Source organism: Plecotus auritus, assembly GCF_963455305.1.
Source record: "Plecotus auritus genome assembly, chromosome: 13".
NCBI classification, from domain to species: domain Eukaryota; kingdom Metazoa; phylum Chordata; class Mammalia; order Chiroptera; family Vespertilionidae; genus Plecotus; species Plecotus auritus.
In genome coordinates, this window is record NC_137779.1 from 29,187,301 (window position 1) to 29,462,916 (window position 275,616).

The window sequence follows — 275,616 nt, forward strand, 5'->3', positions numbered from 1 at the left end:
CCATAACCTTGTGCCAAGTCCATGGAGGGACATGCTAAATAGTCCTGAGAGGAGCATTGGGGCCACCTGGTGTGGCTGGCGACACATTCCATTCTAGAGGGAGAGGATGGACATAGGAAGATGGGCTGAGAGGGAGACAGAAGGGTCCGGGGCCTGGTACTGAGCTGAATGGACAAGGACAGAGATGGGAAGGAAGTCAACAGGGATTCCCAGGTCCCACTCAGCTGCCTGCCCCAGTGGTTGGTGTGCACCCTCTTGGGCCACCAGGGGGCAGCAAGAGCCTGGGTTGTGGGCAAGGTCCTTGCTGTGGTTCATGCTGTCCCTCCATGAAGTGTGAAGAGCTGCTTCCCTGGGAGGCTCTTGTGTCCCAAAACAGCTGTGCCCAACAGATCACCTCTTACCTAATAGGTCTAATAGGTCTAGGGCTCAGCCTCAGTCTCAAGCCACTGCAGAGACAGAGGAGGGAGCCATGCGGAGGAGCCATGCTGACTAAGGGGAACCAGAGGGAGTTGAGGGCCATACTCAGTCCCAGCTCTGCCATTGGTACTGGGAAATGGAGCCACTGCATCTTTGTCAGCCAACCTGTCCTCACCTTTGCGCACACAGTGCAGAGGAGAAGCCCTGGGATTTCTCACCAGGAACCTCCATGACTTCCACAACAGAAAAGGTAGGGATCCCCCTGGCTGGCTCCATTTCTGCATGCTGTCCTAGCTCAGTCTGATCGTACTTAGAATATATTAATGGGTTTGGTTCTTTCTTTAAGAATTTATTGTTTGATTTGAGAGAGAGAGAGAGAGAGGGAGAGAAAGAGAGAGAGAGGTATTTGTTGTTCTATATATCAATTCATTCATTGGTTGATTGTGACTGGGGATCGAACCTGAAACCATGGCACATTGGACGATGCTCTAATCAATGGAGATACCCGGCCAGGGCAAGAGTGCAATTCTTGATAAAGCTCTTCTTTCCAGGGAAACAGGCAATCTAGGCTCCAGGTCAAGTCAGAGTGGAGTGAGGAGAGGCAGGTGCAGGAAATGGATTTGCATGGAGGCCCCTCCCTCCGTGAGGCAGGGGGAGGGGATAAGAGAGGTCTGGGGGAGCCAGGCTCAGGCTTGGGGTCTCAGAAGGCAGCGCTCTCAGGGCACCTCCACCATGGCCTGGGCTCTGCTCCTCCTCAGCCTCCTCTCTCAGGGCTCAGGTGAGGCCTCCAGGGAAGTGACCCAGGGACACCTGGGCTCCTTCTCTGTCTCCTCCTCAGGCTCCTCCGGGCCCAGCACTGAACTCACCAGAGTGTGTTTTTGCTCTTTTCAGGGTCCTGGGCCCAGAGGGCCCTCGCTCAGCCGCCATCATTGTCCGGGAACCCGGGACAGTCGGTCACCATCTCCTGTGCTGGGAGCAGCAATGACATTGGGCGTTATAATTATGTCTCCTGGTACCAACAGCGCCCGGGCACGGCCCCTAAACTCCTGATTTATCGTGTCAGCACACGGCCCTCGGGGATCCCTGAGCGCTTCTCTGGCTCCAAGTCTGGCAACACGGCCACCCTGACCATCTCTGGGCTGCAGGCTGAGGACGAGGCTGACTATTACTGCTGCTCATATACAAGCAGTGACACTCTCCACGGTGGTGCAGGTTCATGGGGAAGTGAGACCAAAACCTCCCTTTAACTCCCTCAAGTCCCTTCACTCCCCACTCAGGCTATCATTTGTTTATCCTTTGCTATTATGTTATTTTTAAATAATTGCAAATGTAAACACAAATTTAAAGATGATATAAAGAAATCCTCTATAACCTTTTCCCTGACTCACCACTTTTTAACATTTTACCATATTTGCTTTTCATTGTATTTTCTTACTTTATGTCTCTCAGCATATTTGTTTATGTATGCATGCATGTGAGTAGAGGTATATACACACACATGCATATACATACCTAACACAGACACAATGACATTCATTTTCTGAATCATGTGAGAGTAAGGTGTATCCACCAGCTCTTACTATTAATGTCTTTTTCCCCAGAATTCACATTCAATAACGTACATCATTTCAAGGTGTATCATTCAGTGGCTTTGATCATATTCTCGAGTATGTGCATCCATCACACTCTATACTTCCAGAACGCTGTCCTTCCCCGGAAGCAGTCCCTCATTCATTAGCAGTGACTCCCAATTTCCTCTTCTTTCACCGACTCCCTCACAACTGCGGGCACTGCCCACAGAAGGCATCACGAACTACATGGGCTTTTGTGTTTGATTTTTCTCATTTATCAAAGGTTTTCAAGAGTCTTTCATGTTGAAGCACATACCAGGACTTCATCCCTTAGCATGGCCAAATAATATTGCATCCTACTTTATTTATCCATTCATCAATTGATGGGCTCCTGTTAATTGATCTATCTCTTCTATCACAACCCAAGGGCAAGCTGATGCTTTTGGGACCTAGGGCTGAACACCTTCGGTTCACATCACTTCACACGAGGAAGTAAAATATAATTCTCACTCCCAGGGAAACCCGTAGGCAGCATCCAAGGCTTCCTTTTTCTCTCTCTCTCGGAGCCTCTCATTCTTCGAGTCCAAGGGGGAGGCCCCGGGAGGGTTTCCTGTTGAGGAGCATCTTCCCTCCTCTCTGCCTGTTTGGGGAACATTTCCTGGATGAGCTGGAGAGGGCAGGGAGGGGCCTGGGCCTCAGCTTCATCACTGGGAAGGGGGCTTCATCCGTGCACTGGCGCTTTCTCTCTCTTTTCAGGCGTCTGTCAAATGTTCTGGGTGACTTTCCTCCACCTCCAAAGGCTGAAAGGACCGGTTTTCACCTTCTCCTTGTGGTTTGTATAAACTGTCCTCCTAGGCTGCCTTTCTTCTGCGTTCTTGTCTGTGGAGCTAAGGGAAGGAAAAGAATTCACGTGCATTTCCGTTTATTTTTCTAAATTCCTTCTGTTATGAAATGCATCATCCCCAAAGAAGCGTGTGAGAGATGAACATTCACAATGTAAGAAGGAGCAATACATAGAAACCTCATCTACCTTTGACTGCATCTACTCCCCCAAAGCATGTCCATCCTTCCCACTCCCCAAAGAGCCACTGTGCTGACTTTGGCGCTAATCCCTCTATTATTAGCTTTCCATCCCTTCCCTGTACCTTCCCACAACTGCATCCTCAAACCACGTAGTTTCGAAACAATGTGAATAGGTTAGCCCTAGGCGGTTGGTTCAGTACATAGCCTGTTGGCTCAGTTGATAGACCCTGGAGACTGAAGGGTCCCGGATTTGATTCCAGACAAGGGCACATGCCCAGGTTGCAAGTTTGATCCCCAGTAGGAAGAACACAGGAGGCAGCGATCCATTATCGCCTGTCATCATTGATGTTTCTACCTCTCTACCCCTCTCCTTTCCTCTCTGAAATCAATAAAAGAAGTATATACATATGTATATGTGAATATATATATATATAAATAAATTTCTTTAAAAGAAGGAGATGTGGCCACCAAGCAGAGATGGAGTCGTGTAGCTACAGCCATGGAATGCCGGCAGCCTGGCAGCTGGAAGAGCCAGGAAACAGATTCTCCCTGGAATCTCCAGGAGGAACCAGCCCACGTGACACCCTGATATCTGCTATTCCAAGCTCCTGGGGCGTCTCCATTTGACAGAGTTTTTCCTTCTTTGGGCAATAGATTCTCTTCCAACTATTCAAGAAGTAGGTCTGTCTTCACCTAGTCCCATGTTTCTCAGCCAACCTTCCTGGTTGGGTTTCATTGAATGTTTCCTCAGCCTTGAGCCAAGAGCTGCTTCACAAGCCATAATCTTGTGCCAAGTCCATGGTGGGAAATGCTGTAGTCCTGAGAGGAGCATTGGGGCCACCTGGTGTGGCAGGCGACACATTCCATTCTAGAGGGAGCGGATGGATAGAGGGAGATGGGCTGAGAGGAAGACAGAAGGTTCTGGGGCCTGGTACTGAGCTGAATGGACAAGGACAGAGATGGGAAGGAAGTCAACAGGAATTCCCAGGTCCCACTCAGCTGCCTGCCCCAGTGCTTGGTGTGCACCCTCTTGGGCCCACCAGGGGGCAGCAACAGCCTGGGTTGTGGGCAAGGTCCTTGCTGTGGTTCATGCTGTCCCTCCATGAAGTTTGAAGAGCTGCTTCCCTCTGAGGCTCTTGTGTCCCAAAACAGCTGTGCCCAACAGATCACCTCTTACGTAATAGGGCTAATAGGTCTAGGGCTCAGCCTCAGTCTCAAGCCACTGCAGAGACAGAGGATGGAGCCATGCGGAGGAGCCATGCTGACTAAGGGGAACCAGAGGGAGTTGAGGGCCATACTCAGTCCCAGCTCTGCCATTGGTACTGGGAAATGGAGCCACTGGATCTTTGTCAGCCAACCTGTCCTCACCTCTGCGCACACAGTGCAGAGGGGAAGTCCTGGGATTTCTCACCAGGAACCTCCATGACTTCCACAACAGAAAAGGTAGGTATCCCCCTGGCTGGCTCCATTTCTGCATGCTGTCCTAGCTCAGTCTGATCGTACTTAGAATATATTAAAGAGTTTGGTTCTTTCTTTAAGATTTTATTGATTGATGAGAGAGAAAGAGAGAGAGAGAGGAATAGAGAGAGAGAGAGAGAGAGGTATTTGTTGTTCTATATATCAATGCATTCATTGGTTGATTGTGACTGGGGATCAAACCTGAAACCATGGCACATTGGGACGATGCTCTAATCAATGGAGCTACCCGGCCAGGGCAAGTGTTCAATTCTTGATAAAGCTCTTCTTTGCAGGGTTGCAGGCAATCTAGGCTCCAGGTCAAGTCAGAGTGGAGTGAGGAGAGGCAGGTGCAGGAAATGGATTTGCATGGAGGCCTCTCCCTCTGTGAGGCAGGGGGAGGGGATAAGAGAGGTCTGGGGGAGCCAGGCTCAGGCTTCGGGTCTCAGAAGGCAGCGCTCTCAGGGCACCTCCACCATGGCCTGGGCCCTGCTCCTCCTCAGCCTCCTCTCTCAGGGCTCAGGTGAGGCCTCCAGGGAAGAGACCCGGGGACACCTGGGCTCCTTCTCTGCCTCTCCTCAGGCTCCTCCGGGCCCAGCACTGAACTCACCAGAGTGTGTTTTTGCTCTTTTCAGGGTCCTGGGCCCAGACGGCCCTCGCTCAGCCTCCCTCAGTGTCCAGGAACCCGGGACAGTCGGTCACCATCTCCTGTGCTGGAAGCAGCAATGACATTGGGCGTTATAATGATGTCTCCTGGTACCAACAGCGCCCGGGCACGGCCCCTAAGCTCCTGATTTATTATGTCAGCAATCGGCCCTCCGGGATTCCTGAGCGCTTCTCTGGCTCCAAGTCTGGCAACACGGCCACCCTGACCATCTCTGGGCTGCAGGCTGAGGACGAGGCTGACTATTTCTGCTGCTCATATACAAGCAGTAGCACTCTCCACGGTGGTGTAGGTTCATGGGGAAGTGAGACCAAAACCTCCCTTGAACTCCCTCAAGTCCCTTCACTCCCCCACTCAGGCTTTCATTTGTTTATCCTTTGCTATTATCTTATGTTTAAGTAATTGCAAACGTAAACACAAATTTAAAGATGACATAAAGAAATCCTCTATAACCTTTTCCCTGATTCACCACTTTTTAACATTTTACCATATTTGCTTTTCATTGTATTTTCTTATTTTCATCTCTCTCAGCATATATGTTTATGTATGCATGCATATGAGTAGAGGTATATACACACACATGCATATACATACCTAACACAGACACAATGACATTCATTTTCTGAATCATGTGAGAGTAAGGTGTATCCACCAGCACCTACTTTTAATATCTTTTTCCCCAGAATTCACATTCAATAACGTACATCATTTCAAGGTGAATCATTCAGTGGCTTTTATCATATTCTCGAGTATGTGCATCCATCACACTCTATAATTCCAGAACGCTGACATTCCCTGGAAGCAGTCCCTCATTCATTAGCAGTGACTCCCAGTTTCCTCTTCTTTCACTGACTCCCTCACAACTGCGGGCACTGCCCACGGAAGGCATCACGAACTACATGGGCTTTTGTGTTTGATTTTTCTCATTTATCAAAGGTTTTCAAGAGTCTTTCGTGTTGAAGCACATACCAGGACTTCATCCCTTAGCATGGCCCAATAATATTGCATCCTACTTTACTTATCCATTTATCAATTGACGGGCTTCTTTAATTGATCTATCTCTTCCATCACAACCCAAGGGCAGAGTGATGCTTTTGGGACCTAGGGCTGAACACCTTCGGTTCACATCACTTCACACGAGGAAGGAAAATATAATTCTCACTCCCAGGGAAACCCGTAGGCAGCATCCAAGGCTTCCTTTTTCTCTCTCTTGGAGCCTCTCATTCTTCGACTCCAAGGGGGAGGCCCCGGGAGGGTTTCCTGTTGAGGAGCATCTTCCCTCCTCTCGGCCTGTTTGGGGAACATTTCCTGGATGAGCTGGAGAGGGCAGGGAGGGGCCTGGGCCTCAGCTTCATCACTGGGAAGGGGGCTTCATCTGTGCACTGGCGCTTTCTCTCTCTTTTCCGGCGTCTGTCAAATGTTCTGGGTGACTTTCCTCCACCTCCAAAGGCTGAAGGACCGGTTTTCACCTTCTCCTTGTGGTTTGTCATAAACTGTCCTCCGAGGCTGCCTTTCTCCTGCGTTCTTGTCTGTGGAGCTAAGGGAAGGAAAAGAATTCACCTGCATTTCCGTTTATTTTCCTAAATTCCTTCTGTTATGAAATGCATCATCCCCAGAGAAGCATGTGAGAGATGAACATTCACAATGTAAGAAGGAGTTAACACATAGAAACCACATCTACCTCTGGCTGCATCTACTCCCCCAAAGCATGTCCATCCTTCCCACTCTCCAAAGACCCACTGTGCTGACTTTGGAGCTAATCCCTCTATGATTTGCTTTCCATCCCTTTCCTTTACCTTCCCACAACTACATCCTCACACCACGTAGTTGTGAAACAATGCGAGTAGGTTAGCCCTAGGCGGTTTGGCTCAGTGGAGAGAGCCTTGGCCTGTGGTCGGATTCTGTTCAAGGGCACATGCCTAGTTTGGTGGCTCAATCCTCAGTTCAGGAGGCAGCCGATCCATGATTGTTTCTCATCATTGATGTTTCTATTTCTCCCTCTCCCTTGCTCTCTGACATCCATAGAAATATTTTTTTTAAAAAAGAGAATAAGCTGCTATCCAGCGGAGTGAGGAAAGGACAATGTGTCCATCAGGGGAGGCCCCAGGAGACCTTCACCCTGACAGAGGCTCAGGCTCAGTCTTGGGCAGAGCTCCCCACAGATTTACTGCCCCCTCTTTCCCCACCTTCCCCCAGCCCACCCTCGAAGAAGACAGACACAGCACAGAGTGCAGGGTATCTAGACTTTGAACCCCCAGGGAGCTCTCTGCCCAGAGTGCAGGGTATCTAGACTCCAGGGCCAAGTCTATGGGGTAGAGAGAGGCAGGTGCACCAGGCAGATTTGCATGGAGGCCCCGCCCTCCTCGGATGCAGGGGGAGGGGATAAGAGAGGTCTGGGGGAGCCAGGCTTGGGGTCTCAGAAGGCAGAACTTTTGGGGCATCTCTGCGATGGCCTGGGCTCTGCTCCTCCTCAGCCTCCTCTCTCAGGGCACAGGTGAGGGCGCCTGGGAAGGGACCACAGGGCCATCCGGGCTGATGGAGGCCTCTGTCTCCTCTTTTAGGCTCCCCGGGGCCCAGCACTGAACTCACCACAGTGTGTTGTTGCTCTTTTCAGGGTCCTGGGCCCAGGTGGCCCTCACTCAGCCGCCATCAGTGTCCGGGAGCCTGGGACAGTCGGTCACCATCTCCTGTGCGGGAAGCAGCAATGACATCGGGCGTTATAATTATGTCTCCTGGTACCAACAGCGCCCGGGCACGGCCCCCAAACTCCTGATTTCCTACGTCAATGCTCGGCCCTCGGGGATCCCTGAGCGCTTCTCTGGCTTCAAGTCCAGCAACACGGCCTTCCTCATCATCTCTGGGCTGCAGGCTGAGGACGAGGCTGCTTATCACTGTTTCTCCTATGTGGGCAGCAACACTCCCCACGGTGGTGCGGGCTCATGGGGAAGTGAGACCAAAACCCGCCCTGGGCTGCTGGGCGCCCTCCATCCTCTGAAGAAGCGTCCCCTCCCTGGGCAGGGGGCTCAGGCAGAACGGCCTGGAGGGCACGTCCCTCTCATCGCTTCTCTCCTTCTACCGGGGAGTTCAGAAGAAAGACACTCTGTCATGAAATTTCTGGGTATCACGTCAGCTTCCTCTTGCCCCGGGTCAAGTGTCCCCAGAGGCAAATCAATCCTTGATTCCTAAGGGCAGACGGAGAAGCGCACGCCCGCTCTTCCCTGCTGTCCTCAGGGAATCCTGACATTAAATTCCTCCAGGCCGCACAGCTCCGCACCGCCCTGGATTCAGGTCTCCAGGAATGACTGTCACATTCAACTCTCTGGTCAGGGTGGGTCTCTGTGGTGGGTGATTTTTTCACTAGTGGTCCAGTGCACGAAATTCGTGCACATTAAAAGGGGATTAATTAGAGGGAATAATTTAATATTGCTATTTGCCCCTTCTCTATAATAGAAGTGTCAGAGATGAAAGAAAATTGGTAAAATGTATATGAAAACCTTCCTCCTGTCAGAGTCTGAGGCTCACCACGGGACCCAGAGTCAAGTCCCCGCTCACCCACATGCACCTCAAAATCGCATGAGACCCTGACCTGGCCGCCCCCCCTCCATTGGGCTAGATCCAGACCCGGCCAGTCCCACCCTTGTCAAGCCCTGCCCGGCAGGGGACATAGCCTCAGGTCCCCTGGCCCGGCAGCCGGAGGGGGGAACAGCCTCAGGTCCCCTGTCAAGCCCCATCGGCAGAGGGGAGCAGCCTGAGGTCCCCTGGCCTGGTGCTGGGGTGAGGGGCGTGGCCTGAAGTCCGCTGTCAAGCACCACGGGGGCAGGGGAGGGTGTAGCCTCAGGTGCCTGCTGATTGCTTGTTAAGGCTCCTTATGGGAACTTGGACTCAGCTGTGGGTGCAGCCCTCTTTGTGATGGAGTGATGGTTAATTAGCATATTCCCTTTTTATTGGATAGGATTTATTTGTTTATTTTGGTTAATTCTCACCCAAGGATATTTTTCCATTGATTTTTAGGGAGAGTGGGAGAGAGAGGGAAAAGTAGGGAGAAACATCGATGTGAGAGAGACACAATAATGGGTTGCCTCCTGCACGCGCCCCAACCATGGCCCAGGCCGGGGAGGAGCCTGCAACCCAGGCAAGTGCCCTTGACCGGGATCGAACCTGGGATCCTTCGGTCCACAGGCCGACACTCCATCCACTGAGCCACACCGGCTAGGGACCCGTGATGGGTTCTTGCTCTGCACGTCTATTCTGAAAGCAAGAGCACCCGAGAGAATATCTGACGACGTTGCTGAGCCAACAGCCCATAGTTTTCTCTTTATTGTCCCTCATCTTTGACCCATACCCTTGGGGGCTGAGGATGGAGAATTTGGGTGACAGACTCTGGTCTAAGATTCTGCCCCCCTCACCCCTCAGATCCCTGAACCACTGTCCTGCATGTACATGGACTATCTCCCTATTAGAATGGGCTCTTTTTTAAAACATAGATATTTTTTATTGATTTCAGAGAGGAAGAAGGAGAGAGAGAGAGAGAGAGAGAGAGAGAGAGAGAGAGAGAGAGAGAAACATCAATGATGAGAGAGAATTATTGATCAGCTGCCTCCTACACGACCCCACTAAGGATCAAGCCTGCAATCTGGGCATGCGCCCTTCACCGGGAATGGAACCGTGGCTTCCCGATTCATAGGTGGATGCTCAACCACGGAGCCACACTGGCCGGGTTGGACCTACCTTATATTCTGTGGTGAAACAGTGGGTCCTGTTTAACTGTTATATGGACTTTATTACTTTAGAAGGTGGCCTTCCAGTTGGGTTTGGCCAACTTCCATCCCGCCGCCCGTGGCCGGGGTGTAAGTGTGAGTTCAGTTGAAGTCTCGGCAGCATTATGTGGACCTACAAGTGCTGTGCAGCCCGAGTGGTCCCTGTGGGCGTGGGCGTGGGCTGCCTCTGGATGCTGTTCTGAAATCTGCCCTCGCTCTTCGGGGTCCAGTCCACCCAGGCGCCCCTCAGAGGTGGGCCCAGGAGCTCATGAGCAATGTAGCAGGCTGTTTTCTCCAAGTTTTTCTTACCACTTTCTCTCCATCCCTAGATCCCGCTCTTAGTTCATCCTGCTTGTGGCCTGAAGGGTCCCGGGTTCGATTCCCGGTCAAGAGCACATACCTCGGTTGCAGGTTTGATTCCCCTGGTCCGGGCATGTGCAGGAGGCAACCCATCGATGTGCCTCTCTCACATCGATGTTTCCCTCTGTCTCTCTCCCTCCCTTCCACTCTTTCTAAAAACCAATGAAAAAATATCCTTGCGTGAGGCTTAACCACAAACAATACACCCCAAAACCCCTAAAATGAAAGGGTTTTATAGGCAGGAAAAGGGTGGGACGATGAAGTTAAAAGAGCAGATTATTTCAGACTAGGACGCCTTCCCCAGGGGAAGGTAGGGGTTTCCTCAGGCAGGTTCCCTCACTGGCGCCCACGAGGAAACCCTAGGCTGCTTGGTTTAAAGCTGCACTCCTGGGGCCGCTGAAACTGCAGTCAGTTTGGGCGTTACATTCGGTTGGGCACTGTGGTTTAGCAAAAGTGACTCCATTTTGGCTAGTTATTTATTTATCTTGAACAGAAAGAATCAGGGGGCCTGGTGCTGAGCTGGGATGAGAAGGAGGGAGGGCAGGAGGGGAACAGGGCCTGCTCCTTCCTGCTGGTCCAACTTGGAGCGGTCATCCCAACGTTGGCCACCAGGGGGCAGCGAGGGCCTGGATTTGGGGCAGGCAGGTCATTGCTGTACTTTCCTGGGGCCTGAATGAGGTCCCAAGATCTGGATTCCACTGAGCTCCTCCTCAGCGAAAATGTGGGAGTAGAGCGTCCCCACTCTGTACGGCCACAAAACCCTTCACAACAGCACATACATGTCCCCAGGTCTCAGCCTCGGAGCAGGGCCTAGGCAGAGGCAGGGGACACTGAGGAGATGGGGAGCGGGGAGGGATGTGGACATCCACCAGCTCTCTCTCGATGCCTGGGAGGGGCATGGATTAGATTTCTCCCCGCCCCTCCCCCCCCAGCAGGCCTTCTGAGCTCTGCCCTCCCCCTCCAACATGCAGAGCAAAGAGCAAGTACTGGGATCGGCCAGCGTGGCTCAGTGGCTGAGATTGACCTATGAACCGGGAGGGCACAGTTCGATTCCCAGTCAGGGCATATGCCCGGGTTGTGGGCTCTATCCCCAGTGTGGGGCGTGGAAGAGGCAGCCGATCCATGATTCTCTCTCATCATTGATGATTCCCTCTCTCTCTCTCTCTCTCTCTCCCTCCCTTCCCCTCTGAAATCAATAAAAATAAAAAAACAAATGTAAAAAAAGTAAGTACAGGGATTATTTAGGCCACGGACCGGACCGTATCCTGACACCACAGCTGGAGGGAAGGGGGGCTTTGAAGTCTGACTGCATTTCTGCGGATCAGTCTTAGAACCCCCTGGCAGAGACCCAGTCCTTGGGATTAGCCCTGCTCTGCAGGGAGGCAGCTAAGAACCCAGGGCCAGGTCAGAGGGGGTGAGGAGAGAGAGGACAGAAGCAGATTTGCATGGAGGCCCCTCCCTCCGTGAGGCAGGGGGAGGGGATAAGAGAGGTCTGGGGGAGCCAGGCTCAGGCTTGGGGTCTCAGAAGGCAGCGCTCTCAAGGCACCTCCACCATGGCCTGGGCTCTGCTCCTCCTCAGCCTCCTCTCTCAGGGCTCAGGTGAGGATCCAGGGAAGGGACCCGGGGACACCGGGGCTCCCTCTCTGCCTCCTCCTCGGGCTCCCCCGGGCCCAGCACTGAGCTCACCAGAGTGTGTTTTTGCTCTTTTCAGGGTCCTGGGCCCAGACGGCCCTCACTCAGCCTCCCTCAGTGTCCGGGAACCCGGGACAGTCGGTCACCATCTCCTGTGCTGGGAGCAGCAATGATGTCGGTGGTTATAACCGTGTCTCCTGGTACCAACTGCGCCCAGGCACGGCCCCTAAGCTCCTGATTTATGATGTCAGCACTCGGCCCTCGGGGATCCCTGAGCGCTTCTCTGGCTCCAAGTCTGGCAACATGGCCACCCTGACCATCTCTGGGCTGCAGGCTGAGGACGAGGCTGACTATTACTGCTGCTCATATGCAGGCAGTAACACTCTCCACGGTGGTGCAGGTTCATGGGGAAGTGAGACCAAAACCCGCCCTGGGCTCCCAGGCGCCCTCCTTGCTCTGAAGATGCTCCCCTCCCTGGGCAGGGGGCTCAGGCGGAGTGGCCTGGAGGACTCGTCCTCTGTCCCTTCCTCCCACCTCTCCCACAGCCTTGGGAGCACAGCGTGTTTTCTCAGCTCCTCTCCCCTCGCCCAGAAATCCACAGGAGCCGCGCTCTCTCCTTCACTGCCTTTGCTGGTGTTTTGTGCCTCCAGAAGGCCCCTCATTCCAAAGCGTTCATTGTAACAATAACAGGAGGCCCCTGCTGGCCAGCTGGGTCCATTTCCCACAATCCTCTGGGAAATCCTCACTTCAAATCCCTGGGCCTCCCACACCTGCGCAGACCAACCTGGATCCAGTTCTTCACTAATGAAGTGGGAAAGAGAATAAACAAAAAGTTTAATTTCCCTTCCTTTGTTCCTCCTTTGCTCCCTCTCTTAATTCCTTCCTTCTTTCCTCCCTCCCTTCCTTCCATCCTTCCTTCCTTCTTTCCTTCCCTTTCTTTTTTCCTTCTTTTTTTCCTTCCTTCCTTCTTTTCTTCCTTCCTTCCTTCCTTCCTTCCCTTTCTTCTTTTCTTCCTTCTTTTCTTCCTTCTTTTCTTCCTTCCTTCCTTTCCTTCCTTCCTTCCTTCCTTCCTTCTTTCCTCCCTCCCTTCCCTTCTTCCTCCCTTCCTTCCTCCCTTCCTCCCTTCCTCCCTCCTTTCCTTCCTTCCTTCCTTCCTTCTTTCCTTCTTTTTTCCTTCCTTCTTTCCTTCCTTTCTTCCTTCCTTCCTTCCTTGCTTCTTCCTTCCTTCCCTTTCTTATTTCCTTCTTTTTTTCCTTCCTTCTTTCCTTCCTTCCTTCCTTCCTTCCTTCCTTCCTTCCTTCCTTCCTTCCTTCTTTCCTTCCTTTTGGGGCTCCCAGTACTTCCCACGACCAAGGAAGGTGTGAGGTGGGGATCTGGGGGAAAGGCTGTGTCCTCTCACAACTGCCCTCCCCTCAGGTCCCTGAATGGCTCTCCTGAATCTGGGCACCTGCAGGACAATGGTCATCCCATTGGATGGATCTTTCCAGAAGGCTGCTTGGTTCTTTAAGATGTCTGTTGACAGGGGCCCGCATTTCTCAGGGATCCCCAAAGTTTTTCATGATGATCCAACTCATATCCAGCCACAATCCCAGTAAAAATAAATCAACAAGTAGAAATTCACCTAAGTATGAGGACGTGAGCCTTTGTTATCATTTTCTCCGTCTAAGTTATTGGTTGAAATGAGTCACTCCCCACGCAATCAGCATGGATCTGGGATTAAATATTAGTGTCTTTCATTGATATGCTCAGCTTTATTGGCTATTAGTTATAGTAGCAAGTGGGCCTTTTGCCTCCTGTGCTGGCTGTCATGCTTAGTATTTCTATGACATGTGTTATCACGTGGGCACGCGTGTGCAGAAGGGCTGTAAATGAGAACGGGGATCCCTGCAGCACAGGCTCTGAGTCCTTGTGGTCCTAACAGGTCGAAGACCGAGGACAAGGTGGGACCCAGTCAAGAGAGAGGTCTGCTTCCGCAGGAAGGACAAGGACAACTGGCATGTGCCCAGGCCTCGCCATGGTTTCCCAGGAGACAAGGGTCCAGTCCACTTGGTCCACAGGCCCAGCTGTTGGGCTTCTGAGCAGACCAGTGACTCCTCTCATTTCACTGTTACCTCACACTGAAGCAAGTATTTTCTGACTTCCCTGGGGCTCGGCTTGCATCATCCATGGCCACAGGGTGGCAGCATTGTCTGCATTTGGGGCAGGTGCTGGCTGGGATTCAGCCCTGACCTGAAGGAAGTCTTCCTGGGTACTAACCAGGACCTTCTCCTGAGTGGGTGGGCTGTGAGGGGGATGTCCTGTATCCGTAAAGTCCCAAAGTTTCCACTTCTGCAGGTGGCAGTAAATGTCCAGGAACCTCAGACACTGTGGAGATTGGGACAAGGGACACGTGAGGACTCATTTCAAATGAGGGCATCAAGGGAAGGTGGAGAAAGACTGGGAGAAACCAGCTTTGCCAGTGGTTCTTGGGCAACAGGGTGACTTGAGTTTTCAAAGCCAACCTAGAGCGTGTCCTCCCTCCTCCTAGTGTCTCCAAGGGGAGTCCCTTCCTCCTCAGCCAAGAACGGCGTGGATGCCCAAGGATGAGGGACAGGGACCTCCAAGGTGGCCTCCGGTCACTCTCTGCTGGTCTCAGGGGTCCCGGGTGAGGAAAAACAGTACGACATAATCTCTGAGGTCAGCTCTGCTGTCTGGTGTGCAGAAGCATCTAGAGATCAAGGGTCAGGTCAGAGTAGGGGGAAGAGAGGCAGGTGCAGGAAATGGATTTGCATGGAGGCCCCTCCCTCCGTGAGGCAGGGGGAGGGGATAAGAGAGGTCTGGGAGAGCCAGGCTCAGGCTTGGGGTCTCAGAAGGCAGCACTCTTAGGGCACCTCCACCATGGCCTGGGCTCTGCTCCTCCTCAGCCTCCTCTCTCAGGGCTCAGGTGAGGCCTCCAGGGAAGGGACCCGGGGACACCTGGGCTCCCTCTCTGCCTCTTCCTCAGGCTCCCCGGGGCCCAGCACTGAACTCACCAGAGTGTGTTTTTGCTCCTTTCAGGGTCCTGGGCCCAGACGGCCCTCGCTCAGCCTCCCTCAGTGTCCGGGAACCCGGGACAGTCGGTCACCATCTCCTGTGCTGGGAGCAGCAATGACATTGGACGTTATGATTATGTCTCCTGGTACCAACAGCGTCCGGGTACAGCCCTTAAGCTCCTGATTTATTATGTCAGCACTCGGCCCTCGGGGATCCCTGAGCGCTTCTCTGGCTCCAAGTCTGGCAACACGGCCACCCTGACCATCTCTGGGCTGCAGGCTGAGGATGAGGCTGACTGTTACTGAGGCTCATATGCAGGCAGTAGCACTCTCCACGGTGGGGCAGGTTCATGGGGAAGTGAGACCAAAATCCGCCCTGGGCTCCCAGGTGCCCTCCTTGCTCTGAAGATGCTCCCCTCCCTGGGCAGGGGCTCAGGCAGAGTGGCCTGGAGGACTCGTCCTCTGTCCCTTCCTCCCGCATCTCCCAGAGTCTTGGCAGCACAGCGTGTTTTCTCAGCTCCTCTCCCCTCGCCCAGAAATCCACAGGAGCCGTGCTCTCTCCTTCACTGCCTTTGCTGGTGTTTTGTGCCTCCAGAAGGCCCCTCATTCCAAAGCATTCATTGCAACAATAACAGGAGGCCCATGCTGGCTTGCTGGGTCTTTTTCCCACAATCCTGTGGGAAACCCTCACTTCAAATCCCTGGACCTCCCACACCTGTGCAGACCAACCTGGATCCAGTTCTTCACTAATGAAGTGGGAAAGAGAATAAAGAAAAAGTTTAATTTCCCTTCTTTTGTTCCTCCTTCCCTCCCTCTCTTCCTTCCTTCCTTCTTTCCTCCCTCCCTCCCTTCCTTCCTTCCTTCTTTCCTTCTTTTTTTCCTTCCTTCCTTGCTTCCTTCCTTCCTTCTTCCTTCTTTCCTTCCTTTTCGGGCTCCCAGTACTTCCCATGACCAAGGAAGGTGTGAGGTGGGGATCTGAGGGAAAGGCTGTGTCCTCTAACAACTGCCCTCCCCTCAGGTCCCTGAATGGCTGTCCTGAACTGGGGCACCTGCAGGACAATGGCCATCCCATTGGATGGATCTATCCAGAAGGCTGCTTGGTTCTTCAAGATGTCTGTTGGCAGGGGCCCCCATAACTCAGGGATCCCCAAAGTTTTTCATGATGATCCAACTCATATCCAGGAAAAATCCCAGAAAAAATGAATCAACAAGTACAAATACACCTAAGTATGAGGAAGTGAAGCCTTTGTTATCATTTACTCAGTCTAAGTTATTGGTTGAAATGAGTCACTTTCCATGCAACCATCATGGATCTGGGATTAAATATTAGTGGCTGTCATTTATATGCTTGGCTTTACTGGCCATTACTCATAGATGTGGTGGCTGTCATGCTTCGCATTTCTATGACATGTGTTATCACGTGGGCAGGCGTGTGCAGAAAGACTTTAAATGAGAACGGGGATCCCTGCAGCATGAGCTCTGAGTTCTTGTGGTCCTAACAGGTCGAGGACCGAGGACAGGTGGGACCTGGTTGAAGGTCAGAGGTCTGCTTCCTTAGGAAGGATGAGGACAACTAGCATGTGCCCAGGCCTCGCCATGGTTTCCCAGGAGACAAGGGTCCAGACCTCTTGGTCCACAGGCCCAGCTGATAGGTTTCTGAGCAGACCAGTGACTCCTACCATCTTACAGTTTCTTCACACTGAGGCCAGTATTGTCTAAGCTGCCTTCTCTAGGGCTCGGCTTGCATCATCCATGGCCTACAGGGGGCAGCGTTGTCTGCTTTTGTTGAAAGTGCTGGCTGGGGTTCAGCCCTGACCTGCAGGAAGTCTTCCTGGGTGCTTCCCAGGGCTTCCTCCTGAGTGGGTGGGCGGTGGAGGGGGATGTCCTGTATCCGTTGAGTCTCTATGTTTCCACTTTTTGGGGTGGCGGTAAATGTCACGGAGCCTCAGATGCTGGGGAGATTGCAACAAGGGACACGTGAGGACTCATTTCAACTGAGGGCATCAAGGGAAGATGGAGAAAGACTGGGAGATACCAGCTTTGCCCGTGGTTCTTGGGCAACAGAGTCACTGGCATTTTCAAAGCCAACCTAGATCCTGTCCTCCCTCCTCCAGTGACTCCGAGAGGAGTCACCGTCCTCTTCGGCCAAGAACCACGTAGATGCCCAAGGAGGAGGGACAGGAACCTCCAAGGTGGCCTCCGATCCCTCTCCTGTGGTCTCAGTGGGTCCCGGGTGAGGAAACACTGTCCGACATAATCTCTGAGGTCAGCTCTGCTGTCTGGTGTGCAGAAGCATTGAGATCAAGGGTCAAGTCAGAGTAGGGAGAAGACAGGCAGGTGCAGGAAATGGATTTGCATGGAGGCCCCTCCCTCCGTGAGGCAGGGGGAGGGGATAAGAGAGGTCTGGGGGAGCCAGGCTCAGGCTTGGGGTCTCAGAAGGCAGCGCTCTCAGGGCACCTCCACCATGGCCTGGGCTCTGCTCCTCCTCAGCCTCCTCTCTCAGGGCTCAGGTGACGCCTCCAGGAAATGGAAGGGAACCGGGGACACCTGGGCTCCCTCTCTGCCTCCTCCTCAGGCTACCCCGGGCCCAGCTCTGAGCTCACCAGAGTTTGTTTTTGCTCTTTTCAGGGTCCTGGGCCCAGACGGCCCTCACTCAGCCTCCCTCAGTGTCCGGGAACCTGGGACAGTCGGTCACCATCTCCTGTGCTGGAAGCAGCAATGATGTCGGTGGTTATAGTGCTGTCTCCTGGTACCAACAGCGCCCGGGCACGGCCCCTAAACTCCTGATTTATTATGTCAGCACTCGGCCCTCGGGGATCCCTGAGCGCTTCTCTGGCTCCAAGTCTGGCAACACGGCCACCCTGACCATCTCTGGGCTGCAGGCTGAGGACGAGGCTGACTATTACTGCGGCTCATATGCAGGCAGTAACACTCTCCACGGTGGTGCAGGTTCATGGGGAAGTGAGACCAAAACCAGCCCTGGGCTCCCAGGTGCCCTCCTTGCTCTGAAGATGCTCCCCTCCCTGGGCAGGGGGCTCAGGCGGCGTGGCCTGGAGGACTCGTCCTCTGTCCCTTCCTCCCGCATCTCCCAGAGTCTTGGCAGCACAGCGTGTTTTCTCAGCTCCTCTCCCCTCACCCAGAAATCCACTGGAGCCCCACTCTCTCCTTCACTGCCTTTGCTGGTGTTTCATGCCTCCAGAAGGCCCCTCATTCCAAAGCGTTCATTGCAGCAACAACAGGAGGCCCATGCTGGCTTGCTGGGTCCATTTCCCACAATCCTGTGGGAAACCCTCACTTCAAATCCCTGGGCATCCCACACCTGCGCAGACCAACCTGGATCCAGTTCTTCACTAATGAAGTGGGAAAGAGAATAAAGAAAAAGTTTAATTTCCCTTCCTTTGTTCCTCCTTCCCTCCCTCTCTTCCTTCCTTCCTTCTTTTCTCCCTCCATTCCTTCCTTCCTTCTTTCCTTCCCTTTCTTCTTTCCTTCTTTTTTTCCTTCCTTCCTTGCTTCCTTCCTTCCTTCTTCCTTCTTTCCTTCCTTTTCGGGCTCCCAGTACTTCCCATGACCAAGGAAGGTGTGAGGTGGGGATCTGAGGGAAAGGCTGTGTCCTCTCACAACTGCCCTCCCCTCAGGTCCCTGAATGGCTCTCCTTAATCGGGGCACCTGCAGGATTATGGCCATCCCATTGGATGGATCTATCCAGAAGGCTGCTTGGTTCTTCAAGATGTCTGTTGGCAGGGACCACCATTCCTCAGGGATCCCCAAAGTTTCTCATGATGATCCAACTCATATCCAGCCACAATCCCAGTAAAAATGAATCATCAAGTACTAATACACCTAAGTGTGAGGACCTGAAGCCTTTGTTATCATTTTCTCCATCTAAGTTATTGGTTGAAATGAGTCACTCCCCACGCAACCAGCATCGATCTTGGATTAAATATTAGTGTCTTTCATTGATATGCTTGCTTTATTGACCATTAGTCATAGATGTGGTGGCTGTCATGCTTTGCATTTCTATGACGTGTTATCACATGGGCAGGCGTGTGCAGAAAGACTGTAAATGAGAATGGGGATCCCTGCAGCATGAGCTCTGAGTTCTTGTGGTCCTAATAGGTCGAGGACCGAGGACAGGTGGGACATGGTTGAAGGTCAAAGGTCTGCTTCCTAAGGAAGGATGAGGACAACTAGGATGTGCCCGGGCCTCGCCATGGTTTCCGAGGAGACAAGGGTCCTGACCTCTTGGTCCACAGGCCAAGCTGATAGGTTTCTGAGCAGACCAGTGACTCCTACCATCTTACAGTTTCTTCACACTGAGGCCAGTATTGTCTAAGCTGCCTTCTCTAGGGCTCGGCTTGCATCATCCATGGCCACCAGGGGGCAGCGTTGTCTGCTTTTGTTGAAAGTGCTGGCTGGGGTTCAGCCCTGACCTGCAGGAAGTCTTCCTGGGTGCTTCCCAGGGCTTCCTCCTGAGTGGGTGGGCGGTGGAGGGGGATGTCCTGTATCCGTTGAGTCTCAATGTTTCCACTTTTTGGGGTGGCAGTAAATGTCACGGAGCCTCAGATGCTGCGGAGATTGCAACAAGGGACACGTGAGGACTCATTTCAACTGAGGGCATCAAGGGAAGATGGAGAAAGACTGGGAGATACCAGCTTTGCCCGTGGTTCTTGGGCAACAGAGTCACTGGCATTTTCAAAGCCAACCTAGATCCTGTCCTCCCTCCTCCCAGTGACTTTGAGAGGAGTCACCGTCCTCTTCGGCCAAGAACCACATAGATGCCCAAGGAGGAGGGACAGGGACCTCCAAGGTGGCCTCCGGTCCCTCTCCTGTGGTCTCAGTGGGACCCTGGTGAGGAAAAACAGTCCAACATAATCTCTGAGGTCAGCTCTGCTGTCTGGTGTGCAGAAGCATCTAGAGATAAAGGGTCAGGTCAGAGTAGGGAGAAGAGAGGTAGCTGCAGGAAATGGATTTGCATGGAGGCCCCTCCCTCTGTGAGGCAGGGGGAGGGGATAAGAGAGGTCTGGTGGAGCCAGGCTCAGGCTTGGGGTCTCAGAAGGCAGCGCTCTCAGGGCACCTCCACCATGGCCTGGGTTCTGCTCCTCCTCAGCCTCCTCTCTCGGGGCTCAGGTGAGGCTCCAGGGAAGGGACCTGGGGATACCTGGGTTCCCTCTCTGCCTCCTCCTCAGGCTCCCCCAGGCCCCGCACTGAGCTCACCAGATTGTGTTGTTGCTTTTTTCAGGGTCCTGGGCCCAGACAGCCCTCGCTCAGCCTCCGTCAGTGTCCGGGAACCCGGGACAGTCGGTCACCATCTCCTGTGCTGGGAGCAGCAGTGATGTCGGTGGTTATAACCGTGTCTCCTGGTACCAACAGCGCCCGGGCACGGCCCTTAAGCTCCTGATTTATGATGTCAGCACTCGGCCCTCGGGGATCCCTGAGCGCTTCTCTGGCTCCAAGTCTGGCAACACGGCCACCCTGACCATCTCTGGGCTGCAGGCTGAGGACGAGGCTGACTATTACTGCTGCTCATATACAGGCAGTGGCACTCTCCACGGTGGTGCAGGTTCATGGGGAAGTGAGACCAAAACCCGCCCTGGGCTCTCAGGTGCCCTCCTTGCTCTGAGGATACTTCCCCACCCTTCATACACAAGGGCCCACAGAATCATATTCTCTCTCTCTCTCTCTCTCTCTCTCTCTCTCTCTTCCTCTCCCTCTTGCAATCAATAAAAATATATTAAACTAGAGGCCCAATGCACGAAATTCATGCAAGGGGCTCGGCCTTCACAGCCCCGTCTTCCGAAAGGCAGTCCGGAAGATCATTGGGCTGTCTGCCCTAATTAGCATATTACAGTGTTATGATTATAGATGCTGTAGTCTCTACACCAGAGCAGAACATCTTGGACTTACTTCTACAGAAACGACATTGTGGTGTTCACTTCCGTGTCCCCCATGCTCTCGCGCCAGGATCGCCCTCCTCGGGGCTTGTTCCTCTGCACGTCTGTTGCTGAAAGAAGAGCCACTGAGAAACGGGGACCGTGTTGCTGAGGGACTGAATCCCTTCCTTACGGGCTACCTCATGTGGACACCGTAGTCAAGGAAGCTGAGCAGTGAAGGTTTCTATGGGAGCAGGAACAGAATACTGGGGACCAGCTGGAATTCTAAGAAATATGAATCCTGCCCTGTTCACCATGATTGCTTTGTTCTGATTAAAGGTGGCACATTCTCACATGGCTGGGAGGTAAACTGGGGACCTGGGAGCTCAGCTGGGAATGCGGCCCATCCTCCCCATCAGGGAGCCGCCTGTCAGCATGGAGAGATGACCAGCCTGGTTGCAGAACCCAGAGCTGTCAGCCCGTTGCTTACCCACAGGCCTTTGCAAATCTCCAGCCCGCATGACCTGTGAACTGCCCATTTGGCACACCTTTTCCTACGTCCCCTGTAATCCTAGTCCTTCTACCCAATACAAGCAGCTGGCTTATGGGCAGGAGGGGAGGCGGGGTGGGGGGGGGATGGTGAAGTGCAGATGTCTGTGGGTGCCCTGCTGCTCCCCGAGGCTGCAGGCAGGATGGGAATAAATGCTCATATGATTCCACCCTGTCTCCGCTGAATTGGCTCCAGTGGGGTCAGGCAGCGCGGGCCCAGGGCTTGTCCGGTTACATTTTGGGTTGCAGCTCCGTTTTATGTGGACTTCCCCCCACCCCCCAAGCCCCGTAGATGAGTGGACCTCACATCTGAAGGCAGTTCTGCACGAAGCTTGTCTCCCCCTCCACCTGGGTGCTTTCCAAAATGGCTCCTTATGTTCCACAAGGAAAGAGATGCCTGGTCGGCGTGTCCCCCTTTTTACAAGAATCCTCAACGTACCCGTGTTCCATGACAAGATAATGCAGTTCCCACCTGGCACATATATGTTCCTGGTGTGCGTCCACAGTGCCAAGAATTGCCTGGCATCTCGATGCACCCAGGCTTCAGCACCGGAAACACTGGGCTGTGCCCACCTCTTCCCACTGGGCCAGAATTTCCCCGGTGGTAGCCCTGAAAGTGCCATATCTCCGCAGGATCCTCGTTCTCAGGCACGTTAGCGTAGATGTTCACTGTGAAGATGAATTTCATGGTTACTTGGGTGGGCTACGGGGTGCCCAGATGGAACATTATTTCAGGATGTGTCTGTGAGGGTGTGTCCTGGGGGAGATTGACAACTGAACCGGCCACTCAGGAGACAGGTTGCCCTCCCCATGAGAGTGGGCTCATACAACCCACTGAGGGGCTGAGTAAAACAAAAGGCCGAGGAGAAAGGAACCCACCTGGACTTTGGTCTCACGGGTTGAATGGGGACAGTTCCCCTGCCCTTCGCCTGCCCTGGGACTGAACCTTACATGGCCATGTCCCCTGCTCCTCAGGCCTCGGTGCTGACTCTGGATGGCAACACCAGCTTGACTGGCTCTCTGGCATGCAGATAGCAGGCAGCTGAGGGGACCTCCCCGCCTCCAGAATCCATAGTCCTGTGAGAGGCGATGCCTCCCAAAGGCTCATTCCTCCGAACATATATCCAGGGCGGGCAGAAGTAGGTTTACAGTTGTTCATATGGAAAAGATGCAAAAATCCTATAGAATGAAAGGGTAGTATGCAAATTGCCCCCTGGACCAGGAGGTCCTCTGGGAATGTGACCACGGGGCGGGGCCTGCTGGGGGAGGGGGGCGGGGCCTGCCTGGGGAAGGTAGGTAGTACTTGGCCAGCAGCAGGCAGCTGCTGGGGCCTCTAGTGAATAAATGATAACACCAGAATAAACTCCATGTTTCAGATACTCACAGCTGTAAACCTGCTTTCTGCCACCCCGTGTATTTTCTGAGTCAGGACAGACGGAGCCCTTGACAGAGCCGAGGGAATCAAGCCCGCCTTGGGGTGTCCCGACCTTCCTATTGGGGAAGTCACAGTGGGGATGGCAGGTGAATCCTAGGACATCCACACGTGGCCGCGTGGGACACAGGCAAGGACAACATCCAGGCTGGCGGGGATGAGGGGTCCAGTTACTGCTCTTCTCGGGCACCACGGGCATAGCTGGAGGTTTGTCATCCTCCATTCTTTTTTTATTTTTAATAAATTTTTATTGATTTCAGTGAGGAAAGGAGACTGAATGAGTAATAGAAACATCATTGATGGGAGAGAATCACTGATCGGCTGCCTCCTGCACGCCTTCTAATGGGGATCCAGCCTGAAACCTGGGCATGTGTCCTGACCAGGAATCAAACTGTGTTCTCCTGGGTCATTTGTCAACACTCAACGACTGAGCCATGGTGGCCGGACTAAATGCAGATTTTTAAATATTTTTATGTCTATTACATACACACACACACACACACACACACACACACAGGGTGGGGGCAAACGTAGGTTTACAGTTATTTGCATGAAAACTAATACAACAACTAATAAATAATAATACGAGAATAAACTATGTGTTTCGCATACTCACAACTGTAAACCTACGTTTGCCCCATCCTGTATATGTCAAGTTTTAAGGTCTCAGCTAAGTTCTACCCAGGATATAGAAGCATCTGGAGTCCAGGACCAGGTCAGAGTAGGGAGAGCAGGGGCAGGTGCAGGAAATGGATTTGCATGGAGGCCCCTCCCTCCGTGAGGCAGGGGGAGGGGATAAGAGAGGTCTGGGAGAGCCAGGCTCAGGCTTGGGGTCTCAGAAGGCAGTGCTCTCAGGGCACCTCCACCATGGCCTGGGCTCTGCTCCTCCTCAGCCTGCTCTCTCAGGGCTCAGGTGAGGATCCAGGGAAGGGACCCGGGGACACCTGGGCTCCCTCTCTGCCTCCTCCTCAGGCTCCCCCGGGCCCAGCACTGAGCTCACCAGAGTGTGTTTTTGCTCTTTTCAGGGTCCTGGGCCCAGACGGCCCTCGCTCAGCCACCCTCAGTGTCCAGGAACCTGGGACAGTCGGTCACCATCTCCTGTGCTGGAAGCAGCAATGATGTCGGTGGTTATAGTGCTGTCTCCTGGTACCAACAGCGTCCGAGCACGGCCCCTAAACTCCTGATTTATCGTGTCAGCACTCGGCCCTCGGGGATCCCTGAGCGCTTCTCTGGCTCCAAGTCTGGCAACACGGCCACCCTGACCATCTCTGGGCTGCAGGCTGAGGACGAGGCTGACTATTACTGCTGCTCATATACAAGCAGTGACACTCTCCACGGTGGTGCAGGTTCATGGGGAAGTGAGACCAAAACCAGCCCTGGGCTCCCAGGCGCCCTCCTTGCTCTGAAGATGCTCCCCTTCCAGGGCAGGGGGCTCAGGCGGAGTGGCCTGGAGGACTCGCCCTCTGTCCCTTCCTCCCGCCTCTCCCACAGCCTTGGGAGCACAGCGTGTTTTCTCAGCTCTTCTCCCCTCGCCCAGATATCCACAGGAGCCCCACTCTCTCCTTCACTGCCTTTGCTGGTGTTTTGTGCCTCCAGAAGGCCCCTCATTCCAAAGCGTTCATTGCAATAATAACAGGGAGGCCCCTGCTTGGCTAGCTGGGTCCATTTCCCACAATCCTCTGGGAAATCCTCACTTCAAATCCCTGGGCCTCCCACACCTGGCAGACCAACCTGATTCCAGTTCTTCACTAATGAAGTGGGAAAGAGAATAAAGAAAAAGATTAATTTCCCTTCTTTTGTCCCTCCTTCCCTCCCTCTCTTCCTTCCTTCCTTCTTTCCTCCCTCCCTACCTTCCTTCCTTCCTTCTTTCCTTCCTTTTCTTCTTTCCTTCCTTCCTTTCTTTCTTTCTTCCTTCTTTACTTTCTTTTCTGGCTCCCAGTACTTCCCATGACCAAGGAAGGTGTGAGGTGGGGATCTGAGGGAAAGGCTGTGTCCTCTCACAACTGCCCTCCCCTCAGGTCCCTGAATGGCTCTCCTGAATCGGGGCACCTGCAGGACAATGGCCATCCCATTGGATGGATCTTTCCAGAAGGCTACTTGGTTCTTCAAGATGTCTGTTGGCAGGGCCCCCATTCCTCAGGGATCCCCAAAGATTTTCATGATGATCCAACTCATATCCAGCCACAATCCCAGTAAAAATGAATCAACAAGTACAAATACACCTAAGTATGAGGACTTGAGCCTTTGTTATCATTTTCTCCGTCTAAGTTATTGGTTGAAATGAGTCACTCCCCATGGAATCAGCATGGATCTGGGATTGAATATTAGTGTCTTTCATTGATATGCTTGCTTTATTGGCCATTAGTCATAGATGTGGTGGCTGTCATGCTTCGCATTTCTATGACATGTGTTATCACGTGGGCACGCGTGTGCAGAAGGACTGTAAATAAGAACGGGGATCCCTGCAGCACAGGCTCTGAGTCCTTGTGGTCCTAACAGGTCGAGGACCGAGGACAAGGTGGGACCCAGTCAAGAGAGAGGTCTGCTTCCGCAGGAAGGACAAGGACAACTGGCATGTGCCAGGGCCTCGCCATGCTTTCCAGGAGACAAGGTTCCAGTCCACTTGGTCCACAGGCCCAGCTGATGGGCTTCTGAGCAGACCAGTGACTCGTACCATCTCACTGTTACCTCACACTGAGGCCAGTATTGTCTCTAAACTGACTTCCCTGGAGGTTGGGTTGCATCATCCGTGGCCACAAGGGGGCAGCGTTGTCTGCATTTGGGGCAGGTGCTGGCTGGGGTTCAGCCCTGACCTGCAGGAAGTCTTCCTGGGTGCTTACCAGGAGGTTCTCCTGAGTGGGTGGGTGGTGGAGGGGGATGACCTGTATCTATTGTGTCCCAACGTTCCACTTTTAGGGGTGGCCATAAATGTCCGTGAGCCTCAGACGCTGCAGAGTCTGGGACAAAGGACACATGAGGACTCATTTGAACTGAGGGTATCAAGGGAAGTTGGAGAAAGACTAAGAGAAACCAGATTTGCCCGTGATTCTTGGGCAACAGTGTGACTTGAGTTTTCAAAGCCAACCTAGAGCGTGTCCTCCCTCCTCCCAGTGTCTCCGAAGGGAGTCCCCACATTCCTCAGCCAGGAACCCCGTGGATGCCCAAAGAGGAGGGACAGGGACCTCCAAGGTGGCCTCCGGTCCCTCTCCTGTGGTCTCAGTGGGTCCCAGGTGAGGAAAACTGTCCGACATCATCTCTGAGGTCAGCTCTGCTGTCTGGTGTGCAGAAGCATCTAGATCAGCCGTGGGCAAACTACTGCCCGCGGGCCAGATCCAGCCCGTTCGGCTGTTCTATCTGGCCCGCGGAGCCGAAAGAGTGGAGGGTTCTCTTGCTCTCCCCTCTGCTCCTTCACCAGCAGCAGTGTTAACATGGCAACGTCGGGAAACATGGCCGCAGCTCCTTCTTCTGAGTGGGCTGATTTATATCCGCCCATTCAGTAGAAGGAACAACCTCTCAATCTTCCAGAGGCTCCTTGTCATGCCTGTGGACTCGTCCCCCGACATCACCCTGGGAATGCATAGACACGTTATCGTGGTGATGTAGGGAGACACGCCCCTGGAGAGCACAGTATCAGAGCATTAGCTAAAAAGGAGACCAACAACACTGTTCCCACTGAAGTGGATGTTTTAAAGACCAAAAACCTTTCAACCCAGTCTACATTGCCATCTACATCTACGTCCTGGGCATAATTTGGAAGTTGCACTAAAGAAAATGTTTAATTTACTGTTTACACATTTTGTTCTTTTCTATTTGTTTTAGTTTTAAATTATTTTATTATATTTAAGTTTAATTTGAAAGGCTTTTATACCTTTCCTTTGTAGGCAATTTTATTTTGCCTTTGCCATCTGCAATATAAGGTATGTTATTGTGCTATGATTCCTCCATTTTTTTGAAGTTTCAAATTATAATAATTAGTGTTTACATTCTTCTTGTTAAAATGTTTGAAATGAATAAAACTATTGAAATAATAAAAAAAAGACAGTACCCTTTTATGTAATGATGTTTACTTTGAATTTATATTAGTTCACACAAACACTCCATCATGCTTTTGTTCCGGTCCTCCGGTTCAGTTTAAGAACCCATTGTGGCCCTCGAGTCAAAAAGTTTGCCCACCCCTGATCTAGATCAAGGGTCAGGTCAGAGTAGGAAGAAGACAGGCAGGTGCAGGAAATGGATTTGCATGGAGGCCCCTCCCTCCATGAGGCAGGGGGAGGGGATAAGAGAGATCTGGGGGAGCCAGGCTCAGGCTTGGGGTCTCAGAAGGCAGCGCTCTCAGGGCACCTCCACCATGGCCTGGGCTCTGCTCCTCCTCAGCCTCCTCTCTCAGGGCTCAGGTGAGGCCTCCAGAGAAGGGACCCGGGAACACCGGGGCTCCCTCTCTGCCTCCTCCTCCGGCTCCCCCACGCCCAGCACTGAACTCACCAGAGTGTGTTGTTGCTCTTTTCAGGGTCCTGGGCCCAGACGGCTCTCGCTCAGCCTCCCTCAGTGTCCAGGGACCTGGGACAGTCGGTCACCATCTCCTGTGCTGGAAGCAGCAATGACATTGGACGTTATGATTATGTCTCCTGGTACCAACAGCGTCCGGGCACGGCCCCTAAACTCCTGATTTATGGTGTCAGCAATCGGCCCTCGGGGATCCCTGAGCGCTTCTCTGGCTCCAAGTCTGGCAACACGGCCACCCTGACCATCTCTGGGCTGCGGGCTGAGGACGAGGCTGACTATTACTGCTGCTCATACCGTTATGCAGGCAGTAGCACTCTCCACGGTGGTGCAGGTTCATGGGGAAGTGAGACCAAAACCCGCCCTGGGCTCCCAGGCGCCCTCCATGCTCTTAGGATGCTTCCCCGCCCTTCATACACAAGGGCCCACAGAATCATATTCTCTCTCTCTCTCTCTCTCTCTCTCTCTCTCTCTCTCTCCCTCTCCCTCTTGCAATCAATAAAAATATATTAAACTAGAGGCCCAATGCACGAAATTCATGCAAGGGGCTCTGCCTTCACAGCCCCGGCTTCCGAAAGGAAGTCCGGAAGATCATTGGGCTGTCTGGCCTAATTAGCATATTACACTTCTATGATTATAGATGCTGTCGTCTCTACACCAGAGCAGAACATCTTGGGTTTACTTCTACAGAAAGGACATTGTGGTGTTCACTTCCGTGTCCCCCATGCTCTGGCGCCAGGATCGCCCTCCTCGGGGGGTGTTCCCCTGCACGTCTGTTGCTGAAAGAAGAGCCACTGAGAAACGGGGACCGTGCTGCTGAGGGACTGAGTCGCTTCCCTTCGGGCTACCTCATGTGGACACCGTAGCCAGGGAAGCTGAGCAGTGAAGGTTTCTATGGGGGCAGGAACAGAATACTGGGGACCAGCTGGAATTCTAAGACATATGAATCCTGCCCTGTTCACCGTGATTGCTTTGTTCCGATTAAAGAAGGCACCTTCTCACCTGGCTGGGAGGTACACTCAGGACCTGGGAGCTCACCCGGGAATGTGTCCCATCCTCCCCATCAGGGAGCCGCCTGTCAGCATGGAGAGATGACCAGCCTGGTTGCAGAACCCAGAGCTGCCAGCCTGTTGCTTACCCACAGGCCTTTGCGAATCTCCAGCCTGCATGACCTGTGAACTGTCCATTTGGCACACCTTTTCCTACGACCCTGTAATCCTTGTCCCTCTACCCAATACAAGCAGCTGGCTTATGGGCGGGGGGGTTGCGGAGGGGGATGGTGAAGAGCAGATGTCTGTGGGTGCTCTGCTGCTCTCCCAGGCCTCAGGCAGGATGGGAATAAATGCTCATATGATTCCACCCTGTCTCCGCTGAATTGGCTCCCATAGAGACAGGCAGCTCGGGCCCAGGGCTTGTCCAGTTACATTTTGGGTTGCAGCCCGTTTTATGTGGACTCCCCCCCCGCCCTCCGGTAGATGAGTGGATTCCACATCTGAAGGCAGTTCTGCGCGTAGCCTGTCTCCTCCTCCGCCTGGGCGTTTTCCAAAATGGCTCCTTATGTTCCACAAGGAAAGAGATGCCTGGTCGGCTTGTCCCCCTTTTCACAAGAATCCTCAACGTACCCGTTTTCCATGACAAGCCAATGCAGTTCCCACCTGGCACATATATGTTCCTGGTGTGCGTCTGCAGTGCCAAGAATTGCCTGGCATCTCGATGCACCCAGGCTTAAGCACCAGAAACACCAGGCTGTGACCACCTCTTCCCACTGGGCCAGAATTTCCCCGGTGGTAGCCCTGAAAGCGCCATATCTCCGCAGGATCCTCGTTCTCAGGCACGTTAGCATAGATGTTCACTGTGAAGATTAATTTCATGGTTACTTGGGTGGGCTACGGGGTGCCCAGATGGAACACTATTTCTGGATGTGTCTAGAGGGTGTGTCCTGGGGGAGATTGACAGCTGAACCGGCCACTCAGGAGACAGGTTGCCCTCCCCATGAGAGTGGGCTCATACAACCCACTGAGGGGCTGAGTAGAACAAAAGGCCCAGGAGGAAGGAACCCACCTGGACTTTGGTCTCACGGGTTGAATGGGGACAGCTCACCTGCCCTTCGCCTGCCCTGGGACTGAACCTTACATGGCCATGTCCCCTGCTCCTCAGGCCTAGGTGCTGACTCTGGATGGCAACACCAGCTTGACTGGCTCCCTGGCGGGCAGATAGCAGGCAGCTCAGGGGACCTCCCGCCTCCAGAATCCATAGTCCTGTGGGAGGCAATGCCCCCCAAAGGCTCATTCCTCCGAACATATATCCAGGGGCAGGCAAAAGTAGGTTTACAGTTGTTCATATGGAAACGAATGCAAAAACCCTATAGAATGAAAGGGTAGTATGCAAATTACCCCCTGGACCTGGAGGTCCTCTGGGAATGTGACCACGGGGCGGGGCCTGCTGGGGGTGGGGACGGGGCCTGCCTGGGGAAGGTAGGGAGTACTTGGCCAGCAGCAGGCAGCTGCTCGGGCCTCTATTGAATAAATGATAACACCAGAATAAACTCCATGTTTCAGATACTCACAGCTGTAAACCTGCTTTCTGCCACCCCGTGTATTTTCTGAGTCAGGACAGACGGAGCCCTTGACAGAGCCGAGGGAATCAAGCCCGCCTTGGGGTGTCCCGACCTTCCTATTGGGGAAGTCACAGTGGGGATGGCAGGTGAATCCTAGGACATCCACACGTGGCCTCGTGGGACACAGGCGAGGACAACATCCAGGCTGGCGGGGATGAGGGGTCCAGTTACTGCTCTTCTCGGGCACCACGGGCAGAGCTGGAGGTTTGTCATCCTCCCTCAACTCCTTTTTTTTTTTTTTAATAAATTTTTATTGATCTCAGAGAGGAAGGGGGAGGGAGAGAGAGATAGAAACATCCACGATGAGAGAGAAACATTGATTGGCTGCCTCTTGTGTCCCAAAATAGCTGTGCCCAATAGATTAAGGTCGCCAGAGAGTCACATGAGCAATGTCTCTGCCTCTGGCCCTTGGACCCTGGCCTCTCCCACCTCAGCATGACCACTGTCCCCACAGGCTCCACCCAGCCCCGAGCCAGCCCTGTCGGTGAGTCCTCACCAGAGAGGAGGCCTGAGGGTGGTCCATGAGCCCAGGGATGAGGCCAGGGTGCTGGGTCAGGGGTCAGAACTATCTCTTTTTAAAAAATATATATATATATATATGTTTTTATTGCTTTCAGAGAAAGTAGGGAGACGTAGAAAGAAATAGAAACATCAATGATGAGAGATTTACTGATCTGTTGCCTCCTACACACCCCCTAATGGGGATTGAGCTGCTACCTGGACATGAGCCCTGACTTGGAATCAAAAAAGGACCCCCTGGTTCATGTGTCGATGCTCTAACATTGGGCCACCCCGGCCGACAGAGCTTTCTAAGTGGACAGCACAGGGCGCTCTAGGGAACCTGGTGCAGGCCCTGTGCATGGAGCCCTGGCACAGCCTCCTACACTGAGCCCTTTTCTGCTCAGCAGAGAGACCCCTGAGCCCCAGGAGGAAGGAAGTGGATTTGCATGAGGCCCCGCCCACCCAGGAGTGAAGGGCCTTGAAGACCACACCCCCAGCTGAGGGCTCAGAGCACAGCCTGGCAGCCTCACCATGGCCTGGACCCTTCTGCTCCCCCTCCTCACACTCTGCACAGGTGCTGCCCCCAGCCTCAGCCCCAGACACCAGGGAGCAGCCTGGCCATGACCTTCAGCTCAGCTCAGGGGACACTGCGAGGTTTGGGCCTGTGGGACTGAGACCCTCATGTCCACGCTTACCTCTCCTCTCCTCTCTTCTCCTCTCCTCTCCTGTCTAACAGGTCCCGTGGCCTCTTCAGAAGTGTCACAGCCGCTGGCATTGTCTGTGGCCTTGGGACAGACGGCCAGGATTACCTGCCAGGGAGAACTCCTAAAAAAATATTATCCAAGTTGGCTCCAGCAGAAGCCCGGCCAGGCCCCAGTGCTGCTTGTCTATGATAACAACTACCGACCCTCAGAGATCCCTGAGCGATTCTCTAGCTCTTACTCAGGGAACACGAACACCCTGACCATCAGCGGGTCCCAGGTCCAGGACGAGGCCAAGTATTACTGTTCAGTGTGGGACGACATTGCTAAAGCTCACAGTGACACAGGCAGATGGGGAAGTGGGACAGAAACCTCCCCGTGTCACCCTCTCCTCCAGCCCCGAGGACTGCACACCCAGCCCTGAGCTCAGCTGCCCGTCTGTGTGGAGGAGAGCAGGGCAGCTTCCGTCCCCTTTGGACGATCCCACACGGAGCCCTGTCAGCCCCGGGTCCTGTCCAGGAGCATGAGGCCCTGAGGAGGTCAGAGCATCGGACCTGCCCCGGGAGGAGCCTGGACACCGTGAGAGGGAACGTCTGTAACAGCAGCCACATCAGCTCCACAGCGACCCCACCGTGTCCAAAGGAACCCCAGTTTACAGGGGACCTGGGCTCCCAGACACATTCACCACCCGGCAGTGTCAGGATGACAATGGGCCTTTGAACTTTAAAAAAGCGTTGCTGACCCTCTCTGGGGTGGATCAGTGGGTAGAGTGACCGCCTACAGATGAGGGGTCCTGGGTCTGATTCTACTCAAGGGCACATGACCAGTTTGTGGGCTCATTCCGGAAAAGGGGGTGCAGGAGGCAGCCAGTCAATGATTATCTCTCATGATTGATGTTTCTCTCTCTCTCTCTTTCTCTCTCTCTCTCTCTCCCCCTTAATCTCTCAAATCAATAAAAATATATTTTAAAAATAAACCAACAAATGTTGCTGTGAGTGTTCTTCTCCATGGGAAGGTCATTTCCATGAAACTCCCCAGGCAGGACGCTGTGTTGTGCGCAGAGACCTAGAGGGAAGGCTGAGGATAAGGAATGTTTATGGACGGAGGGTGTGGGGGGACCTGCTGTTCTCCAAAGGGGCATGTTGGCCTCATTGCCCAGCACAGACCCTTCCATGGAGGTCAGGTCGCCCAGGATGTACTAACAGGTTCCCTCCCACGTGGTCATGAGCCCCACAGCTCAGGGGTGAGGACTGGGCAGCAGGAGTGGCCCGCAGGGCCCCTGGGGAGACCCTGAGGTGTGGGTGTGAGGAGGGGCAGGATCAGGTGTGAAGGGAGAGGGGAGCTGGTGTCCCCTCAGCTGGGAGCAGCAGGGGGCGTGCCTGAGGCAGGGGCCCTGGGCTCATGTCAGTTCCCTCTTTAGACCCAACGCTGAGCAGTGGCCAGGGGTCTCCGTGTCTGTGCTCAGGAGTCACCCAGCGCCTCCCACTTCACTCCCATGTCCAGCGGCGCCAGCCTGTGGGAGTGAACCCTTTCATCGCAACCTCAGCAGGACCAGATGGACAACCAACACATCCCTCAGGGATGTTGGGTGAAACCTGCTTTCTTACCAAATGTACTTTATAAAATCAAAGGTTTCTCTTCCTATACTGACCCTGCTCTACACTCAATGGCCTTGGCCTTGTCAGAAGACCAATCCTGATCCAAACTGCTAACAAGCTCACCTGACACGGGCCCCAAGCAGGACCTGATTCCCATAAGCCTTTGACACATGACCCCGTGGTGCCAGTCAAGGAGGGAGGGGGTGTGTCCCCACCTCAGTCCACACACAGTTCCATGTTTCCCTGGGAAACGCCAATGCCAACACCGTGAGGATCTGAGTGCTGTTCAGACCAGACTCAGGGAGAACAGACACCAGAATGGAGAACAGAGGGCGGGACAGGAGGGCTAAGGAGCCCTGGGGGTGGGTGTGAAGGATGAGGAGTTGGGCCTGGTGAGGGGCGGGACAGGGAGGGGGCAGACAGGTCAGGCTCTGAGGTCAGTCTCCTACATTGGAGTCTTGACCCATCATCTCTGTCTGGGGGATTCTGGGAAAATCATTCACCTCCCAAGGACTCTCCCTCCTCACTGGCCTGGAGGAGAGTCTGGGTCCCAGCAGAGGATGGTGTGGGTTCCTGTGATGCTGAGTGAGGGCCCAAGGACACACTCCCCACCTGTCAACCTCCAGGAAGCTCTCAGAAGGAGTCATGGTGATGAACAAGCTGCACAGGGAGGTGACATTCACCTGGGGGACATCAGGGGGCGCTGTGGGTCCTGGTTTGGGGCCTTTAGAGGTCAGAGTCCCCTGGGCTGAGTCAAGTGCAAAGAGCAGGACTGAGCTCCTTTGAAGACCCTTCTAAGGTCAACCAGCTGTTAGCAGTGAAACCCACACCTGCCCTCTGCCCTCAGGGGAGGCCCAGCAGGAGGCCCTGGGCTCAGGGCTGGGACAGCAGCTTAGACAGACCCTGGCTGGGCCCAGAGAACACATTTGCATCTCTGCTCCTCCCTCCTGAGCTGCAGGCAGAGGGGATAAGACAGGGGCTGCAGGGCCAGTGCCAGCTGGGCAGCCGCAGGTAGCGCTCAGCACCCTCCCACCATGGCCTGGCTTCCCTTCTACCTCCTGCCCCTCGTCGTCTCCACAGGTCAGAGCGGCCTCAGCACCTGGGGTCCTGCCCCCGATTCTCCCTCCAAGCTCAGTCCTCGGGGCGCCTGCACATCGGGGTGCATTGGGCATCGATCGCTCTGTGTTTTCTGTCCTCAGGTCTCTGTGCTCCTCCTGTGCTCACCCAGCCCCCATCTGCCTCTGCCTCCCCGGGGGCCTCGGCCAAGCTCACCTGCACCCTGAGCCGGGAGCACAGCACCTACACTATTAGGTGGTATCAGCAGAGACCAGTACAGGCCCCTCGGTATTTGATGAAGGTTAAAAGTGATGGAAGCCACACCAAGGGGGACGGGATCCCCGATCGCTTCTCAGGCTCCAGCTCGGGGGCCGACCGCTACTTGACCATCTCCACCCTCCAGCCTGAGGATGAGGCTGAGTACTTCTGTGGTGCAAACTATAACATTGGTGGCCAATACGGGTGAGCCACAGTGACACAGACAAAGGGGAATTTGGGCAAAAACCTCCCTCCCTCCGTCTGCTTCTCCCGGGGACTCAGGGGACCTGCTCCCTGTCCCTCTCCAGGTTGCTGAGATTCTCACTCAGCAAAACCCATCAGCCTCCCCTTGCCCCCAAGACACCACGGGGAGAAGCAAACGGGGGCCATGACTGAGGTCCTTGTGCCGACACTTACATTCTGACCCCCCCTCGCCTGTGGGCAGGAAGCGGGGACCCACCACACCAGACCCCACAGACCAGGCCCCTGACAGCGAGTGGGGCTGCGCTGACCACGTCCCCAGGAGGCACCGGGCCTGGGCTCCCGTCCAGGGCTCTGCTCAGGGAAGGAACAGAGACCTCGGGGCTGCAGAGGTGACCTTGGACGTCGTCTGTTGCCTGTGCTGCTCCGTGGAGGGAGGCAGGGCCCTGGCAGGACTGGGCTGAGCAGGAAGCGTTGGTCCTCAGGGAGGCAGGACAGAGCCCTGACCCCGTGGGGGGCTCAGCGCGGGGCCCAGGAGGGAGGCGGGGCGTGTGGGGAGGTCTGAGCAGGACCAGCGTGGAGCAGGGTCTGGCTCCTCCAGCTGCGCCAGAGCCTCTGTTTGTGGGGCCAAGACAGGCTCCCCCTCTGCCCAGGCCTTTGAGTGACGGGGTGGAACCCCAGCCACTGAGGATGGACACGGAGCAGGAGGAGCAGGAAGAGATGGATTAGGCATGACCCGCAGTGACCTCTGTCAGCCCTGGCGGCTGGAGCCACCAGGGTCCCAGGGCCACCCCCACCCTCCTCCCTGTGAAGGGCTGTTCTCTTAAGGGCTGCAGTGACTTTGTCCCTAACAAGGCCCTGGGAGTCCCTCTGCAGGGCGGGTCCCCACCCCTCACCCTGCAGGGAGGGGACCGGGAGGAAGGTCGGGGATTCAATGTGAACCCCAGTGTGGACCACACTCACCCAGGGCCTCCCCAGGCCTGGCTGCCCATAACATGGGAGAGACAGCAGTGGCCTCGATGGACAGACAGAGGGACGCCCTGTACTAGTGAGGATGGCGAGGGAAGGGGCCGAGGCAGGTGGTCCCTGCTGTGCAGAGATGGGCACCAGCCTGTGAGGGGAGCGCCTGCACACGTCCCAGGTCACAGGGAGACACGGGGACCTGGAGAGGCCGTTGGGACCCTCTGCCGTGGCCACGGGGTGACAGGGTCAGGGTCTCAGGGGCATCACGTCAGTCCTGGTGGAAAGGGACGGATGAACCATGTGGAGAACTGACCCTTTCTTTGTCTGTTTCTTACCTGCGGCTTTGGCTTCAGAGGGGCCACGTGATGCTGAGTCCAGAAAGTCAACTTTGCATTTAAAGTTCTAGTGTGGCATCAATTACACTGAATAAAGCTGTTTCAAAAAACAAAAATAGCCCGTCTGGCGTGGCTCAGTGGTTGAATGTCGATCTATGAACGAGGAGGTCAGGGTTCAATACCTGTCAAGGGCACATGCGTGGGTTGTGGGCTCCATCTCCAGTAGGGGGCATGCAGGAGGCAGCTGATCAATGATTCTCTCTCATCATTGATGTTGCTTTCTTTCTCCCACTGCCTTCTTCTCTGAAATCAATAAAAATAACAAACAAACAAACAAACAAACAAACAAATAAATAAATAAATATATTAATAAGAAAAATAAATGCTTGAGTGACGGGTGGCCTTTAGAGAATCTCTGAAGTAGCTGAAGCAGGTGACAACCTGTCCAGGGGGGAGGTGGAGCTGATGTGGCTGACAGTGACAGGGAGGCGGGGCCAGAGTGAGAGAGACCTGAGGAGGCCCCCCCTCATGCTCCCTCTGCCTCTCTCTCTCTCTCTCTCTCTCTCTCTCTCTCTCTCTCTCTCTCTCTCATTACTTTCCATTTAATTCTTCCGTTTATCTCTCCCTTATGCTCTCTGCTGTTGCTTGTCATTCACTCTTCCTTTCATTTTCCCTCTTTTCCTCTTCATAGTGTGTGTGTGTGTGTGTGTGTGTTTGGTTCTGTGGGATTTTATCCCCTGTGCGGCTTCATGGATCCACAACAGCATGAAGACACAGCAACCTTCTGTCCGCACTGGGGTCTCCCACATTTTCCCTTTATAACAGCACCCTCCTCTCCCTTCAAGGCGCCCTTCCCTGCCCTCAACTCCTGGCTCCACTAGTTGCGTCTTCATGTCTAAAAGTCTTCATTTCAGGAATGACCTGTAGGATTAGAGACAGAATCCCAGAGTGTGTAGCCTCTGAGAGGGCACTTTTCACCGCCCCTGACCCTGTAGATTCCTCCCAACTGTCGCTGCATCGAGCACCTTCCTTTGCACGGCCGAGTCGTAGTCCATGGTCCTGGGGGACCGGAGTCTGCGGACCCTCCACCCAGCAAGGGCATCTCAGTGTTCTCTGGGGACGTCATGCCCACGGGTGCTGGGAACACCTCCTGTCCTTTCTCTGTGAACGGACATGGTCACTTCTCTGAAACACATGCCCAGTGCTCCTTGGGGTCGTGCGGCAGTGACAAGGGTCGTGCTTTTAGCAGCTGCCCACTCTTTCCCGACTGTCTGAACCATTTCCCACGAGCAGGAGCCACGCGTGAGTGACCCCAGTTCTCCACACCCTCGCCCGCAGCAGGGGTCACCCCTTCTTTCACGTTAGCCAATCTGAGAAGCGGGACCTGAGATCTCACGGTATTTACCTGGCATTTCTCCAATGCCCACGGATGAGCATCTTTTTCTGTGCGTGTTGCCACCGATACATCTTCTTCACTACAAGGTTCTTCCTGACAACTCCCCGTGTTCTCCATGGACCATAGTAGTGTTTACTCTTCTTCCTGTTTAGTTTTGACAGTTTACTGTACACTCTGAACTCTAGGTGTGCATTGGGTATTTCGTTTGCAAATGTGTTGTCTTTGTTACTGTTTTTTTGTTCTCTTTGAATAGTTTTGTTCTTTTTTTTAAGCAAAATATTCCTTCTGTGAGGTTGTACAGAACTAATCTATCCCTGAAGCATCCATCCTGTATTTTCAGAGGTTTTGGTTTAGTTTTGTTGTTGCCTCTCTAGGTCCCCAAAATCCTCCTATTATTTCTAACAAGAAAAAGGTGACCTGAGAGGCCCCTGAACAACCTCACTGGGTCTGAGCATGGAGCCTGCCTCTCCCGTGGCAGCAGGACCACTGGTCACTGTCTCTATGAGCTCAATCCCCCAACATGGGTGATCTGATCCTTAAGGTGGAGGACCCAGAATTCTCCCCAAGCCCAAAGAGGAGGTCAAGGGCCAGCCTGGGGTGTGTATGCAGGGGCTGGGTCAGGGGTCAGCACTGTCTCCTCAGCACCATGGAGAGCTCCGGGGAACCTGGTAGAGGCTGGGAGGGAGGCTCCTATCTGAATTCCATCAGCCCAGCTGTTCCCCTTGCAGCTGCAGCCAGTCCAGGAGGCCCCCGGGGAGGAGGAGATTTGCATGAGGAGCCCCTTGCAGAGCATAAGAGAGGCCCAGAGGCCACATGCCCAGCTGTGGGCTCAGAGACTGAACCTGGGGTGTCTCCGCCATGGCCTGGACACCTCTCCTGCTGCCCCTGCTCACTCTCTGCACAGGTGCTGCCCCCCACGACCTGAGCTGGACCCTCTCCAACCCTGAGCTCCTCCGGGCCAGCCTCGGGGTGGAACCTACAGGTAATGGGGCCTTAACCTGAACCCCCCTCTCCTCTCTTACAGGCTCTGTGGCCTCCTATGAGCTGACCCAGTCGGACTCCTTGTCAGTGGCCCCGGGAGGGACGGCCAGCATCACCTGCACTGGAGAGTTCCTGGATAAAAAATATACTTCCTGGCACCAGCAGAAGCCCGGCCAGGGCCCTGTGGCGGTCATTTACGGGGATACCGAACGGCCCTCGGGGATCCCTGAGCGGTTCTCGGGCTCCAGCTCCGGGAAAACAAACACTCTGACCATCAGCGGGGTCAGGGCCGAGGACGAGGCTGACTATTACTGTCAGTCATGGGACAGCAGTGGTAATGCTCACAATGACACAGGCAGATGGGGAAGTGGGACAAAAACCCCATCCCCGTGTGTGTCACACGCTCCTCCAGCCCCAGGAGGACTGTACACAAAGCCTTGAGCAGGCCTGGCCCAGGGCCCATCTCAGCTCCCCAGGCTGCCCCTCCCCCTGCCTCAGGCCGCTCTGCAGGGGGTGGCACAGAGCAGGTTCACTCTGACAGGACAGGCTGCCCTGATGGTGTCTGGGCCTGGGAGTGAGTGGGAGACAGAGGGCCTGGGTGGAGGACACACAGCGGGAGACATACAGACAGTGGTAAGGACCCTGCTTGTCCTTCCCATGGTAACGGGGCCCCTCATGGTTCCATGTGGGAGTATCTGCCCAGGTCTCCTGGCACATCTGAGCTCATAAAGCCCCGGATCTTGGCAGCCTGGATTCTGAACAACCACACCCGAGCTGTGGGCACCGAGGAGTCCACCCGGGTCCCTGCTCAGGGCTGACCCACCTCACACCCGCTGGACCTGGCAGCTCCCAGCTGTGCCCTCCCCGGACAGGGCTGCCTCCCCCCAGGCCAAGCCCCTCTCAGAGTGAGGCTCAGGCCTAGCACCCGCCTGAGGCCAAGGTCCCGAGTCCCTGCGTCAGCTCAGGATGCCCTCCCCGCTGATCCTCGGTTGCCACCCCATGGCAGGTCACCTCGTCTTCCCTCTCACGTTTCCTTCCCGAGGGCTCACCCCAACGCCCCGCTGCAGGCCAGTCTCCCTCGCCCATGGCTCCCGGGGCCTGCAATTACCCATGAGGCCTCAGCTCCACCTGTGACAGCAGCTTCCCACGGCCACAAAGAGCCGCCCAGGGCGCCCAGAGACCCCGGGCCCAGCTCACACACACTCAGAGGCCGAGCGTCCCTCCGTCAGAGAGGACAGGCTCCTCATCAGGGCGCCGGGCTGGCTGCAGAGAAGGCTCCCTCAGCGCTGGGCAGTGAGCACAAGGCTGCACCTGCTCGGCCCCACCCGGGGAGGGGAAGCCCAGGGGGCTGAGGGTCAACGCGTTTCCATTAACCTCACTGAATCCAGGGTATCTGGAGCAGCAAACACATTATACACACACACACACACACACACACAGGTATTACATATATGCAAGTGTTGTTCACTCAACATGGGCATATTCACCAAGTCTGGTGTCACATCAACATTTCCTGCTGGGACACAGGAAAGTATCAGCCATAATAAGCAAAAAATAAATAAAAAAATCAATCCATCACGCTGACCAAGAATTTCACAGAGGATGGACTCTATAGACAAAGACTTCAAAAATCCACATCCCCTTTGCTCAGGAGGGAAAAGAATGACTGAACATGGTGATTGCAGACCAGGGAGACAAAAACACAGCACCACACTCAATGGGTAGAAGTGAGAACTACAGTGTCTGAGAGAAAATCACACCTGAGGGGTTGACAGAAGGTGGGTCCCCGGAAAGGAGGAGATCAGTCCGTTGGTGACATGGAAGAGAATCTATAGGCAAGAGATAAAACCAGCGACACAACCAGACACTGAAATCCTAACACAGGCCTCCGTGCGCTGCAGGTCGACCTCAAGGAGCCTAATGTGCATGTGATGGCGGACTTTGAAGCAGAGGAGATTCCGGGGAGGTAGGGAAATGTTTGAGGAAATAAATACTTGTCAGAAAGATTCCAAAGTCCAGGAAACCCGGGATCCGCAGACCCAAGAACTCTGACAAGCCCTGAGCCCCCCTCCCCACCACACACACACACACTCACACACACACACACACACACACAAAAAAACATCAGCACAATCCTGATCAAATTCCTTAAAACCAGCGCAGAAGAGAAAACCCGAACAGCGTCAGGGAGAAGGACACGTCCCACAGAGAGGAACCTAGAGATCCGAGCAGGTCCCTCCTTGAACACAGCGCAGACGAGGAGAGAGTGGGGCGACGCCCTGAGAAAACTGAAAGCAGAAACAAAACCACAAAACGCCGTCCACTTCGGTGTCTTTACCAGTGAAAGTGTCTTTCAATGAAGAAGCGGAAGGAAAACTCTCTCAGACACACCGACCCTGAGAGAAGGGACCCCGGCAGCCCCAGCCCCTGTGCTGTTGTGACCTCCACCAGCGGCCAGCACCAGTGAGAGTCAGTCCTTCAGTCCCGTGTCCCCAGTCCAACCCCAGAACCCGCCACCCCAGGGATATGAGCAGTGATGCTTCAGGGGGGCCCGGCCCCCATCCTCCAAATGCACCCCTTCCTAGTTCCTGGGCGACCTCAGCCTCTGGTGCCTGGTCCTGAGACAGGCCGTGGCCATGGAGAGAACAGCAGCCTCCCCTGGGACCAGCAGCTCAGGGATCAGGGAGTCTCCCCCTGAGCAGGAGGCTCAGGATCCACACCTGGACAGAGGACACCTGCACCTCCAGCAGCCAGAGAGCAGCGGCCACCAGGGGGCAGCAGAGACCGCCTCCAGCCTCCAAGAGCCTGGGAAGGCCTGGCCTGAGGGATTCCAACCTTCACATGGAGGACTCACCCCCACCCTCCCACCTGCAGAAAGACCAGGGGGTGCCTGCAGCATCGCCTTTGGCACTGCTGGGACCTTCTGGGGGTGTCTCCCCCCTGGTTCCTGTGGGATTTGCCTGTTTCTCCAGCTCAGGTCCAGGCCCTTCATTCCTCTCCAGCCACCTCCACCCCGTTCCTGCTCACCCTCTCCAGCTGTCACACCTTCCTGGAGCCCTGAGTGTGACGCGGGCACCAGACACAGGTGGGACACTGAGGCCCCGCATCTAGGACCTTCCCTGAGCGCCCCCCAAACACAGACACCTACAGCACCTCAGTGGCACCTAGAACCCCACGTGCCATTAGCCAGGTGGGCACGTGTTCAGGTTCTGATGTGCATGCACGGGGCCCGGGGCGGCCCTGCAGGGACCTCAGGCTCATGGCTCACCTCTCCAGGGACCTTCTCTCCCGCGCTCACACCTGGAGACAGCTCTCCCCTCTGAGCTCTGCTGCGGACAGGCAGGTGCAGGCCCGAGGCCAGGAACCATCTAAATCTAGATGTCCCGCCCCACAGGATGGCACCAGAATAACCCAGAATCCCCTGGGCGAGTGCGGGCGTGCAGAGGCTGCCCCTCCTCCCTGTGTGCCTGGGCTGAGCCTTTCTCAGAGCCCACAAGTTCCCAGCAGCCCCTGGGCCTGGCTGATTTGCATGCCCCCCAGCTGTCTCCAAGGGGATAAGAGAGGCTGGGCGGAAGCCTGCAGCCTGGGCCTCAGGGAGCAGAGTCAGGGCGCCCACCATGGCCTGGACCCCTCTCCTCCTCGGCCTCCAGGCTCACTGCACAGGTGCTGCCCGGGTCACCCCTCCCAGCCCCAGGGCCTGGAGCAGCCTGGCTGACTCTGAGCTCAGGGGCTGCCTGGGGGGTAGGAGGCTCAGGACCCGCTGCTGGCTCAGGGCTGGGGGGCTGAACCCTAGTCTCACAGGCTCTGAGGGCCCTGAGGGACTCCCCTACAGCAGAAAGGGGAGGGCTCCTTACTCAGAGGCTCCATCCCGGGGAGCTCCAGGCCACCTGGCTGAGGGGGATGCGCGGGGAGCACTGGGGCCTGGGAATCCCTGGGGCTCAGGCAGGCAGGGCGCAGGGGGTTCCTGGGAATGGGCCCTCACCTTCCTGCCTCCTCTTCCTCCTGCAGCCTCTGTGGCCTCCTACGAGCTGACACAGCCGCCCTCGGTGTCGGTGAACCTGGGACAGACGGCCAGGCTCACGTGTGGGGGAAACAACATTGGCGGTAAACATACTCACTGGTACCAGCAGAAGCCCGGCCAGGCCCCCGTGCTGGTCATCTATGAGGATAGCAAGCGGCCCTCAGGGATCCCTGACCGATTCTCTGGCTCCAACTCGGGGAACACGGCCACCCTGACCATCAGCGGGGCCCAGGCCCAGGACGAGGCCGACTATTACTGTCAGGTGTGGGACAGTGGTAATGCTCACAGTGACACAGGCAGATGGGGAAGTGGGACAGAAACCTGCCCGCCGGGCCTGGTGCTCACGCTCACCCGCTGACTGAGCAGCTGTAGGTCAGGCCTCTGGGTCACGTGTCCTCCATGGGCCCGGCCCGGCCCCTGCAGCGCTGGGGGACTCAGCGGGTCCTCTGTCCCCTCGGGGCCTCTGTTCCTGTTGATGGAAATGGTGCATTAGGACAGCTCTGAGCTCCGGGCCTATTGGCAGGCTGAGAGACACAACAGCTTTAGAAACTCCTCCCACATCCCAGAGACATCAGCTGTCCTGTGACCAAAGACAGAGCCTGCCGAAGCCCCTTCTTCTCGGGCACCCCCACATTTCACTGGCTGTGGGGACCCCCCAGAGGCCCTGAGACCCGGCCCCTGCTGCCCGGATTTCTTCCTGTCCTGAGGGGTCACATGATGAGGGAGGAAGTGCAGACACCACTGCGGGTCACGCCTGGGGACTGTCTCCCAGCAGGGTAACTGGACAACCCATAGGTCCTCCCTGCCTGTCACTATGTAACCGGACAAGCCCTGGGCCCGCGCTGCCTGTCCTACGGGAGCCAATTCAGCAGACACAGGGAGGAACCATGTGAGCGTTGATTCCCATCCTGCCGGCAGCCTGGGAGAGCAGCAGGGCACCCACAGACATCTGCTCCGCACCCCCCATAAGCCAGCTGCTGGTAACGGGTAGAAGGACAAGGATTACAGGGGTCGTAGGAAAAGGTGTGCCAAATGGGCAGTTCACAGGTCATGAGGGCTGGAGATTCGCAAAGGCCTGTGGGTAAGCAAAGGGCTGGCGGCTCTGGGTTGTGCAACCAGGCTGGTCATCTTTCCATGCTGACAGGCGGCTCCTGATGGGGAGGATGTGCCGCATTCCCGGCTGAGCTCCCGGGTCCCGAGTGTACCTCCCAGCCAGGAGAGAAGGCGCCTCCTTTAATCAGAGCAAAGCAATCACGGTGAACAGGGCAGGATCCATATTTCTTAGAATTCCAGCTGGTCCCCAGTATTCTGTTTCCGTCCCTGTCACTAACATTTTGCCATTTGGACATCTCTCGAACCCAAGACCACCCAGGTCCTGTCCTCTGCGCCCCTCCCCCGTTGGTGAACACCACTCACCTCACAGCCCCGCCTTTGTGGGCCAAGCGCTCTCTCCCACCTCTGTGGTCCGGTAGGGTCAGCCACGGGGGGACGTGGAGGAATGTGTGATGGGCCACCACAGGGGCCCTAGGGAGCCGGGTCAGGACCAGAGGCGCACGCAGCAGCTCAAGTCCCCACAGGCCTGCGTGGAGGGCAGGAAGCTGGGCGATCAGCAACCGCCTCCGCGAGTGTCTTCAGCCTCAGGTGGGCAGGGAGGGCCGGAGGTGTGTGTGAGCCCCCCTGTGTCTCACCGGTCCCTGCCCAGCAGCGCCTTCCTGGGGACCCTCCTCATCACACAGCGACCCCACTCCATCCAGGCTCCACACCTCAGACAGGAACAGGCCTGCAGCCCAGAGCACCCCTGGCCACTGCTCACGTGTGTCCTGGGTCACGCCTGACTCTCCCGCAGGGCAGGGCCTGACCCAGCTCCTCGCACACCCCCTCACAGCTCCCTCTCCTGCCCTGAGGCTGCTGGCTCTGCTTCCTTTGTTTTCACAGTTTAGTGGGTGCCCTGAGCCCTCCCTGCCGGGTGGAGGAGGTCAGAGGTCACACAGAGAGGAGCGAGTCCCCCTCCCCTGGGCCCAGCAGCCCCAGGACCAGGAGTCTCCACCTGAGCAGTGGGTTGTGCATCTACCCCTGGGCAGAGGTCACCCTGCACCTCCACAGCCAGGGCGGAGCCGCCACCAGGGGGCGCCAGAGAGTCACCTGGCAAAGCCACCTGCACATGGGGTGGGCCTGGCATCAGGGGTCCTAATGGGCCAGGGCGGGAGGGTAAGTAACCTTAACCTAAACCTAAAGGGAAAGGACAGGTTTTCCGTAGTGTCACCCTGGACACTGATGCACCGATTCTGCTGGGCCCGTGGCCGGGAAGCCCTAGGCCAGTGGTCGGCAAAGTGCGGCTTTGGCCCCTTGAGTGTGGCTCTTCCACAAAATACCATGGCCTGGACGAGTCTATTTTGAAGAGGTGGTGTTAGAAGAAGTTTAAGCTTAAAAAATGTGGCTCTCGGCCGAAACAGGTTTGGCTCAGTGGATAGAGCGTCGGCCTGCGGACTGAAGGGTCCCGGGTTCGATTCTGGTCAAGGGCATGTACCTTGGTTGCGGGCACATCCCCAGTGGGAGGTGTGCAGGAGGCAGCTGATCGATGCTTCTCTCTCATCGATGTTTCTAGCTCTCTATCCCTCTCCCTTCCTCTCTGTAAAATATCAATAAAATATATTTTTTAAAAAAAATCTGGCTCTCCAAAGAAATTTCAATCGTTGTCCTGTTGGTATTTGGCTCTGTTGACTAATGAGTTTGCCGACCACTGGCCTCGGCTTCCTGTGTCCCAGGGCCGAAAACACCGCAGGTGCCCAGTGACCTGGTCTTGACCTCACTGCGTAATTAGGTCACTTCTATTCCTGAATATGTCCCCCACGGGACAAGCTATTGGTGAGACGCGTTCCCTGAAGCGCTGCTCCGCTGGGCAGCCGGCTCTCATTCCCTACACCTCAGAGATTCCCGTTAACTCCCCACCTGCTCCTGCCCAGGCTGCACAATGGGGAGTCTGAGGCCCCGCCCCTGTGATCTGCCTGAGGACTCAGGGCCCAGGGCAGACACTGACCGCACCATGAGTGTTTTAACAGCTCCATGTGGCCAGTGGTTGAGCATGGAGCTGTGACCTGTCAACCAGGAGCCCCGGTCCAGTTCCTCTCAGTGCATTGGACCGGTTGGGGGCTAGATCCCCAGCAGGGGGTGTGCAGGAGGCAGCCTGTCTGTTTCTCTTTCGTCATTGATGTTTCTCTCTCTGTGCCTCTCCCTTCCTCTCTCTGAAATCAATAAAAAACAGATTAAAAAAGTAAAACAAAAAACTGCCTGTGTTGTTGACAAGGGATCAATGTTATTCGGTCTCTGAGGCCCAGGGGCCGCGATGAAGCAGGTCCTCGCCCCTAAGGGTGTGATGTCACCTGCAGGGTTCCTTCAGCCAATGCAGGCACCCTCCCCCCTCCCCCTGGAGCCCTGCTGTGGCAGATGTCACCCCAGAAAATGGGACCCGCTGGGTGGGATCTGCAGGGGCTGCCCTCCCTCCCCCCCTGTGTCCCTGGGCTGAGCCCTTCTCAGAGCCCACAAGCTCCCAGCAGCCCCTGGGCCTGGCTGATTTGCATGCCCCCCAGCTGTCTCCAAGGGGATAAGAGAGGCTGGGAGGAAGCCTGCAGCCTGGGCCTCAGGGAGCAGAGTCAGGGCGCCCACCATGGCCTGGACCCCTCTCCTCCTCGGCCTCCTGGCTCACTGCACAGGTGCTGCTCTGATCACCCCTCCCAGCCCCAGGGCCTGGAGCAGCCTGGCTGACTCTGTGCTCAGGGGCGGCCTGGGGGGGCAGGAGGTCAGGAACAGCTGCTGGCTCAGGGCTGGGGGACTGAGCCCCCAGTCTCACAGGCTCTGCGGACCCTGAGGGCTCCCCTCCAGCAGAAAGGGGAGGGCTCCTTGCTCAGAGGCTCCATCCCAGGGAGCCCCAGGCCACCTGGCTGAGGGGGATGCGGGGGGAGCACTGGGGCCTGGGAATCCCTGTGGCTCAGGCAGGCAGGCTCAGGGGGTTCCTGGGAATGGGCCCTCACCTCCCTGCCTCCTCTCCCTCCTGCAGCCTCTGTGGCCTCCTACGAGCTGACACAGCCGCCCTCGGTGTCCGTGAACCCGGGACAGACGGCCAGGCTCACGTGTGAGGGTAACAACATTGGTGGTACATATACTCACTGGTACCAGCAGAAGCCCGGCCAGGCCCCCGTGCTGGTCATCTATGAGGATAGCAAGCGGCCCTCAGGGATCCCTGACCGATTCTCCGGCTCCAACTCGGGGAACACGGCCACCCTGACCATCAGCGGGGCCCAGGCCCAGGACGAGGCCGACTATTACTGTCAGGTGTGGGACAGCAGTGATGATCCTCACAGTGACTCAGGCAGATGGGGAAGTGGGACAGAAACCTGCCTGCCAGGCCTGGTGCTCACGCTCACCCGCTGTCTGAGCAGCTGCAGGTCAGGCCTCAGGGTCAGGAGTCCTCCCTGTCCTGGCCCGGCCCCTGCAGCGCTGGGGGGCTCAGCGGGTCCTCTGTCCCCTCGGGGCCTCTGTTCCTGTGGATGGAAATGGTGGATTACAGAGAGAAAAACCTCCCTCCGCGGGCTCCTCCCACAGGTCCGGAGGGTGGCCTCCCTGCCCCTCCCCAGGACCCTGAGCCCATGACGCTCTTCCTTGCACCCCATCATCATGCAACTCTTCCTGCTGAGGGCCCTGCGGAGAGGCCTGTGCGGGCATCACTGAGGTCCCTGCGACCAGACAGCAGGAGTGTCTTCACCCACAGGCTGTGGGGACAATGCTGGGCGATGTGCCTGCCCACGAGGGGAACCCCTGAGGGGAGGGGGCTGAGATGGCCGTGTCCCCCAACGCCCTCTGGCCTGCGCTCCAACCTGGGGCTCTGGTCAGGGGAGGAGCCCAGATCTCGGGGTCCTGGCGGAGACCTGTAAGACTCGGCCTTGAGCGTCTTCACTCTGGGTGCAGCATGGACTCTGACCCAGGTCCTGGCAGGACAGGGCTGAGCAGAAAGCCTCTGTTCCTCAGGGAGGCAGGACAGAGGCCTCTACCCGGTGGGGGGCGCAGCTCTGGGCCCAGGAGGGAGGCAGGGCCTGTGGGGAGGTCTGAGCAGGACCAGCTTGGCACAGGGCCTGGATCCTCCTTCTGGGCCAGAGCCTCTGCTTGTGGGGCCAAGACAGGCTCCCCTCTGCCCAGGCCTTTCCCAAGTTCGGTCAGACCATGTCCCCTGGGAGGGCAGCAGGGCATGGGGGCGGGAGACTGAAGAGGGAGATGTGTGGACTCCTTCCCGCTGGAGGGGAGTCCTGTGGGGACCCCCCTCAATGGCATCACACGGGGAGCCCAGGGGAGGGGACAGACTGGCCTTCTGCCTGGTTTTCTGGAATCTGAAATACAGCACCTTTCACACTCCCACACCACCCAGGCCGCATGGAGCCGCTGTGGACTAACTCGCCCGGGTCCCTGGGCGCTGAGCTGAGCTGGGGCCGGAGGGAGGCAGGGCTGGTCCCCAGTGGCTGGTTCTGAGATGAACACCAGGAGCTGCCTGGGGTCTGGGTGACCCCCAGCGGGAGAGGGAGGTGAAGGGGCTGGTCTCCTGGGAAGGAGGGGACAGGGAGCAGGAGGAGGGATGGATCAGGGCTGACCCCGCAGTGACCTCTGGCAGTCAGGCGGCTGGAGGCACAGAGTCCCAGGGCCACCCCCGTCCCCCTCCCTGTGAAGGGCTGTTCTCTAAAGGGCTGTGGTGACTTTGTCCCAAACAAGGCCCCGCGGGACCCTCTTTGTCGCGCTCTCTCTCTCTGGATTTTTCTCTCCCCCTCCCTTCCTCTCTGAAATCAATAAAAATGCACATATTGTAAAAAGAGCTCCTTCCTTCTCATTGCTGAGCAGTGTTCCCTGCTCTGGGCGGAGTGACGTCCCTGACCCATCCATGCAGGAAGGGCAGAGGCCTCCGAGGGTTCCTACGTGGACAAGGAGATGGCTTTCGGTGAGTCTCAATGGACTGATGGTCTCTTTCGTGAATCATGCTTCTGATGTCATCAGAGAATTCTGGCCTGGCCCTGGGTCTCAGAGATTTCTCTTATTTCTTCCTCAAACAACCAATAACACGGTCGCCTGAGAGGCACATGAGCAATTTCTCTGCCTCTGGCCCTGGGACCCTGGCCTGTCCCACCCCAGCATGACCTCTGTCCCCACAGGCTCCTCCCAGCCCCGCTGCCCCGCCCTGTGGGTGAGTCCTCACCAGACAGGAGGCCTGAGGATTGTCCACAGGCCCAGAGTGGAGGCCAGGGTGCTGGGTCAGGGGTCAGAACTATCTCTTTTGTTAAAAAAAATGTTTTTATTGATTTCAGAAAAAGTAGGGTGGGATAGTAGAGATAGAACAAAAATGATGAGAGAATCATTGATAGGCAGCCTCCTGCACCCCCTAATGGGATTGACCCCCTACCTGGGCATGGGCCCTCACCCGGAATGGAACCAGGACCTCCTGGTTCATGGGTCGATGCGCCAACATCGGGCCACACCGGCCGGACAGAGCTCTCTAAGTGGACAGCACAGGGCGCTCTAGGGAACCTGGTGCAGGCCCTGTGCATGGAGCCCTGGCACAGCCTCCTACACTGAGCCCTTTTCTGCTCAGCAGGGAGACCCCTGAGCCCCAGGAGGAAGGAAGTGGATTTACATGAGGCCCCGCCCACCCAGGGGTGAAGAGCCTTGAAGACCACACCCCAGCTGAGGGCTCAGAGCACAGCCTGGCAGCCTCACCATGGCCTGGACCCTTCTGCTCCCCCTCCTCACACTCTGCACAGGTGCTGCCCCAGCCTCAGCCCCAGACACCAGGGAGCAGCCTGGCCATGACCTTCAGCTCAGCTCAGGGGATGCTGTGGGGTGTGGGTATCTGGGACTGAGACCCTCATGCCCACACTCACCTGTCCTCTCTTTTATAGGTTCTATGGCCTCTTCAGAAGTGACACAGCCCCCAGCAGTGTCTGTGGCCCCAGGACAGACGGCCAGGATCACCTGCAAGGGAGAACTCATAGAAAAAGTTAATCCTGTTTGGCTCCAGCAGAAGCCCGGCCAGGCCCCCGTGCTGGTCATCCACGATGACGAAAACCGGACCTCAAGGATCCCTGAGCGATTCTCTAGCTCTTACTCAGGGGACACGGAGACCCTGACCATCAGCGGGGCCCAGGCCCAGGATGAGGCGGACTATTACTGTTTAGTGTGGGATGACAGTGCTAAAGCTCACAGTGACACAGGCAGATGGGGAAGTGGGACAGAAACCTCCCCGTGTCACCCTCTCCTCCAGCCCCGAGGACTGCACACCAGCCCTGAGCTTGGCTGCCGTCTGTGTGGAGCGAGAGCAGGGCAGCTTCGGGCCCCTTTGGACGATCCCACTCGGAGCCCTGTCAGCCCCGGGTCCTGTCCAGGAGCATGAGGCCCTGAGGAGGTGGGAGCATCGGACCTGCCCCGGGAGGAGCCTGGACACCGTGAGAGGGAACGTCTGTAAGAGCAGCCACATCAGCTCCACAGCGACCCCACCGTGTCCAAAGGAACCCCAGTTTACAGGGGACCTGGGCTCCCAGACACATTCACCACCCGGCAGTGTCTGGGTGACAATGGGCCTTGTGAACTTTAAATAAACGTTGCTGGGCCTCGCTGGGGTGGCACAGTGGGTAGAGCGACCGCCTGCAGATGAGGGGTCCCGTGTCCGATTCTGCTAAAGGGCACGTGACAGGTTTGTGGTCTCATTCCCCAGAAGTGGGATCCAGGAGGCGGCCAATCAATTATTATCTCTCATATTGATGTTTCTCTCTCTCTCTCTCTCTCTCTCTCTCTCCCTTAATCTCTAAAATCAATAAAAATATATTTTAAAAATAAACAAATAAATGTTGCTGTGAGTGTCCTCTGTGGGAAGGTCATTTCCATGAACCTCACAAGGCAGGATGTTGTGTTGTGCGCAGAGACCTAGAGAGAAGGCTGAGGATAAGGAATGTTTATGGAAGAGGGTGGGGTGGGTGTGGGGGGACCTGCTGTTCTCCAAAGGGGCATGTTGGCCTCATTGCCCAGCACAGACCCTTCCATGGGGGTCAGGTCGCCCAGGATGTACTAACAGGTTCCCTCCCACGTGGTCATGAGCCCCACAGCTCAGGGGTGAGGACTGGGCAGCAGGAGTGGCCCGCAGGGCCCCTGGGGAGACCCTGAGGTGTGGGTGTGAGGAGGGGCAGCATCGGGTGGGAAGGGAGAGGGGAGCTGGTGCCCCCTCAGCTGGGAGCAGCAGGGGGCGTGCCTGAGGCAGGGGTCCTGGGCTCATGTCAGTTCCCTCTTTAGACCCAACACTGAGCAGTGGCCAGGGGTCTCTGTGTCTGTGCTCAGGAGTCACCCAGCGCCTCCCACTTCTCTCCCATGTCCAGCGATGCCAGCCTGTGGGAGTGAACGCTTTCATCGCAACCTCAGCGGGACCAGATGGACAACCAACACATCCCTCAGGGATGTTGGGTGAAACCTGCTTTCTTACCAAATGTACTTTATAAAATCAAAGGTTTCTCTTCCTATACTGACCCTGCTCCACACTCAATGGCCTTGGCCAGGTCAGAAGACCAATCCTGATCCAAACTGCTAACAACCTCACCTGACAGGGGCCCTAAGCAGGACCTGATTCCCATGTGCCTTTGACACATGACCCCGTGGGGCCAGTCATGGAGGGAGGGGGCGTTCCCCACCTCAGTCCACACACAGTTCCATGTTTCCCTGGGGAACGCCAATGCCAACACCGTGAGGATCTGAGTGCTGTTCAGAGCAGACTCACGGAGGACAGACACCTGAAGGAGAACAGAGGGCAGGACAGGAGGGCTCAGGAGGCCTGGGGGCCGGGTGTGAAGGATGGGGAATGGGGCCTGGTGAGGGGTGGGGCAGGGAGGGGACAGACAGGTCAAGCTCTGAGGTCAGTCTCCTACATTGGAGTCTTGACCCATCATCTCTATCTAGGAGGTTCTGGGAAAATCACTAACCTCCCAAGGACACTCCCTCCTCATTGCCCTGGAGGAGAGGCTGGGCCTCCAGCAGAGGATGGTGTGGGTTCCTGTGATGCTGAGTGAGGGCCCAGGGACACACTCCCCACCTGTCAGCCTCCAGGAAGCTCTCAGAAGGAGTCATGGTGATGAACAAGCTGCACAGGGAGGTGACATTCACCCTGGGGACACCAGGGGGCGCTGTGGGTCCTGGTTTGGGGCCTTTAGAGGTCAGAGTCCCCTGGGCTGTGTCAAGTGCAAAGAGCAGGACTGAGCTCCTTTGAAGACCCTTCTATGGGCCAACCAGCTCTTAGCAGTGAAACCCACACCTGCCCTCTGCCCTCAGGGGAGGCCCAGCAGGAGGCCCTGGGCTCAGGGCGGGGACAGCAGCTGACACAGACCCTGGCTGGGCCCAGAGAACACATTTGCATCCCTGCTCCTCCCTCCTGAGCTGCAGGCAGAGGGGATAAGACAGGGGCTGCAGGGCCAGTGCCAGCTGGGCAGCCACAGGCAGCGCTCAGCACCCTCCCAGCATGGCCTGGCTTCCCTTCTACCTCCTGCCCCTCCTCGTCTCCACAGGTCAGAGCGGCCTCAGCACCTGGGGTCCTGCCCCAGATTCCCCCTCCAAGCTCAGTCCTCGGGGCGCCTGCACATCGGGGTGCATTGGGCATCGCTCTGTGTTTTCTGTCCGCAGGTCTCTGTGCTCCTCCTGTGCTCACCCAGCCCCCATCTGTCTCTGCCTCCCCGGGGGCCTTGGCCAAGCTCACCTGCACCCTGAGCCAGGAGCACAGCAACTACTTTATTTGGTGGTATCAGCAGAGACCAGGACAGGCCCCTCGGTTTTTGATGAAGGTTAACAGTGATGGAAGCCACATCAAGGGGGATGGGATCCCCGATCGCTTCTCAGGCTCCAGTTCCGGGGCCGACCGCTACTTAACCATCTCCACCCTCCAGTCTGAGGACGAGGCTGAGTATTACTGTGGTGAGAAACATACAATTGATGGCCAGACTGGTTAAGCCACAGTGACACACGCAGAGGGGAAGTGAGAGAAAAACCTCCCTCCCCGGACTCTCCTCCCTCGGGTCCGGAGGGTGGCCTCCCTGCCCCTCCCCAGGACCCTGAGCCCATGACTGTCCTCCTTGCACCCCATCATCTCGCCCCTCCTCCTGCTGAGAGCCCTGAGCAGAGGCACGTGCGGGCACCAGGTAGGTCCTGGGGACCAGACAGCAGGAGTGTCTTCACCCACAGGCCTGTGGGGACGATGCTGGGAGACCTGCCTGGCCCACGAGGGAAAACACTGAGAGAGAGCTGGGGCTGTGATGGCCGTGTCCCCCAGGACCCTTCGGCCTGCGCTCCAACCTGGGGCTCTGGTCAGGGGAAGAGCCCAGATCTCAGGGTCCCTGCGGAGACGGTGGAACACACAGCAGTGAACCCCTTCAGTGGGTGCAGCATGGACTCAGACCCCGGTCCTGGCAGGACAGGGCTGAGCAGGAAGCATCTGGTCCTCAGGGAGGCAGGACAGAGACCCTGACCCCTTGGGGGGCACAGCCCTGGGCCCAGCAGGGAGGCGGGGCCTGTGGGGAGGTCTGAGCAGGACCAGCATGGAGCAGGGCCTGGCTCCTCCATCTGTGCCAGAGCATCTGCTTGTGGGGCCAAAACAGGCTCCCCTCTGCCCAGGCCTTTCCCAAGGTCGGTCAGACCATGTCCCCTGGGAGGGCAGCTGGGCATGGGGGCGGGAGACTGAAGAGGGAAATGTGTGGACTCCTTCCCGCTGGAGGGGAGTCCTGTGGGGGATCCCCCTCGATGGCATCACACGGGGAGCCCAGGGGAGGGGGTTTTCTGGAATCTGAAATACAGCACCTTTCACACTCCCACACCACCCAGGCCGCATGGAGCCGCTGTGGACTAACTCGCCCGGGTCCCTGGGCGCTGAGCTGAGCTGGGGCAGGAGGGAGGCAGGGCTGGTCCCCGGTGGCTGGTTCTGAGATGAACACCAGGAGCTGCCTGGGGCCTGGGTGACCCCCAGGGGGAGAGAGGGAAGGGGCTGGTCTCCTGGGAAGGAGGGGACAGGGAGCAGGAGGAGAGATGGATCAGGGCTGACCCCGCAGTGACCTCTGGCAGCCCAGGGGGCTGGAGGCACAGGGTCCCAGGGCCACCCCTGTGTCCCCTCCCTGTGAAGGGCTGTTCTCTAAAGGGCTGTGGTGACTTTGTCCCAAACAAGGCCCCGCGGGACCCTCTTTGTCGCTCTCTCTCTCTGGATTTTTCTCTCCCCCTCCCTTCCTCTCTGAAATCAATAAAAATGCACATATTGTAAAAAGAGCTCCTTCCTTCTCATTGCTGAGCAGTGTTCCCTGCTCTGGGCGGAGTGACATCCGTGACCCATCCACGCAGGAAGGGCAGAGGCCTCCGAGGGTTCCCACGTGGACATGGTGCCCGCGGGGCCATGACCTCTGTGCGCAGTGTCTCTGTGAGCACAGTCCTCCCTCTGAAACCAGTGCCCGGAGCACAGCTGCTGGGCTGTGTGCTGAGTGCGGGTCTCAGTCCTCCAGAGGCTGGGAAGCGCTTTCCCACAGTCACCGACCCTTTCCCGTTCCCACCGTCCCTGCTCCCGCCTCCCTGCCTCCCGCCCCTGGGGCACCCACCGGGGTCCCTGTGTCACGGGAGCCCCCTGACCCGTGTGGTCGTGTCTCCTGTGGTTTTCGTTGGTGTTTCCCTAGCAGCTAAGGATGAACGCCCTCCCTGAGCTCATGGCCTCCACACACCCTCTTCCTGACGCGCCTGCTCAGGGTTCCTGCCTGTGTCCTCCTGGGCTGTGATTCTTTGGCTAAATTCCATGATCCTCCCTGTCCTCTCTGCACGGGTCATCCATGGGAAATGTGGTTCACACGCATTTCTCTTCCCTCTGTTGCCTGTTCCTTTAGGAAGCTTTGCACAGCCAAGCAGATGGCCATCGCTGAGTCTCAATGGACTGATGGTCTCTTTCGTGAATCATGCTTCTGATGTCATCGGAGAATTCTGGCCTGGCCTTGGGTCTCAGAGATTTCTCTTATTTCTTCCTCAAACAACCAATAACACGGTCGCCTGAGAGGCACATGAGCAATTTCTCTGCCTCTGGCCCTGGGACCCTGGCCTGTCCCACCCCAGCATGACCTCTGTCCCCACAGGCTCCTCCCAGCCCCGCCCTGTGGGTGAGTCCTCACCAGACAGGAGGCCTGAGGGTTGTCCACAGGCCCAGAGAGGAGGCCAGGGTGCTGGGTCAGGGGTCAGAATTACCTTTTTAAAATATGGTTTTATTCATTTCAGAGAAAGTAGGGAGAGGGATTGGGATAGAAACATCAATGAGGAGAGAATCACTGATTGGCAGCCTCCTGCACACCCTAATGGGATTGACCCCCTACCTGGGCATGGGCCCTCACTGGAATGGAACCGGGACCTCCTGATTCCTGGGTCGATGCTCCAACATTGGGCCACACCGGCCGACAGAGCTCTCTAAGTGGACAGCACAGGGCGCTCTAGGGAACCTGGTGCAGGCCCTGTGCATGGAGCCCTGGCACAGCCTCCTACACTGAGCCCTTTTCTGCTCAGCAGGGAGACCCCCCTGAGCCCCAGGAGGAAGGAAGTGGATTTGCATGAGGCCCCGCCCACCCAGCAGTGAAGAGCCTTGAAGACCACACCCCCAGCTGAGGGCTCAGAGCAGAACCTGGCAGCCTCACCATGGCCTGGACCCTTCTGCTCCCCCTCCTCACACTCTGCACAGGTGCTGCCCCAGCCTCAGCCCCAGACACCAGGGAGCAGCCTGGCCATGACCTTCAGCTCAGCTCAGGGGACACTGCGGGGTGTGGGCCTCTGGGACTGAGACCCTCATGCCCACACTCTCCTCACCTCTCCTCACCTCTCCTCTCCTCTCCTCTCCTCTCCTCTCCTCTCCTCTCCTCTCCTCTCCTCTCCTCTCCTCTCTTACAGGTCCCGTGGCCTCTTCCGAAGTGACTCAGCCCCCAGCAGTGTCTGTGGCCCCAGGCGGGACGGCCAAGATCACCTGCCAGGGAGAACTCGTAGAAAAATATTATCCCAGCTGGTACCAGCAGAAGCCGGGCCAGGCCCCCGTGTTAGTCGTCGCTGGTGATGGAAGCCGGACTTCAACGATCCCTGAGCGATTCTCTGGCTCTCACTCAGGGGACACGGACACCCTGACCATCAGCGGGGCCCAGGCCCAGGACGAGGCGGACTATTACTGTTTAGCGTTGGACGACAGTGATGATGCTCACAGTGACACAGGCGGATGGGGAAGTGATGATGCTCACAGTGACACAGGCGGATGGGGAAGTGGGACAGAAACCTCCCCGTGTCACCCTCTGCTTCAGCCCCGAGGACTGTAGGTTCAGCCCGGGTCCCACTTCCGAGGCCCTGAGCTGCCCCCTCCTCAGCCTCGGGCAGCTCTGCAGAGGGAGGGACAGGCTGGCTCAGGGCGGGTGGGACCGGCTCCCTGGTGCGTGTGGGCCGCAGTGTCATCCCTGAGGGAGGGCTGAGCCAGGACAGTCTGACGGAACCCTGTGTCTGAAGCAACAGCCTTTGACTTTGTACACAGTGGACACGGGGCCACGTTCTGGATGAATCCCCGGACCCTCCCAGCCCAGCTGAGCTCCTAGAGCCCCGCTCCGTGCAGCCCAGGACTCTGCAGGGAGCAAAGTGCAGTGGGACCCACTGCCCACCGCTGATGGGCGCCCCTGGGGGTCACAGCTGGGACCTCGCTGGAGGACACCCTGGGGCAGGGAAGTGCCTCTCCCAAGGTCATGCCCTCTCTGTGAGTGTGACTCAGGCCCAGTGCACCCCTGATGCCAAGGCCCCAAGGCCCCCCCCCCTTCAGAAGGCCCAGGCAGCCTCCAGTGGAGGCCTCAGTGTCACCCCTGTGCAGTCCCCGAGGCTGGCCCCCACGCTTCCTCCCAGAGGGGCCGCCTGGGGGAGGGTCTCCCCTCAGAGCGTTTCAGGGCCCCAGAGAGCAAACAAGAGCCCAGCGGGCAGAGCGCCGAGGGGACGGAGCTGGGGGGGACCCTCTGGGGTCTGCAGACGCTCCTCACAGCATAGATGAGCCCCTGGGGGGACCTCCCGAGGCCGGGAAGGCGCCTCCAAGGACGTTAGAGGGCACATCCCACAGAGCCAGCACCCAGCCCCGCACTGCGCCCCAGCCAGAGGGAGACACTCCTGAGGGAGGCATCGGGGGGACTCCTCAGAAGAGCTCTGGCTCCGTGGGGGCAGAATGAGCCCCAGACTAGAGTCTGCCCTGGTGGCCTCTGGGAAAGGGGGAGGAAGCGCCGCTGAGAAATGAGTGATCTGTGTCCACGGAGTTCCCCGCATCCCAGCATGAGAACCACTAACGGGGAGAAGGACAGGCAGCCCATTCCCGCAGGAGAGAGCCACCGGCTCTGCAGACAGCTGCTCCGTCCTGGAGCCCTGATCGAGCTGAGGGCCTCCATCCACCATGCCTCCCCCCCACACCCCCTTGTCCCCCGCGGTGAGCTCAGTCCCCACATCCCCTACATCCTCCACAGGGTACCCATCCCCACAGTACACCCATCCCCCACAGGGCACCCATCCCCCACAGGGCACACATCCCCCAAAGGGCACCCATCCCCCATAGGACACCCCTCCCCCACAGGGCACCCATCCCCCACAGGGCACCTATCCCCCACAGGGCACCCCTCCCCCACAGGGCACCCATCCCCCACAGGACACCCATCCCCCACAGGGCACCTATCCCCCACAGGGCACCCCTCCCCCACAGGGCACCCATCCCCCACAGGACACCCATCCCCCACAGGGCACCCCTCCCCCACAGGGCACCCCTCTCCCTGGGTAGCTCTACCTTGTCCTTCAGGGTCCTCAGTGGAAGTCCCGTCCGCAGGGCCATCATGACGGGGACAGCGAGTGCGATGCTCTGACGGAACGATCTCTCACGCCCTCGTGTTCCCGCCTCGGCAGCTCGCAGCCCCGTCCCGTCCCATTTGCACCTTCGTCTCCACGAGGCGCAGGTCCGTGAGGGAGAGGCTGTGCACAGGGCCCACAGAAATGACTTAGACCACAGCACTCAGGAGGTGATCACATGGAAACCCCAGAGTGCTCCTGGGGGACAGAGCAGCCTCTGGAGACCCTGGGCATCACCCCCCCTCCCCCGTGACCCCAGGAGGAGTCCTGGAGGGGGAGCGACTGGTCTTGTCCCCACAGAGTCCCTGGTCGTCACCACAGCCCTGTGGCCTCTCCGGCTTTCCCAGCTGTGACCCGGTCTCCTGTGAAGGTGCCAGAGAGTATCCTCCCTTCTCCTTTTCTTTTTTCAAGGATATTTTTATTGATGTCAGAGCAGAAGGGAGAGGGAAAGAGAGAGAAACATCCATGATGAGAGAGAATCATGGATCAGCTGCCGCCTGCACGCCCCACACTGGGGATCCAGCCTGCAACCCAGGCCTGTGCCCTGACCGGGAATGGAACCGTGACCTCCGGGTTCATAGGCTGACACTCAACTGCGGAGCCACACTGGCCGGGCTCGCTCCTTTGAGAGAGAAAGTGACAGATACACCAGCTTCGGAGAGCAGTCTGGTCCACCGGATTCAACAGTTTGAACCAATGTGTCATTTCAACATGTCAACGTCCAGATGGTAATAACGGGAAGACACAGTGGTGTCCGTTTTCACAGTAGATTCTGTTAACCTGGCTTTGTTGGAATTGTCATCATTTCAATGTGAATTAAATGGAAAATACTGATGACATCACTCTTGTTCTGATTTTTACAAACTGGTAAGTATTTCAGGGGCCCCACCTCTGAGCACAGACAGGCCCACATTTCAGAGAAACGCAGATGCCAACGCGGTGCAGAGGTGAGCGCTCCTCACCCAGACTCAGGAGGAGGACGGACAGCAGAATAGAGAACAGAGGGCGGGACAGGGGGCTCAGGAGGCCTGGGGCCAGGGGAGAGAGGGGGGTGGTGGGATAGGGGTCATGGGGTCTGGTGAGAAACAGAGCAGAGAGGGAGTGAAAGGTCAGGCTCTGAGTTCAGTCTCCTACATTGGAGTCTTGACCCATCAACTCTGTCTGGGGGATTCTGGGAAAATCATTCACCTCCCAAGGACACTCCCTCCTCATTGGCCTGGAGGAGAGGCTGGGCCCCAGCAGAGGATGGTGTGGGTTCCTGTGATGCTGAGTGAGGGCCCAGGGACACACTCCCCACCTGTCAGCATCCAGGAAGCTCTCAGAAGGAGTCATGGTGATGAACAAGCTGCACAGGGAGGTGACATTCACCCTGGGGACAGCAGGAGGCGCTGTGGGTCCTGGTTTGGGCTCTTTAGAGGTCAGAGTCCCCTGGACAGTGTCAAGTGCAAAGAGCAGGACTGAGCTCCTTTGAAGACCCTTCTAAGGTCAACCAGCTCTTAGCAGTGAAACCCACACCTGCCCTCTGCCCTCAGGGGAGGCCCAGCAGGAGGCCCTGGGCTCAGGGCGGGGACAGCAGCTGAGACAGACCCTGGCTGGGCCCAGAGAACACATTTGCATCCCTGCTCCTCCCTCCTGAGCTGCAGGCAGAGGGTATAAGACAGGGGCTGCAGGGCCAGTGCCAGCTGGGCAGCCGCAGGCAGCGCTCAGCACCCTCCCACCATGGCCTGGCTTCCCTTCTACCTCCTGCCCCTCGTCGTCTCCACAGGTCAGAGCGGCCACAGCACCTGGGGTCCTGCCCCCGATTCCCCCTCCAAGCTCAGTCCTCGGGGCGCCTGCACATCGGGGTGCATTGGGCATCGCTCTGTGTTTTCTGTCCGCAGGTCTCTGTGCTCCTCCTGTACTCACCCAGCCCCCATCTGCCTCTGCCTCCCCGGGGGCCTCGGCCAAGCTCACCTGCACCCTGAGCCGGGAGCATAGCACCTACACTATTTACTGGTATCAGCAGAGACCAGGACAGGCCCCTCGATATGTCATGTACCTTACGAGTTCTGGAAGCCATGGCAAGGGGGACGGGATCCCCAATCGCTTCTCGGGCTCCAGCTCCGGGGCCGACCGCTACTTGACCATCTCCACCCTCCAGTCTGAGGACGAGGCTGAGTACTTCTGTGGTGCAGACTATGCTATTGATGGGAAATTCGCAGGGGTCCACAGTGACACAGACAAAGGGGAAGTGGGTCTAAAACCTCCCTCCCTTGTCTGTTCCTCCCTGGGGACTTGGGGACCTGCTCCCTGTCTCTCTCCAGGATGCTGAGATACTCACTCAGCAAAACCCATCAGCCTCCCCTGCTCCCAAGGCACCAAGGGGAGAAGCAAACGGGGGCCATGACTGAGGTCCTTGTGGCGACACTTACATTCTGCTCCCCCCTCTCCTGTGGGCAGGAAGCGGGGACCCACCACACCAGACCCCGCAAAACAGGCCCCTGAGGGCGAGTGGGGCTGCGCTGACCACGTCCCAGAAGGCACCAGACTTGGGCTCCCGTCAGGGCTCTGCTCAGGGAAGGAACAGAGACCTCGGGGCTGCAGAGGTGACCTTGGACATCTGCTGTTGCCTGTGCTGCTCCGTGGAGGGAGGCGGGGCCCTGGCAGGACTGGGCTGAGCAGGAAGCATTGGTCCTCAGGGAGGCAGGACAGATTCCCTGACCCCGTGGGCGGTTCAGCGCTGGGCCCAGGAGGTAGGCTGGCCTGTGGGGAGGTCTGAGCAGGACCAGCTTGGAGCAGGGTCTGGCTCCTCCCTCTGCGCCAGAGCCTCTGCTTGTGGGGCCAAGACAGGCTCCCCCTCTGCCCAGGCCTTTGAGAGACGGGGCGGGACCCCGGCCACTGAGGATGGACAGGGAGTGGGAGGAGAAGGAGGAGTTGGATCAGGGATGACCCGCAGTGACCTTTGTCAGCCCTGGCGGCTGGAGCCACAGGGTCCCAGGGCCACCCCAACCCTGCTCCCTGTGAAGAGGTGCTCTCTAAAGGGCGTCGGTGACTATGACCCTAACAAGACTCTGGGGATCCCTCTGCAGGGCGGTTCCCCACCCCTCACCCTGCAGGGAGGGGGCCGGGAGGAAGGTCGGGGAGTCAATGCGAACCCCAGTGTGGACCACACTCACCCAGGGCCTCCCCAGGCCTGGCTGCCCATAACATGGGAGGGTCAGCAGTGGCCTCGATGGACAGACCGAGGGACGCCCTGTGCTAGTGAGGACGGCGAGGGAAGGGGCCGAGGCAGGTGGTCCCTGCTGTGCTGAGAGGGGCACCAGCCTGTGAGGGCTTCGCCTGCACACGTCCCAGGTCACAGGGCGACACAGGGCCCCGGAGAGGCACTTGGGACCCTCTGTCGTGGCCACAGGGTGACAGGGTCAGGGTCTCAGGGGCATCACGTCAGCCCTGGAGGGAAAAGGACAGATGAACCGTGTGGAGAACTGACCCCTTCTTTGTCTGTTTCTTATTTTTTTTTTTTTTTTTTTTTTTTTTGTTTCTTTTTTTTTTTTTCTTTCTTTGTCTGTTTCTTAACTGTGGCTTTGGCTTCAGAGGGGCCACGTGATGCTGAGCCCAGAAAGTCAACTTTGCATCTAAAGTTCTAGTGTGGCATCAATTACACTGAATAAAGCTGTTTCAAAAAACAAAAATAGCCCCACCGGCGTGGCTCAGTGGTTGAATGTCGATCTATGAACGAGGAGGTCAGGGTTCAATACCTGTCAAGGGCACATGCCTGGGTTGTGGGCTCCATCTCCAGTAGGGGGCGTGCAGGAGGCAGCTGATCAATGATTCTCTCTCATCATTGATGTTGCTTTCTTTCTCCCACTGCCTTCTTCTCTGAAATCAATAAAAATAATAAACAAACAAACAAACAAACAAATAAATAAATAAATAAATATATTAATAAGAAAAATAAATGCTTGAGTGACGGGTGGCCTTTAGAGAATCTCTGAAGTAGCTGAAGCAGGTGACAACCTGTCCAGGGGGGGAGGTGGAGCTGATGTGGCTGACAGTGACAGGGAGGCGGGGCCAGAGTGAGAGAGACCTGAGGAGGCCCCCCCTCATGCTCCCTCTGCCTTCTCTCTCTCTCTCTCTCTCTCTCTCTCTCTCTCTCTCTCTCTCTCTCTCATTACTTTCCATTTAATTCTTCCGTTTATCTCTCCCTTATGCTCTCTGCTGTTGCTTGTCATTCACTCTTCCTTTCATTTTCCCTCTTTTCCTCTTCATAGTGTGTGTGTGTGTGTGTGGTTCTGTGGGATTTTATCCCCCGTGCGGCTTCATGGATCCACAACAGCATGAAGACACAGCAACCTTCTGTCCGCACTGGGGTCTCCCACATTTTCCCTTTATACCAGCACCCTCCTCTCCCTTCAAGGCGCCCTTCCCTGCCCTCACCTCCTGGCTCCACTAGTTGAGTCTTCATGTCTAAAAGTCCTCATTTCAGGAATGACCTGTAGGATTAGAGACAGAATCCCGGAGTGTGTAGCCTCTGAGAGGGCACTTTTCACCACCCCTGACCCTGTAGATTCCTCCCAACTGTCGTTGCATTGAGCGCCTTCCTTTGCACGGCCGAGTCGTAGTCCATGGTCCTGGGGGACCGGAGTCTGCGGACCCTCCTCCCAGCAAGGGCATCTCAGTGTTCTCTGGGGACGTCATGCCCACGGGTGCTGGGCACACCTCCTGTCCTTTCTCTGTGAACGTAGGTGGTCACTTCTCTGAAACACATGCCCAGTACTCCTTGGGGTTGTGCGGCAGTGACAAGGGTCGTGCTTTCAGCAGCTGCCCACTCTTTCCCGACTGTCTGTACCATGTCCCACGAGCGGGAGCCACGCGTGAGTGACCCCGGTTCTCCACACCCTCGCCCGCACGGGGTCACCCCTTCTTTCACGTTAGCCAATCTGAGAAGCGGGACCTGAGATCTCACGGTATTTACCTGGCATTTCTCCAATGCCCACGGATGAGCATCTTTTTCTGTGCGTGTTTCCACCGATACATCTTCTTCACTACAAGGTTCTTCATGACAACTCCCCATGTTCTCCATGGACCATAGAAGTGTTCTTGGTTCTTCCTGTCTAGATCTGAGGCTTCTTTTTACATTCTGAACTCGAGGTGTCCATTGGGTAGTTAGTTTACAAATATTTTCTCTTTATTACTTGTTTTTTTTATCCTCTTTCAAATGTTTTTTTTTTTAAAGCAAAATATTCCTTCTGTGAGGTTCAGTGCTATTGATCTTTCCTTGAATCATCCACCTGGTTTTACTGAAGCTGAGGAGTTGTTTTTGCCCCAGTAGATCCCAAAATGTATCCTATTTTTTTGAACCTGAACAGTGACCTGAGAGGCCCCTGACCAACCTCACTGGGTCTGAGCTTGGAGCCTGCCTCTCCCGCGGCAGCAGGACCACTGGCCACTGTCTCTATGAGCTCTTTTCGCCCACTTGGATGATCTGATCCCAAGAGTGGAAGCCCCAGGGTCCTCTCCATACCCAGAGAGGAGGTCAAAGGTCAGCCTGGGGGGTGTGTGCAGGGGCTGGGTCAGGGGTCAGCACTGTCTCCCTCAGCCCCACGGAGAGCTCCGGGGAACCTGGTAGAGGCTGGGAGGGAGGCTCCTATTTAATTCCATCAGCCCAGCTGTTCCCCTTGCAGCTGCAGCCAGTCCAGGAGGCCCCCGGGGAGGAGGAGATTTGCATGAGGAGCCCCTTGCAGAGCATAAGAGAGGCCCAGAGGCCACATGCCCAGCTGCGGGCTCAGAGGCTGAACCTGGGGTGTCTCCGCCATGGCCTGGACCCCTCTCCTGCTGCCCCTGCTCACTCTCTGCACAGGTGCTGCCCCCCACGACCTGAGCTGGACCCGCTCCAACCCTGAGCTTCTCCGGGCACAGCCTCGGGGTGGAACCTACAGGTAATGGGGCCTTAACCTCAACCCCCCTCTCCTCTCTTACAGGCTCTGTGGCCTCCTATGAGCTGACCCAGTCGGACTCCTTGTCAGTGACCCTGGGAGGGACGGCCAGCATCACCTGCACTGGAGAGTTCCTGGATAAAAAATATACTTCCTGGCACCAGCAGAAGCCCGGCCAGGGCCCTGTGGCAGTCATTTACAAGGACAGTGAGCGGCCCTCAGGGATCCCTGACCGGTTCTCGGGCTCCAGCTCCGGGAAGACAAACACTCTGACCATCAGCGGGGCTCAGGCCGAGGACGAGGCTGACTATTACTGTCAGTCATGGGACAGCAGTGGTAATGCTCACAGTGACACAGGCAGATGGGGAAGTGGGACAAAAACCCCATCCCCGTGTGTGTCACACACTCCTCCAGCCCCAGGAGGACTGTAGACAAAGCCTTGAGCAGGCCTGGCCCAGGTCCCATCTCAGCTCCCCAGGCTGCCCCTCCCCCTGCCTCAGGCCGCTCTGCAGGGGGTGGCACAGAGCAGGTTCACTCTGACAGGACAGGCTGCCCTGATGGTGTCTGGGCCTGGGTGTGAGTGGGAGACAGAGGGCCTGGGTAGAAGGACACACAGTGGGAGACATACCGACTGTCGTAAGGACCCTGCTTGTCCTTCCCATGGTAACGGGGCCCCTCATGGTTCCATGTGGGAGTGTCTGTCCAGGTCTCCCAGCACATCTGAGCTCATGAAGCCCCGGATCTTGGCAGCCTGGGTTCTGAACAACCACACCCGAGCTGTGGGCACCGAGGAGTCCACCCGGGTCCCTGCTCAGGGCTGACCCACCTCACAGCCCGCTGGGACCTGGCAGCTCCCAGCTGTGCCCTCCCCGGACAGGGCTGCCTCCCCCAAGGCCATGCCCCTCTCAGAGTGAGGCTCAGGCCTAGCGCCCGCCTGAAGCCAAGGTCCCGAGTCCCTGCCTCAGCTCAGGATGCCCTCCCCGCTGATCCTCGGTTACCACCCCATGGCAGGTCACCGCGTCTTCCCTCTCACGTTTCCTTCCCGAGGGCTCACCCCAACGCCCCGCTGCAGGCGAGTCTCCCTCGCCCATGGCTCCCAAGGCCTGCAATTACCCATGAGGCCTCAGCTCCACCTGTGACAGCAGCTTCCCAAGGCCACAAAGAGCCGCCCTGGGGGCCCAGAGACCCCGGGCCCAGCTCACACACACTCAGAGGCCGAGCGTCCCTCCGTCAGAGAGGACAGGCTCCTCATCAGGGCGCCGGGCTGGCTGGAGAGAAGGCTCCCTCAGCGCTGGGCAGTGAGCACAAGGCTGCACCCTGCTCGGCCCCACCCGGGGAGGGGAAGCCCAGGGGGCTGAGGGTCAACGCGTTTCCATTAACTTCACTGAATCCAGGGTATTTGGAGCAGCAAACACATTATATACACACACACACAGATATTACATATATGCAAGTATTGTTCACTCAACATGGACATATTCACCAAGTCTGGTGTCACATCAACATTTCCTGCTGGGACGCAGGAAAATATCAGCCATAATAAGTAAAAAATAAATAAAAAATCAATCCATCACGCTGACCAAGAATTTCACAGAGGATGGACTCTGTAGACAAGGACTTCAAAAATCCACATCCCCTTTGCTCAGGAGGGAAAAGAATGACTGAACATGGTGATTGCAGACCAGGGAGACAAAAACACAGCACCCCACTCAATGGGTAGAAGTGAGAACTACAGTGTCTGAGAGAAAATCACACTTGAGGGGTTGACAGAAGGTGGGTCCCCGGAAAGGAGGAGATTAGTCAGTTGGTGACATGGAAGAGAATCTATAGGCAAGAGATCAAACCAGCGACACAACCAGACACTGGAATCACTGACACAGGCCTCCATGCGCTGCAGGTCGACCTCAAGGAGCCTAATGGGCATGTGATTGCTGACTTTGAAGCAGAAGAGATTCGGGGGAGGTAGGGAAAAGTTTGAGGAAATAAATACTCGTCAGAAAGATTCCAAAGTCCAGGAAACACGGGATCCCACAGACCCAAGAGCTCTGACAAGCCCTGAGCCCACACACACACACACACACACATACACACACAAAACATCAGCACAATCCTGATCAAATTCCTTAAAACCAGCGCAGAAGAGAAAACCCTAACAGCGTCAGGGAGAAGGACACGTCCCACAGAGAGGAACCTAGAGATCCGAGCAGGTCCCTCCTTGAACACAGCGCAGACGAGGAGAGAGTGGGGCGACGCCCTGAGAAAACTGAAAGCAGAAACAACACCACAAAACGCCGTCCACTTCGGTGTCTTTACCAGTGAAAGTGTCTTTCAATGAAGAAGCGGAAGGAAAACTCTCTCAGACACACCGACCCTGAGAGAAGGGACCCCGGCAGCCCCAGCCCCTGTGCTGTTGTGACCTCCACCAGCGGCCAGCACCAGTGAGAGTCAGTCCTCCAGGCCCGTGTCCCCAGTCCAACCCCAGAACCCGCCACCCCAGGGATATGAGCAGTGATGCTTCAGGGGGGCCCGGCCCCCATCCTCCAAATGCACCCCTTCCTAGTTCCTGGACGACCTCAGCCTCTGGTGCCCGGTCCTGAGACAGGCCGTGACCATGGAGAGAAGAGCAGCCCCCCCCCCCCGGGACCAACAGCTCAGGGATCAGGGAGTCTCCCCGGAGCAGGAGGCTCAGGATCCACACCTGGACAGAGGACACCTGCACCTCCAGCAGCCAGAGCAGCGGCCACCAGGGGGCAGCAGAGACCGCCTCCAGCCTCCTGGGGCCTGGGAGGGCCTGGCCTGAGGGATTCCAACCTTCACAGGGAGGACTCACCCCCACCCTCCCACCTGCAGAAAGAGCATGGGGTTGCCTGCAGCATCGCCTTTGGCACTGCTGGGACCTTCTGGCGGTGTCTCCCCCCTGGTTCCTGTGGGATTTGCCTGTTTCTCCAGCTCAGGTCCAGGCCCTTCATTCCTCTCCAGCCACCTCCACCCCGTTCCTGCTCACCCTCTCCGGCTCTCACACCTCCCTGCAGCCCTGAGTGTGACACGGGCACCAGGCACAGGGGGGACACTGAGGCCCAGCATCTAGGACCTGCCCTGAGCGCCCCCCAAGCACAGACACCTACAGCCCCTCAGTGGCTCCTGGAACCCCACGTGCCATTAGCCATGTGGGCCCGTGTTCCGGTTCTGATGGGCACACACGGGGCCTGGGGCGGCCCCTGCAGGGACATTAGGCTCATGGCTCACCTCTCCAGAGACCTTCTCTCCCGGGCTCACACCTGCAGACAGCCCTCCCCTCTGAGCTCTGCTGTGGCCAGGCCAGCGCAGGCCCGAGGCCAGGAACCATCTAAGTGCAGATGTCCCTCCCCCACCCCCCAACAGGATGTCACCAGAATAACCCAGAATCCCCTGGGCGAGTGCTGGCCTCCAGACGCTGCCCCTTCTCCCTGTGTCCTTGGGCTGAGCCCTTCTCAGAGCCCACAAGCTCCCAGCAGCCCCTGGGCCTGGCTGATTTGCATGTCCCCCAGCTGTCTCCAAGGGGATAAGAGAGGCTGGGAGGAAGCCTGAAGCCTGGGCCTCAGGGAGCAGAGTCAGGGCGCCCACCATGGCCTGGACCCCTCTCCTCCTCAGCCTCCTGGCTCACTGCACAGGTGCTGCCCGGGTCACCCCTCCCAGCCCCAGGGCCTGGAGCAGCCTGGCTGACTCTGAGCTCAGGGGCTGCCTGGGGGGCAGGAGGTGCAGGACCTGCTGCTGGCTCAGGGCTGGGGGCTGAGGTCCCTGTGCTCCCGGGCTATGCGGACCCTGAGGGCTCCCCTGCAGCAGGAAGGGGAGGGCTCCTTCCTGAGAGGCTCCATCCCGGGGAGCCCCAGGCCACCTGGCTGAGGGGGATGTGAGGGGCGCCCTAGGGCCTGGGAATCCCTGGGGCTCAGGCAGGCGGGGCAGCAGGCGGTTCCTGGGAATGGGCCCTCACCTTCCTGCCTCCTCCTCCTCCTGCAGCCTCTGTGGCCTCCTACGAACTGACGCAGCCGCCCTCGATGTCGGTGAACCCGGGACAGACGGCCAGGCTCACGTGTGGGGGAAACAACATTGGAAGTAAATATACTTACTGGTACCAGCAGAAGCCCGGCCAGGCCCCCGTGCTGGTCATCTATAGGGATAGCAAGCGGCCCTCAGGGATCCCTGACCGATTCTCCGGCTCCAACTCGGGGAACACGGCCACCCTGACCATCAGCGGGGCCCAGGCCCAGGACGAGGCGGACTATTACTGTCAGGTGTTGGACGGTAATGATGCTCACAGTGACACAGACAGATGGGGAAGTGGGACAGAAACCTCCCCATGTCACCCTCTCCTCCAGCCCCGAGGACTGCACACCCAGCCCTGAGCTCGGCTGCCGTCTGTGTGGAGCAAGAGCAGGGCAGCTTCGGGCCCCTTTGGACGATCCCACATGGAGCCCTGTCAGCCCCGGGGCCTGCCCAGGAGAATGAGGCCCTGAGGAGGTGGGAGCATTGGACCTGCCCCGGGAGGGTCCTGGACACCATGAGAAGGAACGTCTGTAACAGCAGCCACATCAGCTCCACAGCGACCGCACCATGTCCAGTTTACAGGGGACCTGGGCCCCCAGACACATTCACCACCCGTCAGTGTCTGGATGACAATGGGCCTTGTGAACTTTAAATAAACGTTGCTGGGCCTCACTGGGGTGGCACAGTGGGTAGAGTCTGGGACCGCAATGAGGGGTCCTGGGTCCGATTCTGCTCAAGTGCACGTGACAAGTTTGTGGGCTCAATCCCAGGAGAGTGGTGCAGGAGGCAGCCAATCAATGATTCTCTCTCATTATTGTTGTTTCCATCTCACTCCCTCTTCCTCCATCTCTAAAGTCAATGAAAATATATTTTAAAAAAATAAATATATGTTGCTGGGAGTGTCCTTCTCCGTGGGAAGGTCATTTCCATGAACCTCCCCAGGCAGGACACTGTGTTGTGCGCAGAGACCTAGAGGGAAGGCTGAGGATGAGGAATGTTTATGGACGGGGGTTCAGGGGGATTGAGGGGGGACCTGATGTTCTCACAAAGGGGCATGTTGGCCTCATTGCCCCACACAGACCCTTCCATGGGGGTCAGGTCGCCCAGGATGTACTAACAGGTTCCCTCCCACGTGGTCATGAGCCCCACAGCTCAGGGGTGAGGACTGGGCAGCAGGAGTGGCCCGCAGGGCCCCTGGGGAGACCCTGAGGTGTGGGTGTGAGGAGGGGCAGCATCGGTGGGAAGGGAGAGGGGAGCTGGTGCCCCCTCAGCTGGGAGCAGCAGGGGGCGTGCCTGAGGCAGGGGCCCTGGGCTCATGTCAGTTCCCTCTTTAGACCCAACGCTGAGCAGTGGCCAGGGGTCTCTGTGTCTGTGCTCAGGAGTCACCCAGCGCCTCCCACTTCACTCCCATGTCCAGCGGTGCCGCATGTGGGAGTGAACCCTTTCATCGCAACCTCAGCGGGATCAGATGGACAACCAACACAACCCTCAGGGATGTTGGGTGAAACCAGCTTTCTTACCAAATGTACTTTATAAAATCAAAGGTTTCTCTTCCTATACTGACCCTGCTCCACACTCAATGGCCTTGGCCAGGTCAGAAGACCAATCCAGATCCAAAATGTAAGCAGCCTGACCTGCCACGGGCCCTAAGCAGGACCTGATTCCCATGTGCCTTTGACACGTGACCCCGTAGTGCCAGTCATGTGGGGAGAGGGGGTGTCCCCACCTTAATCCACACACAGTTCCATGTTTCCCTGGGAAACGCCAATGCCAACACCGTGAGGATCTGAGTGCTGTTCAGAGCAGAATCAGGGAGGACAGACACCTGAGTAGAGAACAGAGGTCGGGGACAGAAGGGCTCAGGAGGCCTGGGGGCGGGGTGTGAAGGATGGGGAGTGGGGCGTGGTGAGGTGCGGGGCAGGGAGGGGGATGACAGTTCAGGCTCTGAGGTCAATCTCCTACATTTGAGTCTTGACCCATCATCTCTGTCTAGGGAATTCTGGAAAAATCATTCAGCTCCTAAGGACACTCCCTCCTCATTGGCCTGGAGGACAGGCTGGGCCCCAGCAGAGGATGGTGTGGGTTCCTGTGATGCTGAGTGAGGGCCCAGGGACACACTCCCCACCTGTCAGCATCCAGGAAGCTCTCAGAAGGAGTCATGGTGATGAACAAGCTGCACAGGGAGGTGACATTCACCCTGAGGACACAAGGGGGCGCTGTGGGTCCTGATTTGGGGCCTTTAGAGGTCAAAGTCCCCTGGGCTGGGTCAAGTGCAAAGAGCAGGACTGAGCTCCTTTGAAGACCCTTCTATGGGCCAACCAGCTCTTAGCAGTGAAACCCACACCTGCCCTCTGCCCTCAGGGGAGGCCCAGCAGGAGGCCCTGGGCTCAGGGCGGGGACAGCAGCTGACACAGACCCTGGCTGGGCCCAGAGAACACATTTGCATCCCTGCTCCTCCCTCCTGAGCTGCAGGCAGAGGGGATAAGACAGGGGCTGCAGGGCCAGTGCCAGCTGGGCAGCCCCAGGCAGCGCTCAGCACCCTCCCACCATGGCCTGGCTTCCCTTCTACCTCCTGCCCCTCGTCGTCTCCACAGGTCAGAGCGGCCTCAGCACCTGGGGTCCTGGCCCCGATTCCCCCTCCAAGCTCAGTCCTCGGGGCGCCTGCACATCGGGGTGCATTGGACATCACTCTGTGTTTTCTGTCAGCAGGTCTCTGTGCTCCTCCTGTGCTCACCCAGCCCCCATCTGCCTCTGCCTCCCCGGGGGCCTCGGCCAAGCTCACCTGCACCCTGAGCCGGGAGCACAGCAACTACTTCATTAGCTGGTATCAGCAGAGACCAGGACAGGCCCCTCGGTACATCATGTATGTTAACAGCGACGGAAGCCACGGCAAGGGGGACGGGATCCCCGATCGCTTCTCTGGCTCCAGCTCCGGGGCCGACCGCTACTTGACCATCTCCACCCTCCAGTCTGAGGACGAGGCCGACTATTACTGTCAGGTGTGGGACAGTGGTAATGCTCACAGTGACTCAGGCGGGTGGGGAAGTGGGACAGAAACCTGCCCGCCGGGCCTGGTGCTCACGCTCACCCGCTGTCTGAGCAGCTGTAGGTCACGCCTCAGGGTCAGGAGTCCTCCCTGGCCTGGCCCGGCCCCTGCAGCGCTGGGGGACTCCGCTGGGGGACTCCGCAGGTCCTCTGTCCCCTCGGGGCCTCTGTTCCTGTTGATGGAAATGGTGGATTACAGAGAGAAAAACCTCCCTCCTCGGGCTCCTCCCACAGGTCCGGAGGGTGGCCTCCCTGCCCCTCCCCAGGACCCTGAGCCCATGACCCTCTTCCTTGCACCCCATCATCACGCCCCTCCTCCTGCTGAGAGCCCTGCGGAGAGGCCTATGCGGGCATCACTGAGGTCCCTGGGACCAGACAGCAGGAGTGTCTTCACCCACAGGCTGTGGGGACGATGCTGGGCGATGTGCCTGCCCACGAGGGAACCCCTGAGGGGAGGGGGCTGCAATGGCCGTGTGCCCAGCACCCTCTGGCCTGGCTCCAACCTGGGGCTCTGGTCAGGGGAAAGGCCCAGATCTCGGGGTCCCGGCGGAGAAGGTGGAAGACACGACAGCAAACCCCTTCACTGGGTGCAGCATGGACTCTGACAGGGTCCTGGCAAGACAGGGCTGAGCAGGAAGTATCTGGTCCTCAGGGAGGCAGGACAGAGACCCTGACCCCGTGGGGGGCGCAGCCCTGGGCCCAGGACGGAGGAGGGGCCTGTGGGGAGGTCTGAGCAGGACCAGCCTGGAGCAGGGCCTGGCTCCTCCCTCTGTGCCAGAGCCTCTGCTTGTGGGGCCAAGACAGGCTCCCCTCTGCCCAGGCCTTTCCCAAGGTCGGTCAGACCATGTCCCCTGGGAGGGCAGAAGGTCATGTGGGCAGGACACTGAAGACGGAGATGTGGGGACTTCTTGGGGACTTCTTCCCGCTGGAGGGGAGTCCTGTGGGGGATCCCCCTCAATGGCATCACACAGGGACCCCAGGGGAGTGGTGGGTTGGCCTTCTGCCTTGTTTTCTGGAATCTGAAATACAGCACCTTTCACACCCCCACACCACCCAGGCCGCATGGAGCCGCTGTGGACTAACTTGCCCGGGTCCCTGGGCACTGAGCTGAGCTGGGGTCGGAGGGAGGCAGGGCTGGTCTCCAGTGGCTGGTTCTGAGATAAACACCAGGATCTGCCTGGGGCCTGGGTGACACCAGGAAGGGGGGAGGGAGGGGGACAGACTGGTCTCCCTGGAGGGAGGGGACAGGAAGCAGGAGGAACAGAAGGAGATGGATCATGTCTGACCCCGCAGTGACCTCTGTCAGCCCAGGCAACCTGAGGCACAGGGTCCCAGAACGACCCCTGTCCCCCTGCCTTGTGAAGGGCTGTTCTTTAAAGGGCTGTGGTGACTTTGTCTCAAACAAGCCCCATGGGACCCTCTGCCTCTCTCTCCTCTCTCTCTCTCTCTCTTTCTCTCACTCTCTCTCTCACTGGATTTTTCTCTACCCCTTTCTTCCTCTCTGAAATCAATAAAAATGCATATATTTTTAAAAGACTTCCTTCCTTCTCACTGCAAAGTAGTGTTCCCTGGTCTGGGCAGAGTGACGTCTGTTACCCATCCACGCAGGAAGGGCAGAGGCCTCCGTGGTTTACAACGCGAGGCCATGACCTCTGTGTACACTTGCCAGGGTTCTGGTTCCAGCATTCAGAAGGGTTCAGCCATCTGGAGTAAGGCTGTAAGCAGATTAAGTAAGAGTCCAAAGACGAAAGATAATTTTGAAAGGCATTGGGGGTCAGAGGAGCTTAAGCTAAAGGAGCTAAGTTCTTGTCTCAGGACCCTTATTTTTCCTTAACACAATTTGTCCTAAGGCAAGGTGGAGATATACACTTCAAAGGGTAGGGTTTAGAAGCATTGTCAGAATGGGGAATCGCCTATGGCTGTTCAGGTGTTTGGCCAACAGGAGGCAATAACATGTAGATTAAGATGCCCTAAGCTGTCTGGCAGCAAACAATCATCCTATTCAGGTTTGGGGGAAGTGCCTTTTAGCCATTCCAATGGGTGATTACATATGTGACTCAGCCCTTGTTGAGTCCCCAATTTCCATCAAGCTTTTGAGGAAACTCTAGCAATTATGACATGCTGGAACTGGCTTCTGGCACACAGTGTCTCTGTGAGCACAGTCCTCCCTCTGAAACCAGTGCCCGGAGCACAGCTGCTGGGCTGTGTGCTGAGTGCGGGTCTCAGTCCCCGAGAGGCTGGGAAGCGCTTTCCCACAGTCACCGACCCTTTCCTGTTCCCACCGTCCCTGCTCCCGCCTCCCTTCCTCCCGCCCCTGGGGCACCGGGTCCCTGTGTCACGGGAGCCCCCTGACCCGTGTGGTCGTGTCTCCTGTGGTTTTCGTTGGTGTTTCCCTAGCAGCTAAGGATGAACGCCCTCCCTGAGCTCATGGCCTCCACACACCCTCTTCCTGACGCGCCTGCTCAGGGTTCCTGCCTGTGTCCTCCTGGCCTGTGATTCTTTGGCTAAATTCCATGATCCTTCCTGTCCTCTCTGCACTGGTCATCCATGGGAAATGTGGTTCACACGCTTTCTCTTCCCTCTGTGGCCTGTTCCTTTAGAAAGCTTTGCACAGCCAAGCAGATGGCTATCAATGAGTCTCAATGGACTGATGGTTTCTTTCGTGAATCATGCTTCTGATGTCATCAGAGAATTCTTGCCTGGCCTTGGGTCTCAGAGATTTCTCTTATTTCTTCCTCAAACAACCAATAACACGGTCGCCTGAGAGGCACATGAGCAATTTCTCTGCCTCTGGCCCTGGGACCCTGGCCTGTCCCACCCCAGCATGACCTCTGTCCCCACAGGCTCCTCCCAGCCCCGCCCTGTGGGTGAGTCCTCACCAGACAGGAGGCCTGAGGGTTGTCCACAGGCCCAGAGAGGAGGCCAGGGTGCTGGGTCAGGGGTCAGAGTTATCTCTTGTTAAAATATGGTTTTATTCATTTCAGAGAAAGTAGGGAGAGGGATTGGGATAGAAACATCAATGAGGAGAGAATCACTGATTGGCAGCCTCCTGCACCCCCTAATGGGATTGACCCCCTACCTGGGCATGGGCCCTCACCCGGAATTGAACCAGGACCTCCTGGTTCATGGGTCGATGCTGAAACATTGGGCCACACCGCCCGACAGAGCTTTCTAAGTGGACAGCACAGGGCGCTCTAGGGAACCTGGTGCAGGCCCTGTGCATGGAGCCCTGGCACAGCCTCCTACACTGAGCCCTTTTCTGCTCAGCAGGGAGACCCCCCTGAGCCCCAGGAGGAAGGAAGTGGATTTGCATGAGGCCCCGCCCACCCAGGAGTGAAGAGCCTTGAAGACCACACCCCCAGCTGAGGGCTCAGAGCACAGCCTGGCAGCCTCACCATGGCCTGGACCATTCTGCTCCCCCTCCTCACACTCTGCACAGGTGCTGCCCCCAGCCTCAGCCCCAGACACCAGGGAGCAGCCTGGCCATGACCTTCAGCTCAGCTCAGGGGACGCTGCGGGGTGTGGGCCTCTGGGACTGAGACCCTCATGCCCACACTCTCCTCTCCTCTCCTCTCCTCTCCTCTCCTCTCCTCTCCTCTCCTCTCCTCTCCTCTCCTCTCCTCTCCTCTCCTCTCCTCTCCTCTCCTCTCCTCTCCTCTCCTCTCCTCTCCTCTCTTACAGGTCCTGTGGCCTCTTCAGAAGTGACTCAGCCCCCAGAAGTGTCTGTGGCCCCGGGCGGGACGGCCAGGATCACCTGCCAGGGAGAACTCATAGAAAAATATTATCCCAGCTGGTACCAGCAGAAGCCGGGCCAGGCCCCCGTGTTAGTCGTCGCTGGTGATGTAAGCCGGACCTCAACGATCCCTGAGCGATTCTCTGGCTCTGACTCAGGGGACACGGACACCCTGACCATCAGCGGGGCCCAGGCCCAGGACGAGGCGGACTATTACTGTTCAGTGTGGGACGACAGTGCTAAAGCTCACAGTGACACAGGCGGATGGGGAAGTGGGACAGAAACCTCCCCGTGTCACCCTCTCCTCCAGCCCCAAGAACTGCACACCCAGCCCTGAGCAGGTTCAGCCCAGGTCCCACTTCCGAGGCCCCGAGCTGCCCCCTCCTCAGCCTCGGGCAGCTCTGCAGAGGGAGGGACAGGCTGGCTCAGGGCGGGTGGGACCGGCTCCCTGGTGCGTGTGGGCCGCAGTGTAATCCCTGAGGGAGGGCTGAGCCAGGACAGACTGACGGAACCCTGTGTCTGAAGCAACAGCCTTTGACTTTGTACACAGTGGCCACGGGGCCACGTTCTGGATGAATCCCCGGACCCTCCCAGCCCAGCTGAGCTCCTAGAGCCCCGCTCCGTGCAGCCCAGGACTCTGCAGGGAGCAAAGTGGAGGGGGACACACCGCCCACCACTGCTGGGCGCCCCTGGGGGTCGCAGCTGGGCCCGCACTGGGAGGCACTACTGGGGCAGGGAAGTGCCTCTCCCAAGGTCATGCCCTCTCTGTGGGTGTGACTCAGGCCCAGTGCCCGCCTGATGCCAAGGCCCCAAGGCCCCCCTCCGTTCAGAAGACCCTGGCAGCCTGCAATGGAGGCCTCAATGTCACCCCTGTGCAGTCCCCGAGGCTGGCCCCCACGCTTCCACCCAGAGGGGTCGCCTGGAGGAGGGTCTCCACTCAGAGCGTTTCAGGGCCCCAGGAGCAAACAAGAGCTCAGGGGGCAGAGCGCTGAGGGGACAGAGCTGTGGGGGGACCCTCTGGGGTCTGCAGACGCTCCTCACAGCACAGATGAGCCCCTGGGGGGACCACCCGAGGCCGGGAAGGCACCTCCAAGGACGTTAGAGGGCACATCCCACACAGCCAGCACCCAGCCCCGCAGTGCGCCCCAGCCAGAGGGAGCCGCTCCTGAGGGAGGCATCGGGGGGAGTCCTCAGAAGAGCTCTGGCTCCATGGGGGCAGAATGAGCCCCAGACTAGAGTCTGCCCTGGTGGCCTCTGGGAAAAGGGGAGGAAGCGCCGCTGAGAAATGAGTAATCTGTGTCCACGGAGTTCCCCGCATCCCAGCATGAGAACCACTAACGGGGAGAAGGACAGGCAGCCCATTCCCGCAGGAGAGAGCCACCGGCTCTGCAGACAGCTGCTCCGTCCCGGAGCCCTGATCGAGCTGAGGGTCGCCATCCACAATGCCTCCCCCGACACACTCCTTCTTCCCCGCGGTGAGCCCAGTCCCCACATCCCCTACATCCTCCACAGGGCACCCATCCCCCACAGGCACCAAAATCCCACAGGGCACTCATCCTCCACAGGTCACCCCTCCCCCACAGTGCACCCCTCCCCCACAGGGCACCCATTCTCCACAGGGCACCCATCCCCCACAGTGCACCCCTCCCCCACAGGGAACCTATCCCCCACAGGGCACCCATCCCCCACAGGGCACCCCTCCCCCACAGGGCACCCATTCTCCACAGGGCACCCCTCCCCCACATGTCACCCATCCCCCACAGGGCACCCATCCCCCACAGGGCACCCATCCCCCACAGGGCACCCCTCCCCCACAGGGCACCCCTCCCCCATAGGGCACCCGTCCCCCACAGGGCACCCCTCTCCCTGGGTAGCTCCACCTTGTCCTTCAGGGTCCTCAGTGGAAGTCCCATCCGCAGGGCCATCATGACGGGGACAGCGAGTGCGATGCTCTGACGGAACGATCTCTCACGCCCTCGTGTTCCCGCCTCGGCAGCTCGCAGCCCCGTCCCGTCCCATTTGCACCTTCGTCTCCACGAGGCGCAGGTCCGTGAGGGAGAGACTGTGCACAGGGCCCACAGAAATGACTTAGACCACAGCACTCAGGGGGTGATCACATGGAAACCCCAGAGTGCTCCTGGGGGACAGCGCAGCCTCTGGAGACCCTGGGCATCACCCCCCCTCCCCCGTGACCCCAGGAGGAGTCCTGGAGGGGGAGTGACTGGTCTTTCCCCCCAGAGTCCCTGCGTCACCACAGCCCTGTGGCCTCTCCGGCTTTCCCAGCTGTGACCCGGTCTCCTGTGAAGGTGCCAGAGAGTATCCTCCCCTTTTCCTTTTCTTTTTTCAAGAATATTTTTATTGATGTCAGAGCAGAAGGGAGAGGGAAAGAAAGAGAAACATCCATGATGAGAGAGAATCATGGATCAGCTGCCGCCTGCACGCCCCACACTGGGGATCCAGCCTGCAACCCAGGCCTGGGCCCTGACCGGGAATGGAACCGTGACCTCCTGGTTCCTAGGCTGACACTCAACCCCTGAGCCACACCAGCCGGGATCGCTCCTTTTTCAAGAGAAAGTGACAGATACACCAACTTCGGAGAGCAGTCTGGTCCACCGGATACAACAGTTTGAACCAATGTGTCATTTCAACATCTCCACGTCCAGATGGTAATAACGGGAAGACACAGTGGTGTCCGTTTTCACAGTAGATTTTGTTAACCTGGCTTTGTTGGAATTGTCATCATTTCAATGTGAATTAAATGGAAAATACTGATGACATGACTCTTGTACTGATTTTTACAAACTGGTAAGTATTCAGAGGCCCCACCTCTGAGCACAGACAGGCCCACATTTCAGAGAAATGCAGATGCCAACGCGGTGCAGATGTGAGCGCTCCTCACCCAGACTCAGGAGGACGGACAGCAGAATAGAGAACAGAGGGCGGGACAGGGGGCTCAGGAGGCCTGGGGCCAGGGGAGAGAGGGGGATGGTGGGAGAGGGGTCATGGGGTCTGGTGAGAAACAGAGCAGAGAGGGAGTGAAAGGTCAGGCTCTGAGGTCATTCTCCTACATTGGAGTCTTGACCCATCATCTCTGTCTGGGGGATTCTGGGAAAATCATTCACCTCCCAAGGACGCTCCCTCCTCATTGGCCTGGAGGAGAGGCTGGCCCCCAGCAGAGGATGGTGTGGGTTCCTGTGATGCTGAGTGAGGGCCCAGGGACACACTCCCCACCTGTCAGCCTCCAGGAAGCTCTCAGAAGGAGTCATGGTGATGAACAAGCTGCACAGGGAGGTGACATTCACCCTGGGGACACCAGGGGGCGCTGTGGGTCCTGGTTTGGGGCCTTTAGAGGTCAGAGTCCTCTGGGCTGTGTCAAGTGCAAAGAGCAGGACTGAGCTCCTTTGAAGACCCTTCTATGGGCCAACCAGCTCTGAGCAGTGAAACCCACACCTGCCCTCTGCCCTCAGGGGAGGCCCAGCAGGAGGCCCTGGGCTCAGGGCGGGGACAGCAGCTGAGACAGACCCTGGCTGGGCCCAGAGAACACATTTGCATCCCTGCTCCTCCCTCCTGAGCTGCAGGCAGAGGGGATAAGACAGGGGCTGCAGGGCCAGTGCCAGCTGGGCAGCCGCAGGCAGCGCTCAGCACCCTCCCACCATGGCCTGGCTTCCCTTCTACCTCCTGCCCCTCGTCGTCTCCACAGGTCAGAGCGGCCTCAGCACCTGGGGTCCTGCCCCCGATTCCCCCTCCAAGCTCAGTCCTCGGGGCGCCTGCACATCGGGGTGCATTGGGCATCGATCGCTATGTGTTTTCTGTCCGCAGGTCTCTGTGCTCCTCCTGTGCTCACCCAGCCCCCATCTGCCTCTGCCTCCCCGGGGGCCTCGGCCAAGCTCACCTGCACCCTGAGCCAGGAGCACAGCACCTACACTATTAGGTGGTATCAGCAGAGACCAGGACAGGCCCCTCGGTACATCATGTACATTAAAAGCGATGGAAGCCACAGCAAGGGGGACGGGATCCCCGATCGATTCTCGGGCTCCAGCTCGGGGGCCGACCGCTACTTGACCATTTCCACCCTCCAGTCTGAGGACGAGGCTGAGTATTACTGTGGTGCAGACTATAGCATTGGTGGCCAATACGGGTGAGCCACAGTGACACAGACAAAGGGGAATTTGGGCAAAAACCTCCCTCCCTCCGTCTGCTTCTCCCCGGGGACTGAGGGGACCTGCTCTCTGTCCCTCTCCAGGAAGCTGAGATGCTGACTCTTTCTTGTCAAAACCCATCAGCCTCCCCTGCCCCCAAGGCACCACGGGGAGAAGCAAACGGGGGCCATGACTGAGGTCCTTGTGCCGACACTTACATTCTGACCCCCCCTCGCCTGTGGGCAGGAAGCTGGGACCCACCACACCAGACCCCGCAGACCAGGCCCCTGATGGCGAGTGGGGCTGCGCTGACCACGTCCCCAGGAGGCACCAGGCCTGGGCTCCGGTCCGGGGCTCTGCTCAGTGAAGGAACAGAAACCTCGGGGCTGCAGAGGTGACCTTGGATATACTGTGTTGCCTCCACTGCACCGTGGAGGGAGGCGGGGCCCTGGCAGCACAGGGCTGAGCAGGAAGCATTGGTCCTCAGGGAGGCAGGACAGATCCCTGACCCCGTGGGAGGCTCAGCGCGGGGCCCAGGAGGAGGCGGGGCCTGTGGGGAGGTCTGAGCAGGACCAGCATGGAGCAGGGTCTGGCTCCTCGCGCTGCGCCAGAGCCTCTGTTTGTGGGGCCAAGACAGGCTCCCCCTCTGCCCAGGCCTTTAAGTGACAGAACGGGACCCTGGCCACTGAGGATGGACAGGGAGCGGGAGGAGCAGGAGGAGATGGATCAGGGCTGATCCCGCAGTGACCTCTTTCAGCCCTGGCAGCTGGAGCCACAGGGTCCCAGGGCCACCCCCACCCTCCTCCCTGTGAAGGGGTGCTCTCTAAAGGGCTGCAGTGACTTTGTCCCTAACAAGGCCCTGGGGGTCCCTCTGCAGGGCGGGTCCCCACCCCTAACCATGCAGGGAGGGGGCCGGGAGGAAAGTCGGGGATTCAATGGGAACCCCAGTGTGGACCACACTCACCCAGGGCCTCCCGGGGCCTGGCTGCCCATAACGTGGGAGAGTCAGCAGTGGCCTCGATGGACAGACAGAGGGACGCCCTGTGCTAGTGAGGACGGCGAGGGAAGAGGCCGAGGCAGGTGGTCCCTGCTGTGCTGAGACGGGCATCAGCCTGTGAGGGCGTCACCTGCACACGTCCCAGGTCACAGGGCGACACGGGGCCCCGGAGAGGCTGTCGGGACCCTCTGCTGTGGCCACGGGGTGACAGGGTCAGGGTCTCAGGGGCATGATGTCAGCCCTGGTGGGAAAGGGACGGATGAAACAGGGAAGAACTGACCCTTTCTTTTTCTATTTCTACCCCTGGCTTTGGCTTCAGAGGGGCCACGTGATGCTGAGTCCAGAAAGTCAACTTTGCATCTAAAGTTCTAGTGTGGCATCAATTACACTGAATAAAGCTGTTTCAAAAAACAAAAATAGCCCGTCTGGCGTGGCTCAGTGGTTGAATGTCGATCTATGAACGAGGAGGTCAGGGTTCAATACCTGTCAAGGGCACATGCGTGGGTTGTGGGCTCCATCTCCAGTAGGGGGCGTGCAGGAGGCAGCTGATCAATGATTCTCTCTCATCATTGATGTTGCTTTCTTTCTCCCACTGCCTTCTTCTCTGAAATCAATAAAAATAATAAACAAACAAACAAACAAACAAATAAATAAATAAATATATTAATAAGAAAAATAAATGCTTGAGTGACGGGTGGCCTTTAGAGAATCTCTGAAGTAGCTGAAGCAGGTGACAACCTGTCCAGAGGGGAGGTGGAGCTGATGTGGCTGACAGTGACAGGGAGGCGGGGCCAGAGTGAGTGCGACGTGAGGAGGCCCCCCCTCATGCTCCCTCTGCCTCTCTCTCTCTCTCTCTGTCTCTCTCTCTCTCTCATTACTTTCCATTTAATTCTTCCGTTTATCTCTCCCTTATGCTCTCTGCTGTTGCTTGTCATTCACTCTTCCTTTCATTTTCCCTCTTTTCCTCTTCATAGTGTGTGTGTGTGTGTGTGTGTGTGGTTCTGTGGGATTTGATCCCCCGTGCGGCTTCATGGATCCACAACAGCATGAAGACACAGCAACCTTCTGTCCGCACTGGGGTCTCCCACATTTTCCCTTTATAACAGCACCCTCCTCTCCCTTCAAGGCGCCCTTCCCTGCCCTCACCTCCTGGCTCCACTAGTTGCGTCTTCATGTCTAAAAGTCCTCATTTCAGGAATGACCTGTAGGATTAGAGACAGAATCCCGGAGTGTGTAGCCTCTGAGAGGGCCCTTTTCACCGCCCCTGACCCTGTAGATTCCTCCCAGCTGTCGTTGCATTGAGCGCCTTCCTTTGCACGGCCGAGTCGTAGTCCATGGTCCTGGGGGACCGGAGTCTGCGGACCCTCCACCCAGCAAGGGCATCTCAGTGTTCTCTCGGGACGTCATGCCCACGGGTGCTGGGCACACCTCCTGTCCTTTCTCTGTGAACGTACGTGGTCACTTCTCTGAAACACATGCCCAGTGCTCCTTGGGGTCGTGCGGCAGTGACAAGGGTCGTGCTTTCAGCAGCTGCCCACTCTTTCCCGACTGTACTATTTCCCACGATCGGGAGCCACGCGTGAGTGACCCCGTTCTCCACACCCTCGCCCGCAGCGGGGGTCACCCCTTCTTTCACGTTAGCCAATCTGAGAAGCGGCACCTGAGATCTCACAGTATTTACCTGGCATTTCTCCAATGCCCACGGATGAGCATCTTTTTCTGTGCGTGTTGCCACCGATACATCTTCTTCACTACAAGGTTCTTCCTGACAACTCCCCATGTTCTCCATGGACGATAGTAGTGTTTTTTCTTCTTCCTGTTTAGCTTTGACAGTTTACTGTACACTCTGACCTCTAGGTGTGCATTGGGTATTTCGTTTACAAATGTGTTGTCTTTGTTACTTGTTTTTTTGTTTTCTTTGAATAGTTTTGTTCTTTTTTTTAAGCAAAATATTCCTTCTGTGAGGTTGTACAGAACTAATCTATCCCTGAAGCATCCATCTGGTATTTCCAGAGGTTTCAGTTTAGTTTTGTTGTTGCCTCTCTAGGTCCCCAAAATGCTCCTATTATGTCTAACAAGAAAAAGGTAACCTGAGAGGCCCCTGACCAACCTCACTGGGTCTGAGCTTGGAGCCAGCCTCTCCCACGGCAGCAGGACCACTGGCCACTGTCTCTATGAGCTCGACCCCGCCCCCCAAATGGGTGATCTGGTCCCCAGATAGGAGGACCCAGGGCTCTCCACAAATCCAGAGAGGAGGTCAAAGTCAGCCTGGGGTGTGTGTGCAGGGGCTGGGTCAGGGGTCAGCCAGGTCTCCCTCAGCACCACGGAGAGCTCCGGGGAACCTGGTAGAGGCTGGGAGGGAGGCTCCTATCTGAATTCCATCAGCCCAGCTGTTCCCCTTGCAGCTGCAGCCAGTCCAGGAGGCCCCCGGGGAGGAGGAGATTTGCATGAGGAGCCCCTTGCAGAGCATAAGAGAGGCCCAGAGGCCACATGCCCAGCTGCGGGCTCAGAGGCTGAACCTGGGGTGTCTCCGCCATGGCCTGGACCCCTCTCCTGCTGCCCCTGCTCACTCTCTGCACAGGTGCTGCCCCCCACGACCTGAGCTGGACCCCCTCCAACCCTGAGCTCCTCCGGACACAGCCTCGGGGTGGAACCTACAGGTAATGGGGCCTGAACCTCAACCCCCCTCTCCTCTCTTACAGGCTCTGTGGCCTCCTATGAGCTGACCCAGTCAGACTCCTTGTCAGTGACCCTGGGAGGGACGGCCAGCATCACCTGCACTGGAGAGTTCCTGGATAAAAAATATACTTCCTGGCACCAGCAGAAGCCCGGCCAGGGACCTGTGGCGGTCATTTACAGGGATAACAAACGGCCCTCGGGGATCCCTGACCGGTTCTCGGGCTCCAGCTCCGGGAAGACAAACACTCTGACCATCAGCGGGGTCAGGGCTGAGGACGAGGCTGACTATTACTGTCAGTCATGGGACAGCAGTGATAATGCTCACAGTGACACAGGCAGTTGGGGAAGTGGGACAAAAAGCCCATCCCCGTGTGTGTCACACGCTCCTCCAGCCCCAGGAGGACTGTACACAAAGCCTTGAGCAGGCCTGGCCCAGGTCCCATCTCAGCTCCCCAGGCTGCCCCTCCCCCTGCCTCAGGCCGCTCTGCAGGGGGTGGCACAGAGCAGGTTCACTCTGACAGGACCCGCTGCCCTGATGGTATCTGGGCCTGGGTGTGAGTGGGAGACAGAGGGCCTGGGTGGAGGACACACAGCGGGAGACATACAGACAGTGGTAAGGACCCCGCTTGTCCTTCCCATGGTAACTGGGCCCCTCATTGTCCCATGTGGGAGTGTCTGCCCAGGTCTCCCAGCACATCTGAGCTCATGAAGCCCCGGATCTTGGCAGCCTGGGTTCTGAACAACCACACCCGAGCTGTGGGCACACAGGAGTCCACCCGGGTCCCTGCTCAGGGCTGACCCACCTCACAGCCCCGCTGGGACCTGGCAGCTCCCAGCTGTGCCCTCCCCGGACAGGGCTGCCTCCCCCCAGGCCAGGCCCCTCTCAGAGTGAGGCTCAGGCCTAGCGCCCGCCTGAGGCCAAGGTCCCGAGTCCCTGCCTCAGCTCAGGATGCCCTCCCCGCTGATCCTCGGTTGCCAACCCATGGCAGGTCACCTCATCTTCCCTCTCACGTTTCCTTCCCGAGGGCTCACCCCAACGCCCCGCTGCAGGCCAGTCTCCCTCGCTCATGGCTCCCAGGGCCTGCAATTACCCATGAGGCCTCAGCTCCACCTGTGACAGCAGCTTCCCACGGCCACAAAGAGCCGCCCAGGGTGCCCAGAGACCCCGGGCCCAGCTCACACTCACTCAGAGGCCGAGCGTCCCTCCGTCAGAGAGGACATGCTCCTCATCAGGGCGCCGGGCGGACGGAGAGAAGGCTCCCTCAGCGCTGGGCAGTGAGCACAAGGCTGCACCTGCTCGGCCCCACCCGGGGAGGGGAAGCCCAGGGGGCTGAGGGTCAACGCGTTTCCATTAACTTCACTGAATCCGGGGTATTTGGAGCAGCAAACACATTATATACACACACACACAGATATTACATATATGCAAGTACTGTTCACTAAACATGGACATATTCACCAAGTCTGGTGTCACATCAGCATTTCCTGCTGGGACACAGGAAAATATCAGCCATAATAAGTAAAAATAAATAAAAAATCAATCCATCACGCTGACCAAGAATTTCACAGAGGATGGACTCTGTAGACAAGGACTTCAAAAATCCATATCCCCTTTGCTCAGGAGGGAAAAGAATGACTGAACATGGTGATTGCAGACCAGGGAGACAAAAACACAGCACCCCACTCAATGGGTAGAAGTGAGAACTACAGTGTCTGAGAGAAAATCACACTTGAGGGGTTGACAGAAGGTGGGTCCCCCCTGGAAAGGAGGAGATCAGTCAGTTGGAGACATGAAGAGAATCTATAGGCAAGAGATAAAACCAGCGACACAACCAGACACTGAAATCACTAACACAGGCCTCCGTGCGCTGCAGGTCGACCTCAAGGAGCCTAATGTGCATGTGATTGCTGACTTTGAAGCAGAAGAGATTCCGGGGAGGTAGGGAACTGTTTGAGGAAATAAATACTCGTCAGAAAGATCCTAAAGTCCAGGAAACCCGGGATCCCACAGACCCAAGAACTCTGACAAGCCCCGAGCGCCCCCCCCCGCACACACACACACAAAACATCAGCACAATCCTGATCCAATTCCTTAAAACCAGCGCAGAAGAGAAAACCCGAACAGCGTCAGGGAGAAGGACACGTCCCACAGAGAGGAACCTAGAGATCCGAGCAGGTCCCTCCTTGAACACAGCGCAGACGAGGAGAGAGTGGGGCGACGCCCTGAGAAAACTGAAAGCAGAAACAAAACCACAAACGCCGTCCACTTCGGTGTCTTTACCAGTGAAAGTGTCTTTCAGTGAAGAAGCGGAAGGAAAACTCTCTCAGACACACCGCCCCTGAGAGAAGGGACCCCGGCAGCCCCAGCCCCTGTGCTGTTGTGACCTCCACCAGCGGCCAGCACCAGTGAGAGTCAGTCCTTCAGTCCCGTGACCCCAGTCCAACCCCAGAACCCGCCACCCCAGGGATATGAGCAGTGATGCTTCAGGGGGGCCCGGCCCCCATCCTCCAAATGCACCCCTTCCTAGTTCCTGGCCGACCTCAGCCTCTGGTGCCCGGTCCTGAGACAGGCCGTGGCCATGGAGAGAACAGCAGCCTCCCCTGGGACCAGCAGCTCAGGGATCAGGGAGTCTCTCCATGAGCAGGAGGCTCAGGATCTACACCTGGACAGAGGACACCTGCACCTCCAGCAGCCAGAGCAGCGGCCACCAGGGGGCAGCAGAGACCGCCTCCAGCCTCCTGGAGCCTGGGAGGGCCTGGCCTGAGGGATTCCAGCCTTCACAGGGAGGACTCACCCCCACCCTCCCACCTGCAGAAAGACCATGGGGTTCCTGCAGCATCGCCTTTGGCACTGCTGGGACCTTCTGGCGGTGTCTCCCCCCTGGTTCCTGTGGGATTTGCCTGTTTCTCCAGCTCAGGTCCAGGCCCTTCATTCCTCTCCAGCCACCTCCACCCCGTTCCTGCTCACCCTCTCCAGCTGTCACACCTCCCTGCAGCCCTGAGTGTGACGCGGGCACCAGGCACAGGGGGGACACTGAGGCCCAGCATCTAGGACCTGCCCTGAGCGCCCCCCAAGCACAGACACCTCCAGCACCTCAGTGGCTCCTAGAACCCCGTCGTTCCATGAGCCAGGAGGGCACGTGTTTCGGTTCTGATGGGCACACACGGGGCCTGGGGCGGCCCCTGCAGGGACCTCAGGCTCATGGCTCACCTCTCCAGGGACCTTCTCTCCCGGGCTCACACCTGCAGACAGCCCTCCCCTCTGAGCTCTGCTGTGGCCAGGCCAGCGCAGGCCCGAGGCCAGGCACCATCTAAGTGCAGATGTCCCCCCCTACCTACACAGGATGGCTCCAGAATAACCCAGAATCCCCTGGGAGAGTGCAGCCCTGCAGAGGCTGCCCCTCCTCCCTGTGTCCCTGGGCTGAGCCCTTCTCAGAGCCCACAAGCTCCCAGCAGCCCCTGGGCCTGGCTGATTTGCATGCCCCCCAGCTGTCTCCAAGGGGATAAGAGAGGCTGGGAGGAAGCCTGCGCCTGGGCCTCAGGGAGCAGAGTCAGGGCGCCCACCTTGGCCTGGACCCCACTCCTCCTTGGCCTCCTGGCTCACTGCACAGGTGCTGCCCGGGTCACCCCTCCCAGCCTCAGGGCCTGGAGCAGCCTGGCTGACGCTGAGCTCAGGGGCGGCCTGGGTGGCAGGAGGCTCCGGCCCTGCTGCTGGCTCAGGGCTGGGAGGCTGAGCCCCCAGTCTTACGGGCACGGAGGCCCTCAGGACTCCCCTGTGGCAGAAAGGGGAGGGCTCCTTGCTCAGAGGCTCCATCCCGGGGAGCCCCAAGCCACCTGGCTGAGGGGAATGAGCGGGGAGCACTGGGGCCTCAGAATCACTGGGGCACAGGCAGGCGGGGCGCTTGGGGTTCCTGGGAATGGGCCCTCACCTTCCTGCCTCCTCTTCCTCCTGCAGCCTCTGTGGCCTCCTACGAGCTGACGCAGCCGCCCTCGGTGTCGGTGAACCCGGGACAGACGGCCAGGCTCACGTGTGGGGGAAACAACATTGGAAGTAAAAGTGCTTACTGGTACCAGCAGAAGCCCGGCCAGGCCCCCGTGCTGGTCATCTATGGTGATAGCAGCCGGCCCTCAGGGATCCCTGACCGATTCTCCGGCTCCAACTCGGGGAACACGGCCACCCTGACCATCAGCGGGGCCCAGGCCCAGGACGAGGCGGACTATTACTGTGCTGTAACTGATGGCAGTGGGAGCACCTGGCAGTGACTCACAGTGACTCAGGCGGGTGGGGAAGTGGGACAGAAACCTGCCCGCCGGGCCTGGTGCTCACGCTCACCCGCTGTCTGAGCAGCTGTAGGTCAGGCCTCTGGGTCAGGAGTCCTCCATGGCCTGGCCCGGCCCCTGCAGCGCTGGGGGACTCAGCGGGTCCTCTGTCCCCTCGGGGCCTCTGTTCCTGTTGATGGAAATGGTGCATTAGGACAGCTCTGAGCTCCGGGCCTATTGGCAGGCTGAGAGACACAACAGCTTTAGAAACTCCTCCCACATCCCAGAGGCATCAGCTTACCTGTGAGCAAAGACAGAGCCTGCCAAAGCCCCATCTTCTCGGGCACCCCCACATTTCACTGGCTGTGGGGACCCCCAGAGGCCCCGAGAACCGCCCCCTGCTGCCCGGGTTTCTTCCTGTCCTGAGGTGTCACATGATGAGGGAGGAAGTGCAGACCCCACTGTGGGTCCCGCCTGGGGACTGTCTCCCAGCAGGGTAACTGGACAACCCATAGGTCCTCCCTGCCTGTCACTATGGAACCGGACAAGCCCTGGGCCCGCCCTGCCTGTCCTACGGGAGCCAATTCAGCAGACACAGGGAGGAATCATGTGAGCGTGGATTCCCAACCTGCCGGCGGCCTGGGAGAGCAGCAGGGCACCCACAGACCTCTGCTCTGCACCCCCCATAAGCCAGCTGCTTCTATTGGGTAGAAGGGCAAGGATTACAGGGGACGTAGGAAAAGGTGTGCCAAATGGGCAGTTCACAGGTCATGTGGGCTGGAGATTCGCAAAGGCCTGTGGGTAAGCAAAGGGCTGGCGGCTCTGGGTTGTGCAACCAGGCTGGTCATCTCTCCATGCTGACAGGCGGCTCCCTGATGGGGAGGATGGGCCGCATTCCCGGGTGAGCTCCCAGGTCCCGAGTGTACCTCCCAGCCAGGAGAGAAGGCGCCTCCTTTAATCAGAGCAAAGCAATCACGGTGAACAGGGCTGGATTCATATTTCTTAGAATTCCAGCTGGTCCCCAGTATTCTGTTTCCGTCCCTGTCACTAACATTTTGCCATTTGGACATCTCTTGAACCCAAGACCACCCAGGTCCTGTCCTCCGCGCCCCTCCCCTGCTGGTGAACACCTCGCAGCCCCGCTTTTGTGGGCCAAGTGCTCTCTCCCACCTCTGTGGTCTGGCCCGGTCAGCCCGGGGTGGGGGACATGGAGGAATGTGGGATGGGCCACCACAGGGGCCCTAGGGAGCCGGTTCAGGACCAGAGGCGCACGCAGCAGCTCAAGTACCCACAGGCCTGCGTGGAGGGCAGGAAGCTGGGCGATCAGCAACCGCCTCCCCGAGTGTCTTCAGCCTCAGGTGGACAGGGAGGGCCGGAGGTGTGTGTGAGCCCCCCTGTGTCTCACCAGTCCCTACCCAGCAGCGCCTTCCTGGGGACCCTCCTCATCACACAGCGACCCCCACTCCATCCACGCTCCACACCTCAGACAGGAACAGGCCTGCAGCCCAGAGCCCCCCTGGCCACTACTCGCGTGTGTCCTGGGTCACGCCTGACTCTCCCGCAGGGCAGGGCCTGACCCAGCTCCTCGCACACCCCCTCACAGGCTCCCTCTACTGCCCTGAGGCTGCTGGCTCTGCTTCCTTTGTTTTCACAGTTTAGTGGGTGCCCTGAGCCCTCCCTGCCGGGTGGAGGAAGTCAGGGGTCACACAGAGAGGAGCGAGTCCCCCTCCCATGGGCCCAGCAGCCCCAGGACCAGGAGTCTCCACCTGAGCAGTGGGTTGTGCATCTACCCCTGGGCAGAGGTCACCCTGCACCTCCACAGCCAGGGCAGAGCCGCCACCAGGGGGCGCCAGAGAGTCACCTGGCAAAGCCACCTGCACATGGGGTGGGCCTGGCATCAGGGGTCCTAACTGGGCCAGGGCGGGAGGGTAAGTAACCTTAACCTAAAACCTAAAGGGAAAGGACAGGTTTTCCGCAGTGTCACCCTGGACACTGATGCACCCATTCTGCTGTGCCCGTGGCCAGGAAGCCCTAGGCCAGTGGTCGGCAAACTGCGGCTCGCGAGCCACACGCGGCTCTTTGGCCCCTTGAGTGTGGCTCTTCCACAATATACCATGGCCTGGGTGAGTCTATTTTGAAGAGGTGGCATTAGAAGAAGTTTAAGCTTAAAAAATGTGGCTCTCAAAAAAAATTTCGATCGTTGATCCTGTTGGTTTTTGGCTCTGTTGACTAATGAGTTTGCCGACCAATGGCCTCGGCTTCCTGTGTCCCAGGGCCTGAAACAACGCAGGTGCCCAGTGACCTGGTCTTGACCTCACTGCGTAATTAGGTCACTTCTGTTCCTGAATATGTCCCCCAGCGGGACAAGCTATTGGTGAGACGCGTTCCCTGAAGCGCTGCTCCGCTGGGCAGCCGGCTCTCATTCCCTACACCTCAGAGATTCCCGTTACCTCCCCACCTGCTCCTGCCCCGGCTGCAAAATGGGGAGTCTGAGGCCCCGCCCCTGTGGCTGCCTGAGGACTCAGGGCCCAGGGCAGACACTGACCGCACCACGAGTGCTTTAAGAGCTCCGTGTGGCTGGTGGTCGTGCATGGCGCTGTGACCTGTCAACCAGGAGGCCCCGGTCCAGTTCCTCTCAGTGCTTTGGACTGGATGGGGGTTAGATCCCCAGCAGGGGGTGTGCAGGAGGCAGCCCATCTGTTTCTCTCTCGACATTGATGTTTCTCTCTCTGTGCCTCTCCCTTCCTCTCTCTGAAATCAATAAAAAACAGATTAAAAAATAAAACAAAAAACTGCCTATGTTGTTGAAAAGGGATCAATGTCATTCGGTCTCTGAGGCCCAGGGGCCGCGATGAAGCAGGTCCTCGCCCCTAAGGGTGTGATGTCACCTGCAGGGTTCCTTCAGCCAATGCAGGCACCCTCCCCCCTCCCCCTGGAGCCCTGCTGTGGCAGATGTCACCCCAGACCATGGGACCCGCAGGGTGGGATCTGCAGGGGCTGCCCTCCCTCCCCCCCTGTGTCCCTGGGCTGAGCCCTTCTCAGAGCCCACAAGCTCCCAGCAGCCCCTGGGCCTGGCTGATTTGCATGTCCCCCAGCTGTCTCCAAGGGGATAAGAGAGGCTGGGAGGAAGCCTGCAGCCTGGGCCTCAGGGAGCAGAGTCAGGGCGCCCACCATGGCCTGGACCCCTCTCCTCCTCGGCCTCCTGGCTCACTGCACAGGTGCTGCTCTGTCAACCCTCCCAGCCCCAGGGCCTGGAGCAGCCTGGCTGACTCTGTGCTCAGGGGCGGCCTGGGGGGGCAGGAGGTCAGGAACAGCTGCTGGCTCAGGGCTGGGGGACTGAGCCCCCAGTCTCACAGGCTCTGCGGACCCTGAGGGCTCCCCTCCAGCAGAAAGGGGAGGGCTCCTTGCTCAGAGGCTCCATCCCAGGGAGCCCCAGGCCACCTGGCTGAGGGGGATGCGGGGGGAGCACTGGGGCCTGAGAATCCCTGTGGCTCAGGCAGGCAGGCTCAGGGGGTTCCTGGGAATGGGCCCTCACCTCCCTGCCTCCTCTTCCTCCTGCAGCCTCTGTGGCCTCCTACGAGCTGACACAGCCGCCCTCGGTGTCCGTGAACCCGGGACAGACGGCCAGGCTCACGTGTGGGGGAAACAACATTGGTGGTACATATACTCACTGGTACCAGCAGAAGCCCGGCCAGGCCCCCGTGCTGGTCATCTATGAGGATAGCAAGCGGCCCTCAGGGATCCCTGACCGATTCTCCGGCTCCAACTCGGGGAACACGGCCACCCTGACCATCAGCGGGGCCCAGGCCCAGGACGAGGCCGACTATTACTGTGCTGTAGCTGATGGCAGTGGGAGCACCTGGCAGTGACTCACAGTGACTCAGGCGGGTGGGGAAGTGGGACAGAAACCTGCCTGCCAGGCCTGGTGCTCACGCTCACCCGCTGTCTGAGCAGCTGCAGGTCAGGCCTCAGGGTCAGGAGTCCTCCCTGGCCTGGCCCGGCCCCTGCAGCGCTGGGGGGCTCAGCGGGTCCTCTGTCCCCTCGGGGCATCTGTTCCTGTTGATGAAAATGGTGGATTACAGAGAGAAAAACCTCCCTCCGCGGGCTCCTCCCACAGGTCCGGAGGGTGGCCTCCCTGCCCCTCCCCAGGACCCTGAGCCCATGACGCTCTTCCTTGCACCCCATCATCATGCAACTCTTCCTGCTGAGGGCCCTGCGGAGAGGCCTGTGCGGGCATCACTGAGGTCCCTGCGACCAGACAGCAGGAGTGTCTTCACCCACAGGCTGTGGGGACAATGCTGGGCGATGTGCCTGCCCACGAGGGGAACCCCTGAGGGGAGGGGGCTGAGATGGCCGTGTCCCCCAACGCCCTCTGGCCTGCGCTCCAACCTGGGGCTCTGGTCAGGGGAGGAGCCCAGATCTCGGGGTCCTGGCGGAGACCTGTAAGACTCGGCCTTGAGCGTCTTCACTCTGGGTGCAGCATGGACTCTGACCCAGGTCCTGGCAGGACAGGGCTGAGCAGAAAGCCTCTGTTCCTCAGGGAGGCAGGACAGAGGCCCCTACCCGGTGGGGGGCGCAGCTCTGGGCCCAGGAGGGAGGCAGGGCCTGTGGGGAGGTCTGAGCAGGACCAGCTTGGCACAGGGCCTGGATCCTCCTTCTGGGCCAGAGCCTCTGCTTGTGGGGCCAAGACAGGCTCCCCTCTGCCCAGGCCTTTCCCAAGTTCGGTCAGACCATGTCCCCTGGGAGGGCAGCAGGGCATGGGGGCGGGAGACTGAAGAGGGAGATGTGTGGACTCCTTCCCGCTGGAGGGGAGTCCTGTGGGGACCCCCCTCAATGGCATCACACGGGGAGCCCAGGGGAGGGGACAGACTGGCCTTCTGCCTGGTTTTCTGGAATCTGAAATACAGCACCTTTCACACTCCCACACCACCCAGGCCGCATGGAGCCGCTGTGGACTAACTCGCCCGGGTCCCTGGGCGCTGATCTGAGCTGGGGCCGGAGGGAGGCAGGGCTGGTCCCCAGTGGCTGGTTCTGAGATGAACACCAGGAGCTGCCTGGGGCCTGGGTGACCCCCAGCGGGAGAGGGAGGGGAAGGGGCTGGTCTCCTGGGAAGGAGGGGACAGGGAGCAGGAGGAGGGATGGATCAGGGCTGACCCCGCAGTGACCTCTGGCAGTCAGGCGGCTGGAGGCACAGAGTCCCAGGGCCACCCCCGTCCCCCTCCCTGTGAAGGGCTGTTCTCTAAAGGGCTGTGGTGACTTTGTCCCAAACAAGGCCCCGCGGGACCCTCTTTGTCGCGCTCTCTCTCTCTGGATTTTTCTCTCCCCCTCCCTTCCTCTCTGAAATCAATAAAAATGCACATATTGTAAAAAGAGCTCCTTCTTTCTCATTGCTGAGCAGTGTTCCCTGCTCTGGGCGGAGTGACGTCCCTGACCCATCCATGCAGGAAGGGCAGAGGCCTCCGAGGGTTCCTACGTGGACAAGGAGATGGCTTTCGGTGAGTCTCAATGGACTGATGGTCTCTTTCGTGAATCATGCTTCTGATGTCATCAGAGAATTCTGGCCTGGCCCTGGGTCTCAGAGATTTCTCTTATTTCTTCCTCAAACAACCAATAAAACGGTCGCCTGAGAGGCACATGAGCAATTTCTCTGCCTCTGGCCCTGGGACCCTGGCCTGTCCCACCCCAGCATGACCTCTGTCCCCACAGGCTCCTCCCAGCCCCGCTGCCCCGCCCTGTGGGTGAGTCCTCACCAGACAGGAGGCCTGAGGATTGTCCACAGGCCCAGAGTGGAGGCCAGGGTGCTGGGTCAGGGGTCAGAACTATCTCTTTTGTTAAAAAAAATGTTTTTATTGATTTCAGAAAAAGTAGGGTGGGATAGTAGAGATAGAACAAAAATGATGAGAGAATCATTGATAGGCAGCCTCCTGCACCCCCTAATGGGATTGACCCCCTACCTGGGCATGGGCCCTCACCCGGAATGGAACCAGGACCTCCTGGTTCATGGGTCGATGCGCCAACATCGGGCCACCCCGGCCGGACAGAGCTTTCTAAGTGGACAGCACAGGGCGCTCTAGGGAACCTGGTGCAGGCCCTGTGCATGGAGCCCTGGCACAGCCTCCTACACTGAGCCCTTTTCTGCTCAGCAGGGAGACCCCTGAGCCCCAGGAGGAAGGAAGTGGATTTACATGAGGCCCCGCCCACCCAGGGGTGAAGAGCCTTGAAGACCACACCCCAGCTGAGGGCTCAGAGCACAGCCTGGCAGCCTCACCATGGCCTGGACCCTTCTGCTCCCCCTCCTCACACTCTGCACAGGTGCTGCCCCCAGCCTCAGCCCCAGACACCAGGGAGCAGCCTGGCCATGACCTTCAGCTCAGCTCAGGGGATGCTGTGGGGTGTGGGTCTCTGGGACTGAGACCCTCATGCCCACACTCACCTGTCCTCTCCTCTTTTATAGGTTCTATGGCCTCTTCAGAAGTGACACAGCCCCCAGCAGTGTCTGTGGCCCCAGGACAGACGGCCAGGATCACCTGCAAGGGAGAACTCGTAGAAAAAGTTAATCCTGTTTGGCTCCAGCAGAAGCCCGGCCAGGCCCCCGTGCTGGTCATCCACGGTGACGAAAACCGGACTTCAAGGATCCCTGAGCGATTCTCTAGCTCTTACTCAGGGGACACGGAGACCCTGACCATCAGCGGGGCCCAGGCCCAGGATGAGGCGGACTATTACTCTTTAGTGTGGGATGACAGTGCTAAAGCTCACAGTGACACAGGCAGATGGGGAAGTGGGACAGAAACCTCCCCGTGTCACCCTCTCCTCCAGCCCCGAGGACTGCACACCAGCCCTGAGCTCGGCTGCCGTCTGTGTGGAGCGAGAGCAGGGCAGCTTCGGGCCCCTTTGGACGATCCCACTCGGAGCCCTGTCAGCCCCGGGTCCTGTCCAGGAGCATGAGGCCCTGAGGAGGTGGGAGCATCGGACCTGCCCCAGGAGGAGCCTGGACACCGTGAGAGGGAACGTCTGTAAGAGCAGCCACATCAGCTCCACAGCGACCCCACCGTGTCCAATGGAACCCCAGTTTACAGGGGACCTGGGCTCCCAGACACATTCACCACCCGGCAGTGTCTGGGTGACAATGGGCCTTGTGAACTTTAAATAAACGTTGCTGGGCCTCGCTGGGGTGGCACAGTGGGTAGAGCGACCGCCTGCAGATGAGGGGTCCTGGATCCGATTCTGCTCAAGGGCACGTGACAGGTTTGTGGTCTCATTCCCCAGAAGTGGGATCCAGGAGGCGGCCAATCAATTATTATCTCTCATATTGATGTTTCTCTCTCTCTCTCTCTCTCTCTCTCTCTCTCTCTCTCTCTCTCTCTCCCTTAATCTCTAAAATCAATAAAAATATATTTTAAAAATAAACAAATAAATGTAGCTGTGAGTGTCCTCTGTGGGAAGGTCATTTCCATGAACCTCACAAGGCAGGATGTTGTGTTGTGCGCAGAGACCTAGAGAGAAGGCTGAGGATAAGGAATGTTTATGGAAGAGGGTGGGGTGGGTGTGGGGGGACCTGCTGTTCTCCAAAGGGGCATGTTGGCCTCATTGCCCAGCACAGACCCTTCCATGGGGGTCAGGTCGCCCAGGATGTACTAACAGGTTCCCTCCCACGTGGTCATGAGCCCCACAGCTCAGGGGTGAGGACTGGGCAGCAGGAGTGGCCCTCAGGGCCCCTGGGGAGACCCTGAGGTGTGGGTGTGAGGAGGGGCAGCATCGGGTGGGAAGGGAGAGGAGAGCTGGTGCCCCCTCAGCTGGGAGCAGCAGGGGGCGTGCCTGAGGCAGGGGCCCTGGGCTCATGTCAGTTCCCTCTTTAGACCCAACGCTGAGCAGTGGCCAGGGGTCTCCGTGTCTGTGCTCAGGAGTCACCCAGCGCCTCCCACTTCACTCCCATGTCCAGCGGTGCCAGCCTGTGGGAGTGAACGCTTTCATCGCAACCTCAGCGGGACCAGATGGACAACCAACACATCCCTCAGGGATGTTGGGTGAAACCTGCTTTCTTACCAAATGTACTTTATAAAATCAAAGGTTTCTCTTCCTATACTGACCCCGCTCCACACTCAGTGGCCTTGGCCCGGTCAGAAGACCAATCCTGATCCACACTGCTAACAACCTCACCTGACACGGGCCCTAAGCAGGACCTGATTCCCATGTGCCTTTGACACATGACCCCGTGGGGCCAGTCATGGAGGGAGGGGGCGTTCCCCACCTCAGTCCACACACAGTTCCATGTTTCCCTGGGGAACGCCAATGCCAACACCGTGAGGATCTGAGTGCTGTTCAGAGCAGACTCACGGAGGACAGACACCTGAAGGAGAACAGAGGGCAGGACAGGAGGGCTCAGGAGGCCTGGGGGCCGGGTGTGAAGGATGGGGAATGGGGCCTGGTGAGGGGTGGGGCAGGGAGGGGACAGACAGGTCAAGCTCTGAGGTCAGTCTCCTACATTGGAGTCTTGACCCATCATCTCTATCTAGGAGGTTCTGGGAAAATCACTAACCTCCCAAGGACACTCCCTCCTCATTGCCCTGGAGGAGAGGCTGGGCCTCCAGCAGAGGATGGTGTGGGTTCCTGTGATGCTGAGTGAGGGCCCAGGGACACACTCCCCACCTGTCAGCCTCCAGGAAGCTCTCAGAAGGAGTCATGGTGATGAACAAGCTGCACAGGGAGGTGACATTCACCATGGGGACACCAGGGGGCGCTGTGGGTCCTGGTTTGGGGCCTTTAGAGGTCAGAGTCCCCTGGGCTGTGTCAAGTGCAAAGAGCAGGACTGAGCTCCTTTGAAGACCCTTCTATGGGCCAACCAGCTCTCAGCAGTGAAACCCACACCTGCCCTCTGCCCTCAGGGGAGGCCCAGCAGGAGGCTCTGGGCTCAGGGCGGGGACAGCAGTTGACACAGACCCTGGCTGGGCCCAGAGAACACATTTGCATCCCTGCTCCTCCCTCCTGAGCTGCAGGCAGAGGGGATAAGACAGGGGCTGCAGGGCCAGTGCCAGCTGGGCAGCCACAGGCAGCGCTCAGCACCCTCCCACCATGGCCTGGCTTCCCTTCTACCTCCTGCCCCTCGTCGTCTCCACAGGTCAGAGCGGCCTCAGCACCTGGGGTCCTGCCCCAGATTCCCCCTCCAAGCTCAGTCCTCGGGGCGCCTGCACATCGGGGTGCATTGGGCATCGCTCTGTGTTTTCTGTCCGCAGGTCTCTGTGCTCCTCCTGTGCTCACCCAGCCCCCATCTGTCTCTGCCTCCCCGGGGGCCTCGGCCAAGCTCACCTGCACCCTGAGCCAGGAGCACAGCAACTACTTTATTTGGTGGTATCAGCAGAGACCAGGACAGGCCCCTCGGTTTTTGATGAAGGTTAACAGTGATGGAAGCCACATCAAGGGGGACGGGATCCCCGATCGCTTCTCAGGCTCCAGTTCCGGGGCCGACCGCTACTTAACCATCTCCACCCTCCAGTCTGAGGACGAGGCTGAGTATTACTGTGGTGAGAAACATACAATTGATGGCCAGACTGGTTAAGCCACAGTGACACACGCAGAGGGGAAGTGAGAGAAAAACCTCCCTCCCCGGACGCTCCTCCCTCGGGTCCGGAGGGTGGCCTCCCTGCCCCTCCCCAGGACCCTGAGCCCATGACTGTCCTCCTTGCACCCCATCATCTCGCCCCTCCTCCTGCTGAGAGCCCTGAGCAGAGGCACGTGCGGGCACCAGGTAGGTCCTGGGGACCAGACAGCAGGAGTGTCTTCACCCACAGGCCTGTGGGGACGATGCTGGGAGACCTGCCTGGCCCACGAGGGAAAACACTGAGAGAGAGCTGGGGCTGTGATGGCCGTGTCCCCCAGGACCCTTCGGCCTGCGCTCCAACCTGGGGCTCTGGTCAGGGGAAGAGCCCAGATCTCAGGGTCCCTGCGGAGACGGTGGAACACACAGCAGCGAACCCCTTCAGTGGGTGCAGCATGGACTCAGACCCAGGTCCTGGCAGGACAGGGCTGAGCAGGAAGCATCTGGTCCTCAGGGAGGCAGGACAGAGACCCTGACCCCTTGGGGGGCGTAGCCCTGGGCCCAGAGGGAGGCGGGGCCTGTGGGGAGGTCTGAGCAGGACCAGCATGGAGCAGGGCCTGGCTCCTCCATCTGTGCCAGAGCCTCTGCTTGTGGGGCCAAGACAGGCTCCCCTCTGCCCAGGCCTTTCCCAAGGTCGGTCAGACCATGTCCCCTGGGAGGGCAGCAGGGCATGGGGGCGGGAGACTGAAGACGGAAATGTGTGGACTCCTTCCCGCTGGAGGGGAGTCCTGTGGGGGATCCCCCTCGATGGCATCACACGGGGAGCCCAGGGGAGGGGACAGGCTGGCCTTCTGCCTGGTTTTCTGGAATCTGAAATACAGCACCTTTCACACTCCCACACCACCCAGGCCGCATGGAGCCGCTGTGGACTAACTTCCCCAGGTCCCTGGGCGCTGAGCTGAGCTGGGGCCGGAGGGAAGCAGGGCTGGTCCCCAGTGGCTGGTTCTGAGATGAACACCAGGAGCTGCCTGGGGCCTGGGTGACCCCCAGGGGGAGAGAGGGAAGGGGCTGGTCTCCTGGGAAGGAGGGGACAGGGAGCAGGAGGAGGGATGGATCAGGGCTGACCCCGCAGTGACCTCTGGCAGTCAGGCTGCTGGAGGCACAGAGTCCCAGGGCCACCCCTATGCCCCTCCCTGTGAAGGGCTGTTCTCTAAAGGGCTGTTGTGACTTTGTCCCAAACAAGACCCCGCGGGACCCTCTTTGTCGCTCTCTCTCTCTGGATTTTTCTCTCCCCCTCCCTTCCTCTCTGAAATCAATAAAAATGCACATATTGTAAAAAGAGCTCCTTCCTTCTCATTGCTGAGCAGTGTCCCTGCTCTGGGCTGAGTGACGTCCCTGACCCATCCATGCAGGAAGGGCAGAGGCCTCCGAGGGTTCCTACGTGGACAAGGAGATGGCTTTCGGTGAGTCTCAATGGACTGATGGTCTCTTTCGTGAATCATGCTTCTGATGTCATCAGAGAATTCTGGCCTGGCCCTGGGTCTCAGAGATTTCTCTTATTTCTTCCTCAAACAACCAATAACACGGTCGCCTGAGAGGCACATGAGCAATTTCTCTGCCTCTGGCCCTGGGACCCTGGCCTGTCCCACCCCAGCTTGACCTCTGTCCCCACAGGCTCCTCCCAGCCCCGCTGCCCCGCCCTGTGGGTGAGTCCTCACCAGACAGGAGGCCTGAGGATTGTCCACAGGCCCAGAGTGGAGGCCAGGGTGCTGGGTCAGGGGTCAGAACTATCTCTTTTGTTAAAAAAAATGTTTTTATTGATTTCAGAAAAAGTAGGGAGAGGGATTGGGATAGAACAAAAATGATGAGAGAATCATTGATAGGCAGCCTCCTGCACCCCCAAATGGGATTGACCCCCTACCTGGGCATGGGCCCTCACCCGGAATGGAACCAGGACCTCCTGGTTCATGGGTCGATGCGCCAACATCGGGCCACACCGGCCGGACAGAGCTCTCTAAGTGGACAGCACAGGGCGCTCTAGGGAACCTGGTGCAGGCCCTGTGCATGGAGCCCTGGCACAGCCTCCTACACTGAGCCCTTTTCTGCTCAGCAGGGAGACCCCTGAGCCCCAGGAGGAAGGAAGTGGATTTACATGAGGCCCCGCCCACCCAGGGGTGAAGAGCCTTGAATACCACACCCCCAGCTGAGGGCTCAGAGCACAGCCTGGCAGCCTCACCATGGCCTGGACCCTTCTGCTCCCCCTCCTCACACTCTGCACAGGTGCTGCCCCCAGGCTCAGCCCCAGACACCACGGAGCAGCCTGGCAATGACCTTCAACTCATCAAGGGGCGCTGCGGGGTGTGGGCTTCTGGGACTGAGACCCTCATGCCCACACTCACCTGTCCTCTCCTCTTTTATGGGTTCTATGGCCTCTTCAGAAGTGACACAGCCCCCAGCAGTGTCTGTGGCCCCAGGACAGACGGCCAGGATCACCTGCAAGGGAGAACTCGTAGAAAAAGTTAATCCTGTTTGGCTCCAGCAGAAGCCGGGCCAGGCCCCCGTGCTGGTCATCCACGGTGACGAAAACCGGACTTCAAGGATCCCTGAGCGATTCTCTAGCTCTTACTCAGGGGACACGGAGACCCTGACCATCAGCGGGGCCCAGGCCCAGGATGAGGCGGACTATTACTGTTTAGTGTGGGATGACAGTGCTAAAGCTCACAGTGACACAGGCAGATGGGGAAGTGGGACAGAAACCTCCCCGTGTCACCCTCTCCTCCAGCCCCGAGGACTGCACACCAGCCCTGAGCTCGGCTGCCGTCTGTGTGGAGCGAGAGCAGGGCAGCTTCGGGCCCCTTTGGACGATCCCACTCGGAGCCCTGTCAGCCCCGGGTCCTGTCCAGGAGCATGAGGCCCTGAGGAGGTGGGAGCATCGGACCTGCCCCAGGAGGAGCCTGGACACCGTGAGAGGGAACGTCTGTAAGAGCAGCCACATCAGCTCCACAGCGACCCCACCGTGTCCAATGGAACCCCAGTTTACAGGGGACCTGGGCTCCCAGACACATTCACCACCCGGCAGTGTCTGGGTGACAATGGGCCTTGTGAACTTTAAATAAACGTTGCTGGGCCTCGCTGGGGTGGCACAGTGGGTAGAGCGACCGCCTGCAGATGAGGGGTCCTGGATCCGATTCTGCTCAAGGGCACGTGACAGGTTTGTGGTCTCATTCCCCAGAAGTGGGATCCAGGAGGCGGCCAATCAATTATTATCTCTCATATTGATGTTTCTCTCTCTCTCTCTCTCTCTCTCTCTCTCTCTCTCTCTCTCTCTCTCTCCTTAATCTCTAAAATCAATAAAAATATATTTTAAAAATAAACAAATAAATGTAGCTGTGAGTGTCCTCTGTGGGAAGGTCATTTCCATGAACCTCACAAGGCAGGATGTTGTGTTGTGCGCAGAGACCTAGAGAGAAGGCTGAGGATAAGGAATGTTTATGGAAGAGGGTGGGGTGGGTGTGGGGGGACCTGCTGTTCTCCAAAGGGGCATGTTGGCCTCATTGCCCAGCACAGACCCTTCCATGGGGGTCAGGTCGCCCAGGATGTACTAACAGGTTCCCTCCCACGTGGTCATGAGCCCCACAGCTCAGGGGTGAGGACTGGGCAGCAGGAGTGGCCCTCAGGGCCCCTGGGGAGACCCTGAGGTGTGGGTGTGAGGAGGGGCAGCATCGGGTGGGAAGGGAGAGGAGAGCTGGTGCCCCCTCAGCTGGGAGCAGCAGGGGGCGTGCCTGAGGCAGGGGCCCTGGGCTCATGTCAGTTCCCTCTTTAGACCCAACGCTGAGCAGTGGCCAGGGGTCTCCGTGTCTGTGCTCAGGAGTCACCCAGCGCCTCCCACTTCACTCCCATGTCCAGCGGTGCCAGCCTGTGGGAGTGAACGCTTTCATCGCAACCTCAGCGGGACCAGATGGACAACCAACACATCCCTCAGGGATGTTGGGTGAAACCTGCTTTCTTACCAAATGTACTTTATAAAATCAAAGGTTTCTCTTCCTATACTGACCCCGCTCCACACTCAGTGGCCTTGGCCCGGTCAGAAGACCAATCCTGATCCACACTGCTAACAACCTCACCTGACACGGGCCCTAAGCAGGACCTGATTCCCATGTGCCTTTGACACATGACCCCGTGGGGCCAGTCATGGAGGGAGGGGGCGTTCCCCACCTCAGTCCACACACAGTTCCATGTTTCCCTGGGGAACGCCAATGCCAACACCGTGAGGATCTGAGTGCTGTTCAGAGCAGACTCACGGAGGACAGACACCTGAAGGAGAACAGAGGGCAGGACAGGAGGGCTCAGGAGGCCTGGGGGCCGGGTGTGAAGGATGGGGAATGGGGCCTGGTGAGGGGTGGGGCAGGGAGGGGACAGACAGGTCAAGCTCTGAGGTCAGTCTCCTACATTGGAGTCTTGACCCATCATCTCTATCTAGGAGGTTCTGGGAAAATCACTAACCTCCCAAGGACACTCCCTCCTCATTGCCCTGGAGGAGAGGCTGGGCCTCCAGCAGAGGATGGTGTGGGTTCCTGTGATGCTGAGTGAGGGCCCAGGGACACACTCCCCACCTGTCAGCCTCCAGGAAGCTCTCAGAAGGAGTCATGGTGATGAACAAGCTGCACAGGGAGGTGACATTCACCCTGGGGACACCAGGGGGCGCTGTGGGTCCTGGTTTGGGGCCTTTAGAGGTCAGAGTCCCCTGGGCTGTGTCAAGTGCAAAGAGCAGGACTGAGCTCCTTTGAAGACCCTTCTATGGGCCAACCAGCTCTCAGCAGTGAAACCCACACCTGCCCTCTGCCCTCAGGGGAGGCCCAGCAGGAGGCCCTGGGCTCAGGGCGGGGACAGCAGTTGACACAGACCCTGGCTGGGCCCAGAGAACACATTTGCATCCCTGCTCCTCCCTCCTGAGCTGCAGGCAGAGGGGATAAGACAGGGGCTGCAGGGCCAGTGCCAGCTGGGCAGCCACAGGCAGCGCTCAGCACCCTCCCAGCATGGCCTGGCTTCCCTTCTACCTCCTGCCCCTCCTCGTCTCCACAGGTCAGAGCGGCCTCAGCACCTGGGGTCCTGCCCCAGATTCCCCCTCCAAGCTCAGTCCTCGGGGTGCCTGCACATCGGGGTGCATTGGGCATCGCTCTGTGTTTTCTGTCCGCAGGTCTCTGTGCTCCTCCTGTGCTCACCCAGCCCCCATCTGTCTCTGCCTCCCCGGGGGCCTCGGCCAAGCTCACCTGCACCCTGAGCCAGGAGCACAGCAACTACTTTATTTGGTGGTATCAGCAGAGACCAGGACAGGCCCCTCGGTTTTTGATGAAGGTTAACAGTGATGGAAGCCACATCAAGGGGGACGGGATCCCCGATCGCTTCTCAGGCTCCAGTTCCGGGGCCGACCGCTACTTAACCATCTCCACCCTCCAGTCAGAGGACGAGGCTGAGTATTACTGTGGTGAGAAACATACAATTGATGGCCAGACTGGTTAAGCCACAGTGACACACGCAGAGGGGAAGTGAGAGAAAAACCTCCCTCCCCGGACTCTCCTCCCTCGGGTCCGGAGGGTGGCCTCCCTGCCCCTCCCCAGGACCCTGAGCCCATGACTGTCCTCCTTGCACCCCATCATCTCGCCCCTCCTCCTGCTGAGAGCCCTGAGCAGAGGCACGTGCGGGCACCAGGTAGGTCCTGGGGACCAGACAGCAGGAGTGTCTTCACCCACAGGCCTGTGGGGACGATGCTGGGAGACCTGCCTGGCCCACGAGGGAAAACACTGAGAGAGAGCTGGGGCTGTGATGGCCGTGTCCCCCAGGACCCTTCGGCCTGCGCTCCAACCTGGGGCTCTGGTCAGGGGAAGAGCCCAGATCTCAGGGTCCCTGCGGAGACGGTGGAACACACAGCAGTGAACCCCTTCAGTGGGTGCAGCATGGACTCAGACCCCGGTCCTGGCAGGACAGGGCTGAGCAGGAAGCATCTGGTCCTCAGGGAGGCAGGACAGAGACCCTGACCCCTTGGGGGGCACAGCCCTGGGCCCAGCAGGGAGGCGGGGCCTGTGGGGAGGTCTGAGCAGGACCAGCATGGAGCAGGGCCTGGCTCCTCCATCTGTGCCAGAGCATCTGCTTGTGGGGCCAAAACAGGCTCCCCTCTGCCCAGGCCTTTCCCAAGGTCGGTCAGACCATGTCCCCTGGGAGGGCAGCTGGGCATGGGGGCGGGAGACTGAAGAGGGAAATGTGTGGACTCCTTCCCGCTGGAGGGGAGTCCTGTGGGGGATCCCCCTCGATGGCATCACACGGGGAGCCCAGGGGAGGGGGTTTTCTGGAATCTGAAATACAGCACCTTTCACACTCCCACACCACCCAGGCCGCATGGAGCCGCTGTGGACTAACTCGCCCGGGTCCCTGGGCGCTGAGCTGAGCTGGGGCAGGAGGGAGGCAGGGCTGGTCCCCGGTGGCTGGTTCTGAGATGAACACCAGGAGCTGCCTGGGGCCTGGGTGACCCCCAGGGGGAGAGAGGGAAGGGGCTGGTCTCCTGGGAAGGAGGGGACAGGGAGCAGGAGGAGAGATGGATCAGGGCTGACCCCGCAGTGACCTCTGGCAGCCCAGGGGGCTGGAGGCACAGGGTCCCAGGGCCACCCCTGTGTCCCCTCCCTGTGAAGGGCTGTTCTCTAAAGGGCTGTGGTGACTTTGTCCCAAACAAGGCCCCGCGGGACCCTCTTTGTCGCTCTCTCTCTCTGGATTTTTCTCTCCCCCTCCCTTCCTCTCTGAAATCAATAAAAATGCACATATTGTAAAAAGAGCTCCTTCCTTCTCATTGCTGAGCAGTGTTCCCTGCTCTGGGCGGAGTGACATCCGTGACCCATCCACGCAGGAAGGGCAGAGGCCTCCGAGGGTTCCCACGTGGACATGGTGCCCGCGGGGCCATGACCTCTGTGCGCAGTGTCTCTGTGAGCACAGTCCTCCCTCTGAAACCAGTGCCCGGAGCACAGCTGCTGGGCTGTGTGCTGAGTGCGGGTCTCAGTCCTCCAGAGGCTGGGAAGCGCTTTCCCACAGTCACCGACCCTTTCCCGTTCCCACCGTCCCTGCTCCCGCCTCCCTGCCTCCCGCCCCTGGGGCACCCACCGGGGTCCCTGTGTCACGGGAGCCCCCTGACCCGTGTGGTCGTGTCTCCTGTGGTTTTCGTTGGTGTTTCCCTAGCAGCTAAGGATGAACGCCCTCCCTGAGCTCATGGCCTCCACACACCCTCTTCCTGACGCGCCTGCTCAGGGTTCCTGCCTGTGTCCTCCTGGGCTGTGATTCTTTGGCTAAATTCCATGATCCTCCCTGTCCTCTCTGCACGGGTCATCCATGGGAAATGTGGTTCACACGCATTTCTCTTCCCTCTGTTGCCTGTTCCTTTAGGAAGCTTTGCACAGCCAAGCAGATGGCCATCGCTGAGTCTCAATGGACTGATGGTCTCTTTCGTGAATCATGCTTCTGATGTCATCGGAGAATTCTGGCCTGGCCTTGGGTCTCAGAGATTTCTCTTATTTCTTCCTCAAACAACCAATAACACGGTCGCCTGAGAGGCACATGAGCAATTTCTCTGCCTCTGGCCCTGGGACCCTGGCCTGTCCCACCCCAGCATGACCTCTGTCCCCACAGGCTCCTCCCAGCCCCGCCCTGTGGGTGAGTCCTCACCAGACAGGAGGCCTGAGGGTTGTCCACAGGCCCAGAGAGGAGGCCAGGGTGCTGGGTCAGGGGTCAGAATTACCTTTTTAAAATATGGTTTTATTCATTTCAGAGAAAGTAGGGAGAGGGATTGGGATAGAAACATCAATGAGGAGAGAATCACTGATTGGCAGCCTCCTGCACACCCTAATGGGATTGACCCCCTACCTGGGCATGGGCCCTCACTGGAATGGAACCGGGACCTCCTGATTCCTGGGTCGATGCTCCAACATTGGGCCACACCGGCCGACAGAGCTCTCTAAGTGGACAGCACAGGGCGCTCTAGGGAACCTGGTGCAGGCCCTGTGCATGGAGCCCTGGCACAGCCTCCTACACTGAGCCCTTTTCTGCTCAGCAGGGAGACCCCCCTGAGCCCCAGGAGGAAGGAAGTGGATTTGCATGAGGCCCCGCCCACCCAGCAGTGAAGAGCCTTGAAGACCACACCCCCAGCTGAGGGCTCAGAGCAGAACCTGGCAGCCTCACCATGGCCTGGACCCTTCTGCTCCCCCTCCTCACACTCTACACAGGTGCTGCCCCAGCCTCAGCCCCAGACACCAGGGAGCAGCCTGGCCATGACCTTCAGCTCAGCTCAGGGGACACTGCGGGGTGTGGGCCTCTGGGACTGAGACCCTCATGCCCACACTCTCCTCACCTCTCCTCACCTCTCCTCTCCTCTCCTCTCCTCTCCTCTCCTCTCCTCTCCTCTCCTCTCCTCTCCTCTTACAGGTCCCGTGGCCTCTTCAGAAGTAACTCAGCCCCCAGCAGTGTCTGTGGCCCCCAGACAGACGGCCAGGATCACCTGCCAGGGAGAACTCGTAAAAAAATATTATCCCAGCTGGTACCAGCAGAAGCCCGGCCAGGCCCCCGTGTTAGTCGTCGCTAGTGATGCAAGCCGGACCTCAACGATCCCTGAGCGATTCTCTGGCTCTGACTCAGGGGACACGGACACCCTGACCATCAGCGGGGCCCAGGCCCAGGACGAGGCGGACTATTACTGTTTAGTGTGGGACGGCAGTGATGATGCTCACAGTGACACAGGCGGATGGGGAAGTGGGACAGAAACCTCCCCGCTCACCCTCTCCTCCAGCCCCGAGGACTGTACACCCCGCCCTGAGCAGGTTCAGCCCAGGTCCCACTTCCGAGGCCCCCGAGCTGCCCCCTCCTCAGCCTCGGGCAGCTCTGCAGAGGGAGGGACAGGCTGGCTCAGGGCAGGCGGGACCGGCTCCCTGGTGTGTGTGGGCCCCAGTGTCATTCCTGAGGGAGGGCTGAGCCAGGACAGACTGATGGAACCCTGTGTCTGAAGCAACAGCCTGTGACTTTGTACACAGTGGCCACGGGGCCACGTTCTGAATGAATCCCCGGACCCTCCCAGCCCAGCTGAGCTCCTCGAGCCCCGGTCCGTGCAGCCCAGGACTCTGCAGGGAGCAAAGTGGAGGGGGACACACCGCCCACCGCTGCTGGGCGCCCCTGGGGGTCACAGCTGGGCCCTCGCTGGGAGACACCCCTGGGGCAGGGAAGTGCCTCTCCCAAGGTCATGCCCTCTCTGTGGGTGTGACTCAGGCCCAGTGCCCGCCTGATGCCAAGGCCCCAAGGCCCCCCCCCCTTCAGAAGGCCCAGGCAGCCTCCAGTGGAGGCCTCAGTGTCACCCCTGTGCAGTCCCCGAGGCTGGCCCCCACGCTTCCTCCCAGAGGGGCCGCCTGGAGGAGGGTCTCCCCTCAGAGCGTTTCAGGGCCCCAGGAGCAAACAAGAGTCCAGCGGGCAGAGCGCCGAGGGGACGGAGCTGCGGGGGGACCCTCTGGGGTCTGCAGACGCTCCTCACAGCACAGATGAGCCCCTGGGGGGACCACCCGAGGCCGGGAAGGCGCCTCCAAGGACGTTAGAGGGCACATCCCACAGAGCCAGCACCCAGCCCCGCAGTGCGCCCCAGCCAGAGGGGCCGCTCCTGAGGGAGGCATCGGGGGGACTCCTCAGAAGAGCTCTCCGTGGGGGCAGAATGAGCCCCAGACTAGAGTCTGCTCTGGTGGCCTCTGGGAAAGGGGGAGGAAGCACCGCTGAGAAATGAGTGATCTGTGTCCACGGAGTTCCCCGCATCCCAACATGAGAACCACTAACGGGGAGAAGGACAGGCAGCCCATTCCCGCAGGAGAGAGCCACCCACCTCTGTACGGCTGCTTTGTCCCAGAGCCCTGATCGAGCTGAGGGCCTCCATCCACAATGCCTCCCCCCTCACACCACCTTGTCCCCCGCGGTGAGCTCAGTCCCCCATCCCCTACATCCTCCACCGGGTACCCATCCCCCACAAGGTACCCATCCCCCACAGCATACCCCTCCCCACAGGCCACCCATCCTCCACTGGGCACCCATCCCCTATAGGGCACCCATTCTCCAGAGGGCACCCCTCCCCCACAGGGCACCCCTCCCCCACAGGGCACCCATCCCCACAGGGCACCCTCCCCCACAGGGCACCCCCCTGCCTGGGTAGTTCCACCTTGTCCTTCAGGGTCCTCAGTGGAAGTCCCGTCCGCAGGGGCCATCATGACAGGGACAGCGAGTGCGATGCTCTGACGGAACGATCTCTCACGCCCTCGTGTTCCCGCCTCGGCAGCTCGCAGCGCCTTCCCGTCCCATTTCCACCCTCGTCTCCACGAGGCGCAGGTCCGTGAGGGAGAGACTGTGCACAGGGCCCACAGAAATGACTTAGACCACAGCACTCAGGGGGTGATCACATGGAAACCCCAGAGTGCTCCTGGGGACAGAGCAGCCTCTGGAGACCCTGGGCATCACCCCCTCTGTGACCCCAGGAGGAGTCCTGGAGGGGGAGCGACTGGTCTTGTCCCCCCAGAGTCCCTGGTTGTCACCACAGCCCTGTGACCTCTCCGGCTTTCCCAGCTGTGACGCGGTCTCCTGTGAAGGTGCCAGAGAGTATCCTCCCCTCTCCTTTTCTTTTTTCAAGAATATTTTTATTGATTTCAGAGAGGAAGGGAGAGGGAAAGAGAGAGAATCATCAATGATGAGAGAGAATCATGGATGAGCTGCCGCCTGCACGCCCCACACTGGGGATCCAGCCTGCAACCCAGGCCTGTGCCCTGACCGGGAATGGAACCGTGACCTCCTGGTTCATAGGCTGACCCTCAACCCCTGAGCCACACCAGCCGGGCTCGCTCCTTTTTCAAGAGAGAGTGACAGATACACCAGCTTCGGAGAGCAGTCTGGTCCACCGGATACAACAGTTTGAACCAATGTGTCATTTCAACATCTCCACTTCCAGATGTTAATAATGGGAAGATGCAAGTGGTGTCCGTTTTCATAGTAGATTTTGTTAAACTGGCTTTGTTGGAATTATCATCATTTCAATATGAATTAAATGGAAAATACTGATGACATGACTCTTGTACTGATTTTTAAAAACTGGTAAGTATATCAGAGGCCCCACCTCTAAGCACAAACAGGCCCACATTTCAGAGAAATGCAGATGCCAACGCGGTGCAGATGTGAGCGCTCCTCACCCAGACTCAGGAGGACGGACAGCAGAATAGAGAACAGAGGGCGGGACAGAAGGGCTCAGGAGGCCTGGGGCCAGGGGAGAGATGGGGTGGTGGGAGAGGGGTCATGGGGTCTGGTGAGGAACAGAGCAGAGAGGGAGTGAAAGGTCAGGCTCTGAGGTCAGTCTCCTACATTGGAGTCTTGACCCATCATCTCTGTCTGGGGCATTCTGGGAAAATCACTAACCTCCCAAGGACGCTCCCTCCTCATTGGCCTGGAGGAGAGGCTGGGCCCCAGCAGAGGATGGTGTGGGTTCCTGTGATGCTGAGTGAGGGCCCAGGGACACACTCCCCACCTGTCAGCCTCCAGGAAGCTCTCAGAAGGAGTCATGGTGATGAACAAGCTGCACAGGGAGGTGACATTCACCCTGGGGACACCAGGGGGCGCTGTGGGTCCTGGTTTGGGGCCTTTAGAGGTCAAAGTCCCCTGGGCTGTGTCAAGTGCAAAGAGCAGGACTGAGCTCCTTTGAAGACCCTTCTGTTGGGCCAACCAGCTCTTAGCAGTGAAACCCACACCTGCCCTCTGCCCTCAGGGGAGGCCCAGCAGGAGGCCCTGGGCTCAGGGCGGGGACAGCAGCTGAGACAGACCCTGGCTGGGCCCAGAGAACACATTTGCATCCCTGCTCCTCCCTCCTGAGCTGCAGGCAGAGGGGATAAGACAGGGGCTGCAGGGCCAGTGCCAGCTGGGCAGCCGCAGGCAGCGCTCAGCACCCTCCCACCATGGCCTGGCTTCCCTTCTACCTCCTGCCCCTCGTCGTCTCCACAGGTCAGAGCGGCCTCAGCACCTGGGGTCCTGCCCCCGATTCCCCCTCCAAGCTCAGTCCTCGGGGCGCCTGCACATCGGGGTGCATTGGGCATCGCTCTGTGTTTTCTGTCCGCAGGTCTCTGTGCTCCTCCTGTGCTCACCCAGGCCCCATCTGCCTCTGCCTCCCCGGGGGCCTCGGCCAAGCTCACCTGCACCCTGAGCCAGGAGCACAGCAACTACTTTATTTGGTGGTATCAGCAGAGACCAGGACAGGCCCCTCGGTTTTTGATGAAGGTTAAGAGTGATGGAAGCCACATCAAGGGGGACGGGATCCCCGATCGCTTCTCAGGCTCCAGTTCCGGGGCCGACCGCTACTTAACCATCTCCACCCTCCAGTCTGAGGACGAGGCTGAGTATTACTGTGGTGAGAAACATACAATTGATGGCCAGACTGGTTAAGCCACAGTGACACACGCAGAGGGGAAGTGAGAGAAAAACCTCCCTCCCCGGACGCTCCTCCCTCGGGTCCGGAGGGTGGCCTCCCTGCCCCTCCCCAGGACCCTGAGCCCATGACTGTCCTCCTTGCACCCCATCATCTCGCCCCTCCTCCTGCTGAGAGCCCTGAGCAGAGGCACGTGCGGGCACCAGGTAGGTCCTGGGGACCAGACAGCAGGAGTGTCTTCACCCACAGGCCTGTGGGGACGATGCTGGGAGACCTGCCTGGCCCACGAGGGAAAACACTGAGAGAGAGCTGGGGCTGTGATGGCCGTGTCCCCCAGGACCCTTCGGCCTGCGCTCCAACCTGGGGCTCTGGTCAGGGGAAGAGCCCAGATCTCAGGGTCCCTGCGGAGACGGTGGAACACACAGCAGTGAACCCCTTCAGTGGGTGCAGCATGGACTCAGACCCGGTCCTGGCAGGACAGGGCTGAGCAGGAAGCATCTGGTCCTCAGGGAGGCAGGACAGAGACCCTGACCCCTTGGGGGGCACAGCCCTGGGCCCAGCAGGGAGGCGGGGCCTATGGGGAGGTCTGAGCAGGACCAGCATGGAGCAGGGCCTGGCTCCTCCATCTGTGCCAGAGCCTCTGCTTGTGGGGCCAAGACAGGCTCCCCTCTGCCCAGGCCTTTCCCAAGGTCGGTCAGACCATGTCCCCTGGGAGGGCAGCTGGGCATGGGGGCGGGAGACTGAAGAGGGAAATGTGTGGACTCCTTCCCGCTGGAGGGGAGTCCTGTGGGGGATCCCCCTCGATGGCATCACACGGGGAGCCCAGGGGAGGGGGTTTTCTGGAATCTGAAATACAGCACCTTTCACACTCCCACACCACCCAGGCCGCATGGAGCCGCTGTGGACTAACTTCCCCAGGTCCCTGGGCGCTGAGCTGAGCTGGGGCCGGAGGGAAGCAGGGCTGGTCCCCAGTGGCTGGTTCTGAGATGAACACCAGGAGCTGCCTGGGGCCTGGGTGACCCCCAGGGGGAGAGGGAGGGGAAGGGGCTGGTCTCCTGGGAAGGAGGGGACAGGGAGCAGGAGGAGGGATGGATCAGGGCTGACCCCGCAGTGACCTCTGGCAGCCCAGGGGGCTGGAGGCACAGGGTCCCAGGGCCACCCCTGTGTCCCCTCCCTGTGAAGGGCTGTTCTCTAAAGGGCTGTGGTGACTTTGTCCCAAACAAGGCCCCGCGGGACCCTCTTTGTCGCTCTCTCTCTCTGGATTTTTCTCTCCCCCTCCCTTCCTCTCTGAAATCAATAAAAATGCACATATTGTAAAAAGAGCTCCTTCCTTCTCATTGCTGAGCAGTGTTCCTGCTCTGGGCGGAGTGACATCTGTGACCCATCCGCGCAGGAAGGGCAGAGGCCTCCGAGGGTTCCCACGTGGACATGGTGCCCGCGGGGCCATGACCTCTGTGCGCAGTGTCTCTGTGAGCACAGTCCTCCCTCTGAAACCAGTGCCCGGAGCACAGCTGCTGGGCTGTGTGCTGAGTGCGGGTCTCAGTCCCCGAGAGGCTGGGAAGCGCTTTCCCACAGTCACCGACCCTTTCCCGTTCCCACTGTCCCTGCTCCCGCCTCCCTGCCTCCCGCCCCTGGGGCACCCACCGGGGTCCCTGTGTCACGGGAGCCCCCTGACCCGTGTGGTCGTGTCTCCTGTGGTTTTCGTTGGTGTTTCCCTAGCAGCTAAGGATGAACGCCCTCCCTGAGCTCATGGCCTCCACACACCCTCTTCCTGACGCGCCTGCTCAGGGTTCCTGCCTGTGTCCTCCTGGGCTGTGATTCTTTGGCTAAATTCCATGATCCTCCCTGTCCTCTCTGCACGGGTCATCCATGGGAAATGTGGTTCACACGCATTTCTCTTCCCTCTGTTCCCTGTTCCTTTAGGAAGCTTTGCACAGCCAAGCAGATGGCCATCACTGAGTCTCAATGGACTGATGGTCTCTTTCGTGAATCATGCTTCTGATGTCATCGGAGAATTCTGGCCTGGCCCTGGGTCTCAGAGATTTCTCTTATTTCTTCCTCAAACAACCAATAACACGGTCGCCTGAGAGGCACATGAGCAATTTCTCTGCCTCTGGCCCTGGGACCCTGGCCTGTCCCACCCCAGCTTGACCTCTGTCCCCACAGCCTCCTCCCAGCCCCGCCCTGTGGGTGAGTCCTCACCAGACAGGAGGCCTGAGGGTTGTCCACAGTCCCAGAGTGGAGGCCAGGGTGCTGGGTCAGGGGTCAGAATTATCTCTTTTGTTAAAAAAAATGTTTTTATTGATTTCAGAGAAAGTAGGGAGAGGGATAGTAGAGATAGAACAAAATTGATGAGAGAATCATTGATAGGCAGCCTCCTGCACCCCCTAATGGGACTGACCCCCTACCTGGGCATGGGCCCTCACCCAAATGGAACCGGGACCCCCTGGTTCATGGGTCGATGCTCCAACATTGGGCCACACCGGCCGACAGAGCTCTCTAAGTGGACAGCACAGGGCGCTCTAGGGAACCTGGTGCAGGCCCTGTGCATGGAGCCCTGGCACAGCCTCCTACACTGAGCCCTTTTCTGCTCAGCAGGGAGACCCCTGAGCCCCAGGAGGAAGGAAGTGGATTTGCATGAGGCTCTGCCCACCCAGGAGTGAAGAGCCTTGAAGACCACACCCCCAGCTGAGGGCTCAGAGCAGAGCCTGGCAGCCTCACCATGGCCTGGACCCTTCTGCTCCCCCTCCTCACACTCTGCACAGGTGCTGCCCCAGCCTCAGCCCCAGACACCAGGAAGCAGTCTGGCCATGACCTTCAGCTCAGCATAGGGGGTGCTGCGGGGTGTGGGCCTCTGGGAATGAGACCCTCATGCCCACACTCACCTCTCTCCTCTCCTCTCCTCTCCTCTCCTCTCCTCTCCTCTCCTCTCCTCTCCTCTCCTCTCCTCTCCTCTCCTCTCCTCTTCTCTTTAGTCTTACAGGTCCCGTGGCCTCTTCAGAAGTGACTCAGCCCCCAGCAGTGTCTGTGGCCCCAGGCGGGACGGCCAGGATCACCTGCCAGGGAGAACTCATAGAAAAATATTATCCCAGCTGGTACCAGCAGAAGCCGGGCCAGGCCCCCATGTTAGTCGTCGCTGGTGATGGAAGCCGGACCTCAACGATCCCTGAGCGATTCTCTGGCTCTGACTCAGGGGACACGGACACCCTGACCATCAGCGGGGCCCAGGCCCAGGACGAGGCGGACTATTACTGTTTAGCGTTGGACGACAGTGATGATGCTCACAGTGACACAGGCGGATGGGGAAGTGGGACAGAAACCTCCCCGTGTCACCCTCTCCTCCAGCCCCGAGGACTGCACACCCCGCCCTGAGCAGGTTCAGCCCAGGTCGCACTTCCGAGGCCCCGAGCTGCCCCCTCCTCAGCCTCGGGCAGCTCTGCAGAGGGAGGGACAGGCTGGCTCAGGGCAGGCGGGACCGGCTCCCTGGTGCGTGTGGGCCCCAGTGTCATTCCTGAGGGAGGGCTGAGCCAGGACAGACTGACGGAACCCTGTGTCTGAAGCAACAGCCTGTGACTTTGTACACAGTGGCCACGGGGCCACGTTCTGAATGAATCCCCGGACCCTCCCAGCCCAGCTGAGCTCCTCGAGCCCCGCTCCGTGCAGCCCAGGACTCTGCAGGGAGCAAAGTGCAGTGGGACACACCGCCCACCGCTGCTGGGCGCCCCTGGGGGTCACAGCTGGGCCCTTGCTGGGAGGACACCCTGGGGCAGGGAAGTGCCTCTCCCAAGGTCATGCCCTCTCTGTGGGTGTGACTGAGGCCCAGTGCACCCCTGATGCCAAGGCCCCAAGGCCCCCCCCCCTTCAGAAGGCCCAGGCAGCCTCCAGTGGAGGCCCCAATGTCACCCCTGTGCAGTCCCCGAGGCTGGCCCCCACGCTTCCTCCCAGAGGGGTCGCCTGGGGGAGGGTCTCCCCTCAGAGCGTTTCAGGGCCCCAGAGAGCTAACAAGAGCCCAGCGGGCAGAGCGCTGAGGGGACGGAGCTGCGGGGGGACCCTCTGGGGTCTGCAGACGCTCCTCACAGCACAGATGAGCCCCTGGGGGGACCTCCCGAGGCCAGGAAGGCGCCTCCAAGGACGTTAGAGGGCACATCCCACACAGCCAGCACCCAGCCCCGCAGTGCGCCCCAGCCAGAGGGAGCCGCTCCTGAGGGAGGCATCGGGGGGACTACTCAGAAGAGCTCTGGCTCCGTGGGGGCAGAATGAGCCCCAGACTAGAGTCTGCCCTGGTGGCCTCTGGGAAAGGGGGAGGAAGCGCCGCTGAGAAATGAGTGATCTGTGTCCACGGAGTTCCCCGCATCCCAGCATGAGAACCACTAACGGGGAGAAGGACAGGCAGCCCATTCCCGCAGGAGAGAGCCACCGGCTCTGCAGACAGCTGCTCCGTCCCGGAGCCCCGATGGAGCTGAGGGCCTCCATCCACAATGCCTCCCCCCTCACACTCCTTTCTCCCTCGCAGTGAGCTCAGCCCCCACATCCCCTACATCGTCCACAAGGCACCCATCCCCCACAGGCACCAAAATCCCACAGGGCACTCATCCTCCACAGGTCACCCCTCCCCCACAGTGCACCCCTCCCCCACAGGGCACCCATTCTACACAGGGCACCCATCCCCCACATGGCAACCATCCCCAACAGGGCACCCCTCCCCCACAGGCCACCCATCCCCCACAGGGCACCCCTCCCCCACATGGCACCCATCCCCAACAGGGCACCCCTCCCCCACAGGCCACCCATCCCCCACAGGGCACCCCTCCCCCACAGGGCACCCCTCCCCCACAGGGCACCCCTCCCCCACAGGGCACCCCCCTGCCTGGGTAGTTCCACCTTGTCCTTCAGGGTCCTCAGTGGAAGTCCTGTCCGCAGGGCCATCATGACGGGGACAGCGAGTGCGATGCTCTGACGGAACGATCTCTCACGCCCTCGTGTTCCCGCCTCGGCAGCTCGCAGCCCCGTCCCGTCCCATTTGCACCTTCGTCTCCACGAGGCGCAGGTCCGTGAGGGAGAGGCTGTGCACAGGCCAACAGAAATGACTTAGACCACAGCACTCAGGGGGTGATCACATGGAAACCCCAGAGTGTTCCTGGGGGACAGAGCAGCCTCTGGAGACCCTGGGCATCACCCCCCCTCCCCCGTGACCCCAGGAGGAGTCCTGGAGGGGGAGCGACTGGTCTTGTCCCCCCAGAGTCCCTGGTTGTCACCACAGCCCTGTGGCCTCTCCGGCTTTCCCAGCTGTGACGCGGTCTCCTGTGAAGGTGCCAGAGAGTATCCTCCCCTCTCCTTTTCTTTTTTCAAGAATATTTTTATTGATTTCAGAGAGGAAGGGAGAGGGAAAGAGAGAGAAACATCAATGATGAGAGAGAATCATGGATGAGCTGCCGCCTGCATGCCCCACACTGGGGATCCAGCCTGCAACCCAGGCCTGTGCCCTGACCGGGAATGGAACCGTGACCTCCTGGTTCATAGGCTGACCCTCAACCCCTGAGCCACACCAGCCGGGCTCGCTCCTTTTTCAAGAGAGAGTGACAGATACACCAGCTTCGGAGAGCAGTCTGGTCCACCGGATACAACAGTTTGAACAATGTGTCCACATGTTAATAATGGGAAGACGCAAGTGGTGTCCGTTTTCATAGTAGATTTTGTTAAACTGGCTTTGTTGGAATTATCATCATTTCAATATGAATTAAATGGAAAATACTGATGACATGACTCTTGTACTGATTTTTAAAAACTGGTAAGTATTTCAGAGGCCCCACCTCTAAGCACAAACAGGCCCACATTTCAGAGAAATGCAGATGCCAACGCGGTGCAGATGTGAGCGCTCCTCATCCCGACTCAGGAGGACGGACAGCAGAATAGAGAACAGAGGGCGGGACAGGGGGCTCAGGAGGCCTGGGGCCAGGGGAGAGATGGGGTGGTGGGAGAGGGGTCATGGGGTCTGGTGAGAAACAGAGCAGAGAGGGACTGAAAGGTCAGGCTCTGAGGTCAGTCTCCTACATTGGAGTCTTGACCCATCATCTCTGTCTGGGGCATTCTGGGAAAATCACTAACCTCCCAAGGACACTCCCTCCTCATTGGCCTGGAGGAGAGGCTGGGCCCCAGCAGAGGATGGTGTGGGTTCCTGTGATGCTGAGTGAGGGCCCAGGGACACACTCCCCACCTGTCAGCCTCCAGGAAGCTCTCAGAAGGAGTCATGGTGATGAACAAGCTGCACAGGGAGGTGACATTCACCCTGGGGTCACCAGGGGGCGCTGTGAGTCCTGGTTTGGGGCCTTTAGAGGTCAGAGTCCCCTGGGCTGTGTCAAGTGCAAAGAGCAGGACTGAGCTCCTTTGAAGACCCTTCTATGGGCCAACCAGCTCTTAGCAGTGAAACCCACACCTGCCCTCTGCCCTCAGGGGAGGCCCAGCAGGAGGCCCTGGGCTCAGGGCGGGGACAGCAGCTGAGACAGACCCTGGCTGGGCCCAGAGAACACATTTGCATCCCTGCTCCTCCCTCCTGAGCTGCAGGCAGAGGGGATAAGACAGGGGCTGCAGGGCCAGTGCCAGCTGGGCAGCCACAGGCAGCGCTCAGCACCCTCCCACCATGGCCTGGCTTCCCTTCTACCTCCTGCCCCTCGTCGTCTCCACAGGTCAGAGCGGCCTCAGCACCTGGGGTCCTGCCCCCGATTCTCCCTCCAAGCTCAGTCCTCGGGGCGCCTGCACATCGGGGTGCATTGGGCATCGCTCTGTGTTTTCTGTCCGCAGGTCTCTGTGCTCCTCCTGTGCTCACCCAGCCACCATCTGCCTCTGCCTCCCCGGGGACCTCGGCCAAGCTCACCTGCACCCTGAGCCGTGAGCACAGCACCTACACTATTAGGTGGTATCAGCAGAGACCAGGACAGGCCCCTCGGTATTTGATGAAGGTTAAAAGTGATGGAACCCACACCAAGGGGGACGGGATCCCCGATCGCTTCTCAGGCTCCAGCCTGGGGGCCGACCGCTACTTGACCATCTCCTCCCTCCAGTCTGAGGACGAGGCTGAGTACCTCTGTGGTGCAAACTATAAAATTGATGGCAAATTAGCGGGGTTCCACAGTGACACAGACAAAGGGGAAGTGGGGCTAAAAACCTCCCTCCCTCTGTCTGCTCCTCCCTGGGGACTCGGGGACCTGCTCCCTGTCCCTCTCCAGGAAGCTGAGATGCTGACTCTTTCTTGTCAAACCCATCACCCTCCCCTGCTCCACAAGGCACCACGGGGAGAAGCAAACGGGGGCCATGACTGAGGTCCTTGTGCCGACACTTACATTCTGACCCCCCCTCGCCTGTGGGCAGGAAGCGGGGAACCTCCACACCACACCCCGCAGACCAGGCCCCTGAGGGCGAGTGGGGCTGCGCTGACCCCGTCCCCAGGAGGCACTGGGCCTCGGTTCCTGTCCAGGGCTCTGCTCAGGAAAGGAACAAAGACCTCAGGGTGCAGAGGTGACCTTGGACGTCGGCTGTTGCCTCCACTGCTCCTTGGAGGGAGACAGGGCCCTGGCAGTCAGGGCTGAGCAGGAAGCATCTGGTCCTCAGGGAGGCAGGACAGAGCCCTGACCCCGTGGGAGGTGGTCCTGGGCCCAGGAGGGAGGCGGGGCCTGTGGGGAGGTCTGAGCAGGACCAGCTTGGAGCAGGGCCTGGCTCCTCCAACTGCGCCAGAGCCTCCGCTTGTGGGGCCAAGACAGGCTCCCCTCTGCCCAGGCCTTTGAGAGACGGGGTGGGACCCGGGCCACTGAGGACATGACAGTGCCTGGTGCTGGGAGACCCTGAGGGGGATTCATCCCCCCAGGATGCAGGCCTGTGGGTGACGCACTTCAGATACATTAGGGCGTGTTCATTTCCTCTGGAGCTTTCCTGGGACATGTAGACATAAAAGTCCCTTTCCACCCCCACAGCTCAGAGTCCTCACGGAGCCGCCACACAATCCACAGTGACCCTGACCCTGGGCGCTGAGCTGAGCTGGGCTGGGACAGGAGGGATATGTGTGTGTGTGTGTTTTGTTCCATGTGGTTTTATACCACAAGTAGGTTCATGTTTCCACCACAGCTGTCAAGATAATGAACATTCCATCACCCAGGATCCTGCCTGTGGGCCTTTTATAACACAGTCTACTTTCGCCCGCCCCAAGCCCTTTGCGGTCACTAATTAATTATCCACCTCCAAAATTTGATCTTTGTGGAAATGATATCTAGAAATGAAAATAGCCCGACCGGTGTGGCTCAGTGGTTGAGCATCGACCCATGAACCAAGAGGTCACCGGTTGGATTCCCAATCAAGGCACAAGCCTGGGTTGTGGGATTGATCCCCATGAAGGGGGCGTGCAGGAGGCAACCTATGTCATCCATGTTTGTATCTCTCTATCCCTCTCGCTCCCTTCTCTCTAACGATCAATAAAAACATTTTTAAATAAATAAATAAATAAATAAATAAATGTCCTACTATATTTCACCTTCTGTAATTGGCTTTTTTTTTTCCCCCCACCTCCTCCCCAGTAGATTCCTCAGAATTGTCGTCGCATAAGAGACTCTTCCTTTGATGGCTGAGCAGTATTCCCTGGTCGGAGTGGGACAAAGCCTGTCTCCCCATCCACCCAGGACGGGCCCCTGGATTTTTCTCACGTTGGGAAACGGGCCCGTGGGCTCCATGAACCTTGGTGCATCGTTTCTCTGTGAACACAAGTTGCCCCTTGTCTGGAATAAATGCCCAAGCGCACAGCTGCTGGGCGTGTGCCGACTGCAGCTTTGGTCTTTAAGGAGCTGCCAACCTCTTTCCAGAGTGTCTGTCCCCTTTCGCTTTCCCCTCCACTGTGCACGAGTCAGTCGCTGGGGATGTGGTTGGCAGGGATTTTTCTCTCCCTTACTTGCTGGGGGCGGGGGGTCATCCTCTTCAGAAATATTTGCAAAGCAAGAGATATATATATTTTTAAATATATTTATTGATATTTTACAGAGAGGAAGGGAGAGGGATAGAGAGTTAGAAACATCGATGAGAGAGAGACATCCATCAGCTGCCTCCTGCACACCTCCCATTGGGGATGTGCCCGCAACCAAGGTACATGCCCTTAACCGGAATCGAACCCGGGACCCTTCAGTCCGCAGGCCAACGCTCTATCCACTGAGCCAAACCGGTTTCGGCAGCAAGAGATATTTTGATGACGTTCAATGTATTAATCTGTCCCTAAACCAATCATGCTTCTGGCATCAAAAAGTTATTGCCTAGCCCTACCCGGTTAGGCGCAGTGGAGAGAGTGTCGGCCTGCAGACTGAGGGGTCCCAGGTTCGATTCCGATCAAGGGCACATGCCCGGGTTGTGGGCTTGATCCCCAGTGTGGGGTGTGCAGGAGGCAGCTGATCAATGATTCTCTCTTATCATCGATGTTTCTATATCTCTCTCCCTCTCCCTTCCTCTCGGAAATCAATAAAAAATATATATATTTCTAAGAAATTCTTGCCTAGCCCTAGATGCCAAAGACTTCCCCTGCTTTCTTCCTAAAACATAAAAAAAAAAAAAAGTGAGCCGGGATTGCCGGAGAAAAACATGAGCAATTTCTCTGTATCTGAACCAGGAACTCCCGGCCTCATTCACACCAGTGTGACCACTGTCCCTACAAGCTCCTGCTCCAATCACTCGCTGCCCCCAACCCCTGTGGGTGATCTCCTCACCAGAGAGGAGGCCCAGGACTCAGCCTAAGGTGTGCGCGCAGGTGCCGGGTCAGGGGTCAGCCCAGCCTCACTCAACACCCCAGAGAGCTGGGGTGTGTGTGTGGGGGGGCCTTGCCAATCAGGCCCATGCCACAGCTGAGGTCTTTCTACTCAGCAGGGGTGTCTGACCAACAGCCCCAAGAAAGAAGGAAGTCGATTTGCATGAAGATGCCCGCCCCCTTCCAGAGGATAAGAGAGACCCTGAGGCTCCATCCCCAGCTGTGACTCAAGGCAGAGCTCAGGGCAGTCCTACCATGGCCTGGACCCTTGTCCTGCTCCCCCTCCTCTCTCTCTGCACAGGTGCTGCCCCGCGGTCCTGCCTGCAGGCTCACCCCCACAGGACCCTTAGCTGGTCCTGCTCCAAAGCCTGAGCTCAGCCTGAGGGTAGGACCCCCTGGAAATGGATCCTTTATCCTCAAGCCCCGCCCCCCTCTCCTCTCTTACAGGCCCCGTGGTCTCCTACGAGCTGACACAGCCACCCTCCGTGGCAGTGGCCCCGGAAGAGACGGTCAAGATTACATGCTCTGGAGATTTACTAGGGAAAAAATATGCATCTTGGTTCCAGCAGAAGCCGGGCCAGGCCCCCAAGCTGATCATTTATGAGTACAGCAAGCGGCCCTCAGGGATCCCTGACCGGTTCTCGGGCTCCAACTCGGGGAACACGGTCACCCTGACCATCAGCGGGGCCCGGGCCGAGGACGAGGCGGACTATCACTGTCAGTCATGGGACAGCAGTGGTAATGCTCACAGTGACACAGGCAGATGGGGAAGTGGGACAAAAACCCCGTCCCCGTCTGTGTCACAGGCTCCTCCAGCCCCAGGAGGACTGTAGACAAAGCCATGAGCAGGCCTGGCCCAGGGCCCATCTCAGCTCCCCAGGTGCCCCTCCTCCCACCTCAGGCTGCTCTGCAGGGGGTGGCCCAGAGTGGGTTCAGTGTGACAGGACCAGCTGCCCTGATGGTGTCTGGGCCTCGGTGTGAACTGGGGACAGAGGGCCTGGGTGGAAGGACAGGCAGGAGGAGATCTCCATCCATGGCCATTGTCCCCGCATTTCCATACGGTGGTCACTGGGTCAATTCTTCACCCAACTGGCTCACCCATATCAAACCTGTCCCTGTCCCTGTCGCCGTCCCAGCAGCATTTCCTGGAGGCCCCTCCAGGTGCTACGCAGCTGCCAGAGAACCTGACTTATTGCCTGGAAACCCCCGTTATGATGCCTGATCACACATCACTCCGGCCCCCAAAGTTCTTAGGCGAAAACATCACCTTGGGACTAAATGAGTTGGAAATCACAGACACCTGAGTTTCTCACGACCCTTCATCCTCAGACAAACCAGACCCTCCCCAAGGGCACTGACTCTGCTCCCGACACTCACCTCCTGTCACTGGTTCCTTCTCCCCTCCCGATGGCAGCTCCACGGTCCCCTCCAGAGAGGCCCCCCGCCTCTCCACACACCGTCCCTGGGTGTCATTTGTGCCCTGTCTCTGCTAATTACCTGAACGCGCCAACAGCTGCTCAGTTCTTTCCCTGTAATTATGTTCACGGACTGATGCATTAGTTTGTGCGCATTCTTTCCCTCCTTGGCCAGGAACTTTTAAAGGCAACACACACACACATGACGCGCGGAGGCATGATCAGACGGGAGCCTGTGTTTCTCTTGCGACAATGAGTCTGGAGTCAGATGGTGGGTCTCCAGATGCTCCCTCATCCCCTGAGGTCCCAGATCTCCCCCACTTTCTGTCCCCCTCTCCCGACGATGGGGCTCTACCTCCATGCCTGTGGCAGACAGACTTCAGGATGGCTGCTGCTGCTCCAGCTCTCACACCCGGTCCTAGAGGCCAGGCCCTGCGCACATCCAGGCTGCTTCGTTCCTTCACAAGAGAAAAAGTTGGTGGGAAAGAAGCCCGGCTGAGTGACACCCCCGTGGGCCAGTGCTGGGTACTGAGCCTGCAACCAAGGTCCATGCCCTTGACCAGAATCAAATCTGTGACACTTCAGTCCACCGGCCGATGCTCCAGGCACTGAGCCAGACCGGACAGAGTAACTGCCCTATTTTGACCTGCACCAGCGGCCAGCACCAGTGAGAGTCAGTCCCCTAGTCCTTTGCCCCCAGACCAAGCCCCAGAATCCGCCACCCCAGGGATATGAGCAGTAATGCTTCAGGGGGGCCCGACCCTATCCTCCAAATGCACCCCTTCCTAGTTCCTGGGCGACCTGAGCTTCTGGTGCCCGGTCCTCGTCAAGGGCACATGCCCAGGTTGCGGGCTTGATCCCCGTAGGGGGCTTTCAGGAGGCAGCTGATCAATGATTCTCTCTCATCACTGATGTTTCTATCTTTCTCTCTCCCACTGCCTTATTCTCTGAAATCAATAATATATTAAATAAATAAATAAACAAACAAACAAAGAAACAAAATAAATGCGTGAGTGGCAGGTGGCCTTCGGAGAGTCTCTAGAAGAAGCAGCTGAAGCAGGTGACAACCCGGCCAGGAGGGGAGGTGGAGCTGATGTGGCTGACAGTGACAGGGGGGCGGGGCCAGAGTGAGAGCCAGCTGAGGAGTCCACCCCCTCCTTCTCCCTTTGCGTCTCTCTCTCTCTCTCTCTCTCTCTGTCCCATTACTTTCCATTTAATTCTTCTGTTTATCTCTCCCTTATGCTCTTTGCTGTTGCTTGTCCTTCACTCTTCCTTTCATTTTCCCTCTTTTCCTCTTCATAGTGTGTGTGTGTGTGTTTGGTTCTGTGGGATTTTATCACCCGTGGGGCTTCATGGATCCACAACAGCATGAAGACACAGCAATTTTCTACCCCCACTAGGGTCTCCCACATTTTCCCTTTATAACAGCACCCTCCTCTCCCTTCAAGGCGCCCTTCCCTGCCCTCGCCTCCTGGCTCCACTAGTTGCGTCTTCATGTCTAAAAGTCTTCATTTCAGGAATGACCTGTAGGATTAGAGACAGAATCCCGGAGTGTGTAGCCTCTGAGAGGGCCCTTTTCTCCGCCCCTGACCCTGTAGATTCCTCCCAGCTGTCGTTGCATTGAGCGCCTTCCTTTGCACGGACGAGTCGTAGTCCATGGTCCTGGGGGACCGGAGTCTGCGGACCCTCCACCCAGCAAGGGCATCTCAGTGTTCTCTGGAGACGTCATGCCCACGGGTGCTGGGCACACCTCCTGTCCTTTCTCTGTGAACGTACGTGGTCACTTCTCTGAAACACATGCCCAGTGCTCCTTGGGGTTGGGCGGCAGTGACAAGCGTCGTGCTTTCAGCAGCTGCCCACTCTTTCCCGACTGTCTGTACCATTTCCCACGAGCAGGAGCCACGCGTGAGTGACCCCGGGTCTCCACACCCTCGCCCGCAGCGGGTCACCCCTTCTTTTACGTTAGCCAATCTGAGAAGCGGCACCTGAGATCTCACGGTATTTACCTGGCATTTCTCCAGTGCCCACGGGTGAGCATCTTTTTCTGTGCGTGTTCCCACCGATACATCTTCTTCACTACAAGGTTCTTCCTCACAACTCCCCATGTTCTCAATGGACCATAGTAGTGTTTTTTCTTCTTCCTGTTTAGCTTTGACAGTTTACTGACCTATAGGTGTGCATTGGGGATTTCGTTTGCAAATGTGTTGTCTTTGTTACTGGTTTTCTTGTTCTCTTTCAATAGTTTTTTTTTTTTTTTAAGCAAAATATTCCTTCTGTGAGGTTGTACAGAACTAATCTATCCGTGAAGCATCCATCTGGTATTTTCAGAGGTTTCAGAGGTTTCTTTTTTTTAAATATATTTTATTGATTTTTTACAGAGAGGAAGGGAGAGGGATAGAGAGTTAGAAACATCAATGAGAGAGCAACATGGATCAGCTGCCTCCTGCACACCCCCTACTGGGGATGTGCCCGCAACCAAGGTACATGCCCTTGACTGGAATCGAACCTGGGACCCTTCAGTCCCCAGGCCTCTATCCACTGAGCAAAACCGGTTAGGCCCTCGTATTATGTCTAACAAGAAAAAAGGTGACCTGAGAGGCCTCTGACCAACCTCACTGGGTCTGAGCATGGAGCCTGCCTCTCCCACGGCATCAGGACCACTGGCCACTGTCTCTAAGAGCTCGACAGCCCCCCGCACCCCCAACATGGGTGATCAGATCCCTAAGATGGAGGACCCAGAATTCTCCCCAAGCCCACAGAGGAAGTCAAGGGTCAGCCTGGGGTGTGTGTGCAGGGGCTGGGTCAGGGGTCAGCACTGTCTCCCTCAGCACCACGGAGAGCTCCGGGGAACCTGGTAGAGGCTGGGAGGGAGGCTCCTATTTGAATTCCATCAGCCCAGCTGTTCCCCTTGCAGCTGCAGCCAGTCCAGGAGGCCCCCGGGGAGGAGGAGATTTGCATGAGGAGCCCCTTGCAGAGCATAAGACAGGCCCAGAGGCCACATGCCCAGCTGCGGGCTCAGAGGCTGAACCTGGGGTGTCTCCGCCATGGCCTGGTCCCCTCTCCTGCTGCCCCTGCTCACTCTCTGCACAGGTGCTGCCCCCCACGACCTGAGCTGGACCCCCTCCAACCCTGAGCTCCTCCAGACACTGCCTCGGGGTGCAACCTACAGGTAATGGGGCCTTAACCTCAACCCCTCTCTCCTCTCTTACAGGCTCTGTGGCCTCCTATGAGCTGACCCAGTCGGGCTCTTTGTCTGTGGCCCCGGGAAGGACAGCCAGCATCACCTGCACTGGAGAGTTACTGGATAAAAGATATACTTACTGGTTCCAGCAGAAGCCCGGCCAGGGCCCTGTGCGGGTCATTTATGATGACAATAAGCGGCCCTCAGGGATCCCTGACCGGTTCTCAGGCTCCAGCTCCGGGAAGACAGCCACCCTGACTATCAGCGGGGTCAGGGCCGAGGACGAGGCTGACTATTACTGTCTCTCTAGTACCAGCGATGGCATTTCTCACAGTGACACAGGAAGATGGGGAAGTGGGACAAAAAGCCCATCCCAGTCTGTGTCACACGCTCCTCCAGCCCCAGGAGGACTGTAGACAAAGCCTTGAGCAGGCCTGGCCCAGGGCCCAATCTCAGCTCCCCAGGCTGCCCCTCCCACTGCCTCAGGCCGCTCTACAGGGGGTGGCACAGAGCAGGTTCACTCTGACAGGACAGGCTGCCCTGATGGTGTCTGGGCCTGGGTGTGAGTGGGAGACAGAGGGCCTGGGTGGAGGACACACAGCAGGAGACATACAGACAGTGGTAAGGACCCTGCTTGTCCTTCCCATGATAACGGGGCCTCTCATGGTCCCATGTGGGACTGTCTGCCCAGGTCTCCGAGCACACCTGAGCTCATGAAGCCCCGGATGTTGGCAGCCTGGGTTCTGAACAACCACACCCGAGCTGTGGGCACCGAGGAGTCCACCCGGGTCCCTGCTCAGGGCTGACCCACCTCACACCCGGCTGGGACCTGGCAGCTCCCAGCTGTGCCCTCCCCGGACAGGGCTGCCTCCCCCAAGGCCATGCCCCTCTCAGAGTGAGGCTCAGGCCTAGCGCCCGCCTGAGGCCAAGGTCCCGAGTCCCTGCCTCAGCTCAGGATGCCCTCCCCGCTGATCCTCGGTTGCCACCCAATGGCAGGTCACCTCATCTTCCCTCTCACGTTTCCTTCCCGAGGGCTCACCCCAACGCCCCGCTGCAGGCGAGTCTCCCTCGCCCATGGCTCCTGGGGCCTGCAATTACCCATGAGGCCTCAGCTCCACCTGTGACAGCAGCTTCCCACGGCCACCAAGAGCCGCCCAGGGCGCCCAGAGACCCCGGGCCCAGCTCACACACACTCAGAGGCCGAGCGTCCCTCCGTCAGAGAGGACATGCTCCTCATCAGGGCGCCGGGCAGACGGAGAGAAGGCTCCCTCAGCGCTGGGCAGTGAGCACAAGGCTGCACCTGCTCGGCCCCACCCGGGGAGGGTAAGCCCAGGGGGCTGAGGGTCAACGCGTTTCCATTAACCTCACTGAATCCGGGGTATTTGGAGCAGCAAACACATTGTATACACACACACACAGATATTACATATATGCAAGTATTGTTCACTAAACATGGACATATTCACCAAGTCTGGTGTCACATCAACATTTCCTGCTGGGACACAGGAAAATATCAGCCATAATAAGCAAAAAATAAATAAAAAATCAATCCATCACACTGACCAAGAATTTCACAGAGGATGGACTCTGTAGACGAGGACTTCCAAAATCCACATCCCCTTCGTTCAGGAGGGAAAGGAATGACTGAACATGGTGATTGCAGACCAGGGAGACAAAAACACAGCACCCCACTCAATGGGTAGAAGTGAGAACTACAGTGTCTGAGAGAAAATCACACTTGAGGGGTTGACAGAAGGTGGGTCCCCGGAAAGGAGGAGATCAGTCAGTTGGTGACATGGAAGAGAATCTATAGGCAAGAGATAAAACCGGCGACACAACCAGACACTGAAATCACTAACACAGGCCTCCATGCACTGCAGGTCGACCTCAAGGAGCCTAATGTGCATGTGATGGCTGACTTTGAAGCAGAAGAGATTCCGGGGAGGTAGGGAAATGTTTGAGGAAATAAATACTCGTCAGAAAGATTCCAAAGTCCAGGAAACCGGGATCCCACAGACCCAAGAGCTCTGACCAGCCCAAGTGCTCGCGCACACACACACATGCACACACACACACTCACACACACACACACACACTCACACACACACACTCACACACACACACACACACTCACACACACAAACACATGCACACACACACACACACACACTCACACACACACACTCACACAGAAAATATCAGCACAATCCTGATCAAATTCCTTAAAACCAGCGCAGAAGAGAAAACCCGAACAGCGTCAGGGAGAAGGACACGTCCCACAGAGAGGAACCTAGAGATCCGAGCAGCTCCCTCCTTGAACACAGCGCAGACGAGGAGAGAGTGGGGCGACGCCCTGAGAAAACTGAAAGCAGAAACAAAACCACAAACGCCGTCCACTTTGGTGTCTTTACCAGTGAAAGTGTCTTTCAGTGAAGAAGCGGAAGGAAAACTCTCTCAGACACACCGACCCTGAGAGAAGGGACCCCGGCAGCCCCAGCCCCTGTGCTGTTGTGACCTCCACCAGCGGCCAGCACCAGTGACAGTCAGTCCTTCAGTCCCGTGTCCCCAGTCCAACCCCAGAACCCGCCACCCCAGGGATATGAGCAGTGATGCTTCAGGGGGGCCCGGCCCCCATCCTCCAAATGCACCCCTTCCTAGTTCCTGGCCGACCTCAGCCTCTGGTGCCTGGTCCTGAGACAGGCCGTGGCCATGGAGAGAACAGCAGCCCTCCCCTGGGACCAGCAGCTCAGGGATCAGGGAGTCTCCCCCTGAGCAGGAGGCTCAGGATCCACACCTGGACAGAGGACACCTGCACCTCCAGCAGCCAGAGAGCAGCGGCCACCAGGGGGCAGCAGAGACCACCTCCAGCCTCCTGGGGCCTGGGAGGGCCTGGCCTCAGGGATTCCAGCCTTCAGAGGGAGGACTCACCCCCACCCTCCCACCTGCAGAAAGACCAGGGGGTTCCTGCAGCATCGCCTTTGGCACTGCTGGGACCTTCTGGGGGTGTCTCCCCCCTGGTTCCTGTGGGATTTGCCTGTTTCTCCAGCTCAGGTCCAGGCCCTTCATTCCTCTCAAGCCACCTCCACCCCGTCCCTGCTCAGCCTCTCCAGCTGTCACACCTCCCTGCAGCCCTGAGTGTGACCCAGGCACCAGGCACAGGGGGGACACTGAGGCCCAGCATCTAGGACCTGCCCTGAGCGCCCCCCAAGCACAGACACCTACAGCACCTCAGTGGCTCCTAGAACCCCACGTGCCATTAGCCATGTGGGCCCGTGTTCCGGTTCTGATGTGCACACACGGGGCCTGGGGCGGCCCCTGCAGGGACCTCAGGCTCATGGCTCACGTCTCCAGGGACCTTCTCTCCAGGGCTCACACCTGCAGACAGCCCTCCCCTCTGAGCTCTGCTGTGGCCAGGCCAGCGCAGGCCTGAGGCCAGGAACCATCTAAGTGCAGATGTCCCCCCACTACCCCCACAGGATTGCACCAGAATAACCCAGAATCCTCTGGGCGAAGGTGGGTTTTGCAGGGGCTGCCCCTCCTCCCTGTGTGCCTGGGCTGAGCCCTTCTCAGAGCCCACAAGCTCCCAGCAGCCCCTGGGCCTGGCTGATTTGCATGCCCCCCAGCTGTCTCCAAGGGGATAAGAGAGGCTGGGAGGAAGCCTGCAGCCTGGGCCGCAGGGAGCAGAGTCAGGGCGCCCACCATGGCCTGGACCCCTCTCCTCCTCGGCCTCCTGGCTCACTGCACAGGTGCTGCCCGGGTCACTCCTCCCAGCCCCAGGGCCTGGAGCAGCCTGGCTGACGCTGAGCTCAGGGGCTGCCTGGGGAGCAGGAGGCTCCGGCCCTGCTGCTGGCTCAGGGCTGGGGGGCTGAGCCCCCAGTCTTACGGGCACGGAGGCCCTCAGGACTCCCCTGTGGCAGAAAGGGGAGGGCTCCTTGCTCAGAGGCTCCATCCTGGGGAGCCCCAAGCCACGTGGCTGAGGGGAATGCGCGGGAAGCACTGGGGCCTGAGAATCGCTGGGGCTCAGGCAGGCGGGGCGGAGGGGGTTCCTGGGAATGGGCCCTCACCTCCTTCCTCCTCTTCCTCCTGCAGCCTCTGTGGCCTCCTACGAGCTGACGCAGCCGCCCTCGGTGTCGGTGAACCTGGGACAGACGGCCAGGCTCACGTGTGGGGGAAACAACATTGGCGGTAAATATACTCACTGGTACCAGCAGAAGCCCGGCCAGGCCCCCGTGCTGGTCATCTATGAGGATAGCAAGCGGCCCTCAGGGATCCCTGACCGATTCTCTGGCTCCAACTCGGGGAACACGGCCACCCTGACCATCAGCGGGGCCCAGGCCCAGGACGAGGCGGACTATTACTGTGCTGTAGGTGATGGCAGTGGGAGCACCTGGCAGTGACTCACAGTGACTCAGGCGGGTGGGGAAGTGGGACAGAAACCTGCCCGCCGGGCCTGGTGCTCATGCTCACCCGCTGTCTGAGCAGCTGTAGGTCAGGCCTCAGAGTCAGGTGTCCTCCCTGGCCTGGCCGGGCCCCTGCAGCGCTGGGGGACTCAGCGGGTCCTCTGTCCCCTCGGGGCCTCTGTTCCTGTTGATGGAAATGGTGCATTAGGACAGCTCTGAGCTCCAGGCCTATTGGCAGGCTGAGAGACACAACAGCTTTAGAAACTCCTCCCACATCCCAGAGGCATCAGCTGTCCTGTGAGCAAAGACAGAGCCTGCCGAAGCCCCTTCTTCTCGGGCACCCCCACATTTCACTGGCTGTGGGGACCCCCCAGAGGCCCCGAGACCCGGCCCCTCCTGCCCGGGTTTCTTCCTGTCCTGAGGGGTCACATGATGAGGGAGGAAGTGCAGACACCACTGTGGGTCCCGCCTGGGGACTGTCTCCCAGCAGGGTAACTGGACAACCCATAGGTCCTCCCTGCCTGTCATTATGTAACCAGACAAGCCCTGGGCCCACGCTGCCTGACCCTACGGGAGCCAATTCAGCAGACACAGGGAGGAAGCATATGAGCGTTGATTCCCATCCTGCCGGCGGCCTGGGAGAGCAGCAGGGCACCCACAGACCTCTGCTCTGCACCCCCCATAAGCCAGCTGCTTGTTTTGGGGACAGGGACAAGGATTACAGCGGTTGTAGGAAAAGGTATGCCAAAGGGGCAGTTCACAGGTCATGCGGGCTGGAGATTCGCATAGGCCTGTGGGTAAGCAAAGGGCTGGCGGCTCTGGGTTCTGCAACCAGGCTGGTCATCTCTCCATGCTGACAGGCGGCTCCTGATGGGGAGGATGTGCCGCATTCCCGGGTGAGCTCCCAGGTCCCCAGTGTACCTCCCAGCCAGGAGAGAAGGCGCCTCCTTTAATCAGAGCAAAGCAATCACAGTGAACAGGGCAGGATTCCTATTTCTTAGAATTCCAGCTGGACCCCAGTATTCTGTTTCCGTCCCTGTCACTAACATTTTGCCATTTGGACATCTCTCGAACCCAAGACCACCCAGGTCCTGTCCTCTCCGCCCCTCCCCCGCTGGTGTACACAGCTCACCTCGCAGCCCCTCCTTTGTGGGCCAAGGGCTCTCTCCCACCTCTGTGGTCCGGCCGGGTCAGCCCGGGGTGGAGGGGTTACGGGGAGGAATGTGGGATGGGCCACCACCGGGGCCCTAGGGAGCCGGTTCAGGACCAGAGGCGCACGCAGCTCAAGTCCCCACAGGCCTGCATGGGGGGCAGGAAGCTGGGCGATCAGCAACCGCCTGCTCGAGTGTCTTCAGCCTCAGGTGGGCAGGGAGGGCCGGAGGTGTGTCTGAGCCCCCACTGTGTCTCACCGGTCCCTGCCCAGCAGCACCTTCCTGGGGACCCTCTTCATCACACAGCGACCCCACGCCATCCACGCTCCACACCTCAGACAGGAACAGGCCTGCAGCCCAGAGCCCCCCTGGCCACTGCTCACGTGTGTCCTGGGTCACACCTGACTCTCCCACAGGGCAGGGCCGGACCCAGCTCCTCGCATACCCCCTCACAGGCTCCCTCTCCTGCCCTGAGGCTGCTGGCTCTGCTTCCTTTGTTTTCACAGTTTAGTAGGTGCCCTGAGCCCTCCCTGCCGGGTGCAGGAAGTCAGGGGTCACAGAAAGAGGAGCGAGTCCCCCTCCCCTGGGCCCAGCAGCCCCAGGACCAGGAGTCTCCACTGGAGCAGTGCATTGTGAATCTACCCCTGGGCAGAGGTCAGCCCTGCACCTCCACAGCCAGGGGGCGCCAGAGAGTCACCTGGCAAAGCCACCTGCAGATGGGGTGGGCCTGGCATCAGGGGTCCTAACTGGGCCAGGGCGGGAGGGTAAGTAACCTTAACCTAAACCTAAAGGGAAAGGACAGGTTTTCCCAGTGTCACCCTGGACACTGATGCACCGATTCTGCTGGGCCCGTGGCCGGGAAGCCCTAGGCCAGTGGTCAGCAAACCGCGGCTCGCTAGACACATGCGGCTCTTTGGCCCCTTGAGTGTGGCTCTTCCACAAAATACCACAACCTGGGTGAGTCTATTTGGAAGAGGTGGCGTTAGAAGAAGTTTAAGCTTAAAAAATGTGGCTCTCAAAAAAACTTTCGATTGTTGTCCTGTTGGTATTTGGCTCTGTTGGCGAATGAGTTTGCCGACCACTGACCTAGGCTTCCTGTGTCCCAGGGCCTGAAACACCGCAGGTGCCCAGTGACCTGGTCTTGACCTCACTGCGTAATTAGGTCACTTCTATTCCTGAATATGTCCCCCAGCGGGACAAGCTATTGGTGAGACGCGTTTCCTGAAGGGCTGCTCCGCTGGGCAGCCGGCTCTCATTCCCTACACCCAGGGGTGGGCAAACTTTTTGACTCGAGGGCCACAGTGGGTTCTTAAACTGGACCGGAGGGCCGGAACAAAAGCATGGATGGAGTGTTTGTGTGAACTAATATAAATTCAAAGTCAACATCATTACATAAAAGGGTATGGTCTTTTTTTTTTATTTCAATAGTTTTATTCATTTCAAACCTTTTAACGAAAAGAATGTAAACACTAATTATTATAATTTGAAACTTCAAAAAATGGAGGAATCATAGCACAATAACATACCTTATATTGAAGATGGCAAAGGCAAAATAAAATTGCCTAACAAAGGAAAGGTACAAAAGCCTTTCAAATTAAACTTAAATATAATAAAATAATTTAAAACTAAAACAAATAGAAAAGAACAAAATGTGTAAACAGTAAATTAAACATTTTCTTCAGTGCAACTTCCAAATTATGCCCGGGACGTAGATGTAGATGGCAATGTAGACTGGGTTGAAAGGTTTTTGGTCTTTAAAACATCCACTTCAGTGGGAACAGTGTTGTTGGTCTCCTTTTTAGCTAATGCTCTGATCCTGTGCTCTCCAGGGGCGTGTCTCCCTACATCACCACGATAACGTGTCTCCGCATTCCCAGGGTGATGTCGGGGGACGCGTCCGCGGGCATTCCAAGGAGCCTCTGGAAGATGGAGAGGTTGTTCCTCCTACTGAATGGGGGATATAAATCCGCCCACTCAGAAGGAGGAGCTGCGGCCCTGTTTCACGACGTTGCAATGTTAACACTGCTGCTGGTGAAGGAGCGGAGGGGAGAGCAAGAGAACCCTCCGCTCTTTCGGCTCCGCTGGCCGGATAGAACAGCCGAATGGGCCGGATCTGGCCCGCGGGCCGTAGTTTGCCCACGGCTGCCCTACACCTCAGAGATTCCCGTTACCTCCCGACCTGCTCCTGCCCTGGCTGCAAAATGGGGAGTCTGAGGCCCCGCCCCTGTGATCTGCCTGAGGACTCAGGGCCCAGGGCAGACACTGACCGCACCATGAGTGCTTTTAGGAGCTCCATGTGGCCGGTGGTTGAGCATGGAGCTGTGACCTGTCAACCAGGAGGCCCCGGTCCAATTCCTCTCAGTGCATTGGACCGGTTGGGGGCTGGATCCCCAGCAGGGGGTGTGCAGGAGGCAGCCCGTCTGTTTCTCTCTCGTCATTGATGTTTGTCTCTCTGTGCCTCTCCCTTCCTCTCTCTGAAATCAATAAAAAACAGATTAAAAAATAAAACAAAAAACTGCCTGTGTTGTTGACAAGGGATCAATGTTATTCGGTCTCTGAGGCCCAGGGGCCGCGATGAAGCAGGTCCTCGCCCCTAAGGGTGTGATGTCACCTGCAGGGTTCCTTCAGCCAATGCAGGCACCCTCCCCCCTCCCCCTGGAGCCCTGCTGTGGCAGATGTCACCCCAGAAAATGGGACCCGCTGGGTGGGATCTGCAGGGGCTGCCCTCCCTCCCCCGTCCCTGGGCTGAGCCCTTCTCAGAGCCCACAAGCTCCCAGCAGCCCCTGCGCCTGGCTGATTTGCATGCCCCCCAGCTGTCTCCAAGGGGATAAGAGAGGCTGGGAGGAAGCCTGCAGCCTGGGCCTCAGGGAGCAGAGTCAGGGCGCCCACCATGGCCTGGACCCCTCTCCTCCTCGGCCTCCTGGCTCACTGCACAGGTGCTGCCGTGAGCCCCTCCCAGCCCCAGGGCCTGGAGCAGCCTGGCTGACTCTGAGCTCAGGGGCTGCCTGGGGGGCAGGAGGCTCAGGACCCGCTGCTGGCTCAGGGCTGGGGGCTGAACCCCAGTCTCACTGGCTCTGAGGGCCCTGAGAGACTCCCCTGCAGCAGAAAGGGGAGGGCTCCTTGCTCAGAGGCTCCATCCCGGGGAGCCCCAGGCCACCTGGTTGAGGGGAAGCGAGGGGCACCCCGGGGCCTGGGAATCCCTGGGGCTCAGGCAGGCAGGCGCAGGGGGTTCCTGGGAATGGGCCCTCACCTTCCTGCCTCCTCTCCCTCCTGCAGCCTCTGTGGCCTCCTACGAGCTGACGCAGCCGCCCTCGGTGTCGGTGAACCTGGGACAGACGGCCAGGCTCACGTGTGGGGGAAACAACATTGGAAGTAAAAGTGCTCACTGGTACCAGCAGAAGCCCGGCCAGGCCCCCGTGCTGGTCATCTATAGTGATAGCAACCGGCCCTCAGGGATCCCTGACCGATTCTCAGGCTCCAACTCGGGGAACACGGCCACCCTGACCATCAGCGGGGCCCAGGCCCAGGACGAGGCAGACTATTACTGTCAGGTGTTGGACAGCAGTGATGATCCTCACAGTGACACAGGCAGATGGGGAAGTGGGACAGAAACCTCCCTGTGTCACCCTCTCCTCCAGCCTCGAGGACTGTACACCCCGCCCTGAGCTCGGCTGCCGTCTGTGTGGAGCGAGAGCAGGGCAGCTTCGGGCCCCTTTGGACGATCCCACTCGGAGCCCTGTCAGCCCCGGGTCCTGTCCAGGAGCATGAGGCCCTGAGGAGGCGGGAGCATCGGACCTGCCCCGGAAGGAGCCTGGACACCGTGAGAGGGAACGTCTATAACAGCAGCCACATCTGCTCCACAGTGACCCCACCGTGTCCAATGGAACCCCAGTTTACAGGGGACCTGGGCTCCCAGACACATTCACCACCAGGCAGTGTCTGGATGACAATGGGCCTTTGAACTTTAAAGAAATGTTGCTGGGCCTCGCTGGTGTCGATCAGTGGGTAGAGTGTCGGCCTGCAGACTGATGGGTCCCAGGTATGATTCTACTCGAGGGCACATGACCGGTTTGTGGGCTCAGTCCCCAGGAGGGCGGTGCAGGAGGCAGCCGATCAATGATTCTCTCTCATCATTGTTGTTTCTATCTCTCACTCCCTCTCCTTCCATCTTTAAAATCAATAAAAATATGTTTTAAAAATAAATAAATAAATGCTGCTGTGAGAGTCCTTCTCCGTGGGAAGGTCATTTCCATGAACCACCCCAGGCAGGACGCTGTGTTGTGCGCAGAGACCTGGAGGGAAGGCTGAGGATAAGGAATGTTTATGGACGGAGGGTGGGGGGGGACCTGCTGTTCTCCAAAGGGGCATGTTGGCCTCATTGCCCTGCACAGACCCTTCCATGGGGGTCAGGTCACCCAGGATGTACTAACAGGTCACCTCCCACGCGGTCATGAGCCCCACAGCTCAGGGGTGAGGACTGGGCAGCAGGAGTGGCCCGCAGGGCCCCTGGGGAGACCCTGAGGTGTGGGTGTGAGGAGGGGCAGCATCGGGTGGGGAGGGAGAGGGGAGCTGGTGCCCCCTCAGCTGGGAGCAGCAGGGGGCGTGCCTGAGGCAGGGCCCTGGGCTCATGTCAGTTCCCTCTTTAGACCCAACGCTGAGCAGTGTCCAGGGGTGTCTGTGTCTGTGCTCAGGAGTCACCCAGCGCCTCCCACTTCACTCCCATTTCCAGCGTCGCCAGCCTGTGGGAGCGAATTAGTTACATTATATTCCCAGCAGTGCTGGTGTGAAAACATAAATTTTTTCAGGATTTCAGGGGAAACCTGCTTTATTGTCAAATATGCTTTATAAAGTCACAGGCTTCCTCTTCCTGTACTGACCCTGCTCCACACTCAGTGGCCTTGGCCAGGTCAGAAGAGCCATCCTGATCCACACTGTTAGCGGCCTCACCTGACACGGGCCCTAAGCAGGACCTGATTCTCATGTGCCTTTGACACATGATACCGTGGTGTCGGCCACGGAGAAAGTGGGGAGTGTCCCCACCTCGGTCCACACACAGTTCCATGTTTCCCTGGAAACACGCTGCCAACACGGTGAGGATCTGAGTGCTGCTCACCCAGACTCAGGGAGGACAGACACCTGAACAGAGAACAGAGGGCAGGGACAGGAGGGGCTCTGGAGGCCTGGGGGGTTGGGTGGGAAGGAGGGTGTGTGGGGCCTGGGGAGGGGCAGGGCAGGGAGGGGGCTGACAGGTCAGGCTCTGAGGTCAGTCTCCTGCATTGGAGTCTTGACCCATCATCTCTGTCTGGGGGATTGTGGGAAAATCATTCACCTCCCAAGGAAGCTCCCTCCTCATTGGCCTGGAGGAGAGGCTGGGCCCCAGCAGAGGATGGTGTGGGTTCCTGTGATGCTGAGTGAGGGCCCAGGGACACACTCCCCACCTGTCAGCCTCCAGAAGCTCTCAGAAGGAGTCATGGTGATGAACAAGCTGCACAGGGAGGTGACATTCACCCTGAGGACACCAGGGGGCGCTGTGGGTCCTGGTTTGGGGCCTTTTGAGGTCAGAGTCCCCTGGGCTGTGTCAAGTGCAAAGAGCAGGACTGAGCTCCTTTGAAGACCCCTCTAAGGTCAACCAGCTCTTAGCAGTGAAACCCACACCTGCCCTCTGCCCTCAGGGGAGGCCCAGCAGGAGGCCCTGGGCTCAGGGCGGGGACAGCAGCTGACACAGACCCTGGCTGGGCCCAGAGAACACATTTGCATCCCTGCTCCTCCCTCCTGAGCTGCAGGCAGAGGGGATAAGACAGGGGCTGCAGGGCCAGTGCCAGCTGGGCAGCCTCAGGCAGCGCTCAGCACCCTCCCACCATGGCCTGGCTTCCCTTCTACCTCCTGCCCCTCCTCGTCTCCACAGGTCAGAGCGGCCACAGCACCTGGGGTCCTGCCCCCGATTCCCCCTCCAAGCTCAGTCCTCGGTGCGCCTGCACATCGGGGTACATTGGGCATCGTTCTTGTGTTTTCTGTCCGCAGGTCTCTGTGCTCCTCCTGTGCTCACCCAGCCCCCATCTGCCTCTGCCTCCCCCGGGGCCTCGGCCAAGCTCACCTGCACCCTGAGCAGTGAGTACAGCACCTACACTGTTCACTGGTATCAGCAGAGACCAGGACAGGCCCCTCGATATGTCATGTACCTTACGAGTTCTGGAAGCCATGGCAAGGGGGACGGGATCCCCGATCGCTTCTCGGGCTCCAGCTCCGGGGCCGACCGCTACTTGACCATCTCCACCCTCCAGTCTGAGGACGAGGCTGAGTACTTCTGTGGTGCAGACTATGCTATTGATGGGAAATTCGCGGGGTTCCACAGTGACACAGACAAAGGGGAAGTGGGGCTAAAACCTCCCTCCCTCTGCTCCACCCTGGGGACTCGGGGACCTGCTCCCTGTCCCTCTCCAGGATGCTGAGATACTCACTCAGCAAAACCCATCAGCCTCCCCTGCTCCCCAAAGCACCACGGGGAGAAGCAAACGGGGGCCATGACTGAGGTCCTTGTGCCGACACTTACATTCTGCTCCCCCGTAGCCTGTGTGCAGGAAGCAGGGACCCACCACACCAGACCCCGCAGACCAGGCCCCTGAGGGCGAGTGGGGCTGCCCTGACCTCGTCCCCAGGAGGCACCGGGCCTGGGCTCCCGTCCGGGGCTCTGCTCAGGGAAGGAACAGAGACCTCGGGGCTGCAGAGGTGACCTTGGACGTCTGCTGTTGCCTGTGCTGCTCCATGGAGGGAGGCAGGGCCCTGGCAGGACAGGGCTGAGCAGGAAGCGTTGGTCCTCAGGGAGGCAGGACAGAGACCCTGACCCCTTGGGGGGTTCAGCGCGAGGCCCAGGAGGGAGACGGGGCCTGTGGGGCGGTCTGAGCAGGACCAGCGTGGAGCAGGGTCTGGCTCCTCCCGCTGAGCCAGAGCCTCCGCTTGTGGGGCCAAGACAGGCTCCCCCTCTGCCCAGGCCTTTGACAGACGGGTCGGGACCCCGGCCACTGAGGATGGACAGGGAGCGGGAGGAGCAGGAGGAGTTGGATCAGGGATGACCCGCAGTGACCTTTGTCAGCCCTGGTGGCTGGAGCCACCGGGTCCCAGGCCTACCCCGTACCCCTCCTCTTTGAAGGGGTGCTCTCTAAAGGCCTGCGGTGACTATGTCCCTAACAGGCCACCGGGGTCCCTGTGCAGGGCGGGTCCCTACCCCACACCCTGCAGGGAGGGGGCCGGGAGGACGGTTGGGGATTCAATGCGAACCCCAGTGTGGACCACACCCACCCAGGGCCTCCCGGGGCCTGGCTGCCCATAACGTGGGAGGGTCAGCAGTGGCCTCGATGGACAGACCGAGGGACGCCCTGTGCAAGTGAGGGCGGCGAGGAAGGGGCCGAGGCAGGTGGTCCCTGCTGTACAGAGACGGGCACCAGCCTGTGAGGGCGCCGCCTGCACACGTCCCAGGTCACAGGGCGACACGGGAACCCGGAGAGGCTGTCGGGACCCTCTGCTGTGGCCACGGGGTGACAGGGTCAGGGTCTCAGGGGCATCAGGTCAGCCCTGGTGGGAAAGGGACGGATGAACCGTGGGGAGAACTGACCCTTTCTTTGTCTGTTTCTACCCCTGGCTTTGGCTTCAGAGGGGCCACGTGATTCTGAGCCCAGAAAGTCAACTTTGCATCTAGAGTTTTAGTGTGGCATCAATTACACTGAATAAAGCTGTTTCAAAAACAAAAATAGCCCCACCGGCGTGGCTCAGTGGTTGAGTGTCAACCTATGAACGAGGAGGTCAGGGATCCATACCTGTCAAGGGCATATGCCTGGGTTGTGGACTCCATCTCCAGTAGGGGGCATGCAGGAGGCAGCTGATCAATGATTCTCTCTCATCATTGATGTTTTTTCCTTTCTCCCACTGCCTTCTTCTCTGAAATCAATAAAAATAATAAACAAACAAACGAAGAAACAAAATAAATGCTTGAGTGACAGGTGGCCTTTAGAGAATCTCTGAAGCAGCTGAAGCAGGTGACAACCCGGCCAGGAGGGGAAGTGGAGCTGATGTGGCTGACAGTGACAGGGGGGCGGGGCCAGAGTGAGAGCCAACTGAGGAGGCCCCCCCCCTCATGCTCCCTCTGCCTGTCTCTCTCTCTCTCTCTCTTTCTCTCTCTCTGTCTCTCTCTCATTAGTTTCCATTTAATTCTTCCGTTTATCTCTCCCTTATGCTCTTTGCTGTTGCTTGTCATTCACTCTTCCTTTCATTTTCCCTCTTTTCCTCTTCATAGTGTGTGTGTGTGTGTGTGTGTGTGTTTGGTTCTGTGGGATTTGATCCCACGTGCGGCTTCATGGATCCACAACAGCATGAAGACACAGCAACCTTGTATCCGCACTGGGGTCTCCCACATTTTCCCTTTATAACAGCACCCTCCTCTCCCTTAAAGGCGCCCTTCCCTGCCCTCACCTCCTGGCTCCACTAGTTGCGTCTTCATGTCTAAAAGTCCTCATTTCAGGAATGACCTGTAGGATTAGAGACAGAATCCCGGAGTGTGTAGCCTCTGAGAGGGCCCTTTTCACCGCCCCTGACCCTGTAGATTCCTCCCAGCTGTCGTTGCATTGAGCGCCTTCCTTTGCACGGCCGAGTCGTAGTCCATGGTCCTGGGGGACCGGAGTCTGCGGACCCTCCACCCAGCAAGGGCATCTCAGTGTTCTCTGGGGACGTCATGCCCACGGGTGCTGGGAACACCTCCTGTCCTTTCTCTGTGAACGTACGTGGTCACTTCTCTGAAACACATGCCCAGTGCTCCTTGGGGTTGTGTGGCAGTGACAAGGGTAGTGCTTTCAGCAGCTGCCAACTCTTTCCCGACTGTGTGCACCATTTCCCACGAGCGGGAGCCACGCGTGAGTGACCCCGGGTCTCCACACCCTCGCCCGCACGGGGTCACCCCTTCTTTCACGTTAGCCAATCTGAGAAGCGGCACCTGAGATCTCACGGTATTTACCTGGCATTTCTCCAATGCCCACGGATAAGCATCTTTTTCTGTGCGTGTTGCCAACAATACATCTTCTTCACTACAAGGTTCTTCCTCACAACTCCCCATGTTCTCCATGGACCGGAATGGTGTTTCTTCTTCTTCCTGTTTAGTTTGACACTTTACTGTACACTCTGAACTCTAGGTGTGCATTGGGTATTACGTTTGCAAATGTGTTGTCTTCATTACTTGTTTTTTGTTCTCTTTCAATAGTTTTGTGTTTTATTTTTAATCAAAATATTCCTTCTGTGAGGTTGTACAGAACTAATCTATCCGTGAAGCATCCATCTGGTATTTTCAGAGGTTTTGGTTTAGTTTTGTTGTTGCCTCTCTAGGTCCCCAAAAACCTCCTATTATTTCTTTTTTTTAAAATATATTTTATTGATTTTTTACAGAGAGGAAGGGACAGGGATAGAGAGTTAGAAACATCGATGAGAGAGCAACATCGATCAGCTGCCTCCTGCACACCTCCTACTGGGGATGTGCCCGCAACCAAGGTACATGCCCTTGACCGGAATCGAACCTGGGACCCTTCAGTCCATAGGCCGACGCTCTATCCACTGAGCCAAACCGGTTAAGGCCCTCCTATTATTTCTAACAAGAAAAAAGGTGACCTGAGAGGCCCCTGAACAACCTCACTGGGTCTGAGCATGGAGCCTGCCTCTCCCGTGGCAGCAGGACCACTGGTCACTGTCTCTATGAGCTCAATCCCCCAACATGGGTGATCTGATCCCTAAGGTGGAGGACCCAGAATTCTCCCCAAGCCCAAAGAGGAGGTCAAGGGCCAGCCTGGGGTGTGTATGCAGGGGCTGGGTCAGGGGTCAGCACTGTCTCCCTCAGCACCATGGAGAGCTCCGGGGAACCTGGTAGAGGCTGGGAGGGAGGCTCCTATCTGAATTCCATCAGCCCAGCTGTTCCCCCTGCAGCTGCAGCCAGTCCAGGAGGCCCCCAGGGAGGAGGAGATTTGCATGAGGAGCCCCTTGCAGAGCATAAGACAGGCCCAGAGGCCACATGCCCAGCTGCGGGCTCAGAGACTGAACCTGGGGTGTCTCCGCCATGGCCTGGACCCCTCTCCTGCTGCCCCTGCTCACTCTCTGCACAGGTGCTGCCCCCCACGACCTGAGCTGGACCCTCTCCAACCCTGAGCTCTTCCGGGCCAGCCTCGGGGTGGAACCTACAGGTAATGGGGCCTTAACCTCAACCCCCCTCTCCTCTCTTACAGGCTCTGTGGCCTCCTATGAGCTGACCCAGTCGGACTCCTTGTAAGTGGCCCCGGGAGGGACGGCCAGCATCACCTGCACTGGAGAGTTCCTGGATAAAAAATATACTTCCTGGCACCAGCAGAAGCCCGGCCAGGGCCCTGTGGCGGTCATTTACGGGGATACCGAACGGCCCTCGGGGATCCCTGAGCGGTTCTCGGGCTCCAGCTCCGGGAAAACAAACACTCTGACCATCAGCGGGGTCAGGGCCGAGGACGAGGCTGACTATTACTGTCAGTCATCGGACAGCAGTGGTAATGCTCACAGTGACACAGGCAGATGGGGAAGTGGGACAAAAACCCCATCCCCGTGTGTGTCACACGCTCCTCCAGCCCCAGGAGGACTGTAGACAAAGCCTTGAGCAGGCCTGGCCCAGGGCCCATCTCAGCTCCCCAGGCTGCCCCTCCCCCTGCCTCAGGCCGCTCTGCAGGGGGTGGCACAGAGCAGGTTCACTCTGACAGGACAGGCTGCCCTGATGGTGTCTGGGCCTGGGTGTGAGTGGGAGACAGAGGGCCTGGGTGGAGGACACACAGCGGGAGACATACAGACAGTGGTAAGGACCCTGCTTGTCCTTCCCATGGTAATGGGGCCCCTCATGGTTCCATGTGGGAGTATCTGCCCAGGTCTCCCGGCACATCTGAGCTCATAAAGCCCCGGATCTTGGCAGCCTGGATTCTGAACAACCACACCCGAGCTGTGGGCACCCAGGAGTCCACCCGGGTCCCTGCTCAGGGCTGACCCACCTCACAGCCCGCTGGGACCTGGCAGCTCCCAGCTGTGCCCTCCCCGGACAGGGCTGCCTCCCCCCAGGCCAGGCCCCTCTCAGAGTGAGGCTCAGGCCTAGCACCCGCCTGAGGCCAAGGTCCCGAGTCCCTGCGTCAGCTCAGGATGCCCTCCCCGCTGATCCTCGGTTAGCACCCCATGGCCGGTCACCTCGTCTTCCCTCTCACGTTTCCTTCCCGAGGGCTCACCCCTAAGCCCCGCTGCAGGCGAGTCTCCCTCGCCCATGGACCCGGGGCCTGAATTACCCATGAGGCCTCAGCTCCACCTGTGACAGCAGCTTCCCACGGCCACAAAGAGCCCCCCAGGGCGCCCAGAGACCCCGGGCCCAGCTCACACACACTCAGAGGCCGAGCGTCCCTCCGTCAGAGAGGACATGCTCCTCATCAGGGCGCCGGGCTGGCTGGAGAGAAGGCTCCCTCAGCGCTGGGCCGTGAGCACAAGGCTGCACCCTGCTCAGCCCCACCCGGGGAGGGGTAAGCCCAGGGGGCTGAGGGTCAACGCGTTTCCATTAACTTCACTGAATCCGGGGTATTTGGAGCAGCAAACACATTATATACACACACACACAGATATTACATATATGCAAGTATTGTTCACTCAACATGGACATATTCACTAAGTCTGGTGTCACATCAACATTTCCTGCTGGGACACAGGAAAGTATCAGCCATAATAAGCAAAAAATAAATAAAAAAATCAGTCCATCACGCTGACCAAGAATTTCACAGAGGATGGACTCTATAGACAAAGACTTCAAAAATCCACATCCCCTTTGCTCAGGAGGGAAAAGAATGACTGAACATGGTGATTGCAGACCAGGGAGACAAAAACACAGCACCCCACTCAATGGGTAGAAGTGAGAACTACAGTGTCTGAGAGAAAATCACACTTGAGGGGTTGACAGAAGGTGGGTCCCCGGAAAGGAGGAGATCAGTCAGTTGGTGACAGGGAAGAGAATCTATAGGCAAGAGATAGAACCAGCGACACAACCAGACACTGAAATCACTAACACAGGCCTCCGTGCGCTGCAGGCCGACCTCAAGGAGCCTAATGTGCATGTGATGGCTGACTTTGAAGCAGAAGAGATTCGGGGGAGGTAGGGAAATGTTTGAGGAAATAAATACTCGTCAGAAAGATTCTAAAGTCCAGGAAACGCGGGATCGCACAGACCCAAGAGCTCTGACAAGCCCCGAGGCTCCCCCGCACCCCGCCCCACCACACACACACACACACACACACACTCACACACAAAACATCAGCACAATCCTGATCAAATTCCTTAAAACCAGCGCAGAAGAGAAAACCCGAACAGCGTCAGGGAGAAGGACACGTTCCACAGAGAGGAACCTAGAGATCCGAGCAGCTCCCTCCTTGAACACAGCGCAGACGAGGAGAGAGTGGGGCGACGCCCTGAGAAAACTGAAAGCAGAAACAAAACCACAAACGCCGTCCACTTCGGTGTCTTTACCAGTGAAAGTGTCTTTCAGTGAAGAAGCGGAAGGAAAACTCTCAGACACACCGACCCTGAGAGAAGGGACCCCGGCAGCCCCAGCCCCTGTGCTGTTGTGACCTCCACCAGCGGCCAGCACCAGTGAGAGTCAGTCCTTCAGTCCCGTGTCCCCAGTCCAACCCCAGAACCCGCCACCCCAGGGATATGAGCAGTGATGCTTCAGGGGGGCCCGGCCCCCATCCTCCAAATGCACCCCTTCCTAGTTCCTGGGCGACCTCAGCCTCTGGTGCCTGGTCCTGAGACAGGCCGTGGCCATGGAGAGAACAGCAGCCTCCCCTGGGACCAGCAGCTCAGGGATCAGGGAGTCTCTCCATGAGCAGGAGGCTCAGGATCTACACCTGGACAGAGGACACCTGCACCTCCAGCAGCCAGAGAGCAGCGGCCACCAGGGGGCAGCAGAGACCGCCTCCAGCCTCCTGGGGCCTGGGAGGGCCTGGCCTGAGGGATTCCAACCTGCACAGGGAGGACTCACCCCCACCCTCCCACCTGCAGAAAGACCAGGGGGTGCCTGCAGCATCGCCTTTGGCACTGCTGGGACCTTCTGGCGGTGTCTCCCCCCTGGTTCCTGTGGGATTTGCCTGTTTCTCCAGCTCAGGTCCAGGCCCTTCATTCCTCTCCAGCCACCTCCAACCCGGTCCTGCTCACCCTCTCCAGCTGTCACACCTCCCTGCAGCCCTGAGTGTGACGAGGGCACCAGGCACAGGGGGGACACTGAGGCCCAGCATCTAGGACCTTCCCTGAGCGCCCCCCAAGCACAGACACCTACAGCACCTCAGTGGCTCCTGGAACCCCACGTGCCATTAGCCATGTGGGCCCGTGTTCCGGTTCTGATGCGCACACACGGGGCCTGGGGCGGCTCCTGCAGGGACCGCAGGCTCATGGCTCACCTCTCCAGGGACCTTCTCTCCCGGGCTCACACCTGCAGACAGCCCTCCCCTCTGAGCTCTGCTGTGGCCAGGCCAGCACAGGCCCGAGGCCAGGAACCATCTAAGTGCAGATGTCCCCCCCTCACAGGATGGCTCCAGAATAACCCAGAATCCTCTGGGCGAGGGTGGGTTTTGCAGGGGCTGCCCCTCCTCCCTGTGTGCCTGGGCTGAGCCCTTCTCAGAGCCCAGAAGCTCCCAGCAGCCCCTGGGCCTGGCTGATTTGCATGCCCCCCAGCTGTCTCCAAGGAAATAAGAGAGGCTGGGAGGAAGCCTGCGCCTGGGCCTCAGGGAGCAGAGTCAGGGCGCCCACCATGGCCTGGACCCCTCTCCTCCTCGGCCTCCTGGCTCACTGCACAGGTGCTGCCTGGGTCACCCCTCCCAGCCCCAGGGCCTGGAGCAGCCTGGCTGACTCTGAGCTCAGGGCCGCTGCCTGGGGGGCAGGAGGCTCAGGACCCGCTGCTGGCTCAGGGCTGGGGGGCTGAACCCCAGTCTCACAGGCTCTGCGGACCCTGAGGACTCCCCTGCAGCAGAAAGGGGAGGGCTCCTTGCTCAGAGGCTCCATCCCGGGGAGCCCCAGGCCACCTGGCTGAGGGGGATGCGAGTGGCATCCTGGGTCCTGGGAATCTCTGGGCTCAGGCAGGCGGGGCACAGGGGGGTCCTGGGAATGGGCCCTCACCTTCCTGCCTCCTCTTCCTCCTGCAGCCTCTGTGGCCTCCTACGAGCTGACGCAGCCGCCCTCGGTGTCGGTGAACCTGGGACAGACGGCCAGGCTCACATGTGGGGGAAACAACATCGAAAGTAAAAGTGTCCACTGGTACCAGCAGAAGCCCGGCCAGGCCCCCGTGCTGGTCATCTATGGTGATAGCTACCGGCCCTCAGAGATCCCTGACCGATTCTCAGGCTCCAACTCGGGGAACACGGCCACCCTGACCATCAGCGGGGCCCAGGCCCAGGATGAGGCCGACTATTACTGTCAGGTGTGGGATATCAGTGCTGATGCTCACAGTGCCTCAGGCGGGTGGGGAAGTGGGACAGAAACCTGCCCGCCGGGCCTGGTGCTCGCGCTCACCCGCTGTCTGAGCAGCTGTAGGTCAGGCCTCAGGGTCACGTGTCCTCCTGGGCCCCCTCCCCAGGGCTGGGAGCCTGGTCAGCTTCTCTGTGCCCTCAGGGTCTCTGTATCCCGCTGAGAAGTGTCAGGTGGGGTGGCATCTGAGTTTGGAGACTGTTGTCAGCACCGGTGGCTCCAGAGGTGCCCCCAGCCCCCTCGCTGAGCCCCGGGATAGTCCTAGAGCCCCTCCAGTTCTGCCCCTTCCTTCTCTCCTCTCAGAGGGGCTGAGAAGCTCCAGGAGGCCGGAAGGAGAGTCCCCGGCTCCAAAAACCCACTCACGGAGGGAGTCACATTTAATGCGATATTTTTTGAAATCGAAGTTAATACAAAAATCATCCCACGAGCCCTGGCTGGTTTGGTTCAGCGATAGAGAGTCAGCCTGCGGACTGAAGGATCCTGGGTTTGATTCCTGGCCAGGGCACAGGCCCGGGTTGCAGGCTTGATCCCAGTAGGGGGCGTGCAGGAAGCAGCCAATCGATGATTCTCTCATCATTGATGTCTCTCTCTCTCTCTCTCTCTCCCTCTCCCTTTCTCTCTGAAATCTATAAAAATATATTTAAAAATATATATTCCATGATGAATAAACATCCAAACTGTGAAGGAAAGTCAGGATCCCTTCCTAAACAGGCATGACTCACCTCACTTGCCTCCCCCAACACCCGTTCCCAGTTCCAGGGGTGAGGTGGGTGCCGGGGTCCTCCATCCTCGCTGCCCCCCTCAACCCCCCCCCCCCTCCAGGGACACCTCCCCTGCTCTCCTGCCTGCCTTCCTCTTGGAGCTGCAGCCCTTTCTGCTGGTCTCTGCTGCCCCCTACTGGAATCTCTCCTTCCCGGCTGCCCTTCCTTCCCGCAGCGGCACCTGGAGAGTTAGAGGTTCAAGCACTGACATTTCCCAAAGCCCCCAGTTCCAGGCTGGCCCCACCCCATGTCCAAAACAGGTGCATCCTCCCAGGTCTCGCTGGTCCCAGGACATGGCCTTCACACCAGGTTGCTGTGTGTCTTAGGAAGGAAATGCTCCCTCTCTGTGCCTGTTTCTCATCAGCAGAAGCTGGAGGACCCCCACCGGGTTGGAGAGTCCCTGTTCTCTAGGGAACCAGCGGTCTTCTCCCCCATTTGCTGGAGGGGGCTGCACTCCCAGGGTCTCCCGAGGAGCCAGTGTCTTCTCTGTCACCTCCTGGGGACCCCTCAGAGGGACTCAGAGATTTCAGAACCGTTGCCACACCCCTAGATGGACCCTGTGACACCCTCTCCCCGACCCCCATGGGAAAGACAATGACATTCTCAAGGTGAGATGAGAGGGACCAGTGGCTTAAGTTTGGGAATGGAGGGGAGCAGAGAGCTGGGGAGACCTGGGCCAGGGAGAGGAGCCCACAGCCTCAGGCAGGGTTTCTGGGGCCTGTGGGGTGGAGGGTGGGCAGGAGACTAGGGAGGGGGTGGGGAGCAGGCCTGGGTGGGCCAGAGCTGCAGCTGTACCCGCTGGGAAGGCCCAACCCATCCCTCGAGCGTCCCCGGGGTCCAGCCAGACCCGGATTTCCGACCGCAGCCACCGCAGGAGGATGTGGTCTGTGGTGGTGTCTGCCCAGGGGTCATGGCAGGTGCAGGGGTGAGGGAGGAGAGCAGCTGGGGATGTTGCATTTAGGGACAGTCCCTTCTTCTCCCCAAGCCCCAGGGCTGTCTCCGGGGCAGCCACACCTTCTGGGCTCTGAGTGATGGGAAGGGAACAATTCCAGTGGAACCCCTGGTCCCCAAGGTACCAGGAGCCCAAGGTCAGAGGCTGGAGTGAGCCAAGCACCAAAATGGGGAGGAGTTGCACTGGATCGGGGGCCTCCCCAGGCACCCACACCCTGTCACTCTTCGGTGCCTTGACCATCTCCAAGGCCAGGGGAGGGGGTGTTGTGCAATCCAGCCCTCAGCACTGGACCTCATCCCCCAGATGCTGCCTGAGCCGTGTTCGGGGAGTGGGAAGATCCAGCCTGGGGTTCCTTGAAAGCTGCTCTGATGAGTTTGGTCAGACTGTTAAGTCCTGATCACCATCAACTTCACTTCTTTCTTCGTATTCATTACTGCCCTTGTCAAGAGCAGTAGAGGATCTGAGAATTTTGACTCTACTTGCAAGTTGTAAAGCAAGCCTGCCGAAGGTTCCCGGATGCTGGCAGGAGACACGAGACTCCTGGGTCAGAGACAAAGGCCACTTTGTTGCTCATAGTTCATTACTCAAATCGCCAGAGTATCAGCAGCATTAAGAATATCAGCGTCCTACATCAGTCCTCTGAGCCCCCCCAAGATGATTTAAAAAGGGCCAGGTGACAGCTGCACATCCAAGCTTGGTGACCCCAAATCTTTCATACCGACCAGTAAGCACATGTTGCTCCGGAGGGACACACCCTCTCTACAAGCATCCTCGAAAAGATGGTCCAACACAAGGGCAATCGGTGCCTTTGCTCACGAGACGTGCAGATACAAGGAGATCCTCAGACAATGGTCTCCCAGCAACCATTGTCCCTAGCAACAAACTGAAGTCCCAGGCTATGTGTGACCGCTTCCCATGGAAACATCTGGATTGATTTTCACCAGGGGCAGCAGGAGAGTTCATGAGGATCTGACTCAAAGCATGGGCCAGGCAACTCGTAAAGGGACCTTCCCAGGAAAGTCAAGGTTGGTGGGGGCTGGGGCCCGCTTTGGAGTTGCTGAAGCAGAAAACCAGGAGCCTTAGGGGCTGCAGCTCCAGAGTTGAGCGGATGGATGAAGGCCCCAAAGGCAACTGGAAAGCAAGAGGGCGGGTGCTGGGTGTGACAGGCAGGAACCTACCACCCGAGTTCTCCCACGCTTGAACAGCAATGTCCTCATCTTCAAAAGGGGAGATCGCCGTAGCTCAGCAGGGAGCAGACCCCGTTGGCAGGGCTACATAACAGCGTCACTCTCATCGGCACATTATGCGTTCTGTTCCTGGGCTCCTAAACAAGCCCCGACCCCAAGCACCTGGGCAGCCCATCCCGCCTGCACCCTGCCCAGCACAGCCCACACCTTGGCTCCCGCCTGCACCCTGCCCAGCACAGCCCACACCTTGGCTCCCGCCTGCACCCTGCCCAGCACAGCCCACACCTTGGCTCCCCTGGGAGCAGGGCACAAGCCTTCCAGGTGGTGGAGGGCTGGAAGTGCAGGGACAAACTCACTCCTGGATTCCAGCTCACCCTGCACCTGCACCCTGGAACCACCTTGGGTCCTGCATTCACCTTCTTGGGACTTTGTTTTCTCACCTGCAGAACAGGGACACTTGGCTCAAGGACCCACCAAGAACTGCTCTGAAGCCCAAAGTAAGAGAGGAGGACGGGGAACCAGCATTGGTTCAACACCTGCTCCGTGCTGGCGCTTAGCAGATGCACGATCCCGTTCACCCTCGGGCCCTTCTGCTGCAGAGGCGTTCTCCCCATTTCACAGACAAGGAAACGGGGGCCCGGAGCTGACCCGGGTCTGGGTGGTTTCAACATTCCTGCGCTTGACGTTACTCCTGGAGAGAGGGGGCTAGATGACTGCCCGCCGGACCCTTGCCTAGCCCAGGAGCTGACCCAACGTACCAGGCTTGACCAAACCAGCCAAGGAAGGGCCGGGCTTGACGGGCAGGCGTGGAGTGTGCCGGGGCCCAGCCTGGGGGCCTGGTCAGAAGAACAGCCCCAGGCCCGCCCCAAGGAATCCAATTCCTCATCCACTGGGCGCTCGGCTGCCCTCCAGGCCCGAGGTAGACGCTCCATAGCCCAGAGCTGCCCTTGGGGAACCGGGGAAAGAGGGCAGGCGCAGGTTTGCCCCACCCAGCACCCCAGGGGCGGGGCCAGCAGGGGTTACTGTGGGAGATGGTTGAGCTCTGACTCCAGCCACAGCAGAGCAGTTGGCAGATGCCACTCTAAGGAGGATGCCCCAGGGGAACCACCCCAGAGCGGACCCGCACGGGGAGAGGCACCGGAGAAGACCCAGGCAGAAGATGGGGCCATTCGGGCCAGGGCACTCGGGGATGGCCGCTGCCAGTGAGGACCGGGGGCACCTGCCAACAGCACCCATTTCACAGATATGGAAACTGAGGCCCAGAGGTGACCGAGGTCTGGATGGTTTCAACATTCCTGAGCTTGACGTTATTCCTGGAGTGAGAGGGGTCGATCACGCTCAGCAGGACCCTTGGGAGCTCACGCTGAAGATCAGGCTGGAGGTGCCCTTGACCCTGAAGGCAGATGAGGCCCCGGACCGGCCATGTGGGCCATGAGGACTCCAGGGAGCAGAGCCCTGGCCCCAAGCAGCACTGGCCCCTGATGCCGCTGGGCCTGGCCGTGGCCACCCATGGCTGCTGCCCCTGCCAGCGGCACCTCAGAGCAGGGCCCAGCCCCGCAAGACCCGGCGGGAAGCAGTCCTGGGAGCCTGCAGAACAGGTGAGGAGCCCATGCGCCTTGCGGGGAGGATGGGGACCAAGGGAGGGTCGGCGGAGAGTGGGGGCCTGGGCAGGCGCCGGCTTTATTTAAAGAGTTGGCATTTTGTGCATTGTGGATTTATTAGAGTTGATTTTTATGATTAGTATTTTATTAAAATGTATTTATCGCGATGACCGAGGCTTTTGGCACCCCTTACATTTCGTACCTAAGACCAGAGGCTTGCTCTCCTCGCCCCAGTCCTCTGGGAGGCAGGGGCAGGATGTACCCATCACTTTAGGGGCAGGCCCTCCCTCTCAGGTTCCCCGTAATGCCCTGGTGTCATCCCCGTCTTCCATACATTGATAGAGGCCAGAGAGGGGGCCACAGTCCCGGGACAGGAAGGAGTCCCAGGACTGGACGCTGTGACCTTGAATCCCGGTCAAGGGCACAGGCCCGGGTTGTGGGCTTGATCCCCAGGGTGGGGCGTGCAGGAGGCAGCCGATCAATGATTCTCTCTCATCATGGATAGTTTCTCTCTCTCTCTCTCTCTCTCTCTCCCAGTGCCTTTCTCTCTGAAATCAATAACAAAATCTTTTTAAAAAAATCCCCTGTGGCATTGGCCAGTGCATTGGAAGTGATGGTAGCAGGGGTTGATGGGAGGAATGGCCCTCTCATAGACTTCGTGGGAGTCTAAGATGTACAACCGTTCTAGCAACATATACGTCATAAAGGAAAGTGTACTTATTTATATTGTATAATCCCACTTCTAGAAATTCATCTTTTGGGGTGGGGAATAATCAAAGATATAACCAAAGGTTTAACAAAAAGTGATGAGCCCGACGTTGTTAATGACGGGAGAGAATCTAAACATCCCACAGAAAGGGTGGGGATCATGACAGCATGGAGCATCCATCATGTGGAATCTTGCATAAAATTACATTTCTGAAGCATCTTGAGTAATATGGCAAATTCCATGTTTAAAAGGATGTCTAGGGTGCCAAATATAAAGAATGCTCCCAATCGGGCTTATTATTATTATTATTATTATTATTATTATTATTATTATTGATTTCAGAGAGGAAGGGAGAGGGAGAGAGATAGAAACAGCAATGATGGGAGAGAATCATTGATCGGCTGCCTCCTGCATACCCCCCCCCACCCCACTGGGGATTAAACCCGCAACCCAGGCACGTGCCCTTGACCAGAATCGAACCCAGGACCCTTCAGTCCACAGGCCGACGCTCTATCCACTGAGCCAGACCAGCCAGGGCGCTATGGGGCTTTTTCATATGAGTGCATTTCCCAAGGCTTGTCAGAAAACGTAGAAGAAATGTCAGCGTATGTTTCTGGCCGGTGGGATTTCGCCTAATTTTAATGTTGGCTTCACAATTACCTATAGTTATTAAATATTCACAAGATTTATTTCGTGTTTTATCTCCTAAAATAATGTTAATACAAGAGTAACATGTTGTTAAAGAAAGATGACGCACAGAGGTATAGAGAGCTAAAATGGAGTGTTTCTGCCTACCCTTTCCCCACAGCTTGCCCCAAAACCCATTGGACAGCCACTGTCTATTTTGCCCATCTGCCGAGCAAAAATGAGAATGTGTTTGTTTATTTGATCATGGATCAAACTTATTTTCCTTTCCTATTTTTATTGCCTGGTTTTATTTCTCTTGCGAATTTACCGGCCGTCATTTTGCCCGTTGTTGGTGTTTTGTTCTTCCATTTAGTTGGTTGGGTGTTCTTACAGATCTGTAGAAACTCTTGCCATATTTGAGATACCAACCACCTTGTTCAGGCTGTACGCTGGAAATGTTCTCCCCTGGGCTGTTGTATGCCTCTTGCTGATGGGCTCTTTTGCCGTAAAGCCATTTTTAATTGCGATATGTCAGAGTGGCGCGATTTTTTCTTTATGGTTTCTGTGATCTGTGACAAGCATGGCAGAGTCATCTTTATTTCAATATTCTAAGGTCAGTTTTCTATTTTATGCTGGTATTTTCCGTGTTTTGGGGGGGTCGTTCGCTTGTGTTTACTTCTGCTGGAGTGTAGGTTGATGTCGGTGAGGACATAACCTTCTTTATTTTCCAAATGGGGAGCCGGTCGTCGGATGTTTGTTGAATGTCAACGCGCCTTCTATCCAATACTAAACCATCGGGGTATCGCATTCTCCCTATGGTTCTACTGACCTCATGATCTAATCCCATGCCCGTCGCACCCTGTTTTAATTGTCGTAGCTGTACAGGATGTTTGGGTATCTGGTCGAGAAAGACCCCATTGTTATAATTTATTTTTTTCAAAACAGCCGAGCCTGTGCTCTGTCATCCTTCTCACCGTTGGGTTTTAGAAACAATCCGCTCGTTGTCGTAATCCGCTTTTGGTGCCTGTAATTTGGTGGACTGTGCGGGTTCATTGGAGAAGGACCGGCCGCTTTGCAACGCCCGGCATTTCCCTCCAGGAACGCGGTCGGCCCCTGCGCACTCGCTCTGCTATGATGCCTTTCAGCCCATTGTGTCAGACTTGATCTCTGCAGATCTTGCCCATTTTCTGTTAAGTTTATTCCTAAGGCTTTTAAAGATCATGTGGATTGAAGCTGTAAAATGCCCCCCCCCCCCCCACTTCGTGTCTTAAATGGTTACTGCTTGTGTAGAAGGGAAAACGACTGATATTCGCATGTGGCCCTTGTATTGAGCCACTTCATTGAACTCAGATTAGTTCTAAGAGTTGTTCCTCTGAGTCCTTGAGCTTTTTTTTTTTTTTTTTTAAGTAGTCTCTCTCATCACCTGCAAAGAACCATGTTCTCTCTTTTTTCCTATTACTTACACCTCCCCCCATCTCATTTCATTGGCTAGAATCTGTAGAATATGCTGGAAAAGTGAGCGTGCTTTTTCAAAGCTTCTGCCTTTAAGTATGACGGTCACTGGAGATTTGGGGAGATACACTGTATGGAGCTGAGAAAGTTTCCTTAGATAACCAATCTGATACGAGGCTGCGCGTTTGCTTTCTTGAAGTCAGAAGCAAGGGTGGAATTTATATTCATATTATATTACATGTTGTTTCAAACAATCTTCCGTGCGCATCTTACATGCACCATGACCCCGTGACCCTGCTGCTCAGGTGGAAAATGCTGGCCCCAGGGCAACGGGCTCGCTTCCCAGTTAGATAAACCACGTGGGGAGGTAACATCAGATTAGGCAAAGCCTGAGGACTCTTGCCATCCTGACTCGGAGAGTGTGACTTGGGTGTTTCTGTTTATTTGTCAATCTTAATGGGCTTTTGATTTCTGGTGGATGTCTAAAACAGAGGGTGATGTGATGAGGGGAACGAATTTTGGGATGACTTCAGGCTTGGAGAGAAGCCAGCTGAATGTGGGGGAAGTGTGAAGAGAGTCTATGGGGCCTGTGGAGTTTGAGGTGCCTGCAGGGCATTCCAGAAGAGTTCAGGAGGCAGAGCACCTGTGAACCTAAAGCCACAGAGAGAGGTCCGGGCTGGAAATAGGGAAGGGAGACCCCTGGACAGTTGTTGGAGTGCACAGTGTGGGGTCAGAAGCAGAGGGAGAGGGAGAGTACAGGCAGAACGGGATTCTGGGGGTGTGAGGTCAACAGTCATGGGAGAGAGAAAGAGCGAGAGTGGGTGGTGTCAGACACCAAGGGGAGGACAGTCACCAGAAAGAGGAACCTCTGGCAGAGATATCCAGGGACTGAGGGGGACCTCGGACTTGACCAGAATGAGGGTCTTGTTGGCTTTGACCTGAGAGGTTCCAGGAAAGATGGAGTGAGGGCCAGAGGGGTACCAATCGTGTCCCAGCACATGAAACAGTTCGGAGCATTGTTGGATGAATGGACTGATAATGGATGAATGAATGGATGGATGGATGGATGGATGGATGGATGGATGGATGGACAGACGGATGGACGGATAGATGGACAGAGGGATGGATGGATGGATGGACTGATGGACGGACGGATGAACTGATGGATGGATGGAAGGATGGATGGATGGATGGATGGATGGATGGATGGATGGATGAATGGACTGATGGATGGGTGGGTGGATGGATGGATGGACGGACGGACGGACGGACGGACGGACGGATGGATGGATGGATGGACTGATGGACGGATGGATGGGTGGGTGGATGGATGGAAGGAAGGAAGGAAGGAAGGGTGGATGAATGGATGGATGGATGGACGAACTGATGGAAAGACAGTGGTCTGAGAGATCAGAAAAGGCTTCATTGAAAGAGGTGGACTACACTGTGTCTCAGTGTATGGAGACAAAGGGGGAGGGGATCTCCACATGGAAGCACCATTAGTCGGGAATGACCCAGTGTCCATAGTCCCGGGGAGAGGCTCACTTGGCTGGAACATGGGGAATTGTGGGGAAGGAACACTCAGAGGCCCCAGGAGGAGGCCAGGAGGTCTAGAGCTACACCACACAGCCCCTTGAGGGGACAAGGCGCTCAAAATCTTTGTCAGCACTGAGGATTGGGTGGTGACCAGGAGAGTCTTGGGGGGAGGGAGAACACACTGGGTCACTCCAAGGTATGGGTGCCACCTGCCTTGGATGGGGGGGCCGGGCATGGGGATGCCTCTGGGCTATGGAGTCACCCAGGGATGCTCCAGCCTCTGGGAGGCTGCCTGCCCACCCGCCCCACCCCAGAACACAGCTGCAGCCCTGCATCCGTCATGCCCGGCAGGTTCCCCTGCCAGACTGGCCCCCGGGGGACAGGCCCCAGGTGCTGGTCCGGCGGGTTTTAGTCCGAGCCTCAGTCACTGTGGTATGTCTTCGGCGGCGGGACCCAGCTCACCGTCCTAGGTAAGTGGCTCTCAGCACCTTTTCCAACCCATCCCACAGCTCTGCTGTCTCGGGCAAGTCACTCCTCTCTCTGGGGGCTGCTTCCTTCTGCCCTCCCAGCCTTACACACCGGCCCCCACTTTCTCCATGGGCTCTGGGGAAGGCAGGTTGGTCTCGGGGTAACCAGCAGGGAGGACCTCAATAGCGGAACCCTAATAGCCCCCCAGAGTCTGGGGGTGGGCCTAGGAAAGGGGCTCCTTCCCCCCTCCAGGGCAGATGCCCTCAGGGGGGCCAAGGCTGGTTCTGACCAGGGTCAGTGGGGCAGCCTTAACGACAGTCCCAGTCCCGAGGGTCTGGGCTGAGGGCTCAATGCCCTCCAGCCTGGGAGAGCCTCACAGGAGGCGGGGACAAGGCTAGGGCTAGGACCCGGCCTTCGGAGGCACCAAGGGCAGCCAGAGTGGAGGCCGTGGAGGGCAAAGAGGAGGGTCTGGCTCGCTCTGGGCTGGAGCACTCAGCGCCTCTGTTGGGCCGTGAGGATGAGGGGTCACAAAGACACGAGTGAGATGGGGTGAGCTGGCCCCTCAGGAGCCCGACCCTCTCGGGACGGAGGTCAGAAAGGAGTGGGGCCCATGGGGCAGAGACTCACTGACCCTGGAGCCCCATAATTCCTGGGACCCAGGTATACCATCAGCTTAAGGGGCAGCCTCCTGCAGGGTGTTAGAATCAAGGGATGATGAATGGGGGACTCGAAGCCACCCAGCGGCCGTGTCAATCTTGGGTGGTCAGAGGTGCGAAGGGGGCTGTGGGGCCTCTGTGCTCCTTGTCAGGGGGATCAGTGCCATGAACACAGCGAGATGAAAGGTCTTGGCATCCGGGGACCAGGCACAGGGAGAAGGGCAGAGCCAGAAGGAGCCACCAGGCTTTGGCTGCAAAGACCCGGCCCTCACTGGAGAGCCAGGTGCCCCATTGAGACAGGGGTCCCAGCCCCACTGTGTGCTGGCTCAGGCTTGGGCCTCTCCACACACTGTTGGGGTCATCCTGGCCGGCTGGGAGCAGACCCCAGATCTCAGAGGAGGCCGGGGCTCCAGAAGCGTGAGTGAGGTGGGGCCTGAGGCTGGGTTGAAGGCCCAGGAGGTCGGGGCCAGACTGCACACTCAGACTCAGGAGACTAGGAACAGGGATCACAGCCTGCCCGGTAATACTTGGGGAAACTGAGGCTACAGATGGAGGAGCTTGACCAGGTCAAGTGGGAGAGATGACTTAGAAGAGGCTCTGGGAGGGGAGGGGCTGTCTGCTGTTCAGGGGCTGAGTAGAAAGAAGGGACAAAAAAGGAAGGAAGGTCCCCAAGGTGAACAAACAAAACAGGCCCAGTCACAGAGGCTGTCCATGGGGTGGGGGAGATCACAACACCTGGGCTCTACCCCTACCTCTTACACCCCCTTCTCTGTCCACACAGGTCAGCCCAAGTCTGCACCCTCGGTGTCTCTGTTCCCGCCCTCCACTGAGGAGCTCAGCCAGAGCAAGGCCACACTGGTGTGTCTCATGAGTGACTTCTACCCGGGCATCGTGAAGGTGGACTGGAAGAAAAATGGCACCCCCGTCACCCAGGGCGTGGAGACCACCAAGCCCTCCAAGCAGAGCAACAACAAGTACGCGGCCAGCAGCTACCTGAGCGTGTCCAGCCAAGACTGGAAATCTGCCAGCGCCTACAGCTGCCAGGTCACGCACGAAGGGAACACCGTGGAGAAGACAGTGGTCCCCTCACAGTGTTCCTAGGACCTGAGTCCCCACGTCTGGGGACACTTCTCCGTCAGACACTCCCTTCCCCCGCTCTCCACTGTACCCCTGAGGCTCCTGCCCTGGTCCACTCAGACTGGGCAGGTCTCCACCCCTCCCCGTTTCCACTTCTCCTAAATAAACTCCTGGTCATTTATCATCTGACATGTCTCATGTGTGTTCTGTAGTCTGCATGGGTCTCTAGGTTAAAGGGTCGGTAATAACGGTCAGGACAGGAATGATATGACATGGGTCTACCTGAGGTCCACTCGACTCACCCACCAGGGACCTGAGTCAGCTCTGAGTGCCAGTGGGAGGTGGTTCCCAGGGCAGGAACTTCTCCTGTGGGACCAGCCCCTGGGAGGCAGTCCTGGTCACCTGGAAAAGGACAAAGCCTGAGTGAAAAAGGTCCAGGGGACCTGAAAAAGGATCAGGGAGAAATGAAGAGGGTCCCAGGAGGGCAGGGTGGGCTACCGATGTAGATATTGGGAAGGAAATCATGGAGCCAAGGCTGTGGTCTTTGGGAACAGACATTGAACTTCCCTGTCCATCATGGAGCCCAATGGGAGAGCCATTACCAGCCGGACATTTCTTGGTTGGCCCATCAGCATGGAATCATGGAAAGCCTTGAACAGTGCCTCCCATGGTGCCTTTGTCTATCTCTGCCAATGCACGTTAGCTAAGGAAAGACACTGACTAGTCCTGCAGCAGAGAAGCAGTTTCATATCATGGAGCCTAACATTCCCCACCACGTTCACACCCCTTACCCACTCAGGGAGCCTAAGACACCCTTCAAGGCATGGTTCCTGGTGCTAGGAACATGGGGTGAGGATGAGGCACAAGGAAGCTCAGTTCATGTTCTAATGAGCCTGAGCCAAGGTCAGGCTCAAGATGACCCTAGCAGGGGGCATGGACCTCCATCATCATGAGTCTCAACACCTGAAGTCAGATGAAGGTGAGCTTCTTTATGGTTGGTTTAAGGATGGAGCAGGTGATGTCAGCTTGCACAAGGAAGGTGTGAGGGGGCATGAGTGTTGACCTTGATGGATTAGAAAGGGCACTGTCCTGGGCACCAATTGGGCATCCTGTGATGTCCCAGGGAGGGCGTATCAACTGGAATTCAGGAGCCAAGTAAGTGCAGGTCAGACCAGCTCAGAGCAGGGGGTGTGTGGCCTGTGGGTTACAACAAAGTCAGGCCTCCCCGGGGACACAGCACCCCACACCACTCCACTCCTAGGCCCCTTGCCCCTCGCTCACTGTGCTTCAGCCCTGAATTCAGCTGGTGTCAGAGACACACTCATTCCAGTCCCCTGAGACAGGGAGACTAACTAATTTGTCAATTTTTTATGTACGTATTAGGAAAACCTACGTTATTATGTAACGGAATTTCAGCTCTATATGGACACCACTGTGCCGGAATTAGTCCATTATACCCAGATTTTAGTGTATATACTTGGTTGTTTCTTAGGTGTTGTTTACATATGAGAACAGAATAAGGTTCTGCATTGTGATGTTGGGTCTGTGAGTATCCCCCAAATCACTCCAGCTTTTCCATGCCAGGAAGTGGCTGCAGGGGCTGAGCTGCTGGCCTTGGGGACTCTCCCACAATGAGGATGCGGTCCCCAGCCCTCACGAGCTGTATCTGTGTGGGTCTCTCCTCCTCATGTTCCTGCAAAACGGTTTTGGCATCAGAAGCTTAATGAGGTCCAGGTTGGACTTTAGCAAAATTGCCTCCCAGGATGGTCCCCCACTTTGCATCAAAGGACCCCTATCAAATAGACCTCCTTTGAGTGACATCCGCTGCTTGGATGTCCAATGACTTGGTCCATCAGACAGGAAGGAATGCATCATGGGATATTTCAGATTCGCCCTCCTCCTCCTGTGAGTGCCCCACGTGTGCACGAAAGGAGTCGATCCAGTAGATCTTTCTCCACCTGGCAGTGTGTTTCTCACCCTACAAAGAGGAAGGAATGGGGACTTTTCTCTTCGGTCCTCCAGGTGACAGGACGATGGTCTGGTCCCCGCCATCCTCCCGCGGTAACAATGGCCGCTGAGTGGCTTGGGAAACTCTGGCAGGTGAACGTATCTTCCATGTGAAAGCACCACAGGTATCCTCTAGGGATGACAACAGTGTGGCTGTGAACGATGGACATTTGTCCATTGGGAGCCTCTTAGAGACTTCTGTGCATCCCGACATGACCCCAGGGGACCCCTATGGTTCCTGGTTACAAGCCAGCATGCTGTAGCTCCCCTTGAGCCTAGGGCCCTAGGCCATGGAACCTCCCTCACAGTGAAATAGACGCCCTCCACACTCATCCCGAATCCCAGGAGACCACAGTGGAAAGCATATCAGACACCAAGTTCCTTTGGGAGAATTGCTTCCACCAAATGTGCTGCTGCACAACTCGCTGTGTCATCTATCCACCCTATACTCTGCTGAGGTGGTGGAGGGGGGACAGTGGTGTGCCCCTGGCAGACCAGACACCAGCCGGGGGCAGTGGCCCAGGCTTCCTCCAGCACAGCTGCAGGTGGGGGCCCAGGGGTGGGGCAGGGCCTCCCAGAGAGAGGTTTTTGTACGAGCCTGTGTCACTGTGTTGGGTGTTCGGCGGAGGGACCCAGCTGACAGTCCTAGGTGAGTCTCTCCTTCCCCCTCCTTCCCTGCTCCCCTTCAAAGTTTGGGCCTCTTTCTGCAAGTTTTGCTCTTTTTCTGGGGGTTCTCTCAGCCTGTGGCCAAGCTTTCACCCAGGATCCTGGCTCTTGGGAACCTGAGCTCTTTGGGTCCCTGGTCTTACTGTTGTCCTATTTGGTCACCCTCAGCCGTTCACCTCTGACCCCAGAGACAGAGGAATGGGCATCCTTGTGTGTGGACTCTTCCATCAGTCTGTGAGGGTCATGCTGGATTCTAGAGGGGCTCTGTTCTATCTTCCCGTGATGAGTTCCTGTGGGATAGGATTATTTCAGGGGGTCATTAGTGGCCCCATATTAAGGAAAGAGAGGGTAAGGAGCACTGAGGAGGTAACCTTGTGCAAATTTTAGGGTGACCCAGTACCCTCTGGGACAAGGCTAGAGACACACAGGTCAGAGGTTCAGGGCAGGTCTCAGGGACTGTGGGCTCATGAACAAGGGCCTTATGTGGGGCTCCCAAGGGCCTGCATAGAGCTGCCATGGAGAGTCCTGACCAGCCTCGCACCAGGGAACTCTGCAGGAGGAAGGACACAGCGGGGAGGAGGAGGTGCAGGAGGAAGGGTCATGGAATGACAGGTATGAGGACAAGGTGGCCTTTGCTCTCTGCAGGAAGAACGTCCTCTAAGAAAGAATCGCAGGATCTATAATATGAAAGTTCTAATGATATGAGCAATTTGTGGGGATGCCATTGACTGTAGAATGAGCGGGACCCAACGACAGACAGACAGACATTTTGTTCATCAGAAAAAGATACTACCCAGTTTAGCCAGGGAGCAGGAGACATAGATTTGGGGGAAAACTGACGCCCCCTAGGCCGATGCTCCAAAGCCCTCAGCAAAAAGGATGAGGTCAGAGGTGTGCACACTTGGACTCAGCAGGAGGTCAGAGGGCTCAGAGCATCTTCTGTGGGACAAACAGACTGACAGACACAGACAGGCCCAGTCAGATGCCAGGAGAAGGCAGAGCCAGAGGGTGACAGTCAGATGTGTGGGTGGCAGAACGGGGCCCACAAGGATGGTGCTAGCAGGTGTCCAGGCTCAGGGTTTCTCAGGAAAATGGTGAGTTGAGCTAGGAACACCCCTAACCAAACTGCCCTGCATGGCATGGACGCTCACACACAGAGAGGCCCCTGCCCTCGGGGTCCTGATGGTTCTCAGGACACTGTCCCCACAGGAAGACCGAGGTCAGGAGCTTTCAGGATGGACCCTGAGCCTCTCCTTCCTGCCCCTCCCGCACCCACAGGTCAGCCCAAGTCTGCACCCTCGGTGTCTCTGTTCCCGCCCTCCGCTGAGGAGCTCACCAAGAACAAGGCCACACTGGTGTGTCTCATGAGTGACTTCTACCCGGGCATCGTGAAGGTGGACTGGAAGAAAAATGGCACCCCCGTCACCCAGGGCGTGGAGACCACCAAGCCCTCCAAGCAGAGCAACAACAAGTACGCGGCCAGCAGCTACCTGAGCGTGTCCAGCCAAGACTGGAAATCTGCCAGCGCCTACAGCTGCCAGGTCACGCACGAAGGGAACACCGTGGAGAAGACAGTGGTCCCCTCTCAGTGTTCCTAGGACCTGAGTCCCCACTTCTGGGGACACTTCTCCGTCAGACACTCCCTTCCCCCGCTCTCCACTGAACCCCTGAGGCTCCTACCCTGATCTGCTCAGACTGGGCCGGTCTCCATCCCTCCGCGTTTCTACTTCTCCTAAATAAACTCCTGGTCATTTATCATCTGACATGTCTCATGTGTGTTCTGTGTGTGGAACAGGCCTCTAGGTTAAAAAAAAAGGCAGGTCAGTCATAACATGAGATTCCATCTACCCATCCTTGACTCAGCCAACCAATCAGGGACCTGAATCAGCTCTGAGTGCCAGTCAGAGCCAGGACCCAGAGCAGGAACTTCTCCGATGGGGCCGCCATCTGGGACACAGTCCCTTTTAACAGTGATGAGGGTCCCAGAAGGGCAGCAGTGGGCTACAGATGAAGATATTGGGGAAGGAATCCATTGAGCCAAGTCAATGCTCTTAGGAAGAGACATTGAACCCAATGGGAAGACCCATTAACAGCTGGGCGTTTCTTGGTTGATCCGTCACCACAGAGTCATGGAAAGCTTTGAACAGTGCCTCCCATGGTGTATTTGTCACAGTGTGCCAATGCATGTTAGCTAAGCAATGACACTGACTAGTCCTGCAGCAGAAAAACAGTTAAATATCATGTAGCCTAACAATGCCCCCATCATGTTCATTCCTCCTACCAACTCAGGGAGCTCTGAGACACTCTTCAAGGGATGGTCACTGGTGCTGGGATCACGGGATGAGGATGAGGCACAAGGAATCTCAGTTTATGTTCTAATGGGCCTGTGTCAGGTTCAAGGTGACCATAGCAGGGGCATGGTCCTCCATCATGAGGAATCTCAACACCTGCTGTCAGAGCAGGGTGAGACTTTTTATGGGTGGTTGAAGGATAGAGCAGGTGAGGTCAGCCCTCAGGTGGAGAGGACACGGGAGTTGATCTTGAAGGATTAGAAAGGGCACCATCCTGGGCACAGAATGGGCATCCAGTGACAGCCCAGGGAGGGTGTATCCACTGGAATTCAGGAGCTGAGTAAGGGCAGGTGCGACCAGCTCAGAGCAGGGGAGTCTGGCCTGTAGGTTACAGCAAGGTCAGGCCTCCCCCGTGACACAACACCCCACACCACTCCACCCCTGGGCTCAAAGGCAGGGGACACCCTAAGCTCACCCTAAAGGACAGGCTAACAATTCTAAAGGACCACCCTGACATCACCCTAAACAGTGCCAATCTAGGCTGGCGATAGAGAAGATCAGGCTGAACCCCTGATTTGATGGTTGGGGACATAGGAAGTTGCCAGAAGATTCTGTACACAGGCCACCCTGCCTTTCCCTGGAATGGGAGGGAGGGAGAGAGGGATTAAAGGCCACCCTCCCCTCATGCTCTCACCCAGGAATTAGGGTTGTTTAGACGTAAGAGAGATGTGCCACCCCTTCCCATGGAACCTCCCTCACAGTGAAATAGACGCCCTCCACACTCATCCTGAATCCCAGGAGACCACAGTGGAAACAGCCTATCAGACACCAAGTTCCTTTGGGAGAATTGCTTCCACCAAATGTGCTGCTGCACAACTCGCCGTGTCATCCATCCACCCTACAATCTGCTGAGGTGGTGGAGGGGGGACATGGTGTGCCCCTGGCAGACCAGACACTACCCTGGGGCAGTGGCCCAGGCTTCCTCCAGCACAGCTGCAGGTGGGGGCCCAGGGGTGGGGCAGGGCCTCCCAGAGAGAGGTTTTTGTACGAGCCTGTGTCACTGTGTTGGGTGTTCGGCGGAGGGACCCAGCTGACAGTCCTAGGTGAGTCTCTCCTTCCCCCTCCTTTGCTGCTCTCCCAAAGGATTGGGCTGTTTTCTGAGAGTTTTGCTCTTTTTGGGGGGGTCTTGTCTCAGCCTGCGGCCAAGCTTTCACCCAGGATCCCAGTCCTTGGGAACCTGAGCTCTTTGGGTCCCTGGTCTTACTGTCTTATTTGGTCACCCTCAGCCATTCACCTCTGACCCCAGAGACAGAGGAATGGGCATCCCTGTGTGTGGACTCTTCCATCTGTCTGTGAAGGTCATGCTGGATTCTAGAGGGGCTCTGTTCTGTTTCCTCCTGATGGGCTCTTGTGGCTCCAGATTTATTTCTGGGTATCAATAGGGGCCCCCATCTCAAAGAAAATAGAGGATAAGGACTATAGAGAGGGAAACCACCTGAAAATTCTAGGGTGCCCCGGAACCTTCAGGGCCAAGGTTAGAGATGCCCAGGTCAGCGGTTCAGAGCAGGTCTCAGAGACTGTGGGCTCATGAACAAGGGCCAGGAATGGTGTTGGGGTGCAGGGCTCCCTGGGGCCTGCATAGCTGCCATGCAGAGTCATGACCTGCTTCGCTCATGGGAACTCTGCAGGAGGAAGGACACAGCGGGGAGGAGAAGGTGCAGGAGGAAGGGACATGAAATGACAGGAATGAGGACAAGGGGACCTTTGGGTCACTGTGGGACAAACAGTCTTGCTCAGGGAAGTACAGAATCCGTGTCATGAAAGCTCTAGTGATATGAGCAATTAGCGGGGATTCCATTGACTGTAGATGAGAGACCCAAGGACAGACAAACAGATTTCTCTTTCATCAGAAAAAGATGCTACCCAGTTTAGCCAGGGAGCAGGAGACATAGATGTGGGGAAAAACTGACCCCCTGGGCAGATGTTCCAAAGCCCCCAGCACCAAGGATGAGGTCAGAGGTGTGCACACTTGGACCCAGCAGGAGGTCAGAGGGCTCAGAGCATCTTCTGTGGGACAAACAGACTGACAGACACAGACAGGCACAGTCAGATGCCAGGAGAAGGCAGAGCCAGAGGGTGACAGTCACATGTGTGGGTGGCAGAACGGGGCCCACAAGGACGGGAGATGGCAGGTGTCCCTGTTCAGGGTTTCTCAGGAAAATGGGGAGTTGAGCTAGGAACACCCCAAACTGCCCTGGATGGCATGGACGCTCACACCCAGAGAGGACCAGGCCCTCGGGGTCCTGATGGTTCTCAGGACACTGTCCCCACAGGAAGACCGAGGTCAGGAGCTTTCAGGATGGACCCTGAGCCTCTCCCCTCCTGCCCTTCCCGCACCCACAGGTCAGCCCAAGTCTGCACCCTCGGTGTCTCTGTTCCCGCCCTCCGCTGAGGAGCTCACCAAGAACAAGGCCACACTGGTGTGTCTCATGAGTGACTTCTACCCGGGCAGCGTGACGGTGGCCTGGAAGGCAAATGGCACCCCCGTCACCCAGGGCGTGGAGACCACCAAGCCCTCCAAGCAGAGCAACAACAAGTACGCGGCCAGCAGCTACCTGAGCGTGTCCAGCCAAGACTGGAAATCTGCCAGCGCCTACAGCTGCCAGGTCACGCACGAAGGGAACACCGTGGAGAAGACAGTGGTCCCCTCTCAGTGTTCCTAGGACCTGAGTCCCCACTTCTGGGGACACTTCTCCGTCAGACACTCCCTTCCCCCGCTCTCCACTGAACCCCTGAGGCTCCTGCCCTGGTCCGCTCAGACTGGGCAGTTCTCCATCCCTCCCCGTTTCCACTTCTCCTAAATAAACTCCTGGTCATTTATCATCTGACATATCTCATGTGTGTTCTGTGTGTGGGAGGGGCTCTCTAGGTTAAATAAAGGGCAGGATGGCTATGACATGTGATTCCATCTACCCATCAAGGGACATCCTATGGAGGGCATATCCACTGGAATTTAGGAGCCGAGTAAGGGCAGGTGTGACCAGCTCAGAGCAGGCAAGTGTGGCCTGTGGGTTACAGCAAGGTCAGGCGCTCCGGTGACACAGCACCTGACACTACTCCATCCCTGAAAAGGATGTCAGGACACACCTTGAAGGTCACCCTAAAGGACACTTTGGCAAAGACTACAGTCCCACCCAAACTACACCAGGTCTATCCCAATCTAGGCTGTCCCTAGGGACGCTAACCCAGGGGCCTTGATCAGATGGCTGGGGACATGGGAAGTTGCCAGTAGACTTTCTTCACAGATCAACCTGCCTTTCCCTGGAAGAGGAGGGAGTGGGAGGGAATACGCACTGCCCTCCCCTCCTGCTCTCACCCAGGGCTCAGGGGTGTTTGGACATGAGAGATGGCCACCCATTCCCATGGAACCTCCTCGCGGTGACACAGATGCCCGCCACATTCATCCCACACCCCAGGGGAGCAGAGTGGAACCAGCCTGTCAAACACCTAAAGCCTTTGGGAGAATTGCTTCCAAGAATGCTATCGGCATGCAATGCACCGTGTCCTCTATCCTGTCACCTGCTGGTCTGAATGGGGGGACAGTGTGTGCACCTCCGCCTCTGCGATGACACAGCACGCCCCACCACTCTACCCCTGAAAAGAATGTCAGAGGACACCCCCAAGCTCACCCTAAAGGACAGGTTGGCAAAGAATACAGTCCCACCCTGACATCCCCAGGTCTATCCCAATGGAGGCTGTCCCTAGGGACCATAAGCTAGAGGTCATGATCAGATGGTTGGGGACATAGGTTGGGAGTAGAATCTTACACAGCCCAGCCTGTGCTTCCTGGAAGGGGATGGAGGGAGAGAGGGAATACAGGCCGCCCTCCATCGTGCTCTCACCCTGGAATTAGGGTTGTTTGGACGTAAGAGAAATGTGCCACCCGTTCCCATGGAACCTCCCTCACAGTAAAATAAACGTTTTCCAAACACATCCCAATCCCAGGAGACCACAGTGGAAACAGCCTGTGAGACACCAAGTTCCTAGGGAGACTTGCTTCCAACAATGCTACCGCCATGCAATGCACAGTGTCATCTATCCTGTCGACTGCTGCTTGGTGGAAGGGGCGGGGGGGGGGGGGGGCATTGTGTGTGCCCCTTGAAGGGAAGACACCAGCCTGGGGCAGTGGCCCAGGCTTCCTCCATCACAGCTGCAGGTGGGGGCTCAGGGGTGGAGCATGGCCTCCCAGAGAGAGGTTTTTGTACGAGCCTGTGTCACAGTGTGCTGTGTTCGGCGGAGGGACCCAGCTGACCGTCCTAGGTGAGTCTCTCATTCGCTCTTCTCCCCTCCTCACCCAGCAGTTTGGGCCATTTTCTGCTGGTTTCGCTATTTTTCGGGGGTTCTCTCAGCTTGTGGCCAAGTTTTCACCCAGGATCCTGGGCTTGTGGGACAGTGAGCTCTTCCTTTCAGCCTTCTTAACTCTCCTATTTTCATCCACTGGCCTCAAGTAGCCCTTTCTCTCTGTCCCAAGACAGAGGAATGATGAGGATGCCCTGTAAACCCTTCTGTCTGCCTGCCAGGATCATGCTGGATTCCAGACGGGCCTGTTCTGTGTGCCCCTGCAGGGTTCCTATGGCACGAGATTATTTCTGAGGGTCAACAGTAGCGCTGTTAAGGGGAAGAAAGGATAAGGAGCCCTGAGGGAGTCAACTCGTGCAAATTTTAGGGTGACCCAGTACCTTCTGGGCCACAGCTAAAGATGCACAGGTCAGAGGTTCGGGGCAGGTCTCAGGGACTGTGGACTCATGAACAAGGGCCAGGAATGGTGCTGGGGTGCGGGGCTCCCCGGAGCCTGCATTGAGCTGCCATGCAGAGTCCTGACCAGCCTCGCCCCAGGAAGCCTGCAGGAGGAAGGACACGGGGGGAGGAGGAGGTGCAGGAGGAAGGGTCATGGAATGACAGGTATGAGGACAAGGTGGACTTGGGTCTCCGCAGGACGAACATCCTCTCAGAAGGTAACGTACAATTATTGGCATAAAAGCTCCAGTGATAGGACCGATTAGCAGGGACTCCATTGACTGTAGAAATAGAGACCCAGGGACAGAGAGACATTTTGTTCATCAGCAAAACTCAGACTCACTTAAGAGAAAGTACAGGACAGATAGATTGGGAGGATTTTTTTTTTGGGGGGGGGGTGGGGCACAGAATCGTGAGGGCAAAGACCCTAAGATGTCAGCACAAAGGATCAGGTCAGAGGTGTGTACATTTGAACTCAGCAGGAGGTCAGAGGGCTCAGAGCATCTTCTGTGGGACAAACAGACTGACAGACACAGACAGGCCCAGTCAGATACCAGGAGAAGGCAGAGCCAGAGGGTGACAGTCAGATGTGTGGGTGACAGAACGGGGCCCACAAGGACGGTGATGGCAGGTGTCCAGACTCAGGGTTTCTCAGGAAAATGGAGCTAGGAACACCCCTAACCAAACTGCCCTGCATGGCATGGACGCTCACACCCAGAGAGGACCCTGCCCTCGGGTCCTGATGGTCCTCAGGACACTGTCCCCACTGGAAGACCGAGGACAGGAGCTTTCAGGATGGACCCTGAGCCTCTCCCCTCCTGCCCCTCCTGCCCCTCCCGCACCCACAGGTCAGCCCAAGTCTGCACCCTCGGTGTCTCTGTTCCCGCCCTCCGCTGAGGAGCTCACCAAGAACAAGGCCACACTGGTGTGTCTCATGAGTGACTTCTACCCGGGCATCGTGAAGGTGGACTGGAAGAAAAATGGCACCCCCGTCACCCAGGGCGTGGAGACCACCAAGCCCTCCAAGCAGAGCAACAACAAGTACGCGGCCAGCAGCTACCTGAGCGTGTCCAGCCAAGACTGGAAATCTGCCAGCGCCTACAGCTGCCAGGTCACGCACGAAGGGAACACCGTGGAGAAGACAGTGGTCCCCTCTCAGTGTTCCTAGGACCTGAGTCCCCACGTCTGGGGACACTTCTCCGTCAGACACTCCCTTCCCCCGCTCTCCACTGAACCCCTGAGGCTCCTGCCCTGGTCCGCTCAGACTGGGCAGGTCTCCATCCCACCCCGTTTCCACTTCTCCTAAATAAACTCCTGGTCATTTATCATCTGACATGTCTCATGTGTGTTCTGTGTGTGGGAGGGGCTCTCTAGGTTAAATAAAGGGCAGGATGGCTATGACATGTGATTCCATCTACCCATCAAGGGACATCCTATGGAGGGCATATCCACTGGAATTTAGGAGCCGAGTAAGGGCAGGTGTGACCAGCTCAGAGCAGGCAAGTGTGGCCTGTGGGTTACAGCAAGGTCAGGCGCTCCGGTGACACAGCACCTGACACTACTCCATCCCTGAAAAGGATGTCAGGACACACCTTGAAGGTCACCCTAAAGGACACTTTGGCAAAGACTACAGTCCCACCCAAACAACACCAGGTCTATCCCAATCTAGGCTGTCCCTAGGGACGCTAACCCAGGGGCCTTGATCAGATGGCTGGGGACATGGGAAGTTGCCAGTAGACTTTCTTCACAGATCAACCTGCCTTTCCCTGGAAGAGGAGGGAGTGGGAGGGAATACGCACTGCCCTCCCCTCCTGCTCTCACCCAGGGCTCAGGGGTGTTTGGACATGAGAGATGGCCACCCATTCCCATGGAACCTCCTCGCGGTGACACAGATGCCCGCCACATTCATCCCACACCCCAGGGGAGCAGAGTGGAACCAGCCTGTCAAACACCTAAAGCCTTTGGGAGAATTGCTTCCAAGAATGCTATCGGCATGCAATGCACCGTGTCCTCTATCCTGTCACCTGCTGGTCTGAATGGGGGGACAGTGTGTGCACCTCCGCCTCTGCGATGACACAGCACGCCCCACCACTCTACCCCTGAAAAGAATGTCAGAGGACACCCCCAAGCTCACCCTAAAGGACAGGTTGGCAAAGAATACAGTCCCACCCTGACATCCCCAGGTCTATCCCAATGGAGGCTGTCCCTAGGGACCATAAGCTAGAGGTCATGATCAGATGGTTGGGGACATAGGTTGGGAGTAGAATCTTACACAGCCCAGCCTGTGCTTCCTGGAAGGGGATGGAGGGAGAGAGGGAATACAGGCCGCCCTCCATCGTGCTCTCACCCTGGAATTAGGGTTGTTTGGACGTAAGAGAAATGTGCCACCCGTTCCCATGGAACCTCCCTCACAGTAAAATAAACGTTTTCCAAACACATCCCAATCCCAGGAGACCACAGTGGAAACAGCCTGTGAGACACCAAGTTCCTAGGGAGACTTGCTTCCAACAATGCTACCGCCATGCAATGCACAGTGTCATCTATCCTGTCGACTGCTGCTTGGTGGAAGGGGCGGGGGGGGGGGGCATTGTGTGTGCCCCTTGAAGGGAAGACACCAGCCTGGGGCAGTGGCCCAGGCTTCCTCCATCACAGCTGCAGGTGGGGGCTCAGGGGTGGAGCATGGCCTCCCAGAGAGAGGTTTTTGTACGAGCCTGTGTCACAGTGTGCTGTGTTCGGCGGAGGGACCCAGCTGACCGTCCTAGGTGAGTCTCTCATTCGCTCTTCTCCCCTCCTCACCCAGCAGTTTGGGCCATTTTCTGCTGGTTTCGCTATTTTTCGGGGGTTCTCTCAGCTTGTGGCCAAGTTTTCACCCAGGATCCTGGGCTTGTGGGACAGTGAGCTCTTCCTTTCAGCCTTCTTAACTCTCCTATTTTCATCCACTGGCCTCAAGTAGCCCTTTCTCTCTGTCCCAAGACAGAGGAATGATGAGGATGCCCTGTAAACCCTTCTGTCTGCCTGCCAGGATCATGCTGGATTCCAGACGGGCCTGTTCTGTGTGCCCCTGCAGGGTTCCTATGGCACGAGATTATTTCTGAGGGTCAACAGTAGCGCTGTTAAGGGGAAGAAAGGATAAGGAGCCCTGAGGGAGTCAACTCGTGCAAATTTTAGGGTGACCCAGTACCTTCTGGGCCACAGCTAAAGATGCACAGGTCAGAGGTTCGGGGCAGGTCTCAGGGACTGTGGACTCATGAACAAGGGCCAGGAATGGTGCTGGGGTGCGGGGCTCCCCGGAGCCTGCATTGAGCTGCCATGCAGAGTCCTGACCAGCCTCGCCCCAGGAAGCCTGCAGGAGGAAGGACACGGGGGGAGGAGGAGGTGCAGGAGGAAGGGTCATGGAATGACAGGTATGAGGACAAGGTGGACTTGGGTCTCCGCAGGACGAACATCCTCTCAGAAGGTAACGTACAATTATTGGCATAAAAGCTCCAGTGATAGGACCGATTAGCAGGGACTCCATTGACTGTAGAAATAGAGACCCAGGGACAGAGAGACATTTTGTTCATCAGCAAAACTCAGACTCACTTAAGAGAAAGTACAGGACAGATAGATTGGGAGGATTTTTTTTTGGGGGGGGTGGGGCACAGAATCGTGAGGGCAAAGACCCTAAGATGTCAGCACAAAGGATCAGGTCAGAGGTGTGTACATTTGAACTCAGCAGGAGGTCAGAGGGCTCAGAGCATCTTCTGTGGGACAAACAGACTGACAGACACAGACAGGCCCAGTCAGATACCAGGAGAAGGCAGAGCCAGAGGGTGACAGTCAGATGTGTGGGTGACAGAACGGGGCCCACAAGGACGGTGATGGCAGGTGTCCAGACTCAGGGTTTCTCAGGAAAATGGAGCTAGGAACACCCCTAACCAAACTGCCCTGCATGGCATGGACGCTCACACCCAGAGAGGACCCTGCCCTCGGGTCCTGATGGTCCTCAGGACACTGTCCCCACTGGAAGACCGAGGACAGGAGCTTTCAGGATGGACCCTGAGCCTCTCCCCTCCTGCCCCTCCTGCCCCTCCCGCACCCACAGGTCAGCCCAAGTCTGCACCCTCGGTGTCTCTGTTCCCGCCCTCCGCTGAGGAGCTCACCAAGAACAAGGCCACACTGGTGTGTCTCATGAGTGACTTCTACCCGGGCATCGTGAAGGTGGACTGGAAGAAAAATGGCACCCCCGTCACCCAGGGCGTGGAGACCACCAAGCCCTCCAAGCAGAGCAACAACAAGTACGCGGCCAGCAGCTACCTGAGCGTGTCCAGCCAAGACTGGAAATCTGCCAGCGCCTACAGCTGCCAGGTCACGCACGAAGGGAACACCGTGGAGAAGACAGTGGTCCCCTCACAGTGTTCCTAGGACCTGAGTCCCCACGTCTGGGGACACTTCTCCGTCAGACACTCCCTTCCCCCGCTCTCCACTGAACCCCTGAGGCTCCTGCCCTGGTCCGCTCAGACTGGGCAGGTCTCCATCCCACCCCGTTTCCACTTCTCCTAAATAAACTCCTGGTCATGTATCATCTGACATGTCTCATGTGTGTTCTGTGTGTGGAACAGGTCTCTAGGTTAAACAAAGGGCATGTCAGTCATGACATGAGATGCCATCTACTCATACTTAACTCAGCCAACCAATCAGGGACCTGAATCAGCTCTGAGTGCCAGTCGGAGCAAGGACCCAGAGCAGGAACTTCTCCTGCGGGGCCGGCCCATGAGAGGCAGTCCTTTTTCACTGGGAAGGGATAGGAGCTGCGTGGGAAAGATGAGGGGCTATCAAGAAAAGATGAAGTGGGTCCCAGGAGGGCAAGGTGGGCTACAGATGGAAATATTGGGAAGGATACCATGGAGCCAAGGCTGTGGTTATTGGGAACAGACATGGAACTTCCCTGTCCATCATGGAGCCCAATGGGAGAGCCATTACCAGGGAAAGGGTCCTGCTTGGTGCCTCACCATTAAGTCATGAAAAGCTTTGCACGGTGCCTGCCATGGCCCATTTGTCACACTTGGACAACGCATGCTAGGTCAGCAACGACACTGACAGGTCAGCAGAGCATCAGTTTAATATCACAGAGCCTGACATTCCCCTGCATGCCCACACCCCTAACCCGCTCAGGGAGCCTGGGACTCATGGTGCTGGGAACATGGGCTGAGGATGAGGCACAAGGAAGCTCAGTTTATATTCGCATCGTCTTGGGTCAGGCTCTGGCTCACGGTGGCCCTAGCTTAGACCTGGGACCTCCATCATGAAGATCTCCCACCCTGAAGTCAGATCAACCTGAGAGTTTCAGGGTTGGTTGAAGGATGGAGCAGGTGATGTCAGGCCTCAGGTAGAGGGGACACCGGAGTTGACCCTGAAGGACTAGAAAGGGCACTGTACTGGGCACAGAATGGGCATCCAGTGACGGCCCAGGGAGGGTGTATCCGCTGGAATTCAGGAGCCTAGTAAGGGCAGGTGAGACCAGCTCAGAGCAGGGGAGTGTGCCCTGTGGGTGACAGCAAGGTCAGGCCTCCCCATAACACAGAAACCCCCACCACTGCACCCCTGAAAAGGATGTCAGGGGACACCCCAAAGGTCACTCTAAAGGACATGTTGGCAAAGACTACAGTCCCACCCGAACATCACCAGGTCTATCCCAATCTAGGCTGTCCCTAGGGACGCTAACCCAGGGGCCTTGATCAGATGGCTGGGGACATGGGAAGTTGCCAGTAGACTTTCTTCACAGACCAACCTGCCTTTCCCTGGAAGGGGAGGGAGGGGGAGAGAATACGCACTGCCCTCCCCTCCTGCTCTCACCCAGGGCTTAGGGGTGTTTGGACATGAGAGATGGCCACCCATTCCCATGTTACCTCCTCACAGTGACACAGATGCCCGCCACATTCATCCCACATCCCAGGGGAGCAGAGTGGAACCAGCCTTTCAAACACCTAATGCCTTTGGGAGAATTGCTTCCAAGAATGCTATCGCCATGCAATGCACTATGTCCTCTATCCTGTCACCTGCTGGTCTGAAAGGGGGGACAGTGTGTGTGCCCCTTGCAGACCAGACACCACCCTGGGGCAGTGGCCCAGGCTTCCTCCAGCACAGCTGTGAGGGGCGGGAGGAGGGGCTCAGGGGTGGGGCAGGGCCTCCCAAAGAGAGGTTTTTGTATGAGCCTGTGTCACAGTGTTATGTGTTCGGCGGAGGGACCCAGCTGACCGTCCTAGGTGAGTGTCTCCTTCCCCCTCCTTCCCTGCTCCCCTTCAAAGTTTGGGCCACTTTCTGCTCTTTTTGCTCTTTTTCTGGTCTTGTCTCAGCCTGTGGCCAAGCTTTCCCCCAGGATCCCTGCCCTTGGGGACCTGAGCTCTTCTCATCCCTGTTCTTACTGTCCTACTTGATCACCCTCAGCCCTTCACCTCTGACCTCAGAGACAGAGGAATGGACAGGATGCCTTGTGGATTGTTCTATCTGTCTGTGAGGGTCATGCTGGATTCCAGTTGGGCTCTGTTCTGTTTTCCCCTGATGGGCTCCAGTGGGACAAGATTTATATCTGCAAGTCACTGGTGGCCCCAGTTTTAAGGGGAAGAGAGGAAAAGAAGTACTGAGTGGTAACCGGGTGAAAATTTTAGAATGAGCCAGATCGCTCAAGGCCAAGTCTAGAGATGAGCAGGTCTGGGATTAGGAGAAGGTCTCCAGACTGTGGACTCATGAACAAGGGCCAGGTATGGTGCTGAGGTGCGGGACTCCCCGGGGCCTGCACAGAGCTGCCATGCAGAGTCTTGACCAGCCTGGCTCCTGGGAACTCTGCAGGAGGAAGGACACAGCGGGGAGGAGGAGGTGCAGGAGGAAGGGTCCTGGAATGACAGGTATGAGGACAAGGAGACCTTTGGGTCTTTGTGGGACAAACAGACTTGATCAAGAAAATGCATAATCTATGTCATGAAAGCTCTAATGATATGAGCAATTTGCGGGGATTCCATTGACTGTGGAATGAGAGCGACCCAAGGACAGACAGACAGATTTCTATTTCATCACAAAAAGATTCTACCCAGTTTAGCCAGGGGACAGGAGACATAGATTTGGGGGAAAATTGACCCCTTGGCCAATGCTCCAAAGCCCTAATGATATGAGCTATTTGGGGAAATGCCCTTGAGTGTAGATGAGAGAGACCCAAGAACAGACAGACAGACTTCTGATTCTTCAGCCAAAAGTGTGCACCATTAGAGAAGTTATGGGAGAGATGGATTTGGGGGTGAAAAACTGACCCCAAGGGCCGATGCTCCAAAGCCCCCAGCGCAAAGGATCAGGTCAGAGGTGTCCACACTTGGACCCAGCAGAAGGTCAGAGGGCTCAGAGCATCTTCTGTGGGACAAACAGACTGACAGACACAGACAGGCCCAGTCAGATACCAGGAGAAGGCAGAGCCAGAGGGTGACAGTCAGATGTGTGGATGGCAGAACGGGGCCCACAAGGATGAGTGATGTCAGGTGTCCCGGCTCAGGGTTTCTCAAAAAAATGAGGAGTTGAGCTAGGAACACCCCAAACTGCCCTGCATGGCATGGACGCTCACACCCAGAGAGGCCCGGCCCTCGGGGTCCTGATGTCCTCAGGACACTGTCCCCACAGGAAGACCGAGGTCAGGAGCATTCAGGATAGACCCTGAGCCTCTCCCCTCCTGCCCCTCCCGCACCCACAGGTCAGCCCAAGTCTGCACCCTCGGTGTCTCTGTTCCCGCCCTCCGCTGAGGAGCTCACCAAGAACAAGGCCACACTGGTGTGTCTCATGAGTGACTTCTACCCGGGCATCGTGAAGGTGGACTGGAAGAAAAATGGCACCCCCGTCACCCAGGGCGTGGAGACCACCAAGCCCTCCAAGCAGAGCAACAACAAGTACGCGGCCAGCAGCTACCTGAGCGTGTCCAGCCAAGACTGGAAATCTGCCAGCGCCTACAGCTGCCAGGTCACGCACGAAGGCAACACCGTGGAGAAGACAGTGGTCCCCTCACAGTGTTCCTAGGACCTGAGTCCCCACTTCTGGGGACTTTTCTCTGTCAGACACTCCCTTCCCCCGCTCTCCACTGAACCCCTGAGGCTCCTGCCTGGTCCGCTCAGACTGGGCCGACACCATCCCTCCCCTTTTCCACTTCTCCTAAATAAACTCCTGGTCATTTATCATCTGACATGTCTCATGTGTGTTCTGTAGTCTGCATGGGTCTCTAGTTTAAAGGGTCAGTAATAACGGGCAGGACAGGAATGATATGACATGGATCTACCTGAGGTCCACTTGACTCAACCACCAGGGACCTGAATCAGCTGGGAGTGCCAGTGGGAGGTGGTTCCCAGGGCAGGAACTTCTGCGGTGCTGGCCCCTGGGAGGCAGTCCTGGTCACCTGGAAAGGGACAAGGGCAAAGTGACAACGATATGAGTACCCTGAGGGGCAATCAACGAAAACTGAAGAGGGCACGATGGGCTACAGATGTAGATATTGGGAAGGAATTCATGGGGGAAGGCTGTGGTCATTGGGAACAGACATAGAACTTCCCTGTCCATCATGGAGCCCAATGGGAGAGTCATTACCAGGTGGGGGGCTCATGGTTGTCCCATCTGCATGGAGTCATGGAAAGCATTGAACAGTGCCTCCCATGGCACCTTTGTCTAACTCTGCCAATGCACGATAGCTAAGGAAAGACACTGAGTATTCCTGCAGCAGAGAAGCAGTTTCATATCATGGAGCCTAACATTCCCCACCACGTTCATTCCTCCTACCCGCTCAGGGAGCCTGGGACTCATGGTCACTAGTGCTGGGAACATGGGCTGAGGATGAGGCACAAGGAAACTCAGTTTATGATCGCATCGTCTTGGGTCAGGGTTAGGCTCAAGGTGACTCTAGCTTGGGCCAGGGACCTCCATAATGAAGATCTCACACCCTGAAGTCACGTCAAAATGAGATTTGGAGGGTTGCTTTAAGGATGGAGCAGGTGATGTCAGCCTGCACAAGGAAGGTGTGAGGGGTCATGAGTGTTGACCTTGATGGATTAGAAAGGGCTCCGTCCTGGGCACAGAATGGGCATCCAGGGACGTCCCAGGGAGGGCGTATCCACTGGAATTCAGGAGCCTAGTAAGGGCAGGTGAGACCAGCTCAGAGCAGGCCTGTGTGGCCTGTGGGTTACAGTAAGGTCAGGCCTCCGCGGTGACACAGCACTCCCCACCACTCCACGCCTGAAAAGAATGTCAGGGGACACCCCCAAGCTCACCCTAAAGGACAGGTTGGCAAAGAATACAGTCCCACCCTGACATCCCCAGGTCTATCCCAATGTAGGCTGTCCCTAGGGACCATAAGCTAGAGGTCATGATCAGATGGTTGGGGACATAGGTTGGGAGTAGAATCTTACACAGCCCAGCCTGTGCTTCCTGGAAGGGGATGGAGGGAGAGAGGGATTACAGGCCGCCCTCCATCGTGCTCTCACACTGGAATTAGGGTTGTTTGGACGTAAGAGAGATGTGCCACCCGTTCCCATGGAACCTCCCTCACAGTGAAATAAACGCCTTCCGAACACATCCCAATCCCAGGAGACCACAGTGGAAACAGCCTGTGAGACACCAAGTTCCTAGGGAGAATTGCTTCCAACAATGCTACCGCCGTGCAATGCACTGTGTCATCTATCCTGTGGACTGCTGCTTGGTGGAGGGGGCGGGGAGGGCAGTGTGTGTGCCCCTTGAAGGCCAGACACCAGCCTGGGGCAGTGGCCCAGGCTTCCTCCATCACAGCTGCAGGTGGGAGCTAAGGGGTGGGCAGGGCCTCCCAGAGAGAGGTTTTTGTACGAGCCTGTGTCACTGTGTTGGGTGTTCGGCGGAGGGACCCAGCTGACCGTCCTAGGTGAGTGTCTCCTTCCCCCTCCTTCCTTGTTCCCTGAGCAGTCTGGGCAATTTTCTGCTAGTTTTGCTCTTTTTGGGGAGTCTTGTCTCAGCCTGTGGCCAAGCTTTCAACTAGGTTCCCAGTGCTTGGGACCCTGAGCTCTTCCCATCTCCGTTCTTACTGTCCTCTTTGCATCCAAGGTCAGCCTCAGCAGTTCACCTCTGACCCCTGACTGAGGAACGGACAGGATGCCCTGTGCTTTCTTCCATATGTTTGCCAGAACCGTGCTGGATTCTAGACGGGCTCTGTTCTGTCTTCCTCTGAGGGGCTCCTATTGTACCAGATTTCTTTCTGGGGTCAGTGGTTGCCCACATCCTAAGGAGACGGGAGGATAAGCAGGCCTGAGGGGTTAACCACGTGAACATTGTAGGGTGACCAAGGCTAGAGACGGCCAGGTCAGAGGTTCAGGGCAGGTCTCTGGGACTGTGGGCTCATGAACAAGGTTAAGGAATGGTGCTGGGGTGCAGGGCTCCCCCGGCCTTCATAGAGCTGTCATGCAGTGTCCTAACCATCATTGCACCTGGGAACTCTGCAGGAGGAAGGACACAGCGGGGAAGAGGAGGTACAGGAGGAAGAACACAGGCGGAAGGAGGAGGTGCAGCAGGAAGGGTCATGGAATGACAAGGATTGGGGTCAAGTTGGCCTTTGAGTCTCTGGGGGACAAACAGACTTGATCAAGGAAATGCAGAATCTATGGCATGAAACCTCTAGTGATCTGAGCAGTTTGCGGGGATGCCATTGACTGTAGAAGAGAGAGACCCAAGGACAGACAGACTCTGATTCATCAGCAAAAAGTGTGCACCATTAGAGAAGTTACGGGAGAGATGGATTAGGGGGTGAAAAACTGACCCCTTGGGCCTATACTCCAAAGACCCCAGCAGAAAGGATCAGGTCAGAGGTGTGCACCCTTGGACCCAGCAGGAGGTCAGAGGGCTCAGAGCATCTTCTGTGGGACAAACAGACTGACAGACAGAGACAGGCCCAGTCAGATACCAGGAGACGGCAGAGCCAGAGGGTGACAGTCAGATGTGTGGGTGGCAGAACGGGGCGGACAAGGACAGGAGATGGGCTCAGGGTTACTCAGGAAAATGGGGAGTTGATCTAGGAACACCCCAAACTGCCCTGCATGGCTTGGACACTCACACCCAGAGAGGCCCCTGCCCTCGTGGTCCTTATGGTCCTCAGGACACTGTCCCCACAGGAAGACGGAGGTCAGGAGCTTTCAGGATGGACCCTGAGCCTCTCCCCTCCTGCCCCTCCCGCACCCACAGGTCAGCCCAAGTCTGCACCCTCGGTGTCTCTGTTCCCGCCCTCCGCTGAGGAGCTCACCAAGAACAAGGCCACACTGGTGTGTCTCATGAGTGACTTCTACCCGGGCATCGTGAAGGTGGACTGGAAGAAAAATGGCACCCCCGTCACCCAGGGCGTGGAGACCACCAAGCCCTCCAAGCAGAGCAACAACAAGTACGCGGCCAGCAGCTACCTGAGCGTGTCCAGCCAAGACTGGAAATCTGCCAGCGCCTACAGCTGCCAGGTCACGCACGAAGGCAACACCGTGGAGAAGACAGTGGTCCCCTCACAGTGTTCCTAGGACCTGAGTCCCCACTTCTGGGGACACTTCTCCGTCAGACACTCCCTTCCCCCGCTCTCCACTGAACCCCTGAGGCTCCTGCCCTGGTCCGCTCAGACTGGGCAGACACCATCCCTCCCCGTTTCCACTTCTCCTAAATAAATTCCTGGTCATGTATCATCTGACATGTCTCATGTGTGTTCTGTGTGTGGGAGGGGTCTCTAGGTTAAACAAAGGGCAGGATGGTTATGACATGTGATTCCATCCTCCCATCATTAGCTCAACTAAGCAACCAGGGACCTGAATCAGCTCTGAGTGCCTGTGAAGGCCCGGACCCAGAGCAGGATTTCTCTTGTTGTTCCGGCCCTGGGAGGCATTCCTTTTTCACTTTGAAGAGAAAAGGGCTGAGCAACAAAAATGTGGGTACCCTGAGGACAGATCACAGAGAAAGGAAGAGGGTCCCAGGAGATGGGCTATAGATGGAAATATTGGGAAGGAAATCATGGAGCCAAGGCTCTGGTCTTTGGGAACAGACATTGAACTTCCCTGTCCCTCATGGAACCCAATGGGAGAGCCATTACAGGTGAAGGTTTGTGGTTGGTTCTTCACCACAGAGTCATGGAAAGCTTTGAACAGTGCCTCCCATGGCCCATTTGTCACGCTTTGCCAATGCACATTAGCTAAGCAACGACACTGACTGGTCCTGCGTCAGAGAAACAGTTTAATATCACAGAGCCTGACAATTCCCCCATCATGCTCACACCCCTTACCCACTCAGGGAGCCGGGAACACTCTGCAAGGCATGGCCCCTGGTGCTGGGAACATGGGCTGAGGATGAGGCACAAGGAAGCTCAGTTTACGTTTGCATCGTCTTGGGTCAGGATCAGGATCAAGGTGATCCTAGTTTGGGCCTGGGACCTCCATCATGAAGATCTCACATCCTGAAGTCAGATCAACCAGAGAGTTTGGGGGTTGGTTTAAGGATGGAGCAGGTGATGTCAGCATCTCAGGTGGAGGGGACATGGCAGTTGACCTTGAAGGATCAGAAAGGGCACCGTCCTGGGCACAGAATGCGCATCCAGTGACGGCCCAGGAGGGCATATCACCTGGAATTCAGGAGCCTAGTAAGGGCAGGTGTGACCAGCTCAGAGCAGGCATGTGTGGCCTGTGGGTTACAGCAAGGTCAGGCATCCTGGTGACACAGTGCCCCACACCACTGCGACCATGGGAGCAAAGGCAGGGGATACTCCCAAGGTCACCCTAAAAGACAGGTTGGCAATCTTACAGGACATGCCCCCCTCCCCGACATCACCCAGAACACTGCCTCTAGGCTGTCCCTAGGGAAGATAAGCCTGAGGCATTGATCAGATGGTTGGGGACATGGGAAGTGGCCAATACTCTGGACACAGGCCAACCTGCCTTTCCCCGGAAGGGGAGGGAGGGAGAGAGGGAATAGAGCTGCCCTCCCCTCCTGCTCTCACGAAGGGATTAGGGATTGGGGACCTAAGAGAGATGCGCATCCATTCCCATGAGCCCTCACTCCCAGAGACAAAAATAGGCTCCAAAGGCATCCCACATCCAGGAGACCATAGCGGTAAAGAGCCCGTCAGACACCGAATCCCTTTAGGAGACTTGCTTCCAACAATCCCGCTTCTGTACAACACGCTGTGTCCTCTACCCTGTTGTCTGCCCTGTCGTGGGGGGCAATGTGCGTGCCCCTGGCAACCCTCACAGCAGCCTGGGGCAGTGGCCCAGGCTTCCTCCATCACAGCTGCAGGTGGGGGCTCAGGGGTGGGGCAGGGCCTCCCAGAGAGAGGTTTTTGTATGAGCCTGTGTCACAGTGTGCTGTGTTCGGCGGAGGGACCCAGCTGACCGTCCTAGGTGAGTCTCTCATTCGCTCTTCTCCCCTCCTCCCCCAGCAGTTTGGGCCATTTTCTGCTGGTTTCGCTATTTTTCTGGGGGTTCTCTCAGCTTGTGGCCAGGTTTTCACCCAGGATCCTGGGCTTGTGGGACAGTGAGCACTTGCTTTCAGCCTTCTTACTCTCCTATTTTCATCCACTGGCCTCAAGTAGCCCTTTTTCTCTGTCCCAAGACAGAGGAATGATGAGGATGCCCTGTAAACCCTTCTGTCTGCCTGCCAGGGTCATGCTGGATTCTAGACGGGCCTGTTCTTTGTTCCCCTGCTGGGTTCCTATGGCACGAGATTATTTCTGGGGGTCAACAGTAGCGCTGTCTTAAGGGGAAGAAAGGATAAGGAGCACTGAGGGAGTCAACTCGTGCAAATTTTAGGGTGACTCAGTACCCTCTGGGCCAAGGCTAGAGACACACCGGTCAGAGGTTGGGGGCAGGTCTCAGGGACTGTGGACTCATGAACAAGGGCCAGGAATGGTGCTGGGGTGCAGGGCTTCCCAGGGCCTGCATTGAGCTGCCATGCAGAGTCCTGACCAGCCTCGCCCCAGGGAAGCCTGCAGGAGGAAGGACACGGGGGGAGGAGGAGGTGCAGGAGGAAGGGTCATGGAATGACAGGTATGAGGACAAGGTGGCCTTGGGTCTCCGCAGGACGAACATCCTCTCAGAAGGTAACGTACAATTATTGGCATAAAAGCTCCAGTGATAGGACCGATTAGCAGGGACTCCATTGACTGTAGAATGAGGGACCCAGGGACAGACAGACAATTTGTTCATCAGCAAAACTCATACTCAATTAAGAGAAAGTAGAGGACAGATAGATTGGGAGGTTTATTTTTTTAGCCGGGGTGGGTGGGGGGTGACAGAACCCTGAGGGCAAAGACCCTAAGATGCCAACACAAAGGATCAGGTCAGAGTTGTGCACACTTGGACCCAGCAGGAGGTCAGAGGGCTCAGAGCATCTTCTGTGGGACAAACAGACTGACAGACACAGACAGGCCCAGTCAGATACCAGGTGAAGGCAGAGCCAGAGGGTGACAGACAGATGTGTGGGTGACAGAACGGGGCCCACAAGGATGGGTGATGGCAGGTGTCCCGGCTCAGGGTTTCTCAGGAAAATGGGGAGTTGAGCTAGGAACACCCCAAACTGCCCTGGATGGCATGGACACTCACCCCCAGAGAGGACCCTGCCCTCGGGGTCCTGATGGTCCTCAGGACACTGTCCCCACAGGAAGACCAAAATCAGGAGCTTTCAGGATGGACCCTGAGCCTCTCCCTTCCTACGCCTCCCGCACCCACAGGTCAGCCCAAGTCTGCACCCTCGGTGTCTCTGTTCCCGCCCTCCGCTGAGGAGCTCACCAAGAACAAGGCCACACTGGTGTGTCTCATGAGTGACTTCTACCCGGGCAGCGTGACGGTGGCCTGGAAGGCAAATGGCACCCCCGTCACCCAGGGCGTGGAGACCACCAAGCCCTCCAAGCAGAGCAACAACAAGTACGCGGCCAGCAGCTACCTGAGCGTGTCCAGCCAAGACTGGAATTCTGCCAGCGCCTACAGCTGCCAGGTCACGCACGAAGGGAACACCGTGGAGAAGACAGTGGTCCCCTCACAGTGTTCCTAGGACCTGAGTCCCCACTTCTGGGGACACTTCTCCGTCAGTCACTCCCTTCCCCCGCTCTCCACTGAACCCCTGAGGCTCCTGCCCTGGTATGCTCAGACTGGGCAGGTCTTCATCCCTCCCCTTTTCCACTTCTCCTAAATAAACTCCTGGTCATTTATCATCTGACATGTCTCATGTGTGTTCTGTGTGTGGGAGGGTTCTATAGGTTAAACAAAGGGCAGGATGGTTATGATATGTGATTCCATCTTCCCATCATTAGCTCAACTAAGCAACCAGAGACCTGAATCAGCTCTGAGTGCCTGTGGGAACTGTGACACAAAGCAGGAACTTCTCCTGCGGGTCCAGCCCTGGGAAGCAGTCCTTTTTCACTTTGAAGGGACAAGGTCTGAGCGACAAAATTATGGTTACCCTGAGGACGGATCAGGGAGAAATCAAGAGAGTCCCAGGAGATGGGCTATAGATGGAAATATTGGGAAGGAAATCATGGAGCCAAGGCTCTGGTCTTTGGGAACAGACATTGAACTTCCCTGTCCCTCATGGAACCCAATGGGAGAGCCATTACAGGTGAAGGTTTGTGGTTGGTTCTTCACCACAGAGTCATGGAAAGCTTTGAACAGTGCCTCCCATGGCCCATTTGTCACGCTTTGCCAATGCACATTAGCTAAGCAACGACACTGACTAGTCCTGCGTCAGAGAAACAGTTTAATATCACAGAGCCTGACAATTCCCCATCATGCTCACACCCCTTACCCACTCAGGGAGCCTGGAACACTCTGCAAGGCATGGCCCCTGGTGCTGGGAACATGGGGTGAGGATGAGGCACAAGGAAGCTCAATTTATATTCGCATCGTCTTGGGTCAGGATCAGGCTCCAGGTGGGCCTCGCTTGGGCCTGGGACCTCCATCATGAAGATCTCACACCCAGAAGTCAGATCAACCTGAGAGTTTGGGGATTGGTTTAAGGATGGAGCAGGTGATGTCAGCCCTCAAGTGGAGGGGACATGGGAGTTGACCTTGATGAACTAGAAAGGGCACCGTCCTGGGCACAGAATGGGCATCCAGTGACATCCTATGGAGGGCATATCCACTGGAATTCAGGAGCCTAGGAAGGGCAGGTGTGACCAGACAGAGCAGGCATGTGTGGCCTGTGGGTTACAGCAAGGTAAGGCGTACCCCGTAACACAGCACCCCCCACCACTCCACCCCTGTAAAGGATGTCAGGGGACACCCCCAAGGTCACTCTAAAGGACACGTTGGCAAAGACTACAGTCCCACCCGAACATCACCAGGTCTATCCCAATCGAGGCTGTCCCTAGGGACGCTAACCCAGGGGCCTTGATCAGATGGCTGGGGACATGGGAAGTTGCCAGTAGACTTTCTTCACAGACCAACCTGCCTTTCCCCGGAAGGGAAGGGAGGGGGAGGGAATACGCACTGCCCTCCCCTCCTACTCTCACCCAGGGCTTAGGGGTGTTTGGACATAAGAGAGATGGCCACCCATTCCCATGGAACCTCCTCACAGTGACACAGAAGCCCGCAACATGCATCCCACATCCCAGGGGAGCAGAGTGGAACCAGCCTTTCAAACACCTAATGCCTTTGGGAGAATTGCTTCCAAGAATGCTATCGCCATGCAATGCAACATGTCCTCTATCCTGTCACCTGCTGGTCTGAAAGGGGGGACAGTGTGTGTGCCCCTTGTAGACCAGACACCACTCTGGGGCAGTGGCCCAGGCTTCCTCCAGAACAGCTGTGAGGGGCGGGAGGGGGGGCTCAGGGGTGGGGCAGGGCCTCCCAAAGAGAGGTTTTTGTATGAGCCTGTGTCACAGTGTTATGTGTTCGGCGGAGGGACCCAGCTGACCGTCCTAGGTGAGTGTCTCCTTCCCCCTCCTTCCCTGCTCCCCTTCAAAGTTTGGGCCACTTTCTGCTCTTTTTGCTCTTTTTCTGGTCTTGTCTCAGCCTGTGGCCAAGCTTTCCCCCAGGATCCCTGCCCTTGGGGACCTGAGCTCTTCCCATCCCTGTTCTTACTGTCCTACTTGGTCACCCTCAGCCCTTCACCTCTGACCTCAGAGACAGAGGAATGGAAAGGTGCCTTGTGGATTCCTCTATCTGTCTGTGAGGGTCATGCTGGATTCCAGTTGGGCTCTGTTCTGTTTTCCCCTGATGGGCTCCTGTGGGACAAGATTTATATCTGCAAGTCACTGGTGGCCCCTGTCTTAAGGGGAAGAGAGGAAAAGAAGTACTGAGGGGTAACAGGGTGAAAATTTTAGAATGAGCCAGATCGCTCAAGGCCAAGGCTAGAGATGAGCAGGTCAGGGATTAGGGGAAGGTCTCCGACTGTGGACTCATGAACAAGGGCCAAGAACGGTGCTGGGGTGCTGGGCTCCCCGGGGCCTGCACAGAGCTGCCATGCAGAGTCTTGACCAGCCTTGCTCCTGGGAACTCTGCAGGAGGAAGGACACAGCGGGGAGGAGGAGGTGCAGGAGGAAGGGTCCTGGAATGACAGGTATGAGGACAAGGAGACCTTTGGGTCTTTGTGGGACAAACAGACTTGATCAAGAAAATGCATAATCTATGTCATGAAAGCTCTAATGATATGAGCAATTAGCGGGGATTCCATTGACTGTAGAATGAGAGCGACCCGAGGACAGACAGACAGATTTCTATTTCATCAGAAAAAGATTCTACCCAGTTTAGCCAGGGAGCAGGGGACATAGATTTGGGGGAAAACTGACCCCTTGGCCAATGCTCCAAAGCCCTAATGATATGAGCTATTTGGGGGGATACCCTTGACTATAGATGAGAGAGACCCAAGAACAGACAGGCAGACTTCTGATTCTTTAGCAAAATGTGTACACCATTAGAGAAGTTACGGGAGAGATGGATTTGGGGGTGAAAAACTGACCCCAAGGGCTGATGCTCCAAAGCCGCCAGCACAAAGGATCAGGTCAGAGGTGTCCACACTTGGACCCAGCAGGAGGTCAGAGGGCTCAGAGCACCTTCTGTGGGACAAACAGACTGACAGACACAGGCAGGCCCAGTCAGATACCAGGAGAAGGCAGAGCCAGAGGGTGACAGTCAGATGTGTGGGTGGCAGAACAGGGCCCACAAGGATGGGTGATGGCAGGTGTCCCGGCTCAGGGTTTCTCAGGAAAATGGGGAGTTGAGCTAAGAACACCCCTAACCAAACTGCCCTGCATGGCATGGACGCTCACACCCAGAGAGGCCCCTGCCCTCGGGGTCCTGATGGTCCTCAAGACACTGTCTCCACAGAAAGACCGAGGTCAGGAGCTTTCAGGATGGACCCTGAGCCTCTCCCCTCCTGCCCCTCCCACACCCACAGGTCAGCCCAAGTCTGCACCCTCGGTGTCTCTGTTCCCGCCCTCCGCTGAGGAGCTCACCAAGAACAAGGCCACACTGGTGTGTCTCATGAGTGACTTCTACCCGGGCATCGTGAAGGTGGACTGGAAGAAAAATGGCACCCCCGTCACCCAGGGCGTGGAGACCACCAAGCCCTCCAAGCAGAGCAACAACAAGTACGCGGCCAGCAGCTACCTGAGCGTGTCCAGCCAAGACTGGAATTCTGCCAGCGCCTACAGCTGCCAGGTCACGCACGAAGGGAACACCGTGGAGAAGACAGTGGTCCCCTCACAGTGTTCTTAGGACCTGAGTCCCCACTTCTGGGGACACTTCTCTGTCAGACACTCCCTTCCCCCGCTCTCCACTGAACCCCTGAGTCTCCTGCCCTGGTCCGCTCAGACTGGGCCGACACCATCCCTCCCCGTTTCCACTTCTCCTAAATAAACTCCTGGTCATTTATCATCTGACATGTCTTATGTGTGTTCTGTAGTCTGCAAGGGTCTCTAGTTTAAAGGGTCAGTAATAATGGGCAGGACAGGAATGACTTGACATGGATCTACCTTAGGTCCACTTGACTCACCCACCAGGGACCTGAATCAGCTCTGAGTGCCAGTGTGAAGTGATTCCCAGCGCAGGAACTTCTCCTGCGGGGCCGGCCCCTGGGACCCAGTCCTGGTCACCTGGAAAGGGACAAGGGCTTAGTGACAAAAATATGAATACCCTGAGGGGCAATCAATGAATACTGAAGAGGGTCCTAGGAGGGCACGATGGGCTACAGATGTAGATATTGGGAAGGAATTCATGGGGGAAGGCTGTGGTCATTGGGAACAGACATAGAACTTCCCTGTCCATCATGGAGCCTATTGGGAGAGCCATTACCAGGTGGGGGGTTCATGGTTGGCCCATCAGCATGGAGTCATGGAAAGCCTTGAACAGTGCCTCCCATGGCACCTTTGTCTATCTCTGCCAATGCACATTAGCTAAGGAAAGACACTGACTAGCCCTGCAGCAGAGAAGCAGTTTCATATCATGGACCTAACATTCCCCACCACGTTCATTCCTCCTACCCGCTCAGGGAGCCTGGGACTCATGGTCACTGGTGCTGGGAACATGGGGTGAGGATGAGGCATAAGGAAGCACAGTTTATGATCACATCGTCTTGGGTCAGGGTCAGGCTCAAGGTGACCCTAACTTGGGCCGGGGACCTCCATCATGAAGATCTCACAGCCTGAAGTATTGTCAAAATGAGATTTGGGGGGTTGGTTTAAGGATGGAGAAGGTGATGTCAGCTTGCACAAGGAAGGTGTGAGGGGGCATGAGTGTTGACCTTGATGGATTAGAAAGGGCTCCGTCCTGGGCACAGACTGGGCATCCAGGTACGTCCCAAGGAGGGCGTGTCCACTGGAATTCAGGAGCCAAGTAAGGGCAGGTGAGACCAGCTCAGAGCAGGCATGTGTGGCCTGTGGGTTACAGTGAGGTCAGGCCTCCGCGGTGACACAGCACTCCCCACCACTCCACCCCTGAAAAGAATGTCAGGGGACACCCCCAAGCTCACCCTAAAGAACAGGTTGGCAAAGACTACAGTCCCACCCTGACATCCCCAGGTCTATCCCAATCGAGGCTGTCCCTAGGGACCATAAGCTAGAGGTCATGATCAGTTGGTTGGGGACATAGGTTGGGAGTAGAATCTTACACAGCCCGGCCTGTGCTTCCTGGAAGGGGATGGAGGGAGAGAGGGAATACAGGCCACCCTCCATCGTGCTCTCACCCTGGAATTAGGGTTGTTTGGACGTAAGAGAGATGTGCCACCCGTTCCCATGGAACCTCCCTCACAGTGAAATAAACGCCTTCCAAACACATCCCAATCCCAGGAGACCACAGTGGAAACAGCCTGTGAGACACCAAGTTCCTAGGGAGAATTGCTTCCAACAATGCTACCGCCGTGCAATGCTCTGTGTCATCTATCCTGTCGACTGCTGCTTGGTGAATGGGGCGGGGAGGGCAGTGTGTGTGCCCCTTGCAGGCCAGACACCAGCCTGGGACAGCGGCCCAGGTTTCCTCCATCACAGCTGCAGGTGGGAGCTAAGGGGTGGGCAGGGCCTCCCAGAGAGAGGTTTTTGTACGAGTCTGTGTCACTGTGTTGGGTGTTCGGCGGAGGGACCCAGCTGACCGTCCTAGGTGAGTGTCTCCTTCCCCCTCCTTCCTTGTTCCCTGTGCAGTCTGGGCAATTTTCTGCTAGTTTTCCTCTTTTTGGGGGGTCTTGTCTCAGCCTGTGGCCAAGCTTTCAATTAGGATCCCAGCCTTTGGGACCCTGAGCTCTTCCCATCTCCGTTCTTACTGTCCTATTTAGCTCCAAGGTCACCATCAGCCGTTCACCTCTGACCCCTGACTGAGGAATGGACAGTATGCCCTGTGCTTTCTTCCATCTGTTTGCCAGGACCGTGCTGGATTCTAGACGGGCTCTGTTCTGTCTTCCTCTGAGGGGCTCCTATTGCACCAGATTTCTTTCTGAGGGTCAGTGGTTGCCCACATCCTAAGGGGAAGGGAGGATAAGCAGGCCTGAGGGGTTAACCACGTGAACATTGTAGGGTTTCCAAGGCTAGAGACTGCCAGGTCAGAGGTTCAGGGCAGGTCTCTGGGACTGTGGGCTCATGAACAAGGTCCAGGAATGGTGCTGGGGTGCTGGGGTCCTGACCAGCATCGCACCAGGGAAGCCTGCAGGAGGAAGGACACAGGGGTGGCGGGGGGGGGGGCGAGGTGCTGGAGGAAGGGTCATAGAATGACAGGTATGAGGTCAAGATGGCCTTTGGGTCTCTGTGGGACAAACAGACCTGCTCAAGGAAATGCAGAATCTATGGCATGAAACCTCTAGTGATCTGAGCAATTTGCGGGGATGCCATTGACTGTAGATGAGAGAGACCCAAGGACAGACAGACTCTGATTCATCAGCTAAAAGTGTGCACAGTTAGAGAAGTTACGGGAGACATACCCCCCAGCACCAAGGATGAGGTCAGAGGTGTGCACACTTGGACCCAGCAGGAGGTCAGAGGGCTCAGAGCATCTTCTGTGGGACAAACAGACTGACAGACACAGACAGGCCCAGTCAGATACCAGGAGAAGGCAGAGCCAGAGGGTGACAGTCACATGTGTGGATGGCAGAACGGGGCCCACAAGGACGGTGCTAGCAGGTGTCTAGGCTCAGGGTTTCTCAGGAAAATGGGGAATTGAGCTAGGAACACCCCAAACTGCCCTGCATGGCATGGACGCTCACACCCAGAGAGGCCCCTGCCCTCGGGGTCCTGATGGTCCTCAGGACACTGTCCCCACAGGAAAACCGAGGTCAGGAGCTTTCAGGATGGACCCTGAGCCTCTCCCCTCCTGCCCCTCCCGCACCCACAGGTCAGCCCAAGTCTGCACCATCGGTGTCTCTGTTCCCGCCCTCCGCTGAGGAGCTCACCAAGAACAAGGCCACACTGGTGTGTCTCATGAGTGACTTCTACCCGGGCAGCGTGACGGTGGCCTGGAAGGCAAATGGCACCCCCGTCACCCAGGGCGTGGAGACCACCAAGCCCTCCAAGCAGAGCAACAACAAGTACGCGGCCAGCAGCTACCTGAGCGTGTCCAGCCAAGACTGGAAATCTGCCAGCGCCTACAGCTGCCAGGTCACGCACGAAGGGAACACCGTGGAGAAGACAGTGGTCCCCTCGCAGTGTTCCTAGGACCTGAGTCCTCTCACCCTCCAGGACCCCCAGGAGGATCTCCCTGCCCCAACACCCATTCTCTCTTCTCCCTGCACCTGATCAGCTCTCAATAAAATATTCTCATTGTCAATCAGATGTCATGCTCTCCTGGTCATTTTTGTTTCTGGACTTTGGTCTTGAACTCAGCTATCCTCTAAGGTGAAGACAATAATCCTTTTGAGCCTGTGGGAAACGATGCATGTAGTGAAAGAGTCTATGTTTCCCTTAAGGGGTTTCCCTCTCCCCCAGAATTGCCCAGAGAATGTTCTAGAACAAGGGACAGAGACTGCACAACCCAGGAGAGTGCACTTCTCACACTTTCCCTAAAATTGCTTTTCTCCTGTGGCCCATGTCCACCCCCGAGGCCCATGCTCCTTGGTCCCCATGGAAACCAGGATAGGGCCTGAGCTCCCTTTCCCCAAAATCCTCATTCACATGCCTTCCGTGGCTTCCTACCCCCTCTGGAAATTCTCCATCCTCCCATTCTAGAGCATTTCTGCTCCTTTAGGCCCCCTCCCCCCTGCCCCTGTCTCATCACTGCCATGTGCCCTGACCCTTGGCCCCTCACTGTTCTACTCACTACAGAACCCTCGGTTCCTGGACCCTGACCACTCACCTGGACAATTCCCCCGGGATCACCTCTCCCATCTGGGTCCCAGCTGTGGTCAAGGCCGGTGGAGTTAGTGGCCAGCTCTGCTCCCTTTCAACCCCTCGGAGGCCGGCCCACCACTGACCCCACCACAAACACGAATGTCACAGTAGCCATGGGCGGCGGATGGGGCCACTAGTTTAAGGTCAAGAATATGGCCCGGCAGGTATGGCTCAGTGGTTGAGGGCCGACCTATGAACCAGGAGGGCACGGTTCAATTCCCGGTCAGGGCACAGGCCCGGGTTGCGGGCTCCATCCCCATTGTGGGGAATGCGGGAGGCAGCCGATCCATGATTCTTTCTCATCATTGATGTTTTTCTATCTCTCTCTCCTTCTCCCTTCCTCTCTGAAATCAATAAAAATATTAAAAATAATAATAATAAATAAAGTCAAGAATATGATTCTGGGAATAAGCCGTGTGCATGACTCTGAACTGATTCGTCTTCTTGGGAACCTAGAATGGGGCCTGAGAACCCGGGGTCTTAGAAGCTGGCCCAGGGTGGGAACTCAGTTAAAAATGTGGATTAGCTGTTAACCGGTTAAAAATGCGGATTTTGTAAAGAAAACACGATAATTTCAAGAGAAACATCAAAAGTGCTTTATTCAAAGTAATGTCCATCGATAGCTGCACATTTCCCCCATCTTTCAGGTAATTTGTGGAGACCGTCCCAATAGAACTTTTCTTGTTTTGAGGCAGACCATTCAGAGACCCCATTTTCCACTTCTTCGTACATTTTGAAATGCTGCTCAGAAAGTGCGTGTGCCATCGATCGGAACGAGTGGTCATCTGAAGGAGCAATATAACCAAATAGCATACATATCAAACCGCATATATATCAACATATGTGTGACTCCATCTATTGGAAAAAATCCGCATTATTAACCGGTACACCTGGTAGAACATGTGTCCGGGACATGTGTGGCATCAAGAACCCTCCCGTGGGCCGCCCAGGCTCCATCATCTCTGGGTTGTAAACAGGACTTTGCACTCATTCCACCTGACATTCCCCAAGGAGCCAGAGACACAGCTCCTAGGGCCCCTGGATGTGACGGGACCCTCAGACACTCCCTCCTACCCCCTCCACCATGGGGGACGGATGGAGGGAAGGTCACCCCTCAAGGAAGTGGAGTTGCAGGTGGGGAGGGGGCCACCCTCCCACACCCTCCCATGGGCCAGATCGGCCCCCATGACAAGGAGGCTGGACTTGGGGCCTCCCATGCAGCTGCAGGTGGGCCCGGGCAGGGGTGGTGAGGGCGAGAGGGGGTTTATGTTCAAGGCTGTGTCACTGTGGGCTGCGTTCGGCAGAGGGGACCTATCTGACGATCCTCGGGGAGTCTCTTCCTCCCCCGCCTCTTGGAGGCGAGCGGAATTTGGGTCCGTTTTTTCTCCTCTTTCCATCCAGCGTGGGCCTAGGCTCTGACTCGTGCTGGAATTCCGCATCCTTCCCCTTTCTGTCTGCCCATCTCAGCCCCCTGGACCATTTGGCTTCGAGGCACCTGGTGAGGGCCAGAAGAAAGGGGGCCAGGGACCCTTCCTGGCCCTCCTCGCTGCTCTCGCTCCAGGGGACCATCTCTTCCGGCCTCTGAGTTTGAAGGAGTCTTCGTTTTTCCTTGAAGGGGCGTCTACTCTCACCCGGAAATACCCAGAGGACACAGCAGGGCAGAAGGTCAGGCAAACACGGTAATTTCAAGGATAGTTGTCCTGTGCCCTTGTCTCTGATGACTACTCCTTTGTGTGTGTGTGTTTTTAAATATATTGTTATTGCTTTCAGAGAGGGAGGGAGAGGGAGAGAGAGATAGAAACATCAATGATGAGAGAGAATCATGGATTGGCTGCCTCCTGCACGCCCCACACTGGGGATGGAGCCCGCAACCCGGGCCTGTGCTCTGACCGGGAATTGAACCAGGACCTCCTGGTTCAGAGGTTGACGCTCAACCACTGAGCCACGCCGGCAGGGCTCTATTCCTTTATTCTGTTTTATTTTGTTTTTCTTACGATTTTATTGTATATTGGTTTCAGGAGTACAGCTTAGTGGTTAGACAACCATATGGTTTACGTAGTGTTCCCCCCGAGGATCCCCGACTGGCACCACGCGTAGTTACCACAATATTATTGACTCTATTCCCTCTCCTGAACTTCACATCCCGTGACTATTCTGTAACTATCAATGTGTGCTTCCGTTTTGTTTGTGTTTTCTTTAGATTCCACCTTTAAGGGAACTCCTGTGCTATTTGCTTCCTCTGACTCGTTTCACTTAGCGTAACGCCCTCTAGGTCCATCCATGCTGTCGCAAAAGGTAAGACTGGATTCATTTCTGTGGCTGAGTGATAGTCCATTCACCCACTTCTCTACTGATGGGCACTGGGGTTGCTTCGATTTCCTGGCCGTTGTAAAGGATGCTGCGATGAACACAGGGGTGCACATGTGCTTTTGAATTCATGTTTTGGGTTTCTTTGGGTAAATCCCGGAAGTGGAATCTCTGGGTCATAAAGAAGAGTCATTTTTTATTTTTCTGAGGACCCTAGTGGCTTCACCAATCTGCATTCCCGCCAACAGTGTGCAAGGGTTCCCTTTTCTCCGCATCCTCGCCAATACCTGTCGTTCGGGTTTGTTGATGATGGCCATTCTGACAGGTGTGGGGGGATAGCTCACTGCGGTTTTAATTTGCATCTCGCTGCTGATTAGTGAATGGTAGGCATCCTTTCATACAGGGGTCCTCAAACTACGGCCCGCGGGCCACATGCGGCCCGCTAAGGACATTTATCCGGCCCGCCGGGTGCCGCTGCCTGTCCTGCCTAGCAGCCGACTTGTCCCCAGCCCGCAGTGCGCATAGGAATTTGTTCATAGTTTTTTTTTAAAAACTATAGTCCGGCCCTCCAACGGTCTGAGGGACAGTGAACTGGCCCCCTGTTTAAAAAGTTTGAGGACCCCTGCTTTCATATGTCTGCTGGCCATCTGCACGTCCTCTTTGGAGAAGTGTCTATTGAGGTCCTCTGCCCACTTTTTCATTGTTTGGTTTTTTTGGTGTTGGGTAGTCTGAGTTTTTTACACATGTTGGATAGTAACCCCTCATCAGATGTGTCATTGGCGAATGTTCTCCCGTGTAGTAGGTTTTCTCTTCGTTTTGTTGATGGTTTCCTCTGCTGTGCAAAAACTTTCCAGTCCCATTTGTTTATTTATTCTTTTGTTTCCCTCGTCCGAGGAGATATAGCAGAAAAAAATATTGCTGTGAGAAATGTCAGAGATTTTAGTGCCTATGTTTTCTTCTAGGATTTTAATGGTTTCAAGGCTTACTTTTAAGTCTTCGATCCATTTTGAGTTTATCCTTGCATATGGTGCAAGAAGGTGATCTAGTTTCGTTTTCTTTTTTTGCAAGTATCTGTCCAATTTTCCCAGCACCATTTACTGAATAGACCATCTTTACCTCATTGCTTGCCTCCCTTTGTCAAATATTAATTGGCCATAAAGGTGTCGATTGATTTCTGTTCCATTCGTCTACATGCCTGTTCTTATGCCTTGAAGTATAGTGTGATATCAGGTAGTATGGTACCTCCAACTTCCTCCTTCTTTCTCAATATTACTGAGCTTATTTAGGGTTTTTGGGTTTTTTTGTGTGATTCCATATGAATTTTTGCATTATTTTTTCTAGTTCTGCAAAATATAACATTGGTATTTTGATAGGAGTTGCATTGAAACTAGAGATAGTATGAATATTTTAATGATGTTAATTCTTCCTATCCATAAACATGGTATCTGATTCCTTTTTTTTTTTTTTTTTTACGATGAGTGGTTCTCTCTCGTCATTGATGTTTCTCTCTCTCTCCCTCTCCCTTCCACTCTGAAATCAATAAAAATGTATTTTCTTCAAAATATCAGTGTCAGGGCACTTGGGAGAGGCGTGGTGAGAGTGTCTCCTCTTCGCAGGGACCTCACGTTGGTTGGGGTTCTGGGAGGCGAGGGTCGCCGCAGGGTTCAACACCAGAAAGTCCGTCCCGGCTGGTGGCTTCCCTGGCCAGTCCCCGCCCTTCCTGGTCCCAGCTGCTCCCCGTCAGGTGCAGGAATTCTTAGCAACACCTGCAGGCAAGCCAAGCTCTCTGAGGGAACAGCACCCAGACCCGGGGCTTGGGGTCCAGGAAAGGGGGCCCGGTGCTGGGCGGGGACACCGACTTGCAGGAAACTCCCAGGGAGCACAGCAGGCCGGGACAGCACACGGCCAGGGAGAACCCCAGGCTGCTTCCCTCTCTCCCACCCTGACCCCCACGCCGGGCCACTTCCACCCTCCCCTTTCCTGAGGAGAAACTTCCAGGCCCCCTTTTTCTGCAAGGGACCTCGGGGCGTCCAGCAGAGGGGACCCCAGGCCCCGAGATGGACAGACACGGCCCGCGTGGTGGCAGCCGCCCAGAGGCACACACAGGCCAGGCTGTGGGGGGCTCGGCCTCTCAGATCCACCGCGCCAAGCCTCTCCTGCCCCGGCCCCTCCGTGACCCCGCTTCCCTGCCATCACCGCACGCTGCTCCAGTCCCCTGCCCCTCGGACCCCTGGGCACCGCGGCTGATGCTGGGGTTGGAGCGATGACCGGCCCACGAGGGACCCCGCTCCCATTCAGGTCCCAGGCTGCCCCCGCCCAGCAGCCCCAGCTTTCAGTGCCACACCTGCCCAGCCCCAGCCCCGGACCCAGCCTGCCCTGCCTGGGGCCGCTACAGCAGCACGGAGGGAGGGCCCCCCCAGACGCTCTGGCCAGCAGTCAAGACCCCCTCGGGCCCCAATCCTCTGCAAGGGGCGGTCTCTCATCCCAGCCCAGTGTCCAGGCCCCCACGTCTCAGTGTGAGGGCCAGTGACCCCCCCAGGCCATCATGGGACCACGGACGTGCCCTGGGAGGGAAGAAGTAACCCAGAATCAGGGGAACGCCTGGACGCGGGCGGCCCCTCTGACAGACCACCAAGGCCTTTATTTCCCTCTCAGAACGCAATGGCCCAGCCCTGGCCGGTGTGGCTCAGTGGATAGAGCGTCGGCCCGTGGACTGAAGGGTCCCGCATTCAATTCTGGCCAAGGGTATGTACCTCGATGGCAGCTAGATGCCCAGTAGGGGTCCCTCATAGACCCTGATGGTCCCCGGGGCTGGACAGGGGGGCAGTGACCAGGAGGGTCACCCTGGCTCTGCCCTGCCCAGCTCAGAGCCGGGGTAGCCGTGGAGTGATGGCCCAGGGCGCTGGGCGGGTCCAGGCTGGGCCCCCCCCCTCCTGGAACAGAGAAGAGGCAGGCCTGGGGGCTGGGGGGTCCTCGGGAGGGGGAGGACCCGGGGACCGGGAGCCTGGCTGCCCACCGGCTTGTGGCCCGGCACCTGCGAGACCCGGTGGCACGGCCTCCTGAGTCTGGCATCAGGAAAGGTGGGGTGGCCTGGGGTTGACCTTGGGGTCAGAAGCCGGGGTGCCCCCCACCGGTGTGGCCCTGTACCCCTGTGGACCACCACACGGGCAGGCTGCTTCCGGCCCGGAAATGCTGTCCCTGTCTGCCCACGGAAAGGCCTGAGCTGGCGGGACTGGCCATGGGCTTGTGTCTTCACCACAGTCGCTCCGGCCTGCCTGGGGCGGACACCAGGGTTGCAGGCCAGGTTCACCGTGGGCCCTGAGGGCCAGACTCATCTCCCCCAGCCCCTCAGGGAAGCCCATGGGGGCCGGGCGGGGCCTTGTTGAGCCTCTGGTGCCTGCTGCCCAGGGTGGGATCGCCCCCAGCGCTGCCCAGGGGTCTTCTCTCTGTGCAGCCCCCTAACTCCTGGGCCTCCCTGGCAGCCAGGGCTGAGAGGCACTGAGTCTGATGGGGGAGGGACCTGTGGCTTCCTCCACTGCCAGCTGAGAAATCAGAGCCTAGAATAGTCTCCAGCAGAGGGGCCCTGGGGGAGGGGTGGGGAGGTGACAGCTCAGGGCCCTGGGGGAGGGATGGGGATGTGACAGCTCAGGGCCATGGGGGAGGGGAGGAGAGGGGAGGTGACAGCTCAGGGCCCTGGGGGAGGGATGGGGAGGTGACAGCTCAGGGCCCTGGGGGAGGGATGGGGAGGTGACAGCTCAGGGCCCTGGGGGAGGGATGGGGAGGTGACAGCTCAGGGCCCTGGGGGAGGGATGGGGAGGTGACAGCTCAGGGCCCTGGGGGAGGGGAGGGGAGGTGACAGCTCAGGGCCCTGGGGGAGGGGAGGGGTGGGGAGGTGACAGCTCAGAGCCCTGGGGGAGGGATGGGGAGGTGACAGCTCAGGGCCCTGGGGGAGGGGAGGGATGGGGAGGTGACAGCTCAGGGTCCTGGGGGAGGGGAGGGGTGGGGAGGTGACAGCTCAGGGTCCTGGGGGAGGGGAGGGGTGGGGAGGTGACAGCTCAGGGCCCTGGGGGAGGGGAGGGATGGGGAGGTGACAGCTCAGGGTCCTGGGGGAGGGGAGGGGTGGGGAGGTGACAGCTCAGAGCCCTGGGGGAGGGGTGGGGAGGTGACAGCTCAGGGTCCTGGGGGAGGGGAGGAGAGGGGAGGTGGCAGCTCAGGGCCCTGGGGGAGGGATGGGGAGGTGACAGCTCAGGGCCCTGGGGGAGGGATGGGGAGGTGACAGCTCAGAGCCCTGGGGGAGGGGAGGAGAGGGGAGGTGATAGCTCAGGGCCCTGGGGGAGGGGAGGAGAGGGGAGGTGACAGCTCAGGGCCCTGGGGGAGGGATGGGGAGGTGACAGCTCAGGGCCCTGGGGGAGGGATGGGGAGGTGACAGCTCAGAGCCCTGGGGGAGGGGAGGAGAGGGGAGGTGGCAGCTCAGGGCCCTGGGGGAGGGGAGGAGAGGGGAGGTGACAGCTCAGGGCCCTGGGGGAGGGGAGGAGAGGGGATGTGACAGCTCAGGGCCCTGGGGGAGGGGAGGAGAGGGGATGTGACAGCTCAGGGTCCTGGGGGAGGGGAGGAGAGGGGATGTGACAGCTCAGGGCCCTGGGGGAGGGATGGGGAGGTGACAGCTCAGGGCCCTGGGGGAGGGGAGGAGAGGGGATGTGACAGCTCAGGGTCCTGGGGGAGGGGAGGGGAGGTGACAGCTCAGGGCCCTGGGGGAGGGGAGGAGAGGGGAGGTGACAGCTCAGGGCCCTGGGGGAGGGGAGGAGAGGGGAGGTGACAGCTCAGGGCCCTGGGGGAGGGGAGGAGAGGGGAGGTGACAGCTCAGGGCCCTGGGGGAGGGGAGGAGAGGGGAGGTGGCAGCTCAGGGCCCTGGGGGAGGCCTGGCAGCTCCGAGGAGAAGAGCTGAGCGGCTCTCCCTCTGCCAAGACCCCTGTGAGACCTGCAACAGCACCCGCAGTGTGGCCCAGCCAGGCCCGTGGGAAGGGGTCCCCCGTCTGCGTGTCCTGAAGACAGACACTCCCCAGGACACAGAGCAGCAGAGCGAGGGCCCCAAACAAGGCGAGACCCTTCCCAGCACAAAGGTCCCAGCCAGGCCCGGCAGCCGCCCTGTGACAGGCCCCCAGGTGTCCAGGGAGCAGTGACCGCCCTCTCAGTGCCGCTGGTTTAGTGACACGCGACACAGCACGACAGGGACCTCTCTCAGGGCGGCTTCTTCCCCCCAACACATCAGCCTCTTTGGGGGTCTCTGTCACCCCTGGCCAGGTTTGGTGCCCCCAGCCCATCTGAGGCCAGATGACACACCCCGTTCTTCCCAAACAGCACCCACAGAGCCAGCCGCTGGTCCCCCCACCCTCACCAGAACCCTGCCGGGCAAGGTCCACAAGAGGCGCCTCCTGTAGAGGCCTTTGTGGGGACTGGCTCCCTTGGGGTGACCTGGGAGAGCCCCTGTCCTATGCGGGGTCACCTCGCAGAATTGCAGGGGGGCCGTCAGGAGTTACCCAGCCTTCCCCTGGCCTCTGGGGTCGGGCAGGGCCAGGCTTTGGATCAGCTTTTCTGAAAAGCCAGTGGGTCACCTGGGATCACAGCAAACTCCATCCTGTTTGGCCAGGAATCCAAGGTGACCGTGTGCCCTGGGACACGGGGCCCAGGAGCTCCGGGGTCACCTGGCCTGCATTTCCCGGACATCCCCCGTCCACGCCTGCTCCCTGGTGTCATTTTTGTGGTGGTGGCAGTTAATTCTCACCAGAGGATGTTTTTCCATTGGTTTTTTTGTTTTTTAGAGAGAGTGGAAGGGAGAGGGAGAGACAGAGAGAGAAACATTGACGTGAGAGAGACACATTGATTGGTTGCCTCCTGCACGCACCCAGGCCAAGGCCAGGGATCGAGCCTACAACCGAGACACCTGCCCTTGACCGGAATCCAACCCGGGACCCTTCAGTCCGCAGGCCAGCGCTCTATCCACTGAGCCACACCGGCCAGGGCTCCTGGTGTAACTAATAATAATGCCCCTTCCGCTCCCAGTTCGGGAGATCAGTTTTGGCCGCCCAAGCTCAGAGTAACGGATTGCTGACTGACTAAACGCTGCTCCATGTCATGGGCTAGAATGGAGGGGGCCCAGGCCAGGCTCCAGGCCTGCGGACACCCCTGCCAGACACTGTGCCGGCCTTCCCAGAGGTGCCGGGATGGGGGCCAGCGGCCGCCCCGGGCCACACTCGGGCGGTCACCACGGGGTTCCAGGTCTCTGCAGGACCTGGCTGAGTCCCTGGGTGTGAGCTCACGCCATCCCAGCCCACGAGAGGCCCAAGTGTGACCCTGATGCCGCCTCCCACCCAGTGACCCCCCCCAGTGTGCGGGGGGCCAGCAAGGGCCTGGTCTCCTGGGCAGCCCTTGTCCCTGGGGAAATTGGCAGAAATTAGGGGAAATGTCTCAGGGTAACCAGGCCAGGGGCCAGGGGAAGGCTGGGTAACTCCTGTGGCCGGGATCCCAGGGCTGGGCTCACCAGGTGCCTCTGTGCCCACTCCGGGGTGCTCACCACGACCCACCAGGGCACCTGCCATGGGTCCCTTTTCCCTCCAGTCGCCCCTTTGTGGTGCCACCCTCTGCCCGTGGCCACACCAGCAGCCCGGAGGCCTCCTGCGCCTCAGCCTCTGCCTGGGGACACTCAGGTCAGGGCTGATGTCACCGAGTGTCCACTGCGCCCAGGACTGTGCTGGGGACCGGAGCCCGGACCCCTCAGGTCCTCAGTAGGACGGGCAGTCCCTCCCCACCCAGGGCCCAGCCTGCGAGGGGAGATATCGGGGTCTCCTATCGCCCTGGGAGGAGAGAGGACTTGCAGCCAGACCTGGCCTGGCTCCCCACAGAGGGCTGGGGGGCCGAGAACATTCTGAGGGAGGGCCCTGGGCAGAGCGGGCTGGAGAGAGCGGGACCCTCGACCAGCCAGGGGAGCCCCATCCTCAGGTGTCCCGGTCAGAATGGGGCTTCGGCTCCATTCCAGTGTGGACCGAGGCCATACACGGATGAGGCCCCAGTGTAGACCTACTCAGGGCCAAGTCACCCACTTAGCATCTCTCTCTGAGCACCTACTGTGTGCGGGCTCGCAGCCCTGCTCAGAGCACCCACGTTTGGGGAATGTGGGGATCCACCCAATAGACTAGTGCATGGGGCCCTGCAGGAGAAAATGGAGTCATGGGGAGGCGGCCGGGGTCCCACAAGGGGCGGCCAGGGGCCGGGTCCCCCCAGCGGGGGCTGTTGGCCTGGGGCCTCAGTTTCCCCCTGTGCAGCTGGCTGATTAGGGAACCTCCCTCCCTGGGGGAAGGACGGCCAGATGGAAAATGGACGTTTGCTGGTCGCTGCGGTTGACCGTTATCGCTGACTGGCCCAGCCCCAGCCGGCCTCAGGCCAGCACCCCGGCTCCCTCGGACCTGGCACCCTCGCCCCAGTGCAGCTGGCCTGGCGAAACCAAGAGTTTCTGATGCTCAAAATAGCTGGGAAACCCCGGCCCGGCCCCGCGCCGACAGCAGGTGCCCGGCCCCCCAGGGTGGGGCTGAGGTGGGGTCTCCAGCTGCAGGAACTCCCACCGGCCCAGCTGGAGAAGGGCCCGCACCCCAGCCCCAAGGCCACCAAGCCCGTGTGTCCAGGCCCGACGGGCAAGGTCATGAGGTCATGGTCGATCGCAGTCAGGAGAGGCGCCGTCAGTCCAGAAGCTTGTGTGTGTGCGGGTCGTGCTCAGAGCGTGGGACACGGTCAGGCCCTTGGAGCTCAGACGTGTGGGCAGGGCTGGCCAGGGCTGGGTGCGGGTCTCACCTCCACCGCCGTCCCCAAGCCTGGGCCTCCTCGGGGGTCTGGGCCAAGTCAGGGGGGCGAGACCCGTGGGCCCTCACAGTCACTGTCCTGGGAGCCGGGGCTCTGGGGTCATAATAAGAACCCAGAAGCTCACTGTCCCCCAAAGATTTCACAAGGGCCTCCCCGGTGGACAGGACGTCAGACTGGTCAGCCACTTGCCTATCTGTCCATACATGTGTCTGTCCATCTGTCCATCACCCTCCCATCCACCTACCACCCATTCATCACCCATACTTTCATCCACCCGTCCACCCATCACCCACCCATCATCCACACGTTCATCCATCCACCCACAAGCCTCCCCGAGGCTGGGGGCCTGGCCCACGTGGGGCTCTCAGCTGTCATGTCCTGGGCAAAGCGGGGCTGGACCAGTCAGGGCCAAAGTGAGGTCTGGAATGTGCTTGTTCACCATGCGAGGAGCGGGCGTCAGGCACTGGGTGCCCCGGGCTGGGTCTAGATGCTGAGGGCAAAGCCAGGGTGCTGAGAGGTGTGACAAGGGGGCCAGTGTGGGGAGGCCTGACGCCCCTGCCCGAGGGTGACCAGGTTCCCCAAGCACCCCAGTGACAGGTTTCCCTGATCCAACCTTTGTAAGCCGACCCTCCCCTTCTTGCCTCTTCTCCCTGTCCTTCTCCAGGCAGAGGGGTCCCCAGGTCATCCAGGGCCCCAAGGTCCCCATAGGAGTGGCGATGGGGGGCCAGGCGCCCAGCCACAGCTTCCTGCCCCCCCACACCGGTGAGAGTTCACCAGCTCGTTCTTGGGGAACACTGCCAATAGCTTCCCAGCCCAGGGAAGCAGGAGCCATGGAGGTGCCGTGTCTGCTGAGCAAGTGCCCCACCCGAGAGCCTGGGGAGTGTGGCCCCCTCCGCCGTGATCAATCGGTTCAGCAACTGCTGTTCACTCACTCCCACCCCTCGGCTCCTCTCCCCAGGTCGGGTCCTGGGGTGCAGCCAGCTCAGGGAGACTCACCCCTGCTCAGCCCAGAGCTCAGGGTGCAGACAAGACCTTCCCCGCCACAGGCCTCAGTGGAGAAGACAAGGGGTGGGGGACACGGGGGCCCTGGGCAGTCAGCAAAGGCGGTCTGGTGGCAGCAGCAACCTGAGCCTCCAAACAGGGTCTGGGGGCTGGACCCCAGGGCTGAGGGACGGAGGGAGGAAGGGCCTGGGGGGTCAGCAGGAGCAAAGGCATGGAGGGACTGTGGCACCCCTCAGCTGGTGAATACAGGCCCCCCCACCCCGAAACCCCCTCACTCCTCCAGCTCAGTGGCCCAGACCCAACACCCTGTTCCCCACCCAGAAAGCCCATGCCCTGGGGCCAGGCCCATCCTGGGGAGGAAGGACAAGCGGACATAGACAGCGAGGGGACCAGCAGAGGATGCTGGGATGCAGACCCAGGAGTCTCCGGGTGTGAGCGTGGTCTGTGCCACAGGCAGGACTGAGGAGCAGGGACAGGGTCAGAGCAGGGACAGGGTCAGAGCAGGGACAGGGTCAGGTAGGGACAGGGTCAGAGCAGGGACAGGGTCAGAACAGGGACAGGGTCAGAGCAGGGACAGGATCAGGCAGGGACAGGGTCAGAGCAGGGACAGGGTCAGAGCAGGGACAGGGTCAGAGCAGGGACAGGATCAGGCAGGGACAGGGTCAGAGCAGGGACAGGGTCAGAAGAGGGACAGGGTCAGGCAGGGACAGGGTCAGAAGAGGGACAGGGTCAGAAGAAGGACAGGGTCAGAGCAGGGACAGGATCAGAGCAGAGACAGGGTCAGGCAGGGACAGGGTCAGGCAGGGACAGGGTCAGAGGAGGCAAGGCCGAGGTGGAGGCCCTGGGTGCCTCAGCGTTGACCAGATCGGTGATTCCAGAAGTTGCGGCACCTGAGGCACTACTGAGCGGCCTGTTGCCCCCGTGCCTTTTAGCAAACGCAGGAATTCAGCTGCCCGGCTGAGCCACTCCCTATTCTGAGCGGGCAGCCAGGATCATCGTCCCATTTCACAGGTAGCAAAACTGAGGCTCAGCACGACTCACGTCCCAAAGAGCAAGACAGAATCAGCTCCGGGGTGTCCCAGCGTCCAGCCGGGGTCCTCGCACCTGATGGATGGGGAAGCAGAGGCCAGCAGAGGGTGGGACCTGCCTGGGCTCACCCAGGGGTGGCCTGTGGGGAGCGCTGCCCTCTGTGCTCACGTGGGGTGACCCCCCGTCGTTCTCCAGCCCTAACCCCATTTCAGGGGGGCGGAAAAGGGGCCCAAGAGCGGACCCGGTGGCCACCCCTTCGCCCGACGACGGGGAGGAGGAAAGGCTGGCTGGCCGCCGGCCCAGGGGAGACTCAGCAGTGGGAGCCCAGACCTCAGAGCAGACCGGGAAGGGCCCCCACCCACACACAGCCCTGACCTTGGGCGATTTGCTTCCCCTCTGTGGGCCTCAGTGTCCTCCCCACAGGGTGGGTTTGAAGGTTAAAGACGATGCCTTTGGCCAGCCTGGCCCAGCCTGACGCTCACCACCCCCCAGCCATGGCTGTCATCTTTTGCTTTCCTGCTGGGGCGGCCTCCGACATGCTGTGTGACCCTGGGCAAGTTGCTTCCCCTCTCTGGACCCCAGCCTTCCCCTCTGCTCAGGGGGGAGCTGGGTGAGGGGTCCTGAGGGCTAGAACCTATAGGAAAATTGTAGAATTCCCGGGTGAAGGGGTTAAGCGGGAAGGCCCTGGGGCTGATGGGCAGTGAGGCCTGAGGTGGGAGCAGGCTAGGGGCCGGTGGGGGCGAGGAGGGAGGTGGGGTGCCAGCCCAGCCTGCAGCTGGCCACCCCTGGGAATCCCCAGGCTAAAGTTAACCCCGTGCTGGTTGAAACCAGAACTCGGGGTAACAAAAGGGGAGAAGGAAGGGGAAGAGAAACCGAGCCCGTGGCCAGCAGGGCGTGGGACCAGCGACAAACAGGGCCAGGTGGGGGTGCAGGGGGCGCACAGGGCCGTTTCAGAGCCGTCCCCGGATGTTTGTGCAGCTCACAGGTGGGGGTACAGAGCCCTCCCCCACCCTGGCCCCCTCCGGACTTGGCCGGGGCCTGGTGCTGCCCCCTGCCTGCCTCCCCACGCCCTCCCCAGTTCCATCCTGGGTCCTGGAATCCCCGAGGGCCCCACTTCGAGGGATCTCAGAGCCACACCGGCCGCCTCGTGGTCAGCGGGGTCCCGGGAGGGGATGACCAGGGTCACAGAGGAAGTGGATGCAGGGGGAGGGCCGCGCCCTGAGTCCCGGCCCAGGCCCTTCTGCAGCTGAATGAGCCGGGGAGTGGGCGAGCGGGGCGCACAGGCATTCGGCCTCCCTGGGACCCCAGGACTCGGAGGGGCCTCGGGAGACACATCCAGCCTCGCAGGAGGGAATGTGTCCCCTGTGTCCTCGGCCCGGGAAGGTGTCCCCCCCCCCCCGACCCCTTGACCCCTTGACCCCAGCAGTCTCACGGAGATGCCTCACGGTGCGTGTCTGGCAGCGAAACGCTGCTGAGGGCCTAGTGCCCACGGCCCCCAGGGCCTTGGAGATGGGCCACAGGCCGAGTCCAGAGTGGGGGCCAGTGGGGTCCCGGCAGGTGACGAGGGACGGTCTCGCCCGAGCCCGTCTTTGTGAAAACGACGGGACTGCAGGCAGAGGAGGCTCCGGGCGCGGGAGCAGAGGTTCGCTCTGTTTCATTCTGTGCACTCCGCCCCGTTCTCCGGTTTCTCCAAGAGCCTGTGTCCCTTTATCATCAGAAAACAAAAGGACGAACTGATTTCAGATCAACGACCCGCTAACCACGGTGCACGCGATGTGCGTGACACCCGAAGAGGCCTGCCCCGGTGACGGGCGTGCGGGTGCCCCGAGAGCTGTGTCCACAGCTCCGCCCCGACCCCCGGGCCCGTCTGCTGCCTGGGGCTGCCTGCGGCGGGGAACTACGGGTCACGCTGTGTTTTTACCTTGTACCTTTCACTTCTGTGACTTTTGTACAGTGACCATACCCTTCCTGTGCAACTGTGGGAAACAGGCTTTTTCTCTCACTACCCACATGGAACCCGATTCCCTACCATCCGACAAAGATCACCGCACGCCTGCCACGTGCATGATCGGGCCCGGGACTGCGCTGCTGACAGAGAGCGCCGTCTCTCCCGGGAGGGGGCCGTGCGGGACACGCGTGTGGAGGGCGGTCATTCGAGGCCCGACATGGATTCTTTTTTTTTTTAATATATTTTATTGATTTTTTACAGAGAGGAAGGGAGAGGGATAGAGAGTTAGAAACATCGATGGGAGAGAAATATCGATCAGCTGCCTCCTGCACACCTCCTACTGGGGATGTGCCAGCAACCAAGGTACATTCCCTTGACTGGAATCGAACCTGGGACCCTTCAGTCCGCAGGCCGACGCTCTATCCACTGAGCCCAACGGTCAGGGCCCAACGTGGATTCTTCCTCCTTCGTGTTATCCTGTCCAAATCCGGGAACCTCTCTCACAGCTCCCGCTCCACACGGAGGCGGGAGGCAGGAGGCAGGAGGCAGGAGGAAGTTTCTGGGCCGTTGAACGAGAGAAGAAGGTCTCCAGGCATTTAGCAGAGAGAGTTGGAGGCAGGCAACCCCGTTTCAATGCAGTTAACAACAGGCGTGAGCAATTGCACACCAAGCCCTTCCTGCAAACAGCGAGGCAGACCTCCCACGTATAAAGCGGGTGGGCACGGACAAGGCCGGCCCGGGGCTGGCGGGAGTCGGGAGGAGGGAAGCGGCCTCGAACGCGGCCCAGGGAGTCGCCACCAGCTCCCGGGACAGGTCGCAGCCTGGCGTGCGCAGCGGGGGAGACCTGGTTGACAAACGTCTCCACTGTGCAGGTGACCGTTTGCCCTGACGGGCTCTCTCCTCGTGTTCTGGTCTCGTCGGTGTTGCTGACATGCGTCGCCACGTGCGTGTCCGTGTGGGGGGCCTGAGGGCATGTTCACGAATCCCTTGGCGAGGCCTGGCGTAGCGAGTGGCCGGAGCGGGTTAGAAACGGTGCTGGAATCACTCTCCGTTACCTGGTCTGTGGACTCATTCCAATGACATCTGTGTTGCCTGCCTGGTCGCCGCATACCTGTCCTTCCTTTCCTTACGTCCATGAAACCTCTGTTTAGAGAAACTCTCCGCTCAAGAGCATGGCCAAGCACTCCCTTCCATGAGTGGCAGGCGGACAGGCCCAGACCCCCGTGGTCACTCCTCACTTTCTCCCCCAGAAAAAATACAACTTTTCACACAATTCAGGGAGTCCGGTGCTGTGACCTGGAGCCCCAAGTGGCAGGAACTCGGCCATCCCTGCAGCCTGGCTGCTCCCTGCCTCAGTCCCCCCTCCAGAACCCTGGCTGGCAGAGGGAAAGCTATCGGCCCAAGAGATGCAGGTCCTTCCAGGTCTGCAGGCTCTTTCTTCATCTCACCCCCAGCCCAGTGCTGGGAACTGCAGGGCTCTCGAGGAGGGAAGAGAGGGAGGGAGGAAGGGAGGGAGGAAGGGAGGGAGGGAGGGAGGGAGGGAGGGAGGGAGGGAGGGAGGGAGGGAGGAAGGAAGGAAGAAAGGAAGGAAGGAAGGAAGGAAGGAGTGGGTGGATGGGCATGTGCATGGGTAAATAACTGATAGAATGGATGAGTGGTTGGGTGGATGGATGAGTGGGTGGGTTGGTGGGTGAGTGAGTGGGTGGGTAGTTGTATGGGTGAATGGATAGATGAATAGTTGGGTGGGTGGGTGAGTGGGTGAGTTGGTGGGTGAGTGGGTGGGTGGATGAGTGGGTGGTTTGGTGGGTGAGTGGGTAGGTGGGTAGTTGCATGGGTAGGTAGCTATATGGGTGAATGGATAGATGAATAATTGGGTGGGTGGATGAGTGGGTGGGTTGGTGGGTGAGTGGGTAGGTGGATAGTTATATGGGTGGGTAGTTGTATGGGTGAATGGATAGATGAATAGTTGGGTGGGTGGGTTGGTGGGTGAGTGGGTGGGTTGGTGGGTGAGTGGGTAGGTGGATAGTTGTATGGGTGGGTAGTTGTATGGGTGATTGGATAGATGAATAGTTGGGTGGGTGGATGAGTGGGTGGGTTGGTGGGTGAGTGGGTGGGTGGATAGTTGTATGGGTGGGTAGTTGTATGGGTGAATGGATAGATGAATAGTTGGGTGGGTGGATGAGTGGGTGGGTTGGTGGGTGAGTGGGTGGGTGGATAGTTGTATGGGTGGGTAGTTGTATGGGTGAATGGATAGATGAATAGCTGGGTGGGTGGGTGAATGGATGGGGATTAGTGATGATTGATGGCTGTGTGGGTGGGTGGATAGTTGTATGGGTGGGTAGTTGTATGGATGAATGGATAGATGAATAGTTGGGTGGGTGGGTTGGTGGGTGAGTGGGTGGGTTGGTGGGTGAGTGGGTAGGTGGATAGTTGTATGGGTGGGTAGTTGTATGGGTGATTGGATAGATGAATAGTTGGGTGGGTGGATGAGTGGGTGGGTTGATGGCTGTGTGGGTGGGTGGGTAGTTATATGGGTGAATGGATAGATGAATAGCTGGGTGGGTGGGTGAATGGATGGGGAGATTGGTGATGATTGATGGCTGTGTGGGTGGGTGGGTAGGTGTGTGGACAGACGGATGGATGATGAATAGATAGATGGGTGAGTGGGTGGATTGGTGGGTGCCAGAGTGGATGAGTAGTTGGGTGATGAGTGGATGGACGGTTGTTTGGGCGGGGTGGGGGAGGAAGGGGAGATCCTGATCATGAGAAACACAGAACCTTGGTTCCTGTGGAGAAATGCTGAACCCAACGCATGGGTTCCAACCCCAGATCTGACGCTGACCTGAGTATGACCTTGGCCCATTTCCTTCATGTCTCTAAGCCTTGTCTCCCCATGACGAAGAGGAGGTTGGTCCTGCCTGGCTCACCTCACAAGCTGCTGGAAGGACACACATCCATGAGACGCGGTGGGAACCCTATAGAGCGCCTCGGGGGCACTCCTGGTGCTGGGGGCACCTTGCAGGGCTGGGTCCCAGTTTGTGGTAAGCTTCTGAGCGTGGAACCCAGACGGACCTGAGTTCGAGTCCTGGCTCCACCACTTTCCAAGCGTTCAGTCTTGGCCTGGTGACACCTTCTCGCTGTCCTCCTCTGTCACATGGAAGCGATGACGGTGGCAACCATCCCTCGGGGCTGTGTGAGGGTACAAGAGGGTAATTCCAGAAAGCGCTCAGCACAGCACCAGGCAGGGGTGCAGCGATGAATCTGAGGCCGGCCTTCTGGGGTCACAGAGAAGAGACCCAACTCCCGTGCCCGCAGTAGAGTGCCCCGGAGGCCACGAGGAGTTCCTGGACCTCCACCCCAGGGCGCTGCAAAGCCCCGGAATGTGTCCACATGAATGTGCACCGTGCAGAGAGCTCAGGGCTCTGTGCAGAGAGGCCATGACCCAGAGAGGGTCAACCATTGTCACCCAACCCCAGACCCTTGTCAAGGACCCGAGACCCACCCAAGAGCACCCGGGGGGTCGGGGGGCAGCAAAGCTCGGGCATTTGTCCCGGTGGCAGACCCTCCCTGCCGGGAGCAGGGGCCTGGCCCCAGCAGGATGGCCCCCTCCGGGGAGCAGCGTGCACAGGCAGGGGCTGCAAGAGTTGGGGGAACAGCAGGGCCACCATTTGCATCAAGCAGGAGGATTGTGGGGGCATCTCAACTTTCTTTTTAAATGTTTATTTATTTATTATTATTTTTTAAAATATATTTTTATTGATTTCAGAGAGGAAGGGAGAGGGAGAGAAAGAGGGGAACCTCAACGATGAGAGAGAACCATGGATCGGCTGCCTCCTGCACGGCCCCCCAACTGGGGATCGAGCCTGGGGGGCCCTTCATTCCCAGGCCTACGCTCTATCCACTGAGCCAAACCCGCTAGGGCTCGAGTTCCTTTTTAAATTTGTCTTTCAGTTTGCTGCAGGACTTCAACAATGGAGGTGAAGGAGAAAGAGGAGGTGGCTGGTGGCACAAAATCTCCACACACACACACACACACACACACCCGCAGGGACCTCCAGTTCTCCAGTTCAGGGTCCCTCCTCGCAAACACCCAGGGCAGAGAGCCTGTCAGACATGGAGCGGGCTGGAGGGCCCGGATCCAGGAGGGCCGCCGAGCCTGGAAGAGGTTTCTCTCCGGTTTGGGGGCCCCTCCTGTCAGAGACCTTCAGGTGCCTCCAGGGCCCCCCACTCCGGGCCCAGGTGGGGGCAACGGGACGTGAAGGCTCGAGGAGGACGCAGGTGCTCGCTGCCCGGGAGGAAAATCACCTTTTGCTTGTTTTCGAGTTCCTCTTAAAATAGAGTCTTGGTCTCGGTCTCTGGTTGAAAAACAATAACTACTTGCTGTAAACAACACGAAGAGGACAGAGAAACAAACAGGCGGGCGGAGATGCACCCCCACCTTCACCCAGAAGAGCCCCGGAGGTTATTGGGACGGGCCTCCTGTTTTCATTGTCAACTGTGACGGGCGCCGTCGATGAATGAAAGGCTAAAGAGTGATCATAAGTGTGGCGGTGGCGGCACGTTGTCGTGAGAGTACCAGTGACCGGGTTGTTCATTTCAGTACATTTTACTGATGTCAGAGAGGAAGGGAGAGGGAGAGGGAGAAACATCCATGAGGAGAGAGACTCATGGATCAGCTGCCTCCCGCACGCCCCCCACATCTCGGGCCTGTGCCCTGACCGGGAATCGAACCGTGACCTCCTGGTTCACAGGTCGACAACACCCAACCACAGAGCCACGCCGGCCGGCCTGATGGTTGGTTTTAAAATGGCGAATTCCATGTGAGGTGATCTGCCCATCCGTTAGCATCCCAGACCCAGAACGCGGGCAGGACCCCAGGGTCCCCGAGTTCTTCCCTCTTCCTCCTGGTTTCACCCCCTCGGTGGGTGCCCTTACACCAGCCATCTCTCTGCTCTTGAACGTCACCCCGGCTGAGCTAGGCGGCGGTGACTTCTTTCCCTCCCCACGGCCCCGTGCTGGGGGAGGACCCCCGCCCTGCGGGGCCCCCGTCACCGCCTGGGCCTGGAGGGGTCTGTCCAGGGCCCTGCATTGCTTCTGTGTTCTGTTTTCAATAATGGAGACAGCTTCGTTTTCTTCCCTGAGTCTACAGAGAAATACCAATATCCTTTAAAAATAAAACAGAAATAAAGGTATAAAGGAGCTTCCAGCATAGCCTACAGTCCCGTGCTGGGCATATCTGGTGTGTGTCCTTCCAGATATGACCTTGAATTTCACATAGAGGATAGATGATTGATAGATAGATAGGTGGATAGATGATAGATAATAGATGGTAGATGGTAGATAATAGATGATAGATGATAGATAATAGATGATAGATAATGATAGATGATAATAATAAATGATAGATAATAAATGATAGATGATAGATAATGATGGTAATAAATGATAGATGATAGATGATAGATGATAGATAATGATAGATAATAAATGATAGATGATAATGATAGATGATTATAATAAATGATAGATAGGTAATAAATGATAGATGATAGATAATGATAGATGATAATAATAAATGATAGATAATGATAGATGATAATAAATGATAGATGATAATGAAAGATGATAATAAATTATAGATGATAGATGATAGATGATAATAAATGATAGATGACAATAATAAATGATAGATGATAATAATAAATGATAGATGATAGATAATGATAATAAATGATAGATGATAATGATAGATGATAATAAATGATAGATGATAGATAATAAATGATAGATGATAGATAATGATAGGTGACAATAATAAATGATAGATAGATAATAAATGATAGATAGATGACAGACAGATGACAGATGGAAGAGGTTTTTTTTCAGTTTTTTTAATGATAGAAAATGTTCTTTTATTTTTTTAATGTACTTCTTATTGTTGATAGTATTACAGACATCTCCCATTCCCCCCTTTTTCCCCCCATCTCCTCCCAGCCCCTCCCCCCCCCAGGTCTTCACTGCCCTATTGCCCGGGTCCATGGGCGGTGCACGTGAGCATAAGGTCTGGGTTTATCTTTCCCGCCCAGCCCAGGTGGAGGTGTGGCACTGCCCCGGCCTCTGGCTTCGGCTCTTTCGTGGGTCAGTTCATCGTGTTCTCTGGATCCCACACATAAGGCGGCTCTGGTGTTTGGCTTCTCACTCAGCGTATTCCCCAGGAAGAGCTTGTCTTTCCCGCTGAGCAGCACCCCCCGCCCGTGTGGGTCACCTGGGCGTGCACCCCACTGTGGGCCCCTATCCCTGTCCCACCACTGACTTCAGGGGGACCCTCCCCAGCCCTCCCCCCAGGAATCAAACAGAGGTCAGGCCCTCTAAGGCCCTGGAAGGAGGGTGCAGACCACTCCACACCTTCCAGACAGGGAAGCACGCGCCCCCCCCCGGCCCCCCCCCCCCCGCCTGGGAGCACCCCTGGTCCTACGGAAGGGACTGCACAGGCGTGAAAGAGAGGAACCTGGGGACACCGCCCTCCCACCCGCCCCACCCCAACCCCAGCTCTGCTCTGAGGCAGGGCCAGAGCGGGGCCCAGGCCTCTCCCAGCTCCTCGGAGCCCCCCGACCAGGGACCTGAGCAGGCCTGACCCCTTCCTCAGGTGGCCTTGATCTCTACACACACACACACACACACACATACACACACACACACACACATACACATACACATGCACACACATGCACACACATGCACACACACACATACACACACATATACACACATACATACATACACACACATACACACACACACATACACACATATACACACACATACACACACATGCACACACACACATACACACACATACACACACACACACACACACGCTGCTCCCCATGCAGCCCTGGCAGCAGGAGCCCCTGAGGGAGGAGAGGGCTCGGGGCTGGAAGCTCAGCCCTGGCTGCTGGCGGGGGGGGGGCGGGTAGGGGGGGATGAGGGGGGCCTGCAAGGCTGGGAGTGAGGGTCTGGGAATGTCCGAGGTCAGCGGGCTGGGGGTGGGAGCGGGGGCTGGGGGGCTGCCTGTGCGGCTGTGGGGGACACACGAGGCCCTGTTGGTGGTTCCCAGGGTTAGAGCGCAGGGAGGGGGTGTGTCCCCTCTGCCCTGAGTAGCACATGGTCCCCCGTTTCTGAGTCCGAGGCCCCCGGTCCGGCCTCAATGCGGGGGCTTCACAGGAAGCCTCCAGCCCCAGCGCCTCTAGCAGCAGAGCCTGCTGCCCCCCCACCCCCCACCCCCTTCTCAGAGCCCGGGTGTCAGACTCATCAGCTGCCCCAGAAGCCAGAGGGAAGCTGGGGGATCACGGGGAACCCGGGAGGGGCAACAGAAAGTGGGTGCCAGCCACGCAGCTCACAAGAGAAGCCGCAAAGGACCCAGGACTATAGGCCCATTGCTCTCCCCAACATGCACCCACACGCCCTGGCCCTGGGGGGCCCCTCTCGGCCGCGCTCCCCCCTGCGACCTGCACCCCGAGGCGGCATCGGCCACGTGGGGCTGAGGAGCCTCAGGGGCCACGTCAAGGCCAAGGCTCCTGGCCAGCCCGGCCCACGCCTGCGTCCTGGCCCTTCAGGCCTGAAGCCCATTCAAGGCTGAACATCAGCTCCAGGCTCTCGGCTTCCCAGCTCGCACCCCACCCGGGGAGGTCAGGGCGGGGGCAGCCCCGCCTGGAACAGGGGCCGGGGGACCTCCCTGGGAGCGGTCCCAGGCCCAGCAGAGGGGCCCAGGAAGGTGTCTATTGCCAGGGGCGTGCCACACAGCCCCTGGGAGGAGAAGCTGCTTCCTCCTGCCACCCCCTTCGGGCCTCGGGGAGCACAGCGCCCCCACTGCCCCCGGTGCCTCCCCATGGGCCAGGCCCCACCCCAGCTCTCCCAAGCCCGAGGGGCTCAAGTGTACCCCTGGGGAGAGGAGCTCAGGCGGGTCAGGAGCTGCCCCGGGAGCAGGACGGCCAGGCCATCAGGACCCCAGCCAGGCCGCCACCACACAGGATATATGTCACCACCCTCCCTGACTGTCCTCCCTGGACCGCAGGGAGGGTCCTACCCAGCTGCCTTCCTGGTCATCACCTCCCAAGTGTCCCTGTGCAGTGCCCCCTCCGGCTCACGCACATCCACACGCACACCCACACGCACATCCACACGCACATCCACACACACACGCTCACACGCACACGGCACACACAGCCCACACGTTCACCCAGGTGCACACCCGTCCCGACATTGCCCTCTAGTGGCTGCTCTTGTCATCGCTCCAAAAGGTCCCTCCCAAGGAGCCTCATGGGAAACCCCGGCTGCTCAAGGTCGTTCTCTCCTTTCCCGGGAGGCATGTGACCTGGCCAAGGTCACACAGGAGGCGGATGGGGGAGCCCTGCGCCCCCCCGACTCCTAAGCCAGAGCTCTCGCCCCCTCCCACTCAGCCTGGGCACTCAGATCCCAGCTCCCAAGGCCCTGCCAGAGTGGGGGGTCTTGTACCCCCACCTTCCACATACACAGGGTCCCGTGAGCTCCCTCCTTCCCCAGGGAAAAAAAAAAAAAGCGCCTTTCATTCCACTGAGCTACTGAGCGGCTCCCAAGCCCGGGCTGCCTTCGGCCCTGGCGTGGCCTCCGAGACCTAGACCCGGAGCAGAGTCCCAGGGCCCACAGGCCCAAGCGAACCCCACAGGAGGCCACGTAGGGCAGGGAGAGCCACACGATTGGGGTAGGTGTGGCCATCCCTGGGTGACGCTAGGGGGCTCGCCGGGGAGGTGCCTGGGAAGGGGTGCTCCTGGCAGAGGAACAGCAAGTGCAAAGGCCCCGGGGTGGAACGCGATGGCAAGTTTGCAGGAGCAACAAGGAGGCCAGTGCGGCCAGATCCAAGGAAGCAGGGGGCCGGGGAAGGGCAGGAGCGGGAGCCAGCAGGTCCCTGAGCACCTGCGTTTTGCTCCAAGTTCTCAGATGGACCCGCAGGACATCATGCTGACAGCCGGGCTCCTCCAGATTCCTGCAAAGATATCTCTACGTCACGCAGAGAGGGCGAGGGGGCGCGTGGGAAGAGACGGCACGGGACTGGCGGGTCCCCCGTGGGTGGGTGCTCAGGCGGTTCCGGTTCTCTCTTCACGCACACGCAGCCCGGGGATGCCCTGCGCGTCCCCCATGCACGCACCAGCACTTCTGGAGCACACACCCGCCCTGGAAGTGGGGGACACCGGGCGCCTGTGTCAGGGTTCCCTGTGAGCGGCAGGATAAGTTTACAGCGCGACAGGCCACCGGCCCCTTCCCCCAGTCAGCCCTTCCCTGGGTCCCTGGCCCTGCCATCCCCGGCAGCGCGCACCCCCGCCTGGCACTGAGAACCCGGGTACAGTCCAGGGGTACAGCTTGGCAGTCACTAAGCCCCGCCACCCTGGTCCCCACTCTGTCCCTGTCTCGGGCGACCCCGGGCTCTGAGCCTCAATGTCCTGTTACTCGGGGATCCCTGAGCCCGCCCTGCCACCCTGGTCCCCACTCCTCTGACCTGAGCACCAGCGAGGGGACAGAGGCCCCTGGCTGGTGGGGGGGTGGGGGGGGGCCTGAGGAGGTCTGGAGCCGGGGGCTTGATTTCCGAGGGTCACAGGGGACGGGGTGGGGCGACCCCTTCCCCTTCCCCTAGAGTCCTGGGAGCCCCGGAGTGCCCCCCCCCCCCGCCACACACACACACACACATACACACGGGTTGGACACACAGGCGGCTTCTTAAATGTTGAGCCCAAGACTGGGCGTCTATGTTTTTATCTTAGGGAGCAGAGAGCGTGATCATTACGACTTTCCCTCTTTTCTAAACTGGCAGGCCACGCTTCCTGGCCACCAAGCCTTGAAATCTGACATCCACGCGGCCACGCCAGCCCCTGCGGGGGAGAATCCTGAGGCGCCTTTGTCCATCGTTGGCGTTTAGCTCAGCTGACGACGCCCCCTCTTTGGGAAGGGAAATGCTCCCCAAGTGACTGTCTCCGCGCCTCACTCCTCGGTGACATGTGCGCCGGGCAGAGACCCTTCCCTTGGCACAGGCCGGCTGCCGGCGGGGGGGGGGGGGGGGTGGCGGGGAGGAAATTCGTGGCCTTTTCCCTCCGGGCTTTGAGGCCAGGGCAGAATCGCCAGGCCCCTGCCCCCCTCCCGGAGCCGGGGTGCAGACCGGTGCTTAGTGCCAGCCGGTGATCCCGCGGGGCGCACCCCAACCCAACCCAACCTCAAACAGGGGAGGAATTCCTGTCTAGACCTGGGCCACTCAGGGCCACCCGAGACCCAGGGGCCCCTGGCTCCGTTCCCCCTGCCAGGCCTTGTCCCCCCACCTTGGCTGGCTTCCCTGCGCAAGGCCTCTGTTTGGGCTCAATGTGTGTGCGCCCCCAAAATTCACAGGCTGTGGCCCTTAGCACCGACATGGTGGTCTTTGGGCGGTAATTCGGGTTGGATGAGGTCAGGGGGGGACCCTGGGGATGGGGGGGTGCCCTTAGAAGAGGGAGAGAGAGAAGTGAGCGTCAGCGTCCATCCCCAGCTCCCCCTCTCTCCACGCACAGTCGGAAGGCCAGACGGGCTCACATCGGGCGCCCAACCTGCGAAGGCGGGATCTGTGGCACCCCAGCCCCCGAGCTGCGGGAGGTCAATGCCCGCGCACCCACCCGGTCTCAGGCGTCCTGTTACGGCAGCCCGAGCCAAGGAGCCGGGGCGCAGGGGTCCACATCGGGGCTGGAAGGGACATGGCGGGGGGGGGGGGGGGGGCCGGGGGAGGTGGAGGACGGCCCCCCCCCAAGGGACATAGGTAAAGATACCCCCACCCCTTGCCGCCCAAGGGCAGCGGGGCGCCCTGCAAAGGAGGCCTCGGTGACCAGGGGCCAGAGGGCGCAGCGCGGGGTGCCCGCGGGCCTGGCTCCCAGCGCTGCCAGCGTTGGCCCAATGGGCCTGGGAGCCAAGGGGCCGTGGTGGCAGGCAGGTCTCCCCCTCACCCTCCGGCCTGTCTGCTGCTGCCACCTAGTGGCTCAACCGCCAAGAACTGGGAACTCAGGGAACCCGGCGTAGAGCACCATTCCCTGGGCGCCCCCCCCCCCCGCCCCCAGGAGCCGCCTGGTGGCGAGTTGATGCCATGGCGCCTCCACAGATTCTGGGTCTGGCCTTGCTTTCCCCGCCTGTGATGCTTCTTCCAGCGCCTCCATCCCAGGGCTCTTGGGGTGTCTCAGCCACCATCGCGGCTGTCCCCCAAAGCACCGCGTCCAATCAGGGGACCTGTTCCCCAGCCAAGGACCTGCACGGGGGCAGGGTCTGGTCTGAGCGGAGAGATAGGCACCCCGTTGCCCAGAAGCGACCGGCCTCGTGCAAAAAGCGGAGCGGTTTACCGAGGGCTCCGCGGTGGGAGCTGACACCCCGAGGGGTAGCCGTCTTGTCTTCCGGGGGTTGCAGCGTACCCTTGGAATCAAAGACCATTTTACAGGGCGGTCCCTGTCCCAGAGCCACGCTCCTGGCGTCTGGGAACCGGGAGGCAGGAGGCGGAATGGCTCTTTCTCAAGGAGTCCTGCCTCGCGCGCACGTGGAGACCTGCGGCTTTGGAGAGCTTAGCGCCCCGCGAGACCATGCTCCCACCAGGGGGCGCTACGATCGCTCCAACCGGCAGGGAAGAGGCGCTGCGCCTGAGGTTGGACTCATAGAAATCAGGCGGCGGCTGCACGAGGGGGCAGGAGGGCTTTGTCCAGAACGGAGGGCACCCAGGGCTTGGAAGGTCTCTCGGGAGGGACCTCTTAGGACTCAGAGCCTCAAGGCACCGCCAGATCTTATGGCCCCATGACCGGCTGAGGTTCAGGCCAGAGAAATAACAATATCCCATCGGTGGAGGGAGAAAGATGTCGTCGATGGTAACGATGACCTCAGGACGAGGGTGGCCAGATTTAGCGAATTGAAAACAACAACACAGCCCTGACCGGTGTGGCTCAGTGGATAGAGCGTCGGCCTGCAGACTGAAGGGTCTCAGGTTCGATTCCGGTCAAGGGCATGTACCTTGGTTGCAGGCACATCCCCAGTGGGGGGTGTGCAGGAGGCAGCTGATCGATGTTTCTAACTCTCTATCCCTCTCCCTTCCTCTCTGTTAAAAAATCAATAAAATATATTTTTTAAAAAGACAGATGCCCCGTTAAATGTGGATTTCAGAGAAACAGCGAAGACTCTTTTGCGTGTAAGTTGAGTCACATGGAAACATCTGGGACATCTTTATACTAAGAACAGAAAAACCATTGTTTGCACGGCCTGTGGCTTATCTCACAGCCCCATTTTCATGGCCGATGCCCCAAGAACTGCAGGAACTTCGCCCCTTTTTTTCTTGGTTCGTGCTACGTCCACATGTGTTTGTATTTCTTAACCACATTCTCTCTTCTCCTCGGTGTTACTATGTTCATAGACAGGTTGTTGGAGGCTAGGAGAATGGTCAGTGCAACTGTGGCTGACCTTGAGGAGAAAGTAATATAGTTCGCTGTGTATTCCGTGGCTCAGGAGAGCATGCGTCTGCTCATTGGAGAGGGAGGGGGGGATTTTTGTGAAAAGGCGAGATGCTGCTTTAGATGAAAACAGAGGTTTTACCAGCTGGTGCAGTACCAGGCTTTGCCAACAGAGGGTGCTGGAGGCACACTGCAAGGCCATATCCGGGAGAAGGCCTCTCCTACATTTCCCGGCTTTCTCTCCTTTTTTTTTTTTTTTTTTTTAATATATTTTATTGATTTTTTACAGAGAGGAAGGGAGAGGGATAGAGAGTTAGAAAGGTCGATGAGAGAGAAACATCGATCAGCTGCCCCTGCACACTCCCCACCAAGGTACATGCCCTTGACCAGAATCGAACCTGGGACCCTTCAGTCCACAGGCCGACGCTCTATCCACTGAGCAACACCAGCTAGGGCTTTCTCTCCTTTTTTATTGAGCACAAGGGCCGGCGACTGGTGCCGGGGATGGTCCAGTCTCCCCTCAGTGACCCTGGCTGGCCGGTTCCAGCTCTGCACTCAGGCCCCCTGAGTCCGACTGGCAGCCTCTGCTGCCACAAGACCAGCTTCCCATGCCTTCTGGCCGTGGTCAGCCACTTCTGGGCACCAGCCCTGGCCCCCACTCTCTGGCCAGGGGCCAGCTGGCCAGCCAGGCAGACTCCGACAGGGGTTCCCTGAAGCCACCTGGCCTTCCCCAGCCGCCCCTCTTGCACGGCATCTTTTCGTTCTGAACCATTCATTCATTCATTCATTCGCTCACTCATTCAAGTATTTATTGACCAGAGGCCCTATGCACGAAAGTGGTGCAAGAGTAGGCCTTCCTTCCCCCAGCTGCCGGCACCTGCTTTCCTCCGGCACCTGGGACCCAGGCTTCCCTCACAGCCCCAGCTTCATCTGGAAGGATGGAGGGACTTCCGGTCTCATTAGCATGTTATGCTTTTATTATTATAGATTATTATTGATGGCCTGCTGTGTGCCGGACACTGTCCTAATAAGCACGTGTGTGCGAGTGCTTGTACAGACATGTATGTGTTCTTTTATCCTGGGTATACACCTAGGAGTGGCATGACTGGACCCTGTTGGACATAGTTAGCTAGTGTCTTCCGCAACCACTGTTCTCCGAGGAGGACGTACAGTTCTCCTCTTCCATGAACGGAGTGGAGACAGGAGTGGACAGAGAAGGAACACGACAGAGTCTCGCCTTCAAACCAGCTGCCGGGCCTCGGAGCTAACAGCGGGCCACGTTAGGCTGTGATACACATTTTGAATTTGTTCCCAAGTTTTCCGTCTCACATAAGCTAGGTTTCTGCTGTCCATATGACTTGGCTACATTTTTTTTCCCACTCAACATTGTGCTCTTGGGACCTGGCCACGATCATCTAGAGAGAGCCAGATCATTTCTACTAATTGCTGAAGAGTTCATCACATGCATGTACCACTGTGCAGATCTATGTGTGTGTGTGTGTATTTTACAGAGGTATGAGCCTTTGGTGGGGCTTAAGCAATAAGGTCTTTATGGTCACACCGACCTGAGCAACATGAGGCAACTAGTTCTCTAGACTGGGTGACTTCGAGGCTATAAAAACCCATCACAAGTATCACCCGAAATCAACATGTATATGCACATGTGTGAGCATCCTAGGTATATATGCAATACCAGTATATGATATATGCTATGTGTGTGTGTGTATTGTATACAGTAGGCATTTCGTTTTCCAACGTTTCGCTGCTACAAACAATGCAATATTCTCAATAATACCCAGATGTGGGGCCGCTGAGTCAGAGGGCTGCTCCCCGTTCCAGCTGTGCTTACGCCCCGCCAGCCCTGTGGGGGTTCTAGTTCCCTAACGCTTGGCAACACTCGATATGGCCAGGTTTCTCCGCTTTCACCCCCACACTCTTCCGACACCTCCCTTTCATTTCCTTGTGGACAAGCATCATTCTTCGTCCATCAGTATGGCTACCACCCAGGTCTGATTCACTAAAAAGTCACGTGTGGCGGGGAACCCCCTGCGGGCCCCTCGGGCCTCAGTCGGGGCTGCACAGACAGTAGCTCTCATCCCAAGTCAGCCTCGCACCCAGGCCAACTGACTCCACACGTGAGCCCAGCCAGGCCCCGGCCCGCCGGCCGCCCTCCCACTTTGTGGCATGAACCCTCTCCCAGGGCTGGGCAGTTGAAGTAACTGCTGATTCTGGGCAGAGCTGCCACGTAACAGTTGGTTTGGAATGTTCTGGGTTCTGAGACCGTTTGGGAGCCAAGCAGACCGGTCACTGGTCCATACTGGGGACCCCTGATCGTGAAAAGGGCTCGGGCAAAAGATCTGACCTTGAATGTGGGGGGGGGGCGGGGGGGCTGGGGCAAGCTGCTGCCTTTTCCCGAGGGACCGAGAGGCTTCCGTTGCAGGAGAATGAGCAGGGGGCTGGTCGGAGTTAGGGGTCTGTCCCTGACGCGGGTCTGTGCCTGCATTTCCTTCTCCGACATGGGTGGGCGGCCTGGACCGTCCCGGCAAGCCTGAACCGTCCCGGCAAGCCTGAACCAGGAACAAGGATGACCGACTATCGGCTCTTTGGCAGAGGAGGAGAGAGAATGCGTGAGAGCATCTGTGAGCGGGGCTTTCTGTCGATGAACCACAGAGGCCCCGGTCATTGGCACAGGGTTGGGGGCAGTTTTTCCTGCACAGCACTCTGCATCATTTGGTCACACAATCACCACAATCACCCTGGCTGGTCTGGCTCCGTGGATAGAGCTTCGGCCTGCGGACTGAAGGGTCCCAGGTTTGATTCCGGTCAAAGGCACATGCCAGGGTTGCAGGCTTGATCCCCAGTGGGGGGTGTGCAGGAGGCAGCCAAGCAATGATTCTCTCTCATTGATGTTTCTCTCTCTCCCTTGCCCTTCCTCTGTGAAATTAAAAAATAAAATTAAAAAATATATATTTTTTTTATTTTATTATTATTTTTTTAATCACCACAACCAACTGCAATTTTTACACCTGCGACTGTTTAATTGTAGCGGAAGTCAGCACATCCTGGCCAGGGAAAGCGCCCTGCTCTGCAGCGCCACCTCCTGGTCGTGGATAGACAGACCTCAAGACCACGCACAACCTTAACGGACTGCTGCCCCCTGGGTTCTGTGACCCAGTGCTGCCTCCTCGCTGAGCTGCTGAGCGAATGGCCCCATATCTCAGCCGCTTGACCCCACGAACCTCCCTGGCCTCTTCGCCTTCTGGATGGGGACACAACCCTGTGGTCCCTGGAAAGCCGTCTGCGGGAAAGGACCCCCTGCAAGCAGACCTGTCAAAGTGCTCCCCAAATAAAGCCCAGGCTGTGTTATTTTTCATTTTATTTTATTTTATTTTATTTTATTTTATTTTATTTTATTTTATTTTATTTTATTTTATTTTATTGATTTCAGAGAGGAAGAGAGGGAGAGACAGAGAAACATCAATGATAAGAGAGAATCAAGGATCGGCTGGCTCCTGCATGCCCCATGGTGGGGATCGAGCCTGCAACCCGGGCATGTGCCCTTGACTGGGAATCAAACTGTGAACCTCTGGTTCATAGGTCGACGCTCAACCACTGAGCCATGTGGTTTTTTTAAAACCGGCCCCTTATGGGAGGACATCCCCGCCACTCACAGCCGTCACAGACCCCAGCACAGACTCCTGGCTGCTCTCAGTCTAGGGGTTAATAAAGCTTCTATAGACTTCCACGTGCTGGTTTCTCTGTGGACAGAAGATTCACATTCATTCTTATAATTTGCCTTTATGTTTTAATTGGGCTGTAATTGACATTATATTAGTGTCAGGTGTACAACATAATGGCTGTGTTGGTGTACACCCAAAGCCATCTCCAGGATGCCTCTCCTTGACCTCTGCCCTCATACGTGGCTGCAAGCTTGGCTATGTCTTGTGCTGAGGACACTGAAGATCCAGTCTTTCAGCCGCTTTCACAGACACAATACCACAGCGCTCCCTGCCGGGTCCCCATGCTGCCCATCCTCCCCAGAGCCAGGGAGTCACAGCCGGAAGTTTCTGCTCCTGGACCCCTCCCCCAACTTGGACCACCCCCTTCATAAATCACCATGGCAACCCACAAACTGTTATAGTTTGATCGCTGTGAATTGCCCATTTTTGTGCTTAAAATCACAAAGCAAATCTAAACCAGTCGCGCTGGTTAAAAGGGAGGAAATCATAATGGGGTGCGAACAGGGCCAGTGGCCCTTCCTGCACAGAGCACAGTGCTGAGCCCAGGGCAGGGGCAGGGTCTGGACCAGCTGTCACTCATCTCAGCCTCACAGGACAAGGGAGTCCAACCCCAGGGGAGGGACCTGGAACCCCCAGGTGGGGACAGGCCTTCCCTTAGCTCAGGACCCTGAGCCTGGGAAAGCACTGCTCAGAGTGACATTGAGGCCAGAGGGGAGGGAGGACCCTTCACCCCCAGGCAGGGTCCCCGGATGAAACTGGGCCCAGGGTGTCAGCGAGGGAATAGGCAGAAGCCACAGGTCACAGGCTGAGCCAAGAAGGCAGCTGCTGGAGAGCTCACCCCCTTGCAGACCAGAGGGGTTTTTGTCTCACTTCCCCACAGGCCTGCAGCACTGTGGGAGCTTTCAGACTATTGTCCCATGATAAGCAGTAATAATCGGCCTCGTCCTCAGCCTGCAGCCCCGTGATGGTCAGGGTGGCTGAGCTGCCAGACTTGGAGCCAGAGAATCGATCAGGGACCCTTGAGGGTCGGTAGCTATTAGCATAGATGACGAGTTTGGGGGCCTTTCCTGGGAGCTGCTGGTACCAGTGCACATAGTTACCCCCAATGTTGGAGCTGGTTCCAGTGCAGGAGATGGTGACCCTCTGGCCCGGGGCCCCCGACAATGAGGACGGCTGAGTCAGCACAGACTGGGCCCAGGATCCTGGAAGAGGGGGAGACACAGAGGAGGTGAGTCTGGGTCTAGAGACAAGAGGAGGAAGCAGGGCCCATGTGTCTCCCCAGGCCCCTTCCCCTGTCCCTTATCCAGTCACCTGTGCAGTGAGCCAGGAGGGTGAGGAGGAGAGGGGCCCAGGCCATGGTGGAGGTCATCCCTGAGTCCTGCCTCCTGTGCCCACAGCTGAAGCAGAGCTCCCCACCTCTCTCCCTTCCCCTCTTCATAGTCTGCGGGAGGGAGGGCCCACACATGCAAATGAGACCCCATCTATTTGATCCCTCCCTGGGCCTGGGGCAGGGCCCTCTGCCTGAGGATGCCCATGGGTATGGGCGGGGGTGCGGTGGGTGGGGCCCAGGTTTGGGGAGTCACAGCTGACAGCCCTGAGCAGATGGTCCTGCACTTTGTCAGGGGGCTGGTCCAGCCCTGATCACCCCAGATCCCTCCGGAACAAACCCCCAGCGCCCTCTAGTGTCCAGGCCCAGACACACCATTTAGTGACATGGGGACCAGAACCCATGAGAGACCACCTCTGCCTTCCCACTGCTCTGTCCACTGCCCCTGCCCTAGGGCCAGGCCAGGGGTCCCTTCTCGTGGCCTCCCCATCACCTGGGGGCATCTTCAGTCTCTACTCAGCATCCTCAGGGGGAGGCTGACCACAGCTCCCTGGGCTGGTCAGGCGTCAGGACTCAAGTGGCGTCTCCTGCACCAACTCTTAGACCCGTGTCAGGGCTCAGGTAGGGCCAGAGCATGGACAGCCCCGTGGAAGCGCGTCCCCTTCTGTGCGGTACTCAGGTTCTGTCTTGTATGGGATTCATTCCTGGTGGCTGGAGGCCTCCTTCCCGTGGATCCCAGGGGCCCTGAGGAGAAAGGGGCCCTTCCTTGGGGCAGGGCAGGAGGTGGGGAGAAGCCCTCGTGTGCTTTCCTAGTCCGTGGTCATGGGTAACTTCTATTTTCTGTCCATATTTCCTCTTCCTGACACCATCGTTCTCCCTGAACCGTGGGCTGAGGTTCACTCCTAGGAGTCTGTTGTCAACTTACAGGCAGACGTTGGCATTTACATGAGAGGAAAGGGGGTCATGCAGGACGTGCTGAGCCGAAATGTGGTTTAAACTTGTAATTGCTGTGACAGGGCTTTATTTAAAATTTATATATGAGTCACCACTCACCCAACTTGAAATGCCCGTATGTGATTGTGGATGAAAGAGACTTAGGGAAGAGTGAAAATGACACAAAGGTGGGAGGCAGGGGCAACTTGGCTCTTGAGAGGTGGGCATGGCTGCTGAGAGGTGGGTGTGGCTGCTGAGAGGTGGGTGTGGCTGTTGAGAGGTGGGTGTGTCTGTTGAGAGGTGGGTGTGTCTGTTGAGAGGTGGGTGTGGCTGTTGAGAGGTAGGTGTGGCTGTTGAGAGGTGGGTGTGGCTGCTGAGAGGTGGGCATGGCTGCTGAGAGGTGGGTGTGGCTGTTGAGAGGTGGGTGTGGCTGCTGAGAGGTGGGTGTGGCTGTTGAGAGGTGGGTGTGGCTGCTGAGAGGTGGGCAGGACTGCTGAGAGGTAGGTGTGGCTGATGAGAGGTGGGCGGGTCTGTTGAGAGATAGGTGTGGCTGCTGAGAGGTGGGCGTGGCTGTTGAGAGGTGGGTGTGGCTGCTGAGAGGTGGGCATGGCTGCTGAGAGGTGGGTGTGGCTGTTGAGAGGTGGGTGTGGCTGCTGAGAGGTGGGCGGGTCTGTTGAGAGATAGGTGTGGCTGCTGAGAGGTGGGCGGGGCTGTTGGGTGGTAGGCATGGCTGCTGACAGGTGGGCATGACTGTTGAGAGGTGGGTGTGGCTGGTGAGAGGTGGGCGGGGCTGCTGAGTGGTGGGCGGGGCTGTGTGGCCAAGCCTCTGGTGGGCAGACACTCACCACCCAGGGCCGTGGTGCCCTTCCCTGGCGTGAGAGGTGGGTGTGGCCCAGCCTAGGCACCTTCCCCTGGCCCACGCCGCCCTCAGCCACTGTCACTGCGCTGGACGTGAGGTTCGCTGGCCACCGTGTGCCCCTGACCGCCTCCCTGGGGACTTGGCTGGGCTGGTGCCGCCCGCGCCCTGGACCTGGACGGGGCAGAGCAGGCTGCTCAGGAGGCTGCAGAGCCCTGCCCTCCCCCACCCTCGCCCCGCCACCACCTGGCTGAGGCCCCGCTGCCCCCCTCTGCCTCAGGGCAGCCCCTCTGACCCGGGGTCAGGGCCCCATCCTGTCCCTGCAGGCACCTTCCAGGGACCCTGGGAGCCAGCCCTCCCCACCCCTGGTCACAGGCCCGCTGAGTGCAGACTCCACTGAGGACGCTGAGCCAGGTCTTCTCCCAGAGCCGGCGCTGCCGACCCCGCCCCTAGGGCAGGCCTGTCCACTCGGGGACGGACATGACCACACCCCCTGAGGCCCCGGTTACAGGCCTGCAGCCACGGAGCCCCCAGAAAGGCCAGCTGCAGCCCCATGAGGCACAGACCCCGCTGACCGCGATCAGAGAGGCGATCCCATCAGCCCATGGGAGTCACAGAGCCACGTGGCCTCCTGGCTCCTGGGCAGGAAGGCGGCCAAGGCGGCTGCTCCTTCACCTGCATCAATGCCCGCGCGGGGCTGCGGGTGCTGAGGGATCAGCACCAAGGACAGCAGCAACAGGCTCTAATGAGGTACCCTCGGGGACCCCAGGAAATGGGGTGCATGAATATTCTGACCCAGAATTCAGAGTAACCCTCGTCAAGAAGATGAAGGTGATAAAAATAACACAGATGAGTAAACAGTATCAGAACAAAGCATGAAAAAGTGAGAACTTAAATTAAAAATACCATGAAAAGGGCCCACACCCTAAATATAACCCTGGACAGGGAGAACGCAGCGCTGCCAGCCTGCTCAGCAGACCCCACAGGACAGGGTCACGCCCCTTTGCCTCCAGGCTCACAGGCTCCCCTCTGTCAAGGCCTGAGGTCAGTAGCTCCCCACCCTCCATGAGGTGCTCACACTTCACATGCAAACAGGAGGGTCCTGCTCACACTGCGTCCACGGGAGACCCTCCACATCCTACGTGACATTTTATGTGACACATTCAGGCTCCGTCACTATGAAGTTTCCGTGGATGGGACAAAGCCGTGGTGTCACTGAAGTGTCATTACAGCGTCGTGTAGAACAACCCCATTGCTCCTGAAGAAAGGCTTTGATTTTATAGTCAGATTCTTCTTCTATGAAAAACGGTTAATACTCAATCTAGGGCTTTGCCTCTCCCAAATCTGATCAGAGAATCACACTGTGTATCACATCGCCTTCTTCAATATATTTTCATTGACGTCAGAGAGGAAGGGCGAGGGAGAGGGAGAGAGAGAGAGAAAAAGAGAGAGAGAGAGAGAGAGAGAGAGAGATCAATGGTGACAGAGAACAATGGATCAGCTGTCTCCTGCCCACCCCAACCAGGGGATGGAGCCTGCAACCCGCGCCTGTGCCCTGACTGATAATCGAACCATGACCTCCTCCTTCATAGCTCAAGCAGGCAGCTGCTGGAGAGCTCACCCAATCGCAGACAAGAGGGGTTTTTGTCTCACTTCCCCACAGGCCTGCAGCACTGTGGGACCGGTGATGCTGCTGTCCCATGCTGAGCAGTAATAATCGGCCTCGTCCTCAGCCTGCAGCCCCGTGATGGTCAGGGTGGCTGAGCTGTCAGACTTGGAGCCAGAGAATCGATCAGGGACCCCTGAGGGTCGGTTGCTATTACCATAAATGATGCGTTTGGGGGCCTTTCCTGGGAGCTGTTGGCACCATTGCACACTGTTACCCCCAATGTTGGAGCTGCTTCCAGTGCAGGAGATGGTGACCCTCTGGCCCAGGGCCCCCGACACTGAGGACGGCTGAGTCAGCACAGGCTGGGCCCAGGATCCTGGAATAGGGGAGACACAGAGTGGGTGAGTCTGGGTCTAGAGACAAGAGGAGGAAGCAGGGCCCATGTGTCTCCCCAGGCCCCTTCCCCTGTCCCTTATCCAGTCACCTGTGCAGTGAGCCAGGAGGGTGAGGAGGAGAGGGGCCCAGGCCATGGTGGAGGTCATCCCTGAGTCCTGCCTCCTGTGCTCACAGCTGAAGCAGAGCTCCCCACCTCTCTCCCTGCCCCTCTTCATAGTCTGCGGGAGGGAGGGCCCACTCATGCAAATGAGACCCCATCTATCTGATCCCTCCCTGGGCCTGGGGCAGGGCCCTCTGCCTGAGGATGGCCATGGGTATGGGCGGGGTGGGGCCGGTGGGGCCCAGGTTTGGGAGTCACAGCTGACTGCCCTGAGCAGATGGTCCTGCACTTTGTCAGGGGGCTGGTCCAGCTCTGATCACCCCAGATCCCTCAGCAACAAACCCCCAGCGCCCTCTAGTGTCCAGGCCCAGACACACCATTGAGTGACATGGGGAACAGAACCCATGAGAGACCATCTCTGCTTTCCCACTGCTCTATCCACTGCCCCTGCCCTGAGGCCAGGCCAGGGGTCCCCTCTCGTGGCCTCCCCATCACCTCGGGGCATCTTCAGTCCCTACTCAGCGTCCTCAGGGGGAGGCTGACCACAGCTCCCTGGGCTGGTCAGGGGTCAGGTCTCAAGTGGTATCTCCTGCACCAACTCTTAGACCCGTGTCAGGGCTCAGGTAGGGCCAGAGCAGGGACAGCCCCGTGGAGGTGTGTCCCCTTCTGTGTGGGACTCGGGTTCTGTCTCTTATGGGATTCATTCCTGGTGGTCGGAGGCCTCCTTCCCGTGGATTCCAGGGGCCCCGAGGAGAAAGGGGTCCTTCCCTGGGGCTGGGCAGGAGGTGGGGAGAAGCCCTCGTGTGCTTTCCTCGTCCGTGGTCATGGGTAACTTCTATTTTCTGTCCATATTTCCTCCTCCTGAAACCATCGTTCTCCCTGAACCGTGGGCTGTGGTCACTCCTAGGAGTCTGTCCTCAACTCCTAGTCAGTCGTTGGCATTTATCTGAGAGGAAAGGGGAACATGCAGGATGTGCTAAGCAATAATATGGTTAAGATTTCTAATTGCTGTGACAGGGTTTTATTTAAAACTTTATATTTCAGTCACCACTCAGCCACCTTCAAATGCATGGATGGCCCGGGCGGCGTGGCTCAGTGGTTGAGCATCCACCTATATTCCAGGAGTCAGGGTTTGATTCCCGGTCAGGGCACATCCCCAAGTTTCGGGCTCCATCCCCAGTAGGGGGAGCACAAGAGGCAGTCGACCCATGATTCTCTCTCATCAGTGATGTTTCTCTCTCTTCGGGTCCCTTCCTCTCTGAAATCAATAAATTTTTTAAATGCATATATCCTATCTAAGAAAAGGATAATATGCAAATTAACTGTCTCTCCATCACAAAGATGGAGGCCCCCATAGCCACAAGATGGCGGGGCCCAGTCCTCTCAGCTCCGCCGGAGTCCACCAGTTCCAGGGCGGCGGCCGCTCAGAACGGGCAGTGTGAGCAGCCTGGCGGAATGCTTGCTTCTTCGCTGCGGCAACAAGAGTGGAGCAGCCAGGCCCCGCAGAGAGCTATGGTGCACGGATTCATGTGCAGGGCTACTGGTGTTATTATATGTAAAAGTCACAATAAGGCTGATGTAAAAATTCTAGGATGCTGCCCTGGCCAGCTTGGCTCAGTGGATCGTGTATAAGCCTGCGGACTGAGGGTCCCAGATTCGATTCTGGCCAAGGGCACATGCCTGGGTTGCGGGCTGAGTCCCCGGTGTGGGGCATGCAGGAGGCAGCCGATCAATGATTCTCTCTCATCATTGATATTTCTATCTCTCTCTCCTTCTCCCTTCTTTTCTGAAATAAAAAAAGAAATGTATCATAAATAACGAATGAATGACTGAATAAATAAATAAATAAAAATTCTAGGATGATGCATGTGGATGAAAATGGTGGGTCGAGGTGTTGGTGGAAAAGCATTGGAAACGCAATGCCTTCTGCTCTGGGTTGAAAGGTGTGAATAGACGTTTTTCTAACATCACTTCACATTTCAGGCGCGAGGTGGGAGCTCTCCGCTGTGAACTGGTCCTGCCGGTTGGAAATCCGGAGTCGCTGCCCAGTGAACCCCCGAGGAGTTTCTAGGAGCTTCCATCCGTCCCAGGAACAGAAGCACCGGCCACAGACACTGGAGAGCGCCTTGTCACCAGCCGACCCGCAGCTTCAAGCCACGGGGTGACCAGCCTGGGGGCAAAGTGAGGAAGCAGAGACCCCAGGTTCCCATGGTCACAAGGACGATGGGCCTCTCAACCTCTGGGCCACAGATTCAGGCAGTTTTCACTGACAACCAATGGAGGCTGGGAGTGAATTAAATCATTCACATGAGATGGGGGAGGGTCTGAGGCAGGAGAAACCTAACAAAGCAGGAAGAAGGGTGCTTCCTGTCCTTTGAAGATCTGGGTATGAAAAAGCTCCAAACCAGCCTTTCTTCTATTTTTCAGATAAATGTTTATTGGTCTCAGAGAGGAAGGGAGAGGGAAAGGGAGTGAGAGAGAGGAACATCAATGATGAGAGAGAATCATGGATCCGCTGACTCTTGTACACGCCCACTGGAGATAGAACCCGCAACCCGGACCTGTGTCCTGCCTGACCAGGAATTGAACCGTGACCTCCTGGTTCATAGGTCGATGCTCAACCACTGGGACACACTGGCCGGGCCACATCGCCTTTTTCAATCAGGCCCCTTATTGGAGGACATCCCCGCCACTCACAGCCGTCACAGACCTCCAGCACAGACTCCTGGCTGCTCTCAGTCTGGGGGTTAATAAAGCTTCTATAGACTTCCTGCTGGTTTCTGTAGAAACCTGCTGCTTTCTCTGTGGACAGGAGATTCACATTCATTCTTATAATTTATTTTATTTGTAATTGGGATGTAATTGACATTATATTAGTGTCAGGTGTACAACATAATGTCTCTGTGTTGGTGTACACGCAAAGCCATTTCCAGGATGCGTCTCCTTGACCTCTGCTCTCATACGTGGCTGCAAGCTTGGCTATGTCTTGTGCTGAGGACACATAAGATCCAGCCTTTCAGCCGCTTTCACAGACACAATACCACAGCGCTCCCTGCCGGGTCCCCATGCTGCCCATCCTCCCCAGAGCCAGGGAGTCACAGCCGGAAGTTTCTACTCCTTAACCCCTCCCCCCACTTAGACCACTTCCTTCATCGCCCACCATGGCAACCCCCAATCTGTTATAGTTTGATCGCTGTGAATTGCCAATTCTTGTGCTTAAAATCAAAAAGCAAATCTAAACCAGTCGCGCTGGTTAAAGGGGAGTAAATCATAATGGGGTGTGAACAGGGCCAGTGGCCCTTCCTGCACAGCGCACAGTGCTGAGCCCAGGGCAAGGGCAGGGCCCGGAGGATCTGTCACTCATCTCAGCCTCACAGGACAAGGGAGTCCAGCCCAAGGGGAGAAACCTGGGCCCCCCAGTTGGGGAGCGGCCTTCCCTTTTCTCAGGACCCTGAGCCTGGGAAAGCGCTGCTCTGAGTGACATTGAGGCCAGAGGGGAGGGAGGACAGTTCACCCCCAGGCAGGGTCCTTAGATGAACCTGGGCCCAGGGTGTCATCAAGGGAATAAGCAGAAGCCACAGGTCACAGGCTGAGGGGAGCAGGCAGCTGCTGGAGAGCTCACCCCCTTGCAGATGAGAGGGGTTTTTGTCTCACTTCCCCACAGGCCTGCATCACTGTGGGACCACGCAGACTATCGTCCCATGCTGAGCAGTAATAATTGGCCTCGTCCTCAGCCTGCAGCCCCGTGATGGTCAGGCTGGCTGAGCTGCCAGACTTGGAGCCAGAGAATCGATCAGGGACCCCTGAGGGTCGTTTGCTATCTTGATAGATGACGGTATTGGGGGCCTTTCCTGGAAGCTGCTGATACCAGTACACATAGTTACCCCCAATGTTGGAGCTGCTTCCAGTGCATGAGATGGTGACACTCTGGCCCGGGGCCCCTGACACTGAGGATGGCTGAGTCAGCACAGACTGGGCCCAGGATCCTGGAAGAGGGGGAGACACAGAGAAGGTTAGTCTGAGTCTAGAAACAAGAGGAGGAAGCAGGGCCCATGTGTCTCCCCAGGCCCCTTCCCCGGTCCCTTATCCAGTCACCTGTGCAGTGAGCCAGGAGGGTGAGGAGGAGAGGGGCCCAGGCCATGGTGGAGGTCATCCCTGAGTCCTGCCTCCTGTGCCCAAGCTGAAGCAGAGCTCCCCACCTCTCTCCCTTCCCCTCTTCATAGTCTGCTGGAGGGAGGGCCCACTCATGCAAATGAGACCCCATCTATTTGATCCCTCCCTGGGCCTGGGGCAGGGCCCTCTGCCTGAGGTTGGCCATTTGTATGGGCGGGGGTGGGGTATGATGGGGCCCTGGTTTGGGGGAGTCACAGCTGACAGCCCTGAGCAGATGGTCCTGCACTTTGTCAGGGGGCTGGTCCAGCTCTGATCACCCCAGATCCCTCAGGAACAAACCCCCAGCGCCCTCTAGTGTCCAGGCCCAGACACACCATTGAGTGACATGGGGACCAGAACCCATGAGAGATCACCTCTGCCTTCCCACTGCTCTGTCCACTGCCCCTGCCCTAGGGCCAGGCCAGGGGTCCCCTCTTGTGGCCTCCCCATCACCTGGGGGCATCTTCAGTCTCTACTCAGCGTCCACAGGGGGAGGCTGACCCAGCTCCCTGGGCTGGTCAGGGGTCAGGTCTCAAGTGGCATCTCCTGCACCAACTCTTAGACCCGTGTCAGGGCTCAGGTAGGGCCAGAGCAGGGACAGCCCCATGAGGGCGCGTCCCATTCTGTGTGGGACTCGGGTTCTGTCTTGTATGGGATTCATTCCTGGTGGCTGGAGGCCTCCTTCCCGTGGATCCCTGATGCCCCGAGGAGAAAGGGTCCCCTCCCTGGGACTGGGCAGGTGATGGGTAAAAGCCCTCGTGTACTTTCCTAGTCCGTGGTCATGGGTAACTTCTATTTTCTGTCAATATTTCCTCCTCCTGAAACCCTCGTTCTCCATGAACCACTGGCTGTCGTTCACTCCTAGGGCTCTGTCCTCAACTCACAATCAGACGTTGGCATTCATCTGAGAGGAAAGGGGGACATGCAGGACGTGCTAAGCAAAAATATGGTTAAAATTTCTAATTGCTGTGGCAGGGCCTTATTTAAAACTTTATATATTAGTTACCAGTTAGCCAACTTTAATGGATGGATGGCCCGGCCAGCGTAGCTCAGTGGTTGAGCATCCACCTATGAACCAGGAGGTCAGGGTTCAATTCCCGGTCAGGGCACATGGCCAGGTTAGGGGCTCCATCCCCCACCAGAGGGATGTACACAAGAGGCAGCCGACCCATGATTCTCTCTCATCATTGATGTTTCTCTCTCTTTCTCCCTCTCCCTTCTTCTCTGAAATCATTAAAAAATATTTTAATACATGTATGTTACCCTATCTAATAAAAGAGTAATATGCAAATTGGCCATCACTCCAACACACAAGATGACCGCCCCCATGTAGTCAAAGTTGGCTGCCCCCATGTGGACATAAGATGGCCACTACATGATAGCAAGCAGGGGGTGCAGTTGGGAGGGACCAGGTCTGCAAGGGAAGGCAGTTGAGGGCGATCAAGCCTGCAGGGGAGGGCAGGTAGGGGTGACCAGGCAGGCAGAGGAGGGAAGTTGGGGCGACCAGGCCTGCAGGGAAGGACAGTTTGGGGGGGAATCTGGCCTGCAGGGAAGGGCAGTTAGGGGTGACTAGGCCTGCAGGGGATGGCCGTTAGGGGCAAACAGGCTGGCAGGGGAGCAGTTAGGCATCAATCAGGCTGTCAGAGGAGTGGTTAGGGGGTGATCAGGCTGGCAGGCAGAAGCGGTTAGGGGCAATCAGGAAGGCAGGCAGCTGAGCAGTTGGGAGCCAGCAGTCCTGGATTATGAGAGGGATGTCCGACTGCCCGTTTAGGCCCGATCCTACCGGGATTGGGCCTAAACGGGCAGTCGGATATCCTTGAAGAGGTCCCAGATTGGAGAGGGTGCAGGCGGGGCTGAGGGACACACACCCCTGTGCACGAACTTTGTGCACGGGGCCTCTAGTTGTATATAAAATCACCTCTATAAGGTTGATTTAAAAATTCTAGGATGATGCATGAAGATGAAAATTGTGGGTCAAGGTGTTGGTGGAAAAGCATTGGAAATGCAATGCCTTCTGCTCTGGGTTGAAAAGGTGTGAACAGACGTTTTTCTAACATCACTTCACATTTCAGGCGCGAGGTGGGAGCTGTACACAGTGATCTGGTCCTGACGGTTGGCAATCCCGAGTCGCTGCCCAGTGAACCCCCCGAGGAGTTTCTAGGAGCTTCCATCCGTCCCAGGAACAGAAGCACCGGCCACAGACAGAGCTCCCAGGACAGAGCGGTCTTGGGTGGCCACAGTGACCGTCCCTGCCCCTGGTGTCCAGCATCCTCAGGACAGAACTAGCTCCTTCAGCCACCCAGTGGCCCACTGGTTCTGCTCCCGGGAGACCCCTAACGCATAGCATACACAGCCTTTCCCGCAAAGTTTGCTTCTTCCCTGCTTCTTCTGGCCTTTGCATTGGCCTGTTCTGCGGAGCAATCTCTGATGAGGGGAAGCAAAGGGAAGCCTGTGCTCGGTGTCCCACAACGTCCCTGCGGGGTCACGGTCCCCAGGCAGCCATGCCTCCCTGCCCCTGCTCAATGTCCCACAGGCCGGAGCCCTGGTGCTTCATGGAGTCTGAGTAGGAGGACAGCAGGTACCGGGCAGGGCTCCCTGGCTTCTGCCTCGTGGAGGGAGGAAGTCTGTCCACTTTCATCCCACGGGCACACGCGCCACAGCGGTGGGGTCCCCGGGTTCCGGAAGCACAGGGCACGGGGCGGGCACACAGCCCCCTTCTCCATGCAACTCACACCGCAGCCATGACCCGGAGTGGCCCTGGTCCCAGCGTTTCCCAGGGGGCATCAGGCTCATTGTCATTTCAGGAGAAAAGGGGCAGGCCCGCGGGGTCTGCTGTGATCACAGATGGGAGAACAGGCAGCATTGCCCACGATGTTTTGTTGTTTTATTTCTGTTTTATTTGTCCTTAGGCTTCAGAAACGTCCATGGAGAAATGGGGGTGGGCCCAGGACACAGCAGGCGTGGGGTAATGGAGTGTGCACACGTGCGAGCTATTGCTAACTATCTGCGGGGTCACGGAACAAGCAGGCTGAGGTTTTGTCCCACTTCCCCGTCTGCGTGGGTCACCGTGGGAAGTGCCATCGTGCGAGGTCAGACAGTAATAGTCAGCCTCGTCCTCAGGCTGCAGCCCCGCGATGAGCAGGAGCCCCGCATTGGCCGAGGCGTCCTTGGATCCAGAGAAGCGGCTGGGGACCCCGGAGCCCAAACTTGTACTTGAGGCGTAAGACAGCAGATACCGGGGACGGCTCCCTGGCTTCTGCTGGAACCAGAATAAGGTTTTACCAGCAACACTGACGTCACTTTTCACGGTGCAGGGGAGTGTGGCCATGGCTCCCGGAGATGCAGAGAGGGAGGGCGGCTGAGTCAGCACAGGCTGGGAGAGGGACCCTGCGGACACAGACACATGGGGGTGAATAGAAGGCTCAGGGGGAAGGTGCTCTGGGTCCACGAGGCCTGTCCCTACCTGTGCAGTGAGCAAGGAGCACGAGGAGCACAGGGATCCAGGCCATGGTGAGCACAGCCCCTTCCCAGGACACAGAGCAGAGCCTGGTCTTCCCAGACCCTCTTATCCCCTCCCAGCTGGCCTCACAGAGGAGGGGCTTCTTATGCAAATATGCCCTAGGCCCTGCCCCCTCTCAGAGGAGGGCTTCTTATGCACATGCAACCCAGGTCCCGCCCCTCTCCCCAGTGCACTGCCATTTATGACACAGGAACAGCCTGGCCTGTGGTTTCCTGCCGAGACCCCAGTGTCCACAGGTCATCTCCCAACCTTAACGGACAAGGAGGGTGGAGGACAGGGTGAGGAACAGGAGAGATAATTGGTCAAATTTCTATCCTTTTCTTGTCCTACTTGGACCCCACATCTCCCAGCAATGGGGTTACATTGTGACTGACCCCAGTTCTAGCTGGGCAGGCCCTGTTACCTAAACCAAGTTGACAATCCCTTTCCTTAGGACCATGATGGTGGCAGGGAGGTGGTGTGACTTATGGGGTCCAGTCACCGTGAAAGCAGGGGATCCTGGTCAATGGGTCAGGAAAGAGCCTCTCTCTTCCTGGGGGTTTGTTGTGTATACGTGGTGCCTGCGACTGCAGAGACATGTTGTTCTTATGTAGACAGCCAGCGTGTACAGCCCGGGACCTCATCCCGGGACCAACCAGGCCCACTTCCTCTAGAGCAGGCTCCGCATTTCCCCAGCAACTGGGGAGCATCCGCCACCATCCTGTGGCCCCAGAAGAGATCTCCTGGGCTCAGGCCCCACCGTTCCCCTTAGAGAAACCCCTCTCCCTGACTTCACACCTGGAGGCTCAGGTGCCCAGCGAGGTCACAGGTGAGCTCTGGTCCGGGAATTCATCCATCCGGGGCTCCGTCCTCACCCAGCATCGCCCATCCTAGTTGCCTGGCTATGCACCGGCAGGAAGGGGGAGCAGAGCTCAGGTGCAGTTAGCAAAGGACTCCAGCAAATGAATGCAATCAAGGGAGAGGCCAAGGGAACCTTCAATTTATAGTGAAACTAGAAAGAAACCTGGGACCTCCTACCAGTGATTGGCACCTGACCTGAGGGCAGTCAGTGAGACTGGCCCTTTAACTGCGGGTCTGACACATCTCTGGGCAGATCGTGTGAGGACTGAGTGCTGTTGGAGGACATCAGCTGGTGTCAGAGAACTGCTGTCGGGAAGCCCCTCCCCACACATTGGGGACCAGAAGGGCCAGGAGGGAAGAGCTCTGGGGGAGCAGCAGACAACACACAACAGGAGGAAAGAGCTGAGATTCTGACTCAGAAATGTTCCTTCTTAGAATTCCCCCGACACGGAGTGGTGGGCGGGGCTCCATGACCTCCCGCGTGTGTCCTGGGACGCCTGTGCTGCAGGTACATCGTGTGTGACCTCCCTCCTCCCGGGGACAGAGGTCCCTGCAGAGGAGTCCAGCTGACAGAGGCCCCACAGACACTCCTCGCTGAAGGGAGACTCAGAGCCACCACCTCAGGGCCAAGGGGTTTTGGTCTCACTTCCTCGTCGTCTCAGACACTGTGGGTAACGCCAGCTGCTCTCACTGCCATAAGCTGTACCACAGTAATAGTCAGCCTCGTCCTCAGGCTGCAGCCCCGAGATGAGCAGGAGCCCTGCATTGGCCGAGGCGTCTTTGGATCCAGAGAAGCGGCTGGGGACCCCGGAGCCCTGGTGCTTACTGGAGTCTGTGTAGTAATTTAACAGATACCGGGGAGGGCTCCCTGGCTTCTGCTGGAACCACCCTATAGCATAGCTGCCAACATTGAAGCCACTGCTCAGGGTGCACGTGAGTCTGGCTGTGGCTCCCGGAGATGCAGAGAGGGAGGGCGGCTGAGTCACCACCGGCTGGGAGAGGAACCCTGCAGACACACACACTTGTCAGGGATGGGCAGGGACCAGGGGGGTTCCCAGGAGACTGAGCAGGAAGGGAAGAAGCCTGGTCCCAGGCCTGTCCCTACCTGTGCAGTGAGGGAGGAGCGCGAGGAGCAGAGGGGTCCAGGCCATGGTGCTCACAGCCCTGAGCCCACAGTGGGGCTGGGCTGCCCAGGCCTCCTTTTCTCCCCACCCTCTGCCAGAGGAGGGGCTGCCATGCAAATGGCGTCCCTCCAGGGCCTGCCCAGCCCCTCCCTGGGCCCTGGGGCTGGAACTCAGCTCACACCCCAGACTGAGGGGCATGGAGGTGGGCTCACCCCTTGGGGGCCCTGGGAGGAAGCACCTGCTGAGCCCACACACAGGTGCCTCCTCAGGGGGTGCTGCCAGGCCACCAAGGACAGCAGGGAGCCCACAGTGCAGGTGCCTGTGAAAGAAGGTCTCACTGAACAGGTGTGTGCTGATCACCTGCAGTCTCACAGCGCCCCCTGCTGGTGGGAGGACACAACCTCCCCTGCCCTAAAGCCCTGACAGCCCAGCTGGCTGTGGGTCCCCAGGTCTCTGTCCCTCTTCCCACCCCTCCATCTGAGCCCGTATCCTGCGATTTGATTCTCTGTGTGGATCACCGTAGCAGTTCACTCTCAGGTCCGCATCTGTGTGATGTGCTTAGACATTCACAAACGGCACATTAATGTGGTTTCTCTTCCAGTAAAGATGCTGCACCAATAAACACACAGTGAGCCTCTGTCCAACATCACAGGGGAGGGCGCTGCTCAGGTGTGAGGTGCTCCTGGGGGCTGTGCAGGTCAAGGACGGAGAGAGGAATTTTCCGGAAATACCCTCAGGGTCATATTCAAAGAATGACATTCAGGGAACATTTGGAATCATGTAAGAAGTGTTCAGTTTTCATAGAGATCTGACTGGAGTTAGTGATTCATTATAAAACCATAAAGGGCTTCATCAGTTTCACAGTTACTGTGGAGCCTGTAGCACGTGGGGTTTTAAGTTTTAGGAAACGCCTTTGTATCCCAACATTTGTATGTCCTGCTTTCTGTGTCCCAATGTTGTCTCCGTGTCTTAACATGTGCTTATATTTTTAAAAATTCCCTGCCTGTGTTTTCGTACAAATTTCCTCATTTCAGGCAGAAGCTAAACGGGGGATGGGGATGACTGGCAGGTGTGGGGACTGACACTCTCACCCACACGTACGACGCGTCCCACAGCAGCATGTGAGCTCCTGAGGCGGGAGGAGGGCGTTTCCCCAAGACCAGGAGCAGACACTGTGGCCGTCACCCCTCATGGCTCAGGGTCCCGGGAGGAGCACGGTGAGGACAGAGTTGTAGACACATCCACCTATCGGGGGGGAGGGGTGGCTCACAGTCGGGTTAGGGCCCCCCAGCAAAGGCACAGCCTCCTTGTCAGAGGATGGAACTGCCCTGGGACTCAATGCAGCACGACAGTGGGTTTTTGTCTCACTTCCCCACAGGCCTGCAGCACTGTGGGACCGCTGACACTGCTGTCATAGGAGTGGCAGTAATAATCGGCCTCGTCCTCAGCCTGCAGCCCCGTGATGGTCAGGGTGGCTGAGCTGCCAGACTTGGAGCCAGAGAATCGATCAGGGACCCCTGAGGGTCGTTTACTATTATCATAGATGATGAGTTTGGGGGCCTTTCCTGGGAGCTGCTGGTACCAGTGCACATAGTAACCACCCCCAATGTTGGAGCTGGTTCCAGTGCAGGAGATGGTGACCCTCTGGCCCGGGGACCCCGACACTGAGGACGGCTGAGTCAGCACAGGCTGGGCCCAGGATCCTGGAAGAGGGGGAGACACAGAGAGGGTGAGTCTGGGTCTAGAGACAAGAGGAGGAAGCAGGGCCCATGTGTCTCCCCAGGCCCCTTCCCCTGTCCCTTATCCAGTCACCTGTGCAGTGAGCCAGGAGGGCGAGGAGGAGAGGGGCCCAGGCCATGGTGGAGGTCATCCCTGAGTCCTGCCTCCTGTGCCCACAGCTGAAGCAGAGCTCCCCCCCTCTCTCCCTTCCCCTCTTCATAGTCTGCGGGAAGGAGGGCCCACTCATGCAAATGAGGACCCCCTGGTTTTGATCCCTCCCTGGGCCCTGGGTCCGGTCCCTGTGCCTCAGGATGGCAGGGTGGGGGTTGGGGTGGGGCTGTGTGGGGCCCAGGGGGTGGCAAGGTCACAGCTGTGACCCCTGAGCACAGGGCACCAGGCAGGGCCAGGGAACAGCTTGCAGCTCTGATGAGCCCAGCCCTTCAGCAGCGGCCCCTGCGCGCCCCCTGGTGGCCAGGCCTGGACGCACCACTGTGTCCCCTGCTGACTCAGGCCCAGGAGGGACAGGTCCTGCCTCCCCACTGCTCTGTGCACTGACCCCCAGGCTCAGGGCATCCAGGTGCCCCCTGAGGTGGCCTCCCCGTCACCTCAGAACACTCTGTGCTCCACTCCGCCTCCTCCTGTGAGTCGGGGCCCGTCTCCCTGGCCCTTCATGGTCACACCTGAGCTGCTGTCACTTAGGGAACTTTCTTCCCAGGATCAGGTCCAGAGCAGCGACTGTCCCCAGGCGGCAAGTTCCCTAATTTTCAGGACACGGTTTTATTTTCTATGTGATCCCTCCCCTGTTAGGAATTAATCCCTCTCTTTCCTAATCACAATAATATTGTGTCCCTGGCCTCCCCGTCTGCTCAGGAGATAACACAGAACTGATTTCTCCACATGCTTTTCGGTCAGCTCTGCCTCCTCACTGGCTTCCTCGTTACCAGGGAAACTGAATGTAACATTTCCCATCGTCCATTTCTATCCGAAGGAGAGTCTGGTCTCTGATTGTCGGTGAGGCTCACTGTGACCCCAGCTCCCTGCACACGAAGGGGACGGCACAGTGATAGCACCCCCGGGACCAGGGCCTTGTGAGGGGGGACACCAAGCGGTGAATCAAGGTGACCTGGGGGAGCACTTTCTGGGATGGAAGCAGAAGGAGATGCATCGTGGGGTGTGGGGTCAGAGGTCATGTGGGGGCCTCAGGGCCTGTCCTCCCCTGAGGGAGGGGCAGAGGAGGCAGAGGCTCCAAGGAGAGGGGACAGTGTCTCCATGGCAGCCATGAGCCTGCTTCCCAGGTCCTCCCTCTGGGAAAGGGGGCCAGGCTGTGGGGTTGGTGCTGCTTTCTCACTCTCCTGGGGGAACCGGACCTCAGATCATGGCCCCCTGATGGGGGTGACTGTGGCTTTATTGGACCTGAATGTGTCAGGACAGTGGGGAGGTCAGGGGTCAGAGCGGGTCATGGTGAGGCAGGAGCTACCTTGCAGGTTTCCCTGATCGGTGTCCAGACCCTAATGCACTGGTGATGAGGGTGGGGCAGAGGGAGGCCCAGGGGCCCTTTAGGGAACCTTCCTGTCTCTGTTTGCTCTGATCTGGACCCACACCCCCAGCCATGGGGTCCCCAGGGGATGGAGCCCAGTTCCAGCTCCTGGGAGCTCAGAGGTCCCTGGCGATGTCCTCTCAGGAGAAAGAGCAAATCCCTGCTCTGAGCAGGTGGCCGGGCTCCAGGAGAGTCCCCAAGCCCGGGCCAGGCGCTGTGGCTGCCCCGGCCTCCTCCCTCCTGCCCTCTGCCAGAGGAGGGGCCGTCCCTGCAGATGTGGTCCCTCCAGGGACTGCCCAGCCCCTGAGCCCTGGAACTGGGGCTCAGCTCACCCCAGACTCAGCAGGTTGGACTGTCCTGACGGGCTGTGTCCTGGAGACGCTGCCACAAAAGCCCACAGACTGAGCCCCTCAGAACCGGGGAGACGGTCCCTCTCAGGGGTGGGGTTCAAGTCTGAGGTCAAGGTGCTGGCAGGCCCGCGCTCCCAGGGAGGCCCCGGGTAGATGCTCTCTTCTCTCTTTCCAGTGTCTGGAGGCTCTGCCCAACCTGGACATGATCTCAGCTTGGGGTTCGGTCCCTGACTCTGTCCTCACAGCTGAGCCCCACGGGACCCGCGCCCAGTCCTCAGAGAGTCTGTGGGAACCTGCTCTGGGCCAGAGGGGCAGGTTTAGGAAGACACGGGTGCTGTGACCCCCCTACAGGGTATCTGCCCTCCAACCTAACAGGGGTGTGAAGGGAGCACGTGAAGAAAATTCTTCTGGGATTTAGGTCCCAACTGCATCAAAATGGGACTGTTTCCATTGATGTTATACAATACTAGTGGCCCAGTCCATGAAATTCGTGCATGGGGGAGGGGTGTCCCTCAGCCCGGCCTGTACTCTCTCCAATCTGGGACCCCTCGGGGGATGTCCGACTGCCGGTTTACAGGGATCGGGCCTTAACCAGCAGTGGGACATCCCTCTCGCAATCCAGGACCGCTGGCTCCTAACCCCTCATCTTCCTGCCTGCCCGATCGCACCAACCACTCTGCCTGCTGGCCTGCTCACCTCCAACTGCCACCTCCACCGGCCTATTGCCCCCAACTGACCTCCCCAGCTAGCCTCATGGCCCCCAATTGCCCTCCCTGGTCGGTCTCCCAGTCTAATTAGCATATTACCCTTTCATTACTATAGATTGTTAAGTTTCGTCTCGATTATGAATTGCAGGCCCAGCTAAATTCAGACTTAAGTATGTGTGAATGTATGTGTGTGTGTGTGTGTGTCTGAGTGTGTGTCTGAGTGTATGTGAGTGTGTGTGTGAGTGTATGTGTGAGTGTATGTGTGTGTGAGTGTGTGGGTATGAGTGTATGTGTGTGTGAGCGTCTGTGAGTGTGTGTGAGTGTATATATGAGTGTATGTGAGTGTGTGTGTGAGTGTGTGTGTATGAGTATATGTGAGTGTGTGTGAGTGTGTGTGTATGAGTGCATGAGTGTGTGTGTGAGTGTGTGTGTATGAGTATATGTGAGTGTGTATGAGTGTATGTGTGTGAGTGTGTGTGTGAGTGTGTGTGTGAGTGTGAATGTAACTTCCTTTTGCTGCTCCTGTCCACTCCCTGTGAGATTGGTGATGACATTGGCTCTTGTTTTCATAAAGGATGGGTGACCCTTTCACAGCACAGAGACATGGAGAGCATTGCCTGGTCTAGGGCCGCAGAGAACAGCCTCAGAGCCCACACCAGCTGGACGCAGCCCTGTGAACAGCAGACGGGGCCCTGGAAGAAGAGGGTGCACTGAGCTGTGTTTGTGCCTCACTCCCCACCGGCACCTGTCACTGTGGGAATAGTCTCTGAACCACAGAAGACAGTAGTACTCGGCCTCATCCTCAGGCTGCGCCCCTGCGAGGGTCAGGGCAGCTTTGCCCCCTTGGATGGAGCCTGAGAACCGGGCCGGCGTCCAGGAGTGTCTGTTGTTCGTGTTGTAAATCAGCGCCTTGGGTGCCTGGCCAGATTTCTGCTGGATCCAGTGTGGATAGTGACCATCAATGACTGCCCCTGTGCTGGAGCCACAGGTGAGAGTGACTGTTCCTCCGGGGACACAGTCATTGCTGGCTCTGGAGTCTCCACAGCCTGAAACGTGAACCCTGAAATAAAAACAGACACAACCAGGAATGAAGAATAAAGGCCGAGGGATCCCCCCCAAGGCTGGTCTCTGAAATGGCCCTGAACCTGGGCAGAGAGCGAGGAGGAGTTGGAGGAGGGGAGTCCAGCTCATGGTGGAGACTTTCCAAGGTGCCTTGGTCTCTTGCACGTGCTGGTCTCAGGTGTCCCTTTATCTCCTCCCCGGCCTCCTGGGTAAAGGGGGCGTTTGCTGGTCATTATGCAAATGTGAGCCCACAGGACCCGCCTGTTCTGGGTGCTGGGCCCCGTTGGTAGCTTCCCTGTGAGGAGGAGGCTGGGGAGGCTGTGGGCTCTGAGTCTGTCCCTTGAGGGGAAGCACCTGCTGTCACCTCACACCCAGGCCATGAGCATGGGCCCAGGGCCCACTCAGTGAGAACCATGTGAGTTGGCTTCAGGCCTGGCAGCTCTGAGAAGACCCACAGCGCCCCCTGGTGACGGTCTAGGGAATAGTCATGGTGGTGGGAACTACAGAAGGAATGATGGTGGCCCCTGAAAATAGACGTGATAGATAGATGATAGAGATAGATAGATGATAGATAGATAGATAGATAGATAGATAGATAGATAGATAGATAGATAGATATAGACAGATAGATAGATAGATAGATAGATAGATAGATAGATAGATAGATGATAGATAGGTGTTGGTAGATAGATCGATAGATGTTAGAAAGATTGATTGATCGCTAGATAGATAGTAGAGAGATTCATTGATAGCTAGATAGTAGAGAGATTGGTTGATAGCAAGATAGATAGTAGAGAGGTTGATTGATAGCTAGATACATAATAGAGAGATTGATTGATAGCTAGATAGATAGTAGAGAGATTGATTGATAGCTAGATTGATAGTAGAGAGATTGATTGATAGATAGTAGAGAGATTGATTGATAGCTAGATAGATAGTAGAGAGATTGATTGATAGCTAGATAGATAGTAGAGAGATTGGTTGATAGCTAGATAGATGATAGAGGCAAATATTATACCTCTGACTCCCTGCTGAGAGGTCCGCCCTGTTTCCCCTGTTTTAGTTTTTGGGTCTATAACTGCCCGTTGGCTATGTTCACAGAGTCTATCACATCCTGGGTGTCTCCTCTTCCCTTTGGAATAAGAAGCTTGTGCTGCTCCCTGATGGACTGGAGGATTGTGTCCTAATTCTTTCCGCCCCAGAATCCCCTCCTCCGGGTCGCCTCAGGGGTGGTGTCGGTCGATTCTCTTTTCTCCTTCACGTGTTTAACTTCCTGGATCCTGACATTCCGAGGAGGAATCTATACAGATTCCCAGACATAGGAAGATGCTCTGAGGAGCCTCTGGGTCCCTTTTACTCTCCCTTTTTAAAAAAATACATCTTTTTATGATTTCAGAGAGGACGGGAGAGGAAGACGAAGACAGAAACATCAAGGATGAGAGAGAATCATTGATTGACTGCCTCCTGCACGCCCCTGACAGGGGATGGAGCCTGCAACTCGGGCATGTGCCTTGACCAGAATCAAACCCGGAACCCTTCAGTCCATAGGCCGAGGCTCTGTCCACTGAGCCACACCGACCAGGGCTCTCGGTCACACTTTTGAAACCGGGTCCAGGGTGAGCTGGTCCTGCAGGAGAGGAGGGCAGGAGCCCCCTCAGCCGCCCAAGCATGGCCGCTCCTTGTGGCCGTGGGTTTATTAAGTCACGTTACAGCGATGGTCAGCCTCCTCCACAGGCCAGAGACCAGGGGTGGTCACAGAGGCTGAGTGGGCCGGACGGCGGGGTCACGGTTCGATTTCTGGTCAGGACACATGCCTGGGTTGTGGGTTCAATTCCCAGTGTGGGGGTGTGCAGGAGGCAGCTGATCAATGATTCTCTCTCATCATTGATATTTCTATCTCTGTCTCCCTCTATCTTCCACTCTGAAATGAAGGAATATACATATTTTTAAAATAAAAGTAAAACGTTTTAAAAGACCCCATGTGCACAGACTAGCACCCTGTGCAGACAGCTAAACCCGGACTGTCAACCACCTGTGTCCTAGGTCACAAGGTCCGGTAGGGGCTCTGCCTGGGAGCTGTGGGGGCCGTTGCTATGGGAACGGTCAGTGTGTCTGTTGACCCAGATTCAGGAGAAGTTGACCTGGGATCTGGGCTCATTAACAGCTTCCCAGCGGGAGTGACACAGGCACCTGTTGGGAAGGTCCTGCTCCCCAAGACCCACAGCCACCCACACCCTTGTTGTTGGAAAGCCCCAGTGGGTGGGAGAAGAGAGGACACAGTCAGAGCCCGTGGCCCAAGGAACCCCACTCACGGGAGCCCCCCTGGGCTGAGTGGCGGCAGCTGTAACACCGTCTCACCCACTGACCCAGGCGCCCGCATCCTTCCTGGGGCAGCTCAGCATTCCCCAGCCACCGTCCAGCTCACTCACCCTATGGAGACCAAAAAAAGATTTCCTGGGCTCAGGGCTCCCCTTTCCCTTTTTCAACGCCTCTCCCTGATGGCACTGAAGGTCAGGGTCCCAGCAGAGGTGACACCAGCCCTGAGCCTGGGCTTCCTCCTGGGCCTGAGGCCCCCGGCCCCTCGCAGCTGAGTGCCTGGTCAGTGTGCACAGGGCTGGGCAGGAGCCTTGGGCACAGGAGCCGGGGGAGGGAGGGGTCACTGCTCTGACCTCTGGGCACGGAGTCCGAGCTCTGGGGACGGGCCGCCTGCTGGGAGGGTCCTGGGCTCTGGGAACAGTTTACAAAGCTGTTTCCTTATTTCAGGTCAGAAACAGCCACCGCACGGGACCTGGTCTGTCACCCATGGATGACAGGCCACCTTTCAGGGCACCATGACCGGTGAGTGTTGGGGTTGGTTCTGTGTTTCTGAGACGCAGAGACATGGGAGCGAACATGGAACGTGGCCCATTAGGTACCAGAAGGTTCTTCCCCGAGGAGTGTGCACAGGGAAGTTATGTTAACGGGTCAGATGTTGTGAAATAGACTCTGGGAGGGCAGGTTCTTGTCCCACTTCCCCATCTGCATGTGTCACTGTGGGGAGCATTGTTGTACCCGATATGACAGTGATAGTCAGCCTCGTCCTCCGGCTGCAGCCCCGAGATGAGCAGGAGCCCCGCATTGGCCGAGGCGTCTTTGGATCCAGAGAAGCGGCTGGGGACCCCGGAGCCTTGGTGCTTGTCTGAGTCTGATTTATACCATAAGAGATACCGGGGAGGGCTCCCTGGCTTCTGCTGGTACCAGCGGATAGTATAGCTGCCAACACTGAGGTCACTCCTCAGGGTGCAGGTGAGTCTGGCTGTGTCTCCCGGAGATGCAGAGAGGAAGGGAGGCTGAGTCACCACCAGCTGCTGGGAGAGGGACCCTGCAGACACACACACTTGTCAGGGATGGGCAGGGACCAGGGGGTTTCCCAGGAGACTGAGCAGGAAGGGAAGAAGCCTGGTCCCAGGCCTGTCCCTACCTGTGCAGTGAGCGAGGAGCGCGAGGAGCAGAGGGGTCCAGGCCATGGTGCTCACAGCCCTGAGCCCACAGTGGGGCTGGGCAGCCCAGGCCTCCTTTTCTCCCCACCCTCTGCCAGAGGAGGGGCTGCCATGCAAATGGGGTCCCTCCAGGGACTGCCCAGCCCCTCCCTGGCCCCTGGGGCTGGAGCTCAGCTCACACCCCAGACTGAGGGGCATGCAGGTGGGCTCACCCCTAGGGGGGCCCTGGGAGGAAGCACCTGCTGAGACAGACATCACTGAGCACAGGGCCCAGCCACAGGCCCAGGCTCCTATTAGTGAAGGTCCTTAATGCGCAGCTGCTTTGGGACCACAGGGCAGTCCCACAGTGCCCCCTGCTGGTGGCAGCACACACCTGCCCTTGGCCCAAAGCCCTGAGGGCCCAGCTGGACCTGCAGCTCAGAGGGGACTGTCCTGGCCACACACTCTGGCCGGGTCCCAGGTCCTGTGACCTGATGGGCTGTGGCGCTCCCTGCAGCTTCACTCCCAGGAGGAGCCCCGTCTGTGGGAGGCGCCATCAGGTGCACAAAGGACAGATGGATGTGGTTTACCCTCCAGTGAAGATGGTGCACAAGTGAGTGCACAGGGACCCTCATGAGCGATGTCACAGCCCAGGGACACCTCCATCTGGTTACCAGGACGCAGAGGGCTGCTCAGGGAATGTTCCGGGAACACACTCAGGGGCAAGGTCAAAGGAGGACGTTTCACCAGACCTGTCACGTCATGAGATGAACGTGCAGGTTCACAGAGATCTGATGCGACTGACGCATAAGAATCAAGGCATTTGCAGGCCTCACATTGGCCCGTGGGAGGTGTCACAGCTCATTCATTTAGGAATTGACTTTTATCACGTGTGTGGTGATCTGCATATCTGTGTCCTGTGTTTCTTGGTGGGATTTTCTCAGGTGTCCTGACATTTCTTTCTATTTTAAATAAAACTACACCTCTGGTCCTTTCTGACTCGCTGTCCTATTTCAGTGACAAATAGGAGAATGTGCTGTGTGTGCAGATGTGGTGAATGTCTGAGCTGTTTAATGCACAAACCCTCTCATCCTCTCTGAATGGAAACTACAGCCACAACTTGTCACGTTGCCCTGGAACCCTAACCGGAGTTTGGCTTTAACACCTTAGGAGCCCCAGGAAGATAGGGGGTGAGGAAGGCCCAGCAGAGGAGGGAAGAGGAGGAAGGAGGGTGTGCCTGAGAGTCTGTGCTGGTTGGGACCAACCTTCTGTGGGTTTGTTCCCAGAAGGAGAAGGTTGTGTCCATGACCAGGGTGAACACTCACATATCAGATGTGATGGGTCAGCAGTAACACAGGGTTCACACACATGACATGAATTTGTGGGGGAGCATGGCTGTCTGGGTGACCATGTGTAGTTGCAGACACAGTATGTGAGATGACAGGAAACACACGCTGGTCTCGGCCCCTGGCCCCGCACAGGCTCCTGAGACCCTTGTCACGGCCTGGGGGACGGGCAGGCCTGTTGCTGATGAGGGGACACTGGGTGGCTCCTGGGTGAGGACGGGCCACTGGAAAGACGGGGGATGATTAGAAGGCTGGAAGACCCTCACCTGCCCTCCTTTCGCTTGAAGGGGAGAGGGCTGAGATGCAGTTAGCAAATTCATCGAACCCACAAAAGGTACTATGGGAACCCTCGATTGATATCCAAGAAGTTGTGAAACCTGGGACCTCCTGCCTGTGATTGGCACCTGACGTGCGGGCAGTCAGTGGGACTGGCCCTTCAACTGCGGGTCTGAACGTCTCTGGGCAGATCGTGTGAGGACCGAGTGCTGTTGGAGGACATCAGCTGGTGGCAGAGAACTGCTGTCAGGAAGCCCTCCCAACAAATTGGGGACCAGAAAGGCGAGGAGGGAAGAGCTCTGGGGGAGCAGCAGACAACACACAACAGGAGGAAAGAGCTGAGATTCTGACTCAGAAATGTTCCTTCTTAGAATTCCCCCGACACGGGGTGATGGGCGGGGCTCCATGACCTCCCGCGTGTGCTCCTGGGACGCCTGTGCTGCTGCTACATCGTGTGTGACCCCCCTCCTCCCGGGGACAGAGGTCCCTGCAGAGAAGCCCAGCTGACAGAGGCCCTACAGACACTCCTCGCTGAAGAAAGGCTCAGAGCCACCACCTCGGGGCCCAGGGGTTTGGGTCCCACTTCCTCGTCCTCTGAGACACTGTGGGTAACGGTAGCTGCTCCCACTGCCATGAGCTATAGCACAGTAATAGTCAGCCTCGTCCTCAGGCTGCAGCCCCGAGATGAGCAGGAGCCCCGCATTGGCCGAGGCGTCTTTGGATCCAGAGAATCGGCTGGGGACCCCGGAGCCCTGGTGCTTATCTGAGTCTGATTTATATCTCAGGAGAAACCGGGGAGGGCTCCCTGGCTTCTGCTGGAACCAGTATATGTAGTAGCTGCCAACATTGAAGCCACTGCTCAGGGTGCAGGTGAGTATGGCTGTGGCTCCCGGAGATGCAGAGAGGGAGGGAGGCTGAGTCAGCACAGGCTGGGAGAGGGACCCTGCAGACACACACACTTGTCAGGGATGGGCAGGGACCAGGGGGTTTCCCAGGAGACCGAGCAGGAAGGGAAGAAGCCTGGTCCCAGGCCTGTCCCTACCTGTGCAGTGAGCGAGGAGCGCGAGGAGCAGAGGGGTCCAGGCCATGGTGCTCACAGCCCTGAGCCCACAGTGGGGCTGGGCTGCCCAGGCCTCCTTTTCTCCCCACCCTCTGCCAGAGGAGGGGCTGCCATGCAAATGGGGTCCCTCCAGGGACTGCCCAGCCCCTCCCTGGGCCCTGGGGCTGCAGCTCACATCACAGGCCTACTGAGGGGCATGCAGGTGGGCTCACCCCTTGGGGGGCCCTGGGAGGAAGCACCTGCTGAGACAGCACAGAGGCTATTGCTCAGGGGGCGCTGCCAGCAAAGACACAGCTGGTCCCCATCAGGGTGCACAGTGCCCACCCCCAGGTCCAGGCTCCTGGGAGTGGAAAGTCCTTAGTGAGCAACTGTGTAGGGGCCACAGGGCGATCCCACAGCGCCGCCTGCTGGCCACAGGACACACTACATCGCCCTGGACCAAAGCCCTGAGGCCCAGCTGGTGTCTGCTGCTCCCCAGGTCACTGTCCCTGTTCCCACATCCTGGTCTGACTGGCACAGATGCTGGAGCTCACTGCAGGGTCTCCCTCCTGGGCCCAGCCGTGGGAGGTGCCAGTATGGAAGTAACTGAGAGGTGATGGTCTGGGAGACAGTTAGAAATGCTGCCTCACACGTTCACAAAGAGTAAGCTGTGAACCAGCCCTCACGGGAGATGTTATGGTGCTGAGGGTCCTAAGGGTGTTGGGGATGGAGAAGGGACATGAGCTTGGGACACAGCCTGGGCCTCATCCCTATTCACAGATGGGAGTGGGCTCCTGAAACGCATGTCACTCACGAAGCCTGTCTCTGTGGATGCGCTCATCCCTCTAATGAAGGGGGTGCTGGCTGAGAACGCAGTGTCTTCTGGGCCGGGCCCTTTGTGATGTGGTGGGCGTGGCTTTGGGGAGATCAATCTCTTCCTCGTCCCCATGCAATTGCCACACAAAGAGCTGAGGACATTGAGTGCGTGTGTGGGTGGGACATCGGCAGATCGATGGAGGGAAAAGCCACACAGGAAACCATCAATGCCTGTTTGGGGCATTTTGTGTGATCACCAGTCGGGCCCTTTAAGAATACAGCCATGGGATGTGGGTTAGACCTGAGACCCAGCCTTCCTGCCCAGGCCCCTGGAGAAAACGCTGGGGAAGCCCCGGAAGACCTTCCTCCTGGTTCCAGGATGGACCCGCCTCAGAGCAGGGCCTGCAGGCACCATAGTGTCCCACAGGCCCTCCCCGCCCAAGGCTGCAGAGGCGCTCCTGACCTTGGGGTGAGGACAGTGACCTTCCCTCCTCCAGGGACTCAGCTGTGCTCAGCTCTGTCTGTCCTGCCCCCGGGGAAGCTGCCAGCACCTGTGACCTCCTGCTGACCCGGGGGTGCGGGTGGGAGGACTGCAAGGAGATGAGCAGCCAACTCATTTCTCTTGTGCTCACTTAACAAGTACTCTGAACTGTGACGATGATGATGATGATGATGATTCAACCTGGAGTCAGCTCCACCCGGGGAGAGACTGGGAGCCCAGGAAGGGGGCTCATCCCCGGGGCTGTGCTGGGAGGAGGGCGGGGCCTGGGGCTGGGCTGGTCAGTGATGCTCAGCCTCCTCCTCCAGCTGTGACCAGGGGCCTCTGCTGTAGCTGACATGGAGCCAAATGAGAACCAACATTCCCTTCTTTTTTAAAATGTATTTTTATTGATGTCAGAGAGGAAGGAAGAGGCAGAGAGAGAGAGAAACATCAGTGATGAGAGAGGATCATCGACGGGCTGCCTCCTGCACGCCCCCCACTATGGTTCAAGCATGTAACCTGAGTCTGTGCCCTGATCCGGAATACAACCATGACCTCCTGGTTCATAGGTCGACGCTCAACCACTGAGCCACACCAGACAGGCTGAGGACCCTATGACCTGAGTATGTGGCTGTGTCACTGGGTGCAGACTGTTGATGAGATGTCACCGGAGCTGAGGGATCAAATGACGCCTTTCCACCCAGTGCTGCTGCCTCGGCCAGGGCAGAGGCCTTGCTGTGTGTTCTTGGCTCCGGTCCCTGGAGGAGGAGAGGAGCAGGGGACATGCAGGGACCTGTGTGCACAGCAGGGTCCACGATGCAGGGCGTGGGGAGGGCTGGGCGGGCCGCGCAGGAGCACAGCATCCGGGAGCCTCTCCCTGGGTCGTGTTTAATCCTGAGGACAAGGGGGACCCAGGACCTGGTGGGGACAACCTGACACCCTGGTCCTTCGGCCCCGGAGCTCAGGCCTCGCCTCCATCATCCCATCCCCCAGACAGACGTGTCCGCAAGGAGCTCTTGTGCATGTGGCCACAGAGAGGATGTGGTTATGTTTACATGGTGACAGTTCCCTGTTTACACAGAATACACTTCATTGCTGCATGTTGGTTTTTAATACAATATTCAGATTTGAGCCCTCAGACCAGGATCCTACCTCAGTCGCTCCTCCACTCGGAACTGAGCTTGGCCTGAATGAATCTGATTCAACCTCCTCAAATGTCTCCATGGGAACCGTTATCCCTGAGGATTGTTAACATGTGAGAACGTGAACATGGCAAATATTACATGAGCCACAAATCAATGGAAACGCTGACCTGACGTCAAAGCTGTGACACTGTCAGGACCACTGGTTCAAGGATAACCCGGTGCCGGATGGACACCTGTCAGCACAGTCAGGGCTGAGCCAGAACTGGGCGGAGCCGCCAGCAGGGCCCAGGTCAGGCCAGGAGAGCGGAGAGGAGGTTTTTGTCTCACTTCCCTGTGGGTCTGGACGAACGTGTGAGTCTTAGAGCTGCTGTCCCATATGTTACAGTAATAGTCAGCCTCGTCCTCAGGCTGCAGCCCCGAGATGTGCAGAAGACCCGCATTGGCCGAGGTGTCTTTGGATCCAGAGAAGCGTCTGGGGACCCCGGAGCCCTGGTGCTTATCTGAGTCTGATTTATATCTCAGGAGATACCGGGGAGGGCTCCCTGGCTTCTGCTGGTGCCAGTATATCCTGTAATCACCAACACTGGAGCCACTGCTCAGGGTGCAGGTGAGTCTGGCTGTGGCTCCCAGAGATGCAGAGAGGGAGGGCGGCTGAGTCAGCACAGGCTGGGAGAGGGACCCTGCAGACACACACACTTGTCAGGGATGGGCAGGGACCAGGGGGGTTCCCAGGAGACTGAGCAGGAAGGGAAGAAGCCTGGTCCCAGGCCTGTCCCTACCTGTGCAGTGAGCGAGGAGCGCCAGGAGCAGAGGGGTCCAGGCCATGGTGCTCACAGCCCTGAGCCCACAGTGGGGCTGGGCTGCCCAGGCCTCCTTTTCTCCCCACCCTCTGCCAGAGGAGGGGCTGCCATGCAAATGGGGTCCCTCCAGGGACTGCCCAGCCCCTCCCTGGCCCCTGGGACTGGAGCTCAACTCACACCCCAGACTTAGGGGCATGGAGGTGGGCTCACCCCTTGGGGGGCCCTGGGAGGAAGCACCTGCTGAGCCCACACACAGGTCCCTGCTCAGGGGGCGCTGCCAGGCCTGAGAGGACACAGCTGCTGAGTCCCTGCAGGCAGCACAGGGCTCCCCTCTGAGTGAATGGTCCTCCCTCAGCTGCAGTGTAAGGCCCCAGAGCAGGCCCCCAGCGCCCCCTGCTGGCCACAGGCCCCACAGCTTCAGGTCACTCTGCTCACCTGTGTGTGGGCTCATTCAGCTGCTGTCACCCTGAGACGCTGTGGTGGGGACTGCAGTGTTCAGTCAAGGGCCCTCTTCTGTGAAGGTCAAAGTGCACGTAGATGACATACTGATTGGGTGTCACTCTCCATGAAGCTGGTGCACCGCTGATGCCCAGGAGCTTCTCCCCCAACAGCACAGGGGAAGGGGCAGTGGGGCCGCTGTGAAGGGTCATAGGGCTGCTCACTGCGTTAGGAGCCGGTCCTGTGGCGTGAGAGGCCTCTGTCCCCTTTGGTCCCTGCAGGCGCACGACACTCAGCCACGGGGCCTTCGGGCCTCAGGAAGCACAGGGCAGGGTGAGCCCCAGCCCCCCTGTGTCTGCGCTGACACCACAGCCTGTCCCCCAGCTCCCTGCGGCCCCCAATGCTCCCTGGGGGTGGCCAGGAGAGTGGGCACATTTACAGGAAAAGGGCTACTGCGTGGACTTCACTGATCTGAGTGAAATGTGTGTTTGTGTGGTGAGCAGGGGGGGGAGGGAGCCCCGGTCCTGATGTTCTTAGAGAAAAGTATTCGCAGGAACAAGGAAATCCCTGGCCTGCGTCCCACTGATGGCAGGTGGGGCCTCGGGAACGCTGGAGGCGGAAACAATGACGTCCATAGCTCCGTGTGCAAACAGGCAAAGGGGGATGGGACTCCTCCTTTCTGGAAAGATCAGTCCTTGTCGTGTCACAGTGAGGAGACCGGCTGAGGGCTGTGAGGAGCGGACAAGCTCAGGTGGGAGGGGAGAGAGGGAATCGGATTCGGAAGGGATTCGATGCTGATTAGCTCCTGGGACTCACCCTCCCTAGAGACGGAGGCCTGGGGGAGGGATTACAGCAGGAACTTGTCACTTTTCCCTGAAACCCTCACGTGGGGATGGAGTTAAGAGCTGAGGGGCCCGAGGGAGAGAGGAGGTGAGGGAGGCAGCAGCAGAGGAGGGAAGAGGGGAGGGAGGGTGTGACTGAGAGTCTGTGCTGGTTGGGACCAACCTTCTGTGGGTTTGTTCCCAGAAGGAGAAGGTTGTGTCCATGACCAGGGGGAACACTCACATATCAGATGTGATGGGTCAGCAGTAACGCAGGGTTCACACACATGACATGAATTTGTGGGGGAGCATGGCTGTCTGGGTGGCCATGTGTAGGTGCAGACACAGTATGTGAGATGACAGGAAACACACGCTGGTCTCGGCCCCTGGCCCCGCACAGGCTCCTGAGACCCTGGTCACTCCCTGGGGGACGGGCGGGCCTGTTGCTGATGAGGGGACACTGGGTGGGCTGCTGGGTGAGGATGGGCCACTGGAGAGACCAATAGGATTAGAAGCTGGGGATCCTCATACCTGCTCCTCATTTGCTTGAAGGGGAGAAGGGCTTGGTGGCGTTAGTAAATTAATACAGCAACTTAACTGAAATCATGGGAGTTTTCCTGGGGACCTTTGCTGTATAGCCCTGAAGTTGTGTGAAACCGGGGTCCTCCCAACTGTGATTGGCACCTGACCCACGGGCAGTGAGTGGGACTGGCCCTTTAACTGCGGGTCTGACTTGTCTCTGGGCAGATCCTGTGAGGGTCGAGTGCTGTTGGAGGACATCAGCTGGTGGCAGAGAACTGCTGTCGGGAAGCCCCTCCCCACACATTGGGGACTAGAAGGGCCAGGAGGGAGGAGCTCTGGGGGAGCAGCAGACAACACCCAACAGGAGGAAAGAAGGGGATTTTTATTTAAAAATATTCACTCAGTCCAGCCAGTAGGGTCAGTGGTTGAGCGTCCACCTATGAACCAGGAGGTCACAGTGGATTCCTGGTCAGGGCCCATGGCCGGCTTCATTCTCAGTCCCCAGGAGGAGGCGTTCAGGAGGCAGCTGATCCTTGATTCTCATCATCGGTGTTTCTGTTTCCCTCTCATTCTCCCTTACTCTCTGAAGTCAATAAAAATATGCTTTAGGAGTTTTTTAAATAAAAATATTCACTCAGTTTCATCAGCTATCAATGAGCTCATGACAACATGCAGTATGGCTGTGGCGAGAATTAAACACTCAAGGACAGTAAGAACACAGTCAGTTCTCAGTGGGGTTGGTCCTCAGGATAGTGAGGATGTTATTGCTTATGTCAGTGGCATGCTGGTAGCCATAAGGACAAGAGGATTCTGCGGAATGGCTTCAATCTGTCCAGACTCCAATGAAGATAAACTGAAGCAAAATATTTGTATTCCATCTTCTTAGAATTCCCCCGACACGGGGTGGTGGGCGGGGCTCTATGACCTCCGGCGTGTGCTCCTGGGACACCTGTGCTGCTGCTACATCGTGTGTGACCTCCCTCCTCCCGGGGACACAGGTCCCTGCAGAGGAGCCCAGCTGACAGAGGCCCCACAGACACTCCTCACTGAAGGGAGGCTCAGAGCCACCACCTCGGGGCCCGGGGTTTTGGTCTCACGTCCTCGTCCTCTGAGACACTGTGGGTAACTAAAGCTGCTCCCACTGCCATGGTATGTAACACAGTAATAGTCAGCCTCGTCCTCAGGCTGCAGCCCCGAGATGAGCAGGAGCCCCGCATTGGCCGAGGCATCTTTGGATCCAGAGAAGCGGCTGGGGACCCCGGAGCCCTGGTGCTTATCTGAGTCTGAGTAGAATCTCAGGAGAAACCGGGGAGGGCTCCCTGGCTTCTGCTGGAACCAGATTATATAATAGCCGCCAACAGTGAAGCCACTGCTCAGGGTGCAGGTGAGTCTGGCTGTGGCTCCCGGAGATGCAGAGAGGGAGGGCGGCTGAGTCAGCACAGGCTGGGAGAGGGACCCTGCAGACACACACACTTGTCAGGGATGGGCAGGGACCAGGGGGGGTTCCCAGGAGACTGAGCAGGAAGGGAAGAAGCCTGGTCCCGGGCCTGTCCCTACCTGTGCAGTGAGCGAGGAGCGCGAGGAGCAGAGGGGTCCAGGCCATGGTGAGCGCAGCCTGTTCCCCGGACACAGAGCTGGGGCTGGTCTTCCCAGGCCTCTTATGGCCTCCCTGGTCACAGAAAGCGGCTGCTCATGCAAATGTGCCCCCACCCCCTCGGTCTCCCCCAGGGGCGCTGCCAGAGTCTGGGGCCCTGGGGCAGGGAGGGCAGCCTGGGGCACTCGGTTCCCCGTGGGTGGGGCTGGGAGGAAGCAGCTGCCGGGGGCGCACACAGCCACGTGCAGGGAGCCCACACCCCCAGAGAGGACATGCCTGCCCAGGCCTCACAGGAGCAGAGAGCCAGCCCTGGGGCCTCCTGGAAGAGACCAGGTCCAGGCAAACCCCAGAGACGGTCTCACAGCGCCCCCTGCTGGTGGAAGGGCGAACCCCCGCTTCCTTTAAGCCACTCCAGCACCTCCCCTTCACCTGTTCCCTTGACCCCTGTGCTCCCAACAGGTGAGGGTCATCCCCCCTGGACCAGGCAGGGGCGCGCGTCTGGTGAGCAACCTTTGGAAAGGTCATTCTCACGGTTAATGAAATCATTTAAAAATGCTACGCGTTGTTGTTTTAATTGTGTAAATTGTGCAAGGAAGAAGGACAAAAAAAAAACAAAACAGGTTGATTGAGGGTCAGCATTCGTGTTGGCAACATGTGGTGACATGGTGCCTGGTCATGTCTGTGATGACAGTGTAGTTTGCCCACTGTGCTCTAAAGGACCTAATAATAAAAATAAAGAACGCTCCGTTATAACCCTGTTTGTCTGTAGGTATTGAGGGCTTCGGCCGCCGTCATCCTGCGCCTGGAAGTTTCTCTTAAAGGCCTAGAGCAGACAAGGGGAGGGCAATGGGAACTCGTCCGTGTTCTGTGTTCTGTGGGGCCGCCTGGTGCAGTGTGAGGAAGGTGTGGTCTCCCAGGCTCTCCACGCTCCTGAGGTCACAGCGTTCCCATGGTGGGCAGCTCTGAAACGGGGCTTGCCTCTCCGTGAGAGCAGGAAGGGAATGTAAAACCAATTCATTGCTAAGAGATGGAAGAACGTGCTTTATTTCATCACAAATATCTCTAAGAATCCCAGCGTGGACTGCTCATTATTTTTAATTACGGTTTTCACTCAGTACTATGTTGTATTGGTGTGTGGCGGACGGCATGGGGGTTGGACAACCACACGCTGTAGAGAGCGTCCTGTGAGAGGGGCCTGAGTCCGCAGGGCCAGGGCCGTCCTGGGAGAGCAGATCTCTCACCCTCCACCGACTGCATCGCAGACGCCCCGGCGCCCGGTGCTGAGGGCCAGCTGCTGCCCAGGATGGCCACCTTCCCCGGGAGGAGCCTCCGGCCCCCGGGGGCATTTGCTAGCAAAGGATTCTGGGAAGACCACAGACATCAGGCGGGAATGGACACTTGTGCTTTGGAGGAAAGGGGTTTCCCATGGATGACGTCAGTAAGTGAATTCATTAAAGAACAGCATAACCTTTGCCGTTAATAGGATGGACACGGCCATCAGACACACTGAGTACAGGTGTGCCCATTTCTAATTACTTCACAAATAGACTCTGTGCGTGTGCATGTGTGTGTGTGTGCATGTGCGTGTGTGTGTGTGTGCATGTGTGTGTGTGTGCGTGTGCGTGTGTGTGTGTGCATGTGTGTGTGTGTGCGTGTGCGTGTGTGTGTGTGTGTGTGTGTGTTTGGCATGCAGAAAGCGCTCTCCGTCTCACCTGCTACTGGTACGGAATTCGTAACTGTGTCTCAGTGATGGCTGCTCCAGACCTGAGAAAACCTAGGTGGTACCTGCAGACACTCCCCGTGATTGTAAGCAGGGAGGTTCGTGGTAAACCCACAGCCAGATAACACTTCAGCCACCAGGCTTGCTATGTTTAAATCTGTACGTAATTACACAGGCGGCTGAGAATGTGGAGGAGAGGGGACCATCCTTCAGCATCAGGGGGAATGTCAGCGGATGAAGCCACTTTGGGAAACAGTCCGACAGCCGCTCTAAAGGTGTGTTTTCACCATTACCAGCTCCTCCAGCACTTCCCTCCTCGGGACGCACCCAGGACACATAAAAACGCGCACACGCACCAACACGAACAGCCATGTTCATGGCAACAGCACCCTTAATCACCAACCGGTGCAAACAGCCCACAGTGTCCATCAGCTGAGGAAACACTGCCATGTCCATACAACGGAGCAGAGAGTCCCCGGCAAGTTAAACAAATGAGGTGCATGTTCCCTCTACACATGGGGGGCCTCCGATACCCTCGTGTGGAAGCATGACACGGAGGGACCCATTTGCACGGGACCCATGTGCATGGCACCTGGAAACTCCAGAGGTCCGGTCGCCGGGGGAGACGCAGGCGGCTTCCCAGCCAGCTCAGCTCAGAGCACCCGGGAGGGACCGAGGCGTCCCCTGCAGGCGGTTGGGTCACGCTAAGCGGCAAGGGACACAGCGCAGGCTGGGCCTGTGCGGGAGAGGAGCGGCGGGCAGAGAAGGTGCTCGAAGGCATCGGCAGAAATCCCTCAGGCCTGCCCCTGTGCAAAGAGAAGGGCGAGGGGGAGAGGACCCAGGCCAGGCCTCGAGGACCTCAGAGATGGGTCCCTACCGCTTCCTACACGTCATGGTCCTGTGTCACAGCTTTGTGGGTGGACCTTCAGCATCGGAATGTTCCTGAGCTTGGAACGTCCCTGCTTCATCGGCACCTTGGCACGACCCTCAGGCCCCTTAAGATGAAGAGGGTCCTGGCTGGCTTGGCTCCGTGGCGAGAGCGTCCACCTGCAGACTGACGGGCTCCAGGTTCGATTCCGGTCAAGGACACGTACCTTCCTGGGTGGCAGGCTGCCAGCCCTGGTCGGGCTCATGTGGGAGGCAACCAATCGATGGTCCCTCTCACATCGGTGTTTCTCTCTCCCTCTCCCTCCCACTCTCTCGAACAGTCACTGGAGAACTCTCCTTGGGTGAGGACAAAAAATAAAAGAGATGAAGAAGACAGGGGCTCTTCCAGGACCTGCCCTGGGGTGGGGGCACCCGCCCCGGTGTCCCTGGTGCACAAGGAGGTCACCCAGCACCTCTCCCTCTTTTTTCTTCCTCTCGGCATCCCTGGAGCCAGACCGCCGCTTCCTCTGAGCCTCGGGAGGGAAGGAGCAGTCCCCGCAGCCTGGCGCAGGGAGCAGAGGAGGGGGAGGGCATCGCACTGGTCCCGGGAGGTGAGTGAGGAGTCAGCGGGACCCACTGACCCACCGGAGCACTCAGACTGCCCCTGGCGAGAGAGCTCCTACCCCCACCGGTTCCCGGTGTCAGGGAGTGTCTTGGGTGCCCCTGGAATGAGGATTTGGGGGCCCTGTAGGAGAATGCGGTATCACAGAGAGTTTATTCCCGTGGACTCAAACCCTGAGTTCCCCAGGCCCCACTCCCCTTTGTCCCGCCCAGAATCCAGTCCCACGTGCGGTCCCACAGGCCGGGCTCTCAGCCAGGGTCCGCAGTTCCGATCCACGTTGAAGCAGAGGCCCAGCCCAGCATTAGGCTGGCTGAGGGGTGCTCCCCGCTGTGGCCACCCTTTCCCTGATGTGGGGTCTGCGGGGCACGTGGCTGGGGAGGAAACACGGGCAGGAGCAAGGAAAAGGGAACAAGAGAGCCAACGGGAGAGAACTCCTTGACTCTAGAGGATCAGGGGCTCCCCAGTTTTCTCCGGCTTGCATCGGCCCTGCCCCCTCTGGCCAATGATTGCTGTTCCCAGGTTTGACTGACAGGCACCTTTCCTATGTCTCCCCAACATCCCCATCCCCATCCCTACATATGTGTTTATCTCCTCTTTGTCCAGACACCCTCCCAACGCCGCTCCCCCCACACCGCCCCCCCCCCACCGTGGTCTGCAGGGAATGTGGGAGGGTCCCTGCGGAGGGCAAAGGTGCAGCTCCCTGTGAAGGCGCCCCGGGGGAGGGGGGGACATGCCTGCAATGCCTGGCCTCCCCTTCGCCCCTTTCCCATCATTCACCTCCACCTGAGTGCCATGGCAGCAAGACCACCACGTCTCTGAGTGAGACTAGGACCCTGGGTGAGGTCCATGGTCATGCGACACGTGGGTTAACTCCGATATCATTGGGCGAGGGTGAGGCCTCACACCCCTTCCGTATCCGTCACCCCCAAGGACGGGTGCGGGGCCCCGAGACCGGACGTGTGGCTGTGGGCCATGAGGAGGGTGAGAAGGTCTTTGCAACCAACGAAAGGACATTTTGGAGGAAAACGTTTTCACACCCACGGGAACCAGGCAAAGCGGTGCCGATTGAAGGGGTGACAGCACACGTCACCCCGGGTTAGGCTGGGTGCGGGCAGAGGAAGCTAGACAGCCCAGGCAGGGAGGGACGGGAAGTTTTAGTCTCACTTCCCCGTGACTCCGCAGCACCGTGTGAGCTTTAGCGTCATCATGCCACACAGCACAGTGATAGTCCGCCTCGTCCTCGGGCCTCGGCCCCGCGATGAGCAGGAGCCCCGCATTGGCCGAGGCGTCTTTGGATCCAGAGAAGCGGCTGGGGACCCCGGAGCCCTGGTCCTTATCTGAGTCAGATTTATATCTCAGGAGGTACCGGGGAGGGCTCCCTGGCTTCTGCTGGAACCAGCGTATATAGTAGCCGTCAACATTGAAGCCGCTACTCAGGGTGCAGGTGAGTGTGGCTGTGGCTCCCGGAGATGCAGAGAGGGAGGGCGGCTGAGTCAGCACAGGCTGGGAGAGGGACCCTGCAGACACACACACTTGTCAGGGATGGGCAGGGACCAGGGGGGGTTCCCAGGAGACTGAGCAGGAAGGGAAGAAGCCTGGTCCCAGGCCTGTCCCTACCTGTGCAGTGAGCGAGGAGCGCCAGGAGCAGAGGAGTCCAGGCCATGGTGCTCACAGCCCTGAGCCCACAGTGGGGCTGGGCTGCCCAGGCCTCCTTTTCTCCCCACCCTCTGCCAGAGGAGGGGCTGCCATGCAAATGGGGTCCCTCCAGGGACTGCCCAGCCCCTCCCTGGGCCCTGGGGCTGGAGCTCAACTCACCCAACCAGACTGAGGGCCAGGGAGGTGGGCTCACCCCTTGGGGGGCCCTGAGAGGAAGCACCTGCTGACACAGCACAGAGACTATTGCTCAGGGGGCGCTGCCAGCAAAGACAAAGCTGGTCCCCATCTTGGGCACAGGGACCAGCCACCAGGTCGAGGCTCCTGTGAATGGAAAGTCCTTAGTGAGCAGTTGTGTGGGGGCCACAGGGCGATCCCACAGCGCTCCCTGCTGGCCACAGGACACACTACATCGCCCTGGTCCAAAGCCCTGAGGCCCAGCTGGTGTCTGCTGCTCCCAAGGTCACTGTCCCTGTTCCCACATCCTGGTCTGACTGGCACAGACGCTGGCGCTCACTGCAGCGTCTCCCTCCTGGGCCCAGCCGTGGGAGGTGCCAGCAGGGACGTACCTGAGAGGTGAAGGTCTGGGAGACAGTTAGAAATGCTGCCTCACACGTTCATAAAGAGTAAGCTGTGACCCAGCCCTCACGGGAGATGTTATGTTGCTGAGGGTCCTAAGGGTGTTGGGGATTGAGAAGGGACATGAGCTTGGGACACAGCCTGGGCCTCCTCCCTATTCACAGATGGGAGCGGGCTCCTGAAACGCATGTCACTCACGAAGCCTGTCTCTGTGGATGCGCTCATCCCTCTAATGAAGGGGGTGCTGGCTGAGAACGCAGGGTCTTCTGGGCCGGGCCCTTTGTGATGCGGTGGGCGTGGCTTTGGGGAGAGCAATCTCTTCGTCTTCTCTGTGCAATTGCCACACAAAGAGCTGAGGACACTGAGTGCGTGGGTGGGTGGGACATCGGCAGATCGATGGAGGGAAAAGCCACACAGGAAACCATCAGTACCTGTTTGGGGGCATTTTGTGTGACCACCAGTCTGGCCCTTTAAGAACACAGCCATGGGATGTGGGTTAGTCCTTAGACCCAGCCTTCCTGTCCAGGCCCCTGGAGAAAACGCTGGGGAAGCCCTGGAAGACCTTCCTCCTGGTTCCAGAATGGACCCTCCTCAGAGCAGGGCCTGCACACACCATAGTGTCCCACAGGCCCTCCCCGCCCAAGGCTGCAGAGGGCGCTCCTGACCTTGGGGTGAGGACAGTGACCTTCCCTCCTCCAGGGACTCAGCTGTGCTCAGCTCTGTCTGTCCTGCCCCCGGGGAAGCTGCCAGCACCTGTGACCTCCTGCTGACCCGGGGGTGCGGGTGGGAGGACTGCCAGGAGATGAGCGACCAACTCATTTCTCTTGTGCTCACTTAACAAATACTCTGAACTGTGACGACGATGATGATGATGATGATGAAAATTCAACCTGGAGTCAGCTCCACCCGGGGAGAGACTGGGGGCCCAGGAAGGGGGCTCATCCCTGGGGCTGTGCTGGGAGGAGGGCGGGCCTGGGGCTGGGCTGGTCAGTGATGCTCAACCTCCTCCTCCAGCTGTGACCAGGGGCCTCTGCTGTAGCTGACATGGAGCCAAAATGAGAACCAATATTCCTTTCTTTTTAAAATATATTTTTATTGATGTCAGAGAGGAAGGAAGAGGCAGAGAGAGAGAGAAACATCAATCATGAGAGAGGATCATCGACCGGCTGCCAACTGCTCGCCCCCCACTATGGTTCAAGCATGTAACCTGGGCCTGTGCCCTGACCCGGAATACAGCCCTAACCTCCTGGGCCATAGGTCGACGCTCAACCACTGAACCACGCGGGCCGGGCTGAGGACCCCATGTCCTGAGGATATGGCTGTGTCATTGGGTGCAGAGTGTTGATGAGATGTCACCGGAGCAGAGGGATCAAATGACGCCTTTCCACCCAGTGCTGCTGCCTCGGCCAGGGCAGAGGCCTTACTGTGTGTTCTTGACCCCGGTCCCTGGTGGGGGAGGAGGAGGAGCAGGGGACATGCAGGGACCCGTGTGCACAGCAGGGTCCACGCTACAGGGCTGGGGAGGGCTGGGCGGGCTGCACAGGAGCAGAGAATCCGGGAGCCTCTCCCTGGGTCGTGTTTAATCCTGAGGACAAGGGGGACCCAGGACCTGGTGGGGACACCCTGACACCCTGGTCCTTCGGCCCCGGAGCTCAGGCCTCGCCTCCAGCATCCCATCCCCCAGCCAGACGGGTCCGCAAGGAGCTCATATGCATGTGGCCACAGAGAGGATGTGGTTATGTTTACATGGTGACAGTTCCCTGCTGTCACACAGAATACACTTCATTGCTGCAGGTTGGTTTTTAATATAAAATTCAGATTTGAGCCCTCAGACCAGGATCCTACCTCAGTCACTCCTCCACTCAGAGCTGAGCTTGGCCTGAATGAATCTGATTCAACGTCCTCAAATGTCTCCATGGGAACCGTTATCCCTGAGGTTTGTTAACATGTGAAAACGTGAACATGGCAAACATTACATGAGCCACAAATCAATGGAAACGCTGACCTGACGTCTAAGCTGTGACACTGTCAGGACCACGGGTTCAAGGATAACCCGGTGCCGGATGGACACCTGTCAGCACAGTCAGGGCTGAGCCACAACTGGGCGGAGCCGCCAGCAGGGCCCAGGTCAGGCCAGGAGAGCGGAGAGGAGGTTTTTGTCTCACTTCCCTGTGGGTCTGGACCACCGTGTGAGTCTTAGAGCTGCCGTCCCATGTGTTACAGTAATAGTCAGCCTCGTCCTCAGGCTGCAGCCCCGAGATGAGCAGGAGCCCCGCATTGGCCGAGGCATCTTTGGATCCAGAGAAGCGGCTGGGGACCCCGGAGCCCTGGTGTTTATCTGAGTCTGACTTATATCTCAGGAGGTACCGGGGAGGGCTCCCTGGCTTCTGCTGGTACCAGTATATCCAGTAGCTGCCAACATTGTAGCCACTGCTCAGGGTGCAGGTGAGTCTGGCTGTGGCTCCCGGAGATGCAGAGAAGGAGGACGGCTGAGTCAGCACAGGCTGGGAGAGGGACCCTGCAGACACACACACTTGTCAGGGATGGGCAGGGACCAGGGGGGGTTCCCAGGAGACTGAGCAGGAAGGGAAGAAGCCTGGTCCCAGGCCTGTCCCTACCTGTGCAGTGAGCGAGGAGCGCGAGGAGCAGAGGGGTCCAGGCCATGGTGCTCACAGCCCTGAGCCCACAGTGGGGCTGGGCTGCCCAGGCCTCCTTTTCTCCCCACCCTCTGCCAGAGGAGGGGCTGCCATGCAAATGGGGTCCCTCCAGGGATTGCCCAGCACCTCCCTGGGCCCTGGGGCTGGAGCTCAGCTCACACCCCAGACTGAGGGGCATGGAGGTGGGCTCACCCCTCGGGGGGCCCTGGGAGGAAGCACCTGCTGAGCCCACAAACAGGTCCCTGCTCAGGGGGCGCTGCCAGGCCTGAGAGGACACAGCTGCTGAGTCCCCTGCAGGCACCACAGGGCTCCCCTCTGAGTGAATGCTCCTCCCTCAGCTGCAGTGTAAGGCCCCCAGAGCAGGCCCCCAGCGCCCCCTGCTGGCCACAGGCCCCACAGCTTCAGGTCACTCTGCTCACCTGTGTGTGGGCTCATTCAGCTGCTGTCACCCTGAGACGCTGTGGTGGGGACTGCAGGGTTCAGTCCAGGGCCCTCTTCTGTGAAGGTCAAAGTGCACGTAGATGACATACTGATTGGGTGTCACTTTCCATGAAGCTGGTGCACAGCTGATGCCCAGGGAGCTTCTCCCCCAACAGCACAGGGGAAGGGGCAGTGGGGCCGCTGTGAAGGCTCATAGGGCTGCTCACTGCGTTAGGAGCCGGTCCTGTGGCGTGAGAGGCCTCTGTCCCCTTTCATCCCTGCAGGCACACGACCCTCACCGCGGGGCCTTCGGGCCTGAGGAAGCACAGGGCAGGGTGAGGACCAGCACCCCTGTTTCTGCGCTGACACCACAGGCTGCCCCCAGCTCCCTGCGGCCCCCAGATCCTCCCTGGGGGTGGCCAGGAGAGTGGGCACATTTACAGGAAAAGGGCTACTGCGTGGACTTCGCTGATCTGAGGGAAATGTGTGTTTGTGTGGGGAGCAGGGGGGGCGGGGAGGGAGCCCCGGTCCTGATGTTCTTAGAGAAAAGTATTCGCAGGAACAAGGAAATCCCTGGCCTGCGTCCCACTGATGGCAGGTGGGGCCTCGGGAACGCTGGAGGCGGAAACAATGACGTCCATAGCTCCGTGTGCAAACAGGCCAAGGTGGATGGGACTCCTCCTCTCTGGAAAGATCAGTCCTTGTCGTGTCACAGTGAGGAGACCGGCTGAGGGCTGTGAGGAGCGGACAAGCTCAGGTGGGAGGGGAGAGAGGGAATCGGATTCGGAAGGGATTCGATGCTGATTGGCTCCTGGGACTCACCCTCCCTAGAGACGGAGGCCTGGGGAAGGGATTACAGCAGGAACTTGTCACTTTTCCCTGAAACCCTCACGTGGGGATGGAGTTAAGAGCTGAGGGGCCCGAGGGAGATAGGGGGTGAGGGAGGCCCAGCAGAGGAGGGAAGAGGGGAGGGAGGGTGTGACTGAGAGTCTGTGCTGGTTGGGACCAACCTTCTGTGGGTTTGTTCCCAGAAGGAGAAGGTTGTGTCCATGACCAGGGGGAACACTCACATATCAGATGTGATGGGTCAGCAGTAAGACAGGGTTCACACACATGACATGAATTTGTGGGGGAGCAGGGCTGTCTGGATGACCATGTGTAGGTGCAGACACAGTATGTGAGATGACAGGAAACACACGCTGGTCTCGGCCCCTGGCCCCGCACAGGCTCCTGAGACCCTTGTCACTCCCTGGGGGACGGGTGGGCCTGTTGCTGATGAGGGGACACTGGGTGGGCTGCTGGGTGAGGATGGGCCACGGGAGAGATGGGGGAGAATTAGAAGCTTGGGATCCTCACACCTGCCCCCATTCGCTTAAAGGTACAGTTAACCAATTAACCTAAACCAATGTAGGAATTATGTGAACCCTCAGTCTATAGCCCAGAAGTTGTGTGAAACCAGGGACCTCCCGCCTGTGACTGGCACCTGACCTGCGGGCAGTCAGTGGGCCTGGACCTTTAACTGCGGGTCTGACCCGTCTCTGGGCAGATCCTGTGAGGACCGAGTGCTGTTGGAGGACATCAGCTGGTGGCAGAGAACTTCTGTCGGGAAGCCCCTCCCCACACATTGAGGACCAGAAGGGCCAGGAGGGAGGAGCTCTGGGGGAGCAGCAGACAACACACAACAGGAGGAAAGAAGGGGATTTTTATTTAAAAATATTCACTCAGTCCAGCCAGTAGGGTCAGTGGTTGAGCGTCCACCTATGAACCAGGAGGTCACAGTGGATTCCTGGTCAGGGCCCATGGCCGGCTTCATTCTCAGTCCCCAGGAGGAGGCGTTCAGGAGGCAGCTGATCAATGATTCTCATCATCGGTGTTTCTGTTTCCCTCTCATTCTCCCTTACTCTCTGAAGTCAATAAAAATATGCTTTAGTAGTTTTTTAAATAAAAATATTCACTCAGTTTCATCAGCTATCAATGAGCTAATGACAACATGCAGTATGGCTGTGGCGAGAATTAAACACTCAAGGACAGTAAGAACACAGTCAGTTTTCAGTGGGGGTTGGTCCTCAGGATAGTGAGGATGTTATTGCTTATGTCAGTGGCATGCTGGTAGCCATAAGGACGAAGAGGATGCTGGGGTATGGCTTCAATGTGCCCAGACTCCAATGAAGATAAACTGAAGCGAAATATTTGTATTCCATCTTCTTAGAATTTCCCCAGATTCGGGGTGGTGGGCGGGGCTCCATGACCACCTGCTTGTGTTCCTGGGACGCCTGTGCTGCTGCTACATCGTGTGTGACCTCCCTCCTCCCGGGGACAGAGGTCCCTGCAGCGGAGCCCAGCTGACAGAGGCCCCACAGACACTCCTCGCTGAAGGGAGGCTCAGAGCCACCACCTCGGGGCCAAGGGGTTTTGGTCTCACTTCCTCGTCCTCTGAGACACTGTGGGTAACTAAAGCTGCTCCCACTGCCATGGTATGTAACGCAGTAATAGTCAGCCTCGTCCTCCGCCTGCAGCCCCGAGATGAGCAGGAGCCCCGCATTGGCCGAGGCGTCTTTGGATCCAGAGAAGCGGCTGGGGACCCCGGAGCCCTGGTGCTTATTTGAGTCTGAGTAGAATCTCAGGAGAAACCGGGGAGGGCTCCCTGGCTTCTTCTGGAACCAGATTATATAATAGCCGCCAACATTGAAGCCACTGCTCAGGGTGCAGGTGAGTCTGGCTGTGGCTCCCGGAGATGCAGAGAGGGAGGGCGGCTGAGTCAGCACAGGCTGGGAGAGGGACCCTGCAGACACACACACTTGTCAGGGATGGGCAGGGACCAGGGGGGTTCCCAGGAGCCTGAGCAGGAAGGGAAGAAGCCTTGTCCCAGGCCTGTCCCTACCTGTGCAGTGAGCGAGGAGCGCGAGGAGCAGAGGAGTCCAGGCCATGGTGAGCGCAGCCTGTTCCCCGGACACAGAGCTGGGGCTGGTCTTCCCAGGCCTCTTATGGCCTCCCTGGTCACAGAAAGCGGCTGCTCATGCAAATGTGCCCCCACGCCCTCGGTCTCCCCCAGGGGTGCTGCCAGAGTCTGGGGCCCTTGGGCATGGAGGGCAGCCTGGGGCACTCGGTTCCCCATGGGTGGGGCTGGGAGGAAGCAGCTGAAGGGGGCGCACATAGCCACGTGCAGGGAGCCCACACTCCCAGAGAGGACAGGCCTGCCCAGGCCTCACAGGAGCAGAGAGCCAGCCCTGGGGCCTCCTGGAAGAGACCAGGTCCAGGCAAACCCCAGAGACGGTCTCACAGCGCCCCCTGCTGGTGGAAGGGCAAACCCCCCCCTTCCTCTAAGCCACTCCAACGCCTCCCCTTCACCTGTTCCCTTGACTCCTGTGCTCCCAACAGGTGAGGGTCATCCCCCCTGGGACCAGGCAGGGGCGCCCGTCTTGTGAGCATCCTTTGGAAAGGTCATTCTCACGGTTAATGTAATCATTTAAAAATGCTCTGTGTTGTTGTTTTAATTGTGTAAATTGTGCTAGAAAGAAGGACAAAAAAAAACCAAAACAGGTTGATTGAGGGTCCGCATTCGTGTTGGCAACATGTGGTGACATGGTGCATGGTCATGTCTGTGATGACAGTGCAGTTTGGCCACTGTGCTCTAAAGGACCTAATAATAAAAATAAAGAACGCTCCGTTATAACCCTGTTTGTCTGTAGGTATTGAGGGCTTCGGCCGCCGTCATCCTGCGCCTGGAACTTTCTCTTAAAGGCCCAGAGCAGACAAGAGAAGGGCAACGGGAACTCGTTCGTGTTCTGTGTTCAGTGGGGTCGCCTGGTGCATATGAGGAAGGTGTGGTCTCCCAGGCTCTCCTCGCTCCTGAGCCACAGCGTTCCCATGGTGGGCAGCTCTGAAACGGGGCTTGCCTCTCCGTGAGAGCAGGAAGGGAATGTAAAACCAATTCATTGCTAAGAGATGGAAGAACGTGCTTTATTTCATCACAAATATCTCTAAGAATCCCAGCGGGGACTGCTCATTATTTTTAATTGCGGTTTTCACTCAGTACTATGTTGAATTGGTGTGTGGCGGACGGCATGGGGGTTGGACAACCACACGCTGTAGAGAGCGTCCTGTGAGAGGGGCCTGAGTCCGCAGGGCCAGGGCCGTCCTGGGAGAGCAGATCTATCTCCCTCCACAGACTGCATCGCAGACGCCCCGGCGCCCGGTGCTGAGGGCCAGCTCCTGGCCAGGATGGCCACCTCCCCGGGCGGAGCCTCCGGCCCCCGGGGGCATTTGCTAGCAAAGGATTCTGGGAAGACCACAGACATCAGGCGGGAATGGCCACGTGTGCTTTGGAGGAAAGGGGTTTCCCATGGATGACGTCAGTAAGTGAATTCATTAAAGAATAGCATAACCTTTGCCGTTAATAGGATGGACACGGCCATCAGACACACTGAGTACAGGTGTGCCCTGTTCTAATTACTTCACAAATAGACTCTGTGCGTGTGCATGTGTGTGCGTGTGCGTGTGTGTGTGTGTGTGTGTGTGTGTTTGGCATGCAGAAAGCGCTCTCCGTCTCACCTCCTACTTGTACGGAATTCGCAACTGTGTCTCAGTGATGGCTGCTCCAGACCTGAGAAAACCTAGGTGGTAGCTGCAGACACTCCCCGTGATTGTAACCAGGGAGGTTCGTGGTAAACCCACAGCCAGATAACACTTCAGCCACCAGGCTCGCTATGTTTAAATCTGTACGTAATTACACAGGCGGCTGAGAATGTGGAGGAGAGGGGACCCTCCTTCAGCATCAGGGGGAATGTCAGCGGATGAAGCCACTTTGGGAAACAGTCCGACAGCCGCTCTAAAGGTGTGTTTTCACCATTACCAGCTCCTCCAGCACTTCCCTCCTCGGGACGCACCCAGGACACATAAAAACGCGCACACGCACCAACACGAACAGCCATGTTCATGGCAACAGCACCCTTAATCACCAACCGGTGCAAACAGCCCAAATGTCCATCAGCTGAGGAAACACTGTGCCATGTCCATACAACGGAGCAGGGAGTTCCCGGCAAGTTAAACAAATGAGGTGCATGTTCCCTCTACACATGGGGGGCCTCCGATACCCTCATGTGGAAGCATGACACGGAGGGACCCATTTGCACGGGACCCATGTGCATGGCACCTGGAAACTCCGGAGGTCCGGTCGCCGGGGGAGGCACAGGCGGCTTCCCAGCCCAGCTCAGCTCAGAGCACCCGGGAGGGACCGAGGCGTCCCCTGCAGGCGGTTGGGTCACGCTAAGCGGCAAGGGACACAGCGCAGGCTGGGCCTGTGCGGGAGAGGAGCGGCGGGCAGAGAAGGTGCTCGAAGGCATCGGCAGAAATCCCTCAGGCCTGGCCCTGTGCAAAGAGAAGGGCGAGGGGGAGAGGACCCAGGCCAGGCCTCGAGGACCTCAGAGATGGTCCCTACCGCTTCCTACACGTCATGGTCCTGTGTCACAGCTTTGTGGGTGGGCCTTCAGCATCGGAATGTTCCTGAGCTTGGAACGTCCCCGGCTTCATCGGCACCTTGGCACGACCCTTAGGCCCCTTAAGATGAAGAGGGTCCTGGCTGGCTTGGCTCCGTGGCGAGAGCGTCCACCTGCAGACTGAAGGGCTCCGGGTTCGATTCCGGTCAAGGACACGTACCTACCTCGGTTGCAGGCTGCCAGCCCTGGTCGGGCTCATGTGGGAGGCAACCAATCGATGGTCCCTCTCACATCGGTGTTTCTCTCTCCCTCTCCCCCCTCTCTCTCGAACAGTCACTGGAGAACTCTCCTTGGGTGAGGACAAAAAATAAAAGAGATGAAGAAGACAGGGGGCTGTTCCAGGACCTGCCTCGGGGTGGGGACGCCCGCCCCGGTGTCCCTGGTGCACAAGGAGGTCACCCAGCACCTCTCCCTCCTTTGTCTTCCTCTCGGCATCCCTGGAGCCAGACCGCCGCTTCCTCTGAGCCTCGGGAGGGAAGGAGCAGTCCCCGCAGCCTGGCGCAGGGAGCAGAGAAGGGGGAGGGCATCGCACTGGTCCCGGGAGATGAGTGAGGAGTCAGCGGGACCCACTGACCCACCGGAGCACTCAGACTGCCCCTGGCGAGAGAGCTCCTCGCCCCACCGGTTCCCGGTGGCAGGGAGTGTCTTGGGTGCCCCTGGAATGAGGATTTGGGGGCCCTGTAGGAGGATGCGGTATCACAGAGAGTTTTATTCCTGTGGACTCAAACCCTGAGTTCCCCAGGCCCCACTCCCCTTTGTCCCGCCCAGAATCCAGTCCCACGTGCGGTCCCGCAGGGCCTGGCTCTCAGCCAGGGTCCCCAGTTCCGATCCACGTTGGCGCAGAGGCCCAGCCCAGCATCAGGCAGGCTGAGGCGTGCTCCCCGCGGTGGCCACCCTTTCCCTGATGTGGGGTCTGCGGGGCACGTGGCTGGGGAGGAAACACGGGCAGGAGCAAGGCCAAGGGAACAAGAGAGCCAAGGAAAGAGAACTCCTTGACTCTAGGGGATCAGGGACTCCCCAGTTTTCTCCGGCTTGCATCGGCCCTGCCCCCTCTGGCCAATGATTGCTGTTCTCAGGTTTGACTGACAGGCACCTTTCCTATGTCTCCCCAACATCCCCATCCCTACATATGTGTTTATCTCCTCTTTGTCCAGACACCCTCCCAACCCCGCTCCCCCTACATCGCCCCCTCCCCCACCGTGGTCTGCAGGGAATGTGGGAGGGTCCCTGCGGAGGGCAAAGGTGCAGCTCCCTGGTGAAGGCGCCCCGGGGGAGGGGGGGACATGCCTGCAATGCCTGGCCTCCCCTTCGCCCCTTTCCCATCATTCACCTCCACCTGAGTGCCATGGCAGCAAGACCACCACGTCTCTGATTGAGACTAGGACCCTGGGTGAGGTCCATGGTCATGCGACACGTGGGTTGACTCCGATATCATTGGGCGAGGGTGAGGCCTCACACCCCCATCCGTATCCGTCACCCCCAAGGACGGGTGCGGGGCCCCGAGACCCGACGTGTGGCTGTGGGCCATGAGGAGGGTGAGAGGGTCTTTGCAACCAACGAAAGGACATTTTGGAGGAAAACGTTTTCACACCCACGGGAACCAGGCAAAGCGGTGCCGATTGAAGGGGTGACAGCACACGTCACCCCGGGCTAGGCTGGGTGCGGGCAGAGGAAGCTAGACAGCCCAGGCAGGGAGGGCACGGGAAGTTTTAGTCTCACTTCCCCGTGACTCCGCAGCACCGTGTGAGCTTTAGCGTCATCATGCCACACAGCACAGTGATAGTCCGCCTCGTCCTCGGGCCTCAGCCCCGCGATGAGCAGGAGCCCCGCATTGGCCGAGGCGTCTTTGGATCCAGAGAAGCGGCTGGGGACCCCGGAGCCCTGGTCCTTATCTGAGTCTGATTTATATCTCAGGAGATACCGGGGAGGGCTCCCTGGCTTCTGCTGGAACCAGCGTATATAGTAGGCGTCAACATTGAAGCCGCTGCTCAGGGTGCAGGTGAGTGTGGCTGTGGCTCCCGGAGATGCAGAGTGGGAGGGCGGCTGAGTCACCACCGGCTGCTGGGAGAGGGACCCTGCAGACACACACACTTGTCAGGGATGGGCAGGGACCAGGGGGGGTTCCCAGGAGACTGAGCAGGAAGGGAAGAAGCCTGGTCCCAGGCCTGTCCCTACCTGTGCAGTGAGCGAGGAGCGCGAGGAGCAGAGGAGTCCAGGCCATGGTGCTCACAGCCCTGAGCCCACAGTGGGGCTGGGCTGCCCAGGCCTCCTTTTCTCCCCACCCTCTGCAAGAGGAGGGGCTGCCATGCAAATGGGGTCCCTCCAGGGACTGCCCAGCCCCTCCCTGGGCCCTGGGGCTGGAGCTCAGCTCACACCCCAGACTGAGGGGCATGGCGTTGGGCTCAGCCCTTGGGGGGCCCTGGGAGGAAGCACCTGCTAAGCCCACACACAGCTCCCTACTCAGGGGGCGATGCCAGGCCACCAAGGACAGCAGGGAGCCCACAGTGCAGGTGCCTGTGCATGAAGGTCTCATGGAACAGCTGTGTGCTGACCACCTGCAGTCTCACAGCGCCCCCTGCTGGTGGAAAGACACACCCTCCCCTGCCCCAAGCCCTGACAGCCCAGCTGGCTGTGGGTCCCCAGGTCTCTGTCCCTCTTCCCACCCCATCGGTCTCAGCCCAGATCCTGCGATTTGGTTCTCTGTATGGATCACCGTAGCAGTTCACTCTCAGGTCCGCATCTGTGTGATGTGCTTAGACATTCACAAACGGCACATTAATGTGGTTTCTCTTCCAGTAAAGATGCTGCACCAATAAACACACAGTGAGCCTCTGTCCAACGTCACAGGGGAGGGCGCTGCTCAGGTGTGAGGAGCTCCTGGGGGCTGTGCAGGTCAGGGACGGAGAGAGGAATTTTCCGGAAATACCCTCAGGGTCATATTCAAAGAATGACATTCAGGGAACAGTTGGGATCATGTAAGAAGTGTTCAGTTTTCATAGAGATCTGACTGGAGTTAGTGATTCATTATAAAACCATAAAAGGCTTCATAGGTTTCACAGTTATTGGTGGAGCCTGTAGCACGTGGGTTTTTAAGTTTTAGGAAACGCCTTTGTATTCCAACGTTTGTATGTTCTGCTTTCTGTGTCCCAATGTTGTCTCCGTGTCCTAACATGTGCTTATATTTTTAAAATTCCCTGCCTGTGTTTTCCAGCAAATTTCCTCCTTTCAGGCCGAAGCTAAACGGGGGATGGGGATGACTGGCAGGTGTGGGGACTGACACTCTCACCCACACGTATGACGATCCCACAGCAGCATGTGAGCTCCTGAGGCGGGAGGAGGGCGTTTCCCTGAGACCAGGAGCAGACACTGTGGCCGTCACCCCTCATGGCTCAGGGTCCCCGGGAGGAGCAGGCAGTGAGCCCCCAGGAGCAGGTGAGCCTCAGAGCTCAGCACTGAGGGGCGTGGACAGCGGTTGTTCCCAGGGACCCGTGGGCGCTGCAGCCTGAGACCCCGGGGCCGGGGCAGCAGGGACAGAGGGACCTTTCCGTGCGCAAAGGCCTCAGCCGCTCCCACTGAGCATCAGTGAGGAGGGGGCACGGCTGGGGGGTCCTGGACACAAGTCAATGACCCTGATAGAGACGCAGGTCTGGGTTCAGGCCTGAAGTGACCACAGATGGTCCCCCAGCTCAGACCCGGGGCTTCTGGGCAAAGAGGCTGTGAACCCCCCGCGGATGGGGATGGGCCTCCTGTGTGGTGTCCGGCCTTGTGTCCAGGAAGAGGCTGCTGTGAGGGCCTCTGAGGGGAGAGGGAAGGAGGCCCCTCATGCTCCAGGGGACGCCCTGGGACCTGGCCCATGGAGGAGGTAGTGGGGGTCAGCAGCAGTAGAAGCAGAGGTCACAGGCTGAGCCTGAGGGGCAGGTGCTGGGTCCCCCTCCTGGCAGGTGAGAAGGGCTCCCTGTGGCCTCAGTCCCACAGGACGGGCTCGGGGTGGGAACTGGGGCTGGGGGCACAGGAGGGGCGGCACAGGCAGCCGGGGCCTCAGTGCCCGCCCAGCGGGGCTCACGGAGCCCACGTTGCCAGACTTTTCCAGGGAGCGGATCAGGGACACACAGGCGCCTGCTCTCTGGCGGGATGGGGGTCACTGGCTGTGTTGGGAGCCCCCGGTCACAGCACACACACGGGGCCTCCCTGAGGGGCTCTGACGCAGGCACAGCTGGACTCGGGGCCCTGGGTCTGCCCTGCCCCATCCTGGCCGCCCAGGCAGCCGCCCCCTGATGCTCAGGAAGGTCTGCTCAGGCTGAGACACCCACACCGTGTGCTGCTGCCACGGGCGGCCTGACAGGCAGGTTCAAAGGTGAGGACACAGTTTGCAGACACAGTCCCCTGGGGATGGGGCCTCAGACTCAGGTTTCGAGCCACCCAGCAAAGGCATAGCCACCTTATCACAGTATGGGGACTGCCCTGGGACCCACTGGAGAGGGACAGAGGGTTTTTGTCTCACATCCCCACAGGCCTGGGGCACTGTGCGAGCATCGAGATTGTCGTCATAGGACTGGCAGTGATAATCGGCCTCATCCTCAGCCTGCAGCCCCGAGATGGTCAGGGTGCCTGAGCTGCCAGACTTGGAGCCGGAGAATCGATCAGGGACCCCTGAGGGTCGGTAGCTATTAGCATAGATGATGAGTTTGGGGGCCTTTCCTGGGAGCTGCTGGTACCAGTGCACATAGTTACCCCCAATGTTGGAGCTGGTTCCAGTGCAGGAGATGGTGACCCTCTGGCCCGGGGCCCCCGACACTGAGGCCGGCTGAGTCAGCACAGGCTGGGCCCAGGATTCTGGAAGAGGGGGAGACACAGAGATGGTGAGTCTGGGTCTAGAGACAAGAGGAGGAAGCAGGGCCCATGTGTCTCCCCAGGCCCCTTCCCCTGTCCCTTATCCAGTCACCTGTGCAGTGAGCCAGGAGGGTGAGGAGGAGAGGGGCCCAGGCCATGGTGGAGGTCATCCCTGAGTCCTGCCTCCTGTGCCCACAGCTGAAGCAGAGCTCCCCACCTCTCTCCCTTCCCCTCTTCATAGTCTGCGGGAGGGAGGGCCCACTCATGCAAATGAGGACCCCCTGGGTTTGATCCCTCCCTGGGCCCTGGGTCGGGTTCCTGTGCCTCAGGATGACAGAGTGGGGGAACGGGTGGGACTGTGTGGGGCCAAGGAGGTGGCAAGGTCACAGCTGTGAGCCCTGAGCACAGGGCACCAGGCAGGGCCAAGGAACAGGTTGCAGCTCTGATGAGCCCAGCCCTTCAGCAGCGGGCCCAGAGTGCCCCCTCGTGGCCAGGCCTGGACGCACCACTGTGTCCCCTGCTGACTCAGGCCCAGGAGGGACAGGTCCTGCCTCCCAATTCTCTGTGCACTGACCTCCTGGCTCAGGGCATCCAGGTGCCCCCTGAGGTGGCCTCCCCGTCACCTCAGGACACTCTTCTCCACTCCGCCTCCTCCTATGAGTCGGGGCCCGTCTCCCTGGCTATTCAGAGGTCAGAACTAAGCTAATGTCACTTATGGAACTTTGTTCCCAGGATCACCCCAGGCCCCCCTTTCCCTTTTTCAACTCCTCTCCCTGATGGCACTGAAGGTCAGGGTCCCAGCAGAGGTGACACCAGCCCTGAGCCTGGGCTTCCTCCTGGGCCTGAGGCCCCCGGCCCCTCGCAGCTGAGCGCCTGGTCAGTGTGCACAGGGCTGGGCAGGAGCCGTGGGCACAGGAGCCGGGGAGGGAGGGGTCACTGCTCTGACCTCTGGGCACGGAGTCCGAGCTCTGGGGACGGGCCGCCTGCTGGGAGGGTCCTGGGCTCTGGGAACAGTTTACAAAGCTGTTTCCTTATTTCCAGTCAGAAACAGCCACCGCACGGGACCTGGTCTGTCACCATGGATGACAGGCCACCTTTCAGGGCACCATGACCGGTGAGTGTTGGGGTTGGTTCTGTGTTTCTGAGACGCAGAGACATGGGAGCGAACATGGAAAGTGGCCCATTAGGAACCGGAAGGTTCTTCCCCGAGGAGTGTGCACAGGGAGGTTATGTTAACAGGTCAGATGCTGTGAAATAGACTCTGGGAGGGAGGTTCTTGTCCCACTTCCCCATCTGCGTGTGTCACTGTGGGGAGCGTTATTGTGCCAGATCTTACAGTAATAGTCCGCCTCGTCCTCAGCCTGCAGCCCCGAGATGAGCAGGAGCCCCGCATTGGCCGAGGCGTCTTTGGATCCAGAGAAGCGGCTGGGGACCCCGGAGCCCTGGTGCTTATCTGAGTCTGATTTATACCATAAGAAATACCGGGGAGGGCTCCCTGGCTTCTGCTGGTACCAGCGGATAGTATAGCTGCCAACACTGAGGTCACTCCTCAGGGTGCAGGTGAGAGTGGCTGTGGCTCCCGGAGACGCAGAGAGGGAGGGCGGCTGAGTCACCACCGGCTCCTGGGAGAGGGACCCTGCAGACACACACACTTGTCAGGGATGGGCAGGGACCAGGGGGGTTCCCAGGAGACTGAGCAGGAAGGGAAGAAGCCTGGTCCCAGGCCTGTCCCTACCTGTGCAGTGAGCGAGGAGCGCGAGGAGCAGAGGGGTCCAGGCCATGGTGCTCACAGCCCTGAGCCCACAGTGGGGCTGGGCTGCCCAGGCCTCCTTTTCTCCCCACCCTCTGCCAGAGGAGGGGCTGCCATGCAAATGGGGTCCCTCCAGGGACTGCCCAGCCCTTCCCTGGGCCCTGGGGCTGGAGCTCAGCTCACACCCCAGACTGAGGGGCATGGAGGTGGGCTCAGCCCTTGGGGGGCCCTGGGAGGAAGCACCTGCTGAGACATCACAGAGGCTATTGCTCAGGGGGCGCTGCCAGCAAAGACACAGCTGGTCCCCATCAGGGCTCACAGGGCCCAGCCCCCAGGTCCAGGTTCCTGGGAGTGGATAGTCCTTAGTGAGCAGCTGTGTGGGGGCCACAGGGCGATCCCACAGCACCCCCTGCTGGACACAGGACACACTACATCGCCCTGGTCCAAAGCTCTGAGGCCCAGCTGGTGTCTGCTGCTCCCCAGATCACTGTCCCTGTTCCCACATCCTGGTCTGACTGGCACGGACTCTGGCGCTCACTGCAGCGTCTCCCTCCTGGGCCCAGCCGTGGGAGGTGCCAGCATGGACGTACCTGAGAGGTAAAGGTCTGGGAGACAGTTAGAAATGCTGCCTCACACGTTCATAAAGAGTAAGCTGTGACCCAGCCCCCACGGGAGATGTTATGGTGCTGAGGGTCCTAAGGGTGTTGGGGATTGAGAAAGGACATGAGCTTGGGACACAGCCTGGGCCTCCTCCCTATTCACAGATGGGAGCGGGCTCCTGACACGCATGTCACTCACGGAGCCTGTCTCTGTGGATGCTCTCATCCCTCTAATGAAGGGGGTGCTGGCTGAGAACGCAGGGTCTTCTGGGCCGGGCCCTTTGTGATGCGGTGGGCGTGGCTTTGGGGAGAGCAATCTCTTCCTCGTCCCCATGCAATTGCCACACAAAGAGCTGAGGACACTGAGTGCGTGGGTGGGTGGGACATCGGCAGATCGATGGAGGGAAAAGCCACACAGGAAACCATCAATGCCTGTTTGGGGGCATTTTGTGTGATCACCAGTCGGGCCCTTTAAGAACATAGCTGTGGGATTTGAGTTAGACCTGAGACCCAGCCTTCCTGCCCAGACCCCTGGAGAAAACCCTGGGGAAGCCCCGGAAGACCTTCCTTCTGGTTCCAGGATGGACCCGCCTCAGAGCAGGGCCTGCAGGCACCATAGAGTCCCACAGGCCCTCCCCGCCCAAGGCTGCAGAGGGCGCTCCTGACCTTGGGGTGAGGACAGTGACCTCCCCTCCTCCAGGGACTCAGCTGTGCTCAGCTCTGTCTGTCCTGCCCCCGGGGAAGCTGCCAGCACCTGTGACCTCCTGCTGACCCGGGGGTGTGGGTGGGAGGACTGCAAGGAGATGAGCGACCAACTCATTTCTCTTGTGCTCACTTAACAAATACTCTGAACTGTGACGATGATGATGATGATGATTCAACCTGGAGTCAGCTCCACCCGGGGAGAGACTGGGAGCCCAGGAACGGGGCTCATCCCTGGGGCTGTGCTGGGAGGAGGGCGGGGCCTGGGGCTGGGCTGGTCAGTGATGCTCAGCCTCCTCCTCCAGCTGTGACCAGGGGCCTCTGCTGTAGCTGACATAGAGCCCAAATGAGAACCAACATTCCTTTATTTTTTAAAATATATTTTTATTGATGTCAGGAGGAAAGAAGAGGCAAAGAGAGAAAGAAACATCAATGATGAGAGAGGATCATCGACGGGCTGCCTCCTGCACGCCCCCCACTGGGGATCAAGCCCACAACCTGGGCCTGTGCCCTGACCCAGAATACAACAATGACATCCTGGTCATAGAAGGACTCCATTAACCACACCAGCCGGGCTGAGGACCCCATGTCCTGAGGATGTGGCTGTGTCATTGGGTGCAGAGTGTTGATGAGATGTCACCGGAGCTGAGGGATCAAATGATGCCTCTCCACCCAGTGAGGCTGCCTCGGCCAGGGCAGAGGCCTTGCTGTGTGTCCTGGGCCCCGGTCCCTGGAGGAGGAGGAGGAGGAGCAGGGGACATGCAGGGACCCGTGTGCACAGCAGGGTCCACGCTGCAGGGCGTGGGGAGGGCTGGGCGGGCTGAGCAGGAGCATGAGCATCCGGGAGCCTCTCCCTGGGTCGTGTTTAATCCTGAGGACAAGGGGGACCCAGGACCTGATGGAACAACCTATCACCCTGGTCCTTCGGCCCCGGAGCTCAGGCCTCGCCTCCAACATCCCATCCCCCAGCCAGACGTGTCCGCAAGGAGCTCATATGCATGTGGCCACAGAGAGGATGTTGTTATGTTTACATTGTGACAGTTCCCTGCTTTACACAGAATACACTTCATTGAAACAGGTTGGTTTTTAATACAAAATTCAGATGTGAGCCCTCAGACCAGGATCCTACCGCAGTCACTCCTGGACTCGGAGCTGAGCTTGGCCTGAATGAATCTGATTCCACCTCCTCAGATGTCTCCATGGGAACCGTTATCCCTGAGGATTGTTAACATGTGAAAACGTGAGCATGGCAAACATTACATGAGCCACAAATCAATGGAAACGCTGACCGGACGTCAAAGCTGTGACACTGTCAGGACCACGGGTTCAAGGATAACCCGGTGCCAGATGGACACCTGTCAGCACAGTCAGGGCTGAGCCAGAACTGGGCGGAGCCGCCAGCAGGGCCCAGGTCAGGCCAGGAGAGCGGAGAGGAGGTTTTTGTCTCACTTCCCTGTGGGCCTGGACCACCGTGTGAGCCTTAGAGCTGCCGTCCCATGTTCTACAGTAATAGTCAGCCTCGTCCTCAGGCTGCAGCCCCGAGATGTGCAGGAGCCCCGCATTGGCCGAGGCGTCTTTGGATCCAGAGAAGCGGCTGGGGACCCCGGAGCCCTGATGCTTATCTGAGTCTGAGTAGTAGGCCAGGAGATACCGGGGAGGGCTCCCTGGCTTCTGCTGGAACCACCCTATAGCATAGCTGCCAACATTGAAGCCACTGCTCAGGGTGCAGGTGAGTCTGGCTGTGGCTCCCGGAGATGCAGAGAGGGAGGGCAGCTGAGTCAGCACAGGCTGGGAGAGGGACCCTGCAGACACACACACTTGTCAGGGATGGGCAGGGACCAGGGGGGGTTCCCAGGAGACTGAGCAGGAAGGGAAGAAGCCTGGTCCCAGGCCTGTCCCTACCTGTGCAGTGAGCGAGGAGCGCGAGGAGCAGAGGGGTCCAGGCCATGGTGCTCACAGCCCTGAGCCCACAGTGGGGCTGGGCTGCCCAGGCCTCCTTTTCTCCCCACCCTCTGCCAGAGGAGGGGCTGCCATGCAAATGGGGTCCCTCCAGGGACTGCCCAGCCCCTCTCTGAGCCCGGGTGTGGAGCTCAGCTCACACCCCATGAGGGGCATAGTGGTGGGCTCACCCCTCGGGGGGCCCTGGGAGGAAGCACCTGCTGAGCCCACACACAGGTGCCTGCTCAGGGGGCGCTACCAGGCCACCAAGGACAGCAGGGAGCCCCCAGTGCAGGTGCCTGTGCATGAAGGTCTCATGGAACAGCTGTGTGCAGATCACCTGCAGTCTCACAGCGCCCCCTGCTGTTAGGAGGACACACCCTCCCCTGCCCCAAAGCCCTGACAGCCCAGCTGGCTGTGGGTCCCCAGGTCTCTGTCCCTCTTCCCACCCCTCGGTCTGAGCCCAGATCCTGCGATTTGATTCTCTGTATGGATCACCGTAGCAGTTCTCTATCAGGTCCGCATCTGTGTGATGTGCTTAGACATTCACAAACGGCACATTAATGTGGTTTCTCTTCCAGTAAAGATGCTGCACCAATAAACACACAGTGAGCCTCTGTCCAACGTCACAGGGGAGGGCGCTGCTCAGGTGTGATGAGCTCCTGGGGGCTGTGCGGGTCAAGGACGGAGGGAGGAATTTTCCAGAAATACCCTCAGGATCATATTCAAAGAATGACATTCAGGGAACAATTGGAATCATGTAAGAAGTGTTCAGTTTTCATAGAGATCTGACTGGAGTTAGTGATTCATTATAAAACCATAAAAGGCTTCATCAGTTTCACAGTTACTGGTGGAGCCTGTAGCACGTGGGGTTTTAAGTTTTAGGAAATGACTTTTTATTCCAACATTTGTATGTTCTGCTTTCTGTGTCCCAATGTTGTCTCCGTGTCCTAACATGTGCTTATATTTTTAAAAATTCCCTGCCTGTGTTTTCCAGCAAATTTCCTCCTTTCAGGCCGAAGCTAAACGGGGGATGGGGGTGACTGGCAGGTGTGGGGACTGACACTCTCACCCACACGTACGACGCGACCCACAGCAGCATGTGAGCTCCTGAGGCGGGAGGAGGGCGTTTCCCCAGAGACCAGGAGCAGACACTGTGGCCGTCACCCCTCATGGCTCAGGGTCCCGGGGAGGAGCCCAGTGAGGACAGACTTGCAGACACAGTCCTCTGGGGGGGCTCACAGCCTGGTTCGGGCCACTCAGCAAAGGCACAGCCACCTTATCAGAGGATGGAACTGCCCCGGGACCCACTGCAGCAGGACATTGGTTTTTGTCTCACTTCCCCACAGGCCTGCAGCACTGTGTGAGCACTGATACTGCTGTCCCATGCTGAGCAGTAATAATCGGCCTCGTCCTCAGCCTGCAGCCCCGTGATGGTCAGGGTGCCTGAGCTGCCAGACTTGGAGCCAGAGAATCGATCAGGGACCCCTGAGGGTCGGTTGCTATTATCATAGATGACGGTTTTGGGGGCCTTTCCTGGGAGCTGCTGGTGCCAGTGCACATAGGAACCCCTGATGTTTGAGCAGGAGATGGTGACCCTCTGGCCCGGGGCCCCCGACACTGAGGACGGCTGAGTCAGCACAGGCTGGGCCCAGGATCCTGGAAGAGGGAGAGACACAGAGAGGGTGAGTCTGGGTCTAGAGACAAGAGGAGGAAGCAGGGCCCATGTGTCTCCCCAGGCCCCTTCCCCTGTCCCTTATCCAGTCACCTGTGCAGTGAGCCAGGAGGGTGAGGAGGAGAGGGGCCCAGGCCATGGTGGAGGTCATCCCTGAGTCCTGCCTCCTGTGCCCACAGCTGAAGCAGAGCTCCCTACCTCTCTCCCTTCCCCTCTTCATAGTCTGCGGGAGGGAGGGCCCACTCATGCAAATGAGACCCCATCTGTTTGATCTCTCCCTGGGCCTGGGGCAGGGCCCTCTGCCTGAGGATGGCCATGGGTATGGGCGGGGGTGGGGCCGGTGGGGCCCAGGTTTGGGGAGTCACAGCGGACAGCCCTGAGCAGATGGTCCTGCACTTTGTCAGGGGGCTGGTCCAGCCCTGATCACCCCAGATCCCTCAGGAACAAACCCCCAGCGCCCTCTAGTGTCCAGGCCCAGACACACCATTGAGGGACATGGGGACCAGAACCCATGAGAGACCACCTCTGCCTTCGCACTGCTCTGTCCACGGCCCCTGCCCTAGGGCCAGGCCAGGGGTTCCCTCTCAAGGCCTCCCCATCACCTCGGGGCATCTTCAGTCTCTACTCAGCGTCCTCAGGGGGAGGCTGACCAGAGCTCCCTGGGCTGGTCAGGGGTCAGGACTCAAGTGGCGTCTCCTGCACGAACTCTTAGACCCGTGGCAGGGCTCAGGTAAGGCCAGAGCAGGGACAGCCCCGTGGAGGTGTGTCCCCTTCTGTGCGGGACTCAAGTTCTGTCTCCTATGGGATTCACACCTGGTGGCTGGAGGCCTCCTTCCCGTGGGTTCCAGGGGCCCCGAGGAGAAAAGGCCCCCTCCCTGGGGCTGGGCAGGAGGTGGGGAGAAGCCCTCGTGTGCTTTCCTAGTCCGTGGTCATGGGTAACTTCTATTTTCTGTCCATCTTTCCTCCTCCTGACACCATCGTTCTCCCTGAACCGTGGAATGTGGTCACTCTAGGAGTCTGTTCTCAACTCACAGGCAGACGTTGGCATTTACCTGAGAGGAAAGGGGGACATGCAGGACGTGCTGAGCAATAATATGGTTAAGATTTCTAATTGCTGTGACAGGGTATTATTTAAAATTTATATTTCAGTCACCACTCAGCCACCTACACATGCATGGATGGCCCAGCAGTCCTGGCTCAGTGG

General features: G+C 57.9%; 1 protein-coding gene and 9 gene segments (V, D, J or C); all 10 read left to right on the forward strand.

Moving 5' to 3' along the window:
• Positions 1-45,507: 45,507 nt before the first annotated feature.
• Positions 45,508-153,235, forward strand: LOC308238491 (immunoglobulin lambda-1 light chain-like). Of its 4 annotated transcripts, none has more exons than XM_080650437.1 (4): positions 45,508-45,579; positions 85,272-85,546; positions 151,270-151,315; positions 152,751-153,235. In XM_080650437.1, exons 1-4 carry the CDS (start codon positions 45,534-45,536, stop codon positions 153,068-153,070), a joined length of 687 nt encoding a protein of 228 aa, XP_080506563.1. In that variant the 5' UTR covers positions 45,508-45,533; the 3' UTR covers positions 153,071-153,235. The 4 variants fall into 4 exon arrangements, with proteins under 4 accessions (XP_080506563.1, XP_080506562.1, XP_080506561.1 ...); XM_080650436.1 differs by lacking the exon at positions 45,508-45,579 and adding an exon at positions 66,278-66,350; XM_080650435.1 differs by lacking the exons at positions 45,508-45,579; positions 85,272-85,546 and adding exons at positions 110,274-110,336; positions 110,555-110,850.
• A 726-nt stretch (positions 153,236-153,961) lies between these two features.
• On the forward strand, positions 153,962-157,481 carry LOC308238233 (Ig lambda chain C region-like). The segment is given in 3 exons: positions 153,962-154,025; positions 155,547-155,702; positions 156,998-157,481.
• A 1,556-nt stretch (positions 157,482-159,037) lies between these two features.
• On the forward strand, positions 159,038-160,898 carry LOC308238492 (Ig lambda chain C region-like). The segment is given in 2 exons: positions 159,038-159,113; positions 160,414-160,898.
• A 775-nt stretch (positions 160,899-161,673) lies between these two features.
• On the forward strand, positions 161,674-164,140 carry LOC308238234 (Ig lambda chain C region-like). The segment is given in 3 exons: positions 161,674-161,711; positions 162,260-162,330; positions 163,656-164,140.
• A 775-nt stretch (positions 164,141-164,915) lies between these two features.
• LOC308238235 (Ig lambda chain C region-like) lies at positions 164,916-167,376 on the forward strand. The segment is given in 3 exons: positions 164,916-164,953; positions 165,499-165,569; positions 166,892-167,376.
• A 1,450-nt stretch (positions 167,377-168,826) lies between these two features.
• LOC308238236 (Ig lambda chain C region-like) lies at positions 168,827-171,001 on the forward strand. The segment is given in 2 exons: positions 168,827-169,052; positions 170,522-171,001.
• Positions 171,002-172,643: 1,642 nt separating this feature from the next.
• On the forward strand, positions 172,644-174,497 carry LOC308238493 (Ig lambda chain C region-like). The segment is given in 2 exons: positions 172,644-172,702; positions 174,013-174,497.
• Positions 174,498-176,017: 1,520 nt separating this feature from the next.
• Positions 176,018-178,002, forward strand: LOC308238237 (Ig lambda chain C region-like). The segment is given in 2 exons: positions 176,018-176,192; positions 177,521-178,002.
• Positions 178,003-179,470: 1,468 nt separating this feature from the next.
• Positions 179,471-181,667, forward strand: LOC308238238 (Ig lambda chain C region-like). The segment is given in 2 exons: positions 179,471-179,708; positions 181,183-181,667.
• Positions 181,668-182,309: 642 nt separating this feature from the next.
• Positions 182,310-185,034, forward strand: LOC308238239 (Ig lambda chain C region-like). The segment is given in 3 exons: positions 182,310-182,314; positions 183,223-183,377; positions 184,599-185,034.
• The last annotated feature ends 90,582 nt before the right edge of the window (positions 185,035-275,616 follow it).

What these genes read in the sequence shown, in the direction of transcription:
- LOC308238491 (XM_080650434.1), top strand. Translation starts at nt 141,308, where the DNA reads ATGGCCTGGACCCCTCTCCTCCTCGGCCTCCTGGCTCACTGCACAG. An exon ending in CCTCCTGGCTCACTGCACAG is followed by an intron (nt 141,354 to 141,698) that starts GTGCTGCCTGGG and finishes TTCCTCCTGCAG; the next exon opens with CCTCTGTGGCCTCCTACGAG. An exon ending in GACCCAGCTCACCGTCCTAG is followed by an intron (nt 151,316 to 152,750) that starts GTAAGTGGCTCT and finishes CTGTCCACACAG; the next exon opens with GTCAGCCCAAGTCTGCACCC.